General features: G+C 38.6%; 2 protein-coding genes and 2 pseudogenes across 6 annotated transcripts; 3 read left to right on the forward strand and 1 right to left on the reverse strand.

Moving 5' to 3' along the window:
- The first annotated feature begins 20980 nt into the window (after positions 1–20980).
- Positions 20981–134605, forward strand: Wdr44 (WD repeat domain 44). 4 transcript variants are annotated; one of them, XM_006527700.4, is made up of 21 exons: positions 21563–21848; positions 21931–22118; positions 60897–60930; positions 78485–78559; positions 85019–85664; positions 86674–86804; positions 87762–87857; positions 89983–90119; positions 90856–90939; positions 98469–98575; positions 107203–107354; positions 109382–109520; positions 111867–111931; positions 116631–116744; positions 124563–124685; positions 128949–129140; positions 129313–129414; positions 129619–129734; positions 130894–131021; positions 132348–132482; positions 133468–134605. In XM_006527700.4, the coding sequence occupies exons 2-21, from the start codon at positions 22042–22044 to the stop codon at positions 133560–133562; spliced, it is 2748 nt and encodes a 915-aa protein (XP_006527763.1). In that variant the 5' UTR covers positions 21563–21848; positions 21931–22041; the 3' UTR covers positions 133563–134605. The 4 variants fall into 4 exon arrangements, with proteins under 4 accessions (XP_011245799.1, XP_006527763.1, NP_001292604.1 ...); NM_001305675.1 differs by having other exon boundaries at positions 21630–21848; positions 22004–22118; positions 133468–134581; NM_175180.3 differs by having other exon boundaries at positions 21630–22118; positions 133468–134581.
- On the forward strand, positions 48019–48615 carry Gm18938 (predicted gene, 18938; annotated as a pseudogene).
- Positions 176230–184607, reverse strand: Gm4789 (predicted gene 4789; annotated as a pseudogene).
- Positions 211103–236187, forward strand: Gm4907 (predicted gene 4907). 2 transcript variants are annotated; one of them, XM_011247474.2, is made up of 3 exons: positions 211103–211218; positions 221303–221365; positions 234844–236187. In XM_011247474.2, exons 2-3 carry the CDS (start codon positions 221363–221365, stop codon positions 236074–236076), a joined length of 1236 nt encoding a protein of 411 aa, XP_011245776.1. In that variant the 5' UTR covers positions 211103–211218; positions 221303–221362; the 3' UTR covers positions 236077–236187. The 2 variants fall into 2 exon arrangements, with proteins under 2 accessions (XP_011245776.1, NP_001030036.2); NM_001034864.3 differs by lacking the exon at positions 211103–211218 and having other exon boundaries at positions 221342–221365; positions 234844–236129.
- Positions 236188–269989: the final 33802 nt, after the last annotated feature.

A 269989-nucleotide genomic window follows, 5' to 3' on the forward strand; every position in this document is an offset into this window, starting at 1 on the left:
AACAGATTGATAATACAGTATACACAAATACTTATGAATATATATATATATATGTACATAAATAGACTAAATATGGTTTCAACATTTAAATATAACTCAGATATAGCAACTTTTTAAGGATTTACTAGTCACTACCATATCTCAATTGTGTTGTTACAAGCATCCTCAAGCATCCTACTACTTGGTTTTCATGGCTCCATTCCTGCAACAAGCTAATCCATAATGAATTTTTTCCTCCTTTACCTAATTTTTAGGTTAGCATACATACTAAAGTTTCATCATGGCATCTTTACACCATATGTCAGTATATTGTGTTTTCATTCCTTATTTTCCCTGTTGCACTCCCCTGTATGTAACTTTAATTTTTTCAAAGCGTATTTTAATAATGGTTCTTAAATGCTCTACCCTCCCTTTTAGCCCACCAGAGGCAGTAGAAAAGAAAGGATACAGGGGAAGTGGACCTGTTTAGAAAGGTTCTTTGGAGCAACTCCCATCTATGTTGTCTGGAAATAGTTCAGTTCACAGGTCAGCAGAGGCAGCTCAATCCACTTGCAAACACTTCATGGATACACCAGCAGTCCAGATTGGTAGAGTCATGATAACAAACACTAATCAGCAATGGTGGTATTACCTAGCAGAGACAGTCAAGTCTCAGCCTTGACAGGAGTCAGCAGGAGGCAACCTGAGGGATGCCAGGAGTTCTCAGCTTGCCTCTCTCAGAGAAGTGAAGATAAGAAAAGATGCCAGACCAACAGGCTTTGCACAGCTAGTTCTATAAACAAGCCTAGCTCAGCCTCATGTTACTGTTTGCGGAGTTCTTTTTATACTCCCTCCAAACATTATGTGTCTTCCATGGGTCTTGCCTCAGCACAACTTGCCTCAGCACATGTCTTGCCTCAGCTGCCATCACTCAGCCAACCAGCCAAACTCCATGGAAGGGTCAAGAACTGCAGCACACCAACAGAAGTATTTTGGTACGTTTCTCTCTATGGAGTCCTGAAAAATTGAGCTCAACTATGCAGTGAAAGGCAAGCTAATACATGAGTGTTGTTAGAGAAGAATCCTTCATCACATGTCCTTTCAAATGCTTGCTTTAGCAGAATATCCTTTCTCCGTGTCTGCTTCAGTGAAGCATTCCTTCATGAGTCTGTCTTACCCTTTCACCTGTGTCCGCTTCAGCTAAATGCTCCTTAATGTGTTTACCCCAGCAAAACACCATCCAACTGACTTTCCAAAGAACCCTTAAGCTTCCAATTCACCTGTGCACCTCCTTCTCTCTGGCTACTTCTCTCCCTTACCCCAATTAGTCTCATTTTCTCCTTTCTTATCACATGTATTCCATTATGTTCTCAATATCCTACATCCTTTTAGATACATCATCTGATTCCTTTCTAGTCTCTCTCTCTCTCTCTCTCTCTCTCTCTCTCTCTCTCACACACACACACACACACACACACACACACACCACAAATAGACACACACCTAAATCATTTATAAAACCATGCACACATAAATAATTTTAAGTTTATATTCTGACTATAAGAAAGTATTTATATTTGTGTTAGAGTCTGGGTTCTTTTATTCAGAATACCATTTTCATGTAAACATGTTTTCATTTCTCTTTATGACTATAAAATTCCATACATATACATAATATATATATTAACATTCATTTTATTCATTCATCTATAGATGTACACCTAGGTTGCTTTCATTTCCTGCCTATTGTAAATAGTGTAACAACAATCATGAATATTCAAGTATTCAAAGTATTAAAAGTGTCCACAACAATATGAATAACCATTTAAAATAAAAATCGGATCTTATTTCTCTTCTCAAAACCAGTTAATAATTCTTAATTGTAAATGAGTTCAGGCTCCTTGTCATGATTTTCTAGGTTGTATATGACCTATCCTTTAGCTACCCCTAGAACTTTGCCTTATCTGCCTGATCTAGTCATACTGGTTTCCTTTCTGTTTCTCAGACAAACCAAATTTGCTTCTTCCTTGAGGTTTATTGCAGTTTCTGTTCCTTTCAGCATACTGTTATTCTTCTGTGCTTCATATAGTTCTCTTTTGTCAGCCATCTCTTACCTTTAATACTACCTCAGTAAACAGAAAACGTCTGTGACCTACTTATCAAAGGGATACCCACTCATTTTTCCAATGTATCATTCTATTTAATACTCCACATACTACTAAGCAATGCCTTGTATTAGTTTTGCTCATCTCCAGCCAGGAGACTCCTCAATCTTAGTATACCCTGTGTGCTGTACTATGCTCAGCAAGTATGCTGATACATTGTGCATAGCTCTGACTCTCAGTAAACATTTTGGTGAATGAAAAGATCACTAGCACCAGGACAGCAGTGCTGTTGCCAATGTCAAACAGTGTTGGCTGCTTGCATTTTTGCAGTCTGAATGAGTTTAAGCTTACAGTTAAGCGTTTACTCTCTTCTTGTGGCTCTTTGTACCTAGATCTCAACTGATATGGCAACTGAGGTGCAGTCTGATGTATGGTTCTCAGAAGCTGAGCCTATATTCAGCTTGGTTGCTAGCTATATGTTTTCTTGAGCATGCCCCCCCCCCCACTGCCTAGTATTATTGACCTACATCTATAAATCTCTAGGCTCTCATTTTCTAACCTAGGAATTCTCAAACTTGGCTACATGGAAATAACTACCTGTGGAAATTTAGTGAATAATGATACTGTCCAGGTATAAACCTCAGAGGCTCGCATTAACTAGACATATGCATTCTGAGCACTGGGATTCTTTAAGACTTCCAAGTTGACAACCATTGTTTTAGAAGAACTGTTTTCCTCATGGGTAATCCATGATTGCTTATCAACAAAATCCTGGTAGGTCAATTCACGTCCTCCCAATTCTGAGTCATCATCAGTAGTAAATTTAGATTTAAGCTTTGATCCTGGGTACATGGACATGCTTCTAGCCTCCAATACTGAAATAATAATACATACAGTAATATTTTGGTGAAATCGAGGATCCTAAATGCATACCTCTTGATCATTTTATCTGAGTTGAGACACATTTAAGAGATGCTGTGGGGCTGGGGAGATGGCTTAGCAGTTAAGAGCACAAGCTGGTCTCACAGACAGCAAGGGTTCAGTTCCCAGCACTCACATGACAGCTCACAACTGTCTGTAACTCCAGTTCCTGATAGCCTGAGGCCCTTTGTGAGCACCGGGTACACGTGTAATATACAGATACATACTCAGGTAAAAAAAAAGTCATACACATGGAATAGTAACAATTATTTTTAAAAAGGAAAATGTCTAGTTGTCACTAGGTTTTCAGGTAAGGTAAGCAAAAGAGTCAGGAATGACTGCCAAACTTTCAGAGAATTTGTCTACCCCATGCATGGTTCATGTCATATTGACGAGTACAAATCTAAATTTTCTATCTTGTATCCTTCCCACTTTTCAAATCTCCAGCCCTGTATATTCATTCAAGTGACTCCTGCTTCTTCCATTAGCTCACATTTAAGCAAATAGTAACAAGTCAAGCACATGTCTCCCGAAAACTGACTTTGCCGCTTTTAGTGATGCTTCTACACATGACATTGTTTTACTCTCCCAGTTACTCAAAACCACACAGTACTATGTTTCTTCATCACTATTTGTATACTCTCTCTATGCTTCCAACTACTTTCCAAGTATTTCACACATCTGCCTCTTGCCATTTATCCCCATTACCATGGCTTGAATCACATCCTATAAGGCTTCTTGTTTAAGCTAATTAAAATAATTTCCTAAATATTTTCTCAGATTCAGTTCAGGGGGGATCAATTCCTTCTTTAATACAACCACCACTGTTATAATTTGAGTGCTTGGGAGATGGAAGAAAGAGATCAGGAGTTCAAGGTCATCCTTGGCTATATAGTGAATTTGAAGCCAGCCTGGGCTACATGAGACCCTGTCCCAAAAAAATAAAAATCACTCATGACTATAATAGTTCCTCACTTAAAATCCTTCAGAAACTCCATAATGAACATGTAAAATACAAATATATTCTTAGGTACATTTAACATCTAGTTTTTAGGAAGGAGGAATATAAGTTGTTCCAGGCCAGCTTGTCTATTGGCAACCTTGAGGCCAACCTAGACTACACAGTAAGATCATGTCTCAAAAAGAAACAGGAAAAACAGGGAGAAAGATTTAGTTCCTGCTTCTCTTGCATACTAAGATTTAACACTTTCAAACTTTCAGTTCCCCATCTGTGTCCTTGCCAGTGCTATTTCCTCTTTTTATAATACTCCCCTATTTAATCCAGTAAGCTACTCAGCTTTCAGAGACTCAGCTAAAGGGTTTCCTTCTCTTTCTAGACAAAAGAAGTTTCTCTACCCTCAACCAAAAAAAAAAAAAAAAAATTGTAGGCTGTGCGTGGTAGCACATGGCCTTTAATCCAAGTACTTGGGAGGCAGAGGCAGGAGAATCCCTGAAAGGACAGCCTGGTCTACAGAGTGAGTTCCAGGACAACCAGGGATATATAATAGAGGGATATATAATTGTCTCAGAAAACCAAATTTAAAAAAAGAAGAGTTTTCTCTGGTGCTGTACAGGCTCTGAAGGATTTTAAAAGCCCTCCATGTGTACAATTGCTATCATATGCCTTAAAGCTACAGTACATTTATACCAGGTCTCATAATCATCTGTTCTCTCTTCTAGATTGTCATACCTTTGCAAAAAATAAACCATGTCATATTCAATTTTGTAATCCCACTACCTGCTGAAAATGAATGATGAGAAAAAAATACATTTCTATTATTACTTGTGTTATACTGTAAACATATATTTTCCTTTTTATCAAAATATGTTATAGTATTATTACCTTATGAGACTAGAATACTTGTCTTACTAATTGAGACTACATATTTTTATTTTACCAGTGGGGTAAAATGTGTCCTCATTGAGATCAAACTCAAATTGCTCAGAGATATGTCACAATAATTTGTGTTCTTTAGTAATTTATTGTATGACCACCATAGGTAAATTAATAAATCTCTCCAGAAGATATTTATAACTGTAGTTAATCATATTTCCTGAGGATATATTTACCAGTGGCATTCAGCAACATTCCAGGGCCTGCCTTGCAAGCATGGAATGCAATGAACCCACCTAAAGTTTTCTTTTTAAGATAGAACTCGATCCTGGGACCAAGAACAATTTATCCCCAGAGAAGTCTCTCTACATGGATCCATTACACCATCACATTCTTACCAACAGCTGCCAAGCTAAAATGTCTTGAAGATGGCTCAGCAAGCCTAGCTCAGAAATCTTGAAGATATTTATGGAATTACTAAAGAGTTCAGAGACCCTGGAAATAGAGGGCACCTGTTGCTGTCATTCCACAACAAAGAAGACAACAGAAAACTTGAGCCTTCATCTTAGGCGAGAATGTTTAACCATAATTTAGAAGTCCCTGGACATGGAGCCATAAGAAAACCAAGTTGGATCTAGGATATGTGTATTCTTTAACCTGTGCCCCATACTTTGGCAAGGTGTCTTGTGAAAGGATCTTCTCAACAATTTCACCTCAATGACCTAGCTCCATATGGCATATTTAAGGTTTGGGACCTTTACATATTTCCAAAAGAACAGGGACATAAATATTTTATTGAGCTATGAACTGGCAACAAGTGTCAGGATGCAATGTATAGCTAATTTAAAAAAAATACAGGATTCAAAAGTAATTGGTTTCCCTGCCTACATAGTCTTAAAATATAATTTAAAATTATAAACACAAGGATGCTTGTGGTTGCTGCTGCCTTAATCTAAGAAGAACCATTTAAGAATTTCTTTTTTTTTAAAATAGCAAATACGCTTTCTATTTTCAGGACTGAGATGACATGCATTGTAGATGTGAACACTCGTTCTTTAGTGGAGGGCTTTTTGTGGTTACAAATGGAATGAAATGAACCTTTCTGGTTAGACCTTGCCTTGTTTTCTCTACCAGTTTCCCTCAGCCAAAACACATGCAGAAAACCCTGAAAAGAAAATCTGGAAAAGTTTGGTATATTTGCAATGACGGCAGCTAGTGATAGACACTGAGCAGATGAATTTACAAAGTAGTTCCTTCCAGCACTTAGTTTGAATATAAAGGGTGACAATATTCCCTAGATCCCAAACTCAGCTTTTCCAATTAATCTCTATGTCCTTCCCCTTATTTCCCAGGTTATAATATAGGCTTTAACTTCCCCTTTGTTCTCTAAAAGGACAAAGTTCTTCATTATCTGCCTTCAACAGACATGTTTTTTGGCTTCGGATTGAAACAGCACTGGCTTCCTGACTACCTTTCATCACTTACTTGGCTGGTTTCCCTTTCACTGCTCCTAGTATGTCCTGTTTTTCCCTACCTCTGCCATGGTTGTGATAGAAACACTGCTCCCACACTGTTCCTGGTCCTTGCTCCCAGGATAATAACACCCGGAACAGGCTACAGTTTCCCTCTATTGCCTCTTTACAGACTCCCTTCCTGGCCCCTGTACTTTGATCATAATATTCTGTGCCCCTCCAAGCTTCTTCCAACCCTTGATGCCGCCAATACCAAATATTTTCTCTCATATTTTTTCAAAAACACTCTTAAATTTTGGATTTGTTTTCTGTGAGTCTAGCTTTAGATATCATCCAGCTGTCATGTCAAACTGCATTTCCTCACCTACCTCCAATTTAGTTTTTTTGTCCCCATTCAGGAGTTAGTGGCACAAATCTTCAGAGGAACTATGACAACTATTAATTGCTATCAATCGTGTGTGACAGAGAGAGTCTTATATTTTAATATTTTCACTTAAACTTCTCCTTCCAAATTTCAGTCAACTGGAGCAAAGTCAATATTAGTTTACAGATATTCTGGGTGTTTGTGGCTAGAAGCTACAATTTATGGTGAAATGACAAATCCTTAAGTTGTAAATATATGACCATGGGGTTTGGCATAACATGAGTTTATAATCCAAATTAGAAGGGATGAGAAAAGGAGATTTCTTGAGTCTAGTATTTCAGGGTTAAATTGGGAAACAGCAAAACTATATACTGTATATTTGTGTGTGTGTGTGTGTGTGTGTACATGTGCTTTAAATAAACAATGTTTAAAGTTTTACTTAATGACTTCTTGTATCACATTCTCTTTCAGAGAATTTTAAAATGCTGATATAAGTATCTTCTCAAGCAGACAGAATTTGGTATATCTGCGCAAGAATAAAATCTCAGAACCCCTTTCTTTTAATACTCTTTCCAAGTAAATGTATAGGTTGAATACTACCAACAGTAAGAGATGTCACTTTATATAGCTTTATTCAGTTTAAGCATTAAGTTTTTATCACAGTCATTAGGCCACATACACATAACTATGTATAGTTAGTTCTTTAATTTGGGGGATTTAAGAAGAAAGCAAAACCATCCACTGAAAACAAATGAATCTGACCTCTACTAATAAGAACTATATATTAACATGTATGTTGGAGCATGCCTGAAATTGCAGCACTTAGGTCACTGAGGTAGGAGAATAATAAGTTCAAGGCTATCCTGGACTTTACAGTGAGCTACAGGCTAGCCTGAGAAACATGGTGAGATCATGACTTGAAAAGAAAAGAAGGAAGATCGAAAAGGAAGAGGAGAGGAAAGGAGGGAAGGAGAGAGGCTAGAAAACAAAACCATTTACCTTCTTGAGCACATGTACACATTTATATATATATATGTGCATACACATGCATTATGCTTAATTTACTGCATTTATTTCAATAAAAAAGAATATAATTGACTATAGTGTGCTTTGATATTAATCTTCAGATTTCCCTAAGGAAGTGGCCCATATGCATTTTCTGGGGATTACTGCTTGTTCTTTATAATTTGCCCTTATTCCTTTGTGATATTTAATTCCTGCTTGCTTCAGAATGCTTATGGGAATCAGGAACCCCAAGTACTAGCTCTAATTAATTATTAAAAAATAATTAATTACAATGTTAATCTTTGCTGCTTTTAATATACACTACAAGCCACTTGATACCTGTTTCAGTTAATGTGCAACCTGAAGGTCCCATAAGTGGTGCTTTAAAAGAGAAGGAGATATGATAGCTAATCATGACTGTTGATATGATTAGATATGGAGCCAACTAAAAGACACCTAAGGGTCTATGAATGGATTTCCAGGAAGGATTAGTTGAGGGAACTGGCAATTCCTTCCTGCCAGTCCAGTTCTAAAGAGCCCCATGGAAAAGGAAGTGCTACTGCTTGCTCCTTACTGGGAAGAGAGAGAGGGAGGGAGGGAGGGAGGGAAGGAGGAGAAAGAAGTTTTAGTACTCTAGAGAACCATGACTAATACAAAAATATATTCCCTGATGAATAAATTATCTAACGATGTATTCAAAATGACATGTGGCTCTATCCAGGATACCTGAGACTTGGTCAAGACATAACTGTGTGGATAAGGAAGAGAATTTGTGTTGAGATTAGGAGGTCTAACTGATTCCACAGTTGTGTTAACTGTAATATTCAAATTTTATCATTTTTAAAAAAAATAATAAATCTTCAGGATAAAAAAAATCATAGAAGGTACACTTAAATATGCATTGCTTGGAAAAAAAACAAATTTGGAATGTAAACTGAAAACAAATTATTACATTTCCCTTGCTACATAGACATATAATAGAGTGTCTTCCTCTACAATATCAGAAATCTCCTCTACTATTATACTAATCCATACTCCTATGATAGTGTCAAGTAAGGACCAGAGTCTTTTCCAGTGCTCTTTTGAACCATAGCTTGCATCCCAATTTTCTCACATATAGAACATGAAGATAGAAAACCTATTTTTATTTCTATAGCCTCATTGATTTCTATTCCACAACCAAAATGGTGGATGCTGAACAGCTGTTCACTAACAAATGCACACCAGAAGAACTATATTTTAAACTCCAATCAAATAAGTGAACAACCTTAATAACACACACACACACACACACACACACACTCACACTCTTTGTTTCTCTCTCTCTCTCTCTCTCTCTCTCTCTCTCCACACCACACACACACACACACACACACACACACACACACACACACACACAAACCTGGCAAAAGAACTTTAGGAAGGAAAGGTTAATTTTGGCTCATAGTTCAAGTTAAGGTCTATCATAGTACAGAAGCCAAGGCAGCAGCAGCTTGAAGCAGATACCCACATTAAATCTTTAGTCCAGTAGAGAAAAATATGCATGCTTGTGCTCTGCTCACTTTCTCCTCTTTATACAATCGAGGCTCCTAACCCAAGGTCCTACCCGCAGTGGGTAGATCTTCACACTTTAATTAACCCAATGAAGATACCCAGAGGCCTATCTCCAGGGTGACTGTAGATCCCATCAAGTTGAAAATTAAGATAAACTATCACAGACTACCTCTTGGATAAAGTTTTGGTTATAACGTAATTCAGTTTGAAACCAAGTAAAGCTCTATGTCTACATATCCTCATTCTACTGGAACAAAAATGGTCTGTCCCCTTCTACCCAGTGTTTGACCCACTTTCTGTAGTTCTTCAGCTTTTTAGGAACCACTGCTTGAAGTGGAATAGATGTTCTCAACCACAACGACCACCAAGTGTGATTCAGCTGTGCAGAGTGGTAAAAACAGGATGAATGAAGCATGCTAAAAGAAAGACTGATTTTCATTGTAAAACTAAGTACTAGCCAGAGAATGTAGGAAGACTGTAATCGGGAAGGTGGAGAAGGCTGATATCCAAAGACTGGGCTTCAAACATGAAAATCATGAATACAGGAAAAAGACCATCAGTGAAAAATAAGGAGTTCAATGTTTTAAGAACTGAAAATTTACGTAATGGAGCCTCATCCATTGGTAACTTGGATCACATTGAGGCACAGGATGCTGGAGCTTCAAGTCAAACTTAAAATTAAATGCTCAGATGACAGGGTTCAAAATACCAATGGAGAAGGACTATAGAAATCCAGGCACTTGTAATCCTAGCACTTAAGGAGAGGTAGAAAAATAAGGAGTTCAAGGTCATTCTTGGCTACAAAGAAAGCTTGACTGTATATCAAAGAGATTGGGAAAGAAATAAGCCATAGAGCTATTAATTCACTAAATAATATAATTCCTGACATGTAATGAACCTTTAATATATTCTTAATTCTGCTTAAGAATCAATAAATAGGGCTTGTGACATGATCCAGCTGGTAGAGGTGCTTGCTGCCTTGAGTTTGATTCCCAAGGACCCACTGAGTAGGAGTGAATTGATTTATGTAAGCTGTCCTAAAACCTCCACACACATATTGTGCTCTATCTGTCTCTGTCTCTGTCTCTCTCTCACACACACATATACTTTCTCTCTTACATACATACTTAATTAATTAATTAATTAATTAATTAATTAATATAAAAAATAAGTGTTAAAAGGAGGGCAGGAGACGTGGCTCAGCAGTTAAGAGCTCTTCTAGAGGTCCTGAGTTTAATTCCCACCAACCATATGATGGCTCGCAACCATCTATAATGGGGTCTGATGTCCTCTCTTGGTAGGCAGAGGTGTACATGCAGACAAAATAAAATAAATAAAATAAATAAAAATAAGTCTAAAATTTTTTAAAGAAAGTATGAAAGATGAATGATTAAGTAACCAGGGTGGAACTAAATAATGATGCTAGAAAGTCAGTAGTGACATTAATGCCAAGCATACTATAGAAACTAAAAGGAAAGAAATCAGCCAGCCATGAAAGCACACCTCTCTAATTCTAGCACTCTTTCCACTGAGACTACATGGCAAAAGACTTTTCTTTCTTTTGCTTTTTGGAATCCAGTTCTTTTTCGACACTTGAGTGAAATAAGACAAGCACAGAAAGACAAATGCTTTGAGATATCATTTATATGTGGCTTTTAAAATCAGCAAACTCATAAACGCAAAGAGTATAATAGTGATTGTCTAAGCTTGGAGGAAGTATAGGGCCAGCTGTGAAATAGAAAGATACCTGTTGGATGGCACAAAATTTCAGTTACATAACAGGGATACTAAGTTCTGGAAATCTATTGTACATAATGACTATCGTTATGAATAACATAGTGTGTGTGGTTTTACACACCTTTATTACCACCACTCAGGAGACTGGGACAGGAGCGCCTGTCTGAATGACATAGGGAGACCCAGTCAAAAATTGAAAGAATATAAACATAAAAATTGCTTTGATCAGGACAACAAAATGCTAAGTATGTAAGGTGATTGATATATATTAATTTATTTAATAATTTCAAAATATATGCTTCTCTCAAAGTATTGTAGTTTATACCATAAACATATGACTTTTTTGATTATACATGAATAAAGATTTCCAAAAAAAGTACTTGGAATGAAATTCAAATGTTAGGCATTGAAATTAAGCACAAAATTTAAAGGCATGCAGGCCACTATGTTCATAGCAGCCTTGTTTATAATAGCCAGAAGCTGGAAAGAACCCAGATGCCCCTCAGCAGAGGAATGGATACAGAAAATGTGGTACATTTACACAATGGAATACTACTCAGCTATTAAAAAAATGAATTTATGAAATTCCTAGGCAAATGGATGGACCTGGAGGGTATCTTCCTGAGTGAGGTAACCCAATCACAAAGGTACTCGCACAATATGTACTCACTGATAAGTGGATATTAGCCCTGAAACTTAGGATACCCAGATATAAGATACAACTTGCCAAACGCATGAAATTCAAGAAGAACGAAGACCAAAGTGTGAACACTTTACCCTTTCTTAGAAATGGGAACAAAACACCCATGGAAGGAGTTACAGAGACAAAATTTGGAGCTGTGACGAAAGGATGGACCATCTAGTGATTGCCATATGCAGGGATCTATCCCATAATCAGCTTCCAAATGCTGACACCATTGCATACACTAGCAAGATTTTGCTGAAAGGACCCAGATATAGCTGTCTCTTGTGAGACTATGCCGGGGCCTAGCAAACACAGAAGTGGATGATCACAGTCAGCTATTGGATGGGTCACACGGCCCCCAATGGAGGAGCTAGAGAAATTACCCAAGGAGCTAAAGGGAACTGCAACCCTATAGGTGGAACAACAATATGAACTAACCAGTACCCGGGAGCTCGTCTTTAGCTGCATATGTATCAAAAGCTGGCCTAGTCGGCCATCACTGCAAAGAGAGGCCCATTGGACTTGCAAACTTTATATGCCCTAGTACAGGGGAACGCCAGGGCCAAAAAGGGGGAGTGGGTGGGTAGGGGATGGGGGGGGGTGGGGATGGGGGACCTTTGGGATAGCATTGAAAATGTAAACGAGGAAAATACCTAATAATAAAAAAAATAAAAAAACAGCATGAATAAATTATAATTAAGATGAATGCTTTTTGAAATAAAACAATAAAGAATTTGCACACTTAAAAAAAATAAAGGCATGCAGGTTTCGTGACTGGGAAAAGGCCCTGTAAACAAGATGGCAGCCATTTCCTAACATCAAATGTATAGCAGGGCTACTGAGGTTATAGATAATATTTTGCAAATGAAGTGGAATATAAATGTGTGATTCAGTGTATGTGTGATTATATGTGAAAGTAGATATTTCTTTTATATTTTAAATGCATTTAGGTTATTTTTCTGAATTTACTGGGTGTTTTTTCTTCTTTATCATTACATCTTAATCAATTCATTCCAATGTTACATTTAATTACAAGTGCACTCAAGGACAAAGACTTACATAGCCTTAGCTTGTTTTTAATCATAATTTATCTTTATCTGTTATTCTTCACTAGGAGCAAAAGACAGGGATGTTTACTTATGTATTGGCTTTATACTGATTCATAAGAAATTACCATACAGTTGGCAGCTTACAACACTGATGTCTTAGCTTATGCCCTTGTAAAACAGAAGTCTGCATACAGTCTGGCTGGGCTTTAAGCGCAGAGACTCCACCCAGCAGCTGATTCAGAGGGATGCACAGACTCACTGCCAAATGGTGGACAGAGCTTTGAGATTCTTATGGAAGAACAGGAGGAAGGACTGTAGGCACTGAAGAGAATAAGAACTCTACAGGAAGACCAACAGAGTCAACTAGCCTGGACCCTTGGGTCATTCAGAGACTGAACAACCAACCAAAGGACATACATGGGCTGAAACTATGTCTCCCTGCACATATGTAGCAGATGTGCCGCTTGGTCTTCATGTGGGTCCAAACAACTATTCCAAAAGCTGTTACCTGTCTCTGCAATATATTCTTCTAGCTGGGCTGCCTTGTCTGGCCTCAGTGGGAGAGAATGTCCTCAGCCTTACAGATACTTGATGTGCTATGGTGGGGGATATTCAGGGGCCCCCACCCTCTCAGAGAGGATGGGGAGGGGGGAGGGGGAAGAATTGTGGGAGGGGGACAGTGAGCAGGATGTAAAGTCAATAAGTAAAGAAAAATGTAAACACTTAAACTTTTTATTAAATAATAATAATGAATAGTATACCTACTTAAAGAAAACCAAAGTCAAGTGAATCTGCATTCTTATCTGCAGCTTGGGATCCTCTTTCAAGTCCATTAAAGCTGTTGGCAGAATTCACCTCCCTGTGGCCTTAGGACTGAGGTCTTCATTTACAGGCTGGTTATTGGCAGGAAGCTTCTGTCCGTTCCTACAGAATGCTCACAATCCACATTCTGTGGTCCTCACAGGCAGGTCACAACAGAGATGTTTGCTTCCTTCCGGGAAAGCCAGATTTCCTTTCCCTGATTTGCTTTTCTCTACTAGCCAGGGAAAACTACATTCAGAGAGTTCCTATAGTTGGGTCAGATCCATCTATAGAATCTCCATAATTGTAAAGTCAACTGATTGGGGACTTTAATTTCAACTACAAAATCCTCTTGTGACATAAATATTGATTGTCAGACTGAATAAACCAGAGGAGGTGCATATACCAGGGTCTGGGAATGTTGGGCCCACCTTAGAATCCAACTTAATTTACCCTCAATTGAAATATATATTTATTTAGATGAAACATGCCATAGACATTCCCCTTTCTTCATAAAACCCACTCCTGAAAAAAACACATGCTTCTGCCTGCTTTTGCCCAATTCATATTCACTACCACTTACTCCACCTACCCCTGGTTGTTCCTCCTGGATTATAAACCTCCTTTGTGCTGAGAATTTGGTGTCTGTACCAACTCCAATGGGGCCACCCCTCTCTTACATCAACTACCTGCTTTAAGTTTTACTTGTTATATTATAGCAGACAGTTGCTTCATCAGCATGTTCATTTGCTACAAGCTAGTTAGGTTACAACGGATTTCAAATACTCACAGTAGGTATACAACAGCTCAGAACAGCTCAGTTTTCACACTGATAAAGTGAAGGTGAAAGTGTGATTGGTTCTAACCCCAAATTAAGAATTTAAGCTCTCAATTCAGATTGATCTGGCATCAAATCCTGACACTAAATAAGTGCTATCTGTGAAACTTTAATTGAGTTATATAATTCTTCTAAACCCTAGTGTCTCTACAAGAAAAATGAGGACAATATTAGTATCTTTCTCATGTAGTGTATAAATTAAGTGAAGTAATATACACAAAGTATTTAATATGGTATCTGGCATCTAGTAAACACTAATGATAATAATTACTTTACTGGTAAGTAAAAAAAAAACTGTCTGAAAAAGTATAAAGAGCTACTTCAATATAACATTATCACTAGGAACAGAGAAACCACTAAACAAGAAATCTCCATATGCTGAACACTGATGTATTAGCATCTACATGCTTCCCCGTGTCTTCATTTTGTAAATGAAATTTTCACTTAACTCTGTCTTTGAACACTGTAAACATGCAAGTTGTATTTCTAAGAAACATAAAGAGAATTTATGAGTGTTATTATGTTTGAAAATTGTTCCCCTAAAGTTCGTATGCTATGATATCTGATACAACACTTTTGAGAGCTAGGGACTTACTTATAAGAGGTGAATATATTATGTGGTTCATGAATGGATTATTATTACTGTTCCGTAGGTCTGTTGCTGAAAGACTAAATTTGTTATATAAATGAAACAAGCCTCCTTGTCTTTCCTCTTTCCCTCATTTTGGTTATAGGATATTGAAGTACTTAAAGTATTAATATAACCCCAGTGTTGAAATTGCTGCCTCTAGAATGGTATGAATTAAAATACTATTCTAGAAATTACCCATTCTCAAGTATCCCATCATGGCAGCAAATGGAAACTAAAACAACCATCTTTAGACAGATGAAAAGTATTGCAAAGATTTAGTGACTGTGATGGTTTGTATATGTTTGCTCCAAGGAGTGGTATTATTAGGAGGTGTGGCCTTGTTGGACTAGGTGTGGCCTTGTTGGAGTAGGTGTGTCACTGTGGGTGTGGGCTTTAAGACCTTCTTCCTAGCTGCCTGAAAGCCAGTCTTCTAGTGATCTTCAGATGAAGATGTAGAACTCTCAGCTCTTCTTGTGTCATGCCTGCCTGGATGCTGCTATGTTCTTGCCTTGATAATAATGGACTGAACCTCTGAACCTATAAGTTAGCCCCAATTAAGTATTATCCTTATAAAAGTTGCCTTGGTCATGGTGTCTGTTCACAGCAGTAAAACCCTAAGACAGTAACTATAATTATAAAAGGACTGAAGTTACAGAATTACAGTTTCAGTTTAAATAATATGAAGAAATTTGTTAATATTTGAGATTATCACAAAACAAGTATAGAACAAAACAAAACAAAACAAAAAACTGACTGGGAAAATAAGTTTTATGACCCTGATTATCTATCAGAGAACTTTATAGAAGAAATGTATTCATTAGATATGAGATTTGGATAGTGATGTTTAAAAGTTCTTCTCATTTCTAAATACAATCACATTGAAAATTAGATTTCAACATCCAAATTATGAGATGAAATAGTCTATAGAATCAAAAAATTGTATTGACTCCTGTTGACTGGATACATATGTTCAGGACTCCTGATTGACATTTCTGCATAAATGTTTGGCAATAGATTAAGTTCAACAATAAATTGATGGATAGATATCCCCACTCCCTGCACACATACATAAACATACACACTAGTGAAAATTACAAAGGAATAATTCAATTTGTGACTAGAGGCTGGGTGTGGTGGTGCACATCTTTGATCCCAGTACTAGAGGGACAGAGGCAGGCAGATCTTCATGAGTTCAAGGCCAGCCAGGTCTACATATTGAGCACCAAGGTAGCCAGAGCTACATAGTGAGACCTCAGAAGCTGCCTGACATGGAAACTAAACTCGGATACTCTGAAAGAGCAGTGTGTGTTTTAACAACTAAACCATCTGTCCAGTCTCAGTTTTTCTGTCTCTCCACACCCCCTCATCCAAACTCTTCTATCTTGAGACAAGGTTTCTCTATTGATCCAGAGTTGGTCTTGCTCAAACTCATTAGGTAGCCCAAGGTGGTCTCAACCTTGTAGCAATCTCTCTGCTTTAGCTTCTAAATGTTTAGATTATAGTCATACAGTCCCATATTTTGATTTGAGTGATTATTTTAAAGCATAAATTTCATATGTCTTTGTTTACATCTTTTTATATAAGGCTATATATACAGCTTATTGCTTTGAAAAACACCATTATGTCCAGAGAATATTATTAGAAGCATATCTCTGACATGTCTTATTCCTAGACATTTCACATTAGTCTGCCATTTAGTAGTTGCTTTAAAATTACCATTGCTTATTCTCTTATATGTCTATTGAAATGTAAATAGTATGGCATTTTCAACAGTACAATATTTACACCCCAATTATATTTTTCTTTTGTTTTGTGAGTATTATTTCCAAGTTTAGTTTCTCAGTGAAATTTATTAAATAATCCCAAGACCTAAATTATGGAATTATCAATAAGCCCAGGACTCATAGTTATGCAAAACACTGTAAATGTAAGTCTATCTAGTATATGTAATGTACATGGTTTGTTTTAATACAGTCCTTTTGTTTACAAAATAATAGAGTTATTATAGGATATTTAATAATTCCATAAAGAAAGAAATAAGGCGCGCGCGTGCGCGCACACACACACACACACACACACACACATATCCTCTACTCTTCTTGTTTCCCCCTCTTTTAAAGAATTTACTAACTTATTGTGCATTAGTATTTGTTTGCATGTATGTCTCTGTGAGGGTGTCAGATTCCTGGAAATATAGTGCCAGACAGTTGTAAGATGCTAAGTGGGTGCTGGAAATTGAACCCGCCTCCTCTGGAAGAGCACTCAGTGTTCTTGCCTGCTGAGCCATCTCTCCAGTCCCCTACTGTTATTATTTTAATCAGCAATTTAAAAATATCACCATGGCTTCTTTCTGAATATGCTACCATAAATCTCTCTATGTGGCTAAACATATAGATATACAAATAAATGATTTCACACAAATGAGATTATTACATGTATTATTCTATATCATCTGTTTTCATTTAACATATTATAAGCTCTTCTTATGCAAATAAATATAGGGATTTGTCCCTTATGAACTTATAGCAAACAGTTCTTCCTGTTTGCCCATATCCTTTGCTTAACAAAATCATATTATATAGTCTACATAATCTAAGTGACTGAGATAAACATGCAAGTTTCTCTCTACTGGGCGTGTGGCAGAGAACCAATTGGTTGACCCAGGCCTGAAAAATAAGAGTTCTCCTATGACCTTACATGCTTCCTAAGTACAGGCACAAGGCACTATGTTCCAGCCCCAATACCACAAAAGGAAAATATTTATGGTTAAGATATTATGAACTGAAGTTTCTTGCAGCCATTTACATTATCTATAAGAAGGAAACCATTAGCAATAAAAACCGAGGCCAAAGTACATTAAAAAAAAAAGCATAGGTAAAAAAGATGGACACACGGAAAGAACACTTATATATATTGAGCCTTGAATGCATCAAATGTCATCATTTGTATGAACTATATAAAAAAGATATGAAGCTCATAAAAATAGAAGCACAATTTTACCCATAGTAAGAAAATACAATACACATAGCACCTTACTCTGAAATCTTAAGAGTTTATTTACAGAAAACATGGACAGGATAATATGAGGAAGGTATATTAAACTATATATATATATATATATCCATTTGAGAAATTTTTAAGTAAATACCATTTGCGAAATGAAGTAGGTATCAGAAAGGTTACAGTTTGTGAATTATTTTGAAATAGTGTTAAGAGTCTTACCTGAGCACAAACTAGAAGAATAGAAGATGTGAACACATGGGCTTTTAAACACAGTGAATTTTGTTAGGTCGTAGATTTCTGAGGTATGGGTGTGTACATTTTGTGTATTGCTGTGCAACTTGATTCAGTTTAAGTGTGAATTTTTGCTTTTACCTAATTTTGGAGCAATGAAATTAATACATATGTGTAGATGTGAAATTTTCCTCATGCTCTATTTTTAATGTATTTATCATGATAAAGCAAATATCATCTAACAGATTCCCCCTTTGAAAGATAATTCTAATTTGCTTTCTTTCAGAGTCCTGAATAAAAATTCATGACTACATAATATTCTATTATAAAATAACACATTTGACTTGCAGGCTGTTTCTCCTATGTCAATACATTTCTAGACTTTTTATTTTAGTTACTACTAGTTTTAAAATTCATTCTCATGCTAACACAAAGTATAATTTTAAAGGCACACTGAAGGGTGAAAATGATATAAAGATTTCAAGGCCAAATAGGAACATTTTTTTAAATACCTAGTATTACAGTTATAACACAACTGACCTTCCCAACAGATAATTTAGAGTCAATGATTACCAAATGTTATCTTGTCCCTGACAAGTTCTCAATAATTTGAGAACATGTTCTTAATGGATTCTGCTACTTCAAAACCCATAAAAATATCTCATAAATAGCAATATCAAATCTTTTCACATCTACATCGTATCTCCAATAATCTAATCCTCTATGCATTTTTTCCCTGAGTTATCACTGTCTTGCTTGCTTACAAGAAAAGGCTACATGAATTATGAGTTGCTTGGATTCCTGATGTTCTGACCGACTACTGCCAGGGTTGTCATAATACTAGCTGGAGGGATACTGACAGTTTATATGATCCCTGTTAAAAGGAGAGAAAACACCCACACCAAGCTGTTCCATATGGTAATGGTGACTTCTTCCCTTTAGAGTAGAATTATTGCTGTATAGAGAAGGATGACAGCTAAGCAGAAAGATTTCCCTTAAACCAACCTTAGCCTTAGGACTGAGTAGTTCTTCTAGCCATTGGGAATCAGCCAAATGGGAAAATATTTTCTCATAATTTTCATTATGCATAAGATTTTGTGAGGTCTTATGATTTTAGTGGAATGAATTCAAATAATCAATTTAAGGGTACTTTCAGTTATGAGGTGGCCCTCAAAATACTATTGTATAGACCAGAGTACAAAAAAAAATTGTAATGTCTATAATAGTAAATTTGCAAGCCACACAATCAACATTCCAACTGCTAAACTCTGCTAGGGAAACAGCAAGCATGTATATATATGCATATACACGTACACATATATACATACACATATATGTATACATATATACATACATACATATGTATATATATATATATATATATATATATATATATATATATATAATTTGATATTTTTAAAAGCAGCAAGGACCAGTTTGTTGACCCCTAAATAGGAAAACAATAGTTTTACCTTTTTCTTATGTTTGTTTTACAGAACCTTATGAAAGGGTCAGAGAAGGCCAATAAAACAGGGACTTCAACCATCCTTGCTTTAAAAAGAGCATTTAATATATATATGAACTTTCCTGCAAAATTAAATTTGATTATTGGGCTCATTTATAATGAAAACTTTACAAAACCATTGCTTTGAGCTTAATGCTTTAAAACTCAGAAACAGATACTCAGGGAAAATAAACACATCTTTAACTTTTTCAAAAATGATGAAGGTTAGGGTATGTTTTATTGCTCCCGGCAATTAACTTCCATGTGTTATAAAAGCACTTAAATAGACAGCCATAATAGCTCTAAGATGTCATTGGCTTATCATTCCTACTACCCATTTTGACCTTTTCTCAACTGAGAAATTAATGTTTAACTTACCTTAAACACTCCAAGAGAATTGGCCTAGAATATTGAAATAAAAATTCAAATAAAACTTCAGCACTAGTCTGTGAGCTTGTGTAAGACAGTAACAAAGTTGCCTTCTTCATATTCAAACTGTCTTCAGCATTTTGGGATGCTGCATGACACCAAATAATACATGTTCATAAAATTGCTGCATATACCACACATAGTAACTCAACATCAAAATATTTTTCTTTAATATTCAAACAGGTGATACCTTTACAATAAACCAAAATATTTTAAGAAATGTATAGGTTCACTAGTAAGTAATTAGGTAGAAAATAAATTTCTAAATTTATATGGTTATATGTTTTCATATAACAATATATTTTGATAAATTTTCATGAATCAAAACAAAAAAGGCTTTCTTCCATAGTATAGTGAACAAAAAATTTTAATTTGAGATGAACCTTTGTTCTTTTTTTTTTTTTTTTTTTTTGAACAGGTTCTTAGGTAACACAGGCTGCACTCAAACTCATATAGCTTAAGATGACTTTGGAATACTGATCTTTCTGCCTCCACCTCTCAAATGCTAGTATGGATGGCATGCATCACTGTACCCAGTATAATTAGCTTATTTTTAATTGTCAAATAATTGTTTATATTTGGGGTAGTAAAATGTGATGTTTTAATCACTGTAAACACTGTAGAAAACGTCAATAAAGCCGTATCATCTCACCAGTTTATTTTGTAGTAAGGACCATAAATCCACTCTTTAAGTTAAAACATTTAAAAAACATAAAATCTAGTAGTAATTCTTGACAAAAGTTATACTTTCCAAAGGATCTATAACTCCCCTGCCTGCACTGTTATGTGATACATCTTGGGCAGTATATAGTTTCTCTCACATCATGGGCTGCGACGACAGTTAACTATTGAGAAAAGTTGCAGTTCTTATGATGGCTCAGCTCCAGCAATAAATCCACCATTACTCTTGGGAAATGGGACACACCCCAGCTATCTCTTTCTTATGGACTTTGCCCCTTGGCCATCTGGATCATATGTAGGGATCTCAATTAGGGATCTTATAGCAAGTGAATAAGACAGATCTATTCCTACAGACTAAAGATGCTAAAAGTGCCAAAACCCTAAGGCGGTATATTTTAGACTTGGCTGAAACGACTAAGTAATATACAATCCCAAAATGCCCACAGAACTCTCTCAGGATGAACGGAAGAGACTCAAAATCATCCCTCTCAAAATGCTTCTTTTGAACTGCAGTTAGCAGAATCAGTAAATAAACGTCTAAGGAAACTGCACCGAAGTCGGGCGTGCCTCGGAGTTTTGGCAGACAGCTGCTCCTGCGCAGGTCCCAGACTCCACCCCACCGCAGGCTAGACACCGCCCTTATTCCCACTACTTCCGGCCTCTCCTAAACGCCCTCAACACGCTTGCGCCATTTTGACAGGCTGCTCCCGCATTAGTAATCATAAGATTGCCTCTCTGGGACCGCCCCCCGCCACCTCTCCGCCCCGCCCACGCTTTACCGGCCGGCCGCGAAATCTCGCGAGGTTAGGTGCGCGTCGGTATTTTGCGGGCTAGTAGCTTTCCCTGCAACTGTAATTGCCGCTGCGGGAGAAATTGGAGCTGCTGTCGCTGGCACGCCCGCTGCCTGCTCTCCGGGACGGAGAAGCGCCACAGCCTCTTCTCTAGCGCTCTCCATACACCTAGCGCCCGGGTCGCCGGCCACTGTCCCAGACCCACTGCAGCCACCTCAGGCAGTCGCTCTGCAGGTCATCCCCTTAGCCCAGCAACTGAGGGTGGTCCCCGGTCCCGGGTTGACTTCTCACTCCACGTCATCTGTGCCCTCCTCAGTGTCGCCCGGGGACCCACCTCTCCACACTCTTAACTGACGAGGAGGAGACGCTCAGAATCACCCTTTCTCTAGGCGGAGCCGGCCCCCTCACCCGCGGGTGTGTCCTATAAATGGCGTCGGAAAGCGACACCGAAGAATTCTATGATGCCCCTGAAGATGTGCACCTGGGGACCGGCTATCCTGTAGGGTAAGTACCAGAAGCTCGGGCCCAGAGCTCGGGCATCCTAGTCTCCTGCTTCTCCCGCATCTCCCTCTACTCCCTTCCCCAGTCCGTCTGTGTCCGTCACCGCTGTTCCTCTTAGTCTCACTTGGACACCTCAGAACCCAGACCTGGGACTTCTTAGGGCAGGATGAGTTGGAAGAGGGAGAGGGAATCCTCCTTCACCCTTTTCCCTAGTGAGCGGTTTGGGGACTCTTTCGGACCCCTTTCTTGTCTTAGCCAGCCCTTGAGCGGATGGCATTTGTGCCTCAGAGGCAGCGATTTGTATTTGCGGGGTTCAAAGCTTACCTTTCCAACATCTGTTTTGGCCCTCGGGGACCAAAAGGAGCGGTAGCAGGACAAATTGAACTTCCCCGGCTTCTCTCTCTCTCTCTCTCTCTCTCTCTCTCTCTCTCTCTCTCTCTCTCTCCTATTCATTTCCAAAGTGACTGTAACTCGACCCTATTTGCCACTCACCTTTTCTTTTACATAAAAAAAGAAGCGGGGGGGGGGGGGGGGAAGGCAGGTATTTATTTAAGGAGGTTCTCCAGCCTGCGCATGAGTTCAACATCAGCTGTGTTTTACTGAAATAGCACTTTACTGTGTGCCAGAGGAAATTGTAGACAAGATCCTTAGCATTAGGGAGAATGCTGTGGTCTGAAAGGGCAGCCGGACATAAATGTACACAGCCGAGTACAGATCTACAAACAAGTGCTGAGTAATAAGGTCCTTGGAAGGAGAGCCTAGCTTGCTGCCCTTTCTCTCATTTTGCAAGATGTTTTACTGGTGATTAATATGGCTAGCTCTGAGTAGGAAGTTCACTAGTAGGAAAGCGTCGCTGACCAGGATTTGGACTTAACTTATTTTACTCCCCTTCACGTTTCAGAGTGGAAACACAGTTTACAATTATTTCACAAACTCTTCTCCTGATGTGTCTGTAACTAGAAGCACTGAAATGTAGTCTCCAACTATAAGAATTTGAAAATTAAATGATAAAATGGGTGTGTTCGTGTATGATGCTCAGAGTTGAACTCTTAGTTTTTAGAGTTACCCCGTGGATAGAAATAAAGTGACAAGTATATTTTAGAAGGGATTTCAAAAATCTGCTATGTATTGTATACGCTATATTTCCCAAAGTTATAACAACAAGATCAGAAAGAAATGTATGTTGGTAGATTACTAATGTGTGTGTTTCCAGGAAGCTGTCTGTCACTGTTGTGAAATGTGGGGATGATAGTGATCTGCCTTGAGATAGCCCTAAATGGTCCTGACATTCAGTATATGATCCAGGTTCGGAACTCAGTAGGACAGGATAGAAAAGTGCATTTGGATTTTCAAATATAATGGATTCTCTGTGGCTTTTTCTTCAAAGTAATAAACTGTCAGTTCTGGTTAAGTGAGAGAATAAAACACTTAGTAAGCATTTATGGGTTGCTTAGTTTTATTTTTTCTTTCTTGTCTTTTTTTAAGTTGGGAAGGAGAAATTATCAGTTTTCACTATTGTTAGCAATTCAGTGTCATGGGATTGTTGTTTTTTACTAGTTGAATAAAGTAAGTGTAGTCTAGAAAGAACAGTTATTTCAGAACCTCTGTAAATTGTTAGTTCAGTACCTGACATAGAAAATGTATTCCAATGTGAATTCTTCTCTTTTTTTCTTGGCATTGTATCTGTTAATTTTATAGAGTGCTTACTGCAGGAGGAAGTATACAGAACTTAGAACTGCTTTACTTATTTGTACCCAGTGAGTCATTGTGAGAGAATTGATAGGCACTCATTTCCCCCTGGGATGATAGAGTTCTCAACTTTATAGTAGGTGAAAAGTTTGTTTCTTTTAAAAGTCCTGTGTGTCCCAGCTTCCCAAATTTAACTCTAGCTTACCCCCAAACTGAGCATGTTGAGAGCTCTATGGATAAAATGACAAGATTTCTTTTTTTTTTTGGGGGGGGTTATATGTCCTCCTTCCTACTGTATTAGTGAGAGAATCGGAAGAAAATACACTTATCTGGAGAGTTGGACCTGAGAACAGTTAGTGATATTGAGAAGGCAGAAAAGGGAAGAATTTGTTTATATTTCGCTCCATCCTCTGTGGCATATTTTAAAGTGCTGTGAGCAGACTTAGCTTGGCAGCTAACAGCTTAAAAAACCCAGTGACAAATTGTGATTTCGGAAAACAGGTGGCATCACTAGCTGGTTGATCATAATAAATGTCTTCCGTTCTTTGACATGAACCAGAGTGGTTCATATAAGCTCTAAGAGGCTAATTGAGTGGTTTGGGCCCTGTGAAGAAATGCTTCTTCATCTTTGTGTGTTTGGGAATATATAGAGCAGTTCACCAACCTGTCCTAAATTGAGTGCACACACTTGAGAGACACCTTATATTTTGTTAGTCAGCAGAATCCAAGTATACAGTCTGCTCCCTAATATTGATTTATTACTTATATTTCTTATTTATTTATTTATTAATATATCTTTTGAAAGCTAATTCAATCAGCAGTCCAGTTATTAGAGTTTGAGTCCAGTGCAGTTATGTTTGCACCGTCGCAGACCATGTCTTCCCCAGTTTGTAATGTGTACACTTGTGATCATTTCTTTTGATTGGTACTTCCTGCAGTTTTACATATATGATCTTAGAGAAGTTAAATATATTGTTAGGAGAAACAACTTGCCAGTAACAGAGCTAGCATTTGAAACCAGCTCACCAAACTCTAGTGCAGTGTTTATTCTAATACACCATAGCTGTGTACAGGGATCTTCCCCCAGTCCACCCCAGAGTAAAATGCTTTCATACCAACCTTCTAAATTGAATTGATATGTCTATTTACAGCCAGCAGACCAAACCTTTAGTTCTCTTGGCTATGAATTCCAAGTTTCTCTTTCAAGAATCTATAGTTTTTATTTTATTATGTAGGACTTTTATTATGCCATTTTTATGCCTAGAAACGGCAGTTCGTTGATTTTTTTTTCCCAAAACGTTACGAAAACTAAAGCACATAGTGAGAAAGTGGCTGATCCATGATACCATAGTGAATTAATTACAAAATTCTATATTCGCTCAGTTTCATAATGTGGCATTTTTTTCTGCTCTGCTGCTTAATACAGCGGGAAAGGCAGGAGAGACTGAGGCGTAGTAGAGAAGAGTCCAACACTGTGAGTCATCTCATTTCCTCAACTTTAAATTACATTTTGAGAACCCTTTGAAATTTAAATGTTTGTCATTGTATTGAGATTTAGTAGTATATGCTTTTATTGATAAATGTTTGTTCTTGGAGAAATCTATAGGTATTCGTGTGTGTGTGTGTGTGTGTGTGTGTGTGTGTGTGTGTTGGTGTGTGTTTGTGTTATTTTGTTTTAATTGTATTGACAATTGAATCTAGGATCTGATGAAAACTAGATACACTCTCAACACTGAGCAGCTTTCCCAGCCTTTTTGTTTTGTTTTTATTTTAATGTGTATCTGAGAAGCTGCCCAGGCTGGCCTGGACTTTTTGTAGCCCAGGCAGGCCTTGAACATTGTGGCCTGCCTCAGCTTCCTGAATAGCTGGACTTACTAGCCTGCTCTACCAGACCTGCCTTACATGTTTTTATAATGTTTTATTTTAACAAACATTGATGGCTTTGATGGCTGCCTGGTTCTGAATGCACAGATTTGGAATTACTTACTGCCTAAATTATGTATGAGTTCAATGCCTCTCCCAACTGTGAATTATACCTGTATATTCTAAAGGGCTGCAACTGAGAACACTTTTTATAAAAATAAATGTAATAGTTTTAACATTATTTTTTTTTAGTGACAGCCAAAATCCTAGACTTTCTAGGTCTTAGGGCCTTAGGATAAAATAATGCATGTTTAGAATAGGAGTTAACTAGACATAATTTGGCTCAGCCTGCCCATTTAGTTGAAAGTGAAACCTAGACTTAAGAGAAGGAAGTGACACATTACTTTGTAGTTGAAGCTAGAATTTAGGTCTTTTGATCCCTTATCTATGTGAGGCTGCCACATTTGAATGGACAGAGAATTATAGCAAGTAGCTATGCTACAGATTTTTGGCACATAACTTGTTAAGTCATAGCACGAAGGTCGTCTATTTCTATTTCACACAGTTTTCATGCTTTAGCTCACAAAAGACTTTGACTGTTGCAGCATTCTAACTATGGCTCATTCATTTCCTTTAAGTCAGAATAAAAACCAATGATTGAATAGCTTATCTATAACAGGGAACATGTAGTTTTGTTTCAGTTTTAGGGGGTCTCATTAGTGTTAACAGCAAACCACCATGTGTAGGTTAGAGTAATGATAAGATATGGACTGAATGACGGAAACAGAGACAAAGCATCCAGAAGAATTGTTAGGTCTAGTGGAGCATAGTGGCCCAGTTACACCTGATATCCACATAGGGAAATTTAAAAAAGCAAACCTCCCTCCAAACCAGAATTGTTAAGTCTGAAAACATTCCTTATTGAAAACTTTGTTTCCTCACTTTACTTAGGCATCAGAAGCATTTCACCTTGAAATAAAAATTTATATTTGTTTTTGCTTGGTGGTGGTGGTGTGTGTGTGTGTTTTGACATTGTCTTAGTATATAGCCTCAAACCCTTTATCCTCCTGTCTCAGCATCACCAGTGCTGGGATTGTAGGCCTGTTCCACTACACCCACCTCACCACACATTTTTATTTGCAAAATATTAGTGTGTTATAAATTTAGGAAAAAATACTTGTAAATGGCTGTTTGAGCTAGGTATAGTAGCATGCTTCTAATTTAGTACTTGAGAGATGGAGGCATTGAGGATCAGAAGTTAAAGTTCATCTTCAGTTGTATGGTGAGTTTCAGGACAGCCTTGGCTACATGAGGATCTGTCAAACCACCTTAAAAAAATGGTTGGTTGTTCCTCAGTTGGTATTCAATCATAGATTATATTGATTTTTCTTGGCTCTGTAGATTGATAGAAATATATTAATCAGTGCAGTTTTAACATACTCATGTAACATACTGACGTAGGGAAAAACCTTCTACATATTAATTAGTAAATTTAGCTTCTAAATTTAGTGACCTCCAACTGTCAATTGGTGACTCATGGAGATAGGACAGTTGGTAGCAATATGGCAATTGGGAGACTTAATTTGAATCCGTAAAAAATAATGTAAGTTGAAAACTTTATCATAACTTATTTCATAATATAAGACATAAAACATGATTTTCTAAAAATGTTAAAAATAGACATGGTGTATGCCTGTAATATTAGTACTTGAGGAAATGGAGACAGGAGAGTCATGAGTTCAGGACTAATTTAGGCTGTATACCATGTTCCACTTTCAAAAAGACAAAGCTAAAACAAAGTAAAATATTACAAACAAGCAGTTATTGGTTAAGTTCAGGGGTAGTCTTTTTCTCTAGTTTCCAATTCTTTATTTTTCCAATTTTGTTGTTGGTTTTTGGTTGGTTGTTTCTCAGACAAGGTCTTTTTTTTTTTTTTAATTCTATGAAGGTAAAAAAGTGACACTTTATTTTTATTTATTTAATTTTTATTTATTTACTTTGCATCTTGCTCAATATCCCCCCTCCCAGTGGTAACCCCTTCCCCCTATTCTCCTTTGAGAGGGTGGGGCCTCCTCTGGTTATCTCCTCACCCTCACACATTAAGTCTGTGCAGGCCTAGGTGCATTACCTCCCACTGAGGCCAGGCAAGGCAGTTCAGCTAGAAGAACATATCTCATAGATAGGCAACAGCTTTTGGGATAGCCCCGGCTCCAGTTGTTTGGGAGCCACATGAAGCTGCACATCTGCTACATATGTGCAGGGAGGCCTGGGTCTAGCCCATGTATATTCTTTGATTGGTGGTTCAGAGTCCTAAGTGACCAGGTTAGTTGACTCTGTTGGTCTTTCTGAGGAGCTCCTGCAATCCTTCCTCCTATTCTTCCATAAGAGTCTCCAAGTCCATCCAGTGTTTGGCTGTGGATGTCTGTATCTGTCCTAGTTAGCTGCTGGGTGAAACCTCTCAGAGGACAACCATGCTAGACTCCTGTGTGCAAGCATAACAGAGTATCATTAATAGTGTCAAGGATTTGTGCTTGCCCATGGGATAGCTCTCTTGTTGGGCCGGTTATTGGTTGGCCATTTCCTCAGTCTCTTATCCATCCCCTGTCCCTGTATTTCTTGTAGATAGGATAAATTTTGGGTCAGATGTTTGGGTAGGTTGGTGTTGCTATTGTTCCACTGGGGTTTCTGCGTGGTTACAGGAGTTGGCCCCTTCAAGTTCTATATCCCTAATGTTATGTGTCACAGCTAAGGTCTCCTACATTGATTCTTGGGTGCCTCCGTTATTGCAGGTCTCTGTCAAGTCCTGGAGATGCCCCGCACCTCCCCACCTTGGTCAGTTATAAATTTCTATTTATTCTGATGGCCATCTGGCTATCTCTTCTGTCCCTCCCCACACCTGATCCTGAACCCCTTTTCGCCTCCCCATCCTCTTTCCCACCCAGTTCCCTTCCTCCATCTGCCTTTTTATGACTATTTTATTCTGTTTTCTAAGTGAGATGTAAGGATTCTCACTTCTGCCTTTTTTCTTGTTTTAGCTTCTTTGAGTATGTGTATTCTAGTGTGGGTATCCTGTATTTTATGGATAATATTCACTTATCAGTGAATATATAGCATGCATGTCTTTTTGGGACTGGGATACTTCACTCAGGATGATATTCTCAAGTTCCATCCATTTCCCTGCAAATTTCGTGATATCTTTTTTTTTTTTAAAACAGCTGAATAGTATTACATTGTGTAGATGTACCACATTTTCTTTATTCTTCAGTTAAAGGACATCTAGGTTCTTACCAGTTTCTGGCATTAAGAATAAAGGTGCTATGAACATAATTGAGCAAGTGCTGAGACAAGATCTTAATAGGCATAACTGGCCTGGCACTCACCATGCAGAACAGGCTAACTTGAACTCACATGAATCCTCTTGCCTCTGTCTCCTGAGTACTGAGACTAGTACTCAGCCCCAAAGATAGTCTTTAAAAAATGTGCACATGTGTTTGAAAATGAGAGTGTTCCTGTGGATTCATGTGCTTATGGAGACTAGTGGTTAATATCATATGTCTTTCTCAGTCATCCTTTACCTTATATGTTGAGACAGGGTTGCTCACTGAAGTTCTATTATTGGGCAAGTCTAGCTGCTCACAAAGCCCCAGGCAGTGATCTTGTAATAGGATTATAGGTGCATATCAACATACCTGTCTTGTTCTTTTATTTTTAGAGATTTATTTATTTTATGTATATATATGTTTTTCCTGCATATACGAATATGCAATGCATCTGTGTCTGGTACTTGTGGGGCACAGAAAAAGGCAACAGACCCCTTAGAACTGGGGTTTCCAGTGGTTGTAAGCGGCTTTGTGGGAGCTGGAACTGAACATGGGTCCTCTGCAAGTGCTCCGAACCACTGAGCCACCTTTCCAGCACCCATGCCTATCTTACAAGGGTTCTTAGGATCGTCGTCATGCTTGCATGGCAGGCACTTTATGGACTGAGTCCTTCAGTCCTTCATTGTTAGTTTTATAGAACAGAAAATAGTTTCTGATTTGGGGCATGTAACTCGTGGTACAACAACCAATATATTCTATTCAGTTCTATTGTCTTCTATTCATTGTTATAACTTGGATAAAGTCTGAAAAAATGGCAACTGAGACAATTTTTTTTTCTTCCTTATACTCCTGCTGCAAGTTTGGTAGCTACTTTCTGGGAGTTTAGTGGAAATAATATTAGAAGGGATAGTAGTTTGAGATCATGGAAATTGTGCTGGAGGTGGAAGAGGTGAATGTCACCCTAAGCCCCTAATATGGGGAGCAGATTATGAGCTACCTTCTGTGGCCTGGTAGCTGAGGTATAATATATAATTCCTTTGGCTATTTTTGTCATAGGGATACACATATATGTAAGGGATTAGTACATAGTTTAAGCTTTGCTTAAAGTAATAAAATCTGTAGCTACTTTATGATACCCTACTGATATTTTATTCGAATTGATAGCCTATGTTTCTTTATTCTGTTTATAGACAAATAAGTTATTTTCCATGATCTTCCTTTCATAAGTTCTGTTCACCTCTGGCTTTGATATATTTTTCAGTTAAACAGCTAATTCCTTTATTTTTTTCCTTGTTTTTTTCGGACAGGGTTTCTCTGTGTAGGTCTGGCTGTCCTGGAACTCACTCTGTAGACCAGGCTGGCCTTGAACTCAGAAATCCACCTGCCTCTGCCTCCCAAGTGCTGGGATTAAAGGTGTGCACCACTATGCCCAGTGCAAACAGCTAATTCCTTAATTGGTTGCTTTCTTGATGTTCAAAGAGAAATTCTCTCTATTCCCTTATTTCAAATTGAACTATCTTTATATTAGTTTGCTCTCATGATATAAAATGGAAGGAAAAGCAACCAAGGCATATAATAGACTTCATATCTTATAGCAACCTCAGTGTTTTTTCATCATAGTCAGTATAGAAATTTATCTCAGTTACTATAGCAACCAGTCTATCAGTTATTCTTCTAGCTGTTTCCCCTTCTCGCAGATACTGGGAATTGCCATATAATTATGCTCTGGGAATGTGATTCAGATCCTCAGCATTTTATTACTAGCTGCAGATGTGTCTACCAGTTTACAATTTGGCATTCCATCATTGCTCTCAAGTTCACTAAGCCTTTTTGTGCCCAAACATGTAAACATTTTAAGCATACAGAATTAACAACAAAAGGCCCCATGTTCCTTAAACTGTTTTTCTGTTTCAGAGTTAGCCATTGTCTTGAAGGCTGAGTGCATTGCATCACTACCACCCATGTTTATCCCTTTGTAATGTCAATGAGAATGAACTCCAAGCCCAAAGGTGACCATTTAGAAAGGACATTTACAAATAGGATTCTGAATACAGCATCATCACTAAATAGCTGAAATATCTTGAATGAAAGAAAGCACCTTAATTCACCAACTACTACCAAACAAATAATCTTGCATTTAAAACAATTATTTTATAGGCTTTTGAAAGAATGCTTAGTCTGTAAATTAATTTATTCTAATTTGAGAAAATGTTATCTTTCTTTTGCTGCCTTTGAATAAGCAAGAAAGGAAACAACTGAATAATTATCTGGGTCTTTAAATTTATCCTATTCACTTAATACATTTTTGTCTTCTATAAATGTCACAGCTTTGTAACTAAAATAGGTTTAAAATACATATTTATCCTGCTAAAATATAAGAAATGTTTAGAATATTCAAGTTGTTTCTGTTAATACATGGTTCTGGTACTGATTGTTAATGCTGCAAAGTATAGTAATAATTTCTCATTGTCTTACAGCTGTTCTTTAGAATTTAATGAATTTTAGGTGGTTATTCTTATCAATGACAGCAGTCTGGATGTTATTTATATATATAATGACATGTTCCATTTTGTTTTAAAAATCAAAGGAAAATTTTGTTTTAAACAATGGATAGATATGTAAGAATATGCTTATGTCTGTGGTGTAATATGTTTTGATAATGCATATATTATGTGGTATTTATCTCCATATATTATTTAATTGTGGTGAAAATTTTAAAAATTCTTAAGAGTTTAAAAACATACAATAGCTTACCATGGTAGCAACCAATCTATGCAGTAGTACACCCAAATTTTTTTCTTTTAACTAATATAATACCCACTTATCAGGCTTGTCATATTCTTCCCTTCCTTCTTCTCAAACTTCTGGTAACCAGGACTCTACTTCATTTATAAGACTTCCTTACTTGGATTCCATATGAATGAGCTAATGAAATACTTATCTTCTGTGTCTGGCTTATTTCACTAACCAAATGATATCCATTCCCACAAAAGTGACCATAAACGGCACACTTTAATCCTTTGATATAACTGAAGAAGATTCTTTTGTGTATATATACCATGTTTCTTTATCCCTTCATCAGCTAATAGACACTTATCTTTCCATGACTGGACTTATGGTTAAGTGCCACAGTAAGTGGACAGGTGCAGGCATATCTTTTTGGTTGATTGATTTTATTTTCTTTGAATATATACTCAATAATATGCTTGCTGGATTGTATTATAGTTCTGTTTTTAGCTTTTGAGGAAATTGCATGCCATTTTCAGTGATAGCTATACTAATTTACATTCCCATCCAGGATTCTCTTTTCTCCACAACTGCACTAGCATTTGTTATCATTTGTCTTTTTTGTAATTAACCATTCTTATTAGAGAGAGGAGATACTTCATTGTCATTCTGACTTGCACTTCCCCAGTGATTAGTGCTTTACGGTATACTATTTCTTCTTCCTTTTGGTCATTTGTATATATTCTTTTGAGAAATTTCTATTTAGGTCTCATGCTCAATTTTTATTAGATCATTAAGAATTTTATCTTGTTGTCAATTCAAGTTATTTATACATTCTAGTCATTAACCTTTTGTCATGTGTATACTTTTTATTTTTCCTATTTTATAAATTATCTTTATTTATCGTTTCATTTGCTGTGCAGAATCTTTAAGTTAATAAAACCCTATCTAAAAAATGCATTTATCTACTGTTCTTTTATAGTCCTACCTATAAAAATTATTGCTTTTGCCTCTGTACCTTAAAGTGTTTTCTCTATTCTGTGTTCTAGTAGTATCAGTTTTCAGTTTTATATTTAGGTCTTTAATCTATTTTTAGTTGTTTTTTGTAATTGGTAAGAGATATGGGTCTAATTTCATTCTTCTACATTTGAATATGTGATTTCTCAAAATCTATTTATTGTCCTTTCTCCAATTTGTGTTTTTAGCACTTCTTTGTCAATGATAGTTGGGAATAAATATGTGAGTTTTCTTCTAGGGTCCTGTTCTGTTCCATTCCATAGTCTCTGTATATCATTGCTATGCTGTTTTAATTATAATAGCTCTGAAGTTTGTTTTGAAGTCAGACAGTGTGATGCTTCCAGATTTGTTGCTTATGCTCAAGACTCTTTGAATGTTTGTCTAGTTGCACACGCACAGTTATATACGAACTTATTTTGTACTTATTTTTTATTAAATCAACAATGGCCTCAATCTTAATGCAATCATCTTGCCTCAGGCTGGCTCGCAAGTGTTGGGATCATAGAAGCAGACCATCATACTTGGCTCCATAGGAACTTTGTAATGTTTTGTTTTTTTCCTTGTTCTGTGAAGAATGCCACTGATATATAAGTAAGGCTTACACTGATAATACAGATCATTTTAGTATGGACAGTTTAGCACCATCAATTCTTAAAGCCATGAACATCAGAAATTTTGTTTCTTTAACAGCAATGTATTATAACTTTTATTGTAGAGTTAGTTTGAAGTGTGTTTGTGTGTGTGTGTCTTTGTTGAGGTAGTTTGGCCATAGTGTATAGCTGAAGATGATGGCCTTGAACTTCTAGCTTCCTGACACTTCCCAAGTTCTCTAAGAGCTCTTTCAATTCTGTTCTTAAATTTGTTCCTAGGTATTTTTTGTAGCTATTGAAAGTGAAATTGCTTTATTTCTTTTTCAGATAGTTCACTCCTAATATCTAGCAACACAACTGCTTATTGTATATTTGTTAGTTCTTTTTGAGACTAGGTCTCACATAAGCCAGGCTGGCTTTGAACGTAGCTGAGGATGATGTCAAATCTTTGGTCCTACTAAGATTATGGGTATATGGCACCATGTCTAGACAGTTCAATGGAGTTTAGCCTTTAGCTAGATGGTGGTAGCACATGCTTTTAATCCCAGCACTTAGGAGGTAGAGGCAGGCTGTTATCTGTGAGTGGGAGGCCAGCCTTGTCTACAGAGTGAGTTGTAAAATAGCCAGGTCTACACAGAGAAAACTGGCCAAAAAAAAAAAAAAAACTAATGATGATGATGAAACTAATGATGATGATGATGATGATGATAATAATAATAGCCTTGTCTACAGAGTGAAAATAATAATAATAATAATAATAATAATAATAATAATAGCCTTGTCTACAGAGTGAGTTGTAAAATAGCCAGGTCTACACAGAGAAACCTGGCCAAAAAACCCTAATAATAATAATAATAATAATAATAATAATAGTAGTAGTAGCAATAGCAGCAGTAGTAGAAGTAATAAATTAAACTTTAATATATTGAATGCACTTTTCAAAAAATATTTATCTTTCCAAGTTAGAAGATTATTGTAGTACAACTTGTGAGTTTATTCTTTTAGTTGTGAAGCTACTAATTCCTCCTGATTTCAGTTTTAAATTTAAATCATGTTTTGTGAGGTTTCATTTAAATACTAGTATATCCTATCCAAACTGTTCTGAATTTTGATAAAATATTTCCCTGAAAATCTTTAATTTCACAAATGTACTTAGGCACAGAAAATTCACTTTTGCCAAAGAGCCCCCGACCTTGTTTTTTTAAAGAAAGGGGACTTAACCTTTAAAAGCCTAGAGTAAAATGTCATATTTGTGAAATTTTCTTTTTTTTTTCTCATATCACCCAGGCTAGACTTGAACTAACTATGTAGCTCTGTGAAATTTCCACTCATTTAACCCCCTTGCCTTCCCTCTTACACACATACACACACACACACACAAACACACACACACACTCTTCTCTCTCTCTCTCTCTCTCTCTCTCTCTCTCTCTCACACACACACACACACATCATACACACTTTCTCACACACCACACCCCACTCTTTCCTTCAGTCTTTCAATCTCTGCCTTTTTCTCTGTCTCTCTATCTCTGTCTCTGTCTCTCACACACACACCTTTCTCTCTCTCTCTCTCTCTCTCTCTCTCTCTCTCACACACACACACACACACACACACACACACACACACACAAGTTTTCATAAGAGGAGCCAGGAGCCAGATATGTAGGGGGCTGAGATGAGGACCATGTTTTGCATTTATGGAACCTTTGTAACCTGATGACATCCTAATAAATGTTAACAGTGGAGTCTTGAAGATGTTTTCAGCTATCCTGTACACATTAATTCCTTATTCTTTTTTATTGTGAATGTGTTCAAAATAAGAAAGAAATGATATGCAAATGATATACATTTACAAAGAATAATAAGTGGCATCAACTGATGTTGACTACTTCTAGAGGCCTTTTATTTACATAATCACTTAACATCTTGTAACTCTGCGAGATGGGCCGATTATGTGAGGTGAGTAGGTTGATTATTGAGAGATCAGTATGAAAAAGTCATCAAGAGGTGGAACTTCACTAACTTGTGTCATTAGATGAAAAGTGTGTAATGGAGAATTTAAGTCTAAGTTGAGCCCAGCAAGATGCTTGCTGCCAAGGTTGAAGGCCTGAGTTTGATTCCTAGGTCTACATAGTAAAAGGAGAAAATCAGCTCCTGCGAGTTGTTTTCAGACCTTCATATATGTGCTGTGACAGACAGCCAGACACACACACACACAAATACACGCTCACAAAACACATGTAAAAAGTGAAAAGTCTAGGTTCCTCTCTACTTTTTGAAAGAGCATTTTCTGTGTTTTACATGTGATTAGTTAGAATGACAAAGGTAATCCTACCATTTGCATATGTATCCTGTTAAAAAATACAATATAGCATTTTAATTTTCTTCTTATGCATTAATTAATTATTTTCCAGGAGCCAAGTCCAAAGTGACTTTGCTACTGAAAAGCTGGAATTCCAGACTCAGCTCACTACCTTTTAAATAAGATAGTCTTTGTTTCCAGGGGAGATCCTACTCAGAGTATGAGCCACCTACCTACTTGAGTTGCCAGCGCAATCAAAGTCTATCTGTGCATTTCTCTGTAATTGCTTTATAGATTGCTGTCAGTTGTTTAGTCAGGCATAGTACTATGTTGTGACTTTTTTTTGTAACTCTAATTCATTTTTTTGTTTGTTTGTTTGTTTGTTTGGTTTTTTTTTTGGCCACAAGACACTAACTGGAAACACAGTATTCTTTCTTTCTTTTTTTTTTTTTTCTCCATTTCCCTTCAGATGTGTTTTTAACAATCACAATGAGTTTATGTGGTAGACTTTAACAGTTTTCCCCTAATCAATCTTCAGTTGGCTGTTAAATTAATGGGAAAATACATTGCTGACAACTCGAAAAATTACATGAATAAAGGTTATTATTTATTTATTTTTTATTTTTTGTTTTCTTGAGACAGGGTTTCTCTTTGTAGCCTGTCTGTCCTGGAACTCACTCTGTAGATCAGGCTGTCCTGGAACTCAGAAATCCGCCTGCCTCTGCCTCCCGAGTGCTGGGATTAAAGACGTGAGCCACCACCACCAGGCTTGAATAATCTTTATAATAAATAATAAAGGGCTTAAACTTGGCCTATGGATTCTCTTATGTAGGTAAACGTAGATAGTTTAAGCATTTTCTAGAATGTTATTTGTTGATACATATTTCATAAAAGAATATAGGAATAGAGATTCAGATATATAAAACATAAATTGAATTCATAAAAATAAAATTGAGTCAGGCAGTGGTTATGATGCCTTTAGTCTCAGCACTTAGAGGCAGAGGCCATAGGATCTCTGAATAATAAAAGTATTGTGTCTCATCTTTAGGATTCAGTTAATACTAATTTGATTATTGTAGCTATATTCTGAGATTTTTGTTTTCTTGTTAATAAACTGGCATTGTTGGTATCCAGGGAAATCTGAGTAATAATTATTTTCCATTACTTAGCATGACATTTCTGAGCCTGGCAAATGGCTTAATGGATAAGAATGCTTGCTGTGCAAGCATGAGGACCTAGATTTGAATCCCCAGCACCTAGGTAAAAAGTCAGACATGGCTATGCATGCCTATAATCCCAGCTTTGGAGGGCAGAGATGGGTGGGTACAGAGAAACATGGCTATGCATGCCTATAATCCCAGCATTGGAGGGCAGAGATGGGTGGGTACAGAGAAACATGGCTATGCATGCCTATAATCCCAGCATTGGAGGGCAGAGATGGGTGGATACAGAGAAACATGGCTATGCATGCCTATAATCCCAGCATTGGAGGGCAGAGATGGGTGGGTACAGAGAAACATGGCTATGCATGCCTATAATCCCAGCTTTGGAGGGCAGAGATGGGTGGGTACAGAGAAACATGCTTATGCATACCTATAATCTCAGCATTGGAGGGCAGAGATGGGTGGGTACAGAGAAACATGGCTATGCACGCCTATAATCTCAGCATTGGAGGGCAGAGATGGGTGGGTACAGAGAAATCACTTGTCACCCAGCCTAGCTGAAATAGTGAGTTCAGTCAGAGTTCTTGTCTCAAGGCAGTAAGGTGGGAAGTGATAGAGGAATATACTTGATGTTCTCTGCTCTGGCCTCTGCATACTTGGGTCCATGTACCACATGCACATACATACTATACCATATATTTGCTAAAAATCTTTTAGGAAAATAAGAGTACATTATGATTATGTAAGTACTTAAAATTCCTGGATTTTATAAGTTTTGTTGATGTCTCTTTTTATATTAGCAAATTTAAAATAGGACCATGAGGAAATGGTTTGGGATATGGTCATGGTTTGTATTTCAAGGGCAAAACAAGTCATTTTTTTCTTTGATGCCATTTCTTTAGTTTTAGTATATTATTAAATTGGAGGTGTTTTTTGAATTACCAGTTTCTATAAGAGATTTTCTTATTAGCATAGAATCAAGTAAAATATTCCACAAGACTATACCAATAGTGGAGCAGTGATGGTGCAGGCCTTTAATCCCAGAATTCTGGAGGCAGAAGTTGGTGAATCTCTGAGTTCGAGGCCAGCCTGGAATATAGAACAAGTTCCAGGAAAGCCAGGACTACACAGAGAAACTGTGTCTTAAAAACTAAAAGACGATAAGAAAGAAAGAAAAAGAGATTATACAATATTGCACATCAAAATTTTAAAACTTCACATAGACAAAGGTTTAAAACAGAAGTCAAGTATTATCTTGTTCTGTAAATTTGAATGCTTTTTAAATTATTTTTTGTTTTTGAGATTATAATATAATTATATAATTTCTTCCTCCCCTTTCTTCCATTTAAGCCTTCCTATATACTCCTCCTTACTGTCTTTCAAATTTATGTCTTATTAAGATAATTGTTGTCACCTGCATGGATATTATGGATATGCCTATATCTTCCTAAATGTGACGTGCTCAGTCTATATATTATTACTTTTGCATATGTTTCCAGGCTGTTTTTGTTTTCTTCTGTTTAGCTTGGGATTGGTTGCTTTATTTGTGCTTATTTATCTACTTATGTCTATCTTCCTCTTTTATCTTGTTGGGCCTTTTAGGCAAAAAATAAATCATAGTAGTTTTCCAAGTTCCTGTTTAGACTTTACATTTTAGTGTTGGCCTTTGTTTGCTATTAGATTTTACTGTTTCAGCTTGCTGGGCTTTAGAAATTAAACCCCTGAGTTAGCTTCTTACTAGAATGCCTGATGAAGGGTTTAATCTCTGCTCATGTCCTGTTCCTCTCAAGGAATTTAGGATCCCAGCACTTTCTTCATAGAAGCAAGTTGGATTTTGCTCTGCTTGTTCCAGTTGCTGGTTACCCTGCTTTACCTCATCTTATTTTTATGTTTTCCGTATGGCAAAAGCAGAAGAAACTAAAGGGTAGAATGAAGCTACAAAGTGGTTCCTGTTAGGCAGCTCTTTGTAGTCACCTTCCTCTAAGAAATGTTCTGAACAATCAGCTTTGTTCCAGCTGACTAACTCTATGCACTTTGCTTCTGTGTCATTGCCCCTTTTACCTCTTCAGAACTCTGTCAGGGAGTTTTTGCAATCTGACTAGCTACTTAAGAAACAACCATCCTTTTTCTTCCCCCAAGACTAAAATAGTCAGCTTTCTTTTTAAACTAAAAGAAAATGCACTGTTAGTCAATTTTGCGGTGTTAATAGGTTTTGTTGGAGTTGGGGTTGGTTTCCTTTTTTCTTTGAAGTTTGCTTGTTTATTTGTTGTTGGTGGAGGTGGTGGTGGTGATGGTAGTGGTTGGTTGGTTTGTTTACACTGCTGAGACTTTTCCCGGGCTAGGCAAGTTCTCTGTCACTAAGCTGCATTCCTGGGTTTTGGCTGGTTGTTTTATTATATTTTTCCTAAGCATAATGAGGAATTTAAAATTGGCAGTGTTAAGGATGAGATTGCTCATGGATTTTGTTTTTGCACTGTCAGAGGTGGCCTTTTGAGTTTCTTGTTTTCTAATTGAATATGAAACATGTGGCAAATGTAGGATTAGTCTGTTTACTGATTCCTCTTTGTTTGCCAAAGACTTACAGAATGTTTGTTTTCAGATAACCTTCAGGTTAGGGGAAGAGAAATAATAACTCCTAAAACAGAGAATCTGTGGCTAAATGTGCAAGAAACTATATATATAAGATAGAGTTTAAGCTCTGGCTTTTGAAACTGTAAACATTTAATGTTTAATGTTCTTTATAACAAGTAGTTTTTAGCACTTGGCAATAATTTTAAGTCTTTATAACACAAGGCATAAACAATGAAGATCTGAGCTTAAAATTAGAAAAGATGACCTAACAATAATTGTCTACAAAGCAGTGGTGCCTAATCCACACAGGTCACATGCAGCCCAGTATTGCTGTGAATGCAACTCAACAGAAAACTGGGAACTTAGTTAAAACATTTCTATGACTGTTTTGTGGCTATTTTTTGAAACTTTATTGTGTGATTTTTGAGCTTGAACTTTATATATATTACGGTGCTGTGTCACAATGTCACACAAAATAAAAATAGATGTATTCCTTCATAGTCTACTGAGACATAGATTGGAAAACTGTCTTGCCAAAGGCAGTTAATTCTACTTCCAATATGGCTTCAGAGACCAAAAATTTAGGTACTCGGCCTTTTAAAGGAATCCCTCACTGAGGTTCTGGGGAAAATGAGTTAAGTTGCTATTATGATCATGTCAACAGCTGCTTTTGAAATGAGGGTTTTCCAGTGTACTGGGAAAGGCAGTTTTTTGGGTTAATATATCTATATGAGTTCTTAATATATACCTGTTTTGATTTCTATTCAAACTGGGAGCTTAATACTTCAAGTTGTGGGAGGATTATTAGTTGAAAGAATTGAGATACAAAAATCTGTTTTGCACTGCAGATTGCTCACCAGTTCATGATTGATATAACATGTCTGAAATTTACTAATACTCTTTTTATAATGCAAGAAGAGTATTCCCAAATGAACTTATTATATGGGATGACTGATTATTTTTAGTGACAGCATAATATTAATTGATACTTACGTAGAAAGTTGGCTGTTGATGTTTATTTGACCTACTCCTATTACCCCATTTTAAATATGTTGAATTACATATCTGAGTATTAGGGGCAATAGTCAGTTTACCTATCTAGACATTGTGTCCGTTTGTAATAGTAGCCATTTTAATGAGTAGAAACAATCTAAGCAAATAAAACGCAGCTGTTAATTTTACTTCCTATTCTTCATTAAGCATTTTTGCTACCTGTACATAGTACCATATAAGTAGATAATATTTGGGGCTAGTGAGATGGCTCAGGGGTTAAGAGCGCCGACTGCTCTTCCAAAGGTCCTGAGTTCAAATCCCAGCAACCACATGGTGGCTCACAACCATCTGTAATGAAACCGGATGCCTCTTCTGGAGTGTCTAAGACAGCTACAGTATACTTACATATAATAAATAAATACTTTTTTAAAAAGTAGATAATATTTGTATTTTTGCCTTTACACCAAATATACTCAGAACTTTGACTACACAACCTGTGCAGTTGCCTTCATTGAGTGAATGCTACTAAATATGTATATAATGATGTTATCCATCTAATTCCTTCTTTGTCCTTTTGTCATACACCAGCATAGCTACTACATAATTAACTTGATGAGGTAGAATTACTAAATAAGGCATAGACTCTCACTTCAATTCTAATTTCAGGTAAGTACATTAAGCTGTATTCTAATTACAGATGAATATGTTAAGGAATATTCCTTGTCTGCTATTTAAAGTTAGCTCTGTGTTCCATTCTCTGTTTTCTTTTCGGTTTCTAAATCTGACAATCTGTGGATACAGGCCCAGTTGTGCAATTTAGGTATGAGTATAGACTACAATGAAAAGAGTAGCATTTAGTCTGACAAAATTCTAAGGTTTTTAGAGTATGCTGCATTTTGGTGGTTTGTTGTGGTTGTTGGTTTTTGTTTTTTTTTTTTTTTAGTGTCCATCCCTTTTTTTCTTGGAAAGAACACTAGCAGAAAGAAAGCTCAAAAAGAGTAAAGCTTCATATATTGTTTAGGGATACACATGTGTGAATGCTTGATGAAACTTTTCTTGTTTGTTTTGTTTTGTTTTTCAAGTCAGGGTTTCTCTGTGTAGCCTTGGCTGTTCTAGAGCCCACCAGACTGGACTCAAAGTGAGAGATCTGCTTGCATCTGTGTCCTGAAAGCTGGGATTAATGGCATACACCACCACACTCAGCTTGATGAAACATTTGTTTGCTTTGCTTTGCTTTGCTTTTTTCTACATAGGGTTTCTCTGTGTAGCCTTGGCTGCCCTGGAACTCACTCTGTAGACCAGGCTGGCCTGGAACTCACAGAAATTCACCTGCTTCTGCCTCCTGAAAGCTGGTATTAAAGGCATGAGCCACAAACACCCAGTAAAACTATATATTTTTATTAGATATATTCTTTATTTACATTTCAAATGCTATCACAAAGTTCCCTATACTCCCCCCCCCCCCACCGCCCTGCTCCCCTACCCACCCACTCCCAATTCTTGGCCCTGGCGTTCCCCTGTACTGGGGTATATAAAGTTTGCAATACCAAGGAGCCTCTCTTCCCAATGATGGCCGACTAGGCCATCTTCTGCTACATATGCAGCTAGAGACACGAGCTCCAGGGGTACTTGTTAGTTCATATTGTTGTTCCACCTATAGGGTTTCAGACCCCTTCAGCTCCTTGGATCCTTTCTCTAGCTTCTCCATTGGGGGCCCTGTGTTCCGTCCTATAGGTGACTGTGAGCATCTACTTCTGTATTTGCCAGGAACTGGCATAGCCTCATAAGAGACAGCTATATCAGGGTCCCTTCAGCAAAATCTTGCTGGCATATGCAATAGTATCTGGGTTTGGTGGCTGATTATGGGATGGATCCCCGAGTGGGGTAGTCTCTGGATAGTCCATCCTTTCGTCTTAGCTCCAAACTTTTTCTCTGTAACTCCTTTCATGGGTAATTTGTTCCCTATTCTAAGGAGGAATGAAGTATCCACACGTTCATCTTCCTTCTTCATTTTCTTGTGTTTTGCAAATTGTATCTTGGGTATTGTAAGTTTCTGGACTAATATCCACTTATCAGTGAGTGCATATCTAATGACTTTTTTGTGATTGTGTTAAACTCACTAAGGATGATATCCTCCAGATACATCCATTTGCCCAAAAATTTCATAAATTCAATGTTTGTAATAGCTGAGTAGTACTCGATCGTATAAATGTACCACATTTTCTGTATCCATTCCTCTGTTGAGGGACATCTGGGCTCTTTCCAGCTTCTGGCTAAGGCTGCAATGAACATAGTGGAGCAGGTGTTCTTATTACCAGTTGGAACATCTTCTGGGAATATGCCCAGGAGAGGTATTGGTGGATCTTCCGGTAATATTATGTCCAATTTTCTGAAGAACCTCCAGACTGACTTCCAGAGTGGTTGTACAAGCTTGCAATCCCACCAGCAATGGAGGAGTGTTCTTCTTTCTCCACATCCTTGCCAGCATTTGCTGTCACCTGAATTTTTGATCTTAGCCATTCTGACTGGTATGAGGTGGAATCTCAGGGTTGTTTTGGTTTGCATTTCCCTGATGATTAAGGATGTTGAACATTTTTTCAGGTGCTTCTCAGCACAAACAAATTCTCAGTTGAGAATTCTTTGTTTAGCTCTGTACCCCATTATTAATGGGGTTCTTTGAATTTCTGGAGTCCAGCTTCTCGAGCTCTTTGTATATATTGTATATATTGGATTTAATATATTGGATTGTATATATTATATATATTGGACTTTAGTCCCCTATCAGATTTAGGATTGGTAAAAATCCTTTCCCAATCTTTTGGTGGCCTTTTTGTCTTATTGACAGTCTCTTTTCTGATTCTTCTTTTTTTTTTTTTTCCATTTTTCAGTTCTTGATCTTACAGCACAAGCCATTGCTGTTCTGCCTAGGAATTTTTCCCCTCTGCCCATATCTTCAAGGCTTTCCCCCACTTTCTCTATAAATTTCCGTGTCTCTGGTTTTATGTCGAGGTCTTTGATCCACTTAGACTTGAGCTTTGTACAAGGAGATAAGAATGGATCAGTTCACATTCTTCTACATGATAACCACCAGTTGTGCCAGCACCATTTGTTGAAAATGCTGTCTTTTTTCCACTGGATGGTTTTAGCTCCCTTGTCAAAGATCAAGTGACCATAGGTGTGTGGATTCATTTCTGGGTCTTCAATTCTATTCCATTGATCTACCTATCTGTAGCTGGACCAGTCCCATGCATTTTTTTATCACAATTGCTCTGTAGTACAGCTTTAGGTCAGGCATGGTGATTCCTCCAGAGTTTCTTTTATCCTTGAGAAGAGTTTTTGCTATCCTAGGTTTTTTGTTATTCCAGATGAAATTGCAGATTGCCCTTTCTAATTAATTGAAGAATTGAGTTGGAATTTTGATGGGGATTGCATTGAATTTGTAGATTGCTTTTGGCAGGATAGCCATTTTGACTATATTAATCCTGCCAATCCGTCAGCATTTGACAAAATCCAACACCCCTTCATGATAAAAGTCTTGGAAAGATCAGGAATTCAAGGCCCTTACCTAAGCATGATAAAAGCAATATACAGCAAACCAGTAGCCAACATCAAGCTAAATGGAGAGAAACTCGAAGTAATCCCACTAAAATCAGGGACTAGACAAGGCTGCCCACTTTCTCCCTACCTTTTCAACATAGTACTTGAAGTATTAGCCAGAGCAATTCGACAACAAAAGGAAATCAAGGGGATACAAATTGGAAAGGAAGAAGTCAAAATATCACTATTTGCAGATGATATGATAGTATATATAAGTGACCCCAAAAATTCCACCAGAGAGCTCTTAAACCTGATAAACATCTTCAGTGCAGTAGCTGGATATAAAATTAACTCAAACAAGTCAATAGCCTTTCTCTACACAAAGGATAAACAGGCTGAGAAAGAAATTAGGGAAACAACACCCTTCTCAATAGTCACAAATAATACAAAATACCTTGGAGTGACTAACTAAGGAAGTGAAAGATCTGTATGATAAGAACTTCAAATCTCTGAAGAAAGAAATTGAAGAAGATCTCAGAAGATGTAAAACTTTGTCTTAAAAACCCCAAATCAGAGAATTTCACCCAGTTTTTACCTGTATTGGGTATGCAGACAGAGCGCATAGTAATGATTCTGGAATGGCTGTTATTCTTGAGTCCAGGTAAAATGGGGCCTCACAGGAGTTTATTCTATGTCTTATATGTGAAAGTTATAATATGTTGAGTATCCCTTTTCATAATTTGTGGGAACAGAAGTATTTTAGATTTAAATTTTTTAGGAGTTAATGATGCTTTTATAGATAGTATAAGATGTCTTTGGAATGGAAACTGGCTCTAAATGCAAGAAACACTTGTGAGTCATTTATGCCCTATGAACATAACTTGAAGGTAATTTTATAGTACTTTTTATGAGCATGTACATTGTACCCTTCACATAAAAGTGGCTACACAATTTTCCATTTGTGGTGTCATTGTTGGCCCTCATGATATTTAAGTTTTGTAACACTTTGGATTTTCAGATCTAGGTGTTCAAGCTAGATATTCTAATATAGTATTGTATATATCAGATAAATAACAATAGTTTAAAGGTAAAACATGGACTTCAGTGAACAAATTGTTATTATTGCATGTCTCTTATGAACTAAATCAAAAAGAAGTTGAAGCCTCCACTAATTTCCCAGAGATCCTATTAGATAATGAGTACATTTTAACAGGATGACTGAAGTATTATAATACATCCAAATTCAACCCCACTGTTTACAATGCTTTATAATTTGTTTTCATTATTTTACCTCTACCATCAAAGCTTTAGTTTGTATTTTCACTTGGAAAAGTTAAAGGTTCAGGTTGTTATATATCAAGTTAAGCGAGGTTCTAGAGCACGTCGAAAGAGATGATTAAATCCAAATGACATAGCTAAGACTATTAGGATTCCTAGAACAAAAATCACAAAGACTTCTTCTGTATTTTATTAACATTTAAAAATTAGATTTCAAACTATTCCCATATAAGAACTACAACCATGTGATGCATAATATTTTTAGTTAAAAACAGTCAGCACACAGAACAGTGACCTCTAAGATATTGTCCTCGATGACATCATTGCCATCTTTGTTTTGTGTAGATGCACTCTATGATGTTCACCTAACAAAACTGTGTAACACACATTTCTTAGGTGTGTCCTAGTTGTTAATTTAATCATGCCTGTGCTTGGACAGTCTATAAAAACTCTCAAGAAGGTCTGAAGATAAAACTTAGTGGTAGATTGCTTGTGGTGTTGAGGCTCCAGTTTAACACAATAATACACATGAATTCTCTCACACACATACAAACAAGTACTCGTTTTACGTATAAGGCTGAAGTGTTTATTTATATTTAATATTTTACAGCAATTTTCATTTTGTTTAGCCTCCTATAAGTTTTCATTGTAGAATAACTAAAAGGGCTATTACAGGGATCTTTTTAAATATCTTTCATCCCCTTACATACACTAAGTGCCCCTATTGTGTCCTTGCATTATATCTTGTGAGTCTTTGCCTCACCTACTATATTTTGACCTCTCTGTGGGCAAAGGCTGGGTCTTTTTTATCTTTGTTTTCTCACTGTTGCTTGGCAATGCCTGACTTGTAGAAAACAACCAGTAATGGTTTGTTGATTAAATGAAGGAACCCAAAATCGCAGCTTATCTAAAGCCTTAACTTTCCAAGTGTGAGAAGTGAGGTTTAGTGAGTTGTTACTTAAGAAATAGGAACAGGAGAGGCCATTTGTTCCAACTGTCTGTAATGTCCTTGTTAAGGTTATTATGCAGTTCTGTTTGAATATCTTATCACAGAAGAGGTTCTAAACTGTCGATGTTATTCAGCTTATTAAGTGGAGAAAAAGACTATTCTACCTTAGGATTTCTACTTTTAGTGTTTGTTCTGATTATAGAGTACTTCAAACATTTTAAGGTGGATTTTTTTTTCCTTTCTTTTTTTTCTTGTCTTCTCTGGAATGGCCATCCTTATTTTTTTTGTGTGTGTCATTTCACATGGGTTTCAGAACATTCACCAAATTGGATTTTCCCCTTTTAATTTACCAGTGTTCTTTTAAAACGTTATTTCTCAGATAGTACACAACAATCTTCAGTGTATTTCCATCAGTGAGAAGGTGCATATTACATACCCCCTTTCTTTATTCTGTTAAGTCATTCTAGGATGGCAACCATGTCACAGCTTTTTCAAATGTAAGCTATCAAGAGAAACACATAAGGTTTCACTTGGCATGTTGTTAATCTATGAATTCTTTATTCTACAGTTTGCATTTATTACTGCTACAGTTTGCTTTGTTAAGATTTAATCTATTGTTCTAGTCCATCTGAATATTTCTGATTCCTTCTAGCCAGTATGTTACCTTTCTGGCTGAACTTTGTCTCATTGGCAAATTTAGTAATATATGGTCACAGTATTTATCTAGACTATTATCAAGAATTTGAAGTAGATAAGAAATATGTGTTTGTAGTGATTTGGATAAAAAACAATGTCCCCTAAAGTTTCAGGCATTGAAACATTTGATCCCCATTTGGTAACGTTGTTTGTGGAGGAAGTACACCACTGGAGTGAGGCTTTGAAATCAAAAGCCTGATGTGCGGTTTACTCTTTCTTCTTCATGCTTGAGGTTTAAGATGTGAATCCTAAGCTTTCTGCTCCTACCAGTGCCTGCTGCTTTGCTGCTGTGCTTCCCCTCCATGGTGGAATCGTAGCCTTCTGGATCTGTAAACCCAGATTTTTTTTCTTTTGTAAATTTCCTTGGTTGTGTTTATCTTAGCAATAGAAACCAAATTAGAACAGTGCTTTAATTTTGATTTTTGGTATAGTATTCCTTTTATATTCTAGTCCAATAACCCCATCTAAAGGAAATACCAGGATAATATTGCATGATTGGTTTTACACTTGATCTTAGCCAAAAGGCCAAGAAGCGATGCATGATTGGTTTTAATGAATGCTTGCTGACTCTTAATTAGTATAACTTTTCCTTGCCCATGGCGCTTAAACAGTTTACTAATGTGTGTCAGAAATTTGTTTGGGATTGACTTGTAATGAATATATATACAATTAGTGATCTACCTGCTTTCTATTGTTGATTATTAGTGTTTTCTTTATGGTGGCCTTTTTTATTCTTGTTTTTTTCCTGAGGTTTTCATAGGGAATAAGATATGTAAATTCTCACATAGACCAAGAGATAGTGTATATGATACCATAAAGCTGAACTTTAGAACAGCCCAGAACTTTATTCTTGATTGCTATAGGTCCTGGTTTCTTCATTCTACAATCTGTTTTTCTGCTTTGAATAGATTATTAATGATGTTAATTGAAGAAATGATTCAAATGTAAGCAAACCTGCATTCTATTTTCTTTTGGTTGTTCTTGTTATGAGTGTAAATTAGAGAAAACCATCTTCTCATATGTTTTGAAACTTTAGCACACTCTGCACCAAACTTCCTACACTTTTTCTTCAGTCTTTTTCTATTCAACTTTCTTCAGACAATGTACCCATTACATCCTTCCAGACTCCTCTGAATGTTTTTCTTTGACAACCTTCATGGGAGGGCTTCATTCAGGTACTTCCAGACATATCTGCAGACCTCAAAGAAGCAAAGTCCCCTGGAATTGTAATACCCAGAAAGCCTGTTTATCTGTTAATATAAGAACAAAGGGGGAAAACGAGTACAATAAAACTGATTGACATAATTTAATCCTAAAATGTGAAGGACTATTGCAAGTAACATTGTCAACCTGAAAATATGCTTCTTCAGTAAGGACAACATTGGATTAGAGAACAGCAGCCTAGCTCCCAACAAAAAGAAGAAAACACATTTCCAGAATATGGTAAGGAATTCCAGTTACTATGTGAAGAACTGTAGGTTACCTTGGATGGCTTGATTAAAATAGAAATAAAAATAGAAAAGCTGTATACCAAGAGAATTTGTGAACTGGAGAGTAATCATTATGAAAAGGGTACTAAATGAACCCCACTGTTTCACACGAGGCCAAAACCCATTTTATGAAATCCCCTGCCTGCTCTCTGGCATGTACAGAAAGGAAATCCTCCTCAGCACACTATTAGGGTAGAGCTGGCCCCTCATCAAACTATGACCTCATTCTGAGATGCCTGTCCTTGTGGCTATACCTGTAGGGAAAAAAAAGAAAGCAAGCTAAAACTAGAGAGCACACTGCTCAAAACAGGCCCAGGCCTCATGACTCCCCAGATACCTTGGTCTCTGAGCATAGCCTAGGCTGCAGACCATTGGTTAGACAGTCCCCGCTATAGGACCTGGCACTATGCATCTAAGCCAGACTCCTTTCTGGCATGACCACCAGCCCTCTTAGAGTCCTAGGATCACTGAAGTAGTCCTTGCAGCCTCTCCAGGTTCCATTTGTGTATCACGCTCACCTGTTGTGAAGCATCACTCTTGAGCATTTAGTAAAATAAATTAGTTCCCTAGGGAACTGATATTTCTTATGTTATTATCATGGTGATACAATCAACAAAATTCAAACCATGTAAGTTGGTACAAGATAAGCAACATAGTTTCTTCGGCACATGAAACAAAATAAATAAACATTAGAAGGCACACCTCTGATTGGGTTAAATAGACATTTCAACTGATCAATCAGTGGGTAAAAGACAATGCCCCTCAACCTTAATTCAGTCCCTGGATGGAAAAGAGAACCAACTACTGCAAATTATCCCTTGACCGCCACACACACACTTGCTGTACACACATCACTGCTCAACCAAAGACCTGATTTTAAAAAAGACGATGCAACTTAAGAAATTTGAGTGTGAGCTATAAATAATTAGGACTTGTTAAATTTTATGATATTGTGGTTATGTTTTAAAGAGAAGTCTATCATTTTAGATGCATATTGAAATGGTTAATGGATAAAAAGGAAATAGTGTCATTTGCATCAAAGTATCTGATAACAGAGTAGAGAGAAGAGTGTTATCTATCATTGCTAAACATAGTTAGCATATATGGTGTAGTTTTATAATATTATTTTCCAAGTTCTGTGTATATTCTAAATATTCATAATGAAAGTAACAAATTCTCCCTTGAACATTTAATTGCCGTATAGATAGTTATTTGCAGGTTTAGGTTCAAAACTCAGCTCTGATTATAACTTACATAATCTCGTATAAATTGGCTAAAATTAAGACTTTTACTTTTAGATTAATATATTGACTATTTAGTATCTGGTATCCAGTCTTTGGCTTTGCTTCTAGAAAACTCTTTAGTCAACAGTTAAAGTTTCAACTAGCTGGGTACCTACCCATGTGAAACCAAAAAGGGTCATAAGAATTATTAAAGTAAGTTGGACAACTAGGTGTTTTGTGGGAAACAGCAAAGAAACTGCTCATACCCTCCCCCATTCTAAGTAGGCTTTGTTGGTTTGTGATGGTTGATTTGTGATAGGAATTGAACCCAGGATCTCAAACATGCTCAGTATGCACTCTACCATTAATAACCCAAGCCTTTGACCTTAGAATAAGTTCTAGGATGGCAGGGGCAGTGTCTGCTTTTTTCCCTGATTTATACCCAGTGTTTCACAAGCATCATGCTATCGATAAGCAATGAATCGATTTTAAATGTATTAATTTAACCTTTTTGTGTTCTCTTTCTCAGTTTTTAAAAAAATGAGGTAATTGCAAGTATGTTAAGCCTGTGGCTATAGGCTTCATGCATCCCATGATAACTAAATGTGAACCAACACATAAATAGATGACAATGTCATATCAGAATGACAAAAGATTGGATAGTTCAGGAAATTAATCCTTTGATTTTTTTTCTAAAAAAATGTGCATAATGCGTGTATATGGGCGTGTCCAGGAAAGCCATAGTAAACATGTGGAGCTGAAATGATAATATTGTGGAGTTGGTTCTCTCCTTCTACCTTTACATTGGTCCTAGAGATTGAACTAAGGTCTTCAGAATTGAAATGTGGGTGTCTTTACCACATGAGCAGTCTTACTGGCCTTGGAGATAATTCTTATGATACCTTCAAACATTAACAAAAATGTTTTTGTCCTGAGACTAATTTTTAAGTACAGTTTAGAAAGTATTGCTATAATTCCTTCATTGTCGGCAGCATCATAGGTGGTATGCTATTTTTTATTAATTCTTCAGGAGTTTTTCATGTTTTGATCATATTCACCCCCTAACTCTTACCAGATCCACATCCCCTTCCCTACCTACTCAACTTTGTGTCTGTTTTTTTTAAACCCATCAAGGTCAATTTCTGATACTCAAATACTCAAATGTGTGGTGAGTATGCTTGACTTACAAGGGCTGTGCTATTAGAGAAAATGGCTTCTCCCTCCTGCAGCAGCTAACAGTTGCCAGTAGCTCAATGAGTAGGAGTATGAGTTTGTTACAAGTTGCCTTCTCCGTGCTGAACTTTTCTCTGGCTTGAGCTTACACAGATCTTGTGTAATTTTCCACAACCACTGTGAATTCATATATGCAGCTGCTCTACTGTGACCGTAAGACATTGTTTTCTTGTAGTCATCTGCCACCTCTGGCTCTTAAACTCTTTCTGACCCTTTATGCACAGTGATCCTGAGCTGTGGTAGGAGGGGTTCTGTATGTATTCCATTTACTGCTCTTCACTCTGCAGTCGTATATTCTCTGCACCCTGCTTAGTTGTGGTCTTTGTGTTAATCAGTATCTACTGCAATAGAAGTTTCTCAGAGGAGGGTTGAAAATGTATTGATATGTGAATAGGAGTCATTAGGAATTGATATAGTGGTATCTCAGTTTAGCAGAATAATGGTGGTGGGTTCTCCTCTAGGGCTTCTGATCTGTCTAGCTCTGATAACAGGTAACAAAAATGGCTTTTACCCTGTAGATCAGGACTTCAAAATCCAATCAGAAAGTGAATGCTTGCTCCCATGATATTCATACCTCTATGCACCAGTGGGCATGTCTTGCCAGGCCATTCACATTGTAGTTCACAGGGTTCACAGCTGAGTAAGATTGGTAATTACTTTTCTGGAAGCATGCATGGTACTTTCAGCATTATGAAATTTAGCCAGCATAGGTGAAGCTACCAGGTCAGTAGCAGCTTGATTTCTCCATGTTCTATAACTGAAGTATGTGGTATCTTCAGCAACACAGTATTACTGTTAAATTCTGCAGGGTAACCAAGAGCAAGAGCAATAGCCTGTAATGTTTAGGGCCTATAGGACCTCTCCAGCCAACAGTTCCATTGATGATATTGGACTTTTTATTTGTTATCCTTTGTGTCTAGTATGAGCATTAAAGTGTAGCTCCATTTAAACTCTGTGCATTATATGTATATGTGTATTAGGAAACTTCTATAGTAGTAATTTTCCATATGACTTTTAAAAAGTCTTTTGTGTTATTTTTCCTTCCTTACATTCCCTCCCTAACCCCTCTTCTGCTCTACTATGCCAATTTAATCTTTAACTCTTTATACCAGTGCAGCCTATCTCCCCTAATATAAAAGTCCTTCCCTGTGGTTCCTTTGTAATTTCATAACCCCTATGGTCATTCCAAATGAATACAAGTATTTGAAGGTTAAAGTCTAGCATCCACAAATGGGAGAAAACATGACATTTGTCTTTCTGGATCTGGGCTACCTATCTCAGAATGATTGTTTCTAGTTCCATCCATTTATGTGTGAATGTCATAATGTCATCTTTCTTTATAGCTAAATAATATTCAATTGTGTAAATATATTTTTGTTATCTATCTATTAGCTTATAGACATCTAGGCTGTTTCCACTTACTCGCTATTGTGAGTAAAGGAACTGGGAACATGAATTACCAGGTATCTCTAGAGTAGTCTATGGAGTCCTTTGTGTATATACCCAGGAGTGGTGTAGTTGGATCATGTGGTAGGCCTATTTTTAGTTTTTTTGAGGAACTTCCACACTGATTTCCACAGTTGCTGCACTAGTTTTTACTTCCACCAGCTGTGAATAAGTGTTTCCTATTCCCTACTAACTATGGTAGCAAAACAAACCTTAGTTGTTATATCTAAATCTCTGAAATGATAACCTGGTTCTCTTATATTATCTGAGGTGTGCTAGAGTCTAATTCAGTTGTCATGTACATTAGGCATGTGTAATATTTGGGGAATAAATTATTTTTATTTTAAAAAGTAAAGATTGTTCTCAACACACTAAAAAGTCAAGTTTAGCAAGTTCCAAAGTCTACCTGTAAGAGAATTGATAAATGTTGCTTTGATGACAGGTTTGTGCCTTTTATTACAGTTGTATTTGGTTTTACAACCTCTAGAGTAAATTAGGTTAGAAATTTTGAAAAGAAAAATAATGTCTACCACATTCTACAAAACCATAAAAGCAATGTGTTAAGGTTTTGTGATTTTTTTCTTAAATGATTATAATGCAGATAATAAATTACTTTCTTATTGTAGACACCAATACAGTCAAAATACTAAACAGATAAGAGACTAGAGAAAATACCTATAATGCATACTTTTATATTCAAATCTCATTGTGTTAGTATAAACTGTAGCAAAACAATGTAGTGTGCAAAAATAACTTTATCATAGAAAAATTTATAGTCAACATGTAGGTGCATGACTGCAGTAACAGCTGTTGGAGAGGCTGAGCATGACGGATTGCTTGAACCCAGGAGTTGGCAATTAATCTTGACAATACACTGAAAGTCCATTTTAGAACTATAAAAACAAGCTATTATAAATAAAAGTATTCTATATATGTTGACAGTTACTGAGATACAAGTATGAAAGTGCCATTTATATTCAAATCTTAAGTGGTTTTTGCTATTTTTAACATGAAAAGCTATGATTTTTTTTAGTGAAATTCCAATATTTGTTTAAAGCAGACTTTTATTTTGAAACTGTTTCACAAAATGCTTTTTCCATGTTTTCAATATGCTACAAACTCAAATTTTTACTGTGTACATTATCCAGTCAGTGACTTTTTATGTATTGGACTCTAAAAGCACAAATAATAACAGCAGTGATCTACAAACAAGATTACATTTATCATAAAAGCTATTGAGAAGGAAAATAAACAGTTAATAGAGGAAAAAAATAAAGTATGGATTGGAATAAAATGTTTGCAGACCTTATATCTTATAAGGGATTAATATCTATAATATATCAGAAACATACACAACTCAGAAACAAGAAAATTATGACCCAGTTTTAAAATGGGCAGGTATAGAGAGATGGCTTGGTGGATAAAAGCACTGGTTGCTCTTCCTGAGGACCATGGTTCTATTCCCAGTATTCATATGGTGTCTGATAACCGTCTGTAACTGTATTTGGCACCCTCTTCTGGTCTCTGAGGGCACTCGTCATACATACACTTGGTATACAGATATATAAGCAGGCAAAACACCCATACATATAAAATAGTAAAACAGTTCTTTTAAACGAACAAAAGACATGCCTATAATCCCACTACTAAGGAGGTAGAGACAGGGGGATCAGAATTTCTAGTTCATCCTCAACTACTAATGAGTTTGAGGTGACCCATATGCTACCTGTGACCTTGTCTCACACTGTGTACCCAAAATGAACAAAACCCTATAGAGGCGGTTTTGAAAAAGAGACATAGCCAACAAGTATATGAACTGCTCAACATCACTAATCATAAAGGCAATGCAAAAAAATCATGGCATACCTATTAGGAATGTTGCCAAAAATAAGATAAATGGTGAGAATATGGTATTCTGTACATTGTTGGTAGGGATATACACTAGTATAGCAATACCTTGGAGACAGACTTCAGAATTGCCTTGAAGTCACTGTATAGCTAAGGATGACCTTGAACCTCTTCTGGTCCTCCTGCCTCTTTCTCTCAAGTGTTGGGATTACAGGCATGAACCATAACATCCAGTTTACATATACAGAGACCAGTATGCAGGTTCCTCAACTAGGAATAGAACTACAGTATGAATTAGTAATTCTATTTGATGGTATATAGCCAAAGAACATTAAGTCAATAGTCTAATGAATATTTGAAATCTCATGTTTATTATAGTATTATTCATAACCAAGATTCAAAAATCAAGATAAATGTTTACCAGAGTCTGAGTAAATAAAGATAATATGTTATGTATGCACAATAGAATATTATTCTGCCATAAAAGAAGACCATTCTGAGACTTATAGCAACACACATAAACTTAAAAGACATTATGTTAAGTAAAGTACACCAGACACAAAAAGTCAAGAGCTTTATCATCTCACTTACATTGCACTCTAAAATAAGTCACCCCTGTAGAAATGTAAAGTAGAGAAGGGGTTATTGGGTTTTGGAGAGGAGGAGTAGTATTGGAATGCTTCCTTCAAAAGGTTTAGAAAGAAAGTTTGTAAGACCTATGGTATGGCATATGACAGTAGCAAGTAATGTGTACTTGCTGTGTTGGCTCAGTTGATAGAGTGCACATGGTTCAGGCTCATGTCCCCAGCACCATAAAAATTGGGTGTTATGGTACATGTCTGTAATCTCAGTACTTGGCAGACAGAGACAGGGGGACCAGAAGAGGTTCCAGGTTACCCTTAGATATACAGTGACTTCAAAGCAAATCTAGGCTAAATGAAACCTAATCTACAAAAAAATTGCTATGAATAGAAAGTTCAGTTGCTTTTAGAAACATGGTGACTGTATAAACTGATGGGGTAATTATCTTGATTTAATCATATATATAAAAACTTCATTATTTCCAATAGTTAGGAATATCACTTGTCTCCTCCCTCCCTCTCCCTCCCTCCCTCCCTCCTTCCCTCCTTCCCTCCTTCCCTTCCTCCCTCTCTTCCTTTCTTCCATTTTTTGAGACAGACTCTCATAGAAAGTTGGCCAAACAAGACCAACTCTTACCCTAAGTCTCTCTGAAAGGTTTGTAGATGAATCGTTCAAACCTTTGAACGATTGAAAAAGTGCTACAAAGTGCAAAATAAAATCACATACATAAAATGTCTTTGGCAGCATTCCAGATCCCTATTCTTCTTTGACCATGCAATTACAGTTTTAAAGTCTTTGCTTATGTACTATTATAATATAAAACTGTGTCACATAAAGAGCTGGCTTTATATATATAAACAGACATTTGTGCTCCCTAAGTGGAATGGGTTCTACCTACACTAGCATTTTGTTTTTCCTACTATGTTCATAGGATGATATTGAACCTCTAATCTGGCTTGGCTATTAAGATAAAATGAATGAGTTTAACCTGGTGAAATTATTATAAAGAGCAGCCATCTCTCCAACCCCTATAGTATTTTTATTATTATGATATCTTTCTGGGAACAAATTAGAAAAATAAAGTTTGGGCTTTTTTCTTTTATATATATATATATATATATATATATATATATATATATATATATATATACCTTCCTAAAATCACAAAGACTCTACAGAATCTTGTTTAGGATCTTAGGATCTGCAGCCAGTTGATAGTTGAAGTTAAAAGATAACATTTTTTGATATCTGGTCCTTTATTTTTCCCTCTCATCCCTAAGCCTGACCTCAGTAGTTTTTGTAAGTACTTTATGCCCACTCTGAAATGCTAAATGTAACCTTCACTTTCAAATCAGAGACATAGAAGGGCTGAGTGGTCCCAGGATGCTAAAGATTAGTAATGTACTTATCTGGCTGCTACTTCTTGGTTAATGATAATTCTCAGATAGAGCTGAGCATAAGAAATAAGTATTTAAAAACCTTTGAATGATTGAAAAAGTGCTACAACGTGCAAAATAAAATCACATACATAAAATGTCTTTGGCAGCATCCCAGATCCCTATTCTTCTTTGACCATGCAGTTACAGTTTTAAAAAATGTGGTTTCTCTGTTTACAGATAAGAAACAAAGTTAGAAGGGCAAGAAAGCTTTTAAGCATAGGAACATAGCCAACTAGTAAGAATTGACCACTTAAATTAAGGAAGAAGCAGAACTATAAAACACAGATATTCCAAGACTAGAGTCTTTGGCATGAAAGTAAATAAATTCCCTGTATTTTAGTGCCTCCAGGAGGGAATTGTTATATTAAAATATTTATTATATGTATAATAATTAGTATACTAATAGGTATACTAATTAAGAGGGAAATATGTATTTTATTTAAAGAGATATTCTAAATGACAGATATTGAAGCTGCAAGCTTACTCATAATTCATATACAAGATAATTTTGAGACTTTATGTTAAAAAATATTAAAAGACAAAGGCTAGTATACTACAGTAGCTGCTGCTGTGCAGCCAAGGTTATTAGTGCTGCTTCTTGAGTTGGACTAAACCCATCTAAGACTTTGAATTCTGATTGGCCATTAACAGCTACAGTAAATGTCTAACTGACATGTTGTAGCCTGGGAAAGAAATAAGGAAAGATTCATATGTAAAATCTCCAGAGAAGTGAATTCTTTGAGTCCCCAACTTTTGTAGTGTTTTAAGACCTTGCATAAAAAGGAGGCAATATTGTAAAATGGTTGGGAGCATGGAGTCAGGTTTCCTAAAGTCACATTTCAGTCCTTGTGGGTTTTTTGTTTTTTGTTTCTTTTTTTTTTTGGGGGGGGGGGTGTTGAGACAGGGTTTCTTTGTGTAGCCCTGGCTGTCCTGGAACTTACTTTGTAGACCAGACTGGCCTCCAACTCAGAAATCTGCCTGCCTCTGCCTCCCAGGTGCTGGGATTAAAAGCATACACCACCACCGCCCGGCCCAGCCCCTGTGGGTTTTTTATTATTATTAGGTATTTTCCTCATTTACATTTCCAATGCTATCCCAAAGTCCTCCATACTCTCCCCCCACTCCCCTACCCACCCACTCCCACTTTTTGGCCCTGGTGGTCCCCTGTACTGGGGCATATAAAGTTTGCGTGTCCAATGGGCCTCTCTTTCCAGTGATGGCCGACTAGGCCATCTTTTGATACATATGCAGCTAGAGTCAAGAGCTCCGGGGTACTGGTTAGTTCATAATGTTGTTGCACCTATAGGGTTGCAGATCCCTTTAGCTCCCTGGGTACTTTCTCAAGCTCCTCCATTGGGGGCCCTCTGATCCATCCAATACCTGATTGTGAGCATCCACTTCTGTGTTTGCTAGGCCCCAGCATAGTCTCACAAGAGACAGCTATATGTGGGTCCTTTCAGCAAAATCTTGCTAGTGTATGCAATGGTGTCAGCGTTTGGAAGCTGATTATGGGATGGATCCCTGGATATAGCAGTCTCTAGATGGTCCATCCTTTTGTCTCAGCTCCAAACTTTGTCTCTGTAACTCCTTCCATGGGTGTTTTGTTCCCAATTCTAAGAAGGGGCAAAGTGTCCACACTTTGGTCTTCGTTCTTCTTGAGTTTCATGCGATTAGCAAATTGTATCTTATATCTTGGGTATCCTAAGTTTCTGGGCTAATATCCACTTATCAGTGAGTACATATTGTGTGAGTTCCTTTGTGATTGGGTTACCTCACTCAGGATGATGCCCTCCAGGCCCATCCATTTGCCTAGGAATTTCATAAATTCATTCTTTTTTAATAGCTGAGTAGTACTCCATTGTATAAATGTACCACATTTTCTGTATCCATTCCTCTGTTGAGGGGCATCTGGGTTCTTTCCAGCTTCTGGCTATTATAAATAAGGCTACTATGAGCATAGTGGAGCATGTGTCCTTCTTACCAGTTGGAACATCTTCTGGATATATGCCCAGGAGAGGTATTGCAGGATCCTCCGGTAGTACTATGTCCAATTTTCTGAGGAACCGCCAGACTGATTTACAGCGTGGTTGTACAAGCTTGCAATCTCACCAACAATGGAGGAGTGTTCCTCTTTCTCCACATCCTCGCCAGCATCTGCTGTCACCTGAATTTTTGATCTTAGCCATTCTGACTGGTGTGAGGTGGAATCTCAGGGTTGTTTTGATTTGCATTTCCCTGATGATTAAGGATGCTGAACATTTTTTCAGGTGCTTCTCTGCCATTCGGTATTCCTCAGGTGAGAATTCTTTGTTCAGTTCTGAGCCCCATTTTTTAATGGGGTTATTTGATTTTCTGGAGTCCACCTTCTTGAGTTCTTTATATATATTGGATATTAGTCCCCTATCTGATTTAGGATTGGTAAAGATCCTTTCCCAATCTGTTGGTGGTCTTTTTGTCTTATTGACGGTGCCTTTTGCCTTACAGAAGCTTTGCAACTTTATAAGGTCCCATTTGTCAATTCTCGATCTTACAGCACAAGCCATTGCTGTTCTATTCAGGAATTTTTCCCCTGTGCCCATATCTTCGAGGCTTTTCCCCACTTTCTCCTCTGTAAGTTTCAGTGTCTCTGGTATCATGTGGAATTCCTTAATCCCCTTAGATTGGACCTTAGTACAAGGAAATAGGAATGGATCAATTCACATTCTTCTACATGATAACAACCAGTTGTGCCAGCACCATTTGTTGAAAATGCTGTCTTTTTTCCACTGGATGGTTTTAGCTCCCTTGTCAAAGATCAAGTGACCATAGGTGTGTGGGTTCATCTCTGGGTCTTCAATTCTGTTCCATTGGTCTACTTGTCTGTTGCTATACCAGTACCATGAAGTTTTTATCACAATTGCTCTGTAGTACAGCTTTAGATCAGGCATGGTGATTCCACCAGAGGTTCTTTTATCCTTGAGAAGAGTTTTTGCTATCTTAGGTTTTTTGTTATTCCAGATCAATCTGCCGATTGCCCTTTCTAATTTATTGAAGAATTGAGTTGGAATTTTGATGGGGATTGCATTGAATCTGTAGATTGCTTTTGGCAAGATAGCCATTTTTACAATGTTGATCCTGCCAATCCATGAGCATGGGAGATCTTTCCATCTTCTGAGATCTTCTTTAATTTCTTTCTTCAGAGACTTGTGAGAAGCTAGAAGCAATCCCACTAAAATCAGGGACTAGACAAGGCTGTCCACTCTCTCCCTACCTATTCAACATTGTATTTGAAGTCCTAGCCAGAACAAATAGACAACAAAAGGAGATCAAGGCGATACAAATTGGAAAGGAAGAAGTCAAAATATCACTTTTTGCAGATGATAAGATAGTATATAAAAGTGACCATAAAAATTCCCCAACAGGGCTACCTTGTCTGGCCTCATTGGGAGAGGGTGAGCCTACTTTGGCAGTGCCAAGGTGGATGAATGGGGGTGCCTAGGAGGACTCTATCCCTCTCAAGAAAAATGGAGGATCTCTGGGGGCGTTGATTTTGGGATGTAAATAAAGACATGAATTTTTAAAAAAGAGTCATTTTATCATTTTTTTTTTCATTTTTTTAGACCAGTAGAATTTGATTCTGCCCTAGGTAAGAGTAGAGTTTTGCTTCAGTAGAAAAACTGAGGTCAAAACAAATGATTTTTCTCTCCAAAATCAGTATGTCTAACGCAAATGAAAAATTTGAATGATGTTAGAATCAAAGAAGTGTAATGAAAGACAAAAATTATATGTATATTTGCTTATCTAATTGGAAAAGATGGTACTCATTTTGACAAAGGTAAACAGACATTCTTAATACACTCTTAATACATTCTTTTATTTTTATTCTTAATTTTTTATTAGATATTTTCTTCATTTACATTTCAAATGCTATCCTGAAAGTCCCCTATGCCCTCCCCCTGCCCTGCTCCCCAACCCACTCACTCCTGCTTCCTGGCCCTGGCGTTCCCCTGTACTGGGGCAATCCTTGCAAGACCAAGGGCCTCTCCTCCCATTGATGGACAACTAGGCCATCCTCTGCTACATTTGCAACTAGAGACACACCTCTGGGGGGTACTGGTTAGTTCACATTGTTGTTCCTACTATAGGGTTCTTCTTCTTTTTTTTTTTTTCTCAAAATTTTTTATTAGATAGTTTCTTCATTTACATTTCAAATGCTATCCCCAAAGCCCCCTATACCCCCACCCCCTGCTCCCCAACCCACCCACTCCTGCTTCCTGGCCCTGGCATTCCCCTGTACTGGGGCATATGATCTTCGAAATACCAAGTACCTCTCTTCCCCTTGATGGCCGACTAGGCCATCCTCTGCTACGTATGCAGACACTCATATACTTCTTATGGGCACATGTTTTGGAACTATTAGTATACATAAAAATTGATCTTAGCCTTATATCTAAGTGAAGATATTCTTAAATCAATGAGAACATAAATTAGTGTGGTGTTCTGGGTGGTAGCCTGAAAGCATCCCCCAACTTTGAAGTTTTTATAATTTTAATCCACAATTTCACATTTACAAAAATTCGTTTTGAAAAAATTTATCATGGAGTTGTACAGTTTCTTATGGACAAAACTCCTCATCTTATATGAATACAAATAGTAAGTTTATAAATAATTGTATTAGCATGCTTCCCTGCTTTTTTTTCTGTTTTCCAGATTTTATTATACAAAAACAAGACTTTCCAGTGACAAAATATATTCCTAGTTTTAAAATGTGAGATTGCCTTTATTGATATGTCGAAGTGTTTCTTATTTCTTTTATTCAATACCTTCTTTTGTTTCTGAACAGGTCTCCAGGAAAAGTTGGACTTTTATCATTTAAGGTGAGTTGTGTTTCCTCAACAATTTAGGTATTTGTCACCTTCTTGTTACCTTTTTTAAAAACCTTTTTCTTCAACAACATTGTGAGTATACTCTTCTGATTTACCAGTTAATTAGATATCCCATAAATATCTAAGTGTATATTGTGCTTTAAGGAAGAGTATATACATAATTTATAGAATTTCATTAATTTTTATTTGATTTATTATCTTAAAAATAAAAGAACACTATAAAGCTCTAAGCATATAACTTAATGATAGAGTACTTGTCTAGTATATACAAAGCCTTAGGTTTGGACTCTAGTGTTTTAAAAAAGAAAAAAATAACCAAAACACTCATATACTTCTTACAGGCACATGTTTTGGCACTATTAGTATGCATAAAATATATCTTAGCCTTCTATCTAAGTGAAGATATTTTCTATTGTGACAGGATGTCATTGGAAGACATTTTGGGTTGTTTTTGTGATGCTGGATATCAAACCTGGAGCCTAGCACATGCTAGGTAACTAACTGCTACATCACTGAGCTACATCCTGCTTCCTAAGACTTACCATTTTAAAGTACAAGATTGTAATCAAGAAAATTTATTTACATATAAATATTTATATATTTATATTATATTTTGTATATATAATCTTGAACATGCTTTATATTTCACATATGTGTATGTATAGATATTTATAACATTTTGAAGAAGTAAAAATTAATTAATTATATACAAAACCCAAGTGAGTTTCAAACACCAGAGTGCTGATTAGAGTTCCAACGCACAGAAATGTATATATACTGTGATGCCATTATGTTAAGTTCAAAAGCATTAAAAAAAACATATTATTTACAAATATAATCATGGGATTTGCCTGAGTCCCTTGGTTCAATTCCTTTAGAACCCTATAAAAAATTGGGCATGATGGGTCATGCCTCTAAGCACAGCACTAGAGATGTGGAGACTGGAAATTCAAAAATTCAAACTCATTTTTGTTTACATAGTGAGTTTAAGGTCATCTTGTTCTACATGAGACATCAAACAAACAAGAAGAATGAAAGAAAACAAATGTCGTCAAACTGGAAAGAAAGCAAAGTAATGATAAACGTAATTTAGGCTATCATTTCTCAGAATGAGACATTATTAAGGGAAATAATAGTGTACAAAAGAATTGAAAGCTCTTTTTCATAAACTAAATGCTTAGAACGGGTCTGTTATAATTCTTGTATTTTATGAAAATATTTTATACTTAATATTTTCATAATCATGTTTAAAAGTTATATGTCTGTGTAGTCTGTTTTGTTTGTTTCTTTAAATTTCCTTATACAAAATAGTATGAAAAGGGAAAAGGTCCTGTGTATCCTTTACTCACTTTCTCCAATGGTTATAACTTAATCATAGAACAGTATCAAAACCAGGAATTTGACATTGGTACAGTGTGAGTGTATAATCTTCTGTCGGTATTTTTTGTGTGTATGCCTGTGTAACCACTGTAACCAAGATGCAGAACTATGTCATCAACATGTGCCTTGTGCTACCAGCTTATATTTAACATGTTACCAACAACCCATATCATTTTCAAATTTGTTTTCCATCTCTCTAATTTTGTTTTGAAGATAGTCTATAAATAAAATCATATAGTATATGCCCCTATGAAATTAGCTCAAAGTATTGAGATTCACCAGACTTGTTGCATTTATCAACATTGTGTTCATTTTCATTGTTTAGTAGCACATGATGTCCATGTACTGAGGCCACTGAGCATGTTTCATGTATATACGACATATCTAAAGATACCCTTTGTAAAGATTTATTTTTATATGTCTGTGTACCACACAGAAGGTAGAAGAGAGCATTGGACCCCATGGAGTATTACAGACAGCTGTGAGCCACCCAAATGTGGGTGCAGATAATAGAAGTCTGCTCCTGTGGGAAAGCACAGAGTGCTTTCACTACTTTCTCTCCAGGTTCTCATCTTCAATGATCTCAAATGGTAAAAATAAAGGTCCTGTTTATGGTAACTTTATAGTCTCACATTATAGATATCTATGGAAAGGGATAAATAGTCTTGGTTTTTGTAGATCAGACTAAATACTTAGTATTGAAAGAAGGATGGAGGGAGAACACAATACAGCAGCTATGCGACCACTGTTAATTTCAGAAATAAAAATCATTTAAAAAAGAATATAGAAGTTGTGCTAAGGTTAGGAAATTGGGGCATTGCATAGGTGGGTAGAGAACCATTGGCAAGATATTGTGTTAGGTAACAACAGTATGAACTAAACATATGGCATTTGTTGGAAGCATTCAAAACACTTAAATAGTGTGACATCTGTAGAAGCTTCCATGCTATAATGCCAAAAAATCAAGTAGGTTGTGCTGAGTCTTAGATAGCAAGCTAAGAATTCTAGCCTTTAACATTTTTTATTGGATATTTTCTTTATTTATATTTCAAATGTTATACCCTTTCCTGGTTAACCCACCTTCCCGGAAAACCCCTATCTCATTCCCCTCCCCCTGCTTCTATGAGGGTGTTCCACCTACTCCCGCCTCCCACCCCTTCATTTCCCCATACACTGGGGCATCTATCAAGCCTTTAATAGGACCAAAGATCTCTCCTCCCATTGATGCCTGACAAGGCCATCCTCTGCTACATATACAGCTGGAGCCATGTATACTCCTTCGTTGGTGACTTAGTCCCTGGGAGCTGTAGGGGCCTGGATGGTGGATATTGTTCTCCCTATGGGGTTGCAATCCCCTTCAACTCCTTCAGTCCTTTATCTTCTCCATTGGGGACCCCACGCTTAGTCCAGTGGTTGGCTGCAAGCATCCACCTCTGCATTTGTAAGACTCTGGCAGGGCCTCTCAGGAGACAGCCATATCAGGCTCCTTTCAGCAAGCATTTCTTGGCATCCACAAGTGTCTGGTTTTGGAGACTATATATGGGAAGGATCCCCAGGTGGGGCAGTCTCTGGATGGACTTTCCTTCAGTCTCTGCTCTACACTTTGTATCCATATTTGCTCCCTTGAGTATTTGTTTCCCCCTTCTAAGAAGAGCCGCAGCACCCATACTTTGGTCTTCTTCAGGAGCTTCATGTGGTCTGTGAGTTCTATCTTAGGACTTTTGGGCTAATATCCACTTATCAGTGAGTGCATACACGTGTGTTCTTTTGTGATTGGGTTACCTCACTCAGGGTGATATTTTCTAGTTCCATCACTTTGCCTAAGAATTTCATGAATTCATTGTTTTTTTTATCTAATTCTATTTTAAATTTAACTTGTATTACAATCCAAAAAACATCTTTTTAAATCTTAAACAACTGACATTTAATTGTGAGACTATAACTATTTAGTCTTTAACCCCATCCAAGATTTGAGAATGAATAAATAATCTATCTATCTATCTATCTATCTATCTATCTATTTATCTATTTGGGATTAAAAACCATGAATTTTAGCTGGGCGTGGTGGCACACACCTTTAATCCCAGAACTCGGGAGGCAGAGGCAGGGAGATTTCTGAGTTCAAGGCCAGCCTGGTCTACAAAGTGAGTTCCAGGACAGCCAGGGCTACACAGAAAAACCATGTCTTGAAAAACCAAAAAAAAAAAAAAAAAAAAACCAAACAAACAAAAAAACCATGAACTTTAAATTCGGATTTTTTTTTTATTAGATAATTTCTTTATATACATTTCAAATGTTATCTCCTTTCCTTATTTCTCCACTGAAAACCCCCATAATCCCATCTCCCCTCCCCTTGCTCACTAACCCACCCACTCCAGCTTCCCTATCTTGGTATTCCCCTACACTAGGGCATCGAGCCTTTACAGGACCAAGAGATTCTCCTCTCCTTGATGTCCCATAAGACCATACTCTGCTACATATGCAGCTGGAGCCATGAGTCCCTCCATGTGTATTCTTTGGTTGGTGGTTTTGACCCTGGGAGCTCTGTGGGTACTGCTAGGTTCATATTATTCTTCTTCCTATGGGTCTGAAAGGTCCTTCAAGCTCCTTGAGCCTTTCTCTAGCTCCTCCATTGAGAACCCTATGCTCAATCCAATGGATGGCTGTGAGCATCCACTTTTGTATTTGTCAGGCTCTGGCAGAGCCTCTCAGGAGACAGCTATATCAGACTTCTGTCAGCAAGCACTTGTTGGCAACCACAATAGTGCCTGGGTCTGGTAACTATATGGGATGGGTCGTCAGGTGGGACACTCTCTGGATGGCCTTTTCTTCAGTTTCTGCTCCATACTTTGTCTCTGTATCTCCTCCCATGGGTATTTTGATCCTGCTTCTAAGAAAGACCAAAGAATCCACACTTTGGTCTTCCTTCTTGAGCTTCATGTGGTCTGTGAATTGTATCTTGAATATTTCGAAATTCTGGGCTAATATCCACATATTAGTGAGTGTATACCATGTGGGTTCTTTGGTGATTGGGTTATCTCATTCAGTATGATATTTTCTATCCATTTGCCTAAGAATTTCATAAATTCATTGTTTTTAATAGCTGAGTAGTACTCCATTGTGTAAATGTACTACATTTTCTGTATCCATTCCTCTGTTGAGGGACATCTGTGTTCTTTCCAGCTTCTGGCTATTATAAATAGGGCTGCTATGAACATAGTGGAGCATGTGTCCTTATTACATGTTGGAGCATCTTCTGGGTATATGCCCAGGAGTAGTATTGCTGGATCTTCCTGTAGTACAATGTCCAATTTTCTGATCAATTGCCAAACTGATTCCAGAGTGGTTGTATCAGCTTGCAATCCCACCAGTAATGGAGGAGCGTTTCTCTTTCTCCACATCCTCCCCAGCATCTGTTTTTACTTGAGGATTTTTTTTTTTTTTTGATCTTAGCCATTCTGACTGGTGTGAGGTAGAATCTCAGGATTGTTCTGATTTGCATTTCCCTGATGATTAATGATGTTAAACATTTCTTTAGGTGCTTCTCAGACACTCGGTATTCCTCAGTTGAGAATTCTTTGTTTAGCTCTGTAACCCATTTTTAATAGGGTTATTTGGTTTTCTGGGGTCTAACTTCTTGAACTCTTTGTATATATTAGTTATTAGCCCTCTGTTGGATGTAGGTTTGGTAAAGATCTTTTCCGAATCTGTTGTTTGCCATTCTATCCTATTGACAGTGCCCTTTGCCTTACAGAAGCTTTGGGATTTTATGAGGTTCCATTTGTCGATTTTTGATCTTAGAGCATAAGCTATTGGTGTTCTATTCAGGAAATTTTCTCATGTGCCCATGTACTAGATGCTCTTTCCCACATTCTTTTCTGCTAGTTTCACTGTATCTGGTTTCATGTGGAAGTCATAGATCCACTTAGACTTGAGCTTTCTACAAGGAGACAAAAATTGACTGATGTGCATTCTTCTACATGCTGACCAACAGTTGAACCAGAACCATTTGTTGAAAATGCTGTCTTTTTTTCCACTGGATGGTTTTAGCTCCTTTGTCAAAGATCAAGTGATCTTTGGATTTTGGTGTGTTCATTCATTTCTAGGTCTTCAATTTTATTCCATTGATCTACCTGCCTGTCACTCTACCAATACCATGCAGTTTTTATCATGATTGCTGTGTAGTACAGATTGAGGTAAGGAATGGTGATTCCTCCAAAAGTTCTTTTATTGTGAATACTTTTTGCTATCCTGGGTTTTTTGTTATTGAGATAAATTTGATAATTGCTCGCTCTTTTCTCTTCTTTTTCTTTTCTTTTCTTTTCTTTTCTTTTCTTTTCTTTTCCTTTCCTTTCCTTTCCTTTCCTTTCCTTTCCTTTTCTTTTCTTTTCTTTTGCTTTTTCTTTTCTTTTTCTTTCCTTTCCTTTTTCTTTTTCTTTTCTTTTCTTTTCTTTTCTCTTCTTTTCTTTTCTTCTTTTTGGTTTTTCGAGACAGGGTTTCTCCGTATAGCCCTGGCTGTACTGGAACTCACTTTGTAGACCAGGCTGGCCTTGAACTCAGAAATCTGCCTGCCTCTGCCTCCAAAGTTCTGGGATTAAAGGTGTGTGCCACCATGCCTGGCTATAATTGCTCTTTCTGATTGTATAAAGAATTGAGTTGGAATTTTGATGGGGATTGCATTGAATCTGTAGATTGCTTTCAATAGGATGGCCATTTTTACTATATTAATCCTGCCAATCCATGAGCATGGGAAATCTTTCCATCTTCTGAGATCTTATGAATCTTCAGTTACTTTCTTCTGAGACTCGAAGTTCTTATCATACAGATCTTTCACTTGTTTAGGTAGAGACACACCAAGATATTTTATATTATTTGTGATTATTATGAAGGGTATTGTTTCCCTAATTTCTTTCTCAGCCCATTTATCCTTTGTGTAGAGAAAGGCCATTGATTTCTTTGACTTTATTTTATATCCAGCCACTTTGCTTAAGTTCTTTATCAGGTTTAAGTGTTCGCTAGTGGAATTTTTTGGGTCACTTAAATATACTATCATATAATCTGGAAATACTGATATCTTGACTTCTTCCTTTCCAATTTGTATTTCTTTGACCTCCTTTTGTTGTCTAATTGCCCTAGCTAGAACTTCAAGTACCATATTAAATAGGTAGGGAGAGAGTGGGCAGCCTTGTCTAGTCCCTGATTTTAGTGGGATTGCTTCAAGTTTCTCTCCATTTAGTTTGATATTGACTACTGGTTTGCTGTATATTGCTTTTACTATTTTTAGGTACAGGCCTTGAATTCCTGAACTTTGCAAGACTTTTATCATGAATGGGTGTTGGATTTTGTCAAATGCTTTCTCAGCATCTAGGAAGAAGATCATATGGTTTCTGTTCTTTGAGTTTGTTTATACAGTGGATGATGTTGATGGATTTCCATATATTGAACCATTGCTGTATTCCTGGGATGAAGCCTACTTGCTCGTGATGGATGATTGTTTTGATGTGTTCTTGGATTCGGTTTAAGAGAATTTTATTGAGTATTTCTGCATCAATATTCATAAGGGGAATTGGTCTGAAGTTCTCTTTCTTTGTTGGGTCTTTGTGTAGTTTAGGTATCAGAGTAATTGTGGCTTCATAGAAAAATTGGATAGTGTTCCTTTTGTTTCTATTTTGTGAAATAGTTTGGAGAGTATTGGTATTAGGTCTTCGTTGAAGGTATGATAGATCTCTGCACTAAACCCATCTGATCCTGGGCTTTTTTTGTTGTTGTTGTTGTTGTTGGGAGAATATTAACGACTGCTTCTATTTCTTTAGGGGTTATGGGAGTGTTTAGATTGTTTATCGGATCCTTATTTAACTTGGTAGCTAGTATCTGTCTAGAAAATTGTCCATTTCATTCAGATTTTCCAGTTTTGTTGAGTATAGGCTTTTGTAGGATCTGAAAATTTTTGTATTTCCTCAGTTTCCGTTGTTATTTCTCCCTTTTCATTTCTGATTCTGTTGATTTGGTTAAATTCTCTGTGCCCTCTGGTTAGTTTGGCTAAGGGTTTATCTATCTTGTTGATTTTCTCAAGGAACCAGGTCCTGGTTTCGTTGATTCTTTGTATAGTTCTTTTTGTTTCTACTTGGGTGATTTCAGCCCTGAATTGATTATTTCCTACAGTATATTCCTCTTGTGTCTATTTGCTTCTTTTTGTTTTAGAGCTATTATTTGTGCTATCAAGCTGCTAGTGTATGCCCTCTCCAGTTTCTTTTTGGAGGCACTCAGAGCTATGAGTTTTCCTCTTAGCACTGCTTTCATTGTGTCACATAAGTTTTGGTATGTTGTAACTTTGTTTTCATTAATTCCTAAAAAGTCTTTCATTTCTTTATTTCTTCTTTGACCATGTTATCAATGAGTAGAGTGTTGTTCAGCTTCCACGTGTATGTGGGCTTTCTATTATTTATGTTGTTATTGAAGACCAGCCTTAGTCCTTGGTGATCTGATAGGATGCATGGGATTATTTCAATCTTATTTTATAAGTTGAGGACTGTTTTGTGACCGATTTTATGGTCAATTTTGGGGAAGGTATATTGAGGTGCTGAGAAGAATGTATATTCTTTGTTTTAGGATAAAATGTTCTCATAACTTCTGTTAGTTTCACTGTGTCTCTGTCTAGTTTCTGTTTTCATCATCTGTCCATTGTTGAGAGTAGGGTGTTTAAATCTCTCACTATTATTTTGTGAGGTGCAATGTGTGCTTTGAGCTTTAGCAAAGTTTATTTTATGAATATGGATGCCCTTGCATTTGGAGCATAGATGTTCAGAATTGAGAGGTCATTTTGGTAGATTTTACCTTTGATGAATATGAAGTGTCTCTCCTTATCTTTTTTGATAACATTAGGTTGAAAGTCAATTTTATCCAATATTAGAATGGCTACTCCAGCTTGTTTCTTGGGACCATTTACTTGGAAATTTTTTTTCCAGCCTTTTAGTCTGAGGTAGTGTCTGTCTTTGTCCCTGAGGTGGGTTTCCTGTTTGCAGGAAAATGTTGGGTTCTGTTTATGCATCCAGCCTGTTAGTCTTTTTTTTTTTAATTAGGGAATTGAGGACATTGATATTAAGAGATATTAAGGAAAAGTAATTATTGCTTCCTGACATTTTTTGTTAGAGGTGGAATCATGTTTTTGTGGCTATCTTTTTGGTTTCTTAAAAGAAGATTATTTTCTTGCTATTTCTAGGGTGTAGTTTCCTTCCTTGTGTTGAAGTTTTCCATTTATTATCCTTTGAAGGGCTGGATTTGTGGAAAGATATTGTGTAAATTTGTTTTTGTCATCGAATATCTTGGTTCCTCCATCTATGGTAATTGAGAGTTTTGCTGGGTATAGTAGCCTGGGCTTGCATTTGTGTTCTTTTAGGGTCTGTATGACATCTGCCCAGGATCTTCTAACATTCATAGTCTCTGTTGAGAAGTCTGGTGTATTTCTCATAGATCTGCCTTTATATTTTACTTGACCTTTCCCTTACTGCTTTTAATATTCTTTCTTTGTTTAGTGCATTTTTTTGTTTTAATTATTATGTGATGGGGGGAATTTCTTTTCCCGTCCAATCTATTTGGAGTTCTGTAGGGTCCTTGTATGTTCATGGGTATCTCTTTCTTTAGGTTAAAGAAATTTTCTTCTATAATTTTGTTGAAGATATTTACTGGCCCTTTAAGTTGAGAATCTTCACTTCCTTCTATACCTATTATCTTTAGGTTTGGTCTTTTGGTTGTTTCTTGGATTTCCTGGATGTTTTTGGTTAGGAGCTTTTTGTATTTTGCATTTTCTTTGACTGTTGAACTAGTGCTTTCTATGGTATTTTCTGCACCTGAGATTCTCTTTTCTATCTCTTGTATTCTGTTGATGCTCACATGTATAATTCCTGACCTCTTTCCTATGTTTTCTATCTCCATAGTTATCTTCCTTTGTGATTTCTTTATTCTTTATACTTTCATTTTTAGATCTTGGATGGTTTTGTTCAAGTCATTTACCTGTTTGGTGTGTTTTCCTGTAATTCTTTAAGAATTCTTTAAGGGATTTTTGTATTTCCTTTTTAAGGGATTCTGTCTGTTTACTTGTGTTCTCCTATATTTCTTTTTTTTTCCTTTTCTTTTCTTTAGGCAGGAGTGATATATTGCTTTATTTTCAGTAACAGATTCAATCTTATCTTTCCAGATTAAAAATTAATCATTTTCATCTTTATGACCTTGGATATCACTGACTTAAAATTTCTCTAAAATAGAATCTGGTACAGTGAAAGTTTTTATTATTTGCATTTGGAATTCTATTTGCAACTACATTATGTAGTTTTGTTTATTAAGGGTTTTACGTTTTGTTTTGCAAATGTTACTTTTTAATTTTATTAGATATATTCTTTATCTATATTTTAAATGTTTTCCCCTTTCCTGGTCTCCCTAGGAAACCCCCCTCCACTTAACCCTTCCCTTCTCCCCCTGCTCACCAATTTACCCACTCCTGCTTCATGACCCTGGCATTCCTCTACACTGGGGCATAGAACCTTCACATGACCAAGGACTTCTCTTCCCATTGATGATCATCTTCTGCTACATATGCAGCTTGAGCCATGAATCCTACCATGTGTATTCTTTGCTTGGTGGTTTAGTCCCTGGGAGCTCTGGGGTTACTGGTTAGTTCATATTGTTGTTCCTCCTATGGAGCTGGTCCCCTTCTATTCCTTTGGTTCTTTCTCTAGCTCCTTCATTGCAGACCTTGTGTTCCATCCAATGGATGGCTGTGAGCATCCACTTCTGCATTTGTCAGGCACTGGCAGAGCCTCTCAGGAGACAGCTATATCAGGTTCCTGCCAGTAAGCACTTGTTTGCATCCACATTAGTGTCTGGGTTTGGTGATTCTATATGGGGTGGATCCCCAGGTAGGGCGGTCTCTGGATGGTCATTCCTTCAGTATCAGCTCCACACTTTGTTTCTGTAACTCCTTTCATGGCTATTTTGTTCCCCCTTCTAGGAAGGATCAATGTATCCACACTTTGGTCTTCCTTCTTCTTGAGTCTCATGTGGTTTGTGAATTGTATCTTTGATAATCTCCTATATTTCTTTAAGCGACTTATTAATGTCCTTCTTAAAGTCTTCTTTCAACATCATGAGATGTGATTTTAAAATCAAATCTTGCTTTTCTGGTAGTATGAAGTTGTACAGGACTTGTTGTTGTGGGAGAAGTGGGCTCTGATGATGCTATGTAGCCTTGTATTCTGTTGATACTGTATTCTTGTATTCTGAAAGGCACTTGCCTTTTGCCATCTGGTTATCTCTTGCTGTCTCTGGCTTGAGCTTGTCCCTCCTTTGGGCCTGTGAGCCTGTGTCAGCACTCCTGGGAGACCAGCTCTTCCCTGGTAGGACCAGTGCACAGAGGTATGAGAAACAGCCCCAACTCCTGGGTACTGATGGAGGACAGAAGGGCCCTGTCCCAGCTGCTCCACTGCTCTTTTCGCCTTGTGTGCTCCTGGCTGGTCCTGACTTAGACAGTCACTAGAGAGCAAAGTCGAATTCATAGTTTTTAATAGCTGAGTAGGAATCCATTGTGTAAATGTACCACACTTTTGTATGTCATAATTTTTCTGGATCGTGTTTCTCTTGTGTTTTGTGTTTGTTTGTTTGCTTGTTTGTTTGTTACAAGGTCTGACTGTGTAGCCCAAGGTAACTTTGAATTTGAGATTTGATTTGAGATTGCCTCTGACAAGGAGACAATGAAAATAAAATTGAAAGGAATGGATGGGTGAATATGATAGCTATTAAGAATTGTTTCTTCTTTATTTTCTCAGCAGAAAGTGAATGAAAGTTTTTGTAACTTTAATCTTTGTTAAATATCCCCCTCTTTACTAATAAAAACTGGTAGTCAACAGAATACTGAGTTTACTTTTTTTTCATATTTTTTATTATTACGTATTTCCCTCATTGACATTTAGAATGCTATCCCAAAAGTCCCCCATACCCTCCCCCCAACTTCCCTACTCGCCCATTCCCATTTTTTGGTCCTGGCATTCCCCTGTACTGGGGCATATAAAGTTTGCGTGTCCAATGGGTCTCTCTTTCCAGTGATGGCCGACTAGGCCATCTTTTGATACATATGAGTTTACTTTTTATCATGTTTTAATTTTGAGATTATTATTATAGTATTTCTTACTTTCCTCGCCAAACCTCCCATGTACCCTTTCCTGCTCACCTTAAACTTCATGATGTCTTTTCTGAATTTATTTTTATATATTTACTATTTGTAGCTCAATATTCTGTGTCCACCCAAGAACTTAACTGTGTAGCCAGGCTGGGTTGGTACTACCAACAAACCCCATGCTTTGGCCTCTGAAATACTGGGGTTACAGGTGTGAGTTACCATACCTGGCTCTTAGCTTAATGTTCTTTCATAGATAACACAGAAATAACAGATATTTCTGTGAGCATGGATCAGTCAGTTTTGTACAAATTATTTGTGAAAATGAGTTTTCATAAACCTTTTTTTGCATTCTTTTATTGAAAATAGATTCCTTCACATACAATTTATTCTGATTACAATTTCCCCTTCCTCTACTCCTTCTAGTTCCTCCCTACCTCCTTATATGTGGATCCACTCCCTTTTTGGCTCTCATTAGAAAATATAGGCTTCTTTGAGATAACAACAAAACATAACAAAATAAAATATAAGATAAAACCAAGACCATCACATGGAAGTTGACAAGGCAAACCAACAGAAGGAAAAGAGCCCAAGAGAAGGCAAAAGAGTCAGAGACCCACTCATTCACTCACTCAGGATTCCCATAAGAACACTAAACTGAAAGCTATAATATGTACACAAAGAACATGGTACCAACTCATGCATGCTCAGAGCTTGCTGCTTCAGTCTCTCTGAGTTCATATGAGCTATGCACAGTTGATTTAAAGGGCCTTGTTCTCCTGGTGTCTTCCATCTCCTAGCTCTTACACTTGTTCTCCTTTCTCTTTTATGGTATTTCCTGAGCCTTGAATGGAGGGATTTGATGGAGACATCCCATTTGGAGATGTGGGTCATAAGGCCTTTCTCTCCACATAATATATGGCTGTGGATCTCTGAATTTATTTCCATCTGCTGAAAGAGGAAGGGTTCTCTGATGGTGTCTGAATAAGGCACTGGTTTATGAGTATAACAGAATATCATTAGGAATCATTTTATCACTACTTTTAAAACCAGGATTATTTGGTTTTAACCTAGGCTTCTGCCTCTTGATCAACCAAGAAGTGTTGAATATAAGGTTCATTTCATGGAGTGGGCCTTAAGTCAAATGAAACATTGGTTGGTTATTCCCGCAAGCTTTGTGCCACCATTTCTCTAACATAATTTGCTGGCAGGGCAGTATTGTAGAACAAAGGTTTTGTGGCTGCATTTGCTTCTATGTTCCACTTTTGGTAACCTGCAGAGTACCTTCCTATAAAAAAAAAAAAAAAAAAAAAAACACTGGAAGGTAGGGGTGAAGGTTCTATGTAGGGACAAGGTTGACCTCTCTGTGTTCAGTGAGTTGTGTGGGTGTTGTCTTCAGCGATGGGGACTTGCTGTCAGTTTATGGAGAGTAATCTATTGTGGCAATAGCCTGGCTGCTTAGGGATTTTGATGGGCAACAACTCAATCAGATATAATCAAGTCCTGCTACTAGAAGCTTTGTTTGCTGACAAAAGATGTCTAGTTGGGACTCCTTCCCTCTTTATTTGGAAGCTGCATTAGGATTGCCTTCGTATGTTTTTAGGAAGTCTCCACTGCACTAGGTTTCCATAACACCAAATGCACCCCAATTCTAGCTGTTTCTCCCTTCATTCCCTCCCTCAACCACATCTCTTTCCCCCAATACCGCCTGATCCTTCTGTCCCTGCCCAATCATGCTGAATGAGTACATTACATGAAGTAATCTAGTTCATAAATATAAATATGTTATATATACACTTATATGTGGATATTAGCCATTACATAAATGATAACCAAACTGCAATCTGTAGCCATAGAGAAATTAGGTATAGAGAAAGGGATTAGGTGGAGGCCACATGGATATTCCTGGGAGAGGAAAATAGAACAGATTTAATGTATGAACTGGGAGCAGCACATTAAAAGTAAAATGTTCAGTAATATAATTAAAGACCATGGGGAAAGTATAAGCAACTCTATTAGTCAGCACAAGTAGAGCTTAATATCTGCATCGATGACTAATCATGAATCATGAATTGTGCCTTTTATGAAAGCATGTGTCTGATACTTTGATACATAGGTATTAGAGGAATGGCATGATATTGAGAAAGCTGGGACTTAGTAAGTTTTATGTTTCAGTAATGAATAACCCTACCCCATAAGAAGAAGATACTGAAGATACTGGTTGTCTTGTCACATGCTTTACTTCCATTGTCTTATCCTCCCAGCCTAATATGTTATCAGAAGAATCTAAGTCTATATATAGTGAACTACAGTGATTTTCTCCCAGTGAAAAATAAAATTGACATATATATATATATATATATATATATATATATATATATATATATATATATATACATACATACACATACACTTAGGATTTACTAAGAAGCATTTGATTAACTCCCTTCTCTGGAGTTTTACCAGTCTTTTGGCTGGTACCATATGACCTCTTTTAACTTTTGACATATCAGCTTGCTACCTGTAAGTTCAAAGTCCAAAAGAGTATTGCTAAGCCATATAAAATAGAAATCTAAACTACCTAGCAGTTTTTGTCAGTATAAGGATATTAACCTAGGATCTTTTTAAATATTAATGTAAACAAATCAAATTGTGGCCTAGGAAGTTTTCATGTGTATTTTTACTTAGCTTAAATGAGAAAATTTTCCATTAAATTATGTAGTAAAATGCTTTTGATTTTCTAGATGATAAACATTTAGAAGATAATTGAACTAAAATACTTAAAATTGATAGGACTGACAGTGCTTTCTTATGTGGTAATTATTAAAGATGATCTTTCAAATATTCTCCATCTTCGTTCAAGTTCTATTTACTAAGTTTTGATTAGATCTTTTTTAAAATTTTATTTAATCTTTTTTTTTACACTCCAGATTTTGTCCCCCTCCTGGTCCACCCTCTGTTCCACATCCCATACCTCCTCTCCCTCCCCCTCATTCCATAAGAATTTCTCCACCCACAAACCCCACCCCTCCAGACTTCCCTACTCTGTGGGGCATCTAGTCTCTTGAGGGTTAGGTGCATCTTCTTTGATTGAACCCAGACCCAGCAGTCCTCTGCTGAATATGTGTTGGGGGCCTCATATTAGCTGGTGTATGCTGCCTGGTTGGTGGCTGAATGTCTGAGAAATCTTGGGGGTCCAGGTTAATTGAGATTGCTGGTCTTCCTACAGGGTCACCCTCAGCTCAGCTTCTCCCAGCTTTTCCCTAATTCAACCATAGGGGGTCACCAGTTTCTGTCCATTGGTTGGGTGTAAATATCTGCATCTGACTCTTTCAGCTGCTTGTTGGGTCTTTCAGGGGGCAGTCATGATAGGCCCGTTTTTGTGATTACTCCGTAGCCTCAGTAATAGTGTCAAGCCTTGGGGCTTCCCCTTGAGCTGGATCCCACTTAGGGCCTGTCACTGAACCTCCTTTTCCTCAGGCTCTTCCCTATTTTGTCCCTGCAGTTCTTTCAGACAGGAAAAGTTATGGGTCCGAGATGTGACTGTGGGATGGCAATCCCATCCCTCACTTGATAATCCTGTCTTTCTGCTGCAGGTGGGCTCTACATGTTCCCTCTCCACACTGTAGGGCACTTCATCTAAGGTCCCTCCCTTTGAGTCCTGAGAGTCTCTCACCTCCCAGGTCTCTGGTACATTCTGAAGCCCCCCCCCCCACTTCCTATCTCTCTAGGTTGCCTGTTTCCATTCTTTCTCTGACCCTCAGGGCTTCAGTTCCTTTCCCCGACCCAATACCAGATCAGGTTCCCCATTCCCACCTAGGTCCCACCCCCACCTCCTGTGATTCTTTTTTTTTTTCTCCCTTCCAAGTGCAACTGAGGTGTCCTCACTTGGGTCCTTCAGCTTGTTGACCTTTTTGAATTCTGTGGACAGTATCCTGGGTATTCTGTACTTTTTTTGGCTAATACCTAGTTATTAGTGAGTGCTAATCTGGAGCGATAAAGATGGCTCAGTGGCTAAGAGTGCTTGTTCTCACAGTGAACCCAAATTTGATTTCCAGCATAAATATGACAGCTTATAGCCATTAGTCTTCCAGTTCTAGGGAATCATGCATGTACACAGTATATATATACATACACACACACACACATATGCAGGCAAAACAGTTATATACAAACTTTAAAAACAGGTAAATAAATAAATAAATACATTCTTTAAAAAAATACTTCCTTCTTACCGGTTGGGCCATCTTCTGGATATATGCCCAGGAGAGGTATTGCGGGATCCTCCGGTAGTACTATGTCCAATTTTCTGAGGAACTGCCAGACTGATTTCCAGAGTGGTTGTACAAGCTTGCAATCCCACCAAAAATGGAGGAGTGTTCCTCACATGCTCCACTATGTTCATAGCAGCCTTATTTATAATAGCCAGAAGCTGGAAAGAACCCAGATGCCCCTCAACAGAGGAATGGATACAAAAAAATGTGGTACATTTACACAATGGAGTACTACTCAGCTATTAAAAAGAATGAATTTACGAAATTCCTAGGCAAATGGATGGACCTGGAGGGCATCATCTTGAGTGAGGTAACCCAATCACAAAAGAACTCAAATGAAATGTACTCACTGATAAGTGGATATTAGCCCAGAAACTTAGTATAGCGAGATATAAGGTATAAGATGCAAAACACATGAAACTGAAGAACGAAGACCAAAGTGTGGACACTTTGCTCCTTCTTAGAATTGGAAACAATCACCCATGGAAGGAGTTACAGAGACAAAGTTTGGAGCTGAGACAAAAGGATGGACCATCTAGAGACTGCCATATCCAAGGATCCATCCCATAATTAGCCTCCAAATGATGACACCATGGCATACACTAGCAAGCCTTTGTTGCAAGGACCGTGATATAGCTGTCCCTTGTGAGACTAGGCCGGGGCCTAGCAAACACAGAAGTGGATGCTCACAGTCAACTATTGGATGGATCACAGGGCCCCCAATGGAGGAGCTAGAGAAAGTATCCAAAGAGCTAAAGAGAACTGCAACCCTGTAGGTGGAACAACATTATGAACTAACTAGTACCCCAGAGCTCTTGACTCTAACTGCATATGTATCAAAAGATGGCCTAGTAGGCCATCAATGGAAAGAGAGGCCCATTGGTCAGGCAAACTTTATATGCCCCAGTACAGGGGAACGCCAGGGCCAAAAAATGGGAATGGGTGGGTAGGGGAGTGGGGGGGTGTGGGGGACTTTTGGGATAGCATTGGAAATATAATTGAGGAAAATACGTAATAATAAAAAATATTATTCAAAAAAAAATACTTCCTTTTCCACAAGGCTTTGCCCTACATAAAGAACTGTAGTAGAGCTGGGCGTGGTGGCGCACGCCTTTAATCCCAGCACTTGTGAGTCAGAGGCAGGTGAATTTCTGAGTTCGAGGCCAGCCTGGTCTACAGAGTGAGTTCCAGGACAGCCAGGGCTACACAGAGAAACCCTGTCTCAAAAAAAGAACTGTAGTAAACTAAGAAATGATGAAAATGGGACAAATATTCTTCCCTAGAGAAGAGTACCAGTTGGTTTTCCAATACCAAGTAGTCAGCTATGAAAGTATATACACAGTAACATTATACAGACTGATCAGCTTATATCTAGGAATATACATATGCATGCACACTCACCCATGTGGGCAGAACACTAACATATTAAATAGAAATAAACATTCTTTGCTAAATGTTAGGTTCAATTTTTAACATATTAAATGTGAAAAATTATAAATTTGCTGATTATTATTTATTTAATGCAAATCACAGTGGCATACCATCTGTGTGTACCTTTTATATTTCTTTGCTGTGGTGAGTATTTTTACTTTATTATTTTAGTTTTTGAGGCACATTCTCATGTTATCTTTGCTTTATTAATGCTGTATTCCCCCCTCTTCAACCCTTTTTGAGCAAACTTTTAAGTAAAGGATGTCATCATTTGGTTTTCTCTTCCTTTCAACAGGAAGCCGAGAATACAGCAAACCAAGCTGGAAATGAGTCCCCTGTACAAGAATTGAGACAAGATGTATCTAAAAAGGTTTGAAAGTTATGTCAACTTTAGTTTGTAGAGGACATCAAATTTATATGATACATTTAAAATAGGATGGTTTCTGTATTGTCTGAGCATACTATTCTACATATGCTAATTGTTTTAGGAAATGTTTTTGCATCTGTCAGCTTTATGGTACAAAAAGGACATTGGCCTTTTTAGAAGTCATATCATCATCTGTACTTGGTAATTCATCCTTGAAACAGTTGTTTGTTTTTTTGTTTAATATGGCTGCTAAATACTATGGCACAAGCCTTTAATCTTAGCAAGTGGGAGAATTTCTGTAATCTTCCTAGTAAGTTCCAGATCAGCCAGGCCTACAAAGGGAGATTCTGTCTCAAAAAAATCAAAACAGTAACACCAACAGCAAAATATGGTTCTAATTACTGATTTAGGCTTTCCTAATCTTGAGTTTACTAGTAAAAGTTACAGAAGCTGGTGAGATGCGGTGCTGCATACTTTTAATCCCAGCACTTGGGAGTTAGAGGTAGCCTGATCTCTATTAGTTTGAGGTCAGCCTGGTCTACATGTCAAGCTCCAGGACAGATAGACATAGTTAGTCACATCTAAAAATAACAACAAAATACAGATATTGAAAGGCTCATTGTAGCAAATTATGATGTCTTTAGGAGTCAGAGGTACCAGGAATACCTTATGCTGATAGTGTCTATAATATCTTTTAAATAATCAGTCCTGTGAATCTCTAGAAGTTAGTTCACAAAAGAGATATATAGATTTTGGGGTTTGGGACATGTCTCAGTGGGCAATAACACTTAACTGTTTAAGCATGAGGACCTGAGTTCAAATACCCAGAACCTATATAAAAAATGTTAGTCATGACTGTACATGCTTATGTTTAGGAGTGCAAGGATGGACACAGGTTGATCTCAATAGAGTTTTCTGGCCTATAAGCAAGGAGGCAAACTTCAGGCTCAACAACAAACCCTGTCTTAAATGAATAAGGTAGAGTGATGGAGGAAGGTACAGGGTATCATTAGCTGATTTCTGCATGTAGTGCACACATACATACAACTTTAAAAAAAGCATTGGGGGATACTCAGGGCAGGGCATCCTCTGAGAGGTGAAGGACAGGGGGATAGGAAAGAGGGACTGTGAAGAGGGGACTGGGAGAGGCTCATCATTTGGAATGCAAATAAATAAGTAAATAATTTTGTTTTATTTTATTATTTTTAATGCTCCTATTTAAAATTAATTATTTATTTACATCCCAAATGTTGTCCCCCTCCCAGTCCCCATTTCCAGAGTTCTTCATACTTTCTTCCTCCCCTTCACCTCTGAGAGGGTCCTTCCCCCTTCACCCCACTTCCCTGGGGCATCAAGTCTCTACAGGATAAGGCATATCCTCTCCCACAGAGGACAGACAAGGCAGTCTCCTGCTATATGTGTTGCAGGGTCCACAGACTATCCCATGTATGCTCTTGGTTGGTGTCTTAGTCTTTGGGAGCTTGCAGGGGTCTGGGTTAGTTGATACTGTTGGTCTTCCTGTGGGGTTGCTGTCCCCTTCAGCTCCTTCAGTCCTTTTACCCTAACCCTTCCATAGGGGTCCCTGACCTAGTCCAATGGTTGGCTATAAGTATCTGCATCTGTCTTAGTCATTTCTCAGAGGGCTCTGTGAGGGGTGGGAGGCAGGAAGGGGGAACAGTGTTTGGTCTGTAAATAAATAAATAATTTTTTTAAAAATAAAGGAAAGAAAAACAAAAGCATTGTAAAATGGGCTATTTGTAGTAGTTTGTAGTAGCAATGTAACATCCAAAGGAAAAGATATTTGTATTAATTTTCTTATATAAGTTTTGAGTGTTGTTCTGGTCCATGGGCATTATTCTAGCCAGTTAAGTTTCTAGAGTCCAGCAAAACAGCTTATTCTCCACTTTGCAGTTTCTCCATCCATAGCACTCTTCATTGTTGTGAAGGGAAGTAGCCACTATCATATACATTTTAGAATTCTTCTGCCTACCTTGACACCAATAGTGTTCTCATCATCCTTTAGTCATGACAGCTGAAAATGTCTCCAAATATTACTACATATATGGTATGGATTGGGGGGCAAAATTGCTGTCAATGGAGAACTGCTAGTCTACCCTTATAAAATGTGCAAACACAGCACAGTGAATTATAACCTGGATCATACTTTTTTTCTATAGAAAAGATTCTTGAGGGAGAAGAGCTATTCTTATGTATTAACATATAGAACAGAAATGGAACTGTTTTTAAAAATAGAAAAAAAAAAAACCTCACAATTCTACAGTAGAACAGTTTCTTTGGTTTTTCTTTTTTCTCTTTCTTTCTTTCTTTCTTTCTTTCTTTTTTTAATGATTCAATCTTGGTTCTCAACCATTTGTATACATTTATTTTCTTCCCCGTAACATTGTAGATAAAATTTTATATTCTACATTTTATTCTGGTGTGGTTTTTGTTTGTTTTCTTTTTCTCTTTCTTTTTGCTTTGGCTTTTGTTCTGTTTTGGTGTTTTTGAGACAGGATTTCTCTTTGTAGCTTTGGCTGTCGTAGAACTCACTCTGTAGACCAGGCTGGCCTCAAACTCACAGAAATCTGCCTAAATGTGTGCACCATCACTACCCAGAAGAAATTTTATTCTTACCATGTCTCCAAATATTACTACATATGTGGTATGGATTGGGGGGCAAAATTGCTGTCAATGGAGAATTATATTTATATAATCATTAATATTCTTCTGCCAAACATTTTACATTGCATTTAGCCATTTTTATTGTTGAAACTTGTTTAATTTTTGCCACGTTTTCCCTCATCCTGCTGTTTCAGTTACTCAAGTGCTAGGAGTAGTGTTTATCACCACTCCAATTTTTAATTTCTCCCTTTAAAAATCAGTTTCCTGCTTATAATTTATCCTGTCTATAGTTAATACCTAAAAGGTGATTTGAAGCAGAGTTTAAATAGAAACTGGAAAAGCAGTGAGAAAAGTCTCTGGGACATAAAGTGAGACTTAATACTCTTTTAAAGTTCTAGCCTTTTTCAGATGAATTAAGCATTCACTAATAGTTAATAATAAAAACTATAGGAGTATAATACTAACTACTCTGCCTATAAGTACCTTACATTTTAGTAGAGGAATTTGAATAACTATAACCAGACATGGTGGAAACAAGCTTGTAACCCCAGCATTTGGGTTGTGGAGGCAAGAGAATAAGAAAAATTCAGGGTCATCTACAGCTATATCAGGAATTTGAGACCAGCCCTTATACAACTACATGCCAAAAAGAAAATATGGAAATTGGATGAAAATAAAGGTAATAAATGCTGAACTAAATTACAAAGTATCTTAAGTACCCCAAAGGAAACTATCTCCTATTTGATGGCCAGCACAGAGGTAAATTCATGGGAAACATAAGGTGATTTTTGATAAATAGATAAGATTTGAGTGGACAAAAATAAAAGAGGAAGGACGTTACCAATGGCCCTGAGATGGGGAATGTGCAGAACATTTGAAGAGTAATTATGTGTATGTATTGAGAATGCCTGTGTCATACTAAGTATATAGGTTTCATTTTATAACCACCTAGAAAGCAGTGAGCTTTTGATGTTTAAACTACACAGGTATCATTATCTTTCTTTGTTGCTTTTAGTTCTGTTTTCTCTTTTACCCCTTTCCTTGCTTCCAAATCCACAGAACATGACACCGTTTGGCACCATAAATAGATATGGTAGGAGTCTATCATCAACAGGATAAAAATGTGTCTGATGGAAGTGATGGTCTTGTGTAAGTAAAGTAACTATGCAGAGCCAGCCTGTTTAGTCTGTGTATCATATTATTCATGCTATAGTGAGTAGTAAAATCAGAGAAGAGTAAGACTAGAACAGATTAGGAAAGACATGATTTTCAACTTTATTTTGACCCTTTACTCTCACAGTACTGACCTTTCTCTTAAACACAGTGATCATGTCAAACCTTTATAATAACCTTGCTCTTATTGTGGCCAATAGCATCCCCTTGTTTTATTCTGTACATAGACATAGGACACTAAGAAGCCTGAAAACCCTCCTTTTCCATTATCATTCTCTTATTTGTAAACTTGTTTTTAATCTTACTACTTCTATTTCACATCATCCTTTGCTAAGAATTAAGTATTCTTTTTTTCCCTATCCAACATATTTTGTGGAATTTCAAGTTTTGTCTTTCATTTTACTAATTATGGGGCATTTGGGCAAATTTCCTAATGATTTGACCTCAGAATTCTTCATCTGTAAAAGAGATAATCCAGCTATCTAATGAGACCTCTGTTATATATATTGGATGTGACACACTGTAGGCTTTCTTTTCTTTCTTTTTTTTTCTAGAACGTTCAAACTTTATTATGTTATCTTTCTCTCGTGTGCCTAACTTCCCTTCAGTTCATAAAACTGCTGGGTTACTTTTTAAATTTTTTTTTTCCATATACATCCAAACCTGCCTCCCTTTTCCCCTGGTACTAACGATCAAACCCAGGGTCTAGTAAATACTATATAGCTACCAGGCTTTGTAAAAATTATATTGTACCCAGCTGAGTTTATATCTTTACATTTTAGACAGTCTTTAAAAATTATTAGTTCTTTGAGACTTGCATGTGTTTTCAAAGTATTTATTCCTCCCTAACTCCTCCCAAATGTATCCCCCTTTTCCTCTCAAACTTTGTCTTCTATTTTAAACAAAACTATTAAATCCTATTTTTGTTGTTCATATATTTGTGGATGTGTGGTGTTCCATTGGAACATGATCAGCTTACCTGGGGCTACACTCTTAGAGAAAACTGATCCTCCCTCTCCACATAGTCATCAGTTGCCAGTAGCTTCTCTGTGCAGGTGGGTGGAGCTTTGTACCCACAGTCTCTCTTCATGCTAGGAACTGGTCTGACAGGAGTGTGCACAGGTCTTATACATGGTGTCACAAGCACTGTGAGTTCATACTTCAGTTGCCCTGCTATATCCTGAAGTTAGCTTCCTTGTAGTCATTTACTGCTTCTGGCTGGTATATTTTTCTCCACCCACTCTTTTTTTTTTTTTTCGAGACAGGATTTCTCTGTGTAGCCCTGGCTGTCCTGGAACTCACTCTGTAGACCAGGCTGGTCTTGAACTCAGAAATCCGCCTGCCTCTGCCTCCCGAGTGCTGGGATGAAAGGCATGCACCACCACTGCCCGGCTCTCCATCCTCTCTTCTACACTGACCCATTTTATTCATTTTCACACTTGTTGTTATCTAACTTTTCTTATCCCTAAAATCATCCATGCTGATTAAACACCTAATATGATAAACATTTTGAGCCTTAGTTAATATTATTTGTGGTAAAAATGAGATAATTTCTACTGCTAAAACTTTTAAGACAGAGAAAAACTATTACTTGTAATATTTTGGGATATCAAGGTGAATCTTACTGAACAGCAGTAATTATCAATTCTACCAGGATAGGTCTGGAACTACTCTGTTAACTTAGTGGAGCTGGGGAATTGAAAAAGTAGAAATTATCCATGGTTGGCACATTAGAAGAATGAATAGATCAGGGGACTTAATGCATTAGTAAGGACAACACTGGGTAGAAGAGGCGTGCTGGAGAGATGGCCCAGAGGTTAAGGGCACTGGGTTCAATTGCCAGCACCCACATGGCAGCTCACAACAGTCAGTAACTACTGTTCCAGGGGATCCAACACCCTCACACAGACATATATGCAGGCAAAACACCAATGTATATAAAATAAAATTAATAAATTGTTTAAAAGGCTGGGTAGAAGATATATTTTCTTCTAAATATTACTTAAGGATATAGATCACCTATGTGTATTTTTTTCTCTTAGACATGAGAAATGGAGTAGGAGCAATGTGGGCTGATATTTGAGCTCTTTTCATAGGTCTGTCCTCAGTCTGAGGAATGAAACCTTGCTTATAATTTTTCAAGAGTGTTCATCACCTTGCACCTTCTGGCTTGCCTCCTATACTCTTGAGTTCAGACTGAAACAAACTGAATTCTTATCCTAGGTGGATTTTGTTAACTAGAGATATCAGGGAGTTGTTGTAACTAGTGTGGCAGCGCTATGTAAATGAACTCTTGACATTTGGAGTCTTCATGAAAAGATATATGACTTCACCTTACAAGGTTGACTGAATTTTTGTGACTATTTTAATATAGATTCTCTATTATAGTGTTTAAGAGTATAGATTCTGAAAGCAAACTTTCAGGATTTATGATCCTTTTATTACTGTCTCACTCTAAAACTTAGGGCAAATTACATGGTCCATATATACTTTAGTTCCTTCATATGTCAAATGATGAAATTAGAAGTGAAACCTCATATAGGTTATTGTAAAGATTAAATTCAATGAAATGTTATAGACATTGCCTGACATGTGCTGAATTATCTATTATTTTGTTATTGTAAATAGCTTCATTATTTTTAAAACTGCTTTTTAACCTTTCATTAGATAATTGAAAGTATTATTGAGGAAAGTCAGAAAGTACTACAATTGGAAGATGACTCTTTGGACTCCAAAGGAAAAGGACTTTCTGATGAGGCTACTGCAGGTCCTTCTGTGGCTGGGACAGAGTTTAGTAACATACCTGGACTATTAGCCATAGAGCATGAACTACAACAAGATTCCGAAAAGGCAGAAAGTCAGAATGTAGCTGAAGAAAGTGAACTAGAAACACAAAAATGTTTTCCTTCTGATGAGACCTGTGAGAAAAGTGAGAAGACAGTAGATGAGACTGATAATTTAACTGAAGTAAGTTCAGGTGAGCAGCTTGATGCTTCTGGACTAGAAGCTGAAACACTGAACAAGGAAGCATTGGAAGTCAAAGAAGGTGATGTTCTAGATCCTGCCTCCTTGGACACTTTATCTACTACAGATTTTGCTGCTGTGGAAGAAGTGGCTCCTGCCAAACCCCCAAGGCACCTTACTCCAGAACCTGATATAGTAGCCAGTACAAAGAAGCCTGTTCCTGCGCGCCCACCCCCACCAACTAATTTCCCGCCTCCTAGACCCCCACCTCCATCTCGACCTGCACCACCACCAAGAAAAAAGAAAAGCGAACTGGAGTTTGAGGCTCTTAAAACACCTGATCTGGATGGCAAGTATTAATAGAGAAATACTTTGGTTGGGAAAGATGAGAGTTGAAACTTTAATGTTTCTGCTTTTGGTTGGGGAGAAGTAAGAGTGGGTCTTTTAATGTCATCCGGGCTAGCATGAAATTTACTATGTTGACCAGGCTACCCTTGAACTTACAGAGATCCTTCTGCCTATACCTCCCAAGCATAGTCATTTGCCATGATTCTCAGCTAACTTTTCTGCTTTTGTTTCAGTTTGTGCTAAAGAAAAAAACACAGATAGCTAGGTTATATAAATTATTTCTTGAATAAGTTGACAAAAGGTGAAAGGTAATAAGTTATAGTAATATTACTGAATATCTTGGCAAACTCTAGACTCTGATATCTTTTACATTCTAAGAATTTATATGGCAATGGTGGAAAGAAAATGCAATTAAAAAACTTATAATATAAATTTAAATCCTAGATCTTTGAATGTATAAACTGTAGTCTTGAACCATGGCTTTTCAATAAGGAAAACAAGTAATAAAAGCCACTGTTTTGCTCTTATTCTCTTGTTCTTGCTCCTGCTCCCCCTCTCCTCCTTCCCCTCCCCCCTCTCTCTCCACACACTCATGGCTGACCCTCTTCCCTCTCCCTCTCCCTCTCCTCCCCCTCTCTCTCCTCCCCCCTCTCTCCCTCTCTTTCTTCCCATCTCTCCCCCTCTCTCTCCTCCCATCTCTCCCCCTCTCTCTCCTCCCATCTCTCCCCCTCTCTCTCCTCCCATCTCTCCCCCTCTCTCTCCTTCCATCTCTCCCCCTCTCTCTCCTCCCTTCTCCATGCCCTGAATACACTCTACTATATTCTAAAAATAAAAAGACACTGTTCTTACAGTCTTGTTACAAGAATTAAATAAAGGTTAAAAGCACTTGGTATATGTGTGTGTGTGTGCGTGCACATGTATGCATATATATAATTGTTGATATTATTGTTTTGTTATAAATATCATTGTCATTTTTGTTATTACTATTATTAGTTTTATTATCATTTCAGTACCCAAAGAAAATATTACATCTGATTCTCTGCTAACTACAAATATGGCTTCAGAGAATACAGTTAGAGATTCCCTGCCTTCCCTCGATTTAGCAAGTGCTACCAGTGGAGATAAAATAGTAACTGCCCAGGTTGGTGAATTACTGTTATATTTGATATCAGAGAATTCAAACTGTATAACTGTCTGATATAATTATTGAAACTATCTTTCTTCTCTAGGCAAAATATTTCTTTGTTCCCAACACCTGACCACTTCCATGTCTAGCTTGGCTACTAAATAGTTTAGTGAGGTTAGCTAGCTATTTAGCTTCTGATTTTTAGAGGCCTCACTGATAAAACAGAGGGAAATGGCCCACCTTGAAGGTTTTCTGCAAGAATAAAATGTGCTACTATATGCCAAGTGTGTATTTATAAAAATGGTTGCTGCTGTGTTTAATGCTGTAAGTTTCCTTTACTATACATAAAAAAAAAAAAAATCATGTACTAGGCTGTTGGCTATACAAAAATACTGCATAGCATTTTACCACAGCCAAATTTTGGAACTCTGGATAATTTATAGAGTAGCTGACGTGAGGGGGGTTAACAAACCTGGAAATGTGACATTATCATCTTATAGCAATACAATAGAGGTTATAAATAGCCTGTTTTTTGTAGAATTTTGTGTTTGCCTTTTTAAAATTTTTTTAATATAGAAGAATATGCAATGACAACTGTATGTAAAAATTTTAACATATTTGTTGTCTAGATTTTTATATAAACAGAACTTGTCCTAACCCTTCTTTAGCAATATCCACATATGGCCTGAATTAATTACAATCTTAATAGAGAACTGCTGTTTTGGATAGGTTCAAATAAAACATTTATTTGTTTGTAATAATAATAAGGCATGATTTCATGAATAGCAGTAGTTTTGGTGTCTAATGTCTTTCAGCATGCAGAGGATAATAAAGAACTAAAATCTGTCCTTTAAATTTTCAGTAGGCTCTTTTATCTGATTTGTGGAATTTTATAGAAGTGCTCATAGTAATGAATAACTAAAATGTATAGAAATTGTTTCAGTCTGTCTGTTTATACAATTATAATTTTAGGAAAATGGAAAAGCACCTGATGTGCAGACAGTAGCAGGTGAAGTGATGGGCCCTCAGAGACCTAGATCCAACTCTGGGAGAGAGCTTACTGATGAGGTAAAAACATAAAATGTAAAAATCATAAGGAGAAAATGACTAGAGATTGATCGTGGTGTTGGTTACATAGCACTTTAAGTGTACATAATGCCCCTAAACTACACTTAAAAATTGTTAACACACTGATGTTTCATGTTACTGTAATAATTTACTCTATTTTAATTGACATTTCACATTTGTACATATTTATGGATTTGATATATCAGTACAGTGTATAATGACTAAGTCCAGAAAATCAGCATTTCCATTTTTTGAACATTATTTCAGTACCAGGAACATTGAACTTGTTTGGTTATTGTCATATATAATAAATTACTCTTAGGGCAAAATCATTAAAAATTAAATTATCTTAGGTTTGAGATTTTATTTTTATATTGAAGTTTGAATCTCTGATGGATACTTGCCATTTCACAAAGATGATCAGTGGAATACATATATTAAAGTAAAATTCAAGATGGGCTGATACCAAAGCAGGTCTGTGATGGCAGCACATAGGAGGATGAGGTATGAAGATTATATGGTTCAGACCTATTTGAGTTGCAGAGTAAGTTCAAGGCCAGCCTGGTAGCTTTCTGGGTTTTTGTTTTGTTTTGTTTTGCTTTGTTTTGTTTTTTTTGAGACAGGGGTTCTCTGTGTAGTCCTGGCTGTCCTGGAACTCACTCTGTAGACCAGGCTGGCCTCGAACTCAGAAATCCTCCTGCTGCCTTAGAGGGCAAGTTTTAATACTTGGATCTCTTATATGTGACTGAACTCGGGCCATCTCATCAGCTTTGACTATCAGGTCATTTTCTTTACTGAGCTACTATCTGATAATGGTTTCTTACCTTTAAAATTTAGAGTGAGTAGCTGGAAAGATGGCTCGGCAGTTAAGAGTTGTGCTTCTAAAGGACGTAGATTTGAGTCTCAGAACCCACATGATAGCTTACAACTGTCTGTAACTTCACTTTCAGGGGATCGAATGGCCTGTGTTGGCCTCCACAGGAATTATGCAAATGTAGAACACAGACATACATACAGGCAAAACACCACATACAAAATAAAATTAGGATGCATTTATTGGCCAGTTTATTCAGAATGAAGGTTTAAAACAGAGTAGGAATTTTTAGGAAGCCAGTCACGGTGGCAAACAATAATTCCAATACTTTGAAGGCTAAGCATAGCAGGTCATTAGTTTGAGGTCATCCTGACAACATAGCTAGGCCCTTTCTCAAATACATTAAAATAAAATAACACATTTTTAAAATTATACTTTGGAAAACAGTTTAGCGTTTTCTCAAAATGCTAATCAGTGTTACCATGACCCAGCAGTTCTGTTTCTATTTATATACTAAAGCTAAATAAAAACATATCCACACAAAAATGTATACAGATAGTCAAAGCAACATTGTTCATAATTGCCAAAAGTGGATACATGTATCACGCATGGATGAATCCTTAAATAAATGTAGTATACCCATTCAGCAGTATGTTTTCAGCAATTCAAAGGAATGTAGTATTGATATTTGGATAAGCCTTAAATGTAACATGAAATTTGAAAGAATCCAGCTACAAAAAGATATATGTATCCATGTGTATATTATACATATATTATATGATTGAATTTGTGAAATGCCTTAAATAGACAAATCATTGGAATCAAAAAGTAGATATAGTAATTACTAGACTAAAAAAATTAAATGAGATTGACAACTGGTTTCTTTTGTGAGTAATCAAATGTTATAATTTAATGGTAAATTAAGAACCATGAATATATTATAAAGCATTGCATTGCATATTTTAAGGGATTGTAGTTTGTGTTAGGAGAATTATATCTCAGTGGAAATTATTGCACCCAGTAGTGACTATCCAGAACATCTTTAACTTAAAATTTTAAGGAGTTTGTAGACTCAAAACATATAATTAAAAGCTGGAGAGGTGGCTCAACAGTTAAGAGCACTTATTGCTCTTCTAGAAGTCCTAAGTTCATGACCCAGTATCCAGATCAGATGACTCACTCCAGGTCCAGGATAGCCAACACCTCTTGCCTCTGCACAGTGCCCACATATATGTACATACATGCATGCTCACAATTCAAAATAATCTTAAAAGAAAATTAAGCTTGATTTTTTTTTCTTTTTACATCCAGGAAATTTTAGCCAGTGTCATGATTAAGAACCTGGATACTGGAGAAGAAATACCTTTAAGTCTTGCTGAAGAGAAGTTGCCAACAGGTATTAATCCTCTCACTCTGCACATCATGAGAAGGACAAAGGAATATGTAAGGTATGACTTAATGTTATTTAACATTTACAGTATTGCAGTGAGGTAGTGATTATTTAGGTTTGTGAACTACAATTGTCCCTATTTAGTTAAACTAAAATTTCTATTTTAATCAAAAAGTAAAATTAGTTGAGCTATGTATTCTTTACCTTTTATCTCTGTTATAGATATATAGTTATTTGAAGAGGTTATTCCAAATCTTTAATCTCATAGTCTTTAGTTTCTTATCTTTTAAAATGATTTATGCTGGAGACAGTATTAAAACAATAAATTAAGATTAAAAAGCCAAGTGTGAGGACCTCTTAGTCTTCTAAAACTTCCTTTCTAATTATTTGTTGTGTTTATTGCAGTCAGAAAAAATTGCTTTAGAATAAGGAATAAGTTCTAGAAAAGCAAGTATTTTTATTAAATTTAATATATGCTGATTTTGATGGACTAAGAAAAAGCTATCTACAAGTTACTTTATTATTAGTATGCATAGCCTTGTTATAGTAGGATATTATAAGCTATTAAAGTATATTAACTTAAATTTTACACATTGCATCTTGCTTTAAAATTCCATACTTTAAACTTGGAACATATTTAGTAATTCTCTGATTCTTCATGAATTTGAAATTATATAAAACTTATCAAGATAAATTGTCTTATTCTGATTAGTACCTGAATAATAAGCATTAAAGGACATTTTTGAGAAGAAAAAATGGTTTCTTTTCAAATCACTTCCTCTTCCTTCTTGTAGCAATGATGCCACACAGTCAGATGATGAAGAAAAGTTACAGTCACAACAAACAGATACTGATGGTGGAAGGTTAAAACAGAAAACGTGAGTTATACTACATCTCTTTTCTTCTATGTGTTTATTAGAAGGGTAATAAAATTTCCAGGTATATTTTTAACAAAAAAATGTAATACAAAAATGTTCTTGGCCATCTTTTTTCATTTTTGTTAAGCAGAGATTTATCCCCTATATAGCCCCTAGTTACACTTATTCTGAAACTTCTAGTATGATAATATTATTACCACCATCCTAGTATTGTTCTGTTTCCCCTACTAATTACCATTACCAGTCATTGATCTATCATAAACTTATAAGATGATCAAATCCTTGCAATATTGCTTGGATATATCTGCAACTACTTAATTCTAGTAACTTCTTTCTCATAATTTCTTTCAGCTTGAGAGAGTTGCTTGAATTGGAATATGTGGTCCCTCTTCTGATGGTTTTAAATCAGTGATAAATGTGCATTCCATACTACTCTTCCCTACCCTTTATTGGTTGATCATAACTGTCTTACATTTATATAAGTTACCTTTAAAGGATCTGACATAAAGGAAATGGATCAATATATTTTTATTATCCTTGTATTGTTTTCCATCATAGGTTCTAGACTGTGAGTAAAAGAACATCATTGACTTAGATATCATTGCCCCTTCTCGTCATCTTTCCAAATCCTAGTTCTATTTATACAAAAAGTTTATAATAATCTTCCTAACTAATCCAGTTCATAACAAGTCTATATCCGCATAACTCATTTTTATCTTCAGCATGCTATCTTAATGTCATTTTCTAATTTTGAAAGCAAACCATTTTATCAACACATATTATACTCATTGTTCATTATGACATTTTCATACATATATATGATGTATTTGATCATAGCCAGCCCTATTTCCTTTTTTGTCTCCCCCTCTCCTGCTGATCTCCTTTCTTTCTTTTTATTTTCTCTTTTGTATTGGTTATTTTATTTATTAACATTTCAAATGATATGTCCTTCCCAGTTTCCCCTCCATCACATCCCCATCACATCCCCTCTCCCTTTTGCCTCTATGAGGGTGCTCCAGCATCTACCCACCCCATTCCTGACTCACCACTCTAGCATTCCCTTATGTCACCGCATCAAGCCTCCACAGGACCAAGACCTCCTCTCCCATTGATTCCAGATAAGGCAGTCTTCTGCTACATGGCTGCTGGAGCCATGGGTCCATGTGTACTCTTGGATTGGTGATTTAGTCTCTGGGAGCTCTGGGGGTCTGGATGGCTGATATTGTTGTTCTTATCTATGATTATGAGATTATGTATGTAGACTATAGTCTACTGCTTTAGGAAAGTGGCAGTAGGTCCTTCTTTAACGTCCATGATCTCTTAGCTGTAGACAATTGTTTGGTTTTCAGTACCAGGCATAAATCTCTATTTATGTGGTATCTGTGGGTGGGATGGATCCCTAGGTGCAACATTCTCTGGATGGCCTTTCCTTTAGTCTCTGCTCCATTTTTTTTGTCTCTGCATTTCCTTTAGATAGGAACAATTCTGGGTTAAAATTTTTGAGATGGGTGGTGACCCCATCCCTCAACTGGGGGCCATGCCTATCTACTGGAGATGTGTGGTGTAGTAAATCTCCAACCCAAATAAGCCTGGGCAATGAAAACACTACTCAATTAATGTGAAAACATGCTCTGCACCTAGATTGGGCAGATCTATCACTGCATTACCATCTTCCGAATATGAGAGACCTCTTAGAACTTGCAGTTTCTCCAGGCCAAGTGCTTCTGCTCCACTTTCCTTCTTCTCCTCCTTTGTCCTATGTCATCCTTTCTCTCTTTCTCTCCCATAACCTTTAGTTCCACCCTCCTCTCTTTCTCTGCCCAATAACCGGTTCTAGCGTTTATTTTATACATTATGGTGGGAAGAAGTTTTACAGGAAATCACTTGAGTGCTGGCTCATTCCTTGTTCGAAGTTCCTCACAGGAGAAAGGAATTAACATCAAATATAATTAGCCCCAGGGCTATCTGCAACAGATGGTCTCTACAAGTTCTCTCTCCCCTTGTTGGGTATTTCGGCTAATGTCATCCCTGTTGGGTCCTGGGAACCTCTTGCTTCCCTAGCATCTGGAACTTTCTAGTGGCTACCTCCAGTTCTTCATCCCCTACTGCTACATATTTCTGTTCAATTTAGTGACCCTTTGTACTTCTCTTCTGTATCTTATCTTTCCATACCGGATACTGCCTCTGCTTTTTTCCTCCATCCCAGGTCCCTCCCTGCTTCTACCTCCTCTGATTATTTTGTTTCCCCTTCTAAGTAATATTGAGGCATCCACACTTTGGTCTTCCTTCTTCTTAAACTTCATGTGGTCTGTGAGTTTTATCATGGGTATTCTGAGATATTGGGCTAATATCCACTTATCAGTAGTACATACGAAGTCTGTTCTTTTGTATCTGGGTTACATCACTCAGGGTGATATTTTCTAGTTCCGTCCATTTGCCTGTGAATTTCATGAAGTCATTGTTTTTAATAGCTAAGTAGTATTCCATTGTGTAAATGTACCACAGTTTCTGTATTCATTCTTCTATTGAGGTATATCTGGGTTGTTTCCAGCTTCTGCCTATTACAAATAAAGCTGCTGTGAACATAGTGGAGCATGTGTCCTTCTTATATGTTAGAACATCTTTTGGGTATGTGCCTAGGAGTGGCATAGCTAGACCCTCAGGTAGTACTATGTCCAGTTTTCTGAGGAACCACAAAATTGATTTACAGAGTGGTTGTACCACCTTACAATCCCACTAGCAGTGGAGGAAAGTTCTTCTTTCTCCACATTCTCACCAGCATCTGCTGTCCCCTGAATTTTGATCGTAGCCATCTGACAGGTGTGAGATGGAATCTTAGGGTCATTTTGATTTTCTTTTCCCTGATAACTAAGGGTGTTGAACATTTCTTTAGGTGCTTCTTGTCCATTCAGGATTCCAAAGTTGAGAGTTCTTTGTTTAGCTCTGTACCCCATTTTAATAGCATTATTTAGCTCAATGGAGTCTAACTTTTGAGTTCTTTGTATATATTAGAAATTAGCATTTATCGGATTAGGTCGGATTAGGTTTGATAAAGATCTTTTCCCAATCTGTAGGTTGCTGTCTTGTCCTAATGACAGTGCCCTTTGCCTTACAGAATCTTTTCAATTTTATGAGACCCCATTTGTCAATAGGTGATCATAGAGCCTGCGCCAGTGGTGTTCTGTTCGGGAAATTTCCCTTGTGCCCATGTGTTTGAGGCTCTTTCCTAATTCTCTTCTATTAGATTCAGTGTATCTGGTTTTATGTGGAGGTCCTTGATCCACTTGGACTTGAGCTTTGTACAAGGAGATAAGAATGGATCGATTTGCATTCTTCTACATGCTGACCATCAGTTGAACCAACACCATTTGTTGAATATGCTGTCTTTTTTCCACTGGATGGTTTTGGCTTCTTTCTCAAAGATCAGGTGACCATAGGTGTGTGGGTTTATTTTTGGGTCTTCAGTTCTATTCCATTGATCTACCTATCTGTCTTTGTACCAATGCCATGTGGTTTTTACCACGATAACTCTGTAGTACAGCTTGAGGTCTGGGATGGTGATTTTCCCCAGCAGTTCTTTTATTGTTGAGAATAGTTTTTGCTATCCTGGGTTTTTTGTTATTCCAGATGAATTTGAGAATTGCTCTTTCTATCTCTGAAGAAATGAGTTGGAATTTTGATGGGGATTGCATTGAATCTATAGATTGCTTTTGGTAAGATGGCCATTTTTATTATGTTAATCCTGAAAATACAACATGCCGTCATGTTAAAAGCCTTGGAAATATCAGGAATTCAAGGCCCATACCTGAATATAATAAAAGCAATATACAGAAAAGCAGTAGCCAACATCAAACTAAATCGAAAGAAATTTGAAGCAATCCCATTAAATCAGGTACTAGACAAGGCTGCCCACTCTCTCCTTATTTATTCAATATCATACTTGAAGTCCTAGCCAGAGCAATTAGACAACAGAAAGTCAAAGGGATACAAATTGGAAAGAAAGAGGCCAAGATACCACTATTTGCAGATGATATTATAGTATAAATAAGCAACTGTAAAAGTTCTACCAGACAACTCCTACAGATGATAAACAATTTTAGCAAAGTGTTAGGATATAAAATTAACTCAAACAAATCAGTAGCTTTCTTCTACTCAAAGGATAAAAGGGCTAAGGAAGAAATTAGGGAAACAACACCCTTGATAGTAGTCACAAATAGTATAAAATACCTTGGTATGTTTCTGACCAAGCAAGTGAAATATCTGTATGAAAAGAACTTCAAGTCTCTGGAGAGAGAGAAATTGAGGAAGACATCAGAAGACGGAAAGATCTACTTTCTCTTTCTAACTAGTTTCCCTTATACTTTGATGGGGGGGTGGTTGTTTTATTTTCTTTAATTAACCAATGAGTTTAATTAAGGGTTACTTACAGGATCTTAGACAACTTCTCAGTGGCTATCCTGAAGAAATGTTACTCTCTCCTAGTAGCCATTAACTACCTATAGATCCTCGAGAAGGGCTATGGCCCTGTGAGACAAAAGCCAATACATTTTAATTAAACACCTAAACAAGGCGATATAAAAGCTTTATGATCCTATTGTTCTTCTACTACCCTGCACAAATACCTAGTATATTTGTGATCATAAGGGTTGTGCCTGATTATATATGAGTCACTAAAGTGGCAATATTGCCATGTAAATCCAAAGCAAATGAGCCACTTAAGCCTGAACCTTATTTATTTATTTATTTATTTATTTATTTATTTTGGTATATTAAATGATGTCAGACTATTTGGAGAAGATGTGCCAAAAATGCGGATATTTGAAACTGAGCTGTCTTAACAATGACAACTGTCAGGGTCCAGAAATTTAAAAATTGTTCAGGAAATGTCAACATCTAAGTGAATCTGTTGTATAGTCTATGCCCTAAGGCTCCTTTTTTTTTTTTTCTATTTTGGTTTTCCTATGCAAGTTCTCACTATATGACTCTCCATAATAGCTCAGTCTGGCCTTGAATTCCCAGCCTCCTGCTTTTTTGTCCTGGGTTTTGCAATTAAGGTACATATTACTATGCTCCTTTTTCCAAGAGAAATACATTCCACATGTATTTAGTTTCATTCTTGATTGATGTATCATTTTAAAAATCTGGTTATCTAGTACCTTGAGCTTCCCAAGGAACAGAGAAGCTGCAAACCATGACATATATGTTAACATGTAAGACTTTTGGTTAATATTCAGATTGCAAGATTGTAATTAGAAAATGAGAGGACCCATACATAGTACAATACTCTGTATGTACAAGGGCTCTTTCCAGCTTTTTCTCTTACCATGATACACATAGAACATAGAAGTATTTGGACTGAATGATGGGGTAAACTAGTAGACTTTGGGTCTGACTTTACAAGTTATTTTGAAATCTAAGGAAGCTACCAATAGTTGAGCCTAAGTGAATCCTGTCTGAAAAGCTTTCAGAATAGTATGAATGATAACTGACACTATTCATCAATGGAAAGATACTAAATATTAAGTGCCATATAAAAAGTCATGTAAGTCTATATTTTAGAAAGTTACCTTGTCAATGATTTAAATGTCTTCTTGGATTTCAACTAGTAATCATTTTAGTTTTATTTCCTGTTGGCATGATAAAAAACCCTGATAAGAGCAACTTCAAAGAGAAAGAGTATATTTGGCTCATAGCTTATAGTTGCAGGCAAGGCAGTTCCTGCAAGCCAGCAGGGACTTGAAGCAGCTAGTCATAATGCATCCACAGTAAATAGCAGAGAGCCATGAATTCATAATCTGCACATTAATTCTCAGCATAATTTCTCTACTTTTAAACGACCCAATATCCTCTACTCAGGGAATGATGTCACCCATAGTCTTCCCAATAATCAAGACATGCTTATAGACATGTTCACAGACATCTCACAGGCTAACCCAATCTAGACCATTTCTTATAGAACCTTCCTTCGCAGGTGATTCTAGAATATATCAAATTGGCAATTAAAACTAAAGGTAATTGTAGTAAACTTACAGTTATCTGTAAAGTAGCTACCTTATTTTGGTCTTAGAAACTGGTTTTATAGGGGTGAGATGTAGTTCAATGGTAGAGCTCTCACCTAGCATATTCAAGCCACTGTGTTCAATCCCCAGCACTACAAAAATATTTTATCTCAGTTTTATGATGATTGAAAATAGTAACAGAAATGTTTAAAACTGAAAATAAAAGTTTCAAGTAATCTCACAGCCAGAAATCATCAGTGTTCTGATAATTTTTGAATCATCAACATTCTTCATAACTTTTTTACACAATGCTGGTGAATCAAAACTAGAGACCAGCACATACTAAGGAAGTACACTATCATTGAGCTAGACCCACAGCCGCAGACTATTTGATTCTTACAAAAGAAGTATTAATTTGTATCTGTAAATTGCTAGCTTATACTTTTATTACTGTAAATAAAATAAATCATGCCATCTCTTCATAGTAGCACCCAAAATATATTGCAGTCTTTCTATGAACCATACATAGTAATCAGTTGCTGTGGATACAGTAGTTAAGACAATTACACTCATGGACCTTCCAGTTAAATGATGGGGCAGATACTAAATATGTAATTATGCACAAAAGTGCATCTATATTTATGATTGCTGTCAAAGAAAACTCTAAGGTGCTATGGAAGTGTATAACAAGATAACATGTTTTGGCTAAAGGAAGCCTTTTTTGAGAGAAGATTATTTGATCTGAGACCTAAAAGGAAAATAGAAATTAGTAATCAGTGCTGGAGTGTTGAAGTCAGAAGTAAACACATGTGCAAAGATCATAAGGTGAATAAGATCTTGGCAACTCAAAGAACAGGGATTTGTTTTATTATATTTTATACCAACACTTATTCATTTATTTATTTATTTTCCTGTTGATGCACATATCTATGTTTTAATTGAAAAGATAATAATTAGATCCTGTTTTGGAAGCGTTTGATAATTGTATTACTTTGTGTATGGGAGCGTCTGTTAGGAAAGCTCAGCCTAATTTTACTACATTGTATACACTAATGAAAGAAAAATCAAATCACAAGAGATCATCTTAGACTTCCCAGGTAGTCTATCTTGTAGATAAATGACTTTTTTACCCTTCCTTTCTTTTTGTTGGTAAAAATATATTCTTAGAAACACGTCTCTAAAGTAGTCTTCTCATGATTATTTAATTGCATATTTGTGGCTTCTCCATAAGCTCTTCAAATTAGATTATCTGGGAATAGCGCCAATAGATCTGCTTAAACATGCCCATCTCCACCCCACTACTGCAGAGGTGTGGGTCTAGAATATATGATTACTGTTAACTGGGAGGAATCATATTCATGTATATTTTCTCTAATGGATATTAACTTGAATATGTTCACTCCATAAAATAAGGAACATGAAAACTTGAATACCTACTATTAATGTTTTAAAAGATAGCTCTTAAGTTTGTCTGTGGATAGTTCCCGTGGCACAAATTGTGACAATATACATTTGGCATATTTTCTTCAGGACTCAACTAAAGAAATTCCTTGGAAAATCAGTGAAGAGAGCAAAGCATCTTGCTGAGGAATATGGTGAACGTGCTATAAATAAAGTTAAAAGCGTAAGAGATGAAGGTTAGTAAAATAAGTATGTTTCAACTGAATACTCCATTAAAGTGTGTATTCTAAATTTAGTTTGTTATTTATAAGAAGCACTCTATATCAATAAATATAATAAACTTTTATAGCCATAAGAGAGTCACTTAATTTTATGAATATAAAGGATGATAATGTATATGTTTTAAGTATGAATTAGTTTAGTAGTTTTGTTATTATAACAACCTTGAATAATTTACTATACAGTGATTAGGTGAAAATCAATTTTGTTAGACTTTTGGCTTTTAAAACTATTTTTAAGAGACTAGAAAAATGTCTTAGTGATTAAGAGCACTGGCTGCTATTCCAGAAAACACATGTTAAATTTCCCAGTATTCACATGGCAGCCTAGAGATTTGTCTAACTCCAGTTTCAGGGGATCTGACATCTTCTTCTGGTTTCCATGGGCACCAAGCACATACTTAATAAGTAGACATTCATGCATGTGAAACACTCATACCCATAAAAATAAGTAAAATTTTAAAAATGTTTTTAAATTAGGAAAACTTGGATTAGACAGTGGTTTTACTGGATAAAAATATTTGCTATATATGGTGGTTTGGTTATGCTTGGCCTATAGGGAGTGGTACTGTTAGGAGGTATGGCCTTGTTGGAGGAAGTGTGTCACTGTGGGGGTGGGCTTTGAGGCCCTCTTCTAGCTGTCTAGAAGCCAGTCTTCTACTGTTTGCTTTCTGAACAAAGTGTAGAACTCCCAGCTCCCTCTCCAGTACCATATCTACTTGGATGCTGTCATGCTTCCTACCATGATGATAATGGACTGAACATCTGAACCTGTAGGTCATACCCAGTTAAATGTTGTCACTTATAAGAGTTGCCTTGGTCATGGTGTCTCTTCTCAGCAATGGAAACCTAACTAAGAAGTTGGTACCAGGTGTGGGATATTGCTGTGATAGGCCTGACCATACTTTTGTTTGGAAGAACATGGATTTGGGGACTTTAGATTTAGAAAGCAGTGGAATGCTTTAAGTGGGGTTAAATGGGCTATCCTCGTAGGAATATGGAAGACTCTTGCTGAAGGTGATTTAAACTGTAGAAGCCTGGCTCTAGAGGTTTCAGAGAAGAATTTTAGTATGTGGCCAAGAGCCTATTCTTGTGACATTTTGGTGAAGAATTTTGTTGCTTCTTGTCCTGTCAACAGAGTCTGCCTGAGGCTAAGGTAAAGAGAGTAAAATTAATTACACTGGCAAAGGAGGTCTCAAAACAACCCACTTTAGGCTATATGCTGTGGTTTACTCTCATAATGAACATCTTAATGAAGTATAGTAAACTTAAAAAGAAAAAGTACAAAATATATGTGTCAGTTGTAAAAGGGCACCAGGAAGTGCAATGGAGTTGAATCCTGTGTCCCAGGAGATAAACAGATTAAGGGAATGGTAGCTTTCAAGCAAGATCCCACCCAATTAAGCTTAGGTCCAGGCATGGTAGTGCAAGCCTTTAATCCCAGGACATAGAGACAGGCAGATCACTGAGTTCAAGGCCATCCCTGGACTGAACAAGTTCAAAGTAAAGAAAAGCTTAAGTAGTATATGCCTTCAATCCCAGCACTCGGGAGACAGAGCCATGCAAATCTCTAAGTCCAAGGTGAATCTACAGAGCAAGTTCAAGCCAAGCTTAGGCAGTGAAGGAGTTGGAAAACAGAAAGCTGGTGATAATAGAACAGGGGGCCATGTTCCAACCCTAGCAAGCAGCTCCAGCCATGTGACTGTAGCTTTATAGTCAATAGGGGGAGACTACTGGGACAGTTGATGCTGGCTAGCTAGAGCTAACAAAAAAATGCAGGACAGCAAAAACTATTCTGAAAAATACAGGAACTTCTGGGGGAATCACCATCCCAGACCTCAAGCTGTACTTCAGAGCAATAGTGATAAAAACTGTATGGTATTTGTATAGAGATGAACAGGTAGATCAATGAAATAAAATTGAAGACTCAGAAATGAACGCACACACTTATGGTCACTTGATCTTTGACAAAGGAGCTAAAACCATCCAGTGGAAAAAAGATAGCATTTTTAACAAATGGTGCTGGTACAACTGGCAGTCAGCATGTAGAAGAATGCAAATCGACCCATTTTTATCTCCTTGTACAAAACTTAAGTCCAAGTGGATCTAGGACCTCCACATAAAACCAGATAAAATGAATCTTAACCTCAAACACATGGGCACAGGGGAAATTTTCCTGAACAAACCAGCAATGGCTTATGCTCTAAGGTCAAGAATCAATAAATGGGACCTAATAAAATTGCAAGGCTTCTATAAGGCAAAGGATACTCTCAATAGGACAAAAGGGCAACCAACAGATTGCGAAAAGATCTTTACCAGCCCTACATCTGGTGGAGGGCTAATATCCAATATATACAAAGAACTCAAGAAGTTAGAATCCAGAGAACCAAATAACCCTATTAAAAATGGGGTACAGAGCTAAACAAAGAATTCTCAACTGAGGAATACCAGATGGCTGAGAAGCACCTAAAAAATGTTCATCATCCTTAGACATCAGGGAAATGCAAACCAAAATGATCCTGAGATTCCATGTCACACCAGTCACAACCTCAGGTGACAGTAGATGCTGGCAAGGATGTGGAGAAAGAGGAACACTCCTCCATTGTTGATGGGATTGCAAGCTGGTACAACCACTCTGGAAATCAGTCTGAAGGTTCCTTAGGAAATTGGATATACCTGAGGAAATGTCAGACTGATTTCCAGTGTTCCTCTTTCTCCACATCTTCTCAAGCATCTGCTGTCACCTAAGAATCCAGCTATACGACTCCTGGGCATATACCCAGAAGATGCTCCAACAGGTAATAAGGGCACATGTTCCACAATGTTCATAGCAGCCTTATTTATAATATCCAGAAGCTGGAAATAACCCAGATGTCCCTCAACAGAGGAAGGGATACAGAAAATGTGATACATTTACCCAATGGAGTACTATGCAGCTATTAAAAATAATGACTTCATGAAATTCTTAGGCAAATGGATAGAATTAGAAAATACCATGCAGCATGATGTAACCCAGTCACAAAAGAACACATAAGATATGTACTCACTGATAAGTGGATATTAGCCCAAAAGCTCAGAATACCCAAGATACAATTCACAGACCACATGAAGCTCAAGAAGAAGGAAGACCAAAGTGTGGAAGCTGCATAGGAGTAAATATGGAGACAAAGTGTGGAGTATAGACTGAAGGAAAGAGCATCCAGAGACTGCTCTACCTGGGAATTCATTCCATATACAGTCACCAAATACAGACACTATTTTGGATGCCAAGAAGTACATGCTGACAGGAGCCTAATATAGCTGTCCCCTGAGAGTTTCTGCCAGAGCCTTACAAATAAAGAGGTGGATGCTTGCAGCCAACCATCAGAGTGAGCATGGAGTCCCCAATGGAGGAATTACAGAAAGGACTGAAGAAGCTGAAGGGCTTTGCAACCCCATGGAAAGAACAACAATATCAACCAACCAGACCCTGCACAGCTCCCAGGGACAAAACCACCAACCAAAGAGTACTTATGGAGGGATCCATGGCTCGAGCTGCATATGTAGCAGAGGGTGGCGTTGGGTATCAATAGGAGGAGAGGCCCTTGGTCCTATGAAGGCTTAATGCCCCAGTGTAGGGGAATTCGAGGGTGGGGACGTGGGAGTGGGTGGGTGGGTGAGGGAATACCCCCACAGAAGCAAGAGAAGGGCAAGGGGATGGGGCTTTCCAGGGGGCAGGAACCAGGAAATGGGATAACATTTGAAATGTAAATTTAAAAAATATCCAATTAAATTTAAAAAAAAAGGAAACTAGGGGTGATTAAAGTAAAACCAGTCACTGAGGTGAAATCTTCTGGGAAGTATTTTTTGAGAGCGCGGGTAAGCCTTGTTCCAGAGATAGTCAAGGTTGTACCTTGTGTTGTAGCTGTACTTGCTAATATGTAAGAGTCACCCAGGTGGTACTGGTTTCAGATACATGAAGGGATCATGAAGAGCAACTGAGGCTTGGCACTGAGAGAGGCCACAGAGAGTATTGGTGAAGGTGCAGCCTCAGTTGCAGTTGATGGCCCAGGACTAAAGGCATCATGCAAAGAAGTTTAGGCTTGGCACCATGATGGAAGCCTTTGAGAGGCTATTGGTGAATTCTAGTTGGGGTAGAAGACTCCAGCATATTGGAGATTGTAGTACCATGGGATGACCACTAAGATCAGCAGCAGCATTGGATTGGAGTGAAGTCAGTCAGAGCCTAAGACTGCTACCGAGGGCAGAACTGGAGAAGTGACCCCACCCCTTTGGAAGAGCCCAGAAAATCATGTATGGATCTGAGACATTGGAATAAGAAGCTGTAAGGTTGAAGTTGCCTTAGATATCCCAAGGTGTTAGAGATGTCAGAGCCATAGGGTACTGTGATGGTTTGTATATCCTTGGACCAGGGAGTGGCACCATCTGAAGGTGTGGCCTTGTTGGAATAGGTGTGACCTGATTGGAATGGGTGTGTCACTGTGGGTGTGGGTATAAGATCCTCACCCTATTTGCCTGGAAGTCAGTCTTCCACTAGCAGCCTTTGGATGAAGACATAGAACTCTCAGCTCCTCCTGCGCTATGCCTGCCTGGATACTGCCATGCTCCCACCTTGATGATAATGGACTGAACCTCTGAACCTGTAAGCTGGCCCCAATTAAATGTTTTTTTTTTTTTTTTTTAATAAGACTTGCCTTGGTCATGGTGTCTGTTCACAGCAGTAAAACCCTAACTAATACAAAAGTTGGTACCAGAAGTGGGGTATTGCTGTGATAGGCCTGACCATGATTTTATTTGAAAGAATGTGGATTTTTGGACTTTGGATTTGGAACTCAGTGGAATGCTTTAAATGGGGCTTAATGGGTCATCCTAGTAGGAATATGGAAGACTTTGTTGCTGGGAGTGATTTGAACTGGTATTGACCTGGCCCAAGAGATTTCAAAGGAGAAGAATTTCAGAATGTAGCATAAAGACTATTTTTGTGGTATTTTGGTGAAGAATGTGGCTACTTTTTACCCTTATCTGAAAAGTCTGCCTGAGGCTAAGGTGAAGAGACTTGGATTAATTGCATTAATTGCATTGACAAAGGAAGTTTCAAAAAAGCCCAGCAGAGACTTTGTTCTCTGGTTAAGTCTCACAAAGCGAAGTTTGAACAAGCATAGCAAGCTTAGAAAGGCAAAATATAAAATATATGGTTCGAGTATTAAAGGCATACCAGGAAGTGAAATGGAGCAATATCCTGTGTTCTAGGAAATAACAGATTAAGGGAGTGGTACCTTGGGGCAAGACCCTACCCAGCTGAATTTAGAACCAGGCATGGTGGTACACACCTTTAATCCCATGAGACAGCCATGCTGATCTCTGCATTCAAGGTCAATCTACAGAGCAAGAACCAGGATAGCCAAGCTTAGGCAGTGAAGGATTTAGAAAACATAAAGCTAGTGATAATAGTACATGTTCTAGTTCCTCTAAGCAGCAGAACTTGGTAGCTTCAGCCATGTGGCTCTGGCTCTAGAGTTAAGAATGGAAGGAACTACTGGGAAAATTGATGCTGGTTAGCTGGAGCTAAGGAATTAGCAGTGATTAAGAAGAGACCAGCATCACTGAGGCGAAATCTTATGGAAATTGTTTTCTGGGAGCACAAAGAAGCTGTGTTCCAGAGATACCCAAGGTTGTACCTCATGCTGCGTCTGGGCTTGGTGTAAGAGTCACTCAGGTGGTAGGTACTGCTTGTGAAGGAATGAAGGGATCATGAAGAGAAGCTGAGGCTTAGCACTGTGAGAGGTCAGGGAAGGCCATTGGAGAAGGTGAAGCCTCAGCTGTAGTTGATGTCCCAGGACTGAAGGGGTCATGCAAAGGATTTGAGGCTTGGCACCCTGAAGAGAGCCTATGAGAGGCTATTGGTGAAGCCTAGTTGGAGTGGAACACCCCAGTGTATGGAAGATGTCAGTACCATGGGATGATCACCAAGAACAGCAGCTGTAGTGGAGTGGATCAACCTGAGCTTAGAGTGCTACAGAGGGCAGAGCTGGAAAAGTGATGCCAGCCCTTAGGAGGAGTCCAAAAGATCAAGTGGAATCCCAGACACTGAAACAAGAAGCTGTAACATTGAAATTGCTTTGAAGACTCAAAGATGTTAAAGATGCCAGAGCCATGGGATACATGCTGAGGAAAGCTGCTAACAGGGAGTGGAACTAGTCCAGGAGAAAGCAGTTTGTTGCAATCAACAAAGATGAAAAAGGAGTGGAGATCTGAAGACTGCTTTCACATCAGCCATGGAGATGCAGAGTTTGGAGTTTGCCCAGCTGGTTTCCTGCCTTGCTTTGGGGATTACAGTTAATTAAGTTGGATGAATCTCACAAGAGACCTTGAACTTTGGACTTTTAACATTGTCGCGACTGCTATAGACTATGAGGACTTTGAAAGTTGGACTAAATGCATTTTGCACTATGCTATGTTTAAGTATGGCCCCCATAGACTCATGTTTTTGAACAAGTCTATGGGGACCAGGGAGTGGAATGTGATGGTTTGTATATCCTTGGACCAGGGAGTGGCACCATCTGAAGGTGTGGCCTTGTTGGAATAGGTGTGACCTGATTGGAATGGGTGTGTCACTGTGGGTGTGGGTATAAGATCCTCACCCTATTTGCCTGGAAGTCAGTCTTCCACTAGCAGCCTTTGGATGAAGACATAGAACTCTCAGCTCCTCCTGCGCTATGCCTGCCTGGATACTGCCATGCTCCCACCTTGATGATAATGGACTGAACCTCTGAACCTGTAAGCTGGCCCCAATTAAATGTTTTTTTTTTTTTTTTAATAAGACTTGCCTTGGTCATGGTGTCTGTTCACAGCAGTAAAACCCTAACTAATACAGGTACCTAATGAGGAAAGCTGGTAATATAGAGTGGAACCAGCCCAAGAGAATGAAGTTTGTTGAAGTCATCAAAGCTGAAAGGAGTTGGAGACTTGAAGAGTGCTTTGACATCAGACATGGAGATGTAAAGTTTGGAGTTTGCCCAGTTGGATTTTGCTCTTGTTTGGTCCAGTATTTCCTCACTATGAAATTTTAAAATGGTAATACATATCTTACTTGATGTTTGAAGTATGTGATCTCTGTTTTGATTTTGAGATTTTGGGAGATTACAGTTGGAATGCATAAATCTTAGAATAGACTTTGAACTTTGGACTTTTAAATATTATTGAAACTGTGATAGACTATGAGAATTTTTGAAGCTTAACTAAATGTAGTTTTCATTATGCAATGACTAGGGATTGCTCCCATAGAAACTTCAAACAAGTTTGTGGAGACCTGGGAGTAGAATGTGGTGGTTTGAATATACTTGGCTCAAGGAAGTGGCACTGTTAGAAGGTGTGGCTTTGTTGGAGGAGGTATGTCACCATGGAGGTGGGGTTTGAGATCCTCCTCCTAGCTGCCTGGAAGCCATTCTTCTGTTTGCCTTTGGAACAAGATGTAGAACTCCCAGCTCCTTCTCCAGCACCCTGGCTGCCTGGATGCTGCAGTGCTTCCTGCCTTGATGATAATGGTTTGAATCTCTGAACCTGTAAGCCCCAGTTAAATGTTGTCCCTATAAGAGTTGCCATGGCCGTGGTGTCTCTTCTCAGCAATGGAAACCCTAAGACACCTTAGAAAGCTAATGGGTGCCTTGGAATTCACTCAAAAGCTACATGCTGTAGTGTGCACCTGTAATGCAACATTTTTATGATGATATAGGAGGTGGAGAAAGAAGGATTGCTTTCAGGCTCACAGGCTAACGAGTCTTCAGTATGTAGCACAGCAACAGAAAAAAAAAACCAAAACAAAACCAACCAAACAACAACAACAACCAAAAAAAACCCAAGAGATACCCTGCTTCAAAAAAGAGTAAGACTATAACCACTCTCAAAAAATTGTTCTCTGATTTCTTGTGATTTGGTATGTACATGCACCCATGTACACATATACACACATCTGTGCATGCATGCACACATACATAAAACAAAAAGGGGGGACAGCAAGATTTCTCAGTGGGTAAAGAAATTTGCTGCCAAGACCAACAGTATTTCAATCCCTATAAGGCATATGACAGAAGGGTAAAGCAGACTCCATGTGCACTTCATTTGCATGTACATGTACACAATGAATAATGTAAACACAGATTTTCTTAATTTCCAGAGATCTTATCCCACTGTGTCTTTGTCATTAATATACACATTTGTTTTATTAATAAGTATATTTAGCACTTATACTCTACCAGATAATCTTATAAGAATTAGCATGAATTAGTTTACTCATAAGAAATCAATGAAGGGGGTATCATTATTATCACCATTTTATAGGTGAGAAAACTTGAGAGAAATAGATTGAGTAACTTCTTTATGGTCATCCAGATTATAATTAATAGCTAGACTCAATTTCTAACCAATGCAGCGTCAGCCTCCATTTTCTTAACCAGTATGTTATATAGTAATAGACAAATTCTGCTTCCCTGTTTACTAACAGTATGCTTGATGATCAATATATTTGAAGCTATGATTGTAACTAGATATGTATTAACCATTAATTATTTTCATTGCTTTGTCTTCAGTGTTTCATACTGATCAAGATGACCCTTCATCAAGTGACGATGAAGGAATGCCATATACAAGACCAGTAAAATTCAAGGCAGCACATGGTTTCAAAGGACCTTATGATTTTGATCAGATCAAAGTGGTGCAAGATCTTAGTGGTGAACACATGGTAGGTACTGTTTCATTTTTCATGACTGGTAGGGTATTTTTTGAGGCTTCTATTTAACTAATCTTTACCAATGTTTGTACTTCTACTAATCGAATTCAAGAACAATAAATTTATATTAATATATTTAAATGAAATTTGTCTCTGAAATATTATCTAAGAAATAACTTTTTAGGCTGAGTGAACTCATTCAGGCCTAGAATCCCAGCATATAGAAGGCTGAGGCAGGAAGATGACAAGGTCAAGGCCAGCCTGTGTTGCATAGGGTAACCCAATCTCATAATAAACATGAGCTTTAGAATAAATGAATTCTAGGCTATATAACTGAGAAAACTATGCAGAGGGACCAAACTTTAAAACACTTAAAGTAGAAAGTAGTCTGTCACTTTTAAAAACATTTAAATATTCCCAGCCATACTTTAAATAAACATTTTAGGGCAAGGAATATGTAGAGTATTTGTACAGCATACATGAAGCCTGACTTTCAATTCATATAACTTTAATGAAAAATATTCATAATCCCACAGTGTTTTCTATAGTAAAATGTTACACCAAGACTTAGAGAAAGGTAGATGTTTGCATTCTTTCAAATTTCTGAAGTATCAGACTGGGCATGTGGCTTGCTGGTAGAGTTATTCCTTCATATTGGTGAGGCTCTGGTTTGATCCCTAACACTGCAAACTAAAAAACAAAACAAAACAAAACAAAAACAAAACAAAACAAAAACAAGACTACCAATACAAATAAAAACTATGCAGATTATATTGCAGTTAGCTTCAGCAAATCTAGGAACACAGCCGGGCTTGGTGGCGCACGCCTTTGATCCCAGCACTTGGGAGGCAGAGGCAGGTGGATTTCTGAGTTCGAGGCCAGCCTGGTCTACAAAGTGAGTTCCAGGACAGCCAGGGTTATACAGAGAAACCCTGTCTCAAAAAACCAAAAAAAAAGAAAAAAAAAAAAAGAAAAGAAAAGAAAAAAAATCTAGGAACACAAGGAAGATAGCAATAAACCAATAAACTCAAACCTGGGTAAGCTATGCTGATCCCTTGGTCAAGGAATCAAATAAAACCTAAGTTTGCCCTAACTACAAAGTGACTATGCATCAAATGTCTTAATTATTTACAATGTTTTCATTTTGTAACTTATTCAGTCTTTTTATAGTATATTGCGCCTACATTTATTTCCTACGTAAGTAAAAAAATCAAGATAAAAATGATATTTTACTGTATTTGACTTTTATAGAAATGAATGCTATTTAAGCAAATTAACTGTCAATTCTAACTTTGATAATCTTTCTACCCTGAGAATCTATAGACAGATAATCTTTTTACTACACCTAAATGTGTTATGATTTTATTTGTTGGAATAGGATTTGGCCCTTCCATGTTAAAGACCTCCCTCTGATTCTTTAGCACTTTTCAGAACATATAGTACTCAAATGTTTTCTGTTTCTATAGAGTCTATCCATGTATTGTAAAGAGAAAAGAAAGTAGGACCATACTATTTTTAGTTATTTCAAAGGGGTTCATACCAGGGGTGCCACAGCTAGTGTAGGCTTTATTCATTTTAGTTCTGCTAAGATAGGAGTTGTTAGTGAAAAGTGAGGGCTTTCTTTTACCCTTTCAGGTTTACTTATGGGACTGAGATTTCTAAGAACTGCTTTGTGCTTTTCTAAACAGCATTACTGGCCACCTACAAACTCTCAGAAATGGCACCTGAAGTTGCCCTCCAACCTTTACACACAAGTTCACACACGTGCATATATGCAACCAAAGATGCTCCTCATTTTTATTAATATGTAACCATAGTTCTGGATTTTTAAATTTGTTAGGTTAAACTCTGGGCAATTATAATAATCCAACAGACCTTTCTTCTGAAAGCTTCCCTTTGTGGCAGTGTAGCTCCAGTGCACCTGAGACCATAAGTTGTGTTAGAGAAGTGAGTTTTGTCTTATTATGTATAATGTTGTATAATTTCAAAGTAATGTCTCTTAAGCTTATAAAGTCATTTTGAACCTTCTCTTTTCATAGGGAGCTGTTTGGACCATGAAGTTTTCTCACTGTGGCCGACTGCTTGCTTCAGCTGGACAAGACAACATAGTGAGAATATGGGCTTTAAAAAATGCTTTTGACTATTTCAACAATATGCGAATGAAATACAATACTGAAGGTATTTTTCATTTCTTTGCTATTTTGTTTTGTTTTAGTTTTTCAAGACAGGGTTTCTGTGTGTAGGTCTGGCTGTCCTGGAACTCACTCTGTAGACCAGGCTGGCCTCGAACTCAGAAATCCACCTGCCTCTACTTCCCAATGCTTGGATTAAAGATGCATGCCTCCATGCCCAGCTTATATTTCATTTCTTTAAATACCTAAGTAAATCTGGAATTTTTGTGTTTTAGATGCTAAATAGGTTGAGCCTCTTCAGTTCCCAAATCCTAAAATGCTTTGTAATCTGAAACTCATACACTGAAGAAATGCTCAAAATTTTCTAATTCTTTTTTTCAGATTAGAAATGTTGAACTCACAAAGGCATGGAGTTACTTAAACATCCAACAAGCTCCAAAATCTAATAAGGAATATTCAAATGTATTGCTTTTCTTAACTGGCAAGTTACTCATTTGTAATAACTACTAATCATAATACCCAGTATTTACCCAGCATCGTGTTATGTACCTATATATAATCTTGACCCTTTTCAAGGCTAAAGTAAGAAGGTCAAGAACTCAAGGCTGACCAGGCTTATACAGCAAGAGTGTTTCAAAAATAAAAATAAGGCACACAGCAATAGCAAACAAACAAACAAACAAAAAGAAAAACAAAACATCTAGGCCTAATAAAAAGAATACCATAAAGATTTTGATTTACACCTTTTCAAGTATAGTATGTAATTTTATCAGCCACTTAGAATTCTGTGGATTCCCTTGGCAAGCTTCAGTTCTGTTCTAAATTAAACTGACAGATCAAATTAAACTGGAAAAAGAATAAGAATACTATGTATACTTATGTATACTTACTAAGTTAAGATTAAGAAAATAGCCATGAAAAGTAAGTTGTGTCGACCAATCAATGGATATATAAAAAACTGTTATGTAATAAAGAAAAACCTCAGAATATTATAAGTTTTATGGTAAACACTAAGTATACCTAAACAAAATATTCTTGTCATGTGATTATTTAGGAAATAATGAAAAAAATAAGTAAGTAGAGACTAATTTTGTAAGCTTATATAATTTTGAATGTAACATGTGAGTTCAACATTTCTAATCTGAAAAAGGAATTAGAAAACTTTGAGCATATCCTCAGTGTATGAGTTTCAGATTACAAAGCATTTTAGGATTTTGGAACTGAAGAGGCTCAACCTATTTAGCATCTAAAACAAAATTTTGATTTATCCACCAATCATCCCTTCCCAGTCATCTAAGAAGTTAAGAAATGGGAGAAAGGAAAGTATAGTTAACTATTGATGAGAATATAGAGTACAATCAAAGCACCAATTTAAGGAACATAGAAGTTTCTAGAGATTCAGTCGGCCAGCTAGTTATACCCTATGTTTGATGTGTTCAGAGATTTCTTAGTACTAGAAATTAAACCTATGTTTTCAAGAAAACGGGTATCTATCACTAAGTTTTATCGTTAAGCCATATTGTTATTTATTTATTTATTATTATATATAAGTACACTGTAGCTGACTTCAGACACACCAGAAGAGGGCGTCATATCTCATTACAGGTGGTTGTGAGCCACCATGTGGTTGCTGGGATTTGAACTCAGAACCTTTAGAAGAGCAGAAGAGCATTCAGTACTCTTACCCTGGTGAGCCATCTCACCAGTCCCCATTAAGCTATATTCTTAACTTCAATCTGCCTCCCATTTTTAAAAAATACCATGTGACAGTGACTCACTGTGTTGCCCAGTCTGGCCTTGAATTCTCTTTGCAGCTCAGGCAGGCTTTGAACTTAAGACCTTCTTGCCTCAGCCTCATCAGTATTTTAGATAATGAGCTGCACCACCAGTTCTGGGAACCCTATATTCTTAGAAAACCTTTGTGAGTTTCCTTAACATATGTTATAATATGTAATTGAAGATGGTGATGTGTTTAACGAGACAAAGTTATAGAGTGAGTGATTGAACCTTTTTTTGTTCTCCCTGGTCATTTTTCTTGTTCTATCTGAGGCAAAAAGCCAATTTCAGTTGTCATTGAGACCTAACCTCAGCTCAGACTTTTGTTGTTTCCCATTGCTATTTGTAATGTAAGTAAGAATGTATTTATTATGAATAACACGGATTAAATGATATTTTGTTTATTGACTTAGGGAACTGTTTAAGCCGTTTTATTAAGATTGTTCAAAATGATAAAGACAAGTATGTGGGTGTTTGCATGGTTATAGTTTGCATTTAGAAAATGTGTTTTTCTGGAGAATTATATTCTATGACTATCATTATTTTAGAGTATTTCTAGTTGGTAGATGAGTACATATACATGCATGCTTTTTTACAATTACTGTGCTGTTTTTAGGACGCGTGTCACCTTCACCATCTCAGGAAAGTCTAAGTTCATCAAAATCTGACACAGACATGGGGGTATGTTCACATTTTATAGTTACTGTTACAAAACTCTCACTTATTTGATGTCTTAAAATTATTTACAATTATTAAATGTTTTGTCAAGGCATTTAATTGAAATTAACATGGAGTATTAAAGTTTCATTTATTACTATTCCTAGGTGAGAAATTCTTAAGTTTTAAGACTGCCAAATGGCGAATAATAGTATTCACAGTACCGACCTGCTGATGCATACTTAAATAAAACATAATCACTTTTCCTCAGTCTGGGTTTAATTTTTTAAATTAATAATAATTATGCCATTTTATAGTTATAGTTAAATTCTTCTGGTGTCTCTTTAATACCTCCAGGAAAAAGATACTTCTTAATATTACCTTTTACTGCCTTTCTAACTCAGTTCTAATATTCTGGTATCTGTGACTTCTAATTTCCATGCTGGTCTGTATCCTAAATATTTTTTCATGTTGATTTTTCTCATATTTTTGCTTTGTCCAGAATGCCCTTTCTGGATTCAGCTCAAATATCTTATGTTCTCTTATTATTTTCCCTAAACCAGCAGGCAAAATTATTACTCATGTGATTCTATAATGTGTCATATATCTTTTTATATTTATATTGCTTACCATATCTTCCTTTTCAGTTTGATTTTCTATTTAGGCTTTGGACTAATTCTGGATATCTTATTCCATGCTGATTGTAGTAAGCATGAAGTCAGCATTGAATTCCTGTCTCTGTGCTTTTAGTCTAAGTTTTTCCCTTATCTAGATGCTTCCAGTTTCCCTTCTTTCCATTAAGGCTATGCTCATTTTTCATGGTTTACTTTTTCTCTAAAGCCTTCACTCACTAATGTATGGTGGCAATTTTAACTGCTTTGCTTTGAGGGAAAGAGTCTGTTTACTTATTTTTTTAATTTATAAAACTTCTAGGTTTCTATTGCTTCTAAAAATAGTGTATACTGTATAAAACTGGCTTGTATATATTTTGCAACTTATAGATTCATAACTATTTCTGTCAATGCCACACTTCTGATCTCTTAAGTATAACTAAAATGTTGGATGCAAGACATTATAAATGAGAATTACTAAACTTCCTTAATAGAAAAGTTAGTAATTTTTCTTATACTATTTGATTATTTTTTCTTCTGAAATACTTGAGTAATTTATCATTTTTGTGAAAAGGTCATTTGATATTGCTTTGATTCCTCTGAGTCTTTCTCAAAACAGCTGAATGAGGTCTTTTTTATGGCTTTTGGAATTATGTAAGGTAACTTTAGATGCAGTGGAACACAATCACACAATAGAGATCATGTTTATATGCATTTTGTCTGCCTCATGGTAGTGGTTTCTTACTCCTGAAGTGCTCTCATGTTTTGGTTTCTTGTGAAATAGAGTATAATAGAACCTTCTGTACAGTTTCGCAGAGACTGATGAGCCAATGGCAATCACCTCCTCACTATCAGTGTTCTGAAGCCTAGAATTCTGACACCTATGGATGTTTGTCTTGATTCTCAAAAGTAGCTCAGAAAGTATAGGGGAGGTGTGTGCATAGCTTGCTCTGCTGTGCGAAGGTTTAAAAACTTGTAGAGCCGGCTTTAGCATGGACTTTTATTTAGCCTTCTCAGTTTGGAATCCATAGTTGGACAAGAGTGTAATATGTAATTCTGAGTAAAATTTCTTCTTAATGCTGTAAATTGTAAGTGTGCTTTTAAACCTAGAACTTCATGTTTTGGGGGTAAATTTTTGTTTAATAAACTTAATTGGTGGAGTGTCAGTGGGTGTTAATAACACTTAACTGCTCCTTAAAACAGCCTGGAATTACTGCTGGGGAAATTAAGAGTGCTTACGAATTAATGAAAAATAAATAACTATTAAGCAGGATGTTGGATTTATGTAAAGGACAAGACTGTTAATGTTACTTCTTTTATCAAGGCTCACTAGTCTGGAAGTAAAATTTTGGGAAGAAGTTTTTATCTAGAAATGATTGGTAAATACTCTAGAACTCGGTGTTTTAGTCTGCCTACATGGTTCCTATGAAGACGTTTTAATGAATTTTTAAAGTTTTGTATAAGACTAGAGCCCCTGTCTAGCAGGCATGAGGCCTAGATTCCATCTCCAGCACCAAAAATCAAGTTCTGGTATAAACAAATAATATAAAGAAATATAACTCGTAGCTTCTCATGGCTACTGTCCCAGTTTAAGCCCTCATTTTTCATACACTTTAATATTTTGATGATTTTTATTATTAAAATATAATTACATCATTTTCTCCATCCCCCTTACACCACACACATGCATTGCTTTCTCTCAAATTCCTAGCCTATTTTATTTTAACTATTATTCTCTCTCATACATTTATTCATCCTCTCTCTCTCTCTCTCACACACACACACACACACACACACAGAGAGAGAGAGAGAGAGAGAGAGGGGGGGGGGGGGAAGGGAGGGAGAGAGGTATAAATATTAATATAACTTGCTGTGAATGGTTAGTGTTGTTTATTTGTACATGAATTCAGGGTTGAGCACTTGATATTATACAAGCAATTAGTAAGGCTTATCAATTCTGGAAAGACTATTTTTCCTTCTCTAAGCATTATTAGTTATCTATAGTTGTTTGTCCTAGGGTGGGGTCCCATGATATTTCCCCCTTCCTCATTGTAGTTTTTTTGGTGTTGTCTTTGTTCCAGTCTTATGTCAGCAGCCCTATAGTAGTGGTATAGATTGAAGCATCTCTGTCATTTCTAGGCAATACAATCCGCAGCAAATATCTTGGTCCTCTGGCTCTTAAAATCTTTCTGCTATTTCCCTCATGTTCCTTACATCTTTTTTTTATGATAACATTTTTTAATTTATTTTTAAATAGAGATTCCCAAGGATCATTTTTGTTTTGACAACTAACATTTATTTCAGGATAGATGGCTGAGATGTTAAAGGCTAGACTCACAACCAAAAGACATAATGTCCCTAAGTCTTAGGTGTAGGAGTTATGTTTTAAATATAGTTAATGGGGCTAGGCACCCTATGATCAGTTTGTTTTGATCAGTTGTAATTTTCTGTAATGGTCTCCACTTGTTGCAAATAGAAGATTCTTTGCTGAGGACTGGGGAGCTACACTTCTCTGTGGATGCTGGTCTAGTAGTAGTAGGTTCTGTTGTTGACCATAGGATGTCCTCTTCTAAGATCCATAATCTCACTAGCCGTGGGTAATTGGTTAGGTTTCTAATACCAGGCATGAGTTTCTTCTTGTCCTTAAATCTGGCTACAGTTGTTGATTACTGCCAAGATATTAATGCCACTGTTACAGTCTTAGGGATATCCCATACTGCTTATTGTGGTTCATAGGCTTCAAAGCTGGGTAGACATGTTGATTGCTTGCTTCCTTGGTAGCTTGGATAGCACTTTCCTAAACTATGAAAGCCCGTCCTCAGGGAGGAGACTCTCAGGTCAAACCCAGCTCAGATCTTCGAAGTCCTCTTTCTGAAGTCAAACCTGCATTTTTAAACTTTTTATTATTTCTGCCACCACTTGTTCCATCCAAACAGTCTTTAACATTGTTCACAGTTTCTCTAAAGCTCCAATCAGAGCTTGTTACTTTTTCCTTTTCAGAATTCTGTATTGGTTCTCCATGGCCTTATACCACCTAGAATCTTGATCTACATGTATAAGATCTTGTGAGGTGGTCTCAAAAATACCTGTTTACCCTAATATCATTTTATATTTCCATGAACTTTTATCTCTATCCTTATCCTAACCACTCTTCCCTAAACATATAGGCCTAGCTGGAACTTTGTATTGTCTCTCATGCTGTATGCTCTGAAGCAGCTGAGGTAAATCTGGACTTAGAAGTTAGATAACTTATATTCTACATTAATTCTCTTGTACACGGGTAGCTGTGAGACCTTCTATTATGTTATTTTAACTTCTTGGACTTGGAGGATTTTTTTCTTAATGTATTTATATTCATAGTATTAATGACTATTTCAAAGATTTCCTAGCTAGGATTCATTCTGATGATAAATACACATATCATGCAATAACCAACTCTGGCATGCGTATATGGCATTATTTTCTACCTACTTCTGTAAAGTAACAGAAATCTATCTTTAAAATGGCTTAAATAATGAAGAAGTGAGTCAAGAGCTAAGGCTTCTCAGGGTTAGTTAGCTCAGTAGTGTCACCAGGGAAACAGAGTTCCATCAACTTTCTCCCCTTTACTCTATTTTTTTTGGGGTCCTTCCATACCTCATGGTCCCAAGAAGGCAGCTAGTGTCTTAATCACATAGAGATGTTGAAAGACAAAAAAATGGGAAAGTCTCTTTAAGTGAGCTCCCTTGAACACACCCTATGGCTAACTTAGTGATCCTTGGGAAATGGAATGAGCTAATCTTAAATTAGTTTAGCCCAGTCATGACTCACCCCCTTAAGCTAGTTCTACTTCGGAAGAAACAGAAGCTAAGAAAAGGACAAAGAAGGACATGTAAACGAGTATGGCAGGGTATATTGCCTCAGAAATGATTCTAGTTCGTCGTTGAATGGAGAGAAAGAAAGGTTACGGTAAGTTATAAAGCAGCATAAACAGTGAAGTCTGCTTTAGGTGGCATGAGATTCCAGTTGGGCATCATACAAATTTACGAGAGAACGGGTGGTTGGGAAAGTCTGAAGTTCTTGTTCTGATAGCATTTCATCCGAGGTTTAAAGTTTGTTTTGTGTCTAACTAGGTATGTAGCGGAACTGACGAAGACCCAGATGACAAAAATGCACCGTTTCGGCAGCGACCATTTTGCAAATATAAAGGACATACTGCTGATCTCCTTGATCTTTCATGGTCTAAAGTAAGAATTATTATTTGAATTATGCATTAATCCTTATGACTTTGACATTAGTATTTTTAAATGCCTTACTTGTTTAATTGTCATCACACTAGTGTCAGCTGTCTACTTTGTGAAAGTTACTTACAAGCTGCTCAAAGTTCTAAAAGAGTAATTTTAAGTGTGGGCATTGCTTAACAAGTTAGATCTATCTTTGTATTACTTGCTATTTGCTTTTTATATGTAGTGATTTTTCAGAAAGTAATGATGCATAACAAAATGAATGTGACTTCACCTACAAAGATTAAGTCTGGTCTATCTTTAAGCCTGCTTTTAGGCTATCTTGCTACCTTTTTGCAATTGTTCATTTTTCATTAACAATTTATTTTTTGAAGTATTTTTCGCATAGATCAATATTATATCAAAAGTAAAGGGACAATTTTGTCCATGAATACCTTAATAGTTTTCTAAAAATGTAAGATGCTTCAAATTTTAAATAAGGTGTTTAAAAACAAATCACCTTAGAATTTTTTTCTTGATCCCTTAACTTATATCAGTAATCAAAATCTAAAATATAATTAAAATTTAAGAAAGAAAATAATATTTAAATAACTTGACTTGAGAAAAATGAACTTGTATTAACTAGGCATTAATAGCTGGGATACAAGTGGTACCCATATGTTTTAATTATATCAGAAAAACCTTATGTAGCACAGAGATATTAATGGCATATTTTGGCTTACTAAATCAAGATACACCTGAGCTCTCCTTGTTGGCTTGTTTGTTGCTTGTTTCATTGGGAATGAGTCTCTGTAGCTGAGGGTAGGCTGACACTCACTTTGTGACCCAGGTTGATGTCATACTTACTGATGCCTTCCTGCCTCTGCCTCTACTTCTGTCTGCCACATATTAGAATTATAGGTTTCCATCAACATTTCCTACTATGCATCAACTTTGAATCAGTCCATTTGTGAATTGCTCGCTCTCCTTAGATGTTCTGGGTGTTTTTTATAACCTATCTGTCACAATATTTTTCTCTCTGTGTCTTTCTATTTCTCTCTGGTAGTCTGTTTTTAAACCACATATCTTAGAACCTTTAAGAACTGAGTTTGATGCCAAAAAACTAACATAAAAAGAAAAAAAGCTAGGTGGAATGGCATACATTTATAATGCCTGCATTGGATAGAAAGAGACACGTAGACCCATGAGACTCTGGTAAGCCAACCAAGCGTGCTCAGAAAGTTCTAGACCAGTAAAAGTTTTAGTCTAATAAAATAATTAGCACTTGAGGAACAGCACCTAGGGTTGTCCTCTGACTTCCACATACACATACAGACATGTGTATAAGCACATGCATGAACACAATCAGGAAAAGAGACCCTTTTTTCGAAAAACTGTGAAGTTGTAGTTTTGAAATTTTAAAGTTACCTCTCTCTTCCCTCCTCTCTCTCTCTCTCTCTCTCTCTCTCTCTCTCTCTCTCTCTCTCTTTCTTTCTTTCTTTCTTTCTTTCTGTGTTAAACACAGTCTGTAGGAACACGTGCCAATGTCTATATATGGAAGCCAGCAGAGCAAAAGTGGAATTCAGTTCTCTCTTACCATGTATGTCCCAGTGATTGTACTCAAGCAGTCAGGCTAAAGAGCAATTACCTTTGCCCTCTGAGCCATCTCCCAGGCCCAAGAACCTTTTTACATATAAATAAAGAGTTCTATGTCTAACAGTTTTTATGTTTTAGTTGACACATGACAATTATACATATTAATGAAGTCTACCATGATAATTCTACATGCATATATAATATGAAATGATAAAAAAATCAGGTAATTGACATCTACCTCCTTGGAGATTTACCATTTTGTATTTGGAACCTTCAGACTCCTCTTTTCTAGTACTTTAAATTACAGATTCCATCCTGTACTGTGGAATATTAGAACTTATTTCTCTTAACTAATTTCATTTTAGTGCAAAACTAAACAGACTCAGGAGGGTGTGTGTGTGTGTGTGTGTGTGTGTGTGATAAAAAATAGTCAATGAAATGAGACCATCAACTCTAGAGAGTAAGACAGGACATGGAAGGGTTGGAGGGAAAGAACATGGGAGGATTTGGAGAGAGGAAAGTAACAGGGGAAGTGATGTAATTTTATTTTAATTAAAATAAAATAATAAAGTGAGACCCTATACACATCTGCCTTCTAGGTAGTTTGTATTCCATATTCACCCAAAACATATCTGTTGTTTACTTATCCACCTAGCTAAGAGCACAACTCTGGGTTCAGATACCTAGGATTCATATTCTATCTCCTTTGCTCCTTAAAGTTTCTGGGATCTTTGGCCACCTTCCTTTTTATTATTATTATTAGATATTTTCTTTATTTACATTTCAAATGTTATCTCCTTTCCTAATTTCCCCTCCAAAATATTCCATCCCCTGCCCCCACCCCCACTCCCCAACCTACCTACTCCCACTTCCTGGCCCTGGCATTCCCTTATACTGGGGTATAGAACCTTCACAGGACCAAGGGCCTTTCCTCCCATTGATGATGACTGACTAGGCCATCCTCTGCTACATATGCAGCTAGAGCTATGAGTCCCACCATGTGTTTTCTTTGATTAGTGGTTTAGTTCCAGGGAGCTCTGGGGGGTACTGGTTAGTTCATATTGTTGTTCCTCCTATGGGCCTGCAAAACCTTCAGATCCTTGGGTACTTTCTCTAGCTCCTTCATTGGGGACCCTGCCCTCAGTCCAATGGATGGCTGTGAGCATCCACTTCTGTATGTGTCAGGCACTGGAAGAGCCTCTCAGGAGACCACTATATCAGGTTTCTGTCAGTAAGCTCTTGTTAGCATCCAAAAAAGTTTGGTGGTTGTATATGGGATGAATCCCCAGGTGGGGCAGTCATGGTCATTCCTCCAGTCTCTGATTCACACTTTGTGTTTGTAACTCTGTCCATGGGTATTTTGTTCCCCCTTCTAAGAAGGACCGAAGTAGTCACTTTGGTCTTCCTTCTTCTTGAGTTTTTTGTGTTTTCCGAATTGTATTTTGGGTATTCCAAGCTTCCATGCTAGTATCCACTTATCACTGAGTACATACCATGTGTGTTCTTTTGTGACTGGGTTACCTCACTCAGGATGATATTTTCTAGTTCCAACCATTTGTCTATGAATTTCATGAAGTCGTTTTTAATAGCTATGTAGTACTTCATTGTGTAAATGTACCACATTTTCTGTATTCATTCCTCTGTTGAGGGACATCTGGGTTCTTTCCAGTTCTGGCTATTATAAATAAGGCTGCTATGAACATAGTGGACCATGTGTCCTTATTACATGTTGGAGCATCTTCTGGGTATATGCCCAGGAGTGGTATTGCTGGATCTTCCGGTAGTACTATGTCCAATTTTCTGAGGAACCTTTGGCCATCTTTCTTAACTATACCATACCTAACCTGCAAAATAGCCATAACAAAAGTAGTTTCTTTGTAGAGTTAGAAGGAAAGACTGCGTGAGTACAAAGCACTTACCTAGGGCTAGAGAGATGCCTCAGCAGTTAAGAGCATTTGCTGCTTTTGCAGAGGACCTGCATTCCCATCACCACATGGTGGCTCACAACCACTTGTTCTTACAGATTCAGGGGATTCAACAGGCTCTTCTTGCCTCCATGGGTACCAGGTAGGCATGCAGTGCTCATACATTCATACCAGCAAAATACTCCTACACATAAAATAAATTCTTTTTAAAACACATCTACTTATCACACATTAAATGTTCAACTAACATTATCTGTGAGTAGGGCTAGTTTCCAACATCTGCATAGGACAGTTTACAGTTGCCTATGACTTTAGCTCCAAAGGGGTACCTCTTTTCTCCTACACTCACTCTCTCACACACACACACACACACACACACACACACACACACATACACAGTTAAAAATAAAGAATTAAAAACATGATCTATGAATGTGGCAGGTACTGAGGACAGCAAGTTTAAGTATTTTACATGTGTTCTTTGTGTTCAGTTGTTCAGTCAAAACATGTGAAGTTCCTAATATTCATCAAGGATTTGAAAAAGAAGATTTATATGCATTAAGGAACATGCTGACTTGCATCTAGCTAAGGAGTGGGAAGGACAATTTACAGTCTCATGTCTTCAGACCAGTATTCTCTATCCAATCCCCATGTCATAATAATAGTTCATCACCCTATAAGAGCTAGCACATAAAATTTCACAATGCTGAATACATTGCAAAGATTTAAGAAATCATAAATTCTTCCTTTCCTGCATTCTTTACAAATTTTGTAAGTCACAAAAGTATATTTAGTATCAGTCTATTTGCCTTATAATTGGTGATAGTTTGTAAGCTGGGACTTCCTGATTCTTTATATTATGCATACTAGTCATAAAAAGATAAAAAAAAAAGAGTATAATGCTTTGAAATTTTTTGTGGATGTTATTCACATTAATATGTGTATGTGTGTTTGTGTGCGTGTGTGTGCGTGTGTACGCGCGCCATATGCTCTCCTTAAATACATAAATACAGTCAGCTCAATATAATTTTACTTGTATGCTATGCTTTCTGTGCGTACTACTTGTTATTGAATAACTATTGTTATTGGTGTGCTTTTTTCTGGGAAAATCCTAACTTCTACTGTATTAATTACTTTCCTGTTGTTGTGAAGAAACACTATAACCAAGGAAAGTTAAAAAATAAAGCATTTAATTGTGGTCTTGCTTATAGTTTCAGAGAATGAGTCCATGATTATCATGGCAGCAGGCAGGAATAGAGAGGAGAACTGGGAATGGCATGAGCTTTTGAAACCTGATCCTCCTCTCCTCAGTGACATAGCTTTTTCAACAAAGCCACACCTCCTAATCCTTCCCAAACAATTTCACCAATTCTGGACCAGGAATTCAAATATTTGAACCTATAGGTTCCATTATTAGTCAAGCCACCAAAGATTTGTAGATCATAGATTCAAGAAGATTGTAAACCACTGAAGGATAGGATAGGGATCAAGACTTATTTTACTGTTATTTCTCTTCAGTGTCCATCAGAATCTGTTTGTAGTGAGCTTTCAACTTTCTAAGTACTTGTTTTAGGCACCTAACACAGTATTACATCATACAGTAAAAGTTTCATTTAGTAATGGTTCTTTCATTGTACAGATGAGAGCTCTGACTTCCATGATCCATCTAAGGATTATAAAACTAGTTATATTCAGAACTTCAGTTTGAATATACTTTATGTGACTCGAAAGTTCAATGCTTAGATTAAGAAATTATTTCAGGACTGGAGAAATGACTCAGCAGTTAATAACACTGGTGCTCTTCCCAAGGACCTAGATTCAATTCCTAGCACCCACATGATGCCTCACAAATATATGTTATAATTCCAGGGGATCCAGCACCCTCTTCTGACCTCTATAGGCACCACATATGCTTTTCATACACAGACATATATGCAGACAAAACACCCATTCACATAAAAAAATTAAAGAAATTAATTTCATTTAGTAAGAATGTATTAAACAAAAACTCTTGGCATAGTAAAATAGAATTGAACATGTGTTTAGCACTTTATACTTTAAGAATATAATCATCATATGCCCCAGTACAAGGGAATGCCAGGGCCAGGAAGCGGGAGTGGGTGGGGTGGGCAGCAGGGCAGGGGGAGAATATAGGCGACTTTCGCGATAGCATTTGAAATGTAAATGAGGAAAATATCTAATAATAAAAAGAATATATTCATATATTTCATATGCTTGAAGCAAGCACTGAATAAAGCCAAATTTTATTTTATTGAGCTTCTTTGGTTGGTTAGTTGACTTATTTGAGTGCTACCTCTGCTACTGAGCTATACACCTCAGCTCTAAAGAAGGGCAGTATTAAAGAGCATTGGGCCATAGGTTTAATGCCATTAATCAACGGAAAATTATGGTATAAACTTTATATGCTCATTAAAACTTTTCTGGAACAGGGTAATCTCTGAAAAATAATGATTATATTCCTCTCAGTGTCTATTAAAATGCTTCCAAATTCTGTCCCTCTTTTTCTCCTCTTTATTTCCGGATATTGGCAGTCAAACCTAGAGCCTTACAAGTTTTCTACCACTGATCTATTAACCCTAACAACCAGATTATTATTTCTTTTACAAAACAGAATCAAAACTTGTAACACAATGGTCTCAACCTTACAATGTTATAGCCTTTGCATCACAGATGATAAGATTAAAATTATTAGGTACCATGTGTGGCTCCAAAACTCTATATTTTAATAATAAGGTATAATATGTGTTTAAAAAATAGGTATTTTAAGTGTGTTTTGTAAAATAGCTCATATAGTTACATAGCTAAATCAGTATTTGCAATAAGTCTTTTTGGCTTATTTTATGATTTTGCAAATAGAGTCTCTTGTAGACAGGGTATCCTAAAACTTACTATGTAGCTAAGGATGTCTTTGAACTCCTGATTCTCCTGCCTCCACATCCCAAAGATTACAGCTATGAGCTGCCACACAGATAATGATTAAGTGTTCTTAATTAGTTTGTGCACATGACAAAGCATTTTAGTGCTTTTCTGTACTATGCAAAACATGGTTCTAGCCTAGAGTCAGACCACCTGCTCTTGAACCCGAGCTCTACCACTGACAGGTTGTGTAATCTTAGATCACTTATTTAAATGTTCTGAGCCTCAATATTATCATTTGTCAAAAAGGAAGATAATAGTATGTTTACTTCACAGAATTGTGTATAGTGCTAAGAACAAAACCTTTAGCAAATTGTATATACTCAATAAGTGTTATTACAACCTTGATTTGTTTGTCATATTTAGAAAAAAATTCTAGAGTCCCTTTGACTTTCCTCATTCCATGTAATATATAGTTCTCCCTTTAAATATTTGAGGTTTAGAAGTTATTGAGACTTTGCTAACCAGAAGCTTTTGATGGGTAGATGTTTGGTTTCAGGATAATTGAGCAAATACAATGCCTAAATCAGTTATGCTAACTCTTCTAGCTCAGAAAGCTCTGTGATGTATTCTGAGAAATTTGATATTTCCTATTCTCTAACTTTCTTGCCTAGAATCTGACAGGAGCACAATAACTTTTTATTTCTATGCTGTATTACAGAGTAATCTTTTAGAAGATATTAGGATCCATAGAATTCATCAGTGTTTTAACTGTAAAAAATAACTAAACTTAAATGATCAAGTTAATATCATATATTCATGGTTAAGCTTAAATATGTACAGGTTATACACCTAAGATACTCCTTAATCCTCTGCTAGTGCCTGACATTTTCTGTCATACATTTTAAGATTCATAGTATGCAGCAAGTAATGCTAAAATGTCTCAGAGTCAGTGAAATACATAAGACAATAATTTGAAAAAATTATTGTTTCAAATGAATTGAAATAGCCATGTTCTTTTTGAGACTTCATATCACAATAACATATATAAAGCTGAAAACTGCAAAAATAATTTTAAGCCTAGTTCAATTTTATTGTGTGAGTCATGTTTTCTTTTTTATTATTATTTTTATTTTTATTAGGTATTTTCTTCATTTACATTTCCGATGCTATCCCAAAAGTCCCCCATACCCTCCCCCATACTCCCCTATCCACCCACTCCCACTTCTTGGCCCTGGTGTTCCCCTGTACTGAGGCATATAAAGTTTGCAAGACCAAGGGGCCTCTCTTTCCACTGATGGCTGACTGGGCCATCTTCTGCTACATATGCAGCTAGAGACAAGAGCTCCGGGGGAGGGGGGGTACTGGTTTGTTCATATTGTTGTTCCATCTATATGTTTTCATATATACAGTAATAAAGTAACTGATATCATTTTTTCCATAGAACTACTTTCTGCTCTCTTCTTCTATGGATAAAACAGTCAGGTTATGGCACATTTCTAGAAGAGAATGCCTTTGCTGTTTTCAACATATAGATTTTGTCACTGCCATCGCTTTCCATCCAAGAGTAAGTAATCAGTTATCCACTCTTTGTTATGCTAAAAGGGAGATGAAGGAACTTGATTTCTATGAAGAACAGTTGAAACTATAGAATAAAAAAAGAACATTAGTAGCCACATAATTAAGAACAACTTAAATTAGTATTCCATTTTTCTTTAAAAATGGGAAAAGGGACTGGATGTTGTAGCACAAGCATTTATTCTCTGCACTGAGGAGGCTGAGGCATTTGGCTCTCTGAGTTTGAAGCCAGCCTAGTCAATATAGGAAGTTTAAAAGATCCAGAACTACCTTGAGAAAGCCTGTTTCAAAATATGGGAAAAGGGGCTGAGAGTATAGCTTAGGAGAATAATTACTTAACAAAAAGGAAGTCTTGGGTTCAATTGTAAGCGTTACAAAAACTGGTTTTGGTAACATATGGCTGTATTCACGGTTCTAGGAAGGTAGTAATTAAAGGATCAGAAGTTTAAGATCACTCTTGACAACAAAATGAGTTTGAGGCCAGTATAGGGTATAGAAGACCCTGTCAATCAACCATTCAGTGATTGAACAAGAAATATTCTCATAATTTGCATTACATGTGGGGGATTATGCTCTAAATGTAGTAAAAAGTTATCTCAAATCCTTAATAACACATGAAATATAAATAAATCATACTACTAAAGGTAAGAAATATTGGAGAGAGGAAAATAGCAGCTAAATATGGTACTGCATGCCTATAATCTCAGCTCTCTTGAAACTAAGTCAGAAGGCTCACTAGTTTGAGGATAGGCTGGACTGCAAGGCAAGACATGGTCTCTAAAAGGAGGAAGTGGTAGGTGTAAGAGAGTAAAGGTGCATACATAGGTGAGAACTGGGGAAAGGAAAGGTTGAGGAAGGAGAGTCCAAAAGACTGAAATGAGTAACAACCAAATTTCACTATATGATATCCCGATATTAATCATACTTTGTTAGTATGATTATTTTGTGCATATGTGTATGTATGTTTGGTTGTATGCATATATATGCACATGGAGGTGTATTTGCCATGTTTTTACTTGTGGAAGCTATAATCAACATTGGGTTATCTTCCTCTATCATACTCTAGCTTATTTTTAATAACCAATGAAAGTTTTATAATTTTATGTATATGGGAATTTTGCATGTATATCTGTTTACCATATGTGTGCCTGATAACATCTAAAGCCAGAGAGTGTGTCAGGTCCTTTGGATCTGGGGTTATAGATGCTAGTGATCCATGATGTGCATGCTGATAATTAAATCTTTGTCCTCTGATAGAGCTGCCAGTGGTCCTAACTGCTGCCACATCTCTAAGCTTTCTACCTTATTTTTTGTGAGTCTTGCTCACTGAACCTGGACGTCACTCTTCAGGCTAGACTTGCTAGCCAGCGAGCTCTCCAAAATCCCCTTGTTTTGTCCACTGACCCAGCACTTGGTTACAGATTTGAGCTGCCACACCCAGTATTTATATAGGTCCTGGGGGTCAGAACTCAGGTCCTCCTGCTTTGGTAGCAAGCATTTTACCCAAACAAGCCATCTCCCCAGCTTCTTAGTAACCTTAATCTTATTGTTTGTTTATTTTCTTTGAGATCAGGACTCTTGCTCTGGCTCACATCAAAATCTTGGTTTCAAGTGCTCATCTCAAGGCCTCAGCCCTTTGAGTAGTTAAGGCAGCATACATGTGTTGCTGATCCTAACTCACACTGTTGATCCTTTTTATTCATTCTTCAATCCTGCCATATCTACCCTTCCAAACAAAGTACTTCACTGGGTTTGAGAGTACTTGCTTGGAATTCCAGTAATCATTAGGTTGAGGCAGCATGATTAAGAATATGAGGCCTGACTGGTTTCCATTGTAAGTTTCAGAGTAATATGGACTATATAATGAAACTTGGTCTTGAAGCAAATAAAAAAAAACAGCAATTAATTTTATTTCATCAAAAGGTGAAAATACATGATATTATAGATGTCTTATGCCTTTATGGTATAGAGTCATAAATGTTTAAATCTCAATTAGTTTTGTTTTTCTGCAAATGGATGCACAAGGAAAAATATTCATTGATGCCACCATTACTGCCAGATTAAAATAAGTGGAGGACTTGAGCTGGGTCTAAATTGACTTTCTCTCTCATAGTCTGATGAGTGACTACCTTTTCAGTCAGATTGTCCATCCCTGTGTGTTTAATACCCATTATCTTTTTTAGTGCAACATTCAGTCATTTATGCATTCCTTTTTTTCTTCCGTCAAATTAGGAGAAATGTCTAACTTTTCCCCCTCAATATTGTGACAGTCCCTTGTCAAGCCTATATAATATAGGTAGTAATAATTCTAAGCTCTTAAAAGACTTAAGAAGACTTAATAATTAAAAATGTATAATCTGTGTTTGTACCTTATTAGTTTTGACCATCAAGCTAGTAAACTGTTCTTTCTAAATAGGGTGTTTATCCTTTCCGTTAAAGATAAAGACGGATGGACCTTAGTCATAGCACTAACTGACGGAAATCTCTCCACCTACTGAAGTAGCAGTAGAGAAAGGAAACACTAGCTTGTAATAGTCTTCTATATAGTATATTATTGAGGTCTCTCTCCAGTCAATTATTTTTTATAATTTTCTTTGAAAACCTAAAACTATAGTTCAAAAACCTCCACTGGTGTGAGGAGGTTTTTACGGGGACTAGGGAAGGAGAGAGCCATGTCAACATTTACTAGATAATGTGATTCTACTGCAGTGTTACCTGGAAAGAAAGTAGCAAAGTTGTAAACAAACGAAAAAAAAAATGAATTACTTAAATTGATAGGTAGATTGGAGACACAAGCTGATATTTAAATAAAATTTAAAATCTGAAGTCCAAAATAAAATACTTTTCACTTATTCAGCTTTTCTCATAGTTGCTAAGTATAATTTACTAAACCATAGCATCAAAATTGTCCATCACATAATATATATTATCAATAAAAGGCTTCAGTACTGATTGAGAAAAATTTCTTATATGAAGAAAGTATCCTGATTTTTAACATGTAATCCTTGTGTTTATGTGAGTGGTGGCTATAATATGTATGTGTACCCTCTCACCTTAGTTTTTGAGACTAGGTTTCTCACTGAACCTGAAGCTCAGCAATTTTGCTAGACTGGTTGGCCAGGTTGTTTTAGGGATCTTGCTATCTCTGCCACAGTACTAAAGTTACACATGTGTGCCATTATCATATACGTGGGTGCTGGGGATCCAAAGTCAAGTCCTCACACTTTACCAACTGAGTTCTCCCCCCATCCCCTACTATGCATTCATCACATTACCAACTGAGTGTTAAAACTAATTTAATTAAATTTAATTAAAATTAACTTAATTAAGTTTAATTAGTTAAGACTAAATCATCACGTTAACCCAGCTGAGTGTTAAGACTAGTTTACTCTGCAGAGGATCTTTCAACCTTGACTCTGTTGACATTCTTTGCTGTTGGATGAGCAATGAATGTTCTGTCTGTATATTGGAGCACTTTTATTTACATGGTAGAATCCTCCTGTAAACCAGACTATGGCAATCAAGAAACTCTGCTGACTTTGCAGTATGCCCAGCATGGGAGCAGTTCCTCAAGACATAGAGCTCTTGGTCTGCAATTCAGTATCAGAGTTCCTAAAAAGCAGGTTCAGTACATTGTGACTGGTGTTAGCCTTGTATCCCTGTGTTACACATGCTATGGAAACAAAAGCATACCCCCAAAAAGTTTAGGGTATTAAGGAAAGTTAATAAGGAAGGAAATTAGAAAGTTGCCACCCACTCTATCTCCCTTTTAGAGATTCAAAATACAGATCAACTGAGAATCCTGTTTTTAAGTTTTTGCACTCCAAATTTTCTTAAACTTAATTTATTGTAGACATTATTTCATGTGATGCTTAATAAAACAATTATATTAACATTCATATCTTAGAAAAGCAGTTTGAAAATATGATGAAATAGTTCAATGTCTTTTTTTTTAACATGAAAGATGGCATGTGTAATTGTTGTAATTTTTAGTACACAAAATGATGCTAGCTGAAAGACTAAAATGTTGTGGCTACATGCAAATGTATCTCACTGAGAGCACTTGCTTTCATGTGTGAGGCCACGACTTGACTCCCTAGTATGCAGCCTTCAAAATGAAAAGAAAATAACAGCAACAAAGACTTTTCGAATAAGATTTCCTTGTAGAACATTGGTTTTAATCACTTGATGTGTTAATTAGCTAAATTTTCCCTGATGTGACAATAAAAGCATTTTCTTGCCACCTTTTTAGGATGACAGATATTTTCTCAGTGGATCATTGGATGGAAAGCTCCGCCTATGGAACATACCTGACAAAAAGGTGGCTTTATGGAATGAAGTAGATGGTCAGACAAAGTTGATCACAGCTGCCAATTTTTGTCAGAATGGCAAATATGCAGTAATTGGGACATATGATGGTAGATGTATTTTCTATGATACAGAGGTAAGACCCTTTAGGTTTTATAAAATTTATTTATATCCTATTTATACCATCTGGAGACTTTAATTGCTTTATCTGTAAAATCAGGCAAAAATGCTAATATCTGAGGCTCAGAACAAATGATCTTTGAGGTTTCTTCTAATTCTGGTATTTTTAATTTATTATTTTGCTTTAGCATTTGAAATACCATACACAAATACATGTACGATCTACTAGAGGACGCAACAAGGTTGGAAGAAAAATTACTGGCATTGAACCTTTACCTGGAGAAAATAAGGTACCATATAGTATTCCAAACCATCTCTCTCCACACTGGTATGGATTTTTGAAAGTTAGTTTTAAAACTGGGAAGAAAATGGGGGTAATATTGCTGTTTGTAGTTCTGATATTTACTTGATTTGTGTATAACATCCTTTTGGTGTTATGGCTTAATTTACACTAAAAAGTGATATTTTTAACTTTGCTTTTGGTTTACTTTTAGATACTGGTAACCTCAAATGACTCCAGAATCAGACTGTATGATCTGAGAGACCTATCACTGTCCATGAAGTATAAGGGTTATGTCAATAGCAGCAGCCAGATCAAAGCAAGTTTCAGGTAAATTGGCACTAAGAAATTCCCAAAGGTATGGTGCTCCTCAATTTTTATTATATGAGGTTCTTAAGTCTTTACATTTTTTTTTAAAGATTTATTTATTTATTACATGTAAGTACACTGTAGCTGTCTTCAGACCCTCCAGAAGAGGGAGTCAGATCTCATTACGGATGGTTGTGAGCCACCATGTGGTTGCTGGGATTTGAACTTCGGACCTTCGGAAGAGCAGTCAGGTGCTCTTACCCACTGAGCCATCTCACCAGCCCCAAGTCTTTACATTTTTATAACTGATATCACACAATATCTTCATCATACATTGCTTACTTTGTCTACCTGGTAGGTGAGAAAACTCCCTGTTTTACAAATAAAGAAACCAAAACACAGAACATTAAATAATTGACCTAGAATCATAGTTGTGAGAGACATGCTTAGAAGATTTTTAGCTCCAGAATGTTTGCTTTTAACTTTTGTGTAAATCTTTAAGAGACATGCCACCCCACAACCACTACCACACATATTGTCTTGATCCCTTTGGTGTAGGAGCTAAGAAAACATTTTATAACCCATAAAGCAAAGTACCATGTCATTACACCTTTGCTTATCATTATTTGAACTCTTAATTTGGGATCTAAATTCTCCCAAGTAGGATTAGCTGCCTAGCTTTTCTTCTCAAAAATTCATTATTTTCTTCTTGAAGTACCCAGTAATTACCCAGCCATTTAATTGGCTTCTTCTGCTCTCCTTTAAGTCACTAGTTCTAGAATGGATTAACCAACATCACAGTTGCCAGGGCTTTGATGAAAATTCTAAAGCTAATAGAGTCTTGGTTAGCATCATGAGGCTCTGGGTTGGGTCTGTAGCATTAAAAATGTCCAAAATGTAAACAATAGGTAACACCCCTATGTCTGAAAAGATTATCCTGGTTATCTCCAGAGAGAGTATATTCATTATAACAGTGTTCTAACAAATGTGTAGCAATAAGCAAACATCAAAACAGCCTGGCTATGCATCAAACCAAATTCAGAATCCAGAATCCAGAATAAGGATTTAATTCTCAACAATCTGACTCAGGTGTTACTGTGGATATCTTAAATTAGCACTGATAGAAGGAAACCTTAATTTTTTTTCTGTTTATTTTTTGACCTTTCCTGCTCAAATACAGTCATGACTTTACTTACCTCGTTAGCGGTTCAGAAGATAAATATGTTTATATCTGGAGTACGTACCATGACCTAAGCAAGTTTACTTCAGTCAGGAGAGATCGTAATGACTTCTGGGAAGGTATTAAAGGTAAGCAAATGCAGCTTACATATATATGTGCCTTATTATAAAGGAGTAGAGATTTGTTGAGATCTCATTATGCCGGAAACATAGATGGACATATTTATGTCTTTCTACTATGTTAGAATTTATAGAATAACAATAAATTCATAAGTTAGGACAGTTTTGTTGGCTGCAATTTCCCAAGAAGTCTCAGTTTTCCTTTGATAGCTGGCCACTGGCCAACACAGTTTCTTTCATCCCAAGTTTTAAGAATCATTACATGTGTGGGAGTAGTGTGATGCTGTGCAAGTGTGGAAGCCAAAGGACAACTGTGTGGAGTCAGTGCTCTCCTTCCTCCTTTAAATTGGTTTCAGGGATCAAACTTAGGTTGCTCGGCTTGGGTAACAAGAACCAACTGGGCCATCTCACTGACTCTTTTGTTCCAATGTTAATTACTAATATTGAGTTTCAAATCACACACTATACATGAAACAGTAATTAGTAGCTTATAAGCAGCTACTAAATGGTTAAAGAGGTCACAGAATTCAAAGAGGCCTCGCTGGGGCAGAGGTAGATAGATGCAGAGAGTCACTGAGGCTGTTAGATAAGACATTAAGGAACTCAGCAGAAGAGCTTCTGGAGCCTCAGGAGAGCAAAGCCATAGCCAAGCTGTGAAAGTGGAGGATGGAGAAACAGCTAATAGGCAACTCAAGCGGGACACTTCAAGCAGAGGGGACTAAGCTGTGCTGAACCTTATGGGATATAGAGAGTTCTCTGTTTTTGACATAAACCACATGGTCAGGTTGCAGTTCCCTGAGTTTGTGACCCTTGTCATTAAAATGATAGGACCTGTCTTTATATAGGGGCCAGATAAGCGTATCCCACCTTTTGATGTATTCACAAAGTTCTGGGGCCTGTTTTTATTTTTTTTCCTGATATAGTTTTAATAAGCCGTTGTCGTCATATGTTGATAAGTTTATAGGTGCTATTCTTGTAGGTTTAATAATAAAGAGCCAAATGCTGATTGGTAATACACAGCCACCCAGGACAAGACGGGGACAATCTTAGAGCAAGGCACAGCCTGATCTTCACAGATATATTGGAAGTTTAGCAATTATAACTGGTTGTGTTTTGTTTCTAACTGTTTTATTTTCCTATACCAAGGAAGAATTGATCCTGACCTAAAATTTGAAAAGTTATGGAAGAGTAGAAGCTATGAGACAGTTTTTTTTAGGAAATATTTCTGAGTTTAAAATTAGACTTATATATTTTAAAAGATCTTTTTAATAGTCTCATTTTTGTCTTTATGCTTAGTATAAAATTTCTCAGTTATCTTGAAATAAATTTTCCCAGCACATAATGCAGTTGTTACGTCAGCCATCTTTGCTCCAAACCCAAGTTTGATGCTATCCTTGGATGTGCAATCTGAAAAATTAGAAGGGATTGATAAATATGAAGATGCTGAAGTTTTGGATAGCACATCTACTGGTAGGTGCCAGTTTTATTTGTTTATTTTGTTTGGTCTGTTTTTTCCCTACCTACCTATGGTAAGATTTTCATGCATGTAAAAAAATATTTCTTGTGTACTACCTACTATTGGGTTGTTAGATACCCATTTCTGAACTTTCTAATGACATATTTCTTGTAAGTTTTATACATTTTAATTCATCTAGGAATTTTAGAAAATTGAAAATTCATCATTTCTACAGACAGCATTCTTTAAAGAGAGAATGATTGCTTAGCCAGTAAAGGCCCCTGCTACCATGCCTAAAGCCTGAGCTTGATCCCCAGGACCCATATGGTAGAAGGAAAGACTACTGTTGACAACTTTTCAATGAAAATTTAAATTCTTTTATTCCTAAGTAATCAGTACTTCTTACATCTGCAGTTTTTAGTCTATATATAATCAAGTTAGTTAACATGGAATTTGTTTGTCAAATGCTTCTACACAGCTGACATTTTGGCCATGTATTGTAGCTACATAGATCTTCAATACAGACCATAAGGCAGACGACTGTCAGCATTCACAGAGCAAATGTATGTACTCATTTCACATCAGTTACAGTGCCTGTGGTAAAGCCAGCATTATCAATCACTTAGAAACCAAAAACAGATTGCCAGCTGGTGACGTTCTCCAACCATTCCAATCCTGAGATTGAAATGCATAACTTAGAGGCCTAAACTACTTTGAGTAACTTAGATATTAAGGGTCCAAAGAACTGTAACATTCCTAAGACAGGAAAAGAACATCTAAGAAGAAGTTAATTGCAAGTGTGCTTTAATAAGGAAGAAAGGTACCATAGGATATAAGAATTCTTAAAAATCAATATAAACAAACAAACAAAAACAGATGGTTCGGAGAGGATCCAACCCCCCAAAGGTAGAAACGGACTTATGAGAATGTCTAATTTCAGCAACAGGCTTCCTGGTCCTTTAAAATCAACTATTAATCTGCTTTTTCTGTGCTTTTCAGGTATTGTGAAGACAGATAACACAGAAGTTCTTCTTTCTGCTGATTTTACTGGAGCAATCAAAGTGTTTATTAACAAAAGGAAAACTGTATCTTAATTTGAAATTATATTTAAAATAAACATATCAGTAAGTTTCTATATGTATCATAAATGAGAAAAGTATTATAGTGTTTCAGGCTAACATCCCTTTTTAGCTTTTATTGAAAGTTGTTCAAATATAATATATATTTTTTGAGAGGCAGTGTTAGTGATCTAGGAACTCCTAGACTGATAGACTAGAAAAGAATGTGGTTAGATTAACATTGCCAAGCATAGAGTTTATGTTTTGTTATGTTTATGTTTTGTTATATAATTATAAACATGCACAGGTTTCTGCATGAAAAGATATTAATATATTAATCACATGTGCGTGCCTTTTGGTTACATGCACTAAATCTAACAAAGTTAAATTATTTTGGTGGCTCTTTTGGCCTCCTACTGGGTGAGGTGGTCTTGTTTCTAGTTCTAAAAAATTTTTTTGCACAAAATTTCGTTTTTAAGAAATGTATCTTTTGACTGAATTATTGTTTTGAAATGTTATATAGGTTTTCAATAGGTCAATAACCATGTGTAAATGGTTTTTTATAAATTTCTCAATTTGGGGACAAGATTTTTTTTGTGATCTAAATTGTGGACTTATTCTTTACTTTGTAAGTGTATATATATATAATTTTTTTCTTTGCCACACTGGAGCACAATGTTTCTATGTAAAGAATTCTTTTCTTTATCCATGAGCACCAGGCTTTGCTCACTTAAAAATAAGCCACATTAAGGAGTGAGTCTTCTTTTTTACAATAATGTAAAAATGAACTGTTTACATTTTTTTAAAGCATTGTAGTTTTTAAAAAAAAATAAGCTGTTTTGTTTTGTGTTGTTGAATTTGAAAGGCTTTGTAAATACCAATATAATGTACCAATGAAATAACATCTGGGACAATAGAACCCTGGTAATGTTGTTGATGGTTTGCATATGTTTCTGAAACTGAAGTATGTATCATTAAAGTTGGTCATCAACACTTGTTAAAGGTGAAATATTTTGAGATGACATTATTAAATCAAAAGATGCAAGAAAAATAAATGATTGTCTTAATTTGACTTTAAACAGATTTACAATCTCTACATTATGATGCATTAACTACATGCCTTTGAATTTGCTTCTGGGTTTAATTCTACAGTACTGTCATCTATGCTCAGGCTCTTCATTTCACTCCAGGATGTGAGGACTTAGGAGTCACCATCATATTCCTAGTTAGGCTGTCATGGCCTTGATCTTAACCGTTCTTGGCTTTCTACTTGATTGCTTGTTATCTCTCTTGGATTTCCCCTGCATTGCTTTCTTTCTTTAGACAGTGCTCTCTTCTTCTCCCCTCCTTGTCCTTGCCCACCTCTCCTTTCCATCTCTGCCTCCCCTTTCTTTCATGTCTCTTGGATCGCTCACTCTCCTGTACTCTCTGTGGTATATTGAACTGTCATGTCAGTCTTTCAAACTCATCATAGAGTTTTAGTCTTAAGGTTTGTGTGGTAGATCCAGTTCAATTTTTTAAATCTGATCTCTTCAACTCTGAAACTCTGAGGCAGCTTAGTGCTGACTTTGCTTGTTTTTCGTTTGTTTGTTTGTTTGTTTTGAGATAAGGCCTGTTCTGTTTACTCCTAATTATCCTGGAACTCTCTAGAGCAGGTTGGCCTCAAACTGAGAGTTCCTCCTGCCTCTGCCTCATTATTGCTGGGATTAAAGGTGTGCACCACTGTTTTGCCTGACTTATTTCAGAGTACTTCTATCTTGGTGGGTATTTCAATTGCAGATAATCAAGGTATTGACATAGTAATGTTTGCTGATAACTGTTATATAGTTGCTTACAAAAGAGGCTCAGCTAGTTGCTTAAAAATAACTGACATTGCTGTCACTATGTTAATACACTGAAATTGGAAATGAGAAAATATGTTTGCACAGGAAATATCAAGACATGTTCAAAGAAGCAAGGCAAGGTGTGCACACCTATAATTACAGTTCAAGCAGTAAGATCATAGGTTCAAGGCTTGCACTGCAGAGCAAGTTAGTACAGCTCCAGGCTGGAAAACTCTTGACTAAAAAAAGAAAAACAAGGCTATAGATATGGCTCAGTGGTTGAGTGCTTCCTTACCATGTACAAGGCTCTCAATTCAATTATAATACAGAGAGAGAGAGAGTGAATCAGTTGAATGATTCCTCCCTAAAGCAAGTTTTAGAAATTCTCTGTAAATGATGTGATTTAGAAGAGTAGGTTCTAGAGTGATAGACTGCCCCACCACCGGGCACTGCTGTGCTGCTCGGGGAGGCAGGATGCAGGGAGACCACGCTTACCCCACACTGTCTCTGGGCAGGTGCTGAGCTGTAGGGAAGTGGCAGGATACCTCTCTGAGAATGGGGAAGTGCAGTCTGAGGCTTGAGACAGCTTGGGACAGGTCCCTGGGCCTATGACAGAGGCCAGAGCCATCTGGTTCTTAGGCTCTCTGACACCCAGGCACTACTGGAAGAGAACAGAATGGGGGCCCTCAAGCTGGATCTAGCCTTTGGCTGAGGGGGAATAGAAGGGGAGCTCCAGCTGGTCCCTCAGAGAAAGTTCTTGGCTTGTTGGTAGGCTTGGCTTTACTTGGGTTTGGTGGCTGCTGTGGCTGGGAGCACAGAAAGGCCTTCTACTGAAGATTAGCTGGTGGCTCTATAGGTGAAGGCCTTCTCTATGGCTCCCCACAGTGATATCCCGATGAAAAGTGGCAGTCCATGGTTTTAAGGCATTTATTTGTATGGTGAAAAGTAGATGAGTAAAACCATACCCCACTTCTCAGAGTAGGCCTGAGGTTAAATACCTTTTACAGGGAGAGGTGTCTAGGAAGGAAGGCTAAGTCTCCAAGCCTTTAGATACCTCATTAAAATGGAGATCTGTCTTGTGCCTATGTGAGCTGTGGTCACATCCTCTACACATGGAGGAGCTTGGGGCATTTCCCTTATGTGAGTGATGGCCACAAATCTATGAAGGGCTACTATGGCCTCATGACCGAGAACAGGCAAAAAGCCTGTTCAGGATCACCTTTCAGGATCACCTGATCAGAGTTTTGAGCCGTAGCTCAACCAGGAACTACAGTGCCTTCCATGGTCCTACAATAAACTTAGGTTTATCTGACTGGTAATACATCCCCTGGGCAAGTTCTTTATCCTATGTTATTATCTGTTCTTTGTAAGTAATATGGAAATAGCTATTGCAAAATATAAACATTCAATGAGAAATTACATATGTTTGAAACATGAGACCTAGCTACTAGGTGTACTCAGTAAATGTGCATTTCCATTGCTCTTTTCAATTCTCTGACTTCCCTTCTAGACCAAACTAAACACTTGCACACACATAAACTCACTTACATGCTTTTTAAATGCATGGAATCATGGGCACATACACAATAGCTTGTTTTGCTTTGTTTTGTTTTGTTTTGTTTTGTTTGACTGTGTAGTTAGCTCCTCACTATGTAGCCCTTCCTAGTATAGATCAGGTCCCCTGCCTGTAACTCACAAGAGATCCACCTGCCTCTGCCTCCTGAGTCCTGGGATTAAACCAGTGTGCCACCATCCCCAGCAAACAATAGCATTTACAAAGATTGACATGGTGCTTAAAAACAAACAAACAAACAAACAAACAAAAAAAAAAAAACCTCAAATCCTCTTTTGTTTTAACTATCACCTTCTCACAAGAGAAAGAATATTTTGATAGATAAAATGAAACAGTATAGTCTTAGTACAGGTAGCCTACAATGGCAAATAAATCTGGCTTTAGAAAATAATTATATTCCTCTATTTCTTAGTTTCTTTTTCATGAAAATCTCACTATGTGCTGTAGCTGGCAGAGAACCACTGTGCTAGATAACCAGATTGACTCATTCCGAGCTTGTTTGGAGAGTTGTATTAAATCTTAGTCTTCATCTTTGTCCTGTTAACATGCCATTTTTCACTAGATTTCAGATTATACAATTTGAGATTAACTTTTATCCTTTGATGTATTTACTTAGTATATCCATCCCTTTTGTTTCTAGTTTATAATCTCAAGAGTAAGGTACCATCTCTCTCTCTCTCTCCACTAAGTGAAAATCTGATTATCAAAATGTTTTTAATTATCTTAATACAGGGACTAAATGTGAAGATATGTTTGAGATTGTTTTCTCATAGATTTCCTCTTCTTTCTGTTGTTCTATCTCTACTTTGCTTCATTTGTTCCTTATTTTCGTATTTTATGTGTGGGTGCATATGCATGTTTTAGCACTTGTAATCATCTGTGTGGTGTGGGTATGCATATACCTGTGTGCATGTGCACATAAGGCCTGAGATTGTTCTCAAGAATGATCTTCAATTACTCTTCCACCTCATTGATTGAGGCATGCTCTCCCACAGCCAACCCAGAAGCTGCTGATGTGGCTAGCCTGGTTAGCTTGCTTGCTCTGGGGATCTCATGGCTCACCCTTCAGAGGTTGGAATTACAGGTAGGCCAATACATCCACCTAGCATTTACCTGGCTTTTGGAAGTTCTAAACTCCCGTTTCTTCATGTCTGTCTGGCAAATATTTTACATATTGAACCATCTCACTAACCTTCTTTTTGGGTTTTTGAGAGAGGGTTTTATGTAGACTAGTATCTTAGTTTGAGTTTCTGCAGCTGTAATAAAAATACCCATGACCAAAAAGCAGGTTGGGCAGGAAAGGGTTTATTCAGCTTACACTTCCACATTGTTGTTCATCATGAACTCTCCAACAGGGCAGGAACCTGGAGGCAAGAGCAGATGCACAGGACATGGAGAGGTGCTGCTTACTGGCTTGCTCAGCCTGCTTTCTCATAGAACCCAGGACCACCAGTCCAGGATTAGCACCATCCACTATGGGCTGGGGCCTCCCCCATCAGTCACTATTTAAAAAAAAAAATGCCCTACAGGCTTCCCTGCAGACTTAACTTACTGGGGTAGTTTCTTAACTAAGTTTCCCTCCTCTTAGATGGCTTTAGTTGTGTCACATTGACATAATCCAGCACACCTAGGTTGGATTCAGACTATATATAGCATGTATCAGGCTTCATTACAGGTTTTCAAAAGAAATTTTTTGCCAGTTGCACTAGTTTCCAGCTTCCCATTTTGCTTATTAATTACGTGGTGTGCATTAAGTTCCAACTATATATAGGGAGCAGTTGAGCTGAGACAATAAACAGGCAGATGCATGCACCAAAAGAGCTCACTGGAAAGAAGATGGCTGCAGAAACAAGAAGCTTGAAAGGATCTTGTAACTGGTGCCTAGATTTATCCCCTTCTCTCCGTATCACGGTGTGTTTTACCCCTAGTAAATCATGGCAGACACTCGGTTATTAAACCACTCTTTGTTGCTCTCATAAAGCACTAGGGATAATCAGGGTAAAGGAGTTTGTGCATCAGACATAGGTAAGGCAGAGAAAACAGAGTACCACCAAAGCTGTCAATATCTTTCTTAGTCTCTGGCTCTTCCCCCCTTTCCAGCTGTAAGAACCACTGGTTTACTTCTCAGAAAAAATCGTAACCATCTCTGTTTTGAACTATGTGGTTAACAGATCTTTCCTCCCAGTTGCTCTCATCTTTCCATCACTTCTGAAAGTTTTTTGTTTTGTTTGATTCTTGAGTCATCTAGTTTCCCCTGTTCACCACAGCCACTTTTTGTCAGTAGATCTGAGTGCAGGAAGTACATTCATACTGTTCTAACAGGAACAATATTAGTATTAAGATTCGTGTCAAAGGGAAGACTTGACCACAGAATCCTAAATACACCAAGTGCCCTTGGACAGCTTACCTAGAGTAGTCCACATGGATTTATTTTAGTATTTTCATCTATACTGTATTACATTATTTTCTCTGATTTTTTTACAACCACTTTAGATGTATAGCAATGTTGCCAAAAAATTAGAAAATTCTCAAAGACATGGTCGCCTCAGCATGATATTCCACACCACAAAAATATAAAACAATAGTGCTGGGGAGTTGGCTTACTCAGTAAGAGAACTTGGTGCTAAAGCGTGAGAACCTGAGTTCAAAGTCAGCCACCCATGTAAAGAGGCCTAGCACAGCCACATATGTGCCTATAACTCCAGTTCTATGGGACTTGCTGGCTGGCAGCCTAGCTCCATGTTCAGTAAGAGTGTCTCAAGGGCCTAGCAGAGAATAGAGCAGAATACCAGGCATACTCCTTTGGTCTGTGAACATTGGCAGAGGTATTCATACTTGCACAGATGTGCATTCACCACATATGCTCATTTCACAAATACATAACAATGATAGTTGTGAAAATACAATGTCCTATTACACTCCTGACCCAATTTTCCTTACTGTTTGTCTTGTATTACCAGAGTATGTTCATCAAAATGAGAGGCACCAATACATTCTTAAGTGGACATCAGATTTTAATTGGATTCTACCATGTTTTCCAGTGTTCAAACCTGCATGCCACATTGCAGTTATAGACATCATGCTTTTTAAAATCTCAAATAGTTTCATATTTTTCTAGATGTTAAAAAAGTACCTTTATCCTCTACACCCATTTCTCCTACTGTTGGGTTTATGTTAATGTGGTATATATATATATACACACTAACACCTTCAGTGGCATGCCCATAATGGCCTAACTTCCTCCCATAGGTCTCACCTTTTAAGAGTTCCATCATAGAGGCTGGAGAGAGGGTTCAGTGCTTAAGAGTGCTTACTGCTCTTGAAGATGATCTGAGGTTTAGTCCCCACCACCACATCAGGTGGCTCACAGCTGCCTCTAACTCCAGTTCCAGGGGGTCTGATAGCTTCTGGTATCAGTGGGTACCTGCACAGATATGCACACAAACTCATGGTGGAATACACACACACACAAATAGAAATATATCTTTTTAGAAACAAGTTCCACCATGGACTCTAGGGATTAAGTCTGTAATACATGGGTCTTTGGGAAAAGGTAAGATCCAAGCCATAGCAGAAGTGCATAACATGATCATTGCCTGATTTCAAGGATTGGGAAAGGGTTTAAGCCCCAATTCCATTTTTGATTCCCACCAAGTTGGCAAACGTTTCTTTTTTCCATTTTTCCTAAGATGATGAACCTCTAGAATAACATACATGGAGTAAAAATATCCTTCTTGTTATCCATTTTCTGCACTGTCAATTTTCTCTGCCTTGTAAGTCTAACTTGGGATCCAGTTGGTCTATTGAACTGTTTTCTGATCATTTGTCCCTCAGCCTATCCTGACAAACAGTTCCCTTCTTCAAATGAGGGATGCTCTACTTCCCTGACAGCAGGAGATAGGCAATGTAAATTTAAGGCTATTACACATCAATGACGGCCGAAAATTTAACTTTTTGGAGCCAGAGGGGTCAAGAACACCACAAGAAAACCTACAAAATCAACTAACTAACCTGGGCACATAGGGGCTCACAGAGACTGAATGTCAAACAGGCAGCATGCATGGGAGGGATCAAGGCCCACTGCACATATATAACAGTTGTGCAGCTAGGTCTTCATATGGGACTCCTAACAGCAGGAGCAGGAGCTGTTTCTGACTACATTGCCAGCCTTGCCCCTAACTGGGGTGCCTTGTCCAGCCTCAATAGAAGATGTGCCTAGTCCTACTGAAACTTGATATGCCAAGGTGGGCTGATATCCATGGGAGGCATCTCTGATTCTGAGGAGAAGGGGAAGGACTAGGGGATTGGGGAGGTGAGGGGAAATGAAGTGACTGGGAGGGGAGGAGGGAGGAGAAGCTGTAATAAGGGTGTAAATTATTTAAGAACCAAAAGAAATGTCATGATCTTCCTTTCCAATCTGTATCCCATTGACCTCCCTTTGTTGTCTAATTCCTCTGGTTAGGACTTCAAGTGTTATATTGAATAGGTAGAGTAAAAGGGTAGGCCTTGTCTAGTTTCTGATTTTAGTGGGATTGCTTCCAGTTTCTCTCCATTTACTTTGTTGTTGGCTACTGGTTTGATGTATATTGCTTTTATTATGTCTAGGAATGGGCCTTGAATTCCTGATCTTTCCAAGACTTTTAACATGAAGGGGTGTTGAATTTGTCAAATGCTTTCTAAGCATCTAATAAAATGACCATGGTTTTTTTGTTGTTTTGTTTTTCCCCTTTGAGTTTGTTTATTTATATAGTGGATTAGATTGATGGATTTCCAATATCAATCAACCAGAGCTCTCAGGGACTAAACCACCAACCAAAGAGTACACCATGACTCCAGCTGCGTATGTAGAAGAGGATGACCTTGTTGGTCATCAATGAGAGGTGAGGCCCTTGGTCCTGTGAAGGCTTGATGCCCCAGTGTAGGGACATTTGAGGGTGGGGAGGTGGGAGTGGGTGGTTGGGTGGAGGGAACACCCTCATAGAAGCAGGAAAAGGGAAGATTGGATAGGGGGTTTCTTGAGGGGAAACCAGAAAAAAGGATAACATATGAAATTAAATAAAGAAAATATCCAATTTAAATTAAAAAAGAAAAGAAAATGCCATGGTCATCCTGAGTGCTGCAGTAGTGGGACCACTAGATGGAGCCATTCACTGTAATTTTTCCTTCCCTGCCTCTTCTCTGGTTCCTGCCTGGAGCTTCAAGGTTGATTCCTCCTCTGGTCTTCAGTCTTCCTAGAGGTCTGTAATGCCTGTGAAAGGGTCTAGAACTCTTGTCTCCCTTCTCGCACATTCAAAACTTGACTGAACTCAGAAACATGCTACTGGCATTCTGTGAAACCAAATATAGAAGACTTAGTGGAAAACAGGTCTCATGCACAAGAACAGGACCTGAGTGCTAATACTAATGAGTAGTAACAGTTGGGCAACTTGTTCTCAATTCCTCCCCCCACCCTTTGTTTTTCTCCATCTCTTTGATGTTTCCATTTTCACACTTACTTTTCTGTAGGGTGGCCATTGCAGTGAAATACTATTTGCGAGATTCTTTTTTATATATAACAATATTTTATTAGATATTTTCTTCATTTACATTTCAAATGCTATCCCAAAAGTCCCCCAGACCCTTCCCCCCTCCCCTACCCACCCACTCCCACTTCTTGGGCCTGGCATTCCCCTGTTCTGGGGCATGTAAAGTTAGCAAGACCAAGGGGCCTCTCTTCCCAATGATGGCCGACTAGGCCATCTTCTGCTACATATGCAACTAGAGACACAGTTCTGGGGGTACTTTTGGGGCTGGCTCATGGTTAAGAGTGCACACTGCTCTTGCAGAGGATCTGAGTTGGGTTTCCAGCACCCACAGTGAGTGGCTCACAACTGTCTGTGACTCCAGCTCTAGGGGATGTGCCACCTCCCTTCTGGCCCTCTAGACACTTTTTTTTTTTTTCAGATTATTTTTAAAATGTTGTTTATTTATTCACTTTACATCCCAATATCAGCCCCTCACCTCCTCCAAGTACCCCCTCACACAGATATTACCCCAATTCCTCCTCCCTTCTCCTCTGAGAAAAGGACACACCGCTGGTATCACACACACAGGCACACGCACACCTACAGCCCCACCCTGGCACATTGAGTTGCTACAGGACTAGGCACATCCTCTTCCACGGAGGTAGGGCAGCCCAGTTAGGAGAATGGAATCCACAGACAGGCAACGGATTAAAGGACAGCTCTCACTCTAGTTGTTTGGAGATCTTCATGAAGACCTACATATGTGGTTCAGGGACATAGGTCCAGACAGTGCTCCCTGTTTGACTGGTGGTTCAGTCTCTGGGAAGCCTCAAGGGTACAGGTTAGTTGACCTTGTTGGTATTCCTGTTGAGCAGGCCTGTCCTCTTTGGGTCCCTCAATCCTTACAATTAAATCTTGAATCAAATAAAAAAAGAAGTCTAGATGTCTTTAAAACATGAAAAACCTACAGAATGAAATTCCCTGCTCACAGAGATTTTATAATAAGAAGAAATTGGGAATTGATACTCCATAAATTTGACCTAACTATTGTTATATACGTAAATTTCTTGTTTGACATCTTTCTTTTTTTTATTACATTTCCCTGTGAAACAGAATGAGAACCTAATTACAACTTTTCCCTGCTGTTAGGAGCCTTGTCTAATCTCATTCACTTCCACTAGAGGGTGACCAGGGAAAGGAGATGAGGCTCAAACCAAATTCTTGTGCTTTTGTTTGTTTTTGTTGTTTGCAGTTGGGCTTAGGGGAAAAACAAGTAAGCCAAAGAAATTGATGTTACATGGAGGACAAAGTGAAGTTAAAATTTCTAATTGCTGTTGGTTTTGATTTGTATTATTCTGTGACCATGTATTAACCAAAGAAAATATGAAAGGTGTTTTACATTTCTTTTTAATAAAATATAGAAAGTTTACACACACTTCTGAAGTATATTAAACCAATAGATTTATAAATCCAGTCTTTACTAAGCCTTGATATCCATGTGAATGCCCCATTCTCTTTATAAAAATTAATAATTGAGAATTCCTATTAGAAAATTCATCCCCCATACCCCATTTAATCAGCACAGAAATTTCTAGCACTCTAGACAACTTTCTAATCAACTTTATTTCCCATTACTCTCTTGAAAAACGTCCTTCATTTTAAGGAAAGCAGTTTTCCATGGAAGTCCAATAAATATAACCTTGGAGTTTGTAAGTTTGATGCAGAAAATAATTTTGCCCAGTTACCTAATAAGGGTTATCTGGGTGGTGTGGAGCATGTCATTAATATCAGCACTTGGGAGTCAGAGGCAGGCAGGTATCTGTGAGTTCAAGGCCAGCCTGGTCCACAAAGTAAGTTCTAGAGTTAAATAATAGAGACCTTGTCTTGACTAAAAAAAAAAAAGAAGAAAGAAAGAAGGAAGGAAAGAGAGAGAGAGAGAGAAAACAGAAAGAAAAGGTAAAAGAATAGAAAGAAGAAAGAAAGAAAGAAAGAAAGAAAGAAAGAAGGAAAGAAAGAAAGAAAAAGAGAAGAAAGGAGAGAGAGAGAGAACAAACTAAGAGCTGGAGTCAAAAAGTCTTATGGCCCCAGAGGTAATTAGCTGATTGCAGTGCATGGTGAGGTAGGCATAGAGAGAATTTATTGTAGGTTCAGAAATTACAAGATGCATAAAATAAGTGATGGTGGTATATTACAAAAACAGGGCTCAGCTTATAAGGGTCATAGGCTAAAACATGGAACAAAAAAAAAAACTAAAACAAAAATGAAGTGCAGTAATATACTGGAAAGTACTAAAGAAATAGAAAGCCAGGAGTACATAATTATAATATCTAGATAACAGCTCAACAATAAAACGGAGTAGTGCAGATCTTGCTTACAAAAGGATTCATTGTTGTGTATGGAGGAGATGGTAGAATTGGAAAGTCAGCGTTCTGTGACCATCATGATAAATACTGATTCAGAAAACAATAACCTTCTTATAAAGATTGTACAAGATGGGTGAGGAGATGCATAAAGTGCTGGGAGCACATGTGTAAGGAACTCCTGATCTCAGATCCCAAGTTCCCTTTTAAATGCAGCCTCATAGGGCTAGACAGATGGCTTAGTAGCTAAGAGTACTTGCTGCTTTGACAAACAACCTGGTTCAATTCCAAACACTCACAGGCTGCTCACAAACACCTGTAATCCCAGTTCTAGGGCATCTGCTGCCCCCGTCTAGCCTTCCCAGGAACCAAGCACGCACATGGTATCCTACAGCAAAATGGCAGGCAGAGACAAGCATCCCCAGAAGCCCGAAGACCAGCTAGTCTGGTACTTACAACAGATTCTCGCTCAAACAAATGCAAAGGCAAGGGTGTCCTCTGACCTCTACATTTGCTTTCATGCATACACACACACACATAAACACAAAGATATGAAACTTAAATTACATTAAAATTTAAGCCTGCTTGATATTCCTACTCTATCAAAATCAGTGGTAGGCCCATAAGTAGCAGGTGTGAGGAATGAAATTCTGTGCTTAGTTGAGAAAATAATTTTCTATTAATCAACAGTCAATGGTTAAGTAGCAGAAATATGTGACGGTATCAACACATCCATGTACACTATACCCAATAAAATTCATCAGCCATTTATGGTAAACAACCTTGAAATAATAAAGAGCACCCTCAAATTGACCAAGAGCACTTACCAAAATCCTATCCAATTCTAATGTTTAACGTTTACAATACTTTGTAATCATTTTATTACTTAGGACTTGGCCCTAATTTTTAGTGCTGTTCTTGCTGGTCTAGGCAATGTAGTAAGAGATGAATAAAACAAGTGTAAGAATTAAAAAGAAAGGAATAAAATCTACTTAGAAAAAATTCTACTTAGAAAATTCAATACACTCAGATAATATACAAACTATAAAGTACAAGGTTTATGGTAAATGTTAAAATGGTGGTAGAGGTAGATGGATCTCTGTGAGTTCTAGGCCAGCCCAGTCTTCAAAGTGAGTTCCAGGACAGGGCTACACAGAGAAACCCTATCTTAAAAAGCCAAACAAACAAAAATTCAGTAGACGGAGAAGTTATATGGCTTAGAGAATAAAAGAACCTGCCACAAAGCCAGAGAATCATAGTTCAATTCCAGATACCCACATGGTAACAGGAGAGAATCAATTCTGATAAAGTGTCCTCTAATCCCACCCTACATACAAACTCACACACTCACACATACACATTACAGACATACACTTAGACACACAAATAAATGCTTACTTAAAAAGGAGAGCAGGTTCAGGTATGGGAAGAAAAAAATTTTCCCCAGCCTTTTACTCTGAGATAGTGTCTGTCTTTGTCACTGAAGTCCATTTCCTTTGTGCAGTAAAATGCTGGGTCCTGTTTAAGTATTCAGTCTTCTTTGTCTTTTTATTGGGGAATTGAGTCCATTGATGTTAAGAGATATTAAGGAATAGAGAATGTGGCTCCCTGGTATTTTTGATGTTATTTTTATGTTTGTGTGGCTATCTTCTTTTGGGGTTGTTAAAAGATTACTTTCTTGCTTTTTCTAGGGTGTAGTTTCCTTGTACTATCCTTTGTAGGGCTGGATTTGTGGTAAGATATTGTTTAAATTTGGTTTTGTCACAGAATATCTTGCTTTCTCCATCTATGGTAATTGAGAGTTTTGCTGGGTATAGTAGCCTGGGTTGACATTTGTGTTCTCTTAGTGTATGTATGACATCTGCCCAAGATCATCTGTCTTTTAGTGTTATTGTTGAGAAATCTGGTGTAATTCTGATCGGTCTGCCTTTATATGTTATTTGACACACCCTCCTTCTTAGGCTGTTGAACACTCAGGTCGGGCCTTGTGGAGAGTTAACAATCACTGCCAGGCAGGATCCAAGGAGAAAGATGGAGGAACAGCGCTCAGGAGAAGCCAAGAGAGTTGGGCTTGGAGCAGGGAACTGAGATGTGGCAGGCTGATAGGCATGTAAACACAGGCAGCTGCCTGGCTGAAGTGCATAAATTCACCATGTGGCTGAGCAAGTCCAGCTAGGCAGCTAAGCCCTACCAGAGCTGTCGTGGCCAAGCGGGGCTCAATGGTGCTGGGTGCTAGTGAGTGGTTGAGAGATGTGCTGGGGGGTGGGGGGGGGGTGCTCACACCAGGACAGCACGGTGGCTTCCCGCGTGCATGCACTGGGAACCAGAGGCAGGACAGGCACAGAGGTGGTCAGGCGCTAGGAGCTCTCTTTCCCCTTCTCTGGTTTACTTAAGTTTTCACTCTGGCAAACAGCTGCCAGGGGGTCTCAGGCACTATGGGACAGAGCTCTGGCTGCCCCACCAACATGCATGCGCTGGGCTGGAAGCTGACAGGCAAAGCAAGTTTCATAGAGCTATGGACTGAGAGTGGGTCTCCACCCCAGGCCGGGGTTGCTGAAAGCTTCAGATCGCAAGCTTCAGATCGCACCCCAGTTCTCCTGGACCTCTGCACAAAGAGCTGGAGATTAGGGCACGAGGAAATCTGGATCCCTTTTAGGAGGGCACTGAAAGAACCTAGTGGGGAACCCCCCACTCAACTCCCAAGAATCACGAACAGACAACCATCTTGATGTAAATACATGAGGACATTTAATTACAGAGCTCCAGGTCGAAACATATCTCACAGAGGAGACAGTGGATTCAACCACGAGGCTTGGAAGCTAGGGGTTTTTATAGAAAAGGAGTGGGGCTGGGGGAGGAATTGGCGCGGTTTCACATGATTGGTCCATTTAAACATCAGCAGCCTGTTAACATTTAACTTAGGTCAGAGGGGGTGGGAGATAGGGAGGCGACAGGCCTGCCTGGGCATGTCCTGGTCTGTTCTGCTATGTTCTTAGCCCCTGGTTTCAAAGCTCACAAACAACTCTGGCTATTTGACATACATTACATGAATCACAGGTCTCAAATTTTATTTCCTTTCATTCCCCTCTTCTTCTGTTTAGACTAATTCTAATCTTAGAGTTTTAGAAGTCTATATCTCTATGTGGAGAATAGAAATCAATAAAATAAGAAGGGATAGTGAACAGAACTAGGCAGGGACCCTTTTAGTGAGGCTTGAGGGTCTGGGCATGATGTAGGTATACGGAGATCAGATCTCTGCTTGGAACTGGTGAGATGTCTTTTGGGGTACCCGGCTCATTCGCTGTAGCCAATTGAGACCAGCCTTTTTTTCTGCACCATCTGTAAGCTTTTTAACTTAGCATACAGATTATTATTACAAACAACATGTAGGTTTAAACACATCATTTAAGAAAGTGATGGGCATGGGAGCCCCATAAAGGATCTTAAAAAGAGTAAGACTGAATCAAGAGGGAGTATTTTTAGTTCTAAATAGGGCAAGGAGAAGGAGCACCAAGTCTACACCAGTCTCTTTTAGAATTTTATTTATCTTTTTTACCTGTCCTGAGCTTTGGAACCTGTATATACAATGTAACTTTTAACCAATCTCTAATATCTTGGCCAGTCCCTGATTTATCTGGGCAACAAAAGCAGGTCTATTACCTTGGGAAGATTTCTTCTAGTATCTTTTTGGCCATCACATTGGCTGTCTCAGTCCTGGTTGGAAAAGCTTTTACCCAGCCTGAAACGGTGTCTATCTGTAAATCTTACCTCTCAGTAGGCCTCCAACCAGTTGTCCCTGAGCTTCTTTTCAGGCATATACATGAAGTGTCCTGTATTAGTCATAGCACAGGCCGTGCAGCTTTGACTATTTTTTTCTGTCAAGTCAGAGTCCTGTAACATAGTAGTCAAAGGACTTAACCACACCTTTTAATTTTTTTTGGCCCCCAGGTAGGTCAAATAATGTCCATAACTTGATAGTGCTCAGGGGTGTATCTAAAGCTGGTCTCTCTGACATCATAATAATCTTTAGGTTCCTTGACTGCCAGGATCATTGTTCCTTGGGCCACCTGTTTGGCAGTTAGATCTGCCATCTGATTTTCTTTTTTTTTTTTTTAATTTTTTTATTAGGTATCTTCCTCATTTACATTTCCAATGCTATCCCAAAAGTCCCCCATACCCACCCCCCCACTCCCCTACCCACCCACTCCCCTTTTTTGGCCCTAGCGTTCCCCTGTACTGGGGCATATAAAGTTTGCAAGTCCAATGGGCCTCTCTTTCAGGTGATGGCCGACTAGACCATCTTTTAATACATATGCAGCTAGAGACAAGAGCTGGGGGTACTGGTTAGTTCATATTGTTGTTCCACCTATAGGGTTGCAGTTCCCTTTAGCTCCTTGGGTACTTTCTCTAACTCCTCCACTGGGGGCCCTGTGATCCATCCAATAGCTGACTGTGAGCATCCACTTCTGTGTTTGCTAGGCCACGGCATAGTCTCACAAGAGACAGCTATATCTGGGTCCTTTCAGCAAAATCTTGCTACAGTATGCAATGGTGTCAGCATTTGGAAGCTGATTATGGGACGGATCCCTGAATATGGCAATCACTAGATGGTCCATCCTTTCGTCACAGCTCCAAATTTTGTCTCTGTAACTCCTTCCATGGGTGTTTTGTTCCCAATTCTAAGGAGGGGCAAAGTGTCCACACTTTGGTCTTTGTTCTTCTTGAGTTTCATGCATTTAGCAAATTTTATCTTACATCTTGGGTATCCTAAGTTTCTGGGATAATATCCACTTACCAGTGAGTACATATTGTGTGAGTTCCTTTGTGATTGGGTTACCTCACTCAGGATGATGCCCTCCAGGTCCATCCATTTGCCTAGGAATTTCATAAATTCATTCTTTTTTTTTTTTTAAAGATTTATTTATTTATTATATGTAAGTACAGTGTAGCTGTCTTCAGACACTCCAGAAGAAATTCATTCTTTTTAATAGCTGAGTAGTACTCCATTGTGTAAATGTATCACATTTTCTGTATCCATTCCTCTGTTGAGGGGCATCTGGGTTCTTTCCAGCTTCTGGCTATTATAAATAAGGCTGCTATGAACATAGTGGAGCATGTGTCCTTCTTACCAGTTGGAACATCTCCTGTATATATGCCCAGGAGAGTTATTGCGGGATCCTCCGGTAGTACTATGTCCAATTTTCTGAGGAACCGCCAGACTGATTTCCAGAGTGGTTGTACAAGCTTGCAATCCCACCAATAATGGAGGAATGTTCCTCTTTCTCCACATCCTTGCCAGCATCTGCTGTCACCTGAATTTTTTTTATTATATATTTTTTCCATTTTTTATTAGGTATTTAGCTCATTTACATTTCCAATGCTATACCAAAAGTCCCCCATAGCCACCCACCCCCACTCCCCTACCCACCCACTCCCCTTTTTTGGCCCTGGCATTCCCCTGTACTGGGGCATATAAAGTTTGCATGTCCAATGGGCCTCTCTTTCCAGTGATGGCCGCCTAGGCCATCTTTTGATACATATGCAGCTAGAGTCAAGAGCTCCGGGGTACTGGTTAGTTCATAATGTTGTTCCACCTATAGGGTTGCAGATCCCTTTAGCTTCTTGGGTACTTTCTCTAGCTCCTTCATTGGGGGCCATGTGTTCCATCCAATAGCCGACTGTGAGCATCCACTTCTATGTTTGCTAGGCCCAGGCATACTCTGATAAGAGACAGCTATATCAGGGTCCTTTCAGCATAATCTTGCTAGTGTATGCAATGGTGTCAGCATTTGGAAGCTGATTATGGGATGGATCCCCGGATATCTGCCATCTGATTTTCTTTAGCCACAGCATCTTAGATCTTTCTCTGCAGATGTCAACAGCCCTTTTTGTCTGTAAATTGCTCCGTACAGTGGCAAAAGCATATCTGATGTCAGTGTAGACTTTTCTTTTGCCATTTTTAGAGCTTATATTAAAGTTACAAGTTCAGCTTTTTGGGCTGATGTCCCTTCAGGGAGGCTGGTTGCCTAGATCACTTGCTTTCTGTTTACCACCGTACTCTGTCCCTGCCTTCTGCTTACCTTTCACCACGAGGCTACTGCCATCCATGTACCAGCTTGAACTCTCAGGCCAAGGCTGATCTGATCCTTCAGATCATTTTGAGTACCAGTTTCTTCTGCCAGAATGTCAGTGCAGTGATGAGTAGGTGAAGTCTCAGGCAGTAGTGTAGTGAGATTGAGGACAGCAGGTGGAGCGAAGGGAAGGTCACTCGTTCAGTCAACAAAAAGCTCTGATGTGTCACAGGAGCGTTGGTCGTCATCCATCAGCCAGGGGGCTGTTGGATAATGTTTTTAAGAGCGTGGGGTGCCACTACAGCTATTTGCTGTCCCAGAGTGAGCTTATCAGCACCTTTGACAAGCAGAGTTATGGCACAATAGCTTTCAGGCAAGAAAACCACCCGCTGGCAACTTCTTGGATAGGTAAGCCACTGGCTTTTTTCAAAGTCCCAAAGTCTAAGTAAGGACTCTTCTGGCAACCCCTGATCTCTCTTCCACACAAAGAGTGAAAGACTTGGTTAGGCAAAGGCTGGCCATCAGTAGGGCCTTGTTCATTTTTTAAAGGCTTTCTGGTGATGTGGGGTCCACACAAACACTTCCCCTTCTTTGGTTAGGGGGTACAACGGGCAGCTAAAGTCGCCAACCCAGGTATCCAGAGCCTGCAGAAACCAGCGGTACCCAAGAATTTTCTTACTTGCCTTGGTGTAGTTACAGTTTTTTCTTCTGGCTTTTTTTAGCCACTGTTTTCCACCTCGAAGGGTGTATCTCAAATAGATAACTTGAGTCTGACACAGCTGAGCCTTTTTAGCTGAGGATCGGTCTTCTGTTGCCCAGGTTTCCTGTCTAGATCTTGTCTTTTCTTTCTCTCTTACCACAGTGGCAAAATTCTTTCTTGTCTATGATCCCTCCTGTTTATTTTTTCTGCCTCTTGCCTTTCTCTCTCTCTCTCTCTCTCTCTCTCTCTCTCTCTCTCTCTCTCTCTCTCTCGTAACACACCTTTTTTGCCTCTTACTGGTTTTACTCTAAATATTTTTTATTTGGAGTATCTCTCTCATCTCAGACCTCTCTAATCTTTTTCATCTCTATTTTTACTGCCTCTCCTGAGTCTGCTGGAGCTTTGCTCTTTCTTACAGTCTAAGCTCACCTTTTTCTAGACCTCTATGCCTATTTGTCAGAGCCTGGTGATTAGACTCGTAGGTGCTCCTTACCTGGGACAGGAGTTTTTAAGTGGGGAGATGTCTCCCTCGATGGTGAGCAGCTTAGGGCAGGGCCGCCCTAGAAGAGAAAACACGTGGAGCAGGGAAAGGGAAGGCAGCTCTCACAGCTGGCTGCACCGGACCACTGACACCTCAAAATGAAAGCACTTTTTTCTGTTAACAAGAGACAGGATGTAGGGGACAGGGGAATGAGGAGATGCCAGGGAACCCGCGGAGCAGGCTCCTGGGAGCGGGAAGAACTAGCAGGCCCCCAGGGGAGGGGCAGACACTGGCGAAAAGGGGGAAGGCAGCGGAGGCAGTGACTCAACCACTTGGCAGATGTCTGGCGCTCACTGCACTGTCCACCCAGGAGCGAGCAGCCAGGCAGGCTCAGGGGACTTGTGGGCGTTAACCTGTGCTCGGACTCTCCTCGGCTGCTCCCAAGCTGTGGCAGGCATTGTGGCCACTCTAGGGAGCCAGGCAGGGCCCCACGCCTTCGGGTAGCCTGCAGAACCCAGAAGTGAACAGCAGGCTACCCGAAGGTTTGTGTGCTATTCTGCACCGAGTTCATTTCTCCCTAGGCTCCAGGTCCATGGGCGGGACCACTGTGACCCTCTGGCTGCTCCCTGGAGTTGGAGTGGGAGGCACAGCAGCTGAGGATCTGAAAGGAAGTGGTCAGCATAGGGATCTGACAGGATTCTTAGGCTTATTCTAGAGGGCATAACTCAAAAACAGTCGTCAGTCATTAGTTCAAGTCTGAACACAAAGAGACCCACAAGATATACACAGAAACCGTTTTCAGGCACCCACCATAGAATCACAGTATCACAGAAATGATAAACATAAGCAAGACCAATACAGGGTATCTTACACGCAATTTCCAGAGAAGCTCACTGTCACTATGGCCAACTCAAATGGACCTCTCTCCACGGGAAGGCCCCCTGAACCTGAGACCGGCCTAAAACCAAACCAAGATAATCAGTCAACTCCTTGGGACCAAAACGAGACTTGAAACCAGACAAACCAAAAGCAAAACAGAATCAGAAGGTGGTCCAATGGAGGACACACAAGTGAACAAGACAGACAGACAGACAGACAGACACACAGACAGACAGACAGACAGACAGGGATTCCACTTTACCTCCAATGTACAGTGTCTGTGTCTCATGACAAAGACCACAAACAAAAACAAGATAGCAACAGAGAAAAAAAGGACACCAATGCATCTAAGCACACTCGTCTGCATCTGGACTTATACAACCAGCCAAACGCTACTTCTGACGGAATGGGATTCCATGTCCACTCCTTCTCTGGCAGGAAGAGCACTCACTCTTCTTCACTCTGCCAGGCAACAGCCAGGTCCTCCTGACTGCTCCGTACCCCAGGCACTCCCTCCAGGGTCTCCCTCGGAATGTCTTCCAGGGGTGCAGCCTATGGGGAAATAGACCCTCATCTTCCCACAGCCACTAGGGTCCTTACGGTCCACAGTGGCAGCTGCCAGAATACAGAATACCAGAACTGGTAACACAGGTGGGGCTCAAACCCACAATCTCAGAACTGAAAAACTAAGACACAAATTCAGCGGTGCCACATTTAGACAACATACAAGACTCACACAAACAAACGTACCTCTAAGGGGTCCTTCGGGGTTCCTGGGTGTCACACAGATCCCAGTGGGGCCTCCAAATGAAAGAACCTAGTGGGGAAACCCCCACTCAACTCCCACCAATTCGGCGTGCACCCAAGAATCACGAACAGACGACCATCTTGATGTAAATACATGAGGACACTTAATTACAGAGCTCCGGGTCGAAACGTATCTCACACAGGAGACAGTGGATTCGACCACGAGGCTTGGAAGCTAGGGGTTTTTATAGAAAAGGAGTGGGGCTGGGGGAGGAATTGGCGCGGTTTCACATGATTGGTCCATTTAAACATCAGCAGCCTGTTAACTTTTAACTTAGGTCAGAGGGGGTGGGAGGTAGGGAGGCGACGGGCCTGCCCAGGCATGTCCTGGTCTGTTCTGCTATGTTCTTAGCCCCTGGTTTCAAAGCTCACAAACAACTCTTTGGGCTATTTGACATACATTACATGAATCACAGGTCTCAAGTTTTATTTCCTTTCAGGCACCTTGGGCAGTCTGGGCAGATGAGCCTTTTACTCATACATACTAGGGTGCAGATACACATGGAGTGCACACGGGCATGGACACACACACACACACACACACACACACACACACACACACACACACCTAGGGCGCTCAAGCTCTGGTGGGCGAGGTGTGGACAGAGGAAGCATGGCGACTTCTTCCTGCTACTGGGGAGAGGGTGGATGGTGATGGGTGTTGAGGGGTACTGTCAACTAAGGCAGAGGGAGGATTGGAAAGAAAGGAGGTCTGCACTTGAGTGTGCTTTGAGTCATTCATCTCTGGGAGAGGATGGCTTTTAAGACTTGTGAGAGATTGGAGGAAAAAGGATGGGGGAAAGGCTGGATGTTGCTGTCTAAGGATGAAGATCTTAGAACCAGACACCTACCACAGTGAACTGGAGATGTCTTGGTGGTGGGTAGAGCAGGAGGATGGGGATTGGAGAGCGTTCTGACACTCCCCTCAGGGAACCACCCCTCCCCCGCACGACAGCACACCCTCATCAGTTCTGTTCAGACTGTCTAAATCTGGAGGTAAGCTTTGGATGGTAAGGGGCACTTGCTCTTTAGCTTTTAAAGGCTCCCATTGCTAATTTTTTGGACTAGGGAACAAACCTTTAAATAAGCTGTGGGACTGATTCATTAGCATGCTTTTTGTTACTTTTCTTTGCAGGAAATTTGCTGGCTTTTGTCTCTTTCCACTCTTATATTATTTTATGTCATTTACTGTGTTTAAATCTCCCCACTTAAGAGAGAGCTTTTTGTTAGCACAACTTATCTTGGGAAGTGAACCTTGCAGCTTTTCCCTGTAATTTTTATCTTGTAGACTCGACAATAAAACCAACATTAAAGCAAGGCAAGGGGCCTGATCCTAACAGTGGGGAAAGTTGACATTAGTGGGAATTCTGGAAGAGGATCAAAGGTAAAATATGTACCTTTGAGATAAAAATCGGATTTCTAATAGCTGCAACTGTGAAGAGCCAAGGGACTTTAAAGAAATGTCTTTATCGTGGCTGGACCCTTGCAGTTTAATCCTGCTGCTTGGGTGAGGCTAAACCCAGACCTTTAATGTTGTTTTAATGGATTTGGCTTATTGTATATTTCACCCAAATTTGGAGCCAGAACCTGTTGAGGTCAGATCAGAACCTCACTTGTCATCAGGGCCATTTGAGAGAGGACCACAAGCTGTGTGCAAGGCATTTTATACCAGGCTGTCATCTTCAGTGGTTATTAGCAAGTGATCCAGACAGCCTAGCACAAGGATGGCTTTTCTAAAATCATAAAGCAAACCTTCTCTGAGAAGGAGTGGCTGGCCACCTACCATAGCATGTGAAGAGAGAGGGAAGATGGACAGATGGTATCAAGAAAATATATGAGGCACAGACAACCTCTGCTGGGATTTGACCAGTATTTGACTTTCCTCCCACAACAGTAAAAAGATATCATTTTTCCTGAAGTTTTAGGCTTTGAAAAGATCAGTTTTGAGACATGGTCTCACTCTGTAGCCCAGGCTGGAACTTTGGTTTTGTACTTGGTGTTAGTCCTCCTGCTTCAGCTTACTGGATGCTAGGACTACAGACATGTGCCACCTATAATTTTTGTGCAGCACAGGTGCAGTGGCTTCTTTCTACCTCTTCATTCTTGGCAGTGCTGGAAAAAAATCTATTAATAGAGAAAGACTATTCTTGTAGCTACAGCCTATGGCCGGGGTTTCCTGGTCAGCTGACCTCATTGAGATCAATTTTTATCTGTACTTCCCCCATTTCTTTGTGTATTAACTTCCATCCCCCTTTTTTTCCCTTTCCACATTTTTCCCATTTCTCTCTCTCATTACACCACTACCCCATTCTTTTCCTCCCTCTAAGTCCTCCCATAAGCCCTCTTGTTCTCTTTCACATCCATGGACTCTTTTTCATTAACTATTGTTATATACATATATGTATGTGTATACACAAACACACATGTATGCTATACATTTTATTGTTATTAAATAACTGATTGGTGTGCTCTTCCCTGGGGAAGGCTATTCCTCCCACTCTTGGAATTCATTAGCTGTCTGTGATTCTTTGTGTAGGGTTGAGGCCTTGTTGGCATTTCCCTGTCCATTTTAGCATGTCTATTGTTGATGTTCTAGTTTAGCTCATGTTTAGGCAGTCATGTTGCTAAAACTTTATGGGTGTACTCGATCCACCCCATCTCACCAATGGACAGATCCTGGATACAGAAACTAAACAGAGACACATGGACACTAACAGAAGTTATGAAACAAATGGATTTCTACAGAACATTTTATCCTAAAACAAAAGGATATACCTTCTTCTCAGCACCTCATGGTACCTCCTCCAAAATTGATCATGTAATCGGTCACAAGACAGGTCTCAACAGATTAAAAAAATATTGAAATTATCGCATGCATCCTATCAGATCACCACAGACTAAGGCTGATCTTCAATAATAGCATAAATAATAGAAATCCAACATTCACGTGGAAACTGAACAACAATCTACTCAATGATACCTTGGTCAAGGATGAAATAAAGAAATTAAAGACTTTTTAGAATTTAATAAAAATGAAGCCAGAACATATCCAAACTTATTGGACACAATGAAGGCAGTCCTAAGAGGAAAACTCATAGCCCTGCGTGCCTCCAAAAAGAAACTAGAGAGAGCATACACTAGCAGCCTGACAGCATACCTAGAAGCTCTAGAACTAAAGGAAACAAATTCACCCAAGAAGAGTAGAAGGCAGGAAATAACCAAACTCAGGGCTGAAATCAACCAAGTGGAAACAAACAAAACAAAAAAAAAAACCTATTCAAAGAATCAACCAAACTAGGAACTGGTTCTTTGAGAAAATCAACAAGGTAGATAAACCCTTAGCCAGGGTAACTAGAGGGCACAGGGACAGTATTCTAATTAACAAAATCAGAAATGAAAAAGGAGACATAAAACAGAACCTGAGGAAATCCAAAACATCATCAGATCCTACTACAAAAGGCTATACTCAACAAAACTGGAAAACCTGAATGAAATGGATATCTTTCTAGACAGGTACCAGGTATCAAAGTTAAATCAGGATCAGATTAACGAGCTAAACGGTCCCATTTCTTCTAAAGAAATAAAAGCAGTCATCAATAGTCTCCCCCCCCCCAAAAAAAAAAAAAGCCCAGGACCAGATGTGTTTAGTGCAGAGTTCTAACATACCTTCAAAGAAGACTTAATTCCAACTCTCCTCAAACTATTCCATAAAATAGAAACAGAAGGTACTCTACACAATTCATTCTATGAAACCACAATTACTCTGATACCTAAACCACACAAAGATCCAACAAAGAGAACTTCAGACCAGTTTTCCTTATAAATATTGATGCAAAAATACTCAATAAAATCCTTGTCTTTTTTGATAAATTTAGATAGAAAGTTGATTTTATTTTATATTATAATGGCTACTCCAGCTTGTTTCTTCGGACCGTTTGCTTGGAAATTGTTTTCCAGCCTTTTACTCTGAGGTAGTATTTTTCTTTGTCCCTGAGGTGGGTTTCCTGTATGCAGCAAAATGTTGGGTCCTGTTTATGTAGCCAGTCTATTAGTCTATGTCATTTTATTGAGGAATTTAGTCCATTGATATTGAGATATTAAGGAAAAGTAAATGTTGCTTTCTGTTATTTTTGTTGTTAGAGTTGGGATTCTGTTCTTGTGGCTATCTTCTTTTAGGTTTGTTGAAGCAGTACTTTCTTGCTTTTTCTAGGGCATAATTTTCCTCCTTGTGTTGAAGTTTCCCTTTATTATCCTTTGAAGGACTGGATTCATGGAAAGATATTGTATGAATTTGGTTTTGTGGTGGAATACTTTGGTTTCTCCATCTATGGTAATAGAGAGTTTTGCTGGGTATAGTAGCCTGGGCTGGCATTTATGTTCTCTTAGGGTCTGTATAACATCTGTCCTGGATCTTCTGGCTTTCATAGTCTCTGGTGAGAAGTCTGGTGTAATTCTCATAGGTCTGCCTATATATGTTACTTGACCTTTTTCCTTTACTGCTTTTAATATTCTATCTTTATTTAGTGCATTTGTTGTTCTGATTATTACGTATCATTAGGAATATCTTTTCTGGTACAGTCTATTTTGAGTTCTTTAGGCTTCTTATATGTTCATGGGCATCACTTTCTTTAAGCTAGGGAAGTTTTCTTCTATACTTTTGTTAAAGGTATTTACTGGCCCTTTAGGTTGAAAATCTTCATTCTCATCTATACCTATTTTCCTTAGGTTTGGTCTTCTCATTGTGTCCTGGATTACCTGGATGTTTTGATTTAGGAACTTTTTGGATTTTGCATTTTCTTTGATTGTTGTGTCCATGTTTTGTATGGAATCTTCTGCATCTGAGATTCTCTCTTCCATATCTGTTGCTGATGTTCACTTCTATGTTTCCTGATTTCATTCCTAGGTTTTCTATCTCCATTGTTGTCTCCCCTTTTCTTCATTGTTTCTATTTCCATTTTTAGATCTTGGATGGTTTTGTTCAATTCCATCTCATGTTTGGTTGCGTTTTCCTGTAATTCTTTATGGGATTTTTTTTGTTTGTTTCCTCTTTAATGTCTTCTAACTCTTTAGCAGTGTTTTCCTTTAATTCTTTCAGGGATTATTGTGCTTCTTCTTTAAGGACTTCTTCCTGTTTAGCACCGTTCTCCTGTATTTCTTTAACTGAGTTATTAATGTTCTTCTTAAAATCCTCTACTAGCATCATGAGATATTCTTTTAAATACAAATCTTACTTTTTAGGTGTGTTGTGAGTATCGAGGACTTGCTGTGGTGGGCATTCTGGGTTCTGATGATTCTGAGTGGTCTTGGTTTCTGTTGCCAAGATTCTTAAGTTTACCTTTCACCATCTGGTAATCTCTGGTGTCATGTGTTCTAGCTGTCTCTGGCTGGAGCTTGTTCCTCCTGTGACTCTGTTAGCCTCTGCCTGCACTCCTTGGATTCCAGCTCTCTATTGAGTCCCAGTTGTCAGAGCACTCTGTGCAGTCAAGCTCTCCTCTTGCAGGGAAGGTGCACAGATGTCTGGAGCTCAGATTCACCTCTTGGCTGAAGATGAAGGCCCAAAGGGATCCTGTCCAAGAACCTTTGTTGCTTCTGTGGCCCAAGTACTCTCCTATGCTGACTTGACTCTGAGAGACCAGGGATACAAGGTGGTGGTCTCACCTGAGCCGTGGGGTCATAGTCCTCACAGGTGGCCAACTCTCCTCTGGCAGGGAAGGTGCCCAGGTCTGCATCTCAGCTCAACCTCCTGGCTTGGGATGAAGGTCTGCATGGACCCTGTCTAAGAAGCACTGTTACTTCTGTAGCCTGAGTAATATCCTTCGTGCACTGGTCTCTGAGTGACCTGGGATACAGATGGGGCTCTCACCTGAGTTCCTGGGTCAGAGTCCTCGCTGCAGGCCAATTCTAAGATCCTAATATTCTGGGTGTGCTAGGGCTCCTGCAGCGTTGAGAGTACTCTGGGGATCACATGATGGTCCGCACAGTTCATGCCCAAGGTGGCCCAGTGCTGGCACGAACTGGAACAAATTAAGCTTTGCAATTTTATGATGTCCAATTAGTTGATTCTTGATCTTACAGCACACACAAACCATTGCTGGACTGTTTAGGAATTTTTTCCCTTGTGAACATATTTTTAAGGTTCTTCCCCAATTTCTCTTCTATAGGTTTCACTGTCTCTGGATTTATGGGGAGTTCCTTGATCCACTTAGTCTTGAGCATTTTGCAAGGAGCTAAGAATTGATCAGTTGTCTCCCTTTGGGGTTTCTTTATTGTTTCTAATTCCAGTTGTTTTTTTTTAATGTTTTATTAGGTATTTTCCTCATTTACATTTCCAATGCTATCCCAAAAGTCCCCCATACTCACCCCCCAACTCCCCTACCCATTCACTCCCCCTTTTTGTCCCTGGCATTCCCCTGTACTGGGGCATATAAAGTTTGCAAGTCCAATGAACCTCTCTTTCCGACTAGGCCATCTTTTGATACATATGCAGCTAGAGCCAAGAGCTCCAGATTACTGGTTAGTTCATATTGTTGTTCCACCTATAGGGTTGCAGTTCCCTTTAGCTCCTTGGTTACTTTCTCTAGCTTCTCCATTGGGGGCCCTGTGATCCATCCAATAGCTGACTGTGAGCATCCACTTCTGTGTTTGCTAGGCCACGGCATAGTCTCACAAGAGACAGCTATATCTGGGTCCTTTCAGCAAAATCTTGCTACAGTATGCAATGGTGTCAGCTTTGGAAACTGATTATGGGATGGATCCATGGATATGGCAATCACTAGATGGTCCATCCTTTCGTCACAGCTCCAAACATTGTCTCTGTAACTCCTTCCATGGGTGTTTTGTTCCCATTTCTAAGAAGGGGCAAAGTGTCCACACTTTGGTCTTCATTCTTCTAGAGTTTCATGCATTTAGCAAATTGTATCTTATATCTTGGGTATCCTAAGTTTCTGGGATAATATCCACTTATCAGTGAGTACATTTTGTGTGAGTTCCTTTGTGATTGGGTTACCTCACTCAGGATGATGCCCTCCAGGTCCATCCATTTGCCTAGGAATTTCATAAATTCATTCTTTTTAATAGCTGAGTAGTACTCCATTGTGTAAATGTACCACATTTTCTGTATCCATTCCTCTGTTGAGGGGCATCTGGGTTCTTTCCAGCTTCTGGCTATTATAAATAAGGCTGCTATGAACATAGTGGAGCATGTGTCCTTCTTAAGGGAAATATTAAGGAAAAGTAATTATTGGTTCCTTTTATTTTTGTTGTTAGAGTTGGCATTCTGTTCTTGTGGCTGTCTTCTTTTTGTTTTGTTGAGGGATTACTTTCTTCTTTTTCTAGGGCATGATTTCCGTCCTTGTATTTTTTTTTCTGTTATTATCCTTTGAAGGGCTTGATTCGTGGAAAGAAAATGTATGAATTTGGTTTTGTCATGGAATACTTTGGTTTCTCCATCTATGGTAATTGAGAGTTTGGCTGGGTATAGTAGCCTGGGCTGGCATTTGTGTTCTCTTAGTGTCTGTATAACATCTGTCCAGGCTCTTCTGGCTTTCATAGTCTCTGGTGAAAAATCTGTTGTAATTCTGATACGCTTGCCTTTATATGTTACTTGACCTTTTTCCCTTACTGCTTTTAGTATTCTATCTTTATTTAGTGCATCTGTTGTTCTGATTATTATGTGTCGGGAGGAATTTCTTTTCTGGTCCAGTCTATTTGGAGTTCTGCATGCTTCTTGTATGTTCATGGGCATCTCTTTCTTTAGATTTGGGAAGTTTTCTTCTATAACTTTGTTGAAGATATTTGCCGGTCCTTTGAGTTGAAAATCTTCATTCTCATCCACTCCTATTATCGGTAGGTTTGGTCTTCTCATTGTGTCCTGGATTTCCTGGATGTTTTGAGTTAGGATCTTTCTGCATTTTGCATTTTCTTTGATTGTTGTGCCAATGTTTTCTATGGAATCTTCTGCACCTGAGATTCTCTCTTCCATCTCTTGTATTCTTTTGCTGATGCTCGCATCTATGGTTCCATATTTCTTTTCTAGGGTTTCTATCTCCAGTGTTGCCTCACTATCGGTTTTCTTTATTGTGTATACTTCCCTTTTTAGGTCTTGGATGGTTTTATTCAATTCCATCACCTGTTTGGTTGTGTTTTCCTGCAATTATTTAAGGGACTTTTGTGCTTCCTCTTTAATGTCTTCCACCTGTTTATCAGTGTTCTCCTGTATTTCTTTAAGTGAGTTATTAAGTCCTTCTTGATGTCCTCTACCATCATCATGAAATATGCTTTTTAATCTGGGTCTAATTTTTCGGGTGTGTTTGGGTGCCCTGGACTGGGTGAAGTGGGAGTGCTGGTTTCTGATGATGGTGAGTGGTCTTGGTTTCTGTTAGTAAGATTCTTATGTTTACCTTTCGTGATCTGGTAATCTCTGGAGTTAGTTGTTATAGTCGTCTCTGTTTAGAGATTTTTCCTCTGGTGCTTCTGTTACCCTCTATCAGCAGACCTGGGAGACTAGTTCTCTGTGAGGAGTGGGTGTGGCAGCAGTCCCAAGAAGTCTCCCGGGACTGCAACTAAGTCTTTTGACTTGCACCTGACTTCCTCATACACTTGAAAATAAGCCATGACCATCATGAGAGCTACACAGGTGCACCATGATGCTGGCAGTTTAAACAAGTCCATATTTGGTGGAGACATGCCCCTTCTGCCCTGATTGGCTGAAGCTGCATGCCTGGTGAGGTGACGTGGCCTGCTGTGAGTGGATGGGGACTGAGAGTATATAAGAGTGAGAGAACTGGGGTTTGGGATATAGATGAGGAAAAAGATGAAGTGAGAGAGCTGAAGACTGAAGTTTGCTGAATAAACTGTTGTTAGAAGGACTGGTGGTCGTGTTGTTCTTGCTGCTCGAGACGGATGCGACAAATGGTGGCCCGTATGGGGAACCGACTCCCCCACCGAGTTCAGAACTTTCAGCAGTCAGTGTTTGCCGGCAGGGTAAGTTCACGGTAGGTGAAACTTACGACCCCAGGAGTTTGTGAAGGACCTTGGGTGAAATAGAGGGAAATATAAAGTTGCCAGGAAGCAGGCACAAAGTAAAAGTGATTTGGGAAGGACCTCAGATAAAACAGAGGCAAATATAAAGTTGCCAGGAAGCAGGCACAAAGTAAAAGTGAAACCATGGGGACAAGTTAAGGTTCCCGGTTTTGGGACAAGTTAAAGAACTATGATAACCTCAGTGTAGTGATCCATAGATCCTCGCTATGTAGTTATGCTTTTTTCTCCCATTGACTCTTTGTGGGTAGGTCTGATAATTTTGGTCTTGTTTGTTCTGATATATGGACTCTGTTACTGTTTGAATCGAGAGTCAGTCAAGACAGGTCAGAAAATCCTTATAGAGAAACAAGAGGGTATGTCAGAAGAGGAGAAGGGATTAAAAAGAAAAAAAGAAAAATAAAGGAAACACAGTGTTATCAGGTGGACAGAAAGGACAAAATAAAAGCCGAGGTGGAGAAGGAAGGCGAATTAGCTTCCACACCCCCTCCCTATGCCTCCTCGGCAGCTGCATATAGACGGACCTTCTGTCTGGAGGTTTGGAGAGAGGTTAGATTCTCCTTGCTGGGATGTCCTATTTTCACTGACCAAGCAGGGCAGAGATATCATGAGCCTCTAAATTTCAAAGTAATCAGGAATTTGGCTGAGTCCGTGTAGATGTACGGCTTAACTGCCTCCTAAATTGTGGCTCAAGTAGAGGCATTGAAATAGACACTGCATGACGCCATCTAATTGGGCAGGCCTGGTAAAGGCATGCCTTACACCTGAGCAGTATTTAGATTGGAAAGCCTCCCTTATTGAATTTACAAATGAACAGGCAGTGGCTAATGTTGCTGCAGGAAATCCAGCATGGGATAGGGATATGCTGCTTGGTCAAGGTCGCTTTGCACAACAACAGACAGGATATCCAGTGCAGGTGTTTGAGCAGGTGAATCAGATTGCCATAAGGGCGTGGAAATCATTGCCCACTGGTGTTGACGGTGTTGCAGACCTCCAGAGAGGCAATGAGGCACTGAATCAGGTAAGAGAGGAGCACTCTCAATTGGTTTGGGAGAGAGAGTGTTTTTCCCAGGATCACTGACAACAGCTGTGGGTCCCAGAACGGCTGACCAGAGCAATTCAAAACAAGCAGAGCTATGAGGACGTGGATGTTCCTGTGGCTGGGAATGCTCCCGCTAGTGAAAACTGAAGAGCTACATTGGGGAATTATGTCTGTGTTCCTGAAACCCATGTCATTGACACATTCAAGTGTTTCCTCAATTCTTTACATCTAATGCTTCACTCCAATTGCTTTTTTTCTTTTTCTTTTCTTTTCTTTTCTTTTCTTTTCTTTTTTTTTTTTTTTTTTTTTTTTTTTTTTTTTTTGATGTAAAAGCATGAGGTAGTTTAATGACGGAGCTCCGGGCCGACACATATCTCCCGTAGGAGACAGAGGTGTCGACCACATGGTGGAGCCATAATGGCGGAGCTCCGGTTCGAAACGTATCTCACACAGGAGACAGTGGTTTCGACCAATTGCCTTTTTTTCTATGCTGCTTCAGCTAAAGGGATTGTTGTGTTTTCAGATGATTCAAAATATTTCACAGATGAGTGTTGTGTTCAGCTGTATCTACTAAAGCTAATGCTACCTGGATTCGAGGGGTGTGGCCTGCCAGTATATCCAAGGGCATTGGCACTATACCCTCCCAACCTAGATGGCCCCCCTTCCTTTTTGTAGGAGTGTTCCTGATTCCCTTCCACTTTGGGCAGTGCCTCTTATATGTATGATTGTTATGTGGGGTAAATGGTAGTTGCACTGATCTTTCCCCCTTAAGCCAGGTGGTGGGAGGGGCCTGGGGTAATGCAAATTTTATTGGAATGGTTCTAATGTGTTTGAAACTTCTGTATTACAATTTGCTGGAGGAAGGAATGTTTCTTTTCAGGCTATGCCTGTTTGTATGTGACCTCCTTTTGTGTTTATTGCTTATAAGATCCCTTGCCTCAGGGCTGATGGGAGCCCTGGGATGTATGCTTGTAATAGTGTGTGTTGTGTGTTTGGTGTATGTGTCAGGTGCAGCGTGTGCAGGACCGCACTTTCACCATGGTGGCGCAGGTCTTTGCCACATTGGAGGCGGGACAATCTCCTCAGATTTGGCTTGCCGCTCTAAAGAAATAATGCTGCGTTATGCCGTGGGTTGCGAGGCTAAGCACTGCACAGAGGATAGCTTGCTGTTGGCGTCCTGTGGAAGGCACGTCTGATTGCATGAAGGTTCAGTGTCCTAGTTCCCTTCCCCCAGGAAAAATGACACGGAAGCTGGCCAAGACCTCTCTGGGTGATGAGCCCAAGGGATGGTTTTGTGTAGGGCCCCTATGCTTGCACACTGGGGATCAGACCTCTACCTTCACCCATGAGGGTTGCTTGCAGCAATCAAGATCAGGCCATAGATTAATCAGCATCCTGGCCTTCTGATGCATCTGCCGCATGCAGACAGGACAATCTCCCCATGTGTGGCTTGGCATGCTAGAGAAGTAGTCAGTGACAGATAAGACTCCCTGAGCGTGTCACCAACCTAAGACAGGGATCAAATCAATGCTGTTTGTCTCCGAAGGACGGGTAATGGGCATTTCCACAGGGGCAATCTAAGACAGACATTCTCTCTCTGCCAAAAAAGAAAAAAGGGGGAGATGTGAGGAGCGGGTGTGGCAGCAGTCCCAAGAAGGTGCCTGGGACTGCAGCTAAGTCTTATGACTTGCACCTGACTTCCTCATACACCTGAAAATAAGCCACGACCATCATGAGAGCTGCACAGGTGCACCATGATGCTGGTGGTTTAAACAAGTCCATATTTAGTGGAGACATGCCCCTGCTGCCCTGATTGGCTGAAGCTGCATGCCTGGTGAGGTGACATGGCCTGCTGTGAGCGGATGGGGACTGAGAGTATATAAGAGTGAGAGGCCCGGGGTTCGGGATATAGATGAGGAAAAAGATGAAGCGAGAGAGATGAAGACTGAAGTTTGCTGAATAAACTGTTGTTAGAAGGACTGGTGGTCGTGTTGTTCTTGCTGGTCGAGAGCGGACGCAACAGTTCTCTACTCTGAGTTTCAGTGTTTAGAGCAGTCTATGTAGGCAAGCTCTCCTTTTACAGGGAAGGTGCACAGTTATCTGGCGTTTGGCCCTCCTCCTGGCCGAAAATGAAGGACCAAAACAGGACCTTTCCCAGAAGCTGTGTTGCTTTGGCATGTCACAGAAACTGTTGTTTCAGTAGTCCACATTCTCATCTGTGCAGACTACTTTCTGCAGAGTCCCTGAACCAAGATGGCTCCCGCGGATCCTGAGGCAAAAGCCTCCCGGGCCGGGCAGACACTTGTCCTCTGGCAGGGAAGGTGGCCGGATGTCTGGAGCCTGAAAACGGCGCTGCCTCAGAAGCTTGGTGGCTCTCGCCTGTCCCAGAAGCTGTTAGCTTCTGTAGTCCACACTCTCACCTGTGCAGACTACTTTATGCGGAGTCCCGGAACCAAGATGTCTTATACCCTACTTCCAGTTTTAGATCGTGAATTGTTTTGTTCAATTCCTTCACCTCTTTGTTTGTGTTTTCCTGTAATTCTTTAAGGGATAATTGTGTTTTCTCTTTAAGGAGTTCTACCCGTTTAGCTGGGTTCACCTGTATTTCTTTAAAGCAGTTATTAATGTCCTTAAAATCCTTTATCAGAATCATGATTTTAAGTCTAAATCTTGCTTTTCCAGTGTGTTGGAAGTATCAAGGACTCACTGTGGTGGGAGTACTGGGTTCTGATGATGCCGAACATCTTGGTTTTTGTTAGTAAGATTCTTATCTTTGCCTTTAGCCATCTGGTAATCTCAGGTGTTAGATGTTCTAGCTGTCTCTGGCTGGAGCTTATTCCTCCTGTGAGTCTGTTAGGCTCTGTCAGCACTTCTGGGAGACCAGCTCCCTCCTGAGTCCCAGTGGTCAGAACACTCCCTGTAGGCAAGCTCTCCTTTGGCAGGGAAGGTGCTCAGAGGTCTGAGGTTCAGCTCTGCCTGGTGGCTGAGGATGAAGGTCCAAAGGGACCCTGTCTAAGAAGCTCTGTTGCTTCTGTGACCAGGCACTCTCTTACCTGGACCAGCCTCAGAGAGACCACAGATAGAAAATGGTGATCTCACCTGAGTGCCCCCAGAGCACTCCCTGGAGACAAGGTCTCCACTGGCATGGAAGTTGCACAGAGGTCTGAGGATCAGCCCTGCCTCCTGGCTGGATGAATGCCTGAAGGGACCCTGTCAAAGAAGCTCTGTTGCTTCTGTGGCTAGCACCTCTCCTGTGTGGACTTGACACCAGGTCCTTTTCTCATCATCAAAACTGCAATGAGAACTCTGGCAGTCTCCCAAGTGTCACCAGTTAATTGCTCTTAGATAGTAACCAGACTTTCTCCTACTCAAAGCACATTCCAAGAGGTTGTAAAACAATTAACCAAATGTCATGAAAAGGGAACTAAAAATTTATTATAGGTGCTAGGACAGAAAAAATATTAACTGTATTTATCTATACAAAACTTCACTAATAACTTAGTTATGGTTTTAAACCTTCAGAACCTGTGGAGCTGAGACAAGTGATGAATGTTTAGCTAGATAATTACTCCTAATGGCTATGCATGTAAACATTCTATGTTGTAAACTTCTATGTTAATTTATGATTTGATTTTCTCTGTCAACTTTTGATGAACTTTTTAAGATGTGATCATGTATTCTGAAAACTGTTTAAGGGCTGAGGACAAAGAGAAGAGTCAGCACTGAGGGACTGAGGTGAGAGGAATGGAGATGAGAAGAACTGAGTTGAGAGAGGAACTGAGTTGAGGAGAAGTTTTTAGACGGAACACTTTTGAGATTAGAAGGAGAATGCAGATTGAAATAACTTAAAAACTATAGGTAACATAAAATACAAGAGAGCAATGTGCAGAATTTAGAGTGAAAGAGGAAAAAAGAAGATGCTGCAGAGAGCAGAAGGTGCAGGCAGGCTTCTCCTTACCATGGGACAGAACAGGACCCATGGTAAGGACAAGGCAGACTTAGTCTTATTAAATGAAACAAATCTTTTTTCTTTCAAACATGGGTTTAATTCATTTAGCATTAAAAGAGTAGAAGCCTTTTCTTTCTCTATGTAATAAAGATTTGTGCTCATTTTTCATCCAGAATGAGTTTTTTCTGCACTGGTGCTTGGTCTTTAGCTTCATATGCATATGTAAGTATGGATGTGTGTGTAAGTATGTAATTTTGAGTATGTATGCAAGCTGGACCCAAGTGGGTTTGAATGGAAATGTATAAATGTATTAATGAGCATGAATGAATATGTATATGAAGTTATGTGAGATTATGTATATTCGCTTATGCAAAAGTTTTTCCTCCTGCAAATGTTAGTCTCTTCTCCTGGTTCAATAGTTTATTGTTCCGAACTTAGCCATAGCCTGGCAGGCAAGAGGCATCTATGCAATAGGGAAAACGCTCTAGCAATTAATCATTTACTTATTCTCCTGCTGTTTTAGGATGAGGTGCTAAGTGCCAGAAACTGCAGTTTCTGGCCTCAGACAATCACAGTAGGCAAGCCAGCTACAATAGCATAGTAACTTAGACTTAATTAAGTAAACTTCTAACTATATAGCAACCTTAAGTTTCTCTTAAGACAAAGTCTTTCACTCTGCCTATGTTCTTCCATCTCTGTTGCCTCAAGAAGAACCAACAAGAAAGAAGAACAACCTCCCTTCTCCACTGGGGCTGGCCCCCCAGTATATTTACATACACATATTCTCTTTTAAAGGATGGAGTAAAGATTCAACCACTTTACACATATACACACATTTGCTGGATGGAGCAAAGCCCCCAAAACTTCCTAAGGACCATTACTTTAATGAGTTTATACTTTTACTGAATTGATTGGCTAAAAGAACAGAGACTTGTACTAGTTATCTAATTAATGTCTTTGTCTCTTTTTTCCTTTTGAGTTCTTATTTGTATCAGTAAAATCTTCCAAAGACAGCAAAGAAATACCACTTCTTGGAAAACCATACATAGCCCATCTAGAGACTGCCATACCAGGGATCCATCCCATAATCAACCTCCAAACGCTGATACCATTGCATACACTAGCAAGATTTTGCTTAAAGAACCCTAATATAGCTGTCTCTTGTGAGGCTATGCCGGGGCCTAGCAAACACAGAAGTGAATGCTCACAGTCAGCTATTGGATGGTTCACAGGGCCCCCAATGGAGGAGCTAGAGAAAGTACCCAAGGAGCTAAAGGGGTCTGCAACCATATAGGTGGAACAACAATATTAACTAACCAGTACCCCCCAGAGCATGTGTCTCTAGCTGCAAATGTATCAGAAGATGTCTTATTCGGCCATCAGTGAAAAGAGAGGCCCATTGGTCTTGCAAACTTTATATGCCTCAGTACAGGGGAACACCAGGACCAAGAAGTGAGAGTGTGGGGGTAGGGGAGTGGTGGGGGGAGGGTATGGGGGAGTTTTGGGATAGCATTGGAAATGTAAATGAAGAAAATAACTAATTAAAATAAAATTAAAAAATAAGTAAGTCTAAGCTTCTCCACTTTCATAGAACCATTTCCACAAGAGAATCAATTGTTTTAATACTTCTAGGTCATGATCAACATGTCTACTTAGATTGGAATGCATCGGAAGAAACATATTTACTCAAACCATTGTTACATGCCCACCAAGTTCTCTCAGTAATATGGCTGTTGTCCAGAATTCTGCAGAATAATAGGCATCAGGTTAAGGAGAAGTACCTAGGTTAAAGGTTTGGGATATTAGACAAGGTTCATATAAGTCCTCTAATGATAATTTGGGATACCCCCAGTCACAATGAGTTTTGTCAGTTAATGGGTGAACAGTTTGTTTAGTTAGTACAAGACTGTGTGTCTAAACCTAACCAGCTTTCTTGGCACATTTCTGGCTGGTAATGATTAACTTTATCCCTAGGGACACATCCTGTGACACCGAATCTTGATTCCTGAGGTTTTCTTTGTTTACAAAAGTCCAGGATATTTTAGATAGTAATTGATATGTGTTTTTTCACTTTATTACCTTTGAATTATATTTTTCTGTGGTGCATCCTTGGAAGGGAGCTTTCTTTCTACATGTTCATTTTGTGTTTTTAGGAAGCCCTTTTTTACAACCAAAATTTTGGAATGGAAACTGTTTCTGGGAGGCATCTACAGAGCATGCATAGTATTGTAAACTCTGCATTTCTATCTTAAAAGATAAGCCCACACATCTTCCTTTTTTTCCAATATAATCCATACATTTAAAGTAGACATCAGTGAGCATAGGTGAAGATTAATCTGAGCTTCTGGTTTGTAGTCATGCTAGCTAATACCTTCTGTGTATCTGTCATCCTTAGTTCCTAAATCTAGTACTGAGGGCCATAGGGTTTGGATGATCACCCTATACTCATATCCATAGTACAAAACATAATACTTTGGCAGAGGTAGAGGGAAGGGAAGGAAAGGCATGATGAAATGGATCCATACTCCCAGTGACAGTCCATTTGGCAGGGACATCCATGGCTTCCACTATTTGACCTGGGTATGGTAGATCCTGGATCAATGGTGTAATGCCATTTACCACCACAGCCATAGGAGTGGAGAGATTCACCATGTAGTGTCTCTTCCAATTTGACTCCAGCTGTTTCCAGGCACCCTGTTTGACACATACAGTATCACCATATTAGACAAAGCAGAAACTGGCATTAGCTTTGAATGTTGGTTGTATCTCTCAGATAATCTGATCAATAACCTTTACGGAAATCTAGAGAGGATACAGTAATTGAGAAAGTATTTTAGAGAGTACTGCCAACTGCTGGCCTTTGAGATCTGGAAGCAGTGGGGGATTACATTCATATGTAATGTTATAAGGAGTAATTCCTACCAATATGGGGTGCAGCAGCCACAAGTTAAGGAAGGATATCTATCTATCCTTTGCTGGACTCTAATGAGAGTTTTCTTAAAGTTTCTTTTACTGTCCTGTTTATTTTTTTATCTGTCCATAATTCTGCAGACTATATGCATAAGGAAATATTAATATTCTGTCTAAAGCATTAGGTATGAAATGAAAAGTTTGGCTATGAAAGCTCAGCCAATGTTGGATGCCATAACTGTGGTATCCCATTCAGGAGACTAGTTTCTGAAGGAGCATTTAAATTACTCTTTGAGCAGTTTCAGTCCAGGTGAATGCTTCTACCCACCTGAAAAATGTACCAAAAAAATACTAACAGGAAAGTTCACGCTTCCCTGGCAGGAAGGAACTTGGAGAAGTTAGTTTTCTTAGAGTTTTCTTGAGTTAATTTCATATTCAGACCACTTCTGGGTAAAGTATCTCTGTTTTGGATCTATTCAACATAAACTAGGCATCTTGAACCAGGATGTCCACTTTCGGTATAACATATCTTAATCTGAACAACTCAGAAAGTTTTATGAACTTCAGATGCCTGGTGAAGGTCAGTTATCAACAATCTTGAAAGTTGTTTGTGGGAAAATGATCTTTGCTTTTGGTATCCTCCATCAATGTGGGCTTGAGTTTTCTATTTCTTCTTTACTATGGAGTCTCAGGCAGCATCAGGTTGAAGTATGTCATCAGAATATCATTAGTCCTCATTGATGTTAGGGGTGTTTGTTGGGCATCCTGATCAGCAGCTAGGCAGTAGAGGACCTTGATTCACAGGAAAAGGGAAATAGCCACTAAGAAAGCCAATGTTTTCTCTTTTTTTAATGTCCTTTCTCCTACTGGTGGGATACCCTCTTTATAGACCATACAGTAGACACCATAGTAAAAATCATAGCAACTGTTTGTATATATGATAGGGGAATTTCCTTTTCCCTTTCTGAGATCCTGGGTCAGACTGATCAGTTATGTTCTCTGGGCTGAGGTACTTAACTCAGGCCAAAATCACTTAGATCACTTAGAAGAAAGCAATCGTAGGTGTCAGAGGAAACGGGAACATGGAGGGGGCGAGAGGTCAGGGAGGTGAAAGGGGGAACATGATCAGGTATTAGGTGGTAGGGGAAAGAGGAGTGATGCCCTGGGTGCCAGCAGATTGAATGGAAACAGGCAACCTTGGGAGGTAGGATGTTGGGGGTCCCTCTAGAATGTATTAGAGACCTGGTAGGGGAGTGACTTCTCAGGCCTCAAAAGGAGCAAACTTATATGATATGCTCAGCAGTGGGGAGAGGGAATTTGTGGAGTTCACCTCCAGTAGAAAGACAGGGCATCAAGTGAAAGGATAGGGTTGCCATCCCACAGTCAAAAATTCTAACCCAGTATTGGTCTTGCCTAAAAAATCTGCAGGAACAAAAATGGTGAAGAGCCGTAAGGAAAGGACATCCAGTGATAGTCCCAAATTGGGATCCATCTCAAGGGAAGGCTCTAAGACTTTACACTGTTAGTGATGCCATGATGTTCTTACAGACAGGAGCCTAGCATGACTGCCCTCCTTGAGGCTGAACCAGCAGCTGACTGAGACAGATTCAGATATTTACACCCATCCAATAGACGAGTCTGGAGAACAGTTTGTTTGAATTAGGGGAAGGCTGGAAGAAGTTTTGGCGGGGGGAGACCCCAAAGGATGTGTAGCAGTCTCAAGTAAACCAGATGCCCTGAGATCTCTCAATCACTGAGCCACAAGAAAAAGGGCATGTTGCTCAAGTTGCAGACTCTGATTCCCATGTAATAAGCACCATGCCACACAACTTCATCCCTAACCCTAATATAGTAAGAAATTTGATTAGTACCACTAAATAAAGTTCATGAATAGGCTGGGATCTCTAGTAATTCCATTATAAATTTAAACATAATTGAAGTGATAGAGGCTCCAGATAGTAACTCCTTGTGCATATATTTGAATTAGTTGACAAAATAAAAAAACATAATTGCACAGGCAGATACTAAACTCAGTTGTTTTTTTAAAATATGCCTTATATTAGAATTTCCATCAAAGAGCTAATCACAAAAAGACATTATATAGATTATAGGATAGTAGACCTGATTTGGACATTAACATAAGAAGAAGTACCTATGCAACGCTGGTCACATGGATTCAGTCTAAAGGAATCTTCTGCAGAGTCTGAATGTTTGAGATACACTCCTAGGCACAGAGACAGTTCTATACTGTGTTTCATCAGAGGGACATATATCAGACTCCTCCTGCAACATAAGAAGACTAAAATATTTTTATTCACAGACAGTCTGTTATAGCAGCCCTCCTTTGGCATACCGTTATCGTCATGAACTACTATGGTAAGAGTAAATATGTCTAAGGACCTCTTCAGAAGATGTTCCATCAGGTTACTAGACCCTTTGAAATCATTGGACTGTTCAGGTCTTTGGGGGGCATATCTAAGACTTGATAGAGTTATTAGGTAGAGGCAAAAAATGTTCTGATTCTACAGTAGGTCTAAAGCCCCATTGTGACTTCAGAAATTCTATTGCATGTTAATTCTAAAAGGGTTATATTTGAGACCTCCTTGGCAGATTGAGGCAGTCTGAAGTACTTTCCTGACCAAGTCGAATATCTCAGGACCTCTTTAGTCATTCAGGATGTATGTGATACCCTTGTCCTGGAAGTGGTAAGTCTGAGGTACATTTGGGCAATTAGTGAAAGTCTGAGACTTCCTTGTCCTCAAGGAAATGGTGTGCTAATGCTCCCTTCAACACTAGGGGATGCTGACACCTTTGATGTTACAGGGATACATCTGAAATCCTCTTGAGTTATTGATGAAAGTTGTGAGGCATTTGGTTTTAGACAGATAAGATTAAGACCAGTTGGGCTATTGGAGATCTGAGAATCCCTGGTTCAGAATGGACAGATTAGAAGCTCCCTTAGACCATACAGTAGTTTGGAAGATCTGTGCTTTGGAAAAGGTAGGTCTGAAACCTACTTGAGAATGACTGGAATGCATTTGGCTTCCTGGTTTAGACAGCTTATGCCTGAGAGAGGGCACCTTGATGCCTTAAAAATTATTTGAGCTCCACTTCAGACATTGGGAAACGTGTGAGTGTTCCTTGCTTTGAAGGAATACATCTTTTTGTTGTTGTTGTTGAGATGACATTGTCAGAAACACAATTTTAAGGACCATTAGCAGAGTGAGAATGCTTGAGGCATCCACAAACAGGAACTATTAAGGAAACCATTCTTCAGAGAGGCAGAAGGTCTCATACTGTGTTGAAGACAGCAGGGAATTCAGATTCTTGTGAGTAGCAGGGGAAGATTAAGGGTCAATTTGGGCAGTAGGGAAGGCCTAAACATTTCCTTATCCATTCATCTTGGGAACCTAGAATTCCATATCATTCATGCCAGACAGCAGTGTAATCAATCCAATTTCCAACATGCTAGTAGGCAGTTCCCAGCTAGGTCTCCTGATACTAAGTTGCTTAATTTTGAAATAAAGGACATGGCTTCTTTGTTTCTCCTGACCAAGTTTAAGGTATATATGTTGGGTTTAGGGCTTCTCTGGATACTCTTTGGCTTTCCAAACTCAGGCACCAGGGTCCTGTTCTTTGGAGAGAGGTCACAAGGGCAAATGATCAGAATAAGAAGCACTCAGTGCACCGTAGATAAAGGGAGTTTATTTGTCACCCATTAGGTAAGACAGTTCACAAGAAGCACATGCTATTTTCCATGGAGAACAAATTATATAGCATGTTCTTTTATCTAGAAAATTGTGAGCTACTCCTAATTGGAAGGGTAATGTCTGCCGTGCTTTTAGTCAGAGGGCCCTATGTGCATCTGAGGCAGCTAGGAGTGGCAGTCATAGGTTTGATAGATGGTTAACAAGAAGAGAAAGTTTTCAAGTCCCTTTGCACATGGTAGGAAAATGTGAAGTGGCTTTTGGATAAATAGAACAGAAGATGCTCTGGTAAGAGAGAGTATGGACAAGTCCCCCCCCTGAGATGGGCTGCTTTAGATGTTCCATTTTGCAAGCTGGGCAACCCTTGCACCTTATTGGACAAGAGAGGTAAGTTAGAGGCTTCTTAGGCCAGAACTTGAAGTTCTAACCCACTTGATCAGAGGAAAAATTTCTGGATCCTCTTTTTTCACAAGGAGCATCTCTCATTCCTAGTTTGTTTGATGGGATATTTAATTGGCCCTCTACTTCAGACTGAAACATTCTGAGGCTGCCTTAAACAAGGGGAGATATTTAATTTCCCACTGTTGAGACTAGGAGAGTCTGAAGCTATATTGGTCAGACTGAGAGTGTCTGATACCTCCTTTAGGTGAGAGGATAGAAATAAAGCTCCCATTTTATCATGGGATCCTTGTAGACTGCATGGGACTGAAAGTGAATGTTTGTGGCTCTTATGACTAAAAGGTTACAAATGGCGGACCCATCTTCATATTTGGAGGCTGTGACTCTCTCTTGGTAAGAGAGGGATGAACTCAGGTACCCTAGTTGGGATATGGTATGTCTGTATTTTCTTTAGATATCAGGGAATGATGTCACACTCCCTTTTGGAATTGGTACAGATATGAGCCCTTACATGATAGGAAGAAAAGCCCTGAGTCCCCCTTTTTGCCCTAATGGAAAGTTTATCTTCCTCTTGGACAGAAAGAGGATTACTAGCAGGCCAAGTACAGATCCAGATAAAAAAAGCTTGCTGACTAAAAAATGCTGAAAAAAAAAAAAACATAATGGCAGGCAGAGTGAGGGACTAGGCCAAACGTAGTCAGTTACCCTATGCAAACCAACCAATGCCTGAGAGGGTCATGTGCTACACCAATTAGAATGAGCCAAGTAGACCTGTTGCCTCAATCTGCCCCTTACAAGGTATAAAAAATGCGTTCTTTGATCGTTCAGGGTCTTTCCTCTTGCCTGCATGCGGAGAGGATGGCAAAGAGTTGGATCAATAAAAAAACCTCTTGCAGTTTGCAGTGATCTCGAGCTATGTGGTCTTTGTGAGTGAGGATCTGTTGGGGGACTCCAACCATCTCAAATTGTAGCCTTTGAGGTTTAATATAGTGTTGAGTGACCAAGAAAAAGGAGTGCTTGCTTGGTGTATTTATTATCAGCTGTGGTAATTAGTCCTGAGGCAAAGGGCCTGGATAAGTTCTGGCATTAAGGTTTTTAAGTGACTAGAGTTAGAATGGCCAATTGGTATGCTATCCATATTATGCGCAACAGAGAGCACTTGGGGTTGAGATGTTTGATGGTGTTCCAAATGAACATGTGGCAAATTTTTCATGCCTTGCAGCAGCATCTTCCATTGAATACACTAGTCAGGCACATTATTATTGACTGCTGGTACTGACAAGGCAAACTATGACCCGCCCTTTTTGTGAAGAGGGATGGATAAAAAGCAAACTTTAATGTCAATGGTCATCACATACAGTTGTTTTGGAAGGGACAACACTACTGAGAGACTAGGCTGTACTGTATTAATGGCCTGTGGGTCATATAAAAATCTACATTTGCCTGATGTCTTTTTGTTTTAAAGTGAAAGAGACTTTGTTTAAATGAAATATAAGTCACTTAATTTAATATTTATAGTGCATAGTTATGTATGAAAGCATACAAAGGGGAAATGTTAAAAAAAATCCAGTTTTGGAAGTACACAAGCAAAGAAGACACCCTCAGTTTCTACAACAAGCTCAGAAATATCATAAGAGTGTATACTTAAAGTAACACTGTAAATAATGCAAAAAGGAAAAAAAAGGACTCAAAGTCTGGCAGACAGCTGACATCAACACAAGTAATAATTCCCTGCTATGAAACCTATATACATATTCTTTGAGGTTCAAAAAAAAAAACCCTAAGGGAATGGCCTACTTTTAGGTTCTGGACAAAGAAAAAATCTCTAAGAGCAAAGTGCACATATTGTTCCAACCATATAGGTATAGAATATCCAGTGCCACAGATGGATGTGGTACTGGATATTTGGCACTAGGGGTATGCAGTTATAACAACTGATTAAATTTAAACTTACAACTCAAAGATTTAATGTGTGGAAATAATAGCTACAATATTTTATGGTTATTTTTAGAATCATGTGCTTAAATCAGTCATTTAAAATTGAGACAGACAAAATTCTTTTTTTTTTTTTACATTTTTTTTTATATTAGGTATTTTCATCATTTACATTTCCAATGCTGTCCCAAAAGTCCCCTAAAACCACCCCCAAACTCCCCTACCCACCCACTCCCACTTTTAGGCCCTGGTGTTCCCCTGTACTGAGGCATATAAAGTTTGCAAGTCCAATAGGCCTCTCTTTCCAGTGATGGCCGACTAGGCCATATTTTGATACATATGCACCTAGAGTCAAGAGCTCCAGGGTACTGGTTAGTTCATAATGTTGTTCCACCTATAGGGTTGTAGATCCCTTTAGCTCCTTGGGTATTTTCTCTAGCTCCTCCATTGGGGGCCCTGCAATCCATCCAATAGCTGACTTTGAGCATCCACTTACGTGTTTGCTAGGCCCTGGCATAGTCTCACAGGAGACAGCTATATCAGGGTCCTTTCAGCAAAATCTTGCTAGTGTGTGCAATGGTGTCAGCAATTGGAGGTTGACTATAGGATGGATCCCTGGACATGGCAGTCTCTAGATGGTCCATCCTTTTGTCTCAGCTCCAAACTTTGTCTCTGTAACTACTTCCATGGGTGTTTTGCTCCCAATTCTCAGAAGGGGCAAAGTGTTCACACTTTGCTCTTCATTCTTCTTGAGTTTCATGTGTTTTGCAAATTGTAACTTTTATCTTGGGTATTCTAATTTTCTGGGCTAGTATCCACTTATCAGTGAGTACATATCATTTGAGTCCTTTGGGGATTGGGTTACCTCACTCAGGATAATGCCCTCCAGGTCCAACCATTTGCCTAGGAATTTCATAAATTCATTCTTTTTAGTAGCTGAGTAGTACTCCATTGTGTAAATGTACCATATTTTTTGTATCGATTCCTCTGTTGAGGGGCATCTGGGTTCTTTCTAGCTTCTGGCTATTATAAATAAGGCTGCTATGAACATAGTGGAGCATGTTTCTTTCTTACTAGTGGGAACATCTTCTGGATATATGCCCAGGAGAGGTATTGCGGGATCCTCCTGGAGTACCATGTCCAATTTTCTGAGAAACCGCCAGACTGATTTCCATAGTGGTTGTACAAGTTTGCAATCCCACAACAGTGGAGGAGTGTTCCTCTTTCTCCACATCCTCGCCAGCATCTGCTGTCACCTGAATTTTTGATCTTAGCCATTCTGACTGGTGTGAGATGGAATCTCAGGGTTGTTTTGATTTGCATTTCCCTGATGATTAAGGATGCTGAACATTTTTTCAGGTGTTTCTCAGCCATTCGCTATTCCTCAGGTGAGAATTCTTTGTTTAGCTCTGAGCCCCATTTTTTAATGGGGTTATTTGATTTTCTGGAGTCCACCTTCTTGAGTTCTTTACATATATTGGATACTAGTCTGATTTATTTATTATCTGATTTAGAATAGGTAAAGATCTTTACCCAATCTGTTGGTGGCCTTTTGTGTCTTATTGACAGTGTCTTTTGCCTTACAGAAGCTTTGCAGTTTCATGAGGTCCAATTTGTCAATTCATGATCTTACAGCAAAAGCCACTGCTGTTCTATTCAGGAATTTTCCCCCTGTGCCAATATCTTCAAGGCTTTTCCCCACTTTCTCCTCTGTAAGTTTCAGTGTCTCTGTTTTTATGTGGAACTCCTTGATCCACTTGGATTTGACCTTAGTACAAGGAGATAGGAATGGATCAATCCGCATTCTTCTACATGATAACCACCAGTTGTGTCAGCACCATTTGTTGAAAAAGCTGTCTTTTTTTTCCACTGGATGGTTTTAGCTCCCTTGTCGAAGATCAAATGACCATAGGTGTGTGGGTTCATTTCTGGGTTTTCAATTCTATTCCATTGGTCTATTAGTCTGTCTCTATACCAGTACTATGCAGTTTTTATCACAATTGCTCTTTAGTAAAGCTTTAGGTCAGGCATGGTGGTTCCACCAGAGGTTCTTTTATCCTTGAGAAGAGTTTTTGCTATCCTAGGTTTTTTGTTATTCCAGATTAAATTGCAGATTGCTCTTTCTAATTCGTTGAAGAATTGAGTTGGAATTTTGATGCGGAATGCATTGAATTTGTAGATTGCTTTTGGCAATATAGCCATTTTTTACAATGTTGACCCTGCCAATCCTTGAGCATGAGAGATCTTTCCATTTTCTGAGATCTTTGATTTCTTTCTTCAGAGACTAGAAGTTCTCATCTCACAGATCTTTCACTTCCTTAGTTAGAGTCAAGCCAAGGTATTTTATATTATTTGTGACTATTGAGAAGGTTGTTGTTTCCCTTATTTCTTTCTTAGCCTGTTTATTCTTTGTGTAGAGAAAGTCCATTGACTTGTTTGAGTTAATTTTATATTCAGCTACTTCACCGAAGCTATTCATCAGGTTTAGGAGTTCTCTGGAGGAATTTTTAGGGTCACTTATATATACGCTCATATCATCTGCAAAAAGTGATATTTTAACTTTTTCCTTTCCAATTTGTATCCACTTGATCTCCTTTTGTAGTCAAATGGCTCTGGCTAGGACTTCAAGTACAATGTTGAATAGGTAGGGAGAAAGTGGGCAGCCTTGTCTAATCCCTGATTTTAGTGGGATTGCTTCCAGCTTCTCACCATTTACTTTGATGTTGGCTACTGGTTTGCTGTAGATTGCTTTTATCATGGTTAGGTATGGGCCTTGAATTCCTAATCTTTCCAAGACTTTTATCATGAATGGGTGTTGGATTTTGTCAAATGCTTTCTCTGCATCTAACGAAATGGTGATGTGGTTTTTGTCTTTGAGTTTGTTTATATAATGGATTACATTGATGGATTTCCATATATTAAACTATCCCTCCATCCCTTGAATAAAACCCAATTGGTCAGGATGGATGATTGTTTTAATGTGTTCTTGGATTCAGGTAGCAAGAATTTTATTGAGTATTTTTGCATCAATATTCATAAGGGAAATTGGTTTGAAGTTCTCTATCTTTGTTGGATCTTTCTGTGGTTTAGGTATCAGAGTAATTGTGGCTTCATAGAATGAGTTGGGTAGAGTACCTTCTACTTCTTTTTTGTGGAATAGTTTGTTCAGAACTGGAATTAGATCTTCTTTGAAGGTCTGATAGAACTCTGCACTAAATCCATCTGGTCCTGGGTGTTTTTTTTTTTTTTTTTTTTTTTTTTTTTTTTTTTGGTTCAGAGACTATTAATGACTGCTTCTATTTCTTTAGGGGATATGGGACTATTTAGATCATTTACTTGATCCTGATTTAACTTTGGTACCTGGTATCTGTTTAGAAATTTGTCCATCTTGTCCAGGTTTTCCATTTTTGTTGAGTATAGCCTTTTGTAGAAGGATCTGATGGTGTTTTGGATTTCTTCAGGGTCTGTTGTTATGGCTCCCTTTTCATTTCTGATTTTGTTAATTAGGATGCTTTCCCTGTGCCCTCTAGTGAGTCTGGCCAAGGATTTATCTATCTTGTTGATTTTCTCAAAGAACCAGCTCCTCATTTGGTTGATTCTTTGAATAGTTCTTCTTGTTTCCATTTGGTTGATTTTGCCCCTATGTTTGATTATTTCCTGCTGTCTACTCCTCATGGGTGAATTTGCTTCCTTTTTTTCTAGAGCTTTTAGATGTGTTGTCAAGCTGCTAGTTTGTGCTCTCTCTAGTTTCTTTTTGGAGGCACTCAGAGCTATGATTTTTCCCTCTTAGAAATGCTTTCATAGTGTCCCATAATTTTGGGTATGTTGTGGCTTCATTTTCATTAAACTCTAAAAAGTCTTTAATTTCTTTCTTTATTCCTTCCTTGACCAAGGTATCATTGAGAAGGGTGTTGTTCAATTTCCACGTGAATGTTGGCTTTCCATTATTTATGTTGTTATTGAAGATCAGCCTTAGTCCATGATGGTCTGGTAGGATGCATGGGACAATTTCAATATTTTTGTATCTGTTGAGGCCTGTTTTGTTGCCCATTATATGGTCAGTTTTGGAGATGGTACCATGACGTGCTGAGAAGAAGATCTATCCTTTTTTTGTTTTAGGATAAATTGTTCTGTAGATATCTGTTAAATCCATTTGTTTCATAACTTCTGTTAGTTTCACTGTGTCCCTGTTTAGTTTCTGTTTCTACAACCTGTCCATTGATGAAAGTGGTGTGTTGAAGTCTCCCACTATTATTGTGTGAGGTCCAATGTGTGCTTTGAGCTCTACTAAAGTTTCTTTAATGAATGTGGCTGCCCTTGCATTTGGAGCATACATAGTCTAAATTGAGTGTTCCCCTTGGAAGATTTACCTCTGAGGAGTATGAAGTTTCCCTCCTTGTCTTTTTTGATAACTTTGGGTTGGAAGTCGATTTTATTCAATATTAGAATGGCTACTCCAGCTTGTTTCTTCAGACCATTTGCTTGGAAATTTGTTTTCCAGCCTTTCATTCTGAGGTAGTGTCTGTCTTTTTTCCTGAGATGGGTTTCCTGTAAACAGCAAAATGTTGGGTCCTGTTTGTGTAGCCATTCTGTTAGTCTATGTCTTTTTATTGGGGAATTGAGTCCATTGATATTAAAAGATATTAAGGAAAAGTAATTGTTGATTCCTATTATTTTTGTTTTTAGAGTTGGCATTCTGTTTTTGTGGCTGTCTTCTTTTTGGTTTGTTGAGGGATTACTTTCTTGCTTTTTCTAAGGCATGGTTTCCATCCTTGTATTGTTTTTTTTCTGTTATTATCCTTTGAAGGGCTGGATTCATGGAAAGATAATGTGTGAGTTTGGTTTTGTCGTGGAAAACTTTGGTTTCTCCATCTATGGTAATTGAGAGTTTGGCTGGGTATAGTAGCCTGGGCTGGCATTTGTGTTCTCTTAGGGTCTGTATAACATCTGTCCAGGATCTTCTGGCTTTCATAGTCTCTGGTGAAAAGTCTGGTGTAATTCTGATAGGCTTGCCTTTATGTTACTTGACCTTTTTCCCTTACTGCTTTTAATATTCTATCTTTATTTATTGCATCTGTTGTTCTGATTATTGCATGTTGGGAGGAATTTCTTTTCTGGTCCAGTCTATTTGGAGTTCTCTAGGCTTCTTGTATGTTCATGGGCATCTCTTTCTTTAGGTTTGGGAAGTTTTCTTCTATAATTTTGTTGAAGAAATTTGCTGGCCCTTTAAGTTGAATATCGTCATTCTCATCAACTCTTATTATCCGTAGGTTTGGTCTTCTCATTGTGTCCTGGATTTCCTGGAATTTTTGATTTAGGATCTTTTTGCACTTTGTATTTTCTTTGATTGTTGTGCCGATGTTCTCTATGGAATCTTCTGCACCTGAGATTTTCTCTTCCATCTCTTGTATTATGTTGCTGATGCTTGCATCTATGGTTCTAGTTTTCTTTCCTAGGTTTTCTATCTCCAGAGTTGCCTCACTTTGGGTTTTCTTTATTGTGTCAACTTCCCTTTTTAGGTCTTGGATGGTTTTATTCAATTCCATCACCTGTTTGGTTGTGTTTTCCTGCAATTCTTTAAGGGATTTTTGTGCTTCCTCTTTAAAGTCTTCTACCTGTTTAGCAGTGTTCTCCTGTATTTCATTAAGTGAGTTATTAAAGTCCGTCTTGATGTCCTCTACCATCATCATGAGATATACTTTTAAATCTGGGTCTTGCTTTTAGGGTGTGTTTGGGTGCCCAGGACTGGGTGCGGTTGGAGTGCTGGTTTCTGATGATGGTGAGTGGTCTTGGTTTCTGTTAGTAAGATTTTTATGTTTGCCTTTCGCCATCTGGTAATCTCTGGAGTTAGTTGTTGTAGTTGTCTTGCTTAGATCTTGTTCCTCAGGTGTTTATGTTAACCTCTATTAGCAGACCTTGGAGACTAGCTCTCTCCTGAGTTTCAGTGTTCAAAGTACTTTCTGCAGGTAAGCTCTCCTCTTGCAGGGAAGGTGCCCAGATATCTGTTGTTTGAACCTGCCTCCTGGCAGAAGTTGTGATCCACTCACAGAGGTCTTAAGATCCCATGGAAGGTCCTGTGTATACCTTGTGGCTGTCCGTAGGCTCCACGCCCAAGGTATCCCAGTGCTGGCATGGACCGGAAGGGACTTGTGCCCCTCATCAGGCTGGGTTTTCTGTCTCCCTAATTAATGCAGTCTCAGGTCCTGCATGATTGGATTGGAGCAGCAGGTGTGTTCCACTCACCAGAGGTCTTAAGATCCTGTGGCAGGTCTTGTGGATAGCCTGCAGGTGTGCCCAAACTACCCTGGTGCTGGTGGTGACTGGAATAGACTTGTGCCCCTGATCAGGCCAGGTTTTCTGCCTCCCTCATTAATGCAGTCTCATGTCCCTCGTGATTGGATTGGAGCAGCAGGTGTGTTCCACTCACCAGAAGTCTTAAGATCCCATGGCGGGTCTTGTGGGTAGCTTGCAGGTGTCATCAGATTCGGCGCCCAAGCTACCCCAGTGCTGGTGGGACTGGAAGGGGCAGACAAAATTCTTAAGGTTCAAAAAGAAAAAGATTTGACAAAGCCTTCTCGTTTGCTATGTAATTTTTTCTTTTATTTGTTCTTCAAATTGCAGTTTTTGATGAAATTCAGGCCAGTGTAGACAGTTCTAGCTCAATACTGCTTGGTACTCTTGTTCTCCTAAGAGGACATCATTTTCTTACACTTCATGGAACAGAAAACCATCTCCTTTACACGTATAAACTTCTGCCCCAAAAGACACTTGCTGCAGCATGAACATAGGAAGCATGTTGTGGACTCATGCCAGCTGAAGTTATTGTAGATCACTCTCAGCTCTTCTGGGTCAATGATACTGTGGCATCCTTGACACACCACAACATGGTTCTTCATGTAGCAGGGCTTGCACACAGGCTTGTCACTGATCATAAGATATATGTTTCCTGCCAAGATTTTGTCACAGTCAAAGCATGAGAAATGTTTCAGATGCCAATTCTTGTTTTCTGCTTGGGTATATTTCTTGCTGAATATCAACTCATCACAACTAGCACAGCAGGGCTTCTCAATGTCACAGTAATGTCTGCCATAGTATAGCTTCCCATTCTTCCAGAAGTAAATCATGTTTACTAGGAGTTCACCACAGGTGCTGCAGATAAAACAAGCCAGGTGCCAGAGTTTACTGTAGCCAGCCCTTTGAGCATAGATGGCTGGGTCTCCTTCTTTCATGGGGTATTTACAGCAGTAACAGGAATATTGGGTCTTCTTAGACTCTATAGACTTGTCCTTGGAAACCACTGCTTCTGGGGTGTTTCTCTCTCCATCAGGGTTGTGCACCTTGTCACCTTGAGCATTCCTCTCAGAGAGAAGCTTCACATCACCCACTCCCAGAGCCTCACTTTTATATTGCTTCACAAACTGCTCCATCTCTTTCACCTCTTTGGGAGACAACTCATTCCACCTTAGAAGGGTCCTGGTCATGTGCAGGGAGCTGCTTCTTCCAGTACTGTGCCCCCTCTGAATCTGACACTGGCTGCTTCTCCTTAGGCAGCATCTGCACATACTGGCTGGCCAGTGCCTGATTCTGGACAAGAGGAGCCCACTCATAGACAACAGTATTGAAAGTAACTTTCTTCTTGGCAGCACGTGGATTAGTCCTTTTCATAGCACAGCATTTGCACTTGGGAATTTCATCTGAATTCAGCTTGATCAACATGGTGTACTTGGTGTCTTCAAAGAGTCTCCCTACTTTCTGCTCCTCATCATTGCTTAGGAGTATGTCATGCTCTTCTGTCCCATATTTGCAGTTACAACATATTTTTCTCCAAAAGTGTATTTCAAACCCTGCAATATTTTCTTTGCATTTTAGAGAGGGGGCTCCCAGTCTTTGCTTGTGACCTAAATCCATATCTTAAGAGAGAAACAAAAGGAAATCTACTATGAACTTCTAAAGATTTTAAAACTTCAATAGATCACAATTTTAATCCACTTAATGGTCTTGTTGATGTAACTCTCAAACAAATCTCTTATGAGCTTCACATTGTTTAGCCAACTATGACACCAAGTATGTAAATGGAATCTGCAAGTACATATAGCATATTTTATATTCTCATTTCTTTTATCATGAAAAGAAAAGAAGCAAAATAAACTTTATGGAATATTACAAATATTGCAAGTCATAAAACTCACAAGTTCATGTCTTTGACCCTTATGTGCCCTGAATATAAGTCCAGAGAGAACACAGAGGGCAGAGACTGAAAAGCAAATATAAGAAAGGGTTTAAGCCAGTACCCCGGAGCTCTGGACTCTAGCTGCATATGTATCAAAAGATGGCCTAGTCGGCCATCACTGGAAAGAGAGGCCCATTGGACACACAAACTTTATATGCCCCAGTACAGGGGAATGCCAGGGCCAAAAAAATGGGAATGGGTGGGTAGGGAAGTGGGGGGGGGAGGGTATGGGGGACTTTTGGGATAGCATTGGAAATGTAATTGAGGAAGATACGTAATAAAAAATATTAAAAAGGGGCGGGGGTTAGGAATTACTGGGGATCTATCCCATACATAGTCACCAAATGCAGACACCATTGTAGAAGCCAACAAGTGCTTGATGACAGGAGTCTGAAATAGCTGTCTCATGAGAGGCTGTGCCAGAGTCTGACAAGTACAGAGGCAGATGCTCACAGCCTACTACTAGACTGAGCGTGGGGTCCTCCACTGGAGGAGTTATAGAAAAGTCTGAAGGAGCTAAATGGTTTTGCAACCTCATAGGAAGAACAACTTCAACCAACCAGACCCCTCAGATCTCCCAGGGACTAAACCACCAACCAGAGTACACATGGAGGAACCCATGGCTCCAGCCCCATATGTACCAGTGGATGGCCTTGTAGTGCATCATTGGGAGGAGAAGCCATTGGTCCTGTGAAGGCTTGATTCCCCAGTGTAGGGGAATTCCAGGGCAGTAAGGTGCGAGTGGGTGGGTGGGTGAGTGGGTGGGGGAAACACCCTCATAGAAGCAGGGGGTTGGGGAATTGGATAAGGGGTTTCCTGGGAAGAAACCAGGAAAGGGGATAATATTTGACATGTAAACAATGAAAATATCCAATGAAAAATAATAGACAAAAAACCCATTACTTTATATTATGGAAGTATAATCACAGCCAAGACAAATATCTATAAATGCCAGAAACAGTATTCTATTATACTTACTATTTAAATCTTATAAAACCTCACACAATATTTAGGAAGCAGACACTATTTCCCTCTCTTCCTTACAGATGTTTTAATTGAAACCCAAATTACTTTCAGAACTTTCTCAGGAATAAATGCCAATACATTCTAGACCTTACCTGGAAGCTACATCTCTGAGGTCTATCTCTCATGTAACCCAAAGCTGTTATGAAGGCTAAATGGGGAGAAAAGCAATTTGCAGGGTTATCCAGCTATAAAATTTAAATTTTACAGTAACTACCCTGGCAAGATATCCATAATGGTGAAAGAGTGCTACTTTTATTTGATGGTTAACCAACAGCTGTCTACTTGGACTTAAGACCCACTCTGTAAATAGAGATTTATGCCTGGTACTGAAAAACTAAACAATTATCTACAGCTAAGAGTTAAAGGAGAAACTACTACTGCCACTTTCCTAAACCAGTAGACTGCAGTCTAAATACATAATCTTATGACCATAGATACCAAGCATTAAGAAGCTCCTCATCAACGAAGCATCTCTTGGCAGTAGATAGAAACTATTGTTAGAATCCACAACTGGTCAAAATTCAGAAGACAACTGACTATAGCATACCTAAAACCCAATGACATACCTTCAATAGTCCCAAGGAATATTGTAGGGGAGGCACTGTAAGAGCCAGAGGATCAGATGCCTGCTGCTAGATAATTTTCTAGATGTGACAGGGAAACTGCACCTATGGACTCTCAACAATGTGGTCACCAACACAAGACAGGCTAAATGAGGGAATATTCATGCAAACACCAAAATACTTGTGTTTACATGTAGCAGTGATGAAGCTCCAGCAATTTCTCTCTCCAATTTCCTCCACGTATAGGATTTCCTGAAATATATAGGACCCAGAATCCTTACCACATGCCTTCACTTTCTTTGCCCTCAGCACAGACTACCCCAATGGGCAGAATCCCTTTTTTTCACAAAAGAGACAGTTTTTATGTTTGGACACCCAGGTCTTACAGTCTAGTTTCTGCCCAGATTTCTGTGCTTGAGAACTCTTGGTGAGGACTAGTAGGGATGATGTTAGATAATGATGCTCAGGATGCATTCAGGGCTATGTAGGTTTGAGTGGAAGAGTGAAGAGGGAGACCTGGATGTTAGTTCTTAACCAGCTAAGGCAAACTGTTAGTTTAGAAAATGAAATCTATATCCTTGGACTCGTGACCACTAAGATTTGTGTGCTTATATGTAATAGTAATGTAAGAAAATGGTGAGAACTGTATAATTATAAATAGTAGAGAACTAACAAAACAGCATTGTGAAACTGAATAAAGATCAATGAAGAAAAGTCAAGAAAACTATGGTCTCTTTCCACAGTGGCACCATATACATTCAATTTCTTTTCAAGTCATTTTCTCCTTGGATTTTTGTCCAGATAGGGAAAGAATTGAATCACAGTGACCCTGAATGTTTTTTCCTGTTTTTTAATTCTAAAATTGTGATTACAGATCATATGGTGGTTAAGTTTTTATTCAGTTAGCCACTTATCAGTCTGACCAAGCTAAATTGTTAAGCATGAAACATCATTTGAGACACACAGTGTATTATCAGCTCACACAAGCCACAATCATTTGGAGGTCAGATTGTAAAGTATGTATAGGGCATAAGCAATTCCATTTGTGAGACACACAGCTCAATTCTGTCATACATCTTTTTCCACAAGCTCTGTGTGATCACATTCCTCACAGAATCAACATTGGTGCTTTAAAAACACATGTTTTTCATAAGAACACAAGCTCTGAAGCTGTCTACTTTATACACTTTTAGCAACAACTTCAGGCAAGTGTCAAAGGAAGGACATAAAAGGTTAATTTTTTTCTCCTTTATTTTCAAAAAAAATAGATCCTCTGGATTGACTATATTCACAGAAATTATAGTTGGGGTTTGAGAATACCTATCAAGGTCCTCTGAAATAAGAAAAGTCCCTCTGCAGTAGTTATCTTGAAATACTAGTCACAAACAAGATGTTTTAAATAACCATAACTACAGGCTCCAGGCACTCAGTGTACATTTCTATGACCCAAGTCTCCAAGCCCTGCTTCCCTCTGTTTATTTTAGCATTAGAAATGCAAATGGAATCATAATCATAATGTCAAGAAACGAGGTGACCTCTTCATCCAAATCACAAAGATTTAATGCCATATTCATGAAAGAGAAAGGGGAAAAAGAGGAAGGGTTCTCAAACATCTGGTATTTTAAACATCGTCTGGGTTAATCTACAGGCATTTTGGATCTGGAAGATATAATGTGTTCAGTGGGAGATCATGTGAGTTGTTGCTGACTTATAAAAAAAATTTCATATGGAGCAAGACTTGTATGTGGTTACTAAAAAAGCAAATGTTACTCAGATTGGTAATCACTATGAATGAAAGTTTCAAAGAATAAGTGATATGAAAGACACAACTCCTGAATCCACCTAAGGGACTCTTGTGCCTTCTGCACATACACAGGGAGATATTAGACATTCTCTCACTACCCAAATGAACTCTAGGAATCCAGTTTTCTTCTTCATCAGAAGAGACCCTTCTGGGGTATTCCTGTGATAGGCTTGACCATTCTTTTGTTTGGAAGAATGTGGATTTGGGGACTTTGGATTTGGAAAGCAGTGGAATGCATTGAATGGGGCTTTGCAGTCTATCCTAGTAAGAATATAAAAGACTTTGTTACTGAGTGTAACAAAGAATACTGGAAGACATGGAAGTTGCAGACCTGGCCAAGAATTTTCAATGGAGAATTACAATATTTGGCCTAGCGACTGGTTTTGTGGGATTTTGGTGAAGAATGTGGCTGTTTTTTGTCCTTGTCTGAAGAGTCTACCTGAGGCTAAGGTAAAGGGATTTATATTAATTGCATTGACAAAGGAAGTTTTGGAAAAGCCCATCATAGACTTTGGTCTCTGGTTAAGTCTCATGAAGAACATTTTAAACAAGTGTAGCAAGCTGAGAAAGGTAAAATAGAAAATACATGGTTTGAGTATGTGAGGGGCACCAGGAAGTGAAATGGAGCTAAAACCTGTATTCAAGGACATTAAATTGAATTAAGGGCAATATTCCACCAAGCTAAATTTAGATCTAGGCATGGTAGTACAATCCTTTCATTCCAGGAGGCAAAACAAGCAGATCTCTTGAGTTCAAGGCCAGTCTATAACAGAGCAAGTTATAGGTAAAGAAAAAGCTAACTCCAGGACACCTTTAATCCCAGTGTTTAGAAGACAGGCATGTAGATCTCTGCATTCAAAGTTAGTCTACAGAGCAGGTTCCAAGACAGCCAAGTTTAGGCAGTGAAGGAGTTGGAATACAGAAAGCTGATGAAAATGTAATTGAACAGGGGGCCATGTTCTAGCCCTATCAAGATGCAGAACTCGGCAGCTTTGCCCACATAGCTCTGGCTTTAGAGTCCAGAATAAAAGGACTACTGTGGCAATTGATGATGGATAGCTGGATCTAAGAAATTAGTGGTGATTCAGAAATGATCAACATCATTGAGGTGAAATCTTCTGGGAAGTGTTTCCTGAAAGCACAAAGAAGCTGTGTTCCAGAGATAGCCAAGGTTGTACTGATGCTGCAGCTTTACATGGTAATGTGTAAGAGTCACCCCAGTGGTACTGGTTTTGAAAGAATGAAGGGGTCATGCATAGCAGCTGAGGCTTGGCACTGTTAGAAGCCATGGAAGGCCATTGGTGAAGGTGTGTCTCAGTTGTACTTTGCAGACCAGCACTGAAGGTGACATGCAAAAGTTTTGAGGCTTGGCACCATGCAGAGAACCTGAGAGGCTATTGGTGAATTCTAGTTGCATTAGAAGATCCCAGTGTACTGGAGGTGCTAATACCATGGGATGATCAGCAAGAACTGCAGGGGCAGTGGAGTGGATCAGCCTGAGCTTAGAGTACTACAGAAGGCAGAGCTGGAGAAGTGATACTAACAGGGAGTGTAACCAGCCAAGGAGAAAGAAGTTTGTTGCAGTCAACAAAGATGAAAAAGGAGTTGGGAATCTGAAGACTGATTTGACATCAGACATGGAAATGCACCGTTTGGAATTCACCCAGCTGGTTTCCTGTCTTGCTTTGGGGATTACAGTTAAGTGATTGGATGAATCTCAGAAGAGACTTTGGATTTTTAACACTGTTCAGATTGCTATATACTATGGGAACTTTTGGTGGTAGACTAAATGTATTTTGTATTATGCTATGTTTAGGTATGGCCCCCATAGATTCATATGTTTGAGTAAGCTATGGGGCCCAGGGCGTAGGATGTTAAAAGTTTGTGTATGCACAGCCCAGGGACTAACAGTATTAGAAGGTGTCACCAAGTTGTAGTAGGTGTGTCACTGTGAGTATGTGCTTTAAGACACTCTTCCTTGCTGCCTTGAAGTCAATATTCTGCTAGCAGCTTTCAGATGAACATGAAGAATTCTCAGCTCCTCTTGCACCATGCCTGCCTGAATGCTGCCACATTCCCACCTTGATGATACTGGACTGAATCTCTGAAACTGTAAGCCAGCCCCAATTGAATCAAGCCAATATTCTCCTTGCAGCCTTCAGATGAAGATGTTGAACTTTTAGCTCCAGCCATACCCTGCCTGCCTGGGTGTGCCATGTTTCTGCCGTGATGATTATGGACTAAACCTCTGAGCCTATAAGGCAGCCCCCATAGAGGAGTTGCCTTGATCATAGTGTCTGTTCACAGTAGTAAAATCCTAACTATGATACACTGTCTTAGGATACTCCTTTGCATTGGTTGGATGTCAATGGAGTTCTAGATTTACTTCACAATGGGTCAGGGGCCATAAGTGTGATGATATCTATGCAATGGCAAGAGGAGATTTCCTCATCCTCAGAGGGAAGGGTAGAACCTCTACCCTCTGCACAATGGGCTATGGGACAGTCCCAATCTGCACTACAGACTCCCATATTGTCTACTTCTACATAGGAAACTCTAAGATATTGTCTGGTCCAGGTGATATGGAACCTTCTCTGACTTCCCTTGGCGATCTAAGGACCATTATCATCTGTGGAAGTGGATAAGGGGACATATTTACATTGTCAGTGATCTCTAGTACATTTGACAAATATCTCACAGTTTCTAAGACATATGCTGTCTGACCAGAATCCTGTAGGAATTTTCTTCCCTGCACAATGAAATCTCAGATTTAACATCAGTTCAAGGAGCTAAAGGAGTTTTTCTGTCAGCCCCAAAAGCTCCAGAACTGCCCACATTAGAACAAGGGACTATACTTCCTTTGAAACCAGCTGTAATAGCTCTGATGAATCCTGCTTCTTCCAGAGCAGGTGTACAGCATTTTCAATGTGAACAAAATGTTTTAGAACATTACCTTGCAAGTGTAGGTGCTCTGAAAAATTCACCAACTAATCAGGGGAGTTACAAATGTTTGACATCTGCCCAAGGAAATTCTTGAAATTTTACTAATTCTAAGAATGTAGAGAAATTGGCCACAGGTGGTCTGCACTCCTCTCTATCCATTCCAAGGGCTCTTGAATACTCGTGAATATATGCTACCTGCCAAAGAGCATGCAGCACTTTCCATATCTGCAACTGGGACTCTGGGTCTTTCACTATACCTAAGATGCTCCAGAATATTTAGCACCTTTTCTGGGGTGTTTATGATCTAAGATCAACAATAGACAAATGGGACCTCATAAAATTGCAAAGCTTCTGTAAAGCAAAGGACACTGTCAATAGGACAAAAGGGCAACCAAATTATTGTGAAAAGATCTTTCCCAATCTTACATCTGATAGAGGGCTAATATCCAATATATACAAAGAACTCAAGAAGTTAGACCCCAGAGAATCAAATAATCCTATTAAAAATGGGGTACAGAGCTAAACAAATAACTCTCAACTGAGGAATATTGAATGGCCAAGAAGAACTGAAAGAAATGTTCAACATCTTTAGTCATCAGGGAAATACAAATCAGTACAATCCTGAGGTTCCACCTCACACCAGTCATAATGGCTAGGGTCAAAACCTCAGGTGACAGCAGATGCTGGCAAGGATATGGAGAAAGAGGAACACTCCTCCATTGCTGGTTTGATTGTAATCTGGTACAACCACTCCGGAAATCAATTTGGCTGTTCCTCAGAACATTGGACATAGTACTATCTGAGAAGCAAGCTATACAACTCCTGGGCATATATACCCAGAAGCTGCTCCAACATTTAATAAGGAAACATGCTCCACTGTATTCATAGAAGCCTCATTTATAATAGCCAGGAGCTGGAAAGAACCAAAATGTTCTTCAACAGAGGAATGGATACAGAAAATGTGGTACATTTACACAATGGAGTATGACTCAGCTATTCAAAATGATGAATTCATGAAATTCTTAGGCCAATAGATAGAACTAGAAAATATCATCTTGAGTGAGATAACCCAATCACAAAAGAACATACATGAAATGCACTTACTGATAAATGGGTATTAGCCCTAAAGCTCCAAATAATCAAGATAGAATTCACAGACCACATGAAGATCAAGAAGAAGGAGGAACAAAGTGTGGGTGCTTTGATCCTCCTTAGAAGGAGAACAAAATACTCATAGGAGCAAATATGGAGATAATGTGTAGAGCAGAGAGAAAGAAAGGTCATCCAGAGACTGTCCCACCTGGGGATCCATCCCATATACAGTTGCCAAACCCAGACACTATTGTGGATGCCAAGAAGTGCATATTGAAAGGAGCATGATATGGCTGTCTTCTGAGAGGCCCTGCCATAGCCTTACAAATACAGAGGCAGATATTCACAGCCAACCATTGGAATGAGCACAGCTTCCCCAATAGAGGAGTTAGAGAAAGGACTGAAGGAGTTGAAGGGAATTGCAACCCCACAGAAAGAACAACAGTATCAACCAACCAGGTAGTAAGCCATCATCACCAAGGCATACACATGGCTTCAGTTGCATATGTAGCAGAGGATGGCCTTGTCATGCATCAATGGAAGGAGAGGTCCTTGGTCCTATGAAAGTCCAATAGTGCCGCAGTGTATGGGAATTGAGGGCAGGGTGGTGGGAGTGCATGGGTAGGTGGAGGAACATCCTCATAGAAGCAGGGGGAGGGTGGATGGGATATGAAGTTTCTGGGGGGGGGGCGGTAATACTGGGAAAGGGGATAACGTTTGAAATGTAAATAAAGAAAATATCCAATAAAAAAATAAAATCAACCAGCAACTAACTCCTTAGATGTTTCACATATTTCACCCTATTTGGAAAAGAATATGATGCATATCCTTTTTCCTAAAGTTTCAAAGGCATAACACTATATAATTCTATTTTAAAAGGGTAATCATTTTAACCAATATTCACATGAATATTTATTTTATGTGCAAAATTCTTCTGATGACAAGTTTGTTTGTTTGTTGTTTTTTTGTTTTTGCATCATTTAGATGATCTGTTTTTTTCTTTTTTTTTTTGATTATATATTTTTATTTATTACGTATTTTCCACAATGACATTTCCAATGCTATCCCAAAAGTCCCCCATAACCTCCCCCCACTTCCCTACCCACCCATTCCCATTTTTTTGGCCCTGGAGTTCCCCTGTACTGGGGCATATAAAGTTTGCAAGTCCAATGGGCCTCTCTTTCCAGTGATGGCCGACTAGGCCATCTTTTGATACATATGCAGCTAGAGTCAAGAGCTCCGGGGTACTGGTTAGTTCATAATGTTGTTGCACCTACAGGGTTGCAGATCTCTTTAGCTCCTTGGATACTTTCTGTAGCTCCTCCATTGGGGGCCCTGTGATTCATCCAATAGCTGACTGTGAGCATCCACTTATGTGTTTGCTAGGCCCCGGCCTAGTCTCACAAGAGACAGCTATATCTGGGTCCTTTCAGCAAAATCTTGCTAGTGTATGCAGTGGGGTCAGCGTTTGGAAGCTGATTATGGGGTGGATCCCTAGATAAGGCAGTCTCTAGATGGTCCATCCTTTTGTCGAAGCTCCAAACTTTGTCTCTGTAACTCCTTCCATGGGTGTTTTGTTCCCAATTCTAAGAAGGGGAACAGTGTCCACACTTTGGTCTTCATTCTTCTAGAGTTTCATGCATTTGGCAAATTGTATCTTATATCTTGGGTATCCTAAGTTTTGGGTTAGTATCCACTTATCAGTGAGTACATATTGTGTGAGTTCCTTTGTGATTGGGTTACCTCGCTCAGGATGATGCCCTCCAGGTCCATCCATTTGCCTAGGAATTTCATAAATTCATTCTTTTTAATAGCTGAGTAGTACTCCATTGTGTAAATGTACCACATTTTCTGTATCCATTCCTCTGTTGAGGGGCATCTGGGTTCTTTCCAGCTTCTGGCTATTATAAATAAGGCTGTTATGAACATAGTGGAGCATGTGTCCTTCACACCGGTTGGGACATCTTCTGGATGTATGCCCGGAAGTGGTATTGCTGAATCCTACAGTAGTACTATGTCCAATTTTCTAAGGAACCGCCAGACTGATTTCCAGAGTGGTTGTACAAGCTTGCATTCCTTCCAACAATGGAGGAGTGTTCCTCTTTCTCCACATCCTCGCCAGCATCTGCTGTCACCTGAATTTTTGATCTTAGCCATTCTGACTGGTGTGAGGTGGAATCTCAGGGTTGTTTTCATTTGCATTTCCCTGATAATTAAGGATGTTGATCATTTTTTCAGGTGCTTCTCTGCCATTCGGTGTTCCTCAGGTGAGAATTCTTTGTTCAATTCTGAGCCCCATTTATTAATGGGGTTATTTGATTTTCTGGAGTCCACCCTCTTCAGTTCTTTATATATATTGGATATTAGTCCCCTATCTGATTTAGGATAGGCAAAGATCCTTTCCCAATCTGCTGGTGGTCTTTTTGTCTTATTGACAGTATCTTTTGCCTTGCAGAAGCTTTGCAGTTTCATGAGGTCCAATTTGTTGATCCTCGATCTTACAGTACAAGCCATTGCTGATCTATTCAGGAATTTTTCCCCTATGACCATAACTTTGAGGCTTTTCCCCACTTTATCCTCTATAAGTTTCAGTGTCTCTGGTTTTATGTGAAGTTCCTTGATCCACTTAGATTTGATCTTAGTACAAGGAGATAGGAATGGATTGATTCGCATTCTTCTACATGATAACAACCAGTTGTGCCAGCACCATTTGTTGAAAAGGCTGTTTTTCTTCCACTGGATGGTTTTAGCTCCCTTGTTGAAGATTAAGTGACCATAGGTGTGTGGGTTCATTTCTGGGTCTTCAATTCTATTCCATTGGTCTACTTGTCTGTCACTATACCAGTACCATGCAGTTTTTATCACAATTGCTCTGTAGTAAAGCTTTAGGTCACGGACGGTGATTCCACCAGAGGTTCTTTTATCCTTGAGAAGAGTTTTTGATATCCTAGGTTTTTTGTTATTCCAGATGAATTTGCAGATTGCTCTTTCTAATTCGTTGAAGAATTGAGTTGGGATTTTGATGGGGATTGCATTGAATCTGTAGATTGCTTTTGGCAAGATAGTCATTTTTACAATGTTGATCCTGCCAATCCATGAGCATGGGAGATCTTTCCATCTTCTGAGATCTTCTTTAATTTCTTTCTTCTGAGACTTGAAGTTCTTATCATACAGATCTTTCACTTCCTTAGTTAGAGTCACATCAAGATATTTTATATTATTAGTGACTGTTGAGAAGGGTGTTGTTTCCCTAATTTCTTTCTCAGCCTGTTTATTCTTTGTGTAGAGAAGGGCCATTGACTTGTTTGAGTTAATTTTATATCCTGCTACTTCACTGAAGCTGTTTATCAGTTTTAGGAATTCTCTGGTGGAATTTTTAGGGTCACTTATATATATTATCATATCATCTGCAAAAAGTGACATTTTGACTTCCTCTTTTCCAATTTGTATCCCCTTGATCTCCTTTTGCTCTGGCTAGGACTTCAAGAACAATGTTGAATAGGTATGGAGAGAGTGGACAGCCTTGTCTAGTCCCTGATTTTAGTGGGATTGCTTCAAGCTTCTCACCATTTACTTTGATGTTGGCTACTGGTTTGCTGTAGATTGCTTTTATCATGTTTAGGTATGGGCCTTGAATTCCTGATCTTTTCAAGACTTTTATCATGAATGGGTGTTGGATCTTGTCGAATGCTTTTTCCGCATCTAACGAGATGATCATGTGGTTTTTGTCTTTGAGTTTGTTTATATAATGGATTATGTTGATGGATTTCCTTATATTAAACCATCCCTGCATCCCTGGGATAAAACCTACTTGGTCAGGATGGATGATTGCTTTAATGTGTTCTTGGATTCAGGTAGCGAGAATTTTATTGAGGATTTTTGTATCTATATTCATAAGGGAAATTGGTCTGAAGATCTCTATATTTGTTGGATCTTTCTGTGGTTTAGGTATCAGAGTAATTGTGGCTTCATAGAATGAGTTGGGTAGAGTTCCTTCTACTTCTATTTTGTGGAATAGTTTATGCAGAACTGGAATTAGATCTTCTTTGAAGGTCTGGTAGTACTCTGCACTAAACCCATTGGTCCTGGGCTTTTTTTTGGCTGGGAAACTATTAATGACTGCTTCTATTTCTTTAGGGTATATGGGACTGTTTAGATCGTTAACTTGATCCTGATTTAACTTTGGTACCTGGTATCTGTCTAGAAATTTGTCCATTTCGTCCAGGTTTTCCAGTTTTGTTGAGTATAGCCTTTTGTAGAAGGATCTGATGGTGTTTTGGATTTCTCCAGGATCTGTTGTTATGGCTCCCTTTTCATTTCTGACTTTGTTAATTAGGATGTTGTCCCTGTGCCCTCTAGTGAGTCTAGCTAAGGGTTTATCTATCTTGTTGATTTTCTCAAAGAACCAACTCCTCGTTTGGTTAATTCTTTGAATAGTTCTTCTTGTTTCCATTTGGTTGATTTCACCCAAGATTTTGATTATTTCCTGCTGTCTACTCCTCATGGGTGAATTTTCTTCCTTTTTTCTAGAGCTTTTAGATGTGTTGTCAAGCTGCTAGTGTGTGTTCTTTCTAGTTTCTTTTTGGAGGCACTCAGAGCTATGAGTTTCCCTCTTAGAAATGCTTTCATTGTGTCCCATAGGTTTGGGTATGTTGTGGTTTCATTATCATTAATCTTTTAAAAGTCTTTAATTTCTTTCTTTATTCCTTCCTTGACCAAGGTATCATTGAGAAGAGTGTTGTTCAGTTTCCACGTGAATGTTGGCTTTCCATTATTTATGTTGTTATTGAAGATCAGCCTTAGTCCATGGTGGTCTGATAGGATGCATGAGACAATTTCAATATTTTTGTATCTGTTGAGGCCTGTTTTGTGACCAATTATATGGTCAATTTTGGAGACAGTACCATGACGTGCTGAGAAGAAGATCTATCCTTTTGTTTTAGGATAAAATGTTCTGCAGATATCTGTTAAATCCATTTGTTTCAAAACTTCTGTTAGTTTCACTGTGTCCCTGTTTAGTTTCTGTTTCCACAACCTGTCCATTGATGAAAGTGGTGTGTTGAAGTCTCCCACTATTATTGTGTGAGGTCCAATGTGTGCTTTGAGCTCTACTAAAGTTTCTTTAATGAATGTGGCTGTCCTTGCATTTGAAGCATACATAGTCTAAATTGAGTGTTCCTCTTGGAAGATTTACCTGTGAGGAGTATGAAGTGTCCCTCCTTGTCTTTTTGATAACTTTGGGTTGGAAGTCGATTTTATTCAATATTAGAATTGCTACTCCAGCTTGTTTCTTCAGACCATTTGCTTGGAATTTTGTTTTCCAGCCTTTCATTCTGAGGTAGTGTCTGTCTCTTTTCCTGAAATGGGTTTCCTGTTAGCAGCAAAATGTTGGGTCCTCTTTGTGTAGCCATTCTGTTAGTCTATGTCTTTTTATTGGGGAATTGAGTCCATTGATATTAAAAGATATTTAGGAAAAGTAATTGTTGATTCCTATTATTTTTGTTTTTAGAGTTGGCATTCTGTTTTTGTGGCTGTCTTCTTTTTGGTTTGTTGAGGGATTACTTTCTTGCTTTTTCTAGGGCATGGTTTCCGTCCTTGTATTGGTTTTTTTCTGTTATTATCCTTTGAAGGGCTGGATTCGTGGAAAGATAATGTGTGAGTTTGGTTTTGTCGTGGAAAACTTTGGTTTCTCCATCTATGGTAATTGAGAGTTTGGCTGGGTATAGTAGCCTGGGCTGGCATTTGTGTTCTCTTAGGGTCTGTATAACATCTGTCCAGGATCTTCTGGCTTTCATAGTCTCTGTTGAAAAGTCTGGTGTAAGTCTGATAGGCCTGCCTTTATATGTTACTTGACCTTTTTCCCTTACTGCTTTTAATATTCTATCTTTATTTAGTGCATCTGTTGTTCTGATTATTACATGTTGGGAGGAATTACTTTTCTGGTCCAGTCTATTTGGAGTTCTCTAGGCTTCTTGTATGTTCAGGGGCATCTCTTTCTTTAGGTTTGGGAAGTTTTCTTCTATAATTTTGTTGAAGAAATTTGCTGGCCCTTTAAGTTGAATATCGGCATTCTCATCAACTCTTATTATCCGTAGGTTTGGTCTTCTCATTGTGTCCTGGATTTCCTGGATGTTTTGATTTAGGATCTTTTTGCACTTTGTATTTTCTTTGATTGTTGTGCCGATGTTCTCTATGGAATCTTCTGCACCTGAGATTCTCTCTTCCATCTCTTGTATTCTGTTGCTCTTGTATTCTCTTTGCCTTTAGCCATCTGGTAATCTCAGGTGTTAGATGTTTTAGCTGTCTCTGGCTGGAGCTTATTCCTCCTGTGAGTCTGTTAGGCTATGTCAGTACTTCTGGGAGACCAGCTCCCTACTGAGTCCCAGTGGTCAGAACACTCCCTGTAGGCAAGCTCTCCTTTGGCAGGGAATGTGCTCAGAGGTTTGAGGTTCAGCTCTGCCTGGTGGCTGAGGATGAAAGCCCAAAGGGACCCTGTCGAAGAAGCTCTGTTTCTTCTGTGACCTGGTGCTCTCTTACCTGGACCAGCCTCAGAGAGACCACGGATAGAAAGTGGTGATCTCACCTGAGTGCCCCCAGAGCACTCCCTGGAGACAAGCTCTCCACTGGCATGGAAGTTGCACAGAGGTCTGAGGATCAGCCCTGCCTCCTGGCTGAATGAATACCTGAAGGGACCCTGTCAAAGAAGCTCTGTTGCTTCTGTGGCTAACACCTCTCCTGTGTGGACCTGACACCAGGTCCTTTTCTGATCATCAAACTGCAATGAGAACTCTGGCAGTCTCCCAAGTGTCACCAGTTAATTGCTCTTAGATAGTAACCAGACTTTCTCCTACTCAAAGCACATTCCAAGAGGTTGTAAAACAATTAACCAAATGTCATGAAAAGGGAACTAAAAATTTATTATAGGTGCTAGGACAGAAAAAATATTGACTGTGTTTATCTATACAAAACTTTACTAATAACTTAGTTATGGTTTTAAACCTTCAGAACCTGTGGAGCTGAGACAAGTGATGAATGTTTAGCTAGATAATTACTCCTAATGGCTATGCATGTAAACATTCTCTGTTGTAAACTTCTATTTTTATTTATGATTCGATTTTCTCTGTCAACTTTTATGAACTTTTTAACATGTGATCATGTATTCTGAAAGATATTTAAGGGCTGAGGACAAAGAGAAGAGTCAGCACTGAGGGACTGAGGTGAGAGGAATGGAGGTGAGAAGAACTGAGTTGAGAGAGGAACTGAGCTGAGGAGAAGTTTTTAGAAGAACACTTTTGAGATTAGAAGGAGAATGCAGATTGAAATAACTTGAAAACCATCGGTAACATAAAATACTAAGAGAGCATTGTACACAATTCAGAGTGAAAGAGGAAAAAAGAAGATGCTGCAGAGAGCAGAAGGAGCAATCAAGCTTCTCCTTACCATCGGACAGAACAGGTCCCACTGTAAGGAAGGCAGATTTAGTCTAATTAAATGAAACAAATCTTTTTTCTTACAAATATGGGTTTAATTCATTTAGCATTAAAAGGGTAGAAACCTTTCTTTCTCTGTGTAATAAAGATTTGAGCTCATTTTTCATCTAGAATGAGTGAGTTATTTCTGCATCAGTGCTCCGTCTTCTGCTCCATATACATATGTAAGTATGTAATTATGAGAATATATTCAAACTGGGCCCACTTGGGTTTGAATGGAAATGTATAAATGTATTAATGAGAATGAATGAATCTGTATATGAAGTTATGTGAGATTATGTATATTCACTTACGCAAAAGTTTTTCCTTCTGCGAATGTTATTCTCTTCTGCTGGTTCAATGGTTCATTGTTCTGAATATAGCCTGGCAAGCAAGAGGTATCTATACAATAGGGAAAAGGCTCTAGCAATTAATCATTTACTTATTATCCTGCTGTTTTAGGATGAGGAGCTTAGTGCCAGAAACTGCAGTTTCTGGCCTCAGAGGATCATAGAAGGCAGGTCAGCTACAATAGCATAGTAAGTTAGACTTAATTAAGTAAACTTCTTACTATACAGCAACCTTAAATTTCTCATAAGACAAAGTCTTTCACTCTGCCTATGTTCTTTCACCTCTGCTGCCTCAAGAAGGACCAACAAGAAAGAAGAATAACCTCCCTTCCCTGCTGAGGCTGGCCCCAAGCATATATACATACACATATACTCATTTAAAGGATGGAGTAAAGATTCAACCACTTTACACATATACACACATTTGCTGGATGGAGCAAAGCCCCCAAAACTTCCTAAGGACCATTACTTTAATGAGTTTATACTTTTACTGAATTGATTGGCTAAAAGAACAGAGACTAGTATTAGTTATCTAAGTAATGTCTTTGTCTCTTTTTTCCTTTTGAATTCTTATTTGTATCAGTTAAATCTTCCAAAGACAGCATAGAAACACCACTTCTTGGAAAACCATACATAGCCCCCCTTATCTTGTAAGAAGTACATCTATACTTCTCCAGTTTCACAGGACCATTTCCACAAGAGAATCAATTGTTTTAATACTTCTAGGTCATGATCAACATGTCTACTTAGCTTGGAATGCATCAGAAGAAACATAGTTAATCAAACCATTGTTACATGCCCACAAGTTGTTTCAGTAATATGGCTGTTGTCCAGAATTCTGCAGAATAATAGGTATTAGGTTAAGGAGAAATACCTAGGTTAAAGGTTTTGGATATTAGACAAGGTTCATATAAGTCCTCTAATGTTAATTTGGGATGCCCACAGTTACAATGAGTTTTGTCAGTCAATGGGTGGACAGTTTGTTTAGTTAGTACAAGGCTGTGTGTCTAACCCTAACCAGCATTCTTGGCACATTTCCGGCTTGTAATGATCAACTCTATCCCTAGGGTCACATTCTGTGACACCGAATCTTGATTCCTCATGTTTTCCTTGTTTACAAAGTCCAGGATATTTTAGAAAGAAATTTCTATGTTTTTTTTTCCGTTATATTGCCATTGAACTATATTTTCCTATGGTGCATCCTTGGAAGGGAGCTTTCTTTCTATATATTCATCTTTGCGTTTTCAGGAAGCCCATTTTTACAACCAAAATTTTGGAATGGAAACTCTGTTTCTGGGAGGTATCTAAGGGCATGCATAGTATTGTAAACTCTGCATTCCTATCTCAAAAGATAAGCCCACACATCTTCCTTTTTTCCAATATAATCCATACATTTAAAGTAGACATCAGTGAGCATAGGTGAAGGTAAATCTGGGTTTCTGGTTTGTAGTCAGGCTAGCTAATACCTTCTGTGTATCTGTCATCCTTAGTTCCTAAATCTAGTACTGAGGGCCATAGGGTTTGGATGATCACCCTATACTCATACCCATAGTACAAAACATAAGACTTTGGCAGAGGTAGTGGGAAGGGAAGGAAAGGCATGATGAAATGGATCCATACTTCCAGTGACGGTCCATTTGGCAGGGACATCCATGGCTTCCACTATCTTGACCTGGTTATGGTGGATCCTGGATCAATGGTGTAATGCCATTTACCACCAAGGCCATAGGAGTGGAGAAATTCACCATGTAGGGTCTCTTCCAATTTGATTCCAGCTGTTTCCAGGCCCCCTGTTTGAAACATATGGTATCACCATATTAGACAAAGCAGAAACTGGCATTAGCTTTGAATGTTGGCTGTATCTCTCAGATAATCTGATCAATAAACTTTACAGAAATCGAGAGAGGATATAGTAACTTGAGAAAGTATTTTAGAGAGTACTGCCAACTGCTGGCCTCTGAGATCTAGAAGCAGTGGGGGATTACATTCGTATGTAATGTTATAAGGAGTAATTCCTACCAATATGGGGTGCAGCAGCCCCAAGCAAAGGAAGGAGATCTATCTATCCTTTGCTGGACTCTAATGAGAGTTTTCTTAAAGTTTCTTTTACTGTCCTGTTTATTTTTTTATCTGTCCATAATTCTGCAGACTATATGCATAAGGAAATATTAATATTCTGTCTAAAGCATTAGGTATGAATTGAAAAGTTTGGCTATGAAAGCTCAGCCAATGTTGGATGCCATAGCTGCGGGATCCCAATCAGGAGACTAGTTTCCGGAGGAGCTTTTAAGTTATTCTTTGAGCAGTTTCAGTCCAGGTGAATGCTTCTACCCACCTGAAAAATGTATCAAAAAATACTAACAGGAAAGTTCACGCTTCCCTGGCAGGAAGGAGCTTGGAGAAGTTAGTTTTCCTAGAGTTTTCTAGAGTTAATTTCATATTCAGACCACTTTCTGGGTAAGGGATCTCTGTTTTGGATCTATTCAATCATAAACTAGGCATCTTGAACCAGGATGTCCACTTTCGGTATAACATATCTTAATCTGAACAACTCAGAAAGTTTTATGGACCTCAGATGCCTGGTGTAGGTCAGTTACCAACAGTCTTGAAAGTTGTTTGTGGGAAAATGATCTTTGCTTTTGGTATCCTCCATCAATCTGTGGGTTTGAGCTGTCTATTTCTTCTTTACTATGGAGTCTCAGGCAGCATCAAGTTGAAGCATGTCATCAGAATATCATTAGTCCTCATTGATGTTAGGGGTGTTTGTTGGGCATCCTGGTCAGCAGCTAGGCAGTGGAGGACCATGGTTCATAGGAAAGGGGAAATAGCCACTAAGAAAGCCAATGTTTTCTCTTTTTTAATGTCCTTTCTCCTACTGGTGGGATACCCTCTTTATAGACCATACAGTAGACACCATAGTAAAAACCATAGCAACTGTTTGTATATATGATAGTGGAGTTTCCTTTTCCCTTTCTGAGATCCTGGGTCAGACTGATCAGTTATGTTCTCTGGGCTGAGGTACTTAACTCAGGCCCAAATCACTTAGAGCAAAGTACCTACTGTAGCTCCCATGTACCTGGTTTTATCTTTAATAGTGACAGTCACAGATAATCAGTGAGAGGTCAACAAACAAGAAGGTAGCAGGGTTGATGGTTGTGGATTTTCCAAATTGTACTAAAGGGTGGTCTAGTAGTAGTTTCTGCTACTAGGTCATATAGTCATTCAACAGTAAGTGGTCTGATGTTCTTCAGAGGAGAGCCTTATTCACATTGTGGAGTACTGTGTGTATGTGAACCCAGAGTTAATTTGTTTGTTTCCCTTACACGAGCAGTAGCCTCTATAACATTAAGACAGGTTGACAATCCTGTGTCTACAGGGTCCAATCATTTAGAAAGTTATGATATAGAGGATTTCCCTTGCCCCAAAGTTTGGGTTAAACCCATGTTTGTAATGTTTTGGTTTTTTTTTTGTTTTTGTTTTGGTTTTTCTTTTGTTTTGTTTTGTTTTTTTCCTTTGTGGACAAACAGATGAAAAAGTTTTGAGACATTTGAAAGTGCTAGGGCTGGAGCCTAAGTCAGAGCTGTTTTAAAAGCTTCAAATGCCATTTGTTTAGTTCCAGTCCAGATTAGAGGCTCGCTGTTCCCCCTGTGCTAGTGTTTAGAGAGAGGCCTTGAGTTTTCCATACATTCTGGTATCCAAAGGCTGCAAAACCCAGCTGCACCTAAGAACTATTGCATTTGTCTCTTAGTTTTTGGAGTAGAGATCTGAAGGATGCTTCAACCCTACTCTGAGACAGGCTCCTTTCCCTTCATCTCATAGCCAAGATTGGTAACCTACAAAGTTGGGCTTTCTTAGCTGACACACTATATAGTCCAGGGTTTGTGACTCAGGCAACAATCCCTCGGTGGCCTTTCCATAATCTGTCTTCCAAGGAAACCTCTGATTGAAGGAAAGGAGTATCTCATCAAAATGGGGTTAGAGAACTTTTAAAATTTGGTGCAACCTGCTCCATGTAAGTTGCTTACTGTAACTCCCACTGGCTCTGTCCATTTAAAAGCAAAAATGTGTTGAATTACTTCTACCAATGGGAGGCTGAAGAATGCATCTTTCAGGTCCAAACAGTATATACATGTTTCTCTATTGGAATCAGATTCAAGAGAATGTGAGGTTCTAGAAAGGAGAGATATGTTCTAGGATGACTTTCAGGATGCCAAGATGCCTGTCTCTACAAGCCAGGAAATATGAACTGCAATTTCTTTTTGTTTCAACGGTCATCTGGTGTTGTTTAATCTGGACAAGGGCAGCTGAACTGGTTAGTCGAAGAATTGTAGAAAATTGTTATTGGGACAGACCTGGGAGGTTGGTTTCTATCCATAACTTAGATAGTCTTCATTGGCAATCACAGATATTACAACTGAGTATTTTGATCGAAGGAAGAAATTTCAGCTAAGAGATGTTCTTCTGACAGAGGACAAGCCAAAAAAGTTTTGATTTGTTTCTTCAAGTCTCTCTCTCTTTAGCAAAGAGAACAATGGTGGCATTGCATTTGTGCACAATGTCTTGTCCCAGTATGATCTTTCCTGTTGAATATCATTTGATCATTATATCTCCAGCATCTGGGTGCTACTTATACTTTAAACTTTTATATTTTTTTCTAATATTCAAATCTGACCAAGATACAAAGCAAATCTTTATTGTAGCTATTTTTAATCCTTTCAAAAAGCACCTAGCAAATTGTTGAAAGTCTTCTTGGTCAGTGTTGGACACAAGGGAAAATAATGTCCAGGCTGTGTTATCTGGCAGCAAATCCCCTTTTCAGTCTAGAGGAGCTTTTTCTATTTTTTTTTTCAGAGATTGGTGGGTTTTGAGTTTTCCAATTATATGGATCATCGATTGAAGGGGACACTTACATCATGAAAAAGAAAGGAGTGGAACTTTCTCTTTTCCTTTAGGGTAAGTCCAGTGAACTCCACTCACCTTCCCTCCTTAGATCAGAGCTGCTTAAATAGGGTACAGAGTGAAGGGAATATTTCCCTGGGGCATTATTCTCCCCTCCCTGCATATATTCTGCTTAAATGACAAAGGGCCCTGGATGCCAGTCCAGGTATCTTACATTTTCCACATAGGAACCAACTCTGACTGTGAGCAGGAGTCATGAAACAAAACAGGCATGTGCTCCCTATTGCTGGAGTGAAACAGAGAGGTGGAGTTGTTCTCTTCTCTTCTCTTCTCTTCTCTTCTCTTCTCTTCTCTTCTCTTCTCTTCTCTTCTCTTTTCTTTTCCTTTTTTTCTTTTTTGAGGGGGATAAGGTATAGGTTCCTTTTGGCAAGATAGCAGAGACTAAAAGGATTTGGATCCTCAATAGGAGGGACAAATGTCTTAAACTAGTATTTTTGTTTGTTTTTAACCATAGAAAGCCACTGGTCAATACAGGAACACATAACTGACAGAAACACTTAGAAAGACACACAGACATGTACATAATGACACAAAAAGAAAGAGAAGGAGAATGTGTGTATGAGGGACAGAGAGACAGAGAAAGAGGACAACCAGGGGTAGCTACCGCACATACATCTACTTGAATAGACAGGGGAATCTCAGATGGTTCCTGGATATTGGGTCAGCAACCACTTCTAATCTCTCCTATGTGTCCAAATAGAAGACACCTTAACCACATTTACCATTGGAGGTGATAGGCCAAATGACTTTCAAATTTATTTCCTTTTGTGCTAGAGACATCATACCTTTTTGTAGTGTTAGGCAGCAATTGATCAAAGGGAGCTCTGTGAAACTTGAACATCTTATCTGTTCCTAGAAGTCCACTGACCACTGCATTCAGCTTCATTCCAAAACACACTGAGATACCTGTGTCTCTAAGTCTGGTCTCTGTAATCTAGCTGAGGTGTCCAGATATATTACAAGACACTCAGCATAAATAATTGCTCAGACATGAATTTAGGCTAATAGAAAAACCTTTATTAGTTGGCTGGATATTATGCTGGATGTTCAAGATCCCAGTGTAGCCTCCAAGCCTTTCTTGAGGTGAGATTTTAAGCATAAAAACTATATTCTGGTTTGATACCTGAGTTAACAAGAATATGTAAGAAAAATCGTTAGCCAGAAGCTGAACTACAGAAGACAAAAAGCCGAGTTAGCTAATTTTGAGTCTTTCCCAGAGTTATTAATATTGCTGAATTAGGCCATTGTTTTCACTTTGGCTGGTAGAGATGCTTAGGTGCTACATTTTAGGACAGGAATGGTACTTTCACCCATTCTCAACAATGACCCAAACCCACAGACCAGGGGCAAGATTTTTTGGTGTGGTCATATGTATGAATAAATTTTGATGCCAGACTGTGTGTGAACACACCAACAAAATTAAGAACACATACCACAGCCGGGAAGGGGTGGCACACACCCTTAATCCTAGCACTTGGGAGGCAGAAGCAGGCAAATTTCTGAGTTTGAGGCCAGCCTGGTCTACAAAGTGAGTTCCATGACAGCCAAGGCTACACACAGAAACCCTGTTTTGAAAAACCAAAAAACCAAACCAAACCAAACCAAAACAAACAAACGAACAAAAAACCAATTCACCACATACCACAACACTACTACTACACACATATGCATAAAGATACTCTCCCCCCTCCCCTCTTCACACCTGTGAGACTTTCTATCTCCCTGTCTCTATTTCTGTCTCTCCCTCTAATTCACTCTCCCAGCTTTCATGTGTACACTCCCATGCACTCACTGTATCCAAGGCAACAGGACCTTTTGGATTACCAGAGCATTTAACATGTGCACTTGGGTAATGATTTTCTGTACTCACAGGAAGTCTTACTTACCTTGAAAGCCCAGCCTCCAGAGTTATAACTCCACACTGCTCAGAATTTCTGTGCTCAACCATAGAAGAAGTCTACTCTCCCAGCCTCCTGTAGACAACCTCATCATGAAAGTTCAATTCTCCCTCTCTATCAAGCCTCCTGGAAACATCTGCTCTAATGTTCCAAAGATAACTCTATAGGGGTGGGTCTGCTCTGAGTACTCAGAGATTCCATGTCAGTGACTCCTGGCCATGCGTCTTGTCCTTTCATAGTGTGATTGGCTAAGACACTTGACTAAGACACATGCATACCATACACTCAGGGATAAGTACAAATCTTGTGCCCACTTCTGCTCCCTCTGAGAGATGGGGCCCTAGAAGGCTTTCTATGCAAAACAACCTATCCTTTCCAGGGTTGACTATGAGTTGTCCACCATAAATGCAACACTCTATCCCTTTCTTGGTCTTGCTTCTTGAATCTTGGAAGAATAGCTTCCTATATATCTGACACAGAATATGTATGAGACACACATGTACATATACATGTACACATGCAAACACACACATACATAAAATGCATACAGATAGATAGGCATGTATGCACATGTGCACACACACACAGGAGTACAGGGAGGGAGGGAGGGAGGGAGGGAGGGAGGGAGAGAGAGAGAGAGAGAGAGAGAGAGAGAGAGATTGAGAGAGAGAGAGAGAACACATGTCAATTAGGACCATACTCCAGGAGCCTCAGAAATAAACTCATGGACTTGGGAACCAGGTCTTGAATGCTGCCCACTCAGTGCCCAGGAAAGACATTTTTACATGGGCTTGACCAGAGGTCTAGGAGAGGTCTACTTGAGCCCTCCCACCAGGGTAACAAGTAAATCTGCCTAGCATCCCATGGGTATGCAAACATTTGGAATTCAGATCACAAGAATGGTTTCAGTTTAAAGATGCTTGTTTCCAAAACCCTCACTAAGTACCTTGTTCTCATAAAGCAGAAGGATAGGGGTGGCTGAGAGGTCAGGGAATAAGGGAAGGTGAGCATTTTTCACAAGAGAGAAAACAGGACACCTCAGCTGGGCCCCTGGGAGAATAGACTGTTTCTTTCTGCCAGAATATGACTCATTGTTGGACACAGGACAAAGCAGAGCCAGCAAAGTATGATAGGACATAAGAAGATCTACCAATAACCTTTGATTCTTCTTTCTGTGGACTAAGGCCTGTGTCTTTGGACACACATCCATCTGGGTTCAGCATGTGTCCCAGACTGGAGACAACCAAGGGGTAGTAGCTTTCATTCACAGCCTTTGCTGAAGAGTCAGGAACCTCAGCAAGCTGATGTGGGAATGAGAACATATCAAAAGGAGAAACATTCCATCCCACCTCTCCTCATGTCTGCCAGGCTCTGAGCTTGGGCGCCCACCTGAACCGTCTCCTGCACATAGCCACATTATCATAATGAGTTGTCTCGAGATCTGTGACAGTCTCTCTCTTCTCCCCAGTTCACCACCCCACCACAGTCACTCAGGATACTTCACTGTCTTTCCTTTCTCCAAAGTCGCTCAGTCACTCTTAGACTTTCTGTGTCCTCTTTGAACATTAACATACCTATGTTTGGGGCTAGGCACAAATTAGAAGATGGAAGGTCAGGGACATGGACGAAGGAGAGAAAAGAGGAAGGAAAGATAAACATCTTTTTATGTGGTATATCTGTGTTCCCCAAACATCATGGGAAGAATCCAGTATACCCAATGTAAAGAATGGCTTTTTCAATTACCTGTGAGTGGGGCAGCTCTGGGTTGCCCAGAAATGAGTCAAAGACCTTGTACACTGCTGCATGTTACTGCTGTGTGCAAAGAGGTCAGAAAACAATCCCAGGAAATTTCACCACATCCCCCCATGTCACATGTATTCTACTGGGCAGAGAGCAACTAGTTTCCCTTTCAGACATGGTTCTCACATGACTTAGATATATATATATATATGTATGTCCCAGGATTTAAACTCTGGAGTGCTGTCTGCTTTAATAGCCCACATTGTTCCAAGCTGCTATAGGTTAACCTTGACCTTTCTACTCCAAAACTCTTCTAATTCTGAGGAACTTGCCATAATATTGTTTTGGAAGCCATGCATCCCTTTTATTCCAAACCCAGGAAAGAAAACCACATGGAAATACTGTGGCGGATAAGGGCACATGCTCCACTATGATCATAGTGACCTTATTTGTGTTATCCAGAAGTGGAAAAAACCCAGATGTCTCACTGTGAAAGGATGGATATAGAAAATGTCTTTCATTTACACAATGGAAAACTATTCAGCTATTAATAAGAAAGGTTTCATGAGTTTTGCAGTCAAATCTATGGAACTAGAAAATATCACCCAGAGTGAGGTCATTCAGACTCAAAAGGACATGCATGGTATGTACTCACTAAAAAGTGGATATTAGCTAAAAATTTACAGAATACCTAGGATACAATCCACATAATGCAAGAAAGTTAACAAGCTGAAGGGCCCAAGTGAGGATGCCTCAAACCCATTTGGGAAGTAGAAGAAAGCAATCATGGGTGTCAGAGGGAAAGGGGAACATGGAGGGGGGGAGAGGTCAGGGAGGTGAAAGGGGGAACATGAACATGTATTAGGTGGTGGGGGAAAGAGGAGTGATGCCCTGGGGGCCAGCAGATTGAATGGAAACAGGCAACCTTGGAAGGAAGGATGTTGGGGGGACCCTCTAGAATGTGTCAGATATCTGGGACATGGGTGACTTCTCAGGCCTCAAAAGGAGCAACCTTATATGATATGCTCAACAGTGGGGGGAGGGAATTTGTGGAGTTCACCTCCAGTAGAAAGACAGGGCATCAAGTAAAAGGATAGGGTTGCCATCCCACAGTCAAAAATTCTAACCCAGTATTGTTCCTGTCTAAAAGAACTGCAGGAACAAAAGTGGAGAAGAGCCTTAAGGAAAGGACGTCCAGTGATAGTCCCAAATTGGGATCTATCTCAAGGGACGGCTCCAAGACCTTACACTGTTACTGATGCCATGATGTTCTTACAGATAGGAGCCTAGTATGACTATCCTCCTTGAGGCTGAACCAGCAGCTGACGGAGATGCAGATACTTACACCCAACCAATGGACAGAAGCAGGGGAACACTTTGAATTAGGGGAAGGCTGAAAGATGTTGTGGAGGAGGGCGACCCCAAAGGAAGTCTAGCAGTCTCAAGTAAACCAGACCACTGAGATCTCTGAAGCACTGAGCCACAAGAAAAAGGGCATGTTGCTCAAGTTTCAGACTCTGAATCCCATGTAATAAGCACCATGCCACCCAACTTCATCCCTAAACCTAATATAGTAAGAAATTTGATTAGTACCACTAAATAAAGTTCATGAATAGGGTGGGATCTCTAGTAATTCCACATAAATTTAAACATAATTGAAGTGATAGAGGCTCCAGACAACTATAGTAACTCCTTGAACATATCTTTGATTTAGTTGACAAAATTAAAAAAAAAAAAACATGATTGCACAGGCAGATACTAAACTCAGTTGTTTTTTTTATTAATATGCCTGATATTAGAGTTTCCATCAAACAGCTAATCACAAAAAGGCATTATATAGATTATAGGATAGTAGACCTGATTTGGCCATTAACATAAAGAGAAGTACCTATGCAATGTTGGTAAAGGGATTCAGTCTAAAGCAATCTCCTGCAGAGTCTGAATGTTTGAGATATACTCCTAGGCACAGAGTCAGTTCTATACCTTGTTTCATCAGAGGGACATATATCAGACTCCTCCTGCAACATTAGAAGACTAAAACATTTTTATTCACAGTCTGTTACAGCAGCCCTCCTTTGGCATACCATTATCGTCATGTACTACTATGGTAAGAGTAAATATGTCTAAGGACCTCTTCAGAAGATGTTCCATCAGGGTATTAGACCCCTTGAAATCATTGGATTGTTCAGGTCTTTGGGGGGCATATCTAAGACTTTATGGAGTTATTAGGTAGAGGCAAAAATTGTTCTGATTCTACAAGGATAGGTCTAAAGCCCCATTGTGACTTCAGAAATTCTATTGCATGTTAATTCTAAAAGGGTTATATTTGAGACCTCCTTGACAGATTGAGGCAGTCTGAAGTACTTTCCTGACCAAGTCGAATATCTCAGGACCTCTTCAATCATTCAGGATGTATGTGATACCCTTGTCCTGGAAGTGGTAAGTCTGAGGTACATTTGGGCAATTAGTGAAAGTCTGAGACTTCCTTGTCCTCAAGGAAATGGTGTGCTAATGCTCCCTTCAACATTAGGGGATGCTGACACCTTTGATGTTACAGGGATACATCTGAAACCCTCTTGAGTTATTGATGAAAGTTGTGAGGCATTTGGTTTTAGACAGATAAGATTAAGACCAGTTGGGCTATTGGAGATCTGAGAATCCCTGGTTCAGAATGGACAGATTAGAAGCTCCCTTAGACCATACAGTAGTTTGGAAGATCTGTGCTTTGGAAAAGGTAGGTCTGAAACCTACTTGAGAATGACTGGAATGCATTTGGCTCCCTGGTTTAGACAGCTTATGCCTGAGAGAGGGCACCTTGATGCCTTAAAAGTGATTTGAGCTCCACTTCAGACATTGGGAAACGTGTGAGTGTTCCTTGCTTTGAAGGAATACATCTTTTTGTTGTAGTTGTTGAGGTGACATTGTCAGAAACACAATTTTAAGGACCATTAGCAGAGTGAGAATGCTTGAGGCATCCACAAACAGGAACTATTAAGGAAACCATTCTTCAGAGAGGCAGAAGGTCTCATACTGTGTTGAAGACAGCAGGGAATTCAGATTCTTGTGAGTAGCAGGGGAAGATTAAGGGTCAATTTGGGCAGTAGGGAAGGCCTAAACATTTCCTTATCCATTTATCTTGGGAACCTAGAATTTCATATCATTCATGCCAGGCAGCAGTGTAATCAATCCAATTTCCAACATGCTAGTAGGCAGTTCCCAGCTAGGTCTCCTGATACTAAGTTGCTTAATTTTGAAATAAAGGACATGGCTTCTTTGTTTCTCCTGACCAAGTTTAAGGTATATATGTTGGCTTTAGGGTTTCTCTGGATACTCTTAGGCTTTCCAAACTCAGGCACCAGGGTCCTGTTCTTTGGAGAGAAGTCACAAGGGCAAATGATCAGAATAAGAAGAACTCAGTGCACCGTAGATAAAGGGAGTTTATTTGTCACCCATTAGGTAAGACAGTTCACAAGAAGCACATGCTATTTTCCATGGAGAACAAATTATATAGCATGTTCTTTTATCTAGAAAATTGTGAGCTACTCCTAATTGGAAGGGTAATGTCTGCCGTGCTTTTAGTCAGAGGGCCCTATGTGCATCTGAGGCAGCTAGGAGTGGCAGTCATAGGTTTGATAGATGGTTAACAAGAAGAAAAAGTTTTCAAGTCCCTTTGCACATGGTAGGAAAATGTGAAGTGGCTTTTGGATAAATAGAACAGAAGATGCTCTGGTAAGAGAGAGTATGGACAAGTCTCCCCCTGAGATGGGCTGCTTTAGATGTTCCATTTTGCAAGCTGGGCAACCCTTGCACCTTATTGGACAAGAGAGGTAAGTTAGAGGCTTCTTAGGCCAGAACTTGAAGTTCTAACCCACTTGATCAGAGGAAAAATTTCTGGATCCTCTTTTTTCACAAGGAGCATCTCTCATTCCTAGTTTGTTTGATGGGATATTTAATTGGCCCTCTACTTCAGACTGAAACATTCTGAGGCTGCCTTAAACAAGGGGAGATATTTAATTTCCCATTGGTGAGACTAGGAGAGTCTGAGGTCATATTATTCAGACTGAGAATGTCTGATACCTCCTTTAGGGGAGAGGATAGAACTAAAGTTCCCATTTCACCATGGGATCCTTGGAGACTGCATGGGACTGAAAGTCAATGTTTGTGGCTCCTATGACTAAAAGGTTACAAATGGCGGACCCATCTTCATATTTGGAGGCTGTGACTCTCTCTTGGTAAGAGAGGAGTGAACTCAGGTACCCTAGTTGGGATATGGTATGTCTGTATTTTCCTTGGATATCAGGGAATGATGTCACACTCCCTTTTGGAATTGGTGCAGATATGAGCCCTTGCATGATAGGAAGCAACGCCCTGGGTCCCCCTTTGGCCCTAATGAAAGGTTTCTCTTCCTCTTGGACAGAAAGTGCCTGTTTTGATACCTCCTTAATAGAAACAGGGTAACTTACCTCCTCTTGGGAAGATAATGAAGGTTATGTACTCCCATGGGGACTGACTGATTGGCAGAATGATATCAGCTGGGACAGACTCAAATGGAGTTTTTCTGGGATAGACTCATGTTATGACACAGGAAACATGGTTAAGCCAGACCCATGAAGGACACATGAAAATGTAAAGTTTCAGGTATTGCCCATTGTGGCTTAGGCATAATGAGCAACTCTGCTTCTAATATAGAGAAAATAGAATATGAGGGATTAGCAATGTTCTTAAGCTGTGTGGTATCTTGCCTTGCTTGGTACCAAAAACATTTTTTTTTTGGTTTTCCTTCATAGTTTTCATGTATAGTGTTTGGAAAACTTTAATGGGAACCCTGACAATTCTGTTCTGTTAGAGAAGATTGCAGAATTGGCTATGCCTTTAAGAGAGTTTGCAGATAGAGGTAGTAGTGCCTGGAAAACAAAAAGTGCCAGCAGAAGGAGAAAAAAAATTTTCAGGGTTAGTGAATGAGACTGAGAATATACCACATGATGAAAGTGGAAAGCAAACTAGGCAGGAAGGTAAACTACTACCCTGATCTGCATCTAAGAGACTCAAAGAGCAAAAATGGCACAGGTACAACAGATCCATGTGCAGCCAAGTGCACTACCAGAGAATTTGCTTGTACAGGCATAGGTGCCTTCAGTCTTCCCAGTCTTTTTGCAATATATACTTGCTAACAATGGTGGAGAGCCTTGTAATGAATTGACCTGGTGACTGATAAAATGTTAGGTATAAAGTATTTTGAAAAGACTATTGTATTTTATTGTATGTATTGTATTGTATTACAATTTGTATTCTTCTTTTATTAAAGAAATGCTAAATAACTGGGTTACTTAGCATAGGGTGATCCCACAAGATTGTTGATCAGTTCTTCTAGAAGCTGATCAACAATTACAATAGGCATTCTGGTGGAGGTAAGAAGCCAACATAATTTAGCACAACTAGCACAACATAGTTTAGTAAGAAGAATCAGAGCCACAGCCTAGAAATTCTGATAGTGTTAGATTTTGACACTGATGTTGCTATCCTGACACTGACTGAAATGGATTGCTAGTATATCAATGAAGAGTTTGAAAGTGAATCAGGCTGCTGAGGCTGGCCTGTGAACTGAACTACTGAATTCCTGACAAGAAGATGGGATTTGCTCCAAATAATCATTTCTAAATAGGTCCACTTCCTTTGTATTCATTCTTTTCCACTACCTCTGATGGGTGGTAGGCTAGAAGGGAGGTTAAAGCATTTAAGAATCATCATTAACAACAGGGGTCACCTGCTTCTGTACATTGGTTGGGTGCAAATAACTCTATCTATTTCAGCTGCTTGTTGGGTCTTCTGGAATGCAGTCATGGTAGTTCCGTTTTTGTGAGTGCTCCAGAGCCTCAGTAATAGTGTCAGACCTTGGGAACTCCCCTTGATCTAGATCCCAACTTGGGCCTGTCACCGTACCTTCTCTTCCTCAGGCTCCTCTCCATTTCCATCCCTGCAGTTCTCTCAGACATAAACAACTATGGGTCAGAGGTGCAAGTGTGGGATGTAACCCCATCCCTCACCTGAAGTCCTGTCTTCCTGCTGGAGGTGGGCTCTACAGGTTCCCTCTCCCTACTGTCTGGCATTTCATCAAAGATCCCTCCCTATGAGTCCTGGGAGTCTCTCATCTCCCAGGTCTCCGGTGCATTGGGGGGGGGGGGTTGTCCCCAACCTCCTATTTCATAAGGTTGACTGTTTACATTCTTTCTGCCAGCCCTCAGGGCTTCAGTCCTTTTCCCTCACCCAATACCAGGTCAGGTTCTCCTCTACCCCTCCATTACCCCCCAGCCACCCTGTCCACACCTCTTTTGAATTAGGAAATGCTGAAAGAAGCTGAGGAGAAGGGTGATTTTGTAGAAGGACCAGCAGTCTTAATTAATCTAGAACCCTGAGATCTTTCAAACACTGGACCACCAGACAGTATATACCAGCTGATATGAGGCCCCTAACACACATACCGTGGATGACCTCCAGGTCTGTGATCATTCAGAGATTAAGCAGCTAACACTCAAGAGACTTGAGGCTCCAGGAAGTTTATAGGCCAGGTGGGATGGGGGTTGGGGGCATCCACATGAAAATGGGGTGGGGTTGGGGAGGAGGTGTGGGGTGTGGAGCAGAAGGTGGATGGGAGGGGCAGGGAATGGAATATGGAGTGTAAAAATGAATTACAAATAAAATTAAATAAAACAAACAAACAAAGCCAGGCAGTGGTGGCACACACTTTAATCCCAGAACTTGGGAGGCAGAGGCAAGTGAATTTCTGAGTTTGAGGCCAGCCTGGTCTACAGAGTGAGTTCCATGGCAGCCAGGACTACACAGAGAAACCCTGTCTCAAAACACCAAAAAAGAAAAAGAATCATCATTAACAGTAGAATTCAAAAATAATGAAGGTGCACAGGTGAGCATGAAGAAGTTTACAGAGAGAACCCCTGAGCGGTGGGCAGGGGTATGTTATAAAATTATTTGTGTACTTTCTCTAGCTCCTCCATTGGGGGCCCTGAGATCCATCCAATAGCTGACTGTGAGCATCCACTTCTGTGTTTGCTAGAGAAAGTACCCAGGGAGATAAAGGGATCTGCAACCCTATAGGTAGAACAACAATATGAACTAACCAGTATCCCCGAGAGCTCATGTCTCTAGCTGCATATGTATCAGAAGATGGCCTAGTCGGCCATCAGTGGAAAGAGAGGCCCATTGGTCTTGCAAACTTTATATACCTCAGTACACGGGAACACCAGGGCCAAGAAGTGGGAGAGGGTTGATAGGGGAGTGAGGGGGAGGATATGGGGGACTTTTGGGATAGCATTGGAAATGTAAATGAAGAAAATACCTAATTAAAATAAAAAAAATAAAATTATTTGTGTTACTGAGAAAAGTTTCATATCTCCTGGGAGGTGGGGTGTCAAGTACTTTAGTAAAGGCAGAAAAGCTCCCTCAACCTCATGAACAGATGGCAAAAGTTCTACTGTTTCTTGGGCAAATGGAAAACAAAACAGAATTCCTGGGGAAGAAGATAAACCTACTAAAGAACTTTGGGTAGGTGGTGAAGTTATCAAGACACCCTTACTTATATGTTGATGATACCTGGGACCCTAGGAGAGATGGTAAATGTTGTCCAGCAAGAAGAATGAAGGCAGAAGTATGATTTGGTGCTTTGGAAGACATGGATGTTGTCAGACCTTCTTGAGCTAATGGCAGAAGTCCTAGAGATATTTTTTTTTGAAGGCGTGGACCTTTCCTCAGACCCTTGGGCATATAGCAAAGGTTTTGCAGTACTTAAGTGAATTGGAAAGAGAAATATCACTCTTCACACTGAGAAAATGTACTGGAGATGTTGAGAGGGTCTGAAAAAAAGACTTGAAACTCTGGGGCAGATGTTGAACATACTAGAGCCTTTGGAGTAGACAGAGAGGTCTCTGAGATTCTTGGGGTGATGTGCATTGATTAGCATGCCCTTGGGGAAATTGTTTCACAGTCATTTGGTCAGATGTGGAACATTTCGAGGCCTTTGGAAAGATATAAAAGTTGTGGTAGTCACCTGAGGAGAAATTGTAGTTGTTGATGTTTCTTTGGCAGCAATTGATTATGTACACCTCCTTCTTGCAGAAGGGGGAAGGCTGAAATTGTCTTCCTCAGTTACAAAAGTTTCAAGTACACTTCGAGAGAAGGATCACCTCTTAACTTTTTTTTGAAGAAACTGGATGACAGAGGTTCACTTGGGTAGAGGGTGATGGAGACAATTGTGAAGCACCCTTTTCTGATATGATAGATACTAGGGCCTTTTGCTGAGATGGGGAAAGTTTTAATATGACTAGTGTACATGCAGAAGTCTTGACTAAGGCTTCAGAAGCAGAAGGTACTTGAGCTCCTTGTGTAGATGTACCCTCTCCTAGAGCATCATGGACATATGTGGGAGGACTTAAATACTCATGGGCATATAGGGAAGCTGCCAGATCTATGTGTGTACTTGTGGAAGTTCCAAGAAAACTTTCTTCACCTGGAGAAAGGGAAACAACTTTTTCATGGGGAGTCTGTTTTCATAGCCAACTGGATGGGCAAAACAGGTTCCAAGGACCATTGAGAAGATAAGTTAAAACACAGAGCCTTTTGGGTATTTGGAGGATGTTCTGAAGACACTTTTGACTTTTGGGTGGGCAGAAGGACTAATAGCCCTTTATGTATATGGGGAAGTGTTGATACCATATTGTGTGATTGTGGCAATTTGCTGACACTCTTGAGAAGATCCTATATCCTGTGAAATTTAAGAAGATCCTATGGATTTATGTGTGCAGATGAAATCAAGGAATCCCCTTCTTTAGATAGGGAGGATGTTACAGACTCTTGTGTATGCGTGTCACACCACATAGCCCCTTGTTCATATACAGTTGGTTCCAGAACTCTGTGTGCAGATGGAATATATCCTAGAACATCTTTGTAAATGTGGCACATCCAAGAGCCATTAATTTAATGGGATCTTCACTATAACATAAAGGACCACAGTTCCTTTATGAGATAGGGTAGTAGTCAGAGAGTCCTGGATAGGTTCAAGAGTAGAATGCCCTAAAGACCCCTGAGCAGGTAGTGATGGCTTTACTACTTCAGCACACTGGGCAAATGAGGAGTTCATATGGCTCATTTGGAGTGTCTTGGCATAATATTAGCTTTTTTTGTGCCTGGTGGCAACTCAGGAGGTCCCTTTTGTCTGGCATGGAATGTATGGAGTCCTCTTGGTCTGATGGGGACATTGTGAAGTTCCTTTGTTCATAAGGTGCATCTCTCAGTCTCCTTCTGTTACAATGGGGGTGTTCTGGGTCCCTTTTCATACTAGAGAATGTTTGAATCTCCTAAGTGAGAATACATTAAAAAATATGTCTTTGACCTTCTTCTGTAGTTGTGGACAATCCTAGTGCCCTCTGACAGATTGAAAAGGTCTTAGAATGCCTGAAAAAGATGGTGAAGTTGTTAGCTTATTTTGTGTATGTAGAGAAGGCACAAGAGTTCCTTGGATGAAATAAGGAGATTGTACTTCTTGGATATGTATGGAACTCTGAAGAATTCCTTTGAAAATGGAAAAGGTCCTTGAGCCCCTGCTGTAGATGTGGAAAGTTTTGTTTTCTCTTGGGCAGGTGTGAGCAGTGTGAGGCTAATTTTTGTAATCATGATTGAGTTTAGGCCCCTTTGGGCTATAATGGATGATCTGAGCCCATGTTTTAATGCTCGAGGACTCTCAAATCCATCCAGATTTATTGTGGGAAGGTCTAAAATCACCTTGATCAGCAGGGTCAGGACTTAAACTTTACAAGAAGTGGCATGCAAGGACCCCTTTGGAGGAGAGAAAGAACAACTTTGGCTGTCTGCCTGAAAGGCAGTAGTGCTCCAGCCCAATTTGGCAGCTGTCAAAGTTGTTAAAGTCTACTGGAGAGAGGTGGCAGGACTTAATCCATTTGGGGGAAATGAAAACCCACTGTGTCCCCCTTTTGAAATAAAAGGTTTGGAGTCCTCTTTGTCTGATGGGATCTGTTGTTAGTCCCATTAACCAGAGGGGTCATGTCCAATTCTCTTATTAGGAGAATTGGAAAGATTAGAGACCCCATGGGTAGAGGATGAACTTTTGAACCTTCTTCTGGAAGAGGAGACAATGTATGATTTTCTTTCAGCACAAGTGAGAGTTCCTTGGGATCCCTTAGCAAATGTGGAATATCCCATAGATCTTTGAAAACATTTCGTTAATCCCAGAATCTCTTGGGTGGATAGGGGCAGTTCCTGAGTGTTTTGGGAAGAAGTGTAAGGTTTCAGACCTCTTTGGCTAGACAAAATCAGTAAGAAACCTTAAATATGTGGGGAAATTACCTGTCCATGTTGGTCAGTGGGTCAGAATCATCAGAAGATGGCCCAGGCACAGTGTGATCTTCTTTGAGCTTTTCACTGGCATCTCCAGGACTGTGTTTTGAAGATATTGCAATTGCTCTGGTACACAGCTGGTTAAAATCTGTAGGTTCTCCAAACCCAGTAGACTTAGACTGGCTTCTTTTCACCTTCCCAGATATGGGCACAAAAGATGAGGCCACACTTTTTTTCTGGTGACAGGGTTTAAATCACATGGTCTGGTTTCTTTGGTCAATGGGTTACTTATGAACTTAGGAAACTTCAGAGGAAATGGACTGTCCATTCCTTGTTCTCTGTCAGTTCCCTCACAAGGTTTATTGTTCCTTATTCGCTGAAGACTTTATAAGAGCTTTGAGTTTCTTCAGATTGTCTGAAATATGAGCATTATGGTTTTTGAAGCTTCTGGTCTTCTGGTGGACTTTGAGCACCTAAACTTATGCCATGTTAGTCAAAGGAGTCCCAGAGGTACAAGTCCCCTCAGTTCTTTGCTGGTCAAGCGCTTCCTCCATGGGGGTAAGGTATCATAATCTGGTTGGGGGAAATTGAAGGGGTTCCAGGACATGGAGGCTGTGAACCCTGCAAGTACTTTCTCCATTGTAGCAGGGTGACATAATTTGGCAGGGGGGCTACTTAATGGGGTGCCAGGCTGTGGAGGTTGGGAAACCTGTGGTCAAATACGAGAGGGTAAAGTCCAATCTGATGCTCATTGGCCTCTTTCCATTATCGGGCCACTTAGTCAATAAAGCATATATGACAGTGTTTTAATCAGCTGAAGCAATAGCTTAAATCATGGCATTTGGAGGAAAATGGATGGAAGTAGAGATTATTATATTAGACAAAGTAACACAGATTTGGAAGAGGAAATTAACATGTTTTCTCTCAAATGTGGATTTGAGATTTATTTTTTATATATTTGCATCACTAATGTGATACTACCTTTAGGAAGGCCATACTTCCTAAGACTCCTCCAAACAGTCACCAACTGGGGACCAAGAATTCAAATGCCTGAGAACAGGGGAGACTTCTCATTCAAACCACCACTGGATAACTACTGAAAGAAGAAAGGAACTAGTAGGTGGAAATCATGAGATCTGGGATGTTAATACAGGAGATGAACAATATAGAAGAGAGGAGGCTGGAGAGATGTTTTAGCAGTTAAAGGAACTGGCTGCTCTTCTAGAGGACCTGTGTTCAATTTCCAGACCCACATGCTAGCTAAAAACTATGTGTAACTCCAGTCACAGTGGGATCTGACACCCTCTTCTGAATTTTGCAGGCACCAGCCATGTATGTGGTACACAGACATATATAAAGACCAAATAACTGTAGGCATATAAATACATAAATAACTAAGAAAAGGGGGTGAATGAAAATGGCATGATGAATCTTTTTTTGTATGCTTACTTTTAAGCCTAGTGAAATAAGTGTATTGGTCAGCATCTGCATATTTGTATAGATTCACTGCTTTTCCCATTATTGATTTCTGTTTTAGTTCTAGTATATTTTAGAAAATAGACTATATTTATTGTTGTGCATCTGTTAACACTTAATTTGCAAAATAAAATGTCATATTTTTTAGAGGGGATTAAATGAGTTACCAAGAAGAATATGTATGCCATATCTACTAATAAAATATTCTGTAGGGGTCTCTTAAGTCCATTCTATATATGCTCTAGTGTTGCTCTGATGTTTCTTTGTTAGTTTTAATTTGGATGATGTGGTGTTTTATTTGGATTATCAAAAGGACCTATAATCATGAAGAAAAGGAGACTGTGGACATGCCTTTGAGGGATTATCTAGATTAGGTTAGCCTCTGGGTGTGTCTGTCAGAGATTGTTTTCTTTCTTTCTTTCTTTCTTTCTTTCTTTCTTTCTTTCTTTCTTTCTTTCTTTCTTTCTTTCTTTCTCTCTCTCTCTCTCTCTCTCTCTCTCTCTCTCTCTCTCTCTCTCTCTCTCTCTCTCTCTCTCTCTCTTTTATTGGCTTAAATGAAGTAGGCAAACTCACCCTAAATGGGGAAGGCACATTTTATGGCCCAGGTTCCTGGACTGAATTAAAAAGGAAAAGAGGCCCTGAATAGTACAATTGATCTCCCTCTGCTTTCTGATTGAAAATGCAGAATTAGCAGCTGCCTAAAGATCCTGCTGTCATGACTCTCTGATGTGGACTGTGCTCTGGAATGGTGAGTCATTTTTAATGTTGCTTTTGCTAAGCTACTTTAGTAGAAAAATCAGAATAGCAAATGACACAGCTAATGATGATAAACTATCATTGCTAGTATTGAAATTGTTATTGAAATTACTGATTATTATTATACTATGACCTATGACTTTTTCTATTAGTGTTAATTATATGAATTTGGAAGTCTAAAGATTTGGTAGCTTTATGTCTGTAATAGTTATATGTTCTCGAGCCGGGCAGTGGTGGTACACGCCTTTATTCCCAGCACTCGGGAGGAAGAGACAGGTGGATTTCTGATTTCAAGGCCAGCCTGGTCTACAAAGTGAGTTCCAGGACAGCCAGGGTTACACAGAGAAACCCTGTCTCTGAATAAAATATGGTTATATGTTCTCAATAGATTACTAAAAATTTTTTATTAAAATTTAGCTATTATCTTTATCTGTTCTCACTAATTTTATATGAAGTCTGTGTTACCACAGATCACAATAGTTATATTGTCTTATTTTCCACATATACTCACTTGTTAGATTGTCTTCCATACATTTGCTTTTTGAAAATAAGTGGTTGTTCCTGTCAGTCATGTTTCTTTCAGACATGAGGAGAGTTTTTCCTATTTTCAGCCCTATGAGCTAGTCTTTATTTCTTTATTTGTGTGTAAAAGTCATTTATCTTTAAAGTAATCATTAGTAAATGTTCAAAAGTTCTTGTGATTTTGTTGATTCTTTTTTAGTTTAGTTTTTTTTTTAAATTATTGTTTGGTGTTTATTTTCTTTTACTGGTATTGTGGGCAGTTTTACTGTGTTGTACTTGATGGATTTCTTCTTGGTTCTCTGTTCACATAATCCTCCAATAAAACTTATTCTTCTTGTGCTTTCATGATTAAAGCTGTCATCCTTTAGGTGTTTGTCTTCAAATGTCCCTATTGCTTGATAAATAAAAAAATTATCTCTGCTGTATATGGTGATCATGGTTGATAATACACTCACTCTTAAAACATTAAAAATGGCATTCTGTGGTAGTACTGTGTCCAATTTTCTGAGGAACTGCCAGATTGATTTCCAGAGTGGTTGTACAAGCTTGCAATTCCACCAACAACGGAGGAGTGTTCCTCTTTCTCCACATCCTCACCATCATCTGCTGTCACCTGAATTTTTGATCTTAGCCATTCTGACTGGTGTGAGATGGAATCTCAGGGTTGTTTTGATTTGCATTTCCCTGATGATTAAGGATGTTGAAAGCATAGACCATTTAGAGACTGCCATATCCGGGGATCCATCCCATAATCAGCTTCCAAACACTGACACTATTGCTGCATACACTAGCAAGATTTTGCTGAAAGGACCCAGATATAGCTGTCTCTTGTGAGACTATGTCGGGGCCTAGCAAACTTAGAAGTGGATGCTCACAGTAAGCTATTGGATGGATCACAGGGCCCCCAATAGAAGAGCTAGAGAAAGTACCCAAGGAGGTGTGGGGATCTGCAACCCTATAGGAGGAACAACAATATGAACTAACTGGTCTCCCCCAGAGCTCGTGTCTCTAGCTGCATATGTATCAGAAGATGGACTAGTTGGCCATCAGTGGAAAGAGAGGCCCATTGGCCATGCAAACTTTATATGCCTCAGTACAGGGGAGTGCCAGGGCCAAGAAGTGGGAGTGGGTGGTTGGGGGAGTGGGTGGGGGAGTGTGTGGGGCACTTTTGGGATAGCATTGGAAATGTAAATGAAATAAATACCTAATTAAAAAAATGGCATTCTGTGCCTTTCTACTATGGTAGAATGCTGCAAGATGTTCCAATGTGTGATTTGGTGTTACTGTGATATTTCTGCATTTGCATGTCAATATTTTGCCTTGTTGCACTAAATCAATAAATATTCTTTTCTTGATTGTATTTTTGAAATCTTGAGTATGCTATGCAATGGAAAGTTTCTTCTCTTGTCATATATATTTGAATTTATAAATGTCTCTTCACATTTGTATTAAGCTGTCTGGACCTGGACAAAAATCATAGAACCTTTCCAAAACTGATGAGTTGACTGGACACAGACTACTTTGGTTACAGGTTTTGCTTGTAAAAAAATTTTTAGTGACCCCCCTATTATATTGTACCAATGTATACCTTGTTTATATGCATATCTAATATGATCCTTCTTTAGAAAAGGGAGTCAAGTATTTTGTCCTCTTTGAAAGAAGAGCTAGGTTTAAGGCCACATTCCTTAGAGAAATAAGAGATCAGGTGGGTTAGGGACAAATACCCAACTAGGCAACAATAAAGGTCATATGACAACCTGTACAGAGGGGAAATACATGGGAAGCACCACATTTGGACCCAACTCTTCAGCCCAGTCTAGAATAATCATTCCTCCCATGGTTCTGATTGACATCAGTCTGATCATTCTTCCTAACAGGTTAGTTGGTGGTCCCTAGTCCTTTGACCTCCTAAAACAGCTACACAAGTGTAGGCACAGGGAAGAGGACATTTCCTTTTCTTCTTGGCCACCTTGAAGTCTGTGGTGAAGAATTTGGGCTCATAGTTTTTTGTTTTTTTGTTTTTTGTTTTTTTTTTTGTTTTTTTTTTTTTTACTTTTCTGCCAGAAAACCCTAATCATAGTATACTATATTCTTTTAGGTTGCAAAAGTATATACCTGGACATCTAGGCCATATAGAAAAGATGTTAGGTAATTTGAGTTAGAAGAATAGATTTTAAGGTCCTAAGGATCAGTGGAGATAGGTCTGAAGAGCTCTTGAAAAAAGCATGGAAGTCACAGATTACTTCCTTTGTCTATAATTTCCTTCATTTGAATATCTTAGGTTAAGCCACTTTAAGAGAAAGGGGAATTGAGAATTGAACTTGGACAAAGTGGGAGACTGTAGAGACCTACTTTGGCATAGAATGAAAATTTCTGGGGCACTTGTAAATAAGGCTCGCCTAGTAGAAATTGACAAGGGATGAATTGTTTTTTAATAAAATGAATGCCCAATGCCAATTTCATTAAAGCAGGAGGTTTGAAGAGGGCCAAATTTAGGTTGACTAATTCTAAGTTTGGCATATGAAGAACACCATGTTAGGTCTAGTGAGAATGGTCTGATACTCATCATCAAAATGTGACATCATCAGACTTTTTTCTTTTTCGAAAATGGCAACATGGGATTGAGATGTAAAGGTGAATCTAGAACTGTCTTTTGCAAACATGAAGGGTGGACTGTTTATTTTGGGATGGGAAGTATCTCACACCATTTTAGGTGGAAGGCATATTGTCTCATATATTCTTTAATGGAGTACTGTGAACATTGGCCTCTCAGGTTATAGTTCTATACAGCTTAGTATATCCATATTATAAGTAGGATCATCAGTACACCAGGCAACAACTGACTTATTTGGTCATGGCTTGGGTAGCTATATCAAGCCAGATTACTTCTTCATTTTTGTGTTTAGCTACCCAGATATCTGTGTTAATGAAACCACACTATTTATGGCAAACTGGTTGAAGTGTATACCTGATTTCCTGGCTAAGGTTGTAATATTGGACCTCGAGAACTCTAACCAGATTGGACATCCTTAGTGAAATGGAAATCTTTCAAGGGCACATTCATCCATAGTGACTGTCTGAGTTCTTCCACTTGGGTTATAGGGGATAGAACTGAAGCCCTTTTAAGCAGCAGTGGAAAGTCTCTTGTGCCAGCACCACAGGGGTAGTGTCAGACAAAGAAGAAACAGGAACCAGCAAAAGTTCTTGAAAAAATATAAATTCTGCTACATATGAAGCTAGAGACATGAGCTCAGGGGGTACTGGTTAGTTCATAATTCTGTTCCTCCTTTAGGATTACAGACCCCTTCAGCTCCTTGGGTACTTTCTCTAGCTCCTCCATTGGGGGCCCAGTGTTCCATCCAATAGATGACTGTGAGCATCCACTTCTGTATTTGCCAGGCACTGGTATAACCTCACAAGAGACAACTATATCAGGGTCATGTCAGCAATATCTTGCTGGCATATGCAATACTGTCTGTGGTTGGTGGTTGATTATGGTATGGATTCCTGGATGGGGCAGTCTCTGCATGGTCCTTCCTTGCATCTCATCTCTAAATGTTGTCTCTGTAACTCCTTCCATGGGTATTTTGTTCCCCATTCTAAGGAGGAACAAACCCTCGACACTTTGGTCTTACTTCTTCATGAGTTTCATGTATTTTGCAAATAGTATCGTGGGTATTCTGTTATTGGGCTAATATCCACTTATCAGTGAGTGCATATCATGAGAGTTCTTTTGTGATTGGGTTACCTCACTCAGGTTGCTACCCTCCAGATCCATACATTTGCCTAAGTATTTCATAAAATCATTGTTTTTAAATAGCTGTGTAGTACTCCATTGTGTAAATGTACCACATTTTCTGTATCCATTCCTCTGTTGAGGGATATCTGGGTTCTTTCCAGCTTCTGGCTATTATAAATAAGGCTGCTATGAACATAGTGGAGCATGTGTTTTTATTACCAGTAGGAACATCTTCTGGATTTATGCCCAGGAGACATATTTCTAGATCCTCTGGTAGTATTATGTCCAATTTGATGAGGAACCGCCAGATTGATTTCCAGAGTGGTTGTACAAGCTTGCAATTCCAACAAAAATGGAGGAGTGTTCCTCTTTCTCCACATCCTCGCCAGCATCTGCTGTCACCTGAATTTTTGATCTTAGCCATTCTGACTGGTGTGAGGTGGAATCTCAGGATTGTTTTGATTTGCATTTCCCTGATGATTAAGGATGTTGAACATTTTTTCAGGTGCTTCTCTGCCATTCAGTATTGCTCAGGAGAGAATTCTTTGTTTAGCTCTGAGCCCCATTTTTTAATGGGGTTATTTGAATTTCTGGAGTCCAGCTTCTTGAGATCTTTCTATATATTGGATATTAGTTCCCTATCAAATTTAGCATTGGTATAAATCCTTTCCCAATTTGTTGGTGACCTTTTTGTCTTATTGACAGTTTCTTTTGTTTTACAGAAACTTTTCCATTTCATGAGGTCCCATTTATTGATTCTCAATTAAACAGCACAAAAACATCATTGCTGTTAGGTTAAGGAATTTTTCCACTGTGCATACATCTTCGAGGCTTTTCCTCACTTTCTTCTCTATAAGTTTTAGTGTGTCTGGTTTTATGTGGAGTTCCTTGATCCACTTAGACTTGAGCTTACTACAATGAGATAAGACTGGAACATTTCACCTTCTTCTACATGATAACAACTAGTTAAGCCAGCACCATTTGTTGGAAATGCTGTCTTTTTTCCATTGCATGGTTTTAGCTCATTTGTGAAATATCAAGTGACCATAGGTGTGTGGGGTTATTTCTGGGACTTCAGTTCTATTGCATTGATCTACCTGTCTGTCACTGTACCAGTACCATGCAGTTTTTATCACAGTTGCTCTGTAGTACAACTTGAGGTCATGAATGGTGATTCCACCAGAGGTTCTTTTATTGTTGAGAATAGTTTTGCTATCCTGGGGTTTTTGTTATTTCAGATGAGTTTGCAAATTGCCATCTAATTCAGTGAAGAACTGAGTTGGAATTTTGATGGGGATTTCATTGAATCTGTAGATTGCTTTCAGCAAGATAGCCATTTTTACAATATTAATCCTGCCAATCCATGAGCATGGGAGATCTTTCCATCCTCTGAGATCTTTGATTTCTTTTTTTCAGAGACTAGAAGTTCTTATCATACAGATCTTTCACTTCCTTAGTTAGGGTCACCCCAAGGTATTTGATATTGTTTGTGACTATTTCAAAGGCTGTTAATTCCCTAATTTCTTTCTCAGCCTGTTTATCCTTTGTGTAGAGAAAGGCCACAGATTTGTTTGAGTTAATTTTATATCCAGCTACTGCACTGAAGCTGTTTTTCAGGTTTAGGAGATCTCTGAGGGAATTTATAGGGTCACTTATATATATTATCATATCTTCTGCAAATAGTGATATTTTGACTTCTTCCTTTCCAATTTGTATCGCCTTGAGCTGCTTTTGTTGTCAAAATGCTTTGGCTAGGACTTCAAGTACTAGATTGAATAGTTAGGGAGAAAAGTGTGCAGCCTTGTCTAGTCCCTGATTTTATTGGGAGTGCTTCAAGTTTCTCTCCATTTAGTTTGATGTTAGCTACTGGTTTGCTATAGCTGGCTTTCATTATGTTTAGGTATGGGCCTTGAATTCCTGATCTTTCCAAGCCCTTTATCATGAAGGGATGTTGGATTTTGTCAAATGCTTTCTCAGCATCTAACGAGATGATCATGTGGTTTTTGTCTTTGAGTTTGTTTCTATAGTGGATTACATTGATGGATTTCCCTATATTGAACCATCCCTGCATCTCTGGTATGAAGCCTACTTGATCATGAAGGATGATCATTTTGATGTGTCCTTGGATTCAGTTTGCAAAGATTTTTATTGAGTATTTTTTCATTGATGTTAATAAGGGAAATTGGTCTGAATTCTCTTTCTTTGTTGGGTCTTTATGTGGTTTATGTATCAGTGTAATTGTGGCTTCATAGAAGGAATTGGGTAGAGTCACTTCTGTTTTGATTTTGTGGAATAGTTTAAGGAGAATTGGAATTAGGTCTTCTTTGAAGGTCTGACAGGACTCTGCACTAAACCCATCTGGTCCTTGGCTTTTTTGGGTTGGGAGACTATTAATGAATGCTTCTATTTCTTTGGGGGATATGCAACTGGTTAGGTCATTAATCTGGTCCTGATTTAACTTTGGTACCTGGTATCTGTCTAGAAAATTGTAAATTTCGTCCAGGTTTTCCAGTTTTGTTGAGTATAGCCTTTTGTAGTAGGATCTGATCATATTTTGGATTTCATCAGATTCTGTTGTTATGTTTCCATCTTCATTTCTGATTTTGTTAATTAGGATACTGTCCCTGTGCCCTCTAGTTATTCTGGCTAAGGGTTTATCTATCTTGTTGATTTTCTCAAAGAACCAGTCCCTGGTTTGGTTGATTCTTTGAATAGTTCTTTTTGTTTCCACTTGGTTGATTTCAACCCTGATTTTGATTATTTCCTGCCATCTACTCCTCTTGGGTGAATTTGCTTCCCTTTGTTCTACAGCTTTTAGGTGTGCTGTCAAGCTGCTAGTATATGCTCTCTGTAGTTTCTTTTTGTCAGCACTCAGAGCTATGAGTTTTCCTCTTAGGACTGCCTTCTTTGTGTCCCATAATTTTAGGTATGTTGTGGCTTCCTTTTCATTAAACTCTTAAAAAGTCTTTAATCTCTTTATTTCTTCTTTGACCAAGGTATCATTGAGTAGAGTGTTATTCAGCTTCCATGTGAATGTTGGCTTTCTAGTATTTATGTTGTTATTGAAGTTCATCCTTAGTCCCTGGTGATCTGATAGGATACATGGGATAATTTCAATATTTTGTATCTGTTGAGGACTGTTTTATGACCAATTATATGGTCAATTTTAGAGAAGGTACCATGATGTGCTGAGAAGAAGGTATATCCTCTTGTTTTAGGATAAAATGTTCTGTAGATATCTCTTAAATCCATTTTTCATAATTTCTGTTAGTTTCAATGTGTCTCTGTTTAATTTCTGTTTCCAGGATCTGTCCAATGATGAGAGTGGGTTGTTGAAATCTCCCACTACTATTGTGTTAGGTGCAATGTGTGCTTTGAGCTTTACTAAATTTTTTTTTAACGAATGCCGCTGCCCTTGCATTTGGAGCATAGATATTCAGAATTGAAAGTTCATCTTTGAAGATTTTCCTTTGATGATTATGAAGTGCCCCTCCTTGTCTTTTTGATACCTTTGGGTTAGAAGTTGATTTTACTCAATATTAGAATGGCTATTCCAGCTTGTTTCTTGGATCATTTTCTTAGAGAATTGTTTTCCAGCCTTTCACTCTGAGATAGTGTCTGTCCTTGTCCCTGAGGTGGGTTTCCTGTATGCAGCAAAATTCTGGGTCCTGTTTAAGTAGCCAGTCTGTCTATGTCTTTTTATTGGGGAATTGAGTCTATTGGTATTAAGAGATATTAAGGAAAAGTCATTATTGCTTCCTGTTATTTTTGTTGGGGTTCTGTTCTTGCGCTCTCTTCTTTTAGGTTTTTTGAAGGTATATGGAGTCCTGTAGGCTTCTTGTATGTTCATGGGCATCTCTTTCTTTAGGTTAGGGAAGTTTTCTTCTATAATTTTGTTGAAAATATTTACTGGCTCTTTAAGTTGAAAATCGTCATTCTCATCAACTCCTATTATCTGTAGGTTTGGTCTTCCCATTGTGCCCTGGACTTCCTGGATGTTTTGAGTTAGGATCTTTTTGGATTTTGCATTTCATTTGATTGTGTGTCCATGTTTTCTATGGAATCTTCTGCTCCTGAGATTCTTTTTTCCATCTCTTGTATTCTGTTGCTGATGCTTACATCTATGATTCCTGATATCTTTCCTAGGATTTTTATCTCTGGAGTTGTCTCCCTTTGGGTTTTCTTTACTTTTTCTACTTCCATGTTTAGATCCCGGATTGTTTTGTTCAATTCCATTACCTGTTTGGTTGTGTTTTCCTGTAATTCTTTAAGGGATTTTTGTGTTTCTTCTTTAAGGACTTCTACCTGTTTAGCAGTGTTTTCCTGTAATTCTTTAAGGACTTTTACCTGTTTAGCAGTGTTCTCCTGTATTTCTTTAAGTCAGTTATTAATGCCCTTCTTAAAATCCTCTATGACCATCATATGATATGATTTTAAATCTGAATCTTGCTTTTCATGTGTGGTGTGGTATCCAGGACTGCTGTGGTGGGCATACTGGGTTCTGATGATGCCCACTGGTCTTGGTTTCTATTAGTAAGATTCTTATATTTGCCTTTCGCCATTTGGTCATCTTTGGTGTTAGATGTTCTAGCTGTCTCTGGCTGGAGCTTGTTCCTCCTGTGATTCTGTTAGCCTCTGTCAGCACTCCTGGGCGTCCAATTCACACCTGAGTCCCAGTAGTCAGAGCACTCTCTTCAGGCATGCTCTCCTCTTGCAGGGAAAGTGCACAGAACTCTGGAGCTCTGATCCATCTCCTGAGTCCTGTGGTCAGAGCCGTCCCTGTAGGCTGACTCTCATCTGGCAAGGAAGGTGCCCATGAGTCTGGGTCTCAGCAATGCCTCCTGGCTGAGGATGAAAGTCACAAGGGACCCTGTCCAAGAAGCCCTGTTGCTTCTGCTGCCTACATGCTCTCCAATGATCTCAAGAGCCTGGGTGTGCGAGGGGCCTGCGGCATGGAGAGTCCTCTGGGGACCTTGGCACCCTCTGCTGGGTTCATCCCGAAGATTGAAATCAGGCATGTTTATGACCATGAATTTCTTTTATTCAGCATTGTTTTAGCCATTATCAAAATTTGTTTTTCAATATTAATTAGAGTATTGTTCTTTCAAGCTCTGTAAAGAATGTACAGGAATTTTGATCAGAATTGTGCTGAATCTATAAATTGCTTTGGTAGGATGCCCATTTTTACTATGTTAATTTTACCAATCCGTGAACATGGGTGATCTATTCCTCTTCTAATATCCTCTTCATTTTCTTTCTTTAAAGACTTAAATATTTTGTTGTACTCAGCTTTTATATGCTTTTATATGCTTTGTTAGAATTACCCCAAGATATTTTATATGGTTTATGGTTATTGTAAAGGGTGTTGTTTCCATGATGTATTTCTCAGTCCATTTGTTGTTTGTATATATGAGGATTGCTAATTTTGTTTTTAGAGTTGCTTGTTTCCCCAACACATAAGCAAAGATGTTTATCAGGTAGAGATTTGGGGGTTGCTAATGTATACTATTAGATTCTTTGTGGTCACTCATGTATATAATCATTCTATCTGTGATTAGTGATTATATTTTGACTTCTTCACCTCCTATTTGTATCCTTTTGATCTCCTTCAGTTTTCTTATTGCTCCAGATTAAACTTCAAGTACTTTATTGAATTGGCATGGAGAGAGTAGGCAACTTTGTCTTGCTCCATGATTTTAGTGGGATTGCTTTGAGTTTCTCTCCATTTAATTTGATATTGGCTATAGGCTTGTGGTTTGTAGCCTTTATTGTTTTTTAGCCATGTTCTTTGTATTCCTACTCTTCCTGAGACTTTTTATTATGATGACACGTTGCATTTTGTCAAGGGCTTCCTCAGTGTCTAATGAGATAATCCTGTGGGTTTTTTCCTTTGTTTATTTATATGGTGAAACCAACTGACTGATTTTTATATGTTTAACCAGAACTGCATCTCTGGGATAAAGCCAACTTGCACATGGTGGATGACCTATACATGTTCCTGTATACAGTTTGCAAATATTTAATTGAGCATTTTTCTATGTTTGAAATAGAAAGTTATCCATAATTCTCTTTCATTGTTGACTCTTTGTGTGGTCATGATATCAGGCTGATTGTGGCATCATAAAAAGAATTGGATGATGTTCCTTCTGTTCTTAAATTGTGGAATAATTTGAGAAGTACTAGAATTAACTCTTCATTGAAAGTCTGGAATAATTCTGCAATAAACAATCTGACCCTGGATTAGTTGTTGTTGTTGTTGTTGTTGTTCAAATTACTTAGGGGTTATAGGTCAATATAAATTGCTTAGCTCATCTTGATTTAACTTTTGTAAGTAGTATCTACCAAGAAATCATCCATTTTTTGTAATATTTCCAATTTTGTGGAGTACAGATCTCTAAAGTATGACCTAGATTGTGTGCATTTCTTCAGTGTCTGTTGTTCTGTTGTTCTTTTTGTTACTGGTTTTGTTTATTTGTATGTTTTCTCTATGTCCTTTAGTTTGGATAGGAGTTTGTCTACCTTACTGATTTTCTGAAAGAACCAGCTGTCCATTTCATTGGTTCTTTTATTTTTCCTGTTTTTTCTAGCTTATTTATTTCAACCTTCATTTTCATTATTTCTTGCCATCTACTACTCTTGTGTGTACTTTGTTTTGTTTTAGAAATTTCAGGTGTGCTGTTAAATTGCTAGCAGGATATTTACCTTTTTTTTTAAATATTGACATTAATTTCCAAGAACAGTCCTCTTAACAGTGTTTCATTGTGTTCCATAAGTTTGGGTATGTTCTGTATTCACTATCATTGAATTCTAGAAAGTACCTAATTATTTTATGTCTGCCTTGACCAAGCAGTCATTCAGTAGAGAGTTTTTCAGTTTCCATGAGTTTTTCAATTCTTGTTGTTGTTGTTGTTGAAATCTAATGTTAATCTATAATGGTCTTATAGGATACTGGGAATTCTTTCAATTTTCTTGTATGTGTTGTGATGCTTTGTGACTATGTGGTCAACTTAGAGGAAAGTTTCATGAGGTGCTGAGGATGTATATTATTTTGTGTTTGGCTGAAATGTTCTGTAGATAGGTGTTAGGTCCATTTGGTTTATATATCTGCTAGCTCCAGGATTTCTGCTTAGTTCTTGGCTGGATGACCTGTCCATTGATAATAGAGGAGTATTGAAATTTTCCACTATAAATATGTGAGGGTCAATGTGTGATTTAAGTTTTAATAATTCTTCTATTACAAAAGTAATTATCCTTGCATTTGGGTCATAGATATGTATACTTAAAGTGTTATCTTGGTATATTTTTCCTTTATGAATATGAGGAATCCTTACCTGTATCTTATGATTAATTTTGGTTGAAGTCAATTTTCATAGATAATATGATGGCTATAACAGTTTGCATTTTAGATCCACTTGCTTGGAAAATGTTTTACAACCCCTTACTCTGAGGTAATATCTATCTTTGATGTTGAGATATGCTTTTTGTATGCTGTAGAAGGATGGATCCAGTTTTCACATCTACTTTGTTAGCCTGCATCTGTTTTTCCTTACCTTATATATTACATTCTGCAGTTTAACTTAGCTGGCAAGGAGCTAACATCTAGGCCTCCCTCTTCCATCTCATCCTACATATCCCTGAATGCATCCTGAGTATCATTATCTAACAGCATCCCTATTAGTCCTCACCAAGAGTTCTCAAGCACAAATAGTTGGGCAGAAACCGAGCCTATAAGGCACGGATGTCCAAACATAAGAATCCTCTCTTTTGTGGAAAAGAAGACTGCCTAACTGGTGTAGTCTGTGATTAGTGCAAAGAAAAAGGGAAGGGGTCTGGTAAGGATTCTGGTTCCTATATATTTCAGTAAATACTGAACATGGAGTAAACTGGAAAGAGAAATTGCTTGAGCTTCATCACTGGTACATGAGAACACAAGTATTTAGTGTTCGCAAGAATCCAAATATCCCCACATTTGGCCTGTCTTCTGTAGGTGAGCATATTGTTGAAAGTTTATGGGTACAGCTTCCTTGTCATACCTAGGAGTACTAGGCATGACATTTAGCAGTAGGCATCTGGTTCTCTGGCTCTTACACTGCCTCCCCTACAGTTTTCCTTGGGACTACTGGAGGTATAGCATTGGGTTTTGGTCTGCCATAGTCAGTTGTCTTCTGAATTTTGACCAGTTGTGGATTCTAACAATAGTTTCCATCTACTGCCAAGAGATGCTTCTTTGATGAGGAGCTTCTTGATGCTTGTTATCTATGGTCATAAGATTATGTATTTAGACTGCAGTCTACTGGTTTAGGAAAGTGGCAGTAGTAGGTTCTCTTTTAACTCTTACTGTAGATAACTGTTTGGTCTTCAGTACCAAAACATCTATTCATGGATGGGACTTAAGTCCCAGTAAACAGATGTTGGTTACCCATCAAATAAAAGAGTACTATTTCACCATCATGGATATCTTGCCAGGGAAGTCACTGTAAAATCTAGATTTATGGCTGGACAAGCCTGCAAATTGCTTTTCTCCCTTGTCAGATTTCATAATAGCTTTGAGTACCATAAAAGCTAGACCTCACATATGTGGCTTCCAGGTAATGACATTTGTGGAATTGAATATGAAGACTATGTATTGACATTTTGATCCTGAGCAAATTCTAAAACTTTAGGGTTTCAATGAAATCACTTATAAAGAAGAGATGGAAATAATGCCTGCTTCCTAAATGTTGTGTGAGGTTTTCTAAGATTTAAATATTAAGTATGATAGAATACTGTTCCTGGTATTTAATAAATTTGTCATTGTTGTGTATACTTCCATAATAAAAAATAATCCTTTAATCATAATTCCTAAACTATTCCATACATTTGTTTGCTTTTCAATCTCTGCCTTCTGTGTTCTTCCTGTCCTTGTATTCAAGGCACATAAAGGTCAAAGACATGAATTTATGACTTTTGTGACTTGCAGTATCTGTAGTCTTCTATAAAGTTGTATTTTGCTTCTTTTCCTTTCATGATAAAAAGCAATGGGAATATAAAGTGTGCTATATATGTACTTGCAGCTTCCATTTATATACTTTGCTGAACAATGGAGCTCATAAAAAATTTGTTTGAGAGTTACATCAACAAAAGCATTAAGTGGAAATAAAGTATGACACTTTATAATTTTTTTAAAAAAATTATAGTAATAAATTTCCTTTTGTTCCCTTCTGTAACAGATGGGCTTAGGTCATGAGCAAGGAATTGGAGCCCCCTGTCGAAAATGCAAAGAGAACTGTGAAGGGTTTGAACTACATTTCTGGAGAAAAACATGTCGTAACTGCAAATGTGGGCAAGAAGAGCATGGCGTACTCCTGAGCACTGAGAGGGACAGGAAAGTTGGAAGACTCTTTGAAGACGCGAAGTACATCAACCTGATCGCCAAGCTGAAATCAGAGGCAATTCCAACACACAAACCCAATGTAATGGTATTGAGAAATCCAGTGCCTGCAAAGAAGAATGATGCCATTAACACTGTTACATATGATTGGATTCCCTCTGTCCAGAACAAGGCACTGGCTAGGCAGTACATGCAGATGCTGCCTAAGGAGAAGCAGCCAGTGACAGGTTCAGAGGGGGCACAGTACCGGAAGAAGCAGCTGGCGAAGCAGCTCCCTGCACATGACCAGGACCCTTCTAAGTGCCATGGGTTGTCTTACAATGAGATAAAGAAGATGAAGCAGTTTGTGGAGAAATACAAGAGTGAGGCTCTGGGAGTAGGTAATGTGAAACGTCCCTCTGATATGAATGCTCAAGGTGACAAGGTGCACAACCCAGCTGGAATTAGAAACAGCACAGCAGTAGTGGGCTCCAAGGACAAGTCTAAGGAGTCTAAGAAGACCCAATATACCTGTTACTGCTGCAAACACCCCATGAAAGAAGGAGACCCAGCTATCTATGCTGAAAGGGCTGGCTACAGTAAACTCTGGCACCCGGCTTGTTTTATCTGCAGCATCTGTGGTGAAATCCTGGTAGACATGATTTACTTCTGGAAGAACGGGAAGCTATACTGTGGCAGACATTACTGTGACAGTGAGAAGCCCCGCTGTTCTGGCTGTGACGAGCTAATATTCAGCAATGAATATACCCAAGCAGAAAACAAAAATTGGCATCTGAAACACTTCTGCTGCATTGACTGCCACAATATCCTGGCAGGAAAAATATATGTGATGCTCAAATCCAAGCCTGTGTGCAAGCCCTGCTACATGAAGAACCATGCTGTGGTGTGTCAAGGATGCCACAATGCCATCGACCCAGAAGAGCAGAGAGTAATCTACAAAATATTCAGCTGGCATGCATCCACAGCATGCTTCCTATGCTCCTGCTGCAGCAAGTGTCTTATCGGAGAAAAGTTCATACCTGTGGAAGGGATGGTGTTCTGTTCCACGCAGTGTAAGAATATGATGTACTAAGAGGAGTATACCAAGCAGTATGGAGCCATAGCTGTCCACAGCAGCCTGCATTTCATGATAAATTTCAATTTGAAAGAAATAAAAGGAAAAATAAACCTACATAGCAAACCAGAAGATTTTGTCCAATATTTTTCGTATTTTTAACCTTAAGAATTTTGTTTATCTTAAATTTAAATGACTGCCTTAAGCACATGATTTTTAAAAAGAAGATGTCCTCTCAGTGAATTTCTTCAGGCAGTCAGCATTGCGAATAATGGGTGTTCCAGTGCCTATGCCTTTGCATCCCTGATTGAGACAAAGAGGTCTCTCTCTCTCTCACTGTTTCTCTATTTACATTACCTCTGTGTTCTCTTTTGTAATCTAGTGACTTCCATCAGTTGCACTGGATATTTTATGCCTAGGCAGTTGGAACAATATGTGCTCTTTGCTCTTAGAGATTTTTTTCTGTCCAAAATATAAAAGTGGGCCATTCATTTAGATTTTTTGAAACCCAACAAATATGAACAGTTTTTTTTTTAATGAGGGAAATATAATTTGTGCTATGTTACCTGTCTGCCATGCATTGATTCAAGTTTAGCATGATTTTCAGTGTTACCTTATGGATACTCTTTTGTGCTTTGTCTTCACAGTACTAGCAGTCAATATTAATGTGCATGCCCAGTAATACCCATGGAAGGTTCTGTCACAGAGCATGAAAAACATCCCCACCATTTGCCACATGCTCATTTGGAACACTATCAAGCATCTCACCCTCAAGTGCTATATTGTTCACTACATGGACAGGATTCTAATCGGCCACTCTGACTCTAGCTGTTTAAAAACCTTGATTCATACACTGAAATAGGCCGTGAGCTTCAGGGCTAGGCAGACATAGCTGATAAGATCTATACTGGGTAACTATTGCTTTTTTGTGGTCACTCAACACCATATTAAACCTCAAAGGCTTCAATTTGAGTTCTCTATGACAGATACCCTAGTCTCCATTCAGAATTTTCTGGGGAAGCTCACCTGGATGCACCCTTCCTATGACACAGTTCACCCCTCTTTTTTTCTTTACAAGGTAGTAAATCAGCCACTAATGAGATAAAAATTAGTGAGACAACAAAGAAGAACAATAAATGGGACCCTTAATAATGTGTTCCTACATCATTACCATCCCAACATTGGTTGCAGAACCCTATCTTACCAACCAAAGGATTCCACACAGGGGCTCTGTTTTAGCCCCTCATGGCAGTCATCTATTGGGTGCACCTGGCCTACACTATGTTGCCTACTATCACAACTTTTTGGGACAATTTATTTCTCATGGCAGTCAAAGTTATAAAAATTCCCCAGCTTATCCTTGACCAGGCCCCAGATGTTATAGTATTCCCAGTGGCCGAACGCCTTCTTAGCTGGACCCTAAGCCACAATAAATATACCCAGTCTTTCAATGGTTTCTGGGACAATAGACAAAAATTACCCCAAGAGCAAGGTCCTATCTACATTGCCAGCAATCCCTAACTGCCAGTAAAGGTACCTTGTATCTGAGCCCCTCACTAAAGTTGTGTTATAGTTTACTGACTATTTGGTTATATTTAGAATATACTGATCTTCCTATATAATAGTGTATATATTTTCATATACTAAATACTATATATATATTTGGATATATAATTATATATACTAAATTTAGCTATGTCCTCAAGACCCTGAGGGCCCTGAGAACACCAAAGCCCATTCCTTGCAGGACTCCTTCCTTCCAATTGGGTGAATTCTGGGCCATATTGAAGCTGCTTGTTGTTACGTGCTCCCCCTTACCTTATTCAATGGCAGCTACTATGCTGTTTATACCGTAAAGTTCTTCCATTTTGATGTAATTAAAGCATCAGAGAGCCCAATCAATCTTGTCTCATCACAGCTTCACTACTAGCTTGAGATAAGAGAGACATTTTTTATGTTAAGCATATCTCATCTGCAAAAAGCCATGTAGGAAAGGCTATGGCAAGTGAGTTTTCTAGAGATGGTCTAATCTTTTACACGGTTGCAATGGGTGTGCTCTGAGATGCTGGGTTCTCAGCGACTTCAACCCATGAATGCCACTTACAGCTGATATGCCTTTCCTGCCAGTAATACAGAACATGATGATTCCTGGGCATCAGTCCAGCATATTGAACAGATCTCTTTCATAATCAATATGAAGATAGACTTTCATTTAGTAATGTTTTGTAGAAGAACTGATGACTTTCATAATTCCTAATAATGATTTTATAGAATTACTAAATTGATACTAGTAATCTCAAGTCCCCTATAGAATAAAAGTTGCAAATAGAGCTCTGTAAACCTTCGTGTGTCATGGGCAAATTGCATTCAGAAAACAATCTGGGAACAAATTTACAAGCTAGGAACCATTCCTTAGGAATGAGGCCACTATTTGGTAACTTAAGGTCATAAACTGGGAATGGGCAACATATTGTAGACACAAGGACAGAAAATAAATGATAGACTAATATATCTATATAGGAAGTCAAAATAATAAGACATAAGGCAGATGATTTGTCCCTTGACAAAATCTTGCTAATTCATTATATAAGAAAATATTGCTTCCAAATTATAATGAACTTACTGAGGCTAGGAAAAGATAATAAATTTTCAATCAGGTATTAGTCTTAATGGAAAGACATATAAACAATTCTGCTGTAACTAAAGTATTTTAGATCCGTGGCATGAATCATTGCCCTATAAATTTACTATGAACTTCTGGAGTATAAAAATGCTTAGAAAACAATGTGAGAAATTATCTCAGTATAAAAACTGAGAGTGACAAAGTAGCAGTGCAGCCTTCTTCAGGTTCAGCCATTGTGCATGTTTTGTGTGTGTGTGAATTTTCCTCTCTTCTCTTCTCTTCTCTTCTCTTCTCTTCTCTTCTCTTTTCTTTTCTCTCTGGTTCATGAACAGTAAATAAATTCTGAGTTTCTTACTTGGCCAGCCATGGATCACTGAGTCAAAGAGAAAAAATTCCAAGTAATTCTCCATCCGGGCCAGATCAGTGGGCCTGATACCCTCCCATACCCTATAGCCTGTCTGTCTCCCAGGAGATATGCCATATCCAGAGACACAGGTGAGATTCTCACCCAAGTATCCATGCCAGCTGGTGCACTAACAGAGCCCAGCTGATGTGGGGCCTACTCTGACCCCCCAGCCCACTGCCTAAGCTCCACCTACTTTCTGGTCGGCTTCTTTCCACCCAGGCCATATCAGCAGGTCTAATAACCTCCTACACCCCACAGCTTGTCTGCCTCCCAGAATATCTATAGTAACCAGGAGCACAGGAGATCTACTTTAAACAGGGACACAGGAGGTCTGCCACAATCATGGGCACAGTCCTTCTGGTTTGCACCTCCATCTGTATCCATCCTGTCCCTGAATGGCAAAGCCTACCTGAAAACCAGGAGGTTCATCCCAACCAGGAACACAGGAGGTCTGCCCAAACCAGTTACACAAGAGGCCTGCTATAACCAGAGAAAAAGTAGGCCACTCCTAACCAGTGGCAGCACTATCTGCCACTCAGGAGGTTGGCTCTAACCCAAGTCACACAGCTTTACCAGCTTCTAAACATACAAGCTCTAGTAAGAGACACCAAGGCCAGTTAACACCATAGATAACCAGATGGTGACAGGCAAGCTCAAGAACATAAGTGGCAGAAGCAAATGCAATTCTGCACCATCAGAACCCGCTCAGTTCTTCCACCACCACAGCAAGCCCTGGATACCCTAACACACCTGAAAAGCAAGATTCTGACCTAAAATCCGATCTTATGAAGATGATAGATGTCATTAAGGAGGATATCAACAGCTCCCTTAAAAATAGAGGAAAACAGGTAGAAGACCTTAAATAAGAAATAAATCCCTTAAAGATTATAAGAAGATAAAATCAAGCAGGTAAAAGAATTAAACAAAACAGTTCAAGACCTGAAAATGGAAATAGAAACAATAAAGAAAACACAAATGGAAGCAACCCTAGAGATGGATAACTTAGGAAAGAGATCAAAAGTTACAGATGCAAGCATCACTAACAGAATAGAAGAGATAGAAGAGACAGAATTTCAGACATAGAAGACAACATAGAAGATATTGACACATTGGTCAAAGGATAAAAAAGTGTGAAAAGCTCCTAATATAAAACATACAGAAAATTCCAGACACAGTGAACTGATCAAACCTAAGAATAATAGGAATAGAAGAGGGTGAAGATTTCCATCTTAAAGGGCCAGAAAATATCTTCAACAACAGCATAGAAGAAAAGTTCACTAACCTAAAGAAAGAGATGATGAAAAATGTAAAGGAAGCCTATGGACCACCAAATAGATTGGACCAGAAAGGAAAAGCCTCTCCTCATATAATAATCAAAACACTAAATGCACAGAACAAAGAAAGCATATCAAAATCTCTAAAGGAAAAAGACCAAGCAACATAAGCAAGTAGACCTATCAGAATTACAAAAGACTTCTCAAGATAGACTCTAAAAGCCAGAAAATCTTGTACAATTTTCATTCAGAACTTCAGAGAACACAAATGCCAGCCCAGGCTACTATATGCAACAAAACTCTCAATAACCATAGATGGAGAAACCAAGATATTCCATGACAAATGCAAATTTAAACAGTATCTTTCTATTAATCTAGCCCTACAGAAGATACTGGGATAAAAACTCCAATACAAGGAGGGTAACTATATCCAAGAAGACAGGAGGAATTAAATATCTCACAACAAATCCAAAAGAAGATAAACACACACACACACACACACACACACACACACACACACGCACACACACACACACACACACAATACCATATCCAACAATGAAAAGGGGAACTAACAATCATCTGTCTTTAATATCAATTTCTCAATAAAAAAAAAAAACCCAGACTAACACTGAACACATAAACAGGATCCAGCATATTGCTGCATACAAGAAGCACACATCAGTGACAAAGACAGTCATTACCTCAGACTAAAGGGCTGGAAAAAAGTCTTCCAAGCAAATGATTCCATGGAACAATCTGGAATAGCCATTCTAATGTTCAATAAAATAGACTTTTTCCCTTTTTAATGAGATATTTCCTTTATTTACATTTCAAATGTTATCCCTTTTCCTGCCCCCCCCAAATTCCATTCCCACTCCCCCTGCTCACCAACCCACATACTCCTGCTTCCTTGTCCTGGCATTCTCCTACACTGGGGCATCGAGCCCTCTCAGGAGGAAGGGCCTCTCCTCCCACTGACTTCCAACAAGGCCATCCCCTGCTACATATGCAGCTGGAGCCATGGGTCTGTCCATGTGCACTCTCTGGTTGGTGGTCTAGTTCCTGGGAGCTCTGGGGACACTGTTCTGCCCATACTGGTATTCCTTCTATGGGGCAGCTTATGCTCTAAGATCAAGAATAGACAATTGGGTTCCGGTTGGGGCCACCCCTGCCATCTTCCTTCTGAACCCAGAGGAGGCCTCTAAGGGCTCCAGAGTACTCTCCATGCCGCAGGATCTCGGGATCAACTCCGGATCATGGGTGAGTGGATCACAACATCAGCTCCAAAGAATGTCAGAGGGTCTTGTGCCAGAAGGAACAGGGACAAAGGAACCCTGCCTGACTAGAGGCTGGGATCCGTTCTGGTCAGGGCCACCCCCCACCCATCTTCCTTCTGAACCCTCTGACGGCCACCAGGGGCCATAGAGTACTCTCCACGTCACAGGACCCTGGGATCACCTCGGGATCACAGGTGAGTTGAACGCAACATCAGCTCCAAAGAATTGAGGAGAGACTTGTGCCAGCAGGAATAAGGATGGAGGAACCATGCCCAGTCAGATGCTGGGATCCATTCCGAGGACATCTAAGTCCCAAGAGGACTCTTCATGCCACAGGACCCCTAGCACACCTAGGATGTTGTGATCACCTGAGAGCACATGGGTGACAGAAGCAACAGAGCTTTATGGACAGGGTCCCTTAGGGCCTTCATCCTCAGCCAGGAGGCAGAGCTGAGACCCAGATCCCTGGGCACCTTCTTTGCCAGAGGAGAGTTGGCCTAGAGGGAGGGCTCTGACCCCAGGACTCAGGAAGTGGATCAGAACTCCACACTTATGGACACTTGCCCTACAAGAGAAGAGCTTGCCTGCACAGAGTGCTCTGACCACTGGGACTGAGGGGAGAGTTGGACTCCCAGGAATTCTGACAGAGGCTAACAGAATCACAGGAGGATCAAGCTCCAGCCAGAGAAAGCTTGAACATTAACACCAGAGATTTCCAGATCATGAAAGGCAAACATAAGAATATTACTAATAGAAACAAAGAACACTGGGCATCATCAGAACCCAGTACGCCCACAACAGTGAGTCCTGGATACCCCACCACACCTGAAAAGCAAGATTCAGATTTAAAATAATATCTCATAATAGTGGTAGAAGATTTGAAGAAGGGCACTAATAACTCACTTAAATACAGGTGAACACTGCTAAACAGGTAGAAGACCTTAAAGAGGAAATACAAAAATCCCTCAAGAAATTACAGGAGAACACTGCTAAACAGGTAGGAGTCCTTAAAGAAGAAACACAAAAATCCCTTAAAGGATTACAGGAAAACACAAACAAACAGGGGATGGAATTGAACAAAACCATCAAAGATCTAAAAATGGAAGTAGAAACAATGAAGAAAACCCAAAGGGAGACAACTCTGGAGATAGAACCCTAGGAAAGAAATCAGGAAACATAGATGGGAGCATCAACAACAGAATAAAAGAGATGGAAGAGAGAATCTCAGGTGCAGAAGTTACCATAAAAAACATGGAAACCACAATCAAAGAAAATGCAAAATGCAAAAAGATCCTAACTCAAAACATCCAGGAAATCCAGGACAAAACGAGAAGATCAAACCTATGGATAATAGGAGTAGATGAGAATGAAGATTCTCAACTTAAAGGACCAGCAAATATCTTCAACAAAATTATAGAAGAAAACTACCCATACCTAAAGAAAGACATGCCCATGAACATACAAGAAGCCCACAGAACTCCAAATAGACTGAACCAGAAAAGAAATTCCACCTGACACATAATAATCAGAACAAAAAATGCACTAAATAAAGATAGAATATTAAAAGCAGTAAGGGAAAATGGAAAATTATCATATAAAGGCAGGCCTATTAGAATTACTCCATACTTCTCACCAGAGACTATGAAATCCAGAAGATCCTGGACAGATGTATACAGACACTAAGAGAACACAAATGCCAGTCCAGGCTACTATACCCAGCCAAAGTCTCAATTACCATAGATGGAGAAACCAAAGTATTCCATGATAAAACCAAATTCACACAATATTTTTCCATGAATCCAGCCCTTCAGAGGATAATAAAGGGAAAACACCAACACAAGGATGGAAACTATACCCTAGAAAAAGCAAGAAAGTAATACTTCAACAAAACTAAAAGAAGACAGCCACAAGAACAGAATACCAAATTTAATAAAAACAATGAAAGGAAGCAACAATTACTTTTTTTTTTATTTCTCTTAAGTTCAATGGACTCAATTCCCCAATAAAAAGACATAGACTAATAGACTGGCTTCACAAACATGACCAAACATTTTGCTGCTTACAGGAAACCCACCTCAGGGACAAAGACAGACACTACCTCAGAGTAAAAGACTGGAAAACAGGTTCCCGAATCCCGCTGAGACTAGTCTCTGCAGGTGAGAGTGTGGAATATAGAAGCTAACACCTTCTGGGACAGGCAGAAGGCACAGAGCTTATGAGGCAGACACCGTTTCAGGCTCCAGACATCTGGGAACCTTCCCTGCTAGAGGAGAGGTGTCTGCCCCATCTGGGAGGGATTTGCCAGAGCAACTGGGGGAGCCATCTTGGTTCCCAGATAACTCCCAGACTACTCTGCGCAGGTAAGGGTGTGGACTACAGAAGCTAACAGCTTCTAGAACAGGCCCTGTTTCGGGCCTTTATCTTCTGCCAGGAGGCAGGTCCAAATGCCACATATCTTTGCACCTTTCTTACAAGAGGAGAGCTTGCTTGCAAAGAGTGCTCTAACTACTGAAACTCAGGAGAGAGCTAGTCTCCCAGGTCTGCTCATAGATGCTAACAGAGTCAAGAGAGGAACAAGCTCTAACCAGACACAACTATAACAACTAACTCCAGAGATTACCAGATGGAGAAAGGCAAACATAAGAATCTTACTAACAGAAACCAATACCACTCACCGTCATCAGAACCCAGCACTTCCACCTGAGCCAGTCCTGGGCACCCCAACACACCTGAAAAGCTAGACTCAGATTTAAAAGCATATCTCATGATGATGGTAGAGGACATCAAGAAGGACTTTAATAACTCACATAAAGAAATAAAGGACAACACTGCTAAAGATTTACAAGTCCTTAAAGAAAAACAAGAAAACACAATCAAACAGGTAGAAATTTTTAATGAAAAACAGGAAAACACATCCAAACAGATGATGGAAATGAACAAAACCATACTAGACCTAAAAAGAGAAGTAAACACAATAAAGAAAACACAAGGTGAGGCAACTCTGGAGATAAAAATACAAGGAAAGAAATCTGGAACCATAGATGCGACCATTAGCAACAGAATATAAGAGATGGAAGAGAGAATCTCAGGTGCAATAGATTCCATAGAGAACATGGGCACAACAATCAAAGAAAATGCAAAATGCAAAAAGATCCTAACACAAAACATCCAGGAAATCCAGGACTTAATGAGAAGACCAAGCCTAATGATAATAGGAGTAGATGAGAAGGAAGATTCTCAAATTAAAGGGCCAGCAAATATCTTCAACAAAATTATAGAAGAAAACTTCCCAAACCTAAAGAAAGAGATGCCCATGAACATACAAGAAGCCTACAGAACTCCAAATAGACTGGACAAGAAAAGAAATTTCTCTGGACACATAATAATCAGAACAACAAATGCACTAAATAAAGATAGAATATTAAAAGCAGTAAGGAAAAAGGTCAAATAACATAGAAAGGCTGGCCTATCAGAATTACATCAGACTTTTCACCGGAGAGTATGAAAGCCTGGACAGACGTTATACAGACACTAAGAGAACACAAATGCCATCCCAGGCTACTGTACCCAGCCAAACTTTCAATTACCATAGATGGAGAAACCAAAGTATTCCACGACAAAATCATATTCACACATTATCTTTCACGAATATAGCCCTTCAAAGGATAATAACAGAGAAAAACAAAACAAAACAAAAAAAAAAAACAAAAAAAACAAAAAAAAAAGGGCAGAGATCACGACCTAGAAAAAGCAAGACAGTAATCCTTCAACAAACCTAAAAGAAGACAGCCAGAATAACAGAATGCCAACTCTAACAACAAAAATAATAGGAACCAGCAATTACTTTTTCTTTATATCTCTTAATATCAATGGAATCAATTCCCGAATAAAAAGACAGAGACTAACAGACTGGCTACACAAACAGGACCCAACATTTTCCTGCTTACAGGAAACCCATCTCTGGGAAAAACACCTAAACCACACAAAGACCCAACAAACATAGAGAATTTCAGACCAATTTCCCTTATGATTATCGATGCAAAAATACTTAATAAAAATCTTGCTAACCAAATTCAAGAACACATCAAAACAACCATCCATCTTGACCAAAAAGGTTTCATTCCAGGGATACAGGGATGATTTAATATACAGAAATCCATCAACATAATCCACTATATAAACAAACTCAAAGACAAAAACCACATGATCATCTCATTAGATGCAGAGAAATCATTTGACAAAATTCAACACCCATTCATGATAAAAGTCTTGAAAAGATCAAGAATTCAAGGCCCATACCTAAACATGATAAAAAGTAATCTAAAGCAAACCAGTAGCCAACAGCAAAGTAAATGGTGAGAAGCTGGAAGCAATCCCACTAAAATCAGGGACTAGACAAGGCTGCCCACTTTCTCCCTACCTATTCAACATTGTACTAGAACTCCTAGCCAGAGCAATACAACAACAAAAGCAGATCAAGAAGATACAAATTGGACATGAAGAAATCAAAATATTATTTTTTGCAAATGATATGATAGTATATATAACTGACCCTAAAAATTTTACCAGAGAACTCCTAAACCTGATAAACAGCTTCAGTGAAGTAGCTGGATATAAAGTTGACTCAAACAAGTCAATGGCCTTTCTCTACAAAAAGGATAAACAGGCTGAGAAAGAAATTAGGGAAACACCACCATTCTCAATAGTCCCAAATAATATAAAATACCTTGGCGTGACTCTATCAAAGGAAGTGAAAGATCTGTATGATAATAACTTCAAATCTCTGAAGAAAGAAATTAAAGAAGATCTCAGAAAATGGAAAGATCTCCATGCTCATGGATTCGCAGAATTAATATTGTAAAAATGGCTGTCTTGCCAAAAGCAATCTACAGATTCAATGCAATCCCCATCAAAATTCCAAATCAATTCTTCAATGAATTAAAAAGGATAATCTGCAAATTCTTCTGGAATAATAAAAAACCTAGGATTGCAAAAACTCTTCTCAAGGATAAAAGAAACTCTGGTGGAATCACCACGCCTGACCAAAAAATGTACTACAGAGCAATTGTGATAAAAACTGCATGGTACTGGTATAATGACAGAAAAGTAGAACAACGGAATAGAATTGAAGACCCAGAAATGAATCCACACACCTATGGTCACTTGATGTTCGACAAGGGAGCTAAAACCATCCAGTGGAAGAAAGACAGCATTTTCAACAATTGGTGCTGGCACAACTGGTAGTTATCATGTAGAAGAGTGTGAATTGATCCTTTCCTATCTCCTTGTACTAAGGTCAAATCTAAGTGGATCAAGGAACTCCACATAAAACCAGAGACACTGAAACTTATAGAGGATAAAATGGGGAAAAGCCTCGATGATATGGGCACAGGGGAAAAATTCCTGAATAGAGCAGCAATGGCTTGTGCTGTAAGATCAAGTATCAATAAATGGGACCTCGTAAAATTGCAAAGCTTCTGTAAGGCAAAAGACACTGTCAATAAGACAAAAAGATCACCAAAAGACTGGGAAAGAATCTTTACCTATCCTTAATCAGATAGGGACTAATATCTAACATATATAAAGACCTCAAGAAAGTAGACTCCATAAAGTCAAATAACCCCATTAAAAATAGGGCTCAGAACTAAGCAATGAATTCTCACCTGAGGAATACTGAATGGCTGGGAAGCACCTGAAAAAAATATTCAGCATCCTTAATCATCAGGGAAATGTAAATCAAAACAACCCTGAGATTCCACCTCACACCAGTCTGAATGGCTAAGATAAAAATTTCAGGTAACAGCGGATGCTGGCGAGGATGTGGAGAAAGAAGAACATTCCTCCATTGTTTGTGGGATTGCCAGCTTGTACAAATCACTCTGTAAATCAGATTGGTGGTTCCTTAGGAAATTGGACATAGTACTATCGAGGATCCTGCAATACCTCTCCTGGGCATATATCCAGAAAATGTTTCATCTGGTAAGAAGGACACATGCTCCACTATGTTCATAGCAGCCTTACTTATGATAGCCAGAAGCTGGAAAGAACCCAGATGCCCCTCAACAGAGGAATGGATACAAAAAATGTGGTACATTTACACAATGGAATACTACTCAGCTATTAAAAGGAATGAATTTATGAAATTCCTAGGCAAATGGATGGACCTGGAGGGCATCATCCTGAATGAGGTAACCCAATCACAAAAGAACTCACATGATATGTTCTCACTGATACGTGGATATTAGCTCAGAAACTTAGAATACCCAAGATACAAGATACAATTTGCAAAGCACATGAAACTGAAGAAGAACGAAGACTATAGTGTGGACATTTTGCCCCTTCTTACAATTGGGAACAAAACACCCATGGAAGGAGTTACAGAGACAAAGTTTGGAGCTCAGATGAAAGTTTGGACCATCCAGAGACTGCCATACCCGGGGATCCATCCCATAATAAGCCTCCAAATGCTGACAGCATGGCATACGCTAGCAAGATTTTGCTGAAAAAACCCTGATATAGCTGTCTCTTGTGAGGCTATGACGGGGCCTAGCAAACACAGAAGTGGATGCTCACAGTCAGCGATTGGATAGATCACAGGGCCCCGAATAAAGGAGCAAGAGAAAGTACCCAAAGAGCTAAAGGGATCTGCAACCCTATGGGTGGAACCACAATATGAACTAAGCAGTATGATCAGGAGCTCGTGTCTCTAGCTGCATATGTATCAGAAGAAGGCCTAGTAGGCTATCAGTGGAAAGAACGTACCATTGGTCTTGCAAACTTTATATGCCTCAGTACAGGGAGACTCCAGGGCCAAAACGTGGGAGTGGGTGGGTATCTGGAACTTTTGGGATAGCATTGAAAATATAACTGAAGAAAATACCTAATTAAAAAAAAAGAGTGGAAAACAATTTCCCAAGCAAGGGCAGCCACATTCATTAAGAAATTTTAGTAAAGCCCAATGCATACATTGCACTTCACCCAATAATAGTGGGGCACTTCAACACCCCACTCTCATCAAAGGATAGATTCTGGGAACAGAAACTAACCAGAGACACATGGATACTAAGAGAAGTTATTAAACAAATGCATTTAATAGATATCTACAGGCTATTTTATCCTAAAACACAAGGATATACCTCTTCTTAGCACCACATGGTACCTCCTCCTAAATTGACCATATAATCGGTCACAAAACAGGCCTTAACAGACACAAAAATATTGAAATTATTCCATGTATCCTATCAGATAAACACAGACTATGGCTGATCTTCAATAGCAACACATATATTAGAAAGCCAACATTCACGCGGAAACTGAACAACACTCTACTCAATGATACCTTGATCAGGGAAGAAATAAATAAATAAATAAAAGACTTTTTAGAGCTTAATGAAAATGAAGCCACAACATAACCAAACTTATGGGACACAATGAAAGCAGTCCTAAGAGAAAACTCATAACCCTGAGTGCCTCCAAAAAGAAACTAGAGAGAACATACACTAGAATTCTGACAGCACACCTACAAGCTCTAGAATGAAAAAAAAGCAAATTCATCCAAGAGGAATAGAGAGCAGGAAACAATCAAACTTAGGGCTGAAATCAACCAGGTGGAAACAAAAAGAACTATTCAAAGAATCAACCAAAGGAGGAGCTGGTTCTTTGAGAAAATCAACAAGATAGATAAACCCTTAGCCAGACTAACTAGAGGGCACAGGGACAGTATCCTAATTAACAAAATCAGAAATGAAAAGGGAGACATAACAACAGAACCTGATGAAATCCAAAATATCATCAGATCCTACTACAAAAGGCTATACTCAACAAAACTGGAAAACACGGATAAAATGGACAACTTCCTAGACAGATACCTGGTACCAAATTTAAATCAGGATCAGATTAATGATCTTAACAGTCCCATTTCCCCTACGGAAATAGAAGCAGTCATTAATAGTCTTCCAACAAAAAAACCCAGGACCAGACATGTTTAGTGCAGAGTTCTATCAGACCTTCAAAGAAGATCTAATTCCAACTCTCCTCAAACTATTCCAAGAAGTAGAAACAGAGGTTCTCTACCCAAATCATTCTATGAAGCTACAATTACTCTGATACCTAAACCACACAAAGATCCAACAAAGAAAGAGAAGTTCAGACCAATTTCCTTTATGAACATCAATGAAAAAATACTCAATAAAATCATCGCAAACCGAATCCAAGAACCCATCAAAAGGATCAACTATCATCACCAAGTAGGCTTCATCCCAGGGATGCAGAGATGGTTTAATATATGGAAATCCATTAATGTAATCCACTATATAATCAAACTCAAAGACAAAAACCACATGACCATCTCGTTAGATGCTGAGAAAGCATTTGACAAAATCCAACACCCCTTCATGATAAAAGTGATAGAAAGATCAGGAATTCAAGGCCCATACTTAAACATAATAAAAGCAATCTAGAGCAAACAAGTAGCCAACATCAAAGTAAATGGTGAGAAGCTGGAAGCAATCCCACTAAAATCAGGGACTAGACAAGGCTGCCCACTTTCTCCCTACCTATTCAATATAGTACTTGAAGTCCTAGCCAGAGCAATTCGACAACAATAAGAGATCAAGGGGATACAAACTGGAAAGGAAGAAGTCAAAATATCACTATTTGCAGATGAAATGACAGTATATATAAGTGACCCTAAAAATTCCACCAGAGAACTCTAAAACCTGATAAACAGCTTCAGTGAACTACCTGGATATAAAATTAACTCAAACAAGTCAATGGCCTTTCTCTACACAAAGAATAAACAGGCTGAGAAAGAAATTAGGGAAACAACACCCTTCTCAAAAGTCACAAATAATATAAAATATCTTGGCGTGACTCTAACTAAGGAAGTGAAAGATCTGTATGATAAGAACTTCAAGTCTCTGATGAAAGAAATTAACGAAGATCTCAGAAGATGGAAAGATCTCCCATGCTCATGGATTGGGAGGATTAATATAGTCGAGATTGCTATCCTGCCGAAAGCAATCTACAGATTCAATGCAATTCCTATCAAAATTCCAACTCAATTCTTCACTGAGTTAGAAAGGGCAATTTGCAAATTTATCTGGAATAATAAAAAACCTAGGATAGCAAAAACTCTTCTCAAGGATAAAAGAAACTCTGGTGGATTCACCATGTCTGACCTCAAGCAGGACTACAGAGCAATAGTGATAAAAACTGCATGGTACTTGTCCAGCGACAGACAGGTAGATCAATGGAATAGAATTGAAGACCCAGAAATGAACCCACAAACCTATGGTCACTTGATCTTTGACAAGGGAGCCAAAACCATCCTGTGGAAAAAAGACAGCATTTTCAAGAAATAGTGCTGACACAATTGGCAGTTAACATGTAGAAGAATTTGAATTGATCCATTCTCATCTCTTTGTACAAAGCTCAAGTCTAAGTGGATCAAAGAACTCCACATGAAACCAGAGACACTGAAATTTATAGAGGAGAAAGTAGGGAAAAGCCTCAAAGATATGGGCACAGGGGAAAATTTCCTAAACAGAACAGCAATGGCCTGTGCTGTAAGATCAAGAAGCAAACAAATGGGACCTCATAAAATTGAAAATCTTCTGTAGGGCAAAGGATACTGTCAATAAGACAAAAAGGCCACCAATAGATTGGGAAAGTATTTTTACCAATCCTAAATCTGATGGGGGACTAATATCCAATATATACAAAGGTCTCAAGAAGCTGAACTCCAGAAATTAAAATAATCTGATTAAATAATGGGTTACAGATCTAAACAATTCATAACTGAGGAATACCAAAGTGCTGAGAAGCACCTGAAAAAATGTTCAACATCCTTAATCATCAGGGAAATGCAAATCAAAACCACCCTGAGATTCCACATCACATCAATCAGAATGGTTAAGATAAAAAATTCAGGTGTCAGCAGATGCTGGTGAGGATGTGGAGAAAGAGGAACATTTCTCCATTGCCTGTGGGATTGCAAGCTTGTACAACCACTCTAGAAATTAGTCTGGCGGTTCCTCAGAAAATTGGACATAGTACTATGGGCAGATCCAGCAATACCTCTCTTGGGCATATATCCAGAAGATGTTCCAACTGGTAACAAGGACACATGCTCTACTATGTTCATAGCAGTCCTATTTAAAATAGCCAAAAGCTGGAAAGAAGGCAGATGTCCCTCAACAGAAGAATGGATACAGAAAATATGTTACATTTACACAATGGAGTACTACTTAGTTATTAAAAACAATGAATTTATGAAATTCTTAGGCAAATGGATGGATCTGGAGGATATCATCCTAAGTGGAGTAACCCAATCACAAAAGAAGCCACATGATATGCACTCACTGATAAGTGGATATTACCCCAGAAACTTATAATACCCAAGATACAATTTCTAAAACACATGAATGTCAAGAAGAATGAAGACGAAATTCTGGTTACTTTGTCCCATCTTAGAATGAGGAACAAAAATACCCATTGAAGGGGTTACAGAGAAAAAGTTTGGATCTGAGACAGAAGGAAGGACCATCCAGAGACTGCCCTCCTGGGGTTCCATACCATAAGCAGCCACCAAACGCAGACACTATTGCATATGCCAGCAAAATTTTGCTGACATGACTCTGATATAGCTGTCTCTTGTCAGGCTATGCCAGTGCCTGGCAAATACAGAAGTGGATGCTCACCATCATCTATTGGATGGATCACAGGGCCCCCAATGGAGGAGCTAGAGATAGGACCCAAGGAGCTAAGGGGGTCTCTAACCCTATAGGAGGAACAGAATTATGAACTAACCAATACCCCCTGAGCTCGTGTCTCTAGCTGCATATGTATCAGAAGATGGCCGAGTCAGTCATCATTGGGAAGAGAGGCCCTTGGTCTTGCAAGCTTTATATGCCCCAGTACAGGGGAGACCAGGACCAGGAAGCAGGAGTTGGTGGGTTGGGGAGCAGGGCGGAGGGGAGCGTATAGGGGACTTTCATGGTAGCATTTGAATTGTAAATGAAGAAAATATCTAATAAAAATTTTTTATAAAAAAATTTGGTACTGTGATTCATTTTCTTAATATTTTGCATATCATAATGGTAGGGGTCCTAATTCATTCTCTTGCTTAAATTTGTCTTGCTGTGTGGGACATTGGGCTATGAACAGACAGGCTGGTCTGTTGAGCTGAGGTCTGAACCCCAGAAGGGTGATAATTCACCTACTTTACATGGTAGGCACTCCCTCATGCTCCTGGAACTGTGGCTCCTGCCTAAGTTACTGCCTTTCACTTCTCAGGTTTCAGCAACAAGTAGCAGGTTTTCCAGCTCTGCAGTCCCTCCCCCCTTGCTATCAGCTTTGCCTGCTCTAAACTCTTTGCTTCCTCTGAACTCCATTGCTCTGAACTCTGCCACCCCCTCCCTGCCATAGCAGTGAGAGTGAGGCCCATGACAGAGATTTGGGCACTACTCTGCTCAGTAGAGTCCCAGAATGAGCTTAGGGACTGTGGAAAAAGGGACAAAGACCAGGGCAGGCTGCGGTCTGGCAAACAAGGCAGAGGCAGGCAAAAGTGACTTGCAGTTTTTGGAAAGAAGCAGGCAAATTAGCCAAGGTGGGTGCTGTGTGTGAGGGTGGAGGTGATGTGCCATTGCAGGGGGCCTGAAGGCCACTTTGGCTAAAAAGCCTTTCACTTAACCCTTTACTAAGAAAAACAAAGGGAATAAAAGGTTAACTGCAGGGTGCAATGTACCCCCCCCCATTCCAGATAAGCCCAAGAAAACTGCATTGAAGCTCTGCTCCCCCACAGGAATACCTGAATAGTGCATTTCAACCCAAAATTTTCTTGCTTCTTTTTCTAATTGCTTTTTTTTCTCTCTCTAGTATTCATGATATATGTCCAAAAATTCTTTCAAATTGTTTAAAATTTCCTTTAAGGTTCAAAAATCATCCATTCCTTAATTAATAACCAGTTTTCTTTTACAGAAGAACTGTTAACTACCTACCCCAGTCACATAATTAACATGATATTTTCTTTCTCAGCCATCCAAAGGGACTGGGATGTGCTCATAAGCAAACCATTGCAGGCCTAACTTTTGCTATTCACCCTATGCAGATATGTCCTGCTGGTGTTCTGCTCCTTTGTTATAATTACTCTATAGTTCTATCTCCACACGGGGTCTGCTGCCACAGATCCATCTGAGATGGCACCATCTCCTAAGACCTACAAACAACAAAGCTGCCTTTCTCCAAAAATCTCATCTGACTGAAGACTCCTGAGACAAGTGCTGAACCACAGAAGACAGACTTGGGGCTTCCAGCTACAGATGGACTCTTGCCAAAGACAAGCGGCTGCTGAACTTTGGGGAAAGTTACATGATAGTGAGGAAAGCATAATGTCTATCTAGATTAATTAATTGCTGTTCAAAATTAATGTTATTACCCTCAAATTGTACTATCCATGGAACAATTGATTGATTGTATAATTTCTTGCCTTCTCAACTCTTACCCTTAACCCTCCTTACTAGTCTGGCTTTGTTCTGCTACTTTTCTAGGCTATGTTTTCTTCTGATACTTCCACTCCACTCTAAATTTTCACAACAAATGATACAGTCACATCAGTGACCCCCCATTTTTTCTTATAAAAACAGAAGGGGGATATATGGGGCATAGGGCTATGCACCAACAGGCTGAAGTCTGAATCCTGGAAAGGTGATAATTCACCTACATGACACGGTAGGTGCTCCCTTATGCTCCTGGAACTGTGGCTCCTGCCTAAGTTACCGCCCCCCACAGCCCCCACAAAAGAAGCATGGCTAGAAGTCATGTAGGCAATGTCCCAATGTTGAAAGCTGGCTTGCGGCTCACAAGAAATGGGTACACTTGGGAGGCAAGCCAGGGCTGAAAAGAGAGGGGAAACTAGGCAGTTGAGAAAAAATGGAGCCAAGACAAGGTTCCTGATCAAGGCTCAAATGTTTAATGGCAAATGCGCTTATAAAGGAGGGGGAAGGCCCATTCCCGCCAATTCATCCTTGGAGCCTGGAACCAGCTGCAGGTGATGAAGTTCAGGATAGAGTGTAGTGTCCAGAATAGCTCAGGGGCCTCTCAGCAGGAGGAACATCCCAACCTCCTGACCTTCAGGCTAAACTACTCCCCAGTTACCTAGCAACAGTAAAAACCATAAAAAGGGCTGTTCAGCCCCTCCTAGCTCTCTTACTGGCCTCTCTCTTACTCTTCACTCTCACCCTCTCACTCCATTCATAGAGAGAGCTCCATCTATACTATCTACTTAGTATGAAATAATGTATTATTCTTCCATATATTTTAGTTCATTGCAAAGAATTAGTTGTTGATCTTTATATCACAGTAGGGTAGCTATTATCTATAAATATCTATATTAGATTTCGAATTAGAGAGAAAAAAAGATAAGCATCCATGTTTCCAACACATGAGAATGATTAATATCTGATGAAATAGAAGTATTTATTAGTTTGGTTTGATGTATGCATATAACCATATTTTACTCCATAAAGATATATGACTATACTTTTGTCATAACAAAACTAAATTGAGGTCTGTGGATTGTATCATAGGTATTCTGTACTTTTTGGGGACAAATATTCATTTTTTAATGGGTATGTAACATGTATGTCCTTTTTGGTCTGAGTTACCTCACTCAGGATGATATTTTCTAGTTCCATTCATTTGCCTGCAAAACTCATGATGTCCTCATTCTTAATATCTGAATAGTGTCCCAGAGAACCCATAGTGTCCACTTCCATTAGGAAGACAGGTCATCAAGTGGAGGGATGGGGTTGCCATTCCACAGTCAAAAACTCTGACCCAGAATTGTTCCTGTCTAAAAACATGGCAGGGACATAATGGAAAGGAGTCTGAGGGAAAGACTGTCCAGTGACCATTCCAACTCACTACCCATCTCAAGAGGAACATCCAAAGTCTGACATTATTGCTGATGCTATGGTGTACTTACAGAGAGGAACTTAACTTGCTGTCCTCTAAGAGGCCCAACAAGCAGCTAAATGAAACAGAGGCAGATATTTACACACAACCATTGGGCTGAATTCAGGGATTCCTGTGGTTGAATTAGGGAAAGACTGGAAGAAGTTGAGGAGGAGGGCTACCACATAGGAAGACCAATGGTCTCAACTAACCTGTACCTCTGAGATCTTTCAGACACTGAGCTACCAACCAGGCTGCATACACTAGCTTGTCTGAGGCCCCCAGTAGATATACAGCAGAGGTCCTCCTTTTCTGGCCTCAGTGATAGAAGAAGTACCTAACTCTTGAGAGACTTGAGGCCCTTGGGAGTAGTAAGACCTGGCAGGTGGGTGGGGAATGGAAACACCCTCTTGGAACCAGGGGATGGGAGGAGAAATGGAATGAGGAATGGTGGGAATGTGGACCAGGAGGGCATAATGACTGGACTGTTAAAAATTTAAAAGTATTTTAAAAAATGTAAGCAAGCACTATTTACCTATAAATTCAGTACAGTGTGACAAAGGACACCATCATTTGGGCAAAGCAGCAAGATTTTGCCAATATTGCATCCAATAGAAAGATAATATAAAAAATGTAAAGAACCTAAATTTCAGGACAAATAACCCAACTAAAAAATTGAATATAGATATAAAAAGACAATTCCCCAAAGAAGAAACTCAAGTTACAAAGAAGCACTTAAAGAAATAATCAGAAGCCTTAGTTATCAGGATATGAAAATCAGAACTATTTTGAAGTTTCATCTTATACCAGTCAGAATCGCCAAGACTAATTAAGCAAATGAGTGTTCATGCTGGTGAGCATGTGAAGTAAGGGGAACACTCATCCATTGCTAGTGAGAGTAAAGCTTGTACAGATGTAATGGAAACCAATGTGAGCTTTGATCAAGAAGCTGGGAATAATTCTATCTCAAAATCTAGCTATAATATTCCTGAGCATAAACTCAGAGGTTGTTTCACCCTTTTATATAAACACTTGCTCAGTCATGTACATTACTCTTCAATCATAGTATCCAGAAATTGGAAACCACTTGGATACCCATAAATGGATGAGTGACTGAAGGATATGTGGTGCATTTATACCATAGAATTTATTCAACCATTAAAAAAATGAATTTAAGGCCATGTTTGACTTTAATAGGAATACAAATAAGAATTGATTTAGATCACAAGGAAAAAATAAATGCAGTCCCTTCTCTAGATGAATGAATTAGTGCATTATAATCCCCAAACCCAGTTATTAATTCATTCCTTGGTGCATAGGGTCTTAGCTTGGATCAGGGGGCAGAATTCACTTTTGATGATACAGTTGATATCACTTTTTGCCCTTCAATTGGAGATTCACTATATTTTTGATAACTTCCACTGTCTCCTCATCCTCTGCTACTGTCTTTGATCTCTCTAGGCTAAAGGAGCCAGAGGGGAATCCATAATATTTCATTGGATCCATCCACAGTGACAGATACATGACCATTCCCAAATTTATTCCCAAGATTTACAATAGGGCAAGTTATTGCATCAGGAGGTTAGAGTGTGCATGTGTATAAGTCTATTGCTGGAAATAATCCTATAACAATAAGAATGTGAAACAATATTTGGAGGTTTATAAACTAAGTGATGAATCAACAGCCAGTTCCATTTGTTTGTCCGAATAAAAAGAAACATTAATAAACTGATGAATACTAGCAAGAGCCAACTTTATCCATAGCATCAGACAATCTATGCTCCAGTTAAGAGTCACCTGAGTAAAGTATACAGTCATAAGGACAAAACACATATGGCAAAACATGCTTTTCCATAAAGGCATGTAAACAAATAATAGCAAGTTGTTAGGGAAAAGCTAAAGTGAACTCACTCCTATCCACTACACCTGGGGGGGACACAAAACACACCTTCTAAGAATCACCCATGTTATGGAGGAACAGAGATTACAAGAATCTTGTTCACTTGTAGTTTTCTTACAAGGTCTCAGATATCTTCTCACACAACTCTGTTCTAGCACCATGATGTAAAATTAATCCAGACATAGAAAAACAAATAAACTAGGTAGAGTGATAAGTCATTGATGAGCCAGCTACAATCTATATAACAGCAAAGGATTATTATACAGTAAGAGACAAGAGTGAAGGAATGATTCTCCCCAGGAAGGGAAAATAAGTAGTTATGTATGTATAAGAAGGGAATGGATTGGGAAGATTCAACAGACACAGGAAGGAAAGAAAGAGCATAGGAGGGAATATACAAAGGGACAGCTAAAACAGGATTATTTGAGGTTTCCTATGGAAAACCAATGCTGTAAAAGTTACCTAAGATATATACAATATATAAGACAATCAACCCAAAGTTGCCAAATAATGGGAGAAACAGAATCCCAATTGAACATCTAGCATCACCACACAGAGCTTGCAGTACCAGGAATGGGTTGTGTTTAATCTAGTTGTTGGTCAAGGGAGTCCCATGTAAATTCCTCAAAACCAAGGATATTGCTGAAGCTATTGGTTTTTTCCCATAAACGAGGATTAAGTTTGTTACTGAAGACAAGACCCACCTAAATCATTGAACATAGTGTTGAGCTGGTGCCTTCATAGGCCCATCATCCCTACAGACTAGCGTTCATGGTAGTAAACGTGCTTTGTAAGCTATCAAAAGATAAAGGTAAGCACTAACCCAGTCCCTCTTTGATCTACAATAGTGAATTGCCTATAAGACATAGTAGTGCAATAGTGTCACAAACTTGTGGGAATAATCAGCCAATATCTGGATGTATTCATGGCCCAATCCAGGAGATGAAACCAATACTTGACACTGCTCCAGTGGCCATGAATCTGAGACTAGATGGCCTGGGACTTAGGGAAAAACCAAATACTACTGTTCTGTTAAAGGAACATAGCAATAAATGTCTCCTATTGATATTCTTCTTAAATCATAGCTCAGTACCCTGTTCAGTTAGCATCAGGGAATCTTCATCCTGTAGAAGGAAAAAAATACAGGAACTTATAGCTAGACAATGTACAGAGAATGAGAAACCTAGGACCACTCAGTCCTAAATGGTATGTCTCCATGCATTGCCTTACTTAAGGGACTAGGAACCTTTGTAGGAAAGGAGAGAGAAAGAATGTAAGAGACAGAGAAGAATGGAGGATACTAAGGAAATAAACCTTCTAAACCCAGCAAAATTGACATGTATGAATTCTTTGAGGCTATGGCAGAGTGCACAGTTCTAGTGCTGAGAGGAGTAGTGGACACAAGTCATAATTCCTAACACAGAAGATATCTCTAGTTGATGATCAATTCTAAAATGAAAAATTTATATTTCCTAATGGAAATGTTAGTACTAGGAAATATTTTATTTTGTTCTTCATTTCTTCTTCTTTAAAAAAAAGATTTGTTTGTTTGTTTATATGTAAGTACACTGTAGCTATCCTCCAGAAGAGGGCATCAGATTTTGTTACAGATGGTAGTGAGCCACCCTGTGGTTGCTGGGATTTGAACTCGGGACCTTTGGAAGAGGAATCAGCGCTCTTAACCCCTGAGGCATCTCGCCAGCCCCTCTTCATTTCTTCTTTGTTTCACTCATTAGTCATGAGTTGTTTAATCCCCATAGGCTTATATATTTACAAGAAATTTGTTTGCTATTAACTGAAAGTTTTATTACTTTGTCATTAGATAAGATATAAAAAGTTATTTCAATCTTTTTTTGAATTTGTAAAGGTTTCCCAGGATGTGGTCTATTTTAGGAAAGTTCTCATGTATAACTGAGTATATGCATTCTTTCGTGCTTAGATGGTATATTCTATGGATATCTATTGACTAATTAATGTATGTCAACAATTAATTATAATGTAGTATTTCCAAATCAGAAACAAAAAAGCATTATGAAGGCAACAACCTAAACAACTTAAATCAGGAGATTTTTATGATCATAAAACTCTCCCAGCTCTAAAAAGGAATTTCAGAGCCAGATGGATTGACAGTAGAACTCTACCAAAAAACAAAACAAAACAAAACAAAACAAAATTGAACTAGTCTTTCATAAGGTATTCAAAAATATAGAAACAAAAGGACTATTGAGATGGGTGTTGCTTCCCTAATTTTTTTCTCAGCCTGTTTATTCTTTGTGTAAAGAAATTAGGGAAATAGCACCCTTCTCAATAGTCACAAATCATATAAAATACCTTGATGTGACTCTAACTAAGGAAGTGAAAGATCTGTATGATAAGAACATCAAGTCTCTGAAGAAAGAAATTAAAGAAGATCTCAGAAGATGGAAAGATCTCCCATGCTCATGGATTGGCAGGATCAACATTGTAAAAATGGCTATCTTGCCAAAAGCAATCTACAGATTCAATGCAATCCCCATCAAAATTCTAACTCAATTCTTCAATGAATTAGAAAGAGCAATCTGCAAATTCATCTGGAATAACAAAAAACCTAGGATAGCAAAAATTCTCCTCAAGGATAAAAGAACCTCTGGTGGAATCACCATGCCTGACCTAAAGCTTTACTACAGAGCAATTGTGATAAAAAACTGCATGGTACTGGTATAGTGACAGACAAGTAGACCAATGGAATAGAATTGAAGAGAAAGTGTAGAAAAGCCTCGAAGATATGAGCACAGGGGAAAAATTCCTGAATAGAACAGCAATGGCTTGTGCTGTAAGATCGAGAATTGACAAATGGGACCACATGAAACTGCAAAGCTTCTGCAAGGCAAAAGACACCATCAATAAGACAAAAAGGCCACCAACAGATTGGGAAAGGATCTTTACCTATCCTAAATCAGATAGAGGACTAATATCCAATATATATAAAGAACTCAAGAAGGTGGACTCCACAAAATCAAATAACCCCATTAAAAAAATTGGGCTCAGAGCTAAACAAAGAATTCTCACCTGAGGAATACCGAATGGCTGAGAAGCACCTGAAAAAATGTTCAGCATCTTTAATCATCAGAGAAATGCAAATCAAAACAACCCTGAGATTCCATCTCACACCAGTCAATATGGCTAAGTTCAAAAATTCAGGTGATAGCAGATGCTGGCAAGGATGTGGAGAAAGAGGAACACTCCCCCATTGTTGGTGGGATTGCAAGCTTGTACAACCACTCTGGAAATCAGTCTGTCAGTTCCTCAGAAAATTGGACATAGTACTACCGGAGGACCCTGCAATACCTCTCCTGGGCATATATCCAGAAGATGTTCCAACTAGTAAGAAAGAAACATGCTCCGCTATGTTCATAGCAGCCTTATTTATAATAGCCAGCAGCTGGAAAGAACCCAGATGCTCCTCAACAGAGGAATGGATACAAAAAAATGTGGTATATTTAATAAATGGAATACTACTCAGCTATTAAAAGGAATGAATTTATTAAATTCCTTGGCAAATGGTTGGACCTGCAGGACATCATCCTGAGTGAGGTAACCCAATCATAAAAGAACTCAAATGATATGTACTCACTGATAAGTGGATATTAGCCCAGAAACTTAGTATACCGGAGATATAAGATACAATTTGCAAAACACATGAAACTGAAGAACGAAGACCAAAGTATGGACATTTTGCCCCTTCTTAGAATTGGAAACCATCACCCATGGAAGGAGTTACAGAGACAAAGTTTGGAGCTGTTACAAAAGGATGGATCATCTAGAGACTGCCATATCCAGGGATCCATCCCATAATTAGCCTCCAAACGATGACACCATTGCATACTCTAGCAAGCATTTGCTGAAAGGACCCCGATAGAGCTGTCGCTTGTGAGACTATGTTGGGGCCTAGCAAATACATAAGTGGATGCTCACAGTCAGCTATTGGATGGATCTCAGGGCCCCCACTGGAGGAGCTAGAGAAAGTATCCAAGGAGCTAAAGAGATCTGCAACCCTATAGGGGGAACAACATTATGAACTAACCAGTACCCCGGAGCTCTTGACTCTCGAGCTGCATATGTATCAAAAGATGGCCTAGTCGGCCATCACTGGAAAGAGAGGCCCATTGGACTTGCAAACTTTATATGCCCCAGTACAGGGGAATGCCAGGGCCAAAAAGTGGGAATGAGTGGGTAGGGGAGTGTGGGGGAGGTTATGGGGGACTTTTGGGATAGCATTGGAAATGTAGTTGAGGAAAATATGTAATAAAATATTTAAAAAAAGAGAAAGAACCTTAAGTAAGCACATAGTTCTCCTTGAGAAAACCGGTTTTGTACAAATCTCTTTCAATATGAAAGGCAAGTAGATTTGAAAGTCTGACAGTCACCTGTGAGTTTTCACTTTTTGATGCATGTGCTTTGCAAACAAAGTGGGGCTTTTAGCTATGGGCAGAGAAGTCACGATCTGATGAAGTGCATGGAAAAGAAAGGTTCTACTGTAAAAGGGGCATATGTGGTTGAGACTAGATGTGTTTTGGTGTGCAATGTCATTAGTTTTCATTGGTGAAAACATGAAATGGACTGGCTCAAGGGCGAGATTTTCTTTAAATTCTCTCATTTTAAAAGAAATTCAGTTTTCAATAACAAAAGTCATTAAATTCAGAGAGTAATGGAAAATATTTTAGCAACAAAGAGATAGGAAAAGCAAGGATTCATTTGCATTAATACTAGTTATAAAACCAGGAAATTCTAGGTTCTTAGATATCCTTGTACTATGTTGTATTTTTTCCATTTTATCTCAGTCAATTGAAAATTTTACAATCGATAAAATAAAAATGAGTGCATAATTATGTAAAATTTCAGTTGTATATTAAGATATGATTGCATAAACACTTCACATTTTATTCAAGAAAAGGAAAATTTATTAATATTGGGTGTGCACACGGTATTTATGTGAAAGAGTGTACCACAGCACCCCTGTGGAGGTCAGAAGATAATTTGTGGACTCAGATCTTTCTTTCACCTTTATGTGGGTTCTGTAGACTGCACTCAGGTTTTGAAACAAGTACTTTTATCCACTGATCTATCTTGCTGGCCCAAACATTATTTTAATAAATATTAAACTTTGTTTCAAAAAAAACCCCACAGGTGTGAGTGAAACCCCCCCCAAAAGAAAGAAACAAACAAAAGGAATACTCCAAAATTTCTTATATGAAACCAATATCAATCTAATATAAAAATTACAGATTACAAAAACAAAACTACAGGCCAATAATCCTGCTTAACAGACTGAAAAGTACTCAATAAAATACTTATAAACACAATGTAAACATATATATAAAATATTATCAACAATGGTGAACCAGGCTTTATGCCTAAAATGCAGGGATAGTTTAAAATATGGATGTTAATAAATAGAGTTAGCTTCATAAATGAACTTAAAAGCAAAAATCACATGATCATCTCAATAGATGGAGAAAGTCTTTTTCAAAATTTAACATACCTCAGTGCAAGAAGACACAGATAATGTAGGGCTAGAGGAAATATACCTCAATATAATAAAAGCTCTATTTGAGATATCACAGCCAACTCATCCTAAATAGAGCAAAGTTTGACAAAATTCTTCTAAAGTTAGGAAAGGAACAGGAATGCCCATTATTCCCACCCCCTTTAGAAATGAGCTAGAAATAACTAGCAAATGAGTGAAATTAAATAGATACAAATGGGTAAAGAATAAGTCAAACTGTCCCTATTTTTTAGATGACATTGTACTATACATTGAAGAACCCCCAAATTATAAAAGAAAACTTCTCAAAACCATAAAAAATTCAGCAATGTGGCAGATAAAATATCAAGTTAGACACTATTGCTTTTCTACACACACACACACACACACACACACACACACATACCAACACACACACACACAAAATCCTACAGAGAAGGAGATCATAAATGCACTTCCATTTAAAATAGCCTCAAAAGGGGGCTAGAGAGATAGCTCAGCAGTTCAGAGCAGTAACAGTACTTCCAGAGTTCCTGACTTCAATTCTTAGCAACCACATACTGGCTCACAACCATCTGTCATGGGATATGATGTCCTTTTCTGGTGTGCCTAAAGACAACTACAGTGTATTCATGCACCTAAAATGAACACATAAATCTTTAAAATAGCTCTAAAATAAAATATTTAAGAATAAACCTGTCTTACAAGTGAAGTCAGTTCACAAACTTTAAATCTCTGGAGAAAAAGGTAAAGATTCTAAGTAATGGAAAGATACAACTATGAAAGCAGCTTATCAAAAGCTACTTATGTATTCAATAATACCCCAATAAAATTCTTCATCTCATTCTTTATGGAAAAACATATATGTAGTCTAAACTTTCTGTGGGATCACAAAAGATTCCACATAGCCAAAGCAGTCCTGAACAAAAGGAACAATACTAAAAAAATTGTTATTCTATCTTAAGATATATTACAGTCATAGTAATTAGAACAATATGATGCCTACACAAAAACAAATGTATAGCCTAAGAAAACAAATTTGAAGACTGAAACACAAACCCACACAACTTCATCTACTTAATATTTGACAAAGATGCTAAAATAAAAGCTTTAGAAAAAGCATCATCAACTAATGTTACTGGGGAAACTGCATGTCTATATGCAGAAGAATGTAATTAGCCTCAAGTCTCTATCACTTTATATAAAAAGTATTTCCAAGATGTCAAAAAACTTAAACATAAATCATAGAACACTAAAAATGCTAGATGAAAACAAGGTAGTGTTCTATGTGATATATATGTAATAAAGGACTTTCCAATAGGTTTCCATTTGCTAAAGAAATACAGCCAGCAATTATTAAGTGTGGTATAGTAAAGCTAAAAGGCTGAAAAAGTCATCAACCAGAAAAAGAAGTGGCAATCCCACAGAATGGCAGATAATCTTTACAACTGTATATCTGACAGATGATTAAGATAGAGAATATGAAAACAACATCAAAGACCACCCACCAAAACTCAAATAAACAAACAAAAACAACAACAAGAATTTTTAAAATGACATATTCAAAAACTGGACCTAGGACCAGAACAGGGTTCTCAAAAGTAGAATAGGAAATATGTCTAAAATGTTCACTGTTTCTACTAATTAGGAAATGCAGATAAAACAACTTTGAGGTTTTTATTTTATTATAGGCATTATGGAAAAAATAAACAAAACAAACAAAATTAAATATTGGAAGGATGGTAGGGGAAAGGAAACATTCATTCATCGTTGGTGGTGTTTGCAACTGGTGTAGCCATTATGCATATTGGTGTTAAGAAATCTCAAAAAAGTGATAATAATTATGTTATAGAGCTGTACGATTCATTGGCATATACCCCACAAGCTCAAGATTCTTGCCCAGCCGTACCATGTTCATTATTTCTCTACTCACAATAGCTAATGATTTAAAACAACCTAAATATCCTTCAGCCAACAAAGGGATAATGAAAATGTACATATATACTACAGAACACTATTTGGCTATTTTGGCTATAAAGTACAAGAAATCATGACAATTTCAGGGAAATGGATGAAAATTTTAAAATAGCAAATTGATTGTGGTGACCCAGGCCCAGAAAGATAAATTATTACATTATCTCTCTCATTGGAGGCTCCTACCTACAAATCATTAGATGTAAGTACATATCCTGGAATAAATTCAGAAAACAGAAGAGGAAAATGTGACCAATCCTTGGGTAGGTGGATCTGATTGGGGAAGCTGGAAATAAAGAGGTGCTCTAATTAGAGAGGGAGAAGATAGATAAATAGAGAAGGAGGAATTGGGAGGGTAAGGATGCAAGAAAAGCCATGAATAAATATGCTAGTAAGTATTTACATAATATAACCTATAAAGCCTGTAGGTATGTGTGTAAATACATGTACGCAGTATAAATAAGTTTCTTATTTGGGCTGAAGTTATTTCTTCCATGATTGGAAGACCACCAAACAAATCCCCAACACAAAACATGAGACCTCTTTTCCAAGTTGTTGGCAAGAGTTCCCAAGAGACACCCAAAATAAAGTCTGTTCCTATTACCCTTGGCTGCCCCTAGAGCTGTGAAGAAATTACACACTTCAGACACAGGGCTCAGAGTTCCCTGCTCTGAAACTGATCTGAATCCTTGCTCCCTGAAAATGAGCTTTCAGGATATCAGAAGGCACCACTCATGCATCCAAAGGAGGGAAACACCCAGCAGCCTTATCCAGCTATGGGGTATATTAACCACAAAAATGACCAGTATGGAATAGTAACCCTAAATATGCAATAGTACCCATATACTTGGGGAAAACCAATAGCTTTCACATTGGACTTTAGACTTGCTGAAGAAGAAGGAAATTATGCCTGGTACTGGAAACCTAGCCATATACCAAATGCTCTTGGGATACTGGAGGAGAACATACTACCACCATTTTTCTAACCCAGCAAAATATGTAACTTCCCTCAAGATATTTGTGCATATACTCACAGATAAGTGTAGTCTTCAACCTTTATCAAAGAGAGTTCTCTTCAAAATGGAGGGAGACTATTACAGAAAAATGTCAACCAATCAAAATTCAGAGTTTTGAAGCTCAGTCCCAATGGATGCTTTTATTATAATAACTCATTTACTTAATGCTCTGGGAACATTGTGGAAGAAGGGACAGAAAAACTGTATGAGCCAATGGATTGTGGAAATTGCTGTGAGATTCTGTCTCCTGGTAATGTCCAAAGTTACAAAAATAAAGTCTCATGAGCATGGCTGCTTTTATATGAGCTGTATAAGGATGACACCAGTAGGCATGCCAAAGTAGAGAGAGAAAGAAAGCTCAAGAAACTTCAATCCTATGCAAAGAACTACAGGGAACTGAAAAATCTAAGAATGAGAGAAATAATATTCCCTAGGGAAAAGAATAGCAATTAATTATCCAATAACAAATACTTAGCCCTAAAATCATACATGCAACTAAAATGTAGAGACTGACCAGGTTTTATTTAGAATATATAATATATATGCATATGTATAATGAATGAATATGTACAATTAATGAAAAATTTGAGCATGACCTTGAAAGAAATAAATGGGAGGTGTACATTGGAGGATTTGGAGAGGGGAATGAGACGGCAGAATTGATGTAATTATATTATAATCTAAAAAAAATAAAAGAGAACCTATGTAAGCTTAGAAATAAATTGGTTATTTTAAATCTAATGCATTTTCAAATGATATTTTATTTCAGGATATTTTAATCTGAATATAATGATTAGATATTTTTATGAAAACTTTAATGTGCCTCCACATAGTACTGATTAAATTAAAAATAAGGTGTAAGTTATCAATTTCTCATCCACAAATATGGAATCCTAAACTCCAAGTCAAGAACATAGCTTGCCTTGACAACAATCTGAAATACTTCACACTTACTTGCATTCCAATATTGGCAATGAAATCATGTTATAACACTTTTTGATGAATATCACTAATCAGAGCAAAGAGAATAATCCCAAATAGTAAAAATGTTTAATACATCCTTTTACAGAAGTATATTAAAACTAGTGTATTCATTTTTTTAATTCATTCTGAAGAAATTCATGTGACAATATCCCCAGTTGCAGATTAATTGTTAATTTTAAGGAAGAGTAACTGATTATAACTATATTGTGAGACAAATGTGTTACTGAAAAAGGAAAAGTAGTAAAAGTCTTGAAGATGATGACCTAGATAATTTCTTCAGAGATGTCTAGTTAATGAAAAAATACTAAATTAATCTAAAAAGCTTCTTGATACATTCAAAACAACAGTGGCAATAAGTGACATATTTGTCTTTTTCTTACTATTATTTATTCCAGTGCTTCTCTTGTGGTCTTGGGATTTAAGGCAAAAATTTGCATGAATGGTAGAGTTACACAGGGGCAAATGGAGACACAAGTGTAATGTGAGTGTTTGCATACATATGTATGTCTGCATATGCATGTGTATGCTAAATGAGTGCATATATGTTAAATGATAATACTGGATGGCCTCTTCTATCACTATATTCTTTTCTTTTCTTGTTTTTTTTTTTTTTTTTCGAGTCAAGTTCTGTCCATGAACATGAGTTTTGTATTCCCTCAGGTATGCTAAAACCAATAGAGTCCCAGTATTCTTTCTCTCTGTCCTCTCAAACCCCCAACTTCACCCAATAAACAAATAAGAAAACAAAAACCAAAAAATGGATTTACAGACCCATATGAATACCCAGGTTTTTGTATGTAAACTTGGATCTGAACCTTTTTAACCTCATTATTGAGTACCAAGTGCTCTTAAGGACTTAGAAATCTATTCAATTTCATATTTACGGTAACTTAAAATTACAGTATGCCTCCAAATAACAAGTTGTAAATGAATCTGTTTTAGTTCACTTACGGAAGAATACTCAGTTTTCCTAAGTTCTATTTTAAATGCAATTGTTTGACAGAAATATGCATGGCAAGTAAGTTGAATGAGTAAAGACAAGTTAACATTAGGAATAAACTTCAGAGAATGGTTTGTATCTTTTTTTGTTCATGAAATATTTTTATATCCTGTATATACCATTATATTCTGTATATACCAAACACTATTCTTTTACTTGATTTTTCTTAGTTGTAACTAGTTTTATGAATTGTTAACTGGAGGAGTGTTGATTAAATCTGCAGCTTTTCAACCTGCCAGTCTCTGACATTCAATAAACACAATGAATTTCAATGTAACCTTTTAAAAAGTATCACAAGGGAGAAACTGAATAGTGTTTTCTATCTAGAGAATGCAGTCATTGATGTACTTACCCTCAAGTAAGCTTTAGAAACACAACCATGGCTATCAGATGGAGTGCATGCTTTAGTGTCACAAAGCTAATAAGATCTTGAATTCTTTTTTTTTTCTTTTCTTTTTCCATTTTTATTAGGTATTTAGCTCATTTACATTTCCAATGCTATACCAAAAGTCCCCCATACCCACCCACCCCCACTCCCCTACCCACCCACTCCCACTTTTTGGCCCTGGCGTTCCCCTGTACTGGGGCACATAAAGTTTGCGTGTCCAATGGGCCTCTCTTTCCAGTGATGGCCGACTAGGCCATCTTTTGATACATATGCAGCTAGAGTCAAGAGCTCCGGGGTACTGGTTAGTTCATAATGTTGTTCCACCTATAGGGTTGCAGATCCCTTTAGCTCCTTGGGTACTTTCTCTAGCTCCTCCATTGAGAGCCCTGTGATCCATCCATTAGCTGACTGTGAGCATCCACTTCTGTGTTTGCTAGGCCCCGGCATAGTCTCACAAGAGACAGCTACATCTGGGTCCTTTGATAAAATCTTGCTAGTGTATGCAATGGTGTAACCAGTAATAAAAATTTTCATCATACACTCAAGTTATGACCAATTGCCTTAGTGTTTTTATGAATGATATTTTTAGTTTCAATGCCATGGACTGGGCTCAATCGGCCTCTTTCAATCCATGGGAAATCAGGGTTTCAGACAGATAAGCATGGAGTTGGCAAGAATTGACAAACAAATGCAGATACAAGGGATTGCTGAATCTGAATGTATTTTTTCCAAGCAAACACCAGACTTTTAATACAGAAGAAAAACAAGAAAGCCAGGTGAACACATCCACCAAGGTACATTGACACAAAACAAAAAAGAATGCATACATTAAAAGATGGCAGGAGCCAGGCTGTGTTTACAACTGAGAATATGAACAACCCCAATTAAGATCAGCTAAACACAGGAGCCAGGTGAATGCTCTAATACAATGCTAGTCTATTGTTAAACCCACCACCAGGGGTTCTTTAGTAAATACCTGATTATGCTATTTCTCTAGGCCTAGTGAAAAAAACATGCACCAGGGGAATTCCCTTCTACTGACCGGTTCATGCTACAACCCGCCTATTTCCTAGGCCATTGTGTATTCCTATGTTCGGGTGTGACTCGGTTATTGTCCTAAGTAATTACTATGCAGACTAGCCCTGAGCTTTTCTATCTCTGTTCAAGTAAATTGTAAAGCCTGATTAGTTTCACTGTCTCTACTAGAAATGAATTTGAATGTTACTGAATAGGTAACATTCTTATTGAATTCCAAGCTCAGAGTTGGCTTCAAGGATTTTCTAGGAACCAATGGAACACTGGTGTTGCCTTAGCTATATGTCAAAATCAATCCTTAAAGGCACTTATAATAAAACAATACTGAAAGAGAGCACACGGATCCATACACCATACTAATGTGGGGACAGGTTTTTGAGTTTATGTGCTATGGGAATGCCACGGTTCCAGGAGGCTGTTTCTGTGAAGCTCTATGCCTCATGACTGCTTCCAGGCTTTTAGGCCTACCAAGCAGACTTCACTGGAGTGGATGTAGCATTTCATTACTGAAAGTTATGCACCATAGCTATCTCTAGAATTTTTATCAAACTAAGGTAATTGGTTATTTTATATT

This window comes from Mus musculus, chromosome X, assembly GCF_000001635.26.
Source record: "Mus musculus strain C57BL/6J chromosome X, GRCm38.p6 C57BL/6J".
NCBI classification, from domain to species: Eukaryota; Metazoa; Chordata; class Mammalia; order Rodentia; family Muridae; genus Mus; species Mus musculus.

What these genes read in the sequence shown, in the direction of transcription:
- Wdr44 (XM_006527700.4), top strand. Translation starts at nt 22,042, where the DNA reads ATGGCGTCGGAAAGCGACACCGAAGAATTCTATGATGCCCCTGAAGAT. An exon ending in GGGACCGGCTATCCTGTAGG is followed by an intron (nt 22,119 to 60,896) that starts GTAAGTACCAGA and finishes GTTTCTGAACAG; the next exon opens with GTCTCCAGGAAAAGTTGGAC. An exon ending in GTATTTTCTATGATACAGAG is followed by an intron (nt 129,141 to 129,312) that starts GTAAGACCCTTT and finishes ATTTTGCTTTAG; the next exon opens with CATTTGAAATACCATACACA.